This window comes from Parasteatoda tepidariorum, chromosome 9, assembly GCF_982258835.1.
Source record: "Parasteatoda tepidariorum strain Cologne lab strain chromosome 9, Ptep-v5.0, whole genome shotgun sequence".
NCBI classification, from domain to species: Eukaryota; Metazoa; Arthropoda; class Arachnida; order Araneae; family Theridiidae; genus Parasteatoda; species Parasteatoda tepidariorum.
Genome location: NC_141763.1, coordinates 552,054 through 815,715, shown reverse-complemented (window position 1 = coordinate 815,715; position 263,662 = coordinate 552,054). Strand labels below are relative to the sequence as shown.

The 263,662-nt window shown below is 29.0% G+C and overlaps 5 protein-coding genes and 2 long non-coding RNA genes across 34 annotated transcripts in view; 3 read left to right on the top strand and 4 right to left on the bottom strand.

Annotated features, from left to right (window-relative positions):
* Positions 1-16,305: 16,305 nt before the first annotated feature.
* On the bottom strand, positions 16,306-20,857 carry LOC147803211 (uncharacterized). The gene is made up of 4 exons (XR_015428888.1): positions 20,736-20,857; positions 20,414-20,560; positions 19,684-19,736; positions 16,306-16,365 (listed from the first exon to the last, which is right to left on the bottom strand). It is a non-coding gene; the product is annotated as an uncharacterized LOC147803211 (long non-coding RNA).
* A 42,072-nt stretch (positions 20,858-62,929) lies between these two features.
* Positions 62,930-68,727, top strand: LOC147803210 (uncharacterized). The gene is made up of 4 exons (XR_015429477.1): positions 62,930-64,044; positions 67,356-67,403; positions 67,545-67,699; positions 68,568-68,727. It is a non-coding gene; the product is annotated as an uncharacterized LOC147803210 (long non-coding RNA).
* A 4,612-nt stretch (positions 68,728-73,339) lies between these two features.
* Positions 73,340-229,750, bottom strand: LOC147803208 (transformation/transcription domain-associated protein-like). Of its 14 annotated transcripts, XM_087150578.1 has the most exons (9): positions 229,612-229,707; positions 226,756-226,808; positions 226,063-226,233; positions 224,392-224,488; positions 222,774-222,899; positions 199,414-199,500; positions 190,781-190,880; positions 184,369-185,029; positions 178,712-183,178 (listed from the first exon to the last, which is right to left on the bottom strand). In XM_087150578.1, the coding sequence occupies exons 3-6, from the start codon at positions 226,128-226,130 to the stop codon at positions 199,489-199,491; spliced, it is 303 nt and encodes a 100-aa protein (XP_087006704.1). In that variant the 5' UTR covers positions 226,131-226,233; positions 226,756-226,808; positions 229,612-229,707; the 3' UTR covers positions 178,712-183,178; positions 184,369-185,029; positions 190,781-190,880; positions 199,414-199,488. The 14 variants fall into 14 exon arrangements, 13 of the variants coding, with proteins under 13 accessions (XP_087006707.1, XP_087006704.1, XP_087006708.1 ...); XM_087150582.1 differs by lacking the exons at positions 178,712-183,178; positions 222,774-222,899 and adding an exon at positions 208,820-208,963 and having other exon boundaries at positions 183,987-185,029; positions 229,612-229,704; XM_087150584.1 differs by lacking the exons at positions 178,712-183,178; positions 222,774-222,899; positions 226,756-226,808 and adding an exon at positions 208,820-208,963 and having other exon boundaries at positions 183,987-185,029; positions 229,612-229,750.
* LOC122272310 (uncharacterized) lies at positions 108,132-146,461 on the bottom strand. 10 transcript variants are annotated; one of them, XM_087150561.1, is made up of 10 exons: positions 140,286-140,425; positions 135,383-137,896; positions 134,494-134,580; positions 131,275-131,477; positions 129,740-129,958; positions 126,103-126,219; positions 120,450-120,603; positions 116,261-116,298; positions 115,025-115,269; positions 108,132-112,387 (listed from the first exon to the last, which is right to left on the bottom strand). In XM_087150561.1, the coding sequence occupies exons 6-10, from the start codon at positions 126,175-126,177 to the stop codon at positions 112,375-112,377; spliced, it is 525 nt and encodes a 174-aa protein (XP_087006687.1). In that variant the 5' UTR covers positions 126,178-126,219; positions 129,740-129,958; positions 131,275-131,477; positions 134,494-134,580; positions 135,383-137,896; positions 140,286-140,425; the 3' UTR covers positions 108,132-112,374. The 10 variants fall into 10 exon arrangements, 6 of the variants coding, with proteins under 6 accessions (XP_087006687.1, XP_087006689.1, XP_087006686.1 ...); XM_087150563.1 differs by lacking the exon at positions 131,275-131,477; XM_087150560.1 differs by lacking the exon at positions 131,275-131,477 and having other exon boundaries at positions 137,704-137,896.
* Positions 141,028-145,495, bottom strand: LOC147803209 (zinc finger protein 862-like). Its single transcript, XM_087150537.1, has 2 exons — positions 144,529-145,495; positions 141,028-144,391 (listed from the first exon to the last, which is right to left on the bottom strand). The coding sequence occupies exons 1-2, from the start codon at positions 144,752-144,754 to the stop codon at positions 143,580-143,582; spliced, it is 1,038 nt and encodes a 345-aa protein (XP_087006663.1). The 5' UTR covers positions 144,755-145,495; the 3' UTR covers positions 141,028-143,579.
* A 185-nt stretch (positions 229,751-229,935) lies between the features above and the next one.
* LOC147803207 (uncharacterized) lies at positions 229,936-253,233 on the top strand. 4 transcript variants are annotated; one of them, XM_087150566.1, is made up of 5 exons: positions 229,936-230,199; positions 239,380-239,479; positions 240,067-240,192; positions 250,982-251,138; positions 253,130-253,233. In XM_087150566.1, the coding sequence occupies exons 1-4, from the start codon at positions 230,060-230,062 to the stop codon at positions 251,078-251,080; spliced, it is 465 nt and encodes a 154-aa protein (XP_087006692.1). In that variant the 5' UTR covers positions 229,936-230,059; the 3' UTR covers positions 251,081-251,138; positions 253,130-253,233. The 4 variants fall into 4 exon arrangements, 3 of the variants coding, with proteins under 3 accessions (XP_087006692.1, XP_087006693.1, XP_087006694.1); XR_015428916.1 differs by lacking the exons at positions 239,380-239,479; positions 253,130-253,233 and adding exons at positions 236,713-236,828; positions 246,681-246,782 and having other exon boundaries at positions 230,062-230,199; positions 250,982-251,117; XM_087150567.1 differs by lacking the exons at positions 250,982-251,138; positions 253,130-253,233 and adding an exon at positions 246,681-246,715.
* Positions 253,234-259,677: 6,444 nt separating this feature from the next.
* LOC147803206 (uncharacterized) overlaps positions 259,678-263,662 on the top strand; it is an 8,167-nt gene continuing 4,182 nt past the window's right edge. Inside the window, exons 1-2 of one of the 3 annotated variants that reach the window (XM_087150570.1) lie at positions 259,678-259,747; positions 262,323-262,416. In XM_087150570.1, coding sequence (XP_087006696.1) covers positions 259,742-259,747; positions 262,323-262,416 — 100 coding nt within the window. In that variant the 5' untranslated portion in view covers positions 259,678-259,741. Of the gene's footprint in view, positions 259,748-262,322; positions 262,417-262,581; positions 263,222-263,662 lie in introns of those variants that run through there. The other 2 variants (XM_087150569.1, XM_087150571.1) reach the window with 2 other exon arrangements.

Genomic DNA, 263,662 nt, shown 5'->3' with positions numbered 1-263,662 from the left:
TCCAACTGTGAAAAGGAAGAGTCAGTATTAGACCTAAAATGGGACAACCAAAAGGACACTTTATCCTGTGAGCTGGTTAGAGAAAAAAAAAATAGTGAACCAGTTACCAAGAGAAAAATTCTATTTGTGTCGCACACCAGCTGTTCGGTCCTATAGGGTTCACTTGTCCTATAACGTTGGTTCCGAAACTTCTTCTACAAATTGGAATTTCTTGGGATTCAAAATTGCCCGACGAAATAATTAAAAGATTCGAAAAATGGAAAGAAGAATTAAAAGAATCGAGCAACTTCAAAATTCCTCGTAGACTTTCTTAAATCTTTCTAAATCAAGCTTAACACTTTATAACTTTTGTGACGCTTCCATGGTGGCTTATGCGACTTGCATCTTTTTGAGGGAGGAAAGGGGTGGAAAAGTTACTTGCCAACTTATTCAAGCAAGATCTAGAGTTGCCCCATTGAAGAAAGTGTCGATACCAAGATTAGAATTGCTAGCATGTAATATTGGAGCTAGATTGACTGATACAGTAAAAAAAGATTTAGGATTGGAAGATATTGAAACATTTTTTGGAGTGACTCCATGGACGCTTTTATAACCTTTGGAAGAATGCAATGCACCACTCAACATAAATGAATTAGAAACAGTCTTAGAGTGATGTGAAAATATTTCTCTTGAACATGACGATATTCACTTTATTATGCTTAAACACCAATCTGAACCAGACATCTAAAATGGTCCTCTGGCTTTTGTTTGAAACTCGTGACATATAATCGGCAAAATAGAGTAGTTTCCGCAAATTATTAAGCCCCATGTAAATTATAAGAAAAAATAATAAATGCCTGACTTAATTATTTGATTGAGAGTGGCAACATTTTATCTGATAGACAGTGAATATGTCATAAACCACTAGATGACACTTAACAACTAGAAATAGAAATAAAAGTGAAGAGAGAATTAAAATTATCCAGATTTTTATTGGTTTTACCAAACACATCAATTAATGGTGAGTTATTCGTTGATGATTTTCAATTATCACTCTAGGGACATACATATCAGAACTATCGAAGGATAACTGTAATCAATGAAGTGCTAAAATGCGCAATTATAAACGGTTTCACGTATTCCAATGCGTACATTTTTGCAGGAAGCGAAATCTTTATCCTGATTCTGAGATATTCAGGGTCAGAATTTTTGAAGGGCTAACACGAAAAAAAGATGAATTAAAATAAATTTTATTGAAACCCTTTACAGCAATCCCTTATGTGGCATTTTATGATAGAAAATGTCTTTGTTTAACGTTTGTTTTCTTAGAACATTTTGTTAGTGATTACTAAGGAGTAAGAGAGATCGAAAAAAAATAATAATTTCCATTTCAATGTTGAATCAAATCTTGCCTGAGCGAGAAAAAAACCCGGGTACTTTCCTCCCAATGTTCAGTAATATGCATAAGTAATATGCATTTCATTGCAGTTATCAGTTTATGAATAGATGCGTTAAGGTCTTTAATGCAAATTTATCATCGATGCTTCATAAAGTTGTTTTACTAGAAATTTCGGTTTAGAAACTTTACTGATCGGAGCTTTAAGAAAAATAAAAAAAAAAATTTTATTGCTGTTTGTAATATGAATAAGAAATGTGTGAGAGAAACTAAAGCAAAAAATAAGAACAAATTTTTAAAAAAAAAAACTGTTGCTGATAGAGCAATATTTTACGACTCGTGTGTTTTCGGAAAGAACTCCAAGTTTTAAAACAATTATGCTTTCATATTTAAGAAAATTCTGGCTCTTGTGCCATTAAAATCCAACCAACCAAACATATTTAAAAAAGAAATTCACGTGGGGTGTAATAGACAAATAACTTTTTTAAAAGTACATTTATTAATGGTGCAATATTTTTAAGAAATTATAGAAGTGTAGTTGGCAGAATAAATGCTAATGAAAGTAATGACTCAATGACAAAGAACTAATGAAGATTATTATTGAAGATTATTATTTCTGATTCAAAGTATTGGGGTGAGTTATTGTAAAAAAAAGCGCTGTTGTCCATAAAATGTTAGTAAATTGTCCATAAAAGATTACTTGTTTTCTACGAAATAATGAAATCTCTCATGTTTAAAGGAATTTTTTTACTAATTAAAAAAATTTATTCATTTTTAAAAAGAGCATATTAAAAATTCCGAAATAAATTTGACCAAAACAGTGTGTAAAAAACTTTGACAGACGATGAAGAAGAAGGTTTAAATTACCTAAATTAATCAACTAAACCAATCGAATTTTTTTTTTATTTGTAGATTTTACACTAGATTTCTCCCATATAGAAAAATTGCCCCATAAATACCTATGTTAACCATTAAGTTAAACACCATTTTTAAGGTATATCTTGTGATTCACGCAACAAACTGTGAATCCGGAGCTACTTTTTCAAAACTTAAATCTGTCCAAACAAAATAATAATAATAAAAATTAAAAAAAAGGAAAAGAAAGAAATGTGATGAAACATATTAAAAGAAAGACGTAACATTTTGGCATTTTTATTATAGAGTGACGAATGATAAAATATCGATTTTCAAAGTTTGTTTGCTTCTTTATTAATTCCCAAAACTTTTATTCAAGACTATGCAATACGATACAAATTAAAAAAATAAAAAATATTTCATTGAATGAGTAACTTTCGAGTATCTAGATAAGTATAGAAATGAGACTGACAAATAAAGAAAAGAGACGCACACTTAAAAAAAATAATACAGAAGAGTTCAGAATATTCAAATCTGAAATATAAATATTGAAGTTGGCAAGCAAGAGTGTCTGGTTTAAAGCAAGTTAAATCAGTCATAAAATCTCAAAAGAGTAACAATAAGAAAAAAAGATATAAATTTACAAAAAAAAGGGGGGGGTTACGGAATTTTTATGATAAAATATCTTCAACATTATGTAGTAAAAAAGAATAAGTTTTAGACATTATTTAAACTTTTTGCTTTTTGAATTTCGGCAAGGAATGAAATAAAGCATGCTTGCTAAAATTGAAGCATTGGTAAATAGCAGGATGAAAAAGAAAATGAAAAAAACAAACGGACTACATGAAACCAATCAATAAGGCTGAAGCAGAGAGGAATAGTGATATTTATATATGAAGTAAAAAACGAATCAAATATCAAGATGCAGGTTAAAGAGAATACAACAAATAAAGAGTTGTCTCTGAATCACGCAGAAAAGATCATTAAATCCACGTAGGGACATTTGTCAGTACTGCGCTTGCGTTGTGCAGACATAAAACTTACCCGTCTTCCAATTGGCCACACCCGGTTGAGACACCGTTATTTGCTGTTTGAAGAACCTCCCCTCCTCAATGCAATAACCAATCGTTTAACGTGTTTCGGGAGTTCTATTTTCTGGATTTGGTGGATGGCATTCATTATCGTAACGTTTTTGCGTATTTAGGTGCTATTGGTGTTCTTAACTGTATATACTGTATATTGGTGTTCTTAACTGTTAATACATTCACAATTATATTCCTCTTTGCAAACACACAAACTATCACCTTCATACCATTCTAATTAAGTCGTGTATTTTATATTGTATTCATACAGTTTATCTGATTTTATTCATAACTTTTATCTCATTCTATTCACCTACTTATGCCATTTTATCAGTTATAATTGTACGAAAATTAAAGTGTTGTGTCCTTTGCCTTTTTAAATGTTTTACTGTATTGTTTGGTGCACCATGTCCAGTCAGTGCTCTAGTCTGTAAAAGTATTAAAAAAGGTTTTACTCTCTTAACGAAAAAATACGGTAACTAAAATATGAGGGACTAAAAAATTAGATGAAAAAGAAAAACGTTAAAAAAGGGATGATGAAAAAGTAGTCGGTATATATGAAGAGAAATTTGCGAAACACTTACTTGAAAAGACACAGAAGACATTCTATGACAGTGGCATTAACACCAAAGAAGCATGATAGTTTGGACGCTGAATGCCGAATTGTTATATTCAGTGGCGGATCAAGAAATTTTTCCTGGGGAGGGTCATAGACTCATACCCCCCCCCCACACACACACAATTAATATTTTTATAAAAAAAGTTTCTTTTAATTATTTTTTTTTTTTTGAAAAAAAACTGGAGTTTTTAATGCTAGTCTTCTTATTTATTTTTTTCATAATGAACAATACATAAATAATTCAATTATTTAAAATCTTTAAATAATAAATGTAATGCGTTTTTTTAGAAACTTTAGCAAATACAATATTTGGTTAAACCTATTGAAGCGCGCTTCAACATTATTAATGTTTACAATGAAACTATGACGAATTTCGTTTTAATCTTTCTTATGATTCTTGAAGCAGTGAAGAATATAATTAGATGGAAAAGAAATCGCTTTTTCCGACCTACCTAGGTGTACATGCCCCCTTAAATAATTTTTAAATATATTTCATTTCTCTTGTAAAATATTAAAAAATCAGCATTATTATTTTTTTTTCTTCTATTTTTTGGGGCGGGGGGTCATGACTCCTATGACCCCCCCCCCCACACTGGATCCGCCACTGGTTATATTGGCGAGATGTAAAATGAAATATATCTCTCTCTATAGACGTGGTTGGAAAATTTTGTCGCCTGAACCAGGAAAAAAATTATCTTGATCATAGGTTCTCAACCTTTTTAACGTTGCCGCCCCCTTAAGGAGCAAAAAAATTTCAACGCCCCCCTTTGTTATAGAGCATGGGGACGGAGGGACGTGTGCTGAGTTATACGAGACAAAATTTTTAAGCTGTATTTTTACGCTTTAAATTTGTTTGGTTATTTAAAAAAGAATAAATTAACTCGATAATTTTCTCACGGCAGGTAATCAGTCTATTTGTTATAATCAAAATAAATGCGTTTAATGAAAAAAAATACAACAATGAAACCTATACTTAAAAATAATAATTTATTCTTAATTAGATAATTAAAAAAGCACCCAAAATAATTTTTTACACTAGAAAGTAATATCAACGAAGCATTCAAGTAACTATGTTAGTGAGATGATTGTACTTAATGGTTCAGACAGTAATTCCTTAACGCTCGGTTTAATACTTTTAGTGAGATGAAGACGCAAATATCCTCGTTGCACAACTTCGAGTCGATTTCTCCTTTTTGTGACAAGATCCGTAACAGCACTGAATCCCCGTTCGACAAATTAGGAGGCAGGGAAGACAATTTTAAAAAATTTAACGATTGTCTGCAGTCCAAGATAGATGATGTTACCTTTTAGCAAAAATTCTGTGAGACGATCCCCATTTTAAAGTTTCACTAATTAAAAATTCGACCAATTCCTCGTAAATCTGAACCTCTGCTGTTTCAATATTTACAAAAGGGTTCAAAATCGATTGTGAGGGACTTCTAGGGAACATAACGTCTTTGAAAGGGTCAGAAAAGTCCATGTGCCAAGAGTCAAGGTGTTGACAATATTCTTGTGCGTCATCAGAGAGAATTTCGCCTGCTTGGCTGAACTCCTTCCAACCAAAATTCTGCTTCCCCAAAATGAGTTTTTTTAGAAAGACTGAAATAACTGATTTTGTAGGGATCAAATTGAGTTCGTCCCCTTGAAATTTTAATTTAAGCTTCATTAAATTTTACAGATAAATCAGTCAAAGTCTTTCATAAATTCTAGCAATCTGTCTCTCAGAGCTACATTTCTGTTTTCGAGGAACTCAAGCACAGAGTCGAAAAGATTCCAATACCTATTGAGACAGAAGCTTTTGGAAAGCCAGTGAATCTCGGTGTATAGTAGCAAGCGTCTGAATAATCAATCGTAGGCAGCATTACTGTGAATTTTGTTCACAGCAGATATGGCATATTGCAATGATTTATGTAAACGGTCACTGAGATTTTTTCCATCTAAATGCTGTCTGTCAATCACGCAGTGAACAGTTAAAATATCTGGTACCACCCTTTCCAAAAGGGCGATAAACCCACGATGTCGACCCACCATTGCAGGAGCCTATGAGTGGCAATGGGCATAATATTCGCAAGAGGAATGTTTTTTTCTTTAAAATAATCTTCGACAGTATTAAAAATAGATTTACCTTTGATATCTATATAATCAAGCTTCTTGCAAAAAGCATATCTTGAATAATGTTTCTTGCCTTTACAAACCGGACCTATGCCTACAGTAAAGCCTACATTACCTGGCAAGGTTGATTCATCAACTTGAAGGGAAAATTCGATGGATATCAAAAATTTGCATAAAGAAATTTGAACGTCTTCGGCCATCTCATTATTTCGTCACCGTACTGAATCGTTGCTTATGGAATGCGGCTGGCTGGTGTAAAACAGTTTCTAAAACTTCCTTGACAACCGGCAGTATCAACTCTATTTCGATGGTATGAGCTTTACCAGATTTAGAAATAAATTTTGATATATTATAAGAAGCTATCAAACCATCATCGCATTTTTGTGATGAGGTTGCTAGTGACTCTGAGACCGAAAATGCCTTCAGAAAAGTGAAGCAAGATGTTTTTGAGAAAAATGACAAATCTATATTTTGTTTGTCAGGATAAGTTTTTTACAAATGCTGCTGCTAACGATATGATTTCATTACCTCATTAGATAAAACTTTATTACAAAGTAAACACATGGGTAATTGAGAGTTCAACAATGATTAAACAAATCCCAACTTCAAGCACGTGGCACTGTATTGATGACACTTCTTTTTGTCAACCGACATTGTTAGTGTAAGCAAAATACAAAAGTTTAAAGAAAATCAACTATTTCTCAAAATTAATAAATAATTTATGATAAAGAACTAATTCGCGCACGTACCTGGCCAAATAAACTATGAGATCTAATCGAAACTGGACAAAAAACCGCAAGGAAGCTTAAGAAACAAGGGTCTAGTCAAACATTCATACTGAAAGCGCTTGCATTTCAATTTCCATCAAATGGCTTGAATAAGTCAGAGGCAAAAACAACTGACTCATGCGCTGAGCTGTGTTGGTTCGGATCGAAGAATAAGTGTCTTTTAAGTTCGTTTTATAGCTGGTACAACAGTGTATCGGATAATCCTTCTTTATTATATTAATTTAATCTTTTTTCTTTAATATTAATTTTAGATTAATTTTATTTATTAAATAAATCTAATTCGATAATTTTATTTGTAAGTTTTAAAATTAAATTTGAATGACAAAACATGCTCATCGCCCCCCTACCGCCCAAAACAAGTTCACCGCCCCTCAGCATACTCCGACAGCCCCCGGGGGGGGGGGTATCGCCCCCGTTGAGAACCAATGATCTAGATGATTAATGGAGATGAAAAATGTAGATTAAGAAAATGGATGCTGGAAGTACAAAAAAAGTATGGAGAAAATTCTGGATTTAGAAATAATGAACTCATATACAAGGCATGAAATTTAAAAATTAACGTTCATAAACGTTAATAACAACAAAATTATTTATCAAAATTTCTAATAAAAGACGAAATTAGAAGTAAAAAAATTAGAATTTCTATAAAATATTACAAAATAAAATTTTTTGGCTAAGATGTTAAACTTATATGCTAAATGAAGTACTACCAGATTACGTTAGTAAGAAATTTTAATTCTATATAGTTCGATGATGGCATAAAATTTTAGTTATTTATTTGTGTATAAATTTAAAAAAAAAAGTTTGATTATACATTATGTTATTTCGTATATAGTTATAATTTGTACATATATTAATTTCATGAGATTAGCATGACGTTATTAAAGTCCGCTGGCAATCACTCAAATCATAGCATGAGATTCTTAACTTTTAAATGACGTAAACGAACGCTTCAATGGAGAAAGATTTGCCAGAAAAGATGCTTTTCGGTGGCTATTGGTATTCGTAGGCTATTACTAAATTTAAAGCAAAGAGTGGAGAATGTCAGCGACACCAGGAAAGGAAGAAAGATCTAAAAAAGCATACATATTTGATAGAAAATGGAGTTTTACAAGCGAGAAAGATGGAACAAGTGTAGAAATATCTTTATGGTGGTGGACAAGCAACGTTAGTTTTTTCAAAAATATATATTTTATTAAATGCTGTGATAAAATCTTTATAATGGTGTTTTGCTTTAATCCATTTTTAAGCTTACATCAAGTTAAATAGACGCTCCATCAAATCCAGAAACTAATTTTCCTTATAAGTTGCCGTGACAACTCCTAGTTAACACAAAAATGGCGTTAAAATTAATTTTATCTAATAGGTTAAACATTTTTTTCCTATTATCAATTTTATGTTCACACTCTTACTAGAAATAAATGGCTAGTTAAAGAGTTAAATTACAATCACGACCAAATGTCCGAAGGCGAAATGATGGAAATAGAGGCATCAAAAGAGTTCTACAAACTAAACATGAAAAATACAGAAAAATCATAGAAACAATTCAAATAGACTTTGCAATAGACGAGATATAAAAGTTCCCTCTGGATTAGAACTAAAATACTGTTATTCATGGTAGCAGTGTTTTTCTTTTTAATCAAATTTTGCATTGAATATATGTAATTTACATGAATAATAAAGCAAAATATAAAGACATGATTTTTTTCCTACATTAAATCGCATTACTATTTAATTTTTAAAAATGCCTATTTAGAATATTTGATGCGAGTTCTTCCTTAATTGTTATCTAAATACAAGTTTATGAGAAAATTACTCAACTGAGAGTTCTACTTTATTAATAACTAAGTTTTCGAAGGAGTGATTTGTTTTTCATCCAGTCACAATGACCCATCTTAGGACTTTTTTATTTTTTTGCATCCATGGTTATTGCTCTTCCAGCTCTAATGTGCTGACCACAAAGGATGTTTATTAACACGGACTATTCTATTTTGACCAGCGTTTGTAGAGCAAAAACCGACCTTCTTATGCAACAAGAATCTACGAACTTAAACTATTGCAATTGTGCAGAAAATATTTGTATTGCAAATATTACACCAACGTAAATGTTTTGATCTCTTACCATCTGTTAAAAAGATATTAAGCAATAGATGTTGGAGAGGACAAATATTCTTTTTCTTCAGTTCGTTTTAAAATGTTGTTCTAAAAGGCAGTGTTTGTATTGTTCTTGTTCGTCATTAAAATGTGTTGTCCGTAATTTTGGGATTTTAGTATTGAATTTTAGTACCCATTTGTTGGTGTTTGTAAGCGGGATATTAGCTAGCAATGAAATTTTTGGTTGTTGGATCGATGCTTCAATGTTGAGTTCCAGAACGAAGTTGATACTATGTTCTTGATACTAATGACGATAGTTCCAGTGCGAAGGTTGGTGCAATTTATTAAAATGTCAGAAATTGAAAAATTCAAGGATAAGCGTAAAGTTTGAAATAAGGTCACCAAATTAATTACTAAAATTGAAACGCATCTCAAAGAGTGTAATGATTTGGCTGATATAGATAAAACTAATGCTTTTAAAGAGTTTCGAGAACAATTAATTCACAAAGAAAGCGAACTTATAAGTTTAAATAGCTAGGTTAAAGACATTAGTGAAATCGAAAATGATGTTTCAATTTCAGATGAATATAAAGAGAAAATTGTTCTAGGGATACAAAAGATTCTATATGTAATTGATAATTTGAGGGCAAAAGAAAAAGGAAATATTTCAGTTGATTTAAGTATGAGAGAAAGTAGAGAAAACACCCCCCTCCCCTTTGGCTAGTTCGAGTAGTTATGTGCAGGTAATGAAAACTGTTAAACTTCCCAAGTTATAAATAAATAAATATTATGGAAACCCCGTGCAGTGGTTAGAATTTTTTAATTAATTTGAAAGTTCTACACATAACAGTTTAAGCAAAGTAGATAAATTTAAATAATTAAAGTGTTATTTTGGTAAAAATAGCGGCAAGTTGTATTAACGGTTTTGCTTTGACGGATGAAAACTACGATATTGCTCTAAATCTTTTAAAGAATGGATTTGGTAATAAAAACCCGTTAATCCAAGCACATCTCAATCAGTTGTACCTTTTATTAGTAATGTAAATGATTTATTTGACTTAAGAAAGTTATTTGATTGTGCTGAGTCACAAAAGAGAGAGTCGTAAGGAATAGGGACCAAATTACTTATGGCAATTTATTAAGTCCTATTCCAATAGAAAGAATTCCAAGGGAAGTTGTTCTGGAATTCAATTGAAATTATCCTGAAAATAATTGTGTATTCAAAGATTTGTTTTCATTTATGGAGAAGGAAATAAGTTCTAGAGAGAGGGCACTTTCGATTTATAAATCTGATTCACGTGAGTATAGTAATAGTTATAGTAACGAAAATAAGAATTTTCGTAAGAAATCTGATTTTATTAAAAAGAATAATTTTAATAGAAATGCCTAAAGTGTATATCACGCAACGGTCGATAGAAAAAAGTCCATTTTTTGCGACAGTAGTGAACACGAAGTTTGCGAATATCAAAGCGTGATAGAAAGAAAAAACAAATTGAAAGAAGAAAATCGTTGTTTCCGTTGTTTTTCAAAGAGTCATATTGCTAGACTCTGCAAATCGAAATTGGAGCCGTGCATAAACTATAACAGGCGAACTCATCATTATTTATTATGCGAGAAAGAGGAGAATGAAATGTTAAATAACAATTCGTCTTAAAATGCGGTTGCTCAATGCCACTCCTCAATAAAGAGAAATAGCGTCTTATTGCAAACTTGCAGCGTAGTCGCATGTTTCGAAAAAAATAATAAATTAGTAAAAATTCTCTGTGATAATGGTTCCAAAAGAAACCTGGGTGACGCGAAGTTTAGCAAATGAACTGCGAGTGAAAGTAATAAGAAAAGAAAATTATCTGTTCATTCTTTTGGGTCCGTAATAGCAAAACTAAAAAGCTACGGTGTAGCTCGTGTAAAATTAAAGAATAGAAATGATCCTAAAATGTGTTTTGAAATTTAGGCATTAATTACAGGTACAATTACAGTCGCACCTATTTCAATTCCAGATACACGAATCCAGAATGATTTAATAGCGAAAAGTTTCGTTTTAGCGGATGTATTTTTAAATTTCAATCAGGGTTTGGATATTTTAATGGGGGTTGATTTCTTTTGGGAGATTGCTGCTAAAGCAGAGAAAATAAATAAGTCTTTATATTGTATTCCCACTACATTCGATTATACGTTACAGGGAATTCAAGAGGAAAATAAAGAGATGTCGAACCGCATTACTTCTACAAATTTAAGTTCAGTTACGGATGTTCAGGTACTATGGGATTTAGAATTGTTAGGCATTTGAAATGAAAAAGAGATATTGAGGATAAGCATCTAATAAACAAATTCGAAAATAATCTTAAATTTGTTAATGGCAGGTTCGAAACTTCATTATTATGGAAAAGGTTACCTTAAAATCTTGTAAATAATTTTTGGTTAGCAGAAAAGAGATTTGATAATTTAAAAACTAAAGTTGAGAAGAATGACTGGGTTACGAGGGAATATAAACTCACGATACAAGAGCAACAAAACAAAGGAATAGTTGAGGTAATGTCACAGAGCAGTTGTGGGAAATGATATTACTAAAATGCGAGTCGTTTTAAACTGTAGCTCAAAAACTAAGCAAAATTTATTTTTAAACGATTATTTAGACATTGAACCAAATTAAAATCCTAATGTGTTAGACATTATTCTTAAATTTAGAAAAATTAAAGTAGCGTTCAGTACAGATATTGAAAAGGCTTTCCTCATGATAGGCATCACTGAAAAGGAAAGGAAATTTTCAAAGTTTTTATGGATTTCAGATAATTCAAGTAATAGCTTTAAAATTTTGTGAATGACTCGCCTTTCTTCCGGTTGTACACCATCTCCGTTTATTCTTAGTGCAACAATTAAAAAGCACATTTTACAATATCTTGAAAATGCACTTAAATGTGTTGGACACTTCACATTATGTGGACGATTTTCATTTTGGTGCCGATGATGTTGAGGAGGCATTTGATTTATCGACTGAAGCTGTTCATATTTTGGGAGAAGTGGGAATGAATTTAAGAAGGCTGAATTCGGAATAATTGAAGACTTTGTATATAGAAAAGGATTTTAGTGATGTTAGTGAGAGTTCGGTAGTTTGAAAGTTTTAGGTTTGAATTGGAACCTTATAGGAGATAATCAGTAGTTGGAAATTTCCCTGTTATTGAAAAGTTTGAATAATTCGGCAAATATCAAAAGATTTGTGTTGCACGCTGTTGCAATGGTGTTCGATTCGGTTGGTATTGTTGATCCTGATTTGTTTTTTAAGATCAAGTGTCTGTTGCAGGAGATATGGAAAAGAGGTTTTGATTGGGACGAAGAGTTGGCGATGGATTTGAAAAAAAATGGACTGAATAGTGCTCAGAGGTTGAGTATTTAAAGGCAAGGTATTGTTTTTTGCCATGTGGAAATCCAGGAAGTCGTAGAGTAGAGGTCCATATATTCTGTGATGCGTCACTCGTTGCATATTGGATGGTTTCTTATGTTCGGTAAGTCAGTGATGAGGGAAAAACCGTAGTGGCGTTCTTAATGTCTAAGAGTCGTGTTTCCTCCTTAAAGAAGTTAACTTTGCCTAGGTTAGAGTTGATGGCGGCAGTTATAGGAGTTCGAGTAGGAAATTATCTCAATGGTATTTTCAGGGATATGATTGTTGAATATGTATTTTGGATGATCTCTTCCATTGTATTGCATTGGATCAGGAGAAGAGATGAACGTTGGAAACAATTTGTTTGTAATAGGGTCAAGGAAGTGCAGGAGAAATTGAATCCCAAGTCTTGGCATCATTGTGAAGGTAGTGAGAATCATGCAGATTTAATTAGTAGAGGATTTCAGTGCAAAATTGATGAAAAAGAGTCTTTGGTGGGAAAGTGCGAGTTACTTGAGTATAGACGGGCAGCGTTTGAGAGAAATATGGGAGAAATGTGAGATTCTGGACTGGGAAATCGATGTTGAAAGGACGAACACAGTTGTTTGTAGTGCAGTGGAGACCAATTGCGAAATAGAGGAATTGTTGTCAAAGTTTTCTTCATGGATGAATTTGCTGAGGGTAACTGCTTGGTGCTTACGATTCAAACATAATGTGAGAACCTCAGTGAAAATAAATCCCTTACTAACCTTCAGTCCCTTACTAACTAAAGCGCTCAATGAAACGCATTATTTGATTTTGAGGACAGTTCAAGGTCAGAAATTCAAGGAGGAAGTCGGAATGCTGGAAAGAGGAATGTTTGTAAAATACCAAAGTAAGATCTCTTTCCTGAATCTAGTTCTAGATGACAGTGGAATTCTGAGAGGGGGCGGAAGACTTCAAAATGAGGAAATAACAGAAATTGCCAAAAATCTCCAGTTATCCTTCCGAAGTATCATCAAGTGACAGCATTAATTGCTAGACATTATCATCATAACTATCTCCATGGTGGCTTGCAGCTCTTACTTTCTGAAATAAGGAGAAACTACTGGATAACCAATGCTAGAACAGTAATTAAGCGAACAAGAGGGAACTGCATCACCTGTTGTAAATTGCGACAGAACATGTGCGTTCAAATGGCGTGAGACCTCCCAAGAGCCAGAGTAAATCCAGGTTAGGTTTTCTCAAAACCTGGAGTAGACATGACCGGTCCTTTCGAAGTCAAACCTAAAAGAATCCGTTGTATACGTTCATTAAAGACTTACGTTTGCATCTTTGTCTGCTTCATAACGAGGGTAGTTCACCTAGAAGTGGTAGGAGACCTAACAGCAAATTCCTTTTAGCTGCCTTAAAACGTTTTATTTCCCCTAAGAGGAAAACCAGTACTTTATAGTGACTTCGGTGATTCCAGAAATTTATAGTGACTGCGGCACAAATTTTATCCGTGCCCAAGACGAAATTTATGATGGTTTTTTCTTTGATGGACCAACATGAATATGATGGTAACCATCATGAGCATCCATCAAAAACCATCATAATTTTTGATGGCACCATCAAGATTGACCATCACCTCATATTAGGAATTGGAACAAATTTATGTTGGACCAACATTAACACAACCAACATGGATTGATGGTATTTTTTGATGGCCCAACAAAAACACCCAACAAGAACCAACATGCCTTGATGGTATTTTTTGATGGTCCAACAAAAAAATTAACCAGGAACCAGCATCTTTTGTTGGTTTCCAACTTATTTTCCATCATAAACCATCTCAATTTCTGATGGTACCATCAAGACTGACCATCACCTCATGTTAGGAGTTTTAACTAATTCACGTTGGGCCAACATGCACAAAACCAACATTGTTTGATGGTATTTTTTGATGCTCCAACAAAGTTCATACCAACATATTTTGTTGGCAACCATCTTAAATTTCGATGGTACCATCAAGACTGGCCATTATCTAATGTTAGGAATTGGAAACATTTTATGTTGGTCCAACATGAACAAAACAAACCTAGTTCGATGGTCTAATCTATTAAGAACCAGTATAATTTGTTGAACTGACTGGTCTACCATCGTTAGAAACTGAACTTAATATTTGACTACCAACAACAAAACTAATATAGTTTGAAGGACCAACATATTTTGATATACAAAGTATTGCATTAAAAGTCACTTTATTTCTTGTATGTATCAAGGTTAAACATCACCTATTCTATATCAAATTTTTCACCCAACTATCCAACGTGAAAAACTAGTTTTGTTTGATGGTTTCTAGCATCATGGACGATTTATAAACAGCAAGAAAAATTTCTCTGGAACACTGTCTCCCTTAATAGCAATAAAGTGTCTAATAAATAATCAAACTGGTCGGTTTTTAATATTGGAATGTTTGTTTGTCTTGATCCTTACCTATCAACACTACAATTTATGATATAAATTTATGTTGCAAACAAACGTTGTTTCGTACATTTTTTATAATTACATAAGATGAAATTGATATTACGATGTTGCTCAGTCTTTCTTATCTATTAAATCTGTTATTTTTTTCTTTTTCTTAGTAGTTAATCAAGCTGAGCTGATTTACATTATAAAAATATATGTTCAAGAAAGTTAACATGGTAATCATTTTGATGATTCAATGACTTAGCGCTGCAGTGAATATACTAACCATAGTATGTAATAAAATACCTCGGCCCTGTTTTTCAAGAACAATGAATTAAAAGTTTAATTTAACTTATTGTAATAGGTATTTTTACTTATTCTTGGTATTAGTTCAGGAAACTAGTTTATTATTTATGTTTAACAAAAAACATGAAAAGTTTGTCCTTTGAATACAATTATTCACAATGAGGGAAAAAAATATTACAAAATTTTTATTTTTTTCGATTTAAGTCTAAAATTTTTTCAGCTATGAATCTATTTCTTCTTTTTATATTAGTTTCTATATCTTCAATGCTCATTTTTTTTGCTGCCATATATTCTCTCATCAGAGCTGTAAAAGAAAAGAAATAAAAGTTATTTCTTACACAAATATATCTTTATTCAAATCTGGCAATTTACTTAAGAAATATGTATTTTTTTAAAGTACCAATTACATGCACCTTCAAATATAATAGAGTTACTAAATAATAATTAGCCATAACAATTTTTTTACTATTACTGAATTCTTGCTTTTGAATTTGTTTATAGATTTCTTCCTCTTTTAAAAAATAAAGGCTCTACCCAGTTTATTTATCAAAAAAAGTGAAGAAAACAAATGTTCTAATAATACATTTATTAAATTTAAATCATTAAAAATATTTTAGTAAAGTGTGAAGTTGTTTAGTATAATGTCTATTTATCATTCAGTATAAGTATTTTACATTTCAACTAGTATAATGAAGAAAAATACTTAATATTACTAATGAAGTAATAATGAATAAATTATTAGTAACAATTAATAAATTATTACTAATAAAGAAAAAAACTGAAGAAAACTAAAATAGTGACCAGCAAATAGGCAATTTTCAATTCATGTTTATATTGAAAACTATTTTGACCGGCACTTTTACAGAATCTATGACAAGTCACATGCTATTATTTTTTAATTGGATATGGAAGTTAAACATTCTAAATAAACTCCGATAAACTTTATCTGTACTGAAAGAAATAAAATTAAACTTTAGACACAATGCACAAAACTTTTGCAATTTTCTATTTTTGCTCTGGCTTTCATGAATGAATAAATAATGAAAGTGATGAGTTAATCAATCATCTGTCAACACTGTGTTAATAGCACAAAGAAGTTGTACAAGAGATGTCTGTTAGTTTAATATAAAACTTATGACAGTCAACTTTTCCGGCCTCTGCTTGGCTGCCCGTCTTTCCTCTCCTTCAAGCTTTCTCCCATTTGTGTTCCTGCACCAGTTGTTGACCTCTCCTTCAACGCTTAGGCTTTTTGTAAATTTGCTAATTGAGCCCTTAATAGCTTCCCATTTAGTCCGCTTAAGCGTAAAGCAGTTGCCAAATGAAATATCCTAATATAATTTAATTCAATTATATTATTTAAAAAATTAATCAAATTTTAAAACAGTGAATTTTTATTCTTTTTTTACAAGATGTTAAATATAAAGAATGTATGAGCAAGATGGTCCAAAGTAAAATAGTTAAGAGGTGCAGTTTCAATAAAGTATAAAATTCCAATGATTATTTGAAAAAATCTCAAAGCCCTTTATATGACAATTTTCTATTTAAATAACTCAAAGAAAATCCTGTATACAAAATACTCATTATTTTTAATTTTAAATGACAATTACATACCATCTCCCAAATTTACTTACTGTTTTAAAAATCCTTGTAATAACTGAATTAACGCAAATTAAATTTATTATTTTCAATCTTAACTCATTGGAAATTTAACTCACCTTCATCCGAAAAGCTGATTGTTTTTTTCCCAAATGTTTACTTAATTATTAAGCAATTAAATTACACAAAAAGGTCTCCATAAATGGCAAAATCAAAAACAACCCACAATTGATTATGACGTCACATTTGCAGAATAAAAACGTGCCACATCCATCCACTAAGGCTTTGTCAATGCTCTTTTGATATCATTTATATCATGTGAACATCACTTGCATAATTATGAGTAAAATTTATGCGAATTATATTTGAGAATGCGTGATGCAAAATGGAAGAAATATTACGAGAATCCCAGTTTCAGATGAAAACGAAAGTAAACGTTTTTTGCTTAAAAATAACTTAATAATTAGCTCTCTTAGAGGAGTAATAAAGAATACTAGGAGGCTGCGCCCCCTGCTCGCTAACGCTCGCCAACCCCCGAGAATCGCTACGCAATCCTATGTGGCTCACGCTGTGAACCATGGCTCGCTGCGCTCGCTCGCCAATGAACACAATGTTCTAGCACAAAGGCATAGTATATTATCATGAAAGGCATAGTATTTTATCATCAAAGACATAGTATTGTACTTATGTAGAAGAATTCTATCAATGCTCTTATTGGCTTTTAAAAAAGTATATTAGCTATTTAGATTGTGCATGGTGAAAAAATCAAAACATTAGCTAAATGAGAAACATATTAGCAAAATAAATTATCAAATATTGCAGTTACTCACCTAAATTCAACTAAATGTGTATAATAAATTAGTTAATGCTAGAAATTCTGAAAGTCTTAGAAACAAAATTTATTATTTAAAATTATAAACTTTAAACCCTAACTTTTCCTTGTGAGATAATAACCCTCAAAAAGTCTTTCAGTTTCAAGAACACAAAAATTTGTTTTATCGCCAAATGAAATATTTTTTGGTGATCAGCATTATTGAAATCAATTTCTATATTAATTAACATTTGTGATAAAGTACATATCATTTTAGAACAAAATAAGGATGTTTTACATACAATAAATTAAAATGCATGCCTTTTAGCATTACCCGAGAAATACCACGTGGAGGTCGCCATGCTGCATTTCTAATCGGGGAGTTTTGATTTTGACAGTTTCCATTGCCTATGGCCAATAGAAGTTTCAATTAAATTTTTTCCAAAAAACATTTTTTTCTGCAAAGCTCTAAGAAATTAACACTAAGCATTTAGAATTTCTTTGAAAACACAATTATAGATTTGGCATCTTGGAACAATTACTGAAAGGCTGTCAAATGACTTAACTCTTGACAGGCCAACATAAAGTTGTCCATGACTAAAAACTTGTCTTGTTGTAGTCAATACTAAACTGATTTTCTCAAAAGTCTGACCTTGTGACTTATTTATAGTCATGGAGAAAGCCAGTCTAATTAATTCCTAATTGAGTTTAAATTAAATATTGAGTATAGTAAAGTGCGGCGTGCTCTCTGCTTTCGCTTATAGCACTGCGTTTCAATAAATTAAATATTATCATGTTTTTAGGGCATGAATCTGAATTGAACAACCTGATAATGCTCGCTCTGGTTATTGTTTCCGTTTTTAAAAGCGCTATATGTTGAGCCACCTTATGTGACATTTGCCATGTGACATTTTTAGCAGCAATCATTGGTCGATTTTCTAACGTTGCCATTCGGGGAGTTGCAATGAGGCTTTTTTTTGGTGCCGTGTAAGAGAAATATATATATAGATATTGAGTTTTAAGGAACTCTGAATGCATTAAGATTTTTAAAAAATTTATTGTAATTTTCCGTTTTTTTTTTTTTTTTTTTTTTTAAGCAACACCAAATAGTTAGGATAAATAAGAGTGGTTTGTACACATTTTAGTAAAATACTATCCAGAAATACTATCATAATTTAAAGCTTTCATAAACCCGATTTCCATTAAATAGATATGATAATTTTAGAATTTTCCAACACTTTCTCACATACAAAATTTTGTAGTATAATATATATATCAGAGCTCAGTGCAGGTCATTGTAGAAAAAGTAGTGAAAAAATTGACTAAAATTTTTTAAGAAGTAATAAATAGTGACTTAATTTAAAACAGTGTTAATACTCGTGTATCATCCTAATAACCTAAAAATATACAAATTAAATGAAATTTGGTTTAGTAACATTTATTGTTGTAGCTTAACTTACTACTTTTGAAATTTTTTTTAAAGAAAAAAAAATTACATAACAGTTTCTAATTTTTCAAAACTTAAAAAAAAAGCTGCATGTCTAATTTTAGGGCTAAAAGTATTATATTAAAGAAGCAGTAAAAGTACACAATAGAAATATTGTTGCTGTCATGTAAAGTCAATTTTCACATTTTAGGGGTACCTTCCTAGGCCAAATTTACTACCGTTTAGCGGTACCTTCACAAATTCAACTTTAGGAAAAACTAGTTTCACAAAATACTTTCTTAAAATTTTATTTTTTTTATCCCGTAAGAAACGATAAATCCATATTTTTGTGTTGATTCTTTAACATAATTTTAAATTTTTGCAAATAATGCCTAAATTTCCATAAATTATGTCTAAATTTTCACAAAATAGGTAACTCTCAGAAAAACCTAGGCAGACCCCTGCATTTATTGAGATGTGCTTCTCTTCAGGAGTCAAAAACCGATGTTTTTTAAATACGATGTGAAGAACTGAAGAAATTTTAACTATTATTGGAACAAAAAATAAAACTTTTGCAGTTAAAAGTGAATTTTGAATAAATCATTTAACAAATTGTCGTTGCTGAAACCTGAAATTCGAAAGCATTTTCCTAAAAAAGAAAACAAACAAAATTTACGTATAAAACAGATTTAGACCATTTTGTAAGAACCTACGTCAGAATGAAGGAAAACAATTTTCTTAGTTGATATTTCGATAATTAGAAAATAAGTGAAACAGCATGAAATTTTATCAAAGTAGTTAACTCAGTATTACCTCAGATAGCTCTTCAAAAACTGGAGTTTCATCAGATGCAGGAACCAGGTTTCCTGAAATTAGGAATAATCACAATGCATTAGTATGAAAATAAAGCTTATTGTAGCAATGTAAAAATACTTTCGTTTCAATATTCATGAAAAGTTTATTAGGGTTCGTAATTGTTATTGATTTAACTAGTATTAATTTAATATGATTGACGCATTAAAAAAAAGAGCTGGTTCTCCAAAGGAACTTGACTTTTTGTTACCTACATTTTAACTTTACCTTACAATAAATAAAGAAAACTATTCAATATAGCTACTAAAACATGACAAATCATCATTGTGTAGGGGAAATTTTTATTTAAACCATGACTAATAACTTTTACGAATTTTTTGTAAGTTTGAATTTTTAGTTTTAAGCAGTAGCAAAATTTGTGCTTTTCTCGTATTTTGAAATAATAAATTTAATTTAAAAGTTTTTAAATCACTAGTATATATGAGCAAATTAAAGTTATAATAAAGGCATGATAATCAGATAAGATGTATAGATGTGTAGTAGTGTATAGATGTGTATATTATATAAATTATTTATAAGTTTCACATGTTTAGAAAAGTTTCTAAAATTTGAAGGAAAAAGAATTTTTTTTTCCAAACTAGGAGGATACAAAAAGAAACTGGAAGAGACCAGCAGAGAAAATAGATATATGTATATTGCAAAAGTGATTTGTCAAAGTTAATGTAATTACCTCGTGTTGAAAGGTCTAAAATTTTTTTCTGCAACTGCCTGTTGAGGTCACGCAGCTGCTGTACCTCAGCATTATCTTTTTTTAAGCTTTCCACCTCCTTCTCCAGTTCCAATATTTTACTTTCCAAATGTTTTTCATTGGATGTTTCTGCAACATATAATTTTTCAAAAAATTACATTGAAACATTAAAATATTAAATAATATTTAGTTTTCAATATTGCTCATTTTCTAAAAGAAAATTTAGACATATTAAAAATAATTGTTAACCTATAATAAAAAATGCAAGTTGGAAAATATAAATAATTAAATTATATCAACCAACCCTCATCGTCATCACTATCATCATCTACGGGACATCTTGGCGCTAAAACAGCCTTAACTGAAGCAGGAGTCTCAACTGGAAATCCCTGCAGTTGTCTCCTTTTTCATTGGTTTTATTTAGAAAAGGCGACTTAGTTTTGCATCTTTCCTGGCATTTATTACGGTTGTTAATAAATCACTTGTTAACTCCAACTGTTTATTAGGAAAATGCTTTTTCTTGTTCTACAATTAAAAAAAAAATATTAAAAATTTAGAATAATTCAATTTTGCTGAGCAATATAAAGTAAAAAAATAAGTAAAAAATAATAAATTTATAATTGCATTCCAAATGCCACAAAATATGCTTTTATGTTAATTTGTGTATTTACTGTCAAATTATTAACAAAATTCCAGCAGAAAATGTTTTCTAAGAAAAAAAGTTTGTTTAAAGTACAATTATGATCTGAAGGCAGCAAACAACTTCAGCTAGTAACTTAAAATTCAAAAATGAGAACTTAAGCTAAGCATTTATTGTTTAGAATACAAAAAAAAAACTAATAATAAAATATAATTATGAGCATAGAGAGAAACATTGCAAAAATAAAAAGAGTTAAAAACCTGCACTTTTTTAGTTATTGGCATTTCGTCTTCAGTCGTTGTTTCTCATAGATCATGTTGGAAAGCTATAGATGGCACAGAAGGCCTTTTATCAAGAAGACTTTGTGTCAAATCTTCCAGAGTGGCTAAACATTTAAATAAAAAAATAATTTATTAAGAAACGAAAATTTAGAAAATAGACAAACTTGCATTCTCTATTTTAAATAAGGCCCTTCTCAAAACAACAAACAATTTGGTACAAATAATGATTGCAAATTTATGTTTCATTTAAATACCTTAAGTTAATAAAATATAAATTTTACAGTCACTTAAGTTAAGGAGTAGAATTTAGAGCAGAACAAAAAAATAAAAAAATTCTTAAAAATAAAATAATAAAACTGATTTTTATAAAGATAAAAAAAAAATAACAGATAGTGATGAAATAAAATTTTTACTTCAATAATAAATGGGGGAAAAAAGAATTTGTTTTGCTATTTGAAGATTTTTAAACTCATTTTAAACTATGTATAGTATTATTTTACTTGTATTATATTAGTTGCATATTTTTAATATACTTGTGGAACAAAATTGAATATTTTTGAATTGTTTACTAAAAATATTAAAAAAAAAGATATGAAATACTTTGCAATGGCTTAGTAACTTTTAATTTGAGTATTAAAATATTATCTAACTTAATACTTTAAAAATATCTAAAAATCTATTTATTTTTTACTTACATAGGTTTCTTTTTTATATCTTACTTACACTCATTAGCTTATCAACCTAACACAGACATAGGTGTACTGTGAGGGAGGCACACATGTTTTTAGAAAACTGTTCATCTATTTTTAAGTATAATAAGAGCCGTCTTAATAGCATGCAGAGCCCCCGGGCACAAAAATGTTTTAGACCCTTATAACATACCATAATTTTTAAAAACGAACTAAAAAAACTTCACATACATAAAATAAGCATTTTTAAGATACAATGCAATAATTTAACAAATTTAAGCACATTTTGATTACCTCAAAAACTCAAGTAAAGCATTTTTAAACTATATATAATTTAGAAAAGTTGAGACGCTTACCATTTGCAATCCTCAAATAATAAAATAATTTTCAACACAATGGAAGTTAATTAACGTAATTAAATTAAATAAATATAAAGGTATAACAAATGAAAAAATTCAAAAGGTATGAATTACTTTGTCAAACTATACAGTTATTAAAGCATCTTACAATACCCAGGAACCTAAAAGTTTCCTTGAAACGCAGAAAAATAGATTTCAGTTGCCTCTTTTAAGTTTTCTTGGTGGTAAACTATTCAAATTATTGATATATGCATGATAATCAATTACTATTTGTAGAATATATTTATTTTAAAAAATATTTAAGGTAATGTTGTTAATTCTTAGCTTTTTTAATAAAATTTATAAAAAATTAAAAAAAGATTCTGAGTACCTGGGGCCCCAGAGCACTGCCCTAGCTTGCCCATGCGTAAAGACAAGCATACTAAGTTTTATACATACATTATATATAACTTATTATAATGAAGTTTTCTAATAACTGTAATAACTGTAAGTGAGCCTCCCTCCCCCTACTCATGCAACACCTATGATCATGGATACTTCCCAGGAAAATAATAAAACAATAAAAATAATATTATAAGAAAATGAGTAAATAACAAATATTCTTCTCTGAATCTTCATTCAACATTTGATTTAAGAATTTAAACTCTCTGGAAGCTATCCTAACTAAATACTTATAAAATAAAAAATATATTTAGCTCTTGCCTCTGCCATGCATAAAATAATAAAATAGTAATTTATTTTTATTAACTCCAGAACAATTTTATTTTAAAAGCTATTATTTCAAAATATTTACCAATTTATCTAATTTAATTTGTATTGATAAAAAAAAATCTGTACTTAGCATTCAAACAAATCACGAAATTACTATTTAAAAATCTTTTAGTCATAAAATGGTATGACACTTTCTTGAATTCTCAATATTTCGAAAGTATTAAGTTATGCACAAAAAAATTTCTTTATGATAAGGATGGAAAAAGATTAAAAATTTCCAAATTTAAATGAATAGAAATGGATGCTAAATATGATTTTATCAAATACTTAATAATTTATTTACTCTCTCTCTCTTGACTGTGATCAAAGAGTATTAGATTCACAATGATACAAAGAAATATTTGTTACTAAGTGTGAACAACGATTTTCACGTTGCCTCCTAGGCGTACGCTCGGTAGCTCCCTTTCTCCCACAAATGCTTAGGTGGCATACATTTCAACCTCTCATGATTTTCTTGATATTTTAATAGTTCGCTTGACCCTATACACTTTCTTTTCTTCATAGTCAGTACTATCTTTAGGGAAGAAATCTTTGATAAACTGGGTAGGTATTTTGTAGTGGATGTCATCTAAATAGCTTATGCAGGCGAACATGGCTATTTAAAATCTCTTTTTAATATATTCTAACTAAAATATATAAGGAAAGAAATAGAATAAAAAGTTTTCGATAAGAGAATGGATGAGATGAATAGAAGAGATGGATGCTATGACTAAGTTGAGTTGTTAGGAAAATTTAGATTATTTTCTTATTTACCAAAAGGTGCTCAAAAGACAAAAGTTGTTTTCGAAAAGTTACTCAATTAAGAGAGAAGAAATTTTAACTAGATTTTATTTAGAGAATAAAATTTTTCAATCAAGAAATTGCTGAAAAGGAAATGCTTCAAGTATTGTTGCTGTTGAATATATTCAACAAAACTACATGTGAAGCAGTAGATCCTCGGGGACCCTGCAAATCCCTAAATATCTGATACCTTTAATTTGTAATGAAATATGTTTTTAACTAATTTTTTGGAATTTGGGGTATTTTGGGAATTCTGGGTCACTGTTCTATTAGCCCCAATTATAGCTACGCCCCTGTAAAAAATAATAGTTATTATGATACCCACTACATTTCTGAAAACAAGGCCCTTAAACTTCTAAAGCTAATACGATCGAAAAATAGTAGATGAAACGACAACAACGAAAAATTTATTCAGAAGGCAATAATTATTTAATTATTGAAAAATGGAAATTAATAGACCGGATCACCACAAGCATCGATCTCTGTCTTCAAGATGAGGTAGTACTTACTCCTCCCTCGAGAAACAAATACTACAGAATTACAATTTGACGATTTATAAAAAATACCAGTCCCGCTGTTAATTGATCGTTAATACACGGATCGCAGGAGATCTTCGAAGTCAAGTATCATTGGCTGCGGTCAGTGTGCGGGAGGGTGACCACTTGGATTAGACTGCGTAGGGACCGAGGGTGTGCGGTATTGGTCCGCGTTGAACTGTTCTACCGTAAAGTGCTTGACATTCCCCAAAATTGTGATGGCATGCCTTCGGATCATCCTCAGGGATGTTTCCCGGACCGTCGCCAATAGCCCATTGTACAGCTCTGGTGCACCTACAGTGAGCACACGCAAACACAAATAATAATATATGAATCACGCTGAACAACTTTTGATCTAATGATCGGATCTTTACGTACTAGAACTGAATCTTAAAGGTTCAAGGTGATGATCTCAAATATGCTACTTAATTAACTAATTATAATTCTGACCACCAAAATATAGGGGATAGCCGCAATTGGGGTATACGCTCCCCATAGTTGATTGTTACGAGTGCGGTTAAAAGTTTGGAACCCTTAATATTAATTTTTCTAATTGCATATTTCGTCAAAACTCAAGAATTCTTTAAGCGAATAAGGAATTATGAGGATCATATTTCCCAAGTTTCGGCTATTTCTTACATTTTGACTACTTCCTATATTACTTCATAAAAGAGTATATTTATTAAGAGCTTTGATTAGCTTATTTGAGGTCACCCCCTCCAACCATTCAGATTAAGTCCTGACGCGAAGTTCTGACCGGCCGAAGACTCCCCGCGAAGTAAATGGTAACTGGAGCTCGTTAAATTTATCGGGTCATAAAGTCCTCCATGTTCCCAAAACAAATCATACCTCTGGAGGCACTGAATTGGAGATTGATCATTGTCTGATTCAGGTCAAAAATATGTTCTGCATATGGATAGATGGTGTGTTAATGTGTTCTCCCTGCAAATAGGGTGTGACGTATATATGTTGCTCCAGATCGTTCTCAGTAATGTTTCCCACACCATCGCCAATAGCTCATTGCGCAGCTCTAGTAAGGCATGACTAAAGGAACGAAAAAAAGTTTTTAGAAATTTTTGAAGTTAAGATTTTAATTTTTTGAAGAAAATGGGAGAAAAGGAAGAGTAGGGGAGAGTGGGGTCAATTGTAACATTTTTTACTTAACTATTTTTAACTAACAAAAAATCCAATATATTATTAGTACTAATTGACAGACGAGTAAAGTAGACTATCCTCTACTAGAAAAAAAAATAAATACATAATTTTAAATATTATTATATTAGTTATTAACAATTTTTGACAGTTGTGCACCTGTTACAATTGTCCCCACTTACTGGGTCAATTGTAACAGTTCATCAATTCAACTAAAACATAGTTAATTATACACATTATCATAGTTGTGATGTATTTTTTTATTGATCAAAATAGTAGTGATATTTTAGGATTAAAAATAATAATGAGCGGAGACCTAAAGGGTCAAACTTTCAACTTTAAGGGGTTAAAAATTTTAATTTATGCTGTGAAAGGTGACAAATAAAATAATGCACACACAACATAATATAAATGATATAGGAAACTATTGGTGGTTCTTAAAGAGTTAAGTAATGGTTTGTAAACATAAGATTATTTATTTTCGGCTGTTACAATCGTCCCTTTACTTATTGTTACAATTGTCCCCAAGACGCCATTTTAGCTTCATTTCTTAAAAACAATGCTAGTTAATTAGCAAAACTAATCTTTTTTTAATTGAAATGTTAATTAAGGTGTCCACTTACATATTCGGTTACTAATTTTTATTTGTTTAAACGAAATTACTCTGTTACAATATAATATTCTAATACCAAAAAAAGTACTTGCGTGCCGTGAAAATATCTTTTGTGATGTAACTCTTTCAAAAGTACATAAAAATGGTTGCCATCAGGGGTATACATGTAGATTTATTAAATACACCTTGTGCGCCACTTAGGAACCAAATCTAGAACCCGACACTCGAAATTTTTGCTCTGTTACAATCGTACCCTGTTACAATTGACCCCACTCTCCCCTACCGATCTGTATTCTAGTTAGTACTGATCAAAAAAAAAATTATTTTTACTACAAACTAAATTATTTATTTTGATGGTTTCACATCTAACTTCAAGTGTTCGATGCGTCACTCTGATACAATGAAAATTATCTCTTGGTAAAAAAAAGAAAAATATCAAGAACAACTCCACTTCTAACAAAACCAACATTTATTAGGTACCAAAACTGTTATTCAATCATTTATATTTTTGCTTTTGGATCGAGTTTTCGTATGATTTTATTATCAGTTTTTATTTTTAATAAAAGTCCTTTTCAGGACTATTCTTAAGTTTTAATTTTCTTTTCTTATTGTTTTTCTATACTTTTAATTGTTTTGTTTTTTTACTTATTATTTGTTGTTATTTCTAATTGTTATTTTTAAATTCGATTTATTTTCTTTCGACAAAGACTTAGTTTAATATTTCACAAGCATATATTTAATATGCCTCGGAAAATTTATAAACGATATTTAGAGCCGGATTCTGATGTCTCTGTTCCCCGAAATACGTTACATCGACGCAAGATTGCGCCTAAAGAATCGCTAGGAACACTCTCATCAGGTCAAGAAGTATCTAGGTAAGTTGCAAATGTTACTTGCATATTATTATTAGATCTACATTTGTTTGGGAGACCATGCTAAATTTTTTAAATTTTCTGATCTGACACTCTAAGGAAACAGAAGGTTCAGGAAGGACCATCACTTTTGCCAGAGAGCTCCAGAAACACTGAATTCTGATCACTGAATTCTGAAGAATTCTTAGATCAAAGGGAAATGATTGATGAATGTTTTTTTTCTGAAGACCCTAATAGTGATGATGATAATGAAGAACAAATACCTTCAGTAAGAGATGTTAAACATTCTATTTACTTTACATTCTATAGGATAGTCATTTCAAAACTATTTATGTTTTTATGCAATAAGTGACCGACACCATTGAATTACCATTAAGAAAGAGCCCAATTTGCTCTGTTTTGATATTTTCTTGTTTCGCCAAAGTAAATGGTTGTGTTTGCTATTTAGATGGCCGCTATACAAATAAGTGACCGACACCATTGAATTAACCTTAAGAAAGAGCCCAATTTGCTCTGTTTTGATATTTTCTTGTTTCGCCAAAGTAAATGGTTGTGTTTGCTATTTAGATGGCCGCTATACAAAATAAGTGACCACCATCATAGAATTAACCTTAAGAAAGAGCCCAATTTGCTCTGTTTTGATATTTTCTTGTTTCGCCAAAGTAAATGGTTGTGTTTGCTATTTTGATGGCCGCTATACAAATAAGTGACCAACACCATTGAATTACCCTTAAGAAAGAGCCCAATTTGCTCTGTTTGATATTTTCTTGTTTCGCCAAAGTAAATGGTTGTGTTTGCTATTTAGATGGCCGCTATACAAATAAGTGACCGACACCATTGAATTACCCATAAGAAAGAGCCCAATTTGCTCTGTTTTGATATTTTCTTGTTTCGACAAAGTAAATAAAGTGGTGTTTACAATCAACATTATTGTTATCTGAATTAATGTATTTCAAAGAGTCAAAAAATTGTATAATATGCAAAGTTATTACCAAATTCAACCTAATATTCAAAGGAACAAATCATTGATTAGAAGTAATTTTATTTAATTTTAATAAAGTTTAAAGTTGCAGAACAGCCATTTCCAGTATTGCTGTTTTTTAAAAATGCTTTCAAAAGGATACTTGAATAAAACCAATAATAAATAAAACTAATTATTGGTTTCTCTTATTTTTTTCTGAAATTAATGCTATTTTTATTTTTCAGGTTTCTGATGATTCTGATTGTTTTTTCGAGAGCTCCTGTAATTTCAGTCAGAAATTATTGAATCAAAAGTGAAAATCTCAAAAGGCGAATTGATTGTGATGATTCTCAACTTTGCTCTTCGACATCATTTGTCTGATGTTGGAGTACACGATTTATTGGAAATGTCATTCTAGGGCTTCCAAAAACATCTAGTACTCTTTATAATGTTATTGGCACCAAGTCAATGAATTATCACTTTTTCTGCCATGAAAGTACATTAGTACTTTATCAACCGATAAAAAGACGGTTCAGTGCCACTTCTGTAATGTGGCTGTCAATATTTCAAACCCGCAAAGAAATAATTATTTTATAAGTGTGGACTTGAAAAGTCAGCTGTCTGAAATCGTTGAAAGCAATGAAGCACTTTCTTCTGAGCCTACTATTCGAGACTCTTTTGAGGATATCATCGATGGAAGGCTCTACAAAAAGCTGCAAGGTGACCACAGTGGACAGCATATACTGACGTCTCTTTAGATGGGATGGCCATGCATAACAACTCAAAAGGTTCAGCATGGCCAATCTTTGTTTCCCTGAACGAATTGTCTCTTAAGGAAAGAAACAATCATGTTATGCTTGCTGGTTTGTGGTTCGGAAAAAAAAGAACCAAAATTTGAGGTTTTTTTAAAACCCTTCACTGAAATGGCTTCAGATCTAGCTATCAATGGTTTAAATGTTCACTTGGCTGATAAAAACATAAATGTGAAGGTGATTCCGGCTTGTTGGTGATCGGACTCAGTAACTCGGCCTTGTTTGCAAAATAGCATCCAATTTAATGGGTTTTATGGTTGTTCGTTGTGCCTCCATCCAGGCTTCAATGTGGATGGACCAATAAAATATAGTATTCGAAATGATGTAATTTTCTTTGAAGATAGAAATGAAGAAGAAACAGCAAAGCTTGCCACAGAAGCAATAAAATCTGGCAGATACCAGTTGGGTATTAAAGGCAGATCACCCCTTGCAGAGATACCCCACTTCAACGTTGTTCAAGGCTTTTCGCCTGATACAATGCACAGTGTTTTTTTGGGCGTTTGTAAAAGAATAGTATCTTTATGGTTGGACACAACCAACAAAGATAAAGATTACTACATTGGTAATCCCAAGTGTATAAAAGCTATGAATGCGAAATTATCCAATGTAGTAATGCCTCAATGTGTTGGACGTGTCCCACGCTTGATGTTTGAGAGAAAATCTTACAAAGCAAACGAATGGAGAAACTTTCTCTTATATGTCTGCATTCCAGTTGTCAGGGATGTATTACCCTCAGAATATGTTGACAACATAAGTCATTTAATTGGATCGGTGTTCTTGCTTTTACAAGAATCTATAAATGTTCAAGATTTGCAGAAAGTGGATGAGCATTTAATAAAATTTGTTGCTGGGGTGCAAGATTTGTATGGAGAGAGTGCTATGACTTTTAATGTTCATTCACTTTTGCATTTGACCAAAAGTGTGTTAGACTGGGGACCCTTCTGGATCCGATCTATGTTTCTTTATGAAGGGACAAATGCAATATTAAGAAAGTTCAGCACTGGTCCGACTGGCATTGCAAGCCAAATGGCAAAGCGATACCTTCTCAATAATGAACTGAAATCAAAACAAATGCTTAAAAAATGCTGTCCACAAGTTGTGCAATATGTTGCAAGGACAATTCTTCATCTGTGGAAAATGTTTTACACTGGCGAAAATTTTATTTTGACAAAAGTGGTCCATAATTTTGAATGTATCACTTAAGTGTATAAAAGTCTATTTTTAATCTATTTTATGTTCCATCATCATTCTTAAAATTTATATAATTTTTTTATTTAATATTTAAGAAATATTTCCATTACGTTTTCTGTTAATTAGCTTATACATTTTTCCATAACTTTCTCTTCAAAATAGTTAATACATTTATTTGAGATACAGTTTTCACATTATGATTTTTTACTTCAAACCAAATGGCTTGGAAATGTGGTAAATATAAAACTTTTGTTGCCTTTTCTACTATATATGTTCCACTTGTAAAATCATAAATTTGGCCTCAGTAATTATCCTTATAATGTAAAACTTCTTTATTTTTATGTGAAAAATTTTGAATAGCAAATTTAAATTTTAAAATCTTTAGTTTAATAATAATTTAGTCAATATATATATAGGTTTGCAACATGAAAAATCAAAATATAGTTTTTTTTATGTGCATCTAACATTCTTGAAATAAAATGGTTTGTGAAGATTGTAATGACTTTAAATGTAGATTAGTAAGTGTGCTATGCCAATTGGTCCATTGCCTGTTAAAAATAATATTTTTATTATCCATCATAAGATAATGAATAGTGTTGGTCAATCAATAACTAATGTCACTTGATGGCTGACCAGGATAGAAGTAAAACATCAACCATTATATGATGATAGATGGTATTATTCTATCATGAACTTGATGGCTGATCAGCATAAAAGTAATAAAGGTATACACCAAGATTTGCAAAACCCAGAGTTTTTAATAAAAACCCTGCCCATAATTTTCTTTTTTTTTTCCTTCCTGAAAAACCAAATTTTGCCTAAGGAGAAGTGGGTCATTTTATGAAAAAAAACCAAAAGATTGGTAAGTTTTTAATATAGGGATATCCGCGCATCTGGAAAGTCATGAATTTCAGTAATGAACAAAATTTGCCATGAAATGTCATGATTTTAACTATTTTTTTTAAAAAATAAATCATGAAAAGTCATGGATTTAAGTCGCCTAAAAATCTAATTTTTAAAATGGAATTCACCCTCCTCTCCAGTATCATGGTATTCAGAATATCTGAATTTGTAATAAAATCCCCATTCGCAGTCATATTTTATTAAAATATAAAATGTTTTTACCCTGTTCTTAAAAAAATTATGGTGTTCTTTCAAAAAAATTTCTAGAGCAATTATCTTTTAAGCTTGTGTGATTTCAGAATTTCTGTTATTATTTTTGTTATTTTATAAATTTAAAATTCTAGCTGAAGCAAGCCAGTCATTGGCGAATTGTTTTTATTTCGAAATGAGAGCAGAAAAATCAGGAATATTTCTTTCCTTTCTGATGAACAAGAAAAGTATCTTTAGAATGTAGTTTTGCAGAAAAACAAGAAAATATTTGTTTTTATATTTCTTTTAGCTATTTTATTACTTCAACTCTTTCTTCACTCTATTTTTTAAATTCAAAATCTATAAATATGAAGATGCAGAGTATAACTGTTTTGGTTATACCTATCATTTCAATGAATGTTAATGTTATTATAATGCTTTTCTAAATTTATTGTTGTATTTTTGTCGGAGAAAATAGTAACTTCGTTCAGTCATGAAAAACTCTTGTAATTAATCATGGAAAGTCATGAATTTGAAAATCTAGAATGTACTGTAAAAAATATTGTTTATTACCAAATGGATTATTAAAAGGAAAGGTTCTAAAAATTACTTCAGTCGTTTTTCTGCCTTCTATGTGTATCATGATAAAGTTATTGAAAGTTGTTTTGTAAAATGTCAGGCATAATGATGAATATTAAATTATGAATATACATTCAAGAAATAAAATTTTGTATTTTTTAATGTTTAAATTCGCTATATATCCTACAATGTTCAAAAGATTCTCAACTTGTATCTTTATTATACTTTTTTTCTCTTGAAATTAATGAAAAGAGGCAATAAATGTTAAACAGTCTGATCTATAAGTATGTATTTTAAGATTTTACTGCACATGCAAAAATACTCACGAAATTTGAATAATTATTATGTATGAATATATAATGAACAACCAATATCTATCTACACTATGCATTCACATTTCCATTAATGATTCCATTATATGTTCAGTTTATAATTTAATCTCTTATTTGTAATTAACAAAATTTTACCAAATGAAACACCAGCAAACGAAAATAAGTTTCAAAAAATTGTAAGTAAAATACATTTTTAGTAAATGTTAAAAAAAAAGCTTATGTGTCATTACAATTTTATCCAACTAAAAATTTAAAATATTAGAAACACATTTTAATTCTCACATAGAGCATAAAGAAGTTTTTCTGAAATTAAATGTTCTGATAAGCGATGATATATATATATATATAAGCATTCCCAGATTGCTGACTACCATAATTGTAAAACAACATTTTCCGTCTTATTGGCTCTTAAAAGCATACCTTGTTGTTTGACCAACATAATAGCCATACAACATCTCCCATTCTATTTTGATGGTTACTGTTGGTCCAACAATAATAAACATTACTTGCTGGTCCTCCATCATAATTGTAAAACAACAATTTCCATCATATTTTAATGGTTATTGTTGGACCAACAATAATATACATAACTTATTGGTTGACCATTAGAAATGTAAACCAACAATTTCCATCATATTTTGATGGTTGTTGGTGGTCCATCAACAGTAAGCATACCATGCTGGTTGACAATCATAAAGGGAATACAGCATATTCCATCATAATGTGATGGTTATTGTTGGTCCAAGAAAAATCCAGCATTACTTGATGGTTTACCATCATAGCAATAGAGCAACATTTTCCATCTTGCTATGTTGGAATTTGTTGGTCCATCAAAAACCAACAAGCCGTGATGGAAATTGTTGTATGATGGTGGCCATCAACACATGTTGGACCATCAAGAATCTTGCTGAAACCAACATAAACCATCAAAATCATTTGATGGTACCAACATAATTTTTGTCTTGGGTGCAGATGAAGATCTGAAGTCGTGGAGTTCTGCCCCAGTTTGCCAATTTCTAACAAATGAAGGTATAGACAGGCATCTTAACCCACCCTCAACCCCCATTTTGGTGGGTGGTTGTGGAAGGCTGCTGTTAAGTTCATAAAGTTTCATATGAAACGGATGATCAGTCAACTTCTCACGTATTAGGAATTTTACACCTATTTATCAGAAATAGCCTTATCAGAAGAGGCCTGTTTAAACTCCCGATCCCTTGTGCCAATGTCGGAGGATCCCGACAATGGTGATGCCCTTACTCCAGGATTTTTTCAAGTTGGTCATTCTTTGAAAAGAATCCCAGAACCAGTAATGACCGATGAAGATTTAAGTCTTAATGAGAGTTGTCTCAATCATTTCGTAAAAAGTGGTCCTTAGACTATACATCGACGAAAATGAAGACGCTCATCTCCAAATATCAAAATCGGCGGTCATTATAAAGGATGCACCATCTCTTAGGAGGGAAGAGTTATGTTCTTTCCAGGTCCCGGCAATAATGCGAGAGTAGTGAAATTAAGAGACCTATTCACAAACTGAGTCTGTTACATGTAGAATGATAGTTATAAAATTTATGAAGTATATATATATAAATTTTAAGCAAGAACTTCCGCTTAAACATCCAGCCGATTATATTTCTATTCCATTTAATTACATTTTACCAAGTGATACCCCCAGGGGCACACTCTTGTGTGACAGGTACGGCGCACCCGGGGCCCCGAGCTGGACCATAGCATACTTCCATTTCTCTCTTGCGACGGTCCTGTTTTGAGTTTCTGACTTTCACTTTATAATTTCATTGACCTAGTGAGCGAATATTATTATACTTACCTCCAAATTCTGGATATCATTTGCAGAAAGTTGGTTTCTAGACTTTGGATTAAAAAAAAATTATTACGTTGATATAATTATTTATCTTGTTGCAACTCCTAATTTGTTATCGATTCTCATCCTTATTGTGGTTAGAACTTTTCGTCTTGGTTCGGTGTTACATTGGACCCTGATGAGAAGAAGCCACCCGCGTGTTCGCCGTGCGTGGAGACCCGTGTCCTTGGAAAAGGGGATCCTGGTAGTTGAGGGGCATCCTGGTACCCCAATACACTACTTTGGCCCTTGCTTCAAGTAAACGGGAGGTGCATATAGGCCTGTATGCATCAATCGGCCAGTCACGAATGTCATCTGTTGACTAGGGTCAAGCCTGGGGTCACTTACTGGGCACCTCGTTAAGGGTGGAGGCTGCTTCAGGGGTGGCCGTCAGGCGTATAGCTATTGGCTAGCATCGGTGTTGAGTAACAGGTTTCAATCTATTTCTCGCATCCCCTGAGTTGGACTCCGTGGTGGGTGGTGCCGCCGATAGTGGAAGTTTGCCTATTTTTTCCTATGGCTGAAAATGAACAGATGGTGTTCAGTTCCGTACACCGAAACAAAAGCGGAACAACCTTGTTACCCAGTTTTAATTTATCTAAATGTCCGAATTACGACCCAGCTAAAGCTAGATTCCTAATTTTAAACTCAGCAGAAAAAAAGCTATCTACTGTATCCCCCTTTCTTGTCCAGAAGTCACTTGAATCATCAATAGATAACCCAAAGAATGTTAAACAGCTACCTTCAGGCGATTTACTAGTTGAAACTACCTCGGAAAAACAAACTACTTCACTCCTGAAAACCCATAAAATAGGCAACATACCCATAACTGTCACACCTCATAATACATTAAATATTTCCAAAGGCGTAATTTCCGATAAAGCTCTCCAGTCCCTCCCTATCGAAGAAATCTTAGAAGGCCTATCAGATCAAGGTGTTATAGACGCACGTCATATTACAATCAAAAAAGGTTCAGAAATAATAAATACACAACACTTAATATTAACATTCAATACTGCTCAATTACCTACTGATGTTAAAGCTGGCTATCGTAACTGTAAAATCCGTCCGTATATCCCAAATCCAATACGCTGCTTTAAATGTCAAAAATTCGGTCATTCAACTAGCAACTGTCGAGGAAATGAAACCTGTTCACGCTGCAGCCAACCCGATCACAGTTTTAAAACATGTAGTCTCCCAGAAAAATGCGTCAACTGTACTGAATCCCATTCTGCTAATTCCCGAAATTGCCCAAAATGGAAACAAGAAAAACAAATATTAAACATAAAAGTAACACAGAATCTAACTTATTTTGAAGCCAAAGCTAAACTGTTAGGTTCCCAACCAAAACCTAACCTTTCATATGCTGCAGTAGTAGCCAAAAAATCATCAAAATCTATAGGAATCCAGTATGACTCTACAGAAATAGATCCACAAAGCACAAAACTAAAACTTCTGTCGCCTAGTAAAACATCAGTTAAGTCAAAATCAATATCATCTCAAGTAAACCAACAAAACTCAAACACTTCAAAACCTACAACCACACAATCTAAAACACCTTGCAACACTGAAAGTAGTAAATATTTGAAACTAACACCTCAAATGGTAAATGTTCTACACAAAAAATTGTCTCAGTCACCAGTCATAATCAAACAGAAATACATTCCCAAAAGCAGGCAAAATAAATTTAAATTTCGTCCAAAAGCACAACAAAATACCCAGCAGCCATCCTCAGATGCTATGAGTACTGAAGAAGAAAACTCAGATGATCCTCTAGGACCACAAATGCAAATTGATGATGGATTAGAAACGCCAACCAACCTTCTTCCAAAAAGTTCAAAATTAAAAATTAAAAGATAATGGAAAGAAAAGTTTTAACTTGGAATTGCCGCGGATTTCATACAAGTTCGCCAGATATTAAAAACTTAATCGAGGTATATAATCCTGTTTGTATTGCTCTACAAGAAACATTTTTAAAACCTTCTCACTCACCAAAAATACGCAGATATACACACTTGAGAAAAGACGCCACATCACGGAATAGAGCATGTGGAGGAGTGTCCCTTCTGATATCTAACAGCTATCCATTTTCGACTGTAAATCTTCAAGCCGTCGCGGCTCAAGTCACAATAACATCTCTCATAACTTTTTGTTCTATTTACCTTCCTCCAAGTCAATTAATCCCGCAATCCGATATTGATGATTTAATTAACCAGCTGCCAGAACCTTTTGTCTTATTGGGAGATTTTAACGGACATAATATAATTTGGGGAAGTAAAGATACTAACTCACGTGGTGCACAAATAGAAAAATTAATTGACGACCACCAACTCAATAATAATGAATTAACGTACTTCCATTTTCCAACTAGAACATTCCACTTCATAGATTTAATACTTAGTTCTACAGTTCACTAAACCTAGACGTTCACGATGTCAGAGTGATCCCTTAATTTTAAATATCTCAGGATCTATACGAAATATCCCAACTATACAACCTAAATATAAATTTATGCATGCTGACTGGAACTTATTTAAAAACTGTGTTACATTAACTGATGATTTAGTTTATGACAATTCTATTGAAGAAGCAACATTAAACTCCATTTTAACAGCAGCTGACAAAAGTATACCTCGCACTTCTGGCCATCTTCCAAGGTTTTACCTAAGCCTTGGTGGAGCCCAGAATGTAGTTCCGCCCACAAAAAAGAGCGAGGAGAAAATTTCCCACACTTGATAACCTGATTATATTTAAAAAATCGCGAGCTTTGGCACGAAAAATTAGAAGAAATAGTTAAAAAAATTCCTGGATCCAATATGTCTCCAATATTAACAGTAATACTACATCCCAAGAAATTTGGAAAAAAATTAAAACTATTAATGGTCACTATCCAAATCAATCAATCCCTCATCTGCTTGTGAATGGAAATAAAATAATAGATGTTAAAGACATAGCTAATGTTCTGGCAAAAAATTTTAGCAACGTTTCAAATCCTAGTAACTATCCCTCCAAGTTCCAATTTCATAAAAACAAAGTTGAAAAAATACCTCTGAAACCCTCATTATATCCATCTGATGAATATAATTCACCAATAACATTTTCAGAATTAAAAGTCGCTCTTAACCATGCTCGACTTACATCTTCAGGTCCTGACAATATCCACAATTCTATGCTAAAAAATCTTACTGATCCTCACTTAATAGTAATTTTAAAATTGTTTAATCGTATATGGTTAGAAAGAGAATTCCCATCTACATGGCGTAAATCTATAGTCATAGCAATCCCGAAACCTGGAAAAGATCTTAAAAACCCAACTAATTATCGACCAATAGCATTGACAAGTTGCCTTTGTAAACTGCTTGAAAAGATCATTAATAACAGACTTGTCCAAATTCTTGAAAGCCGTAAAATATACCATACAAATCAAAGCGGGTTTAGAAAATGTTTTCCACTATTGACAACATTTTAATGCTTGAAACAAAAGTAAGATTAGCCTTTCTGAAAAAACAACACCTTGTAACTGTACTGTTTGACCTATAAAAAGCATATGATAGAACTTGGAGACACGGCATTTTAATGGACCTGATTAAGCATAATATTACGGGAAACATGTTTTATTTTATCAAAAACTTTTTATCTGACAGAACCTTTCAAGTACGTATTAATTCTATTTTATCAGATGATTTGACCAGATGGAAGGTGTACCTCAAGGAAGTGTTATTAGTGTGACGTTATTCCTCATTAAGATAAATGAACTTTTATCCATTCTACCAAATACTGTCGATGGGGAGCTGTTTGTGGGACGACTTTCGCCTGACCTGCAGAGCTTCATGCATGCGCACAATAGAACGACAACTGCAACTTGCAATAAATAAAATTTTACAATGGGCTGAGCTAAATGGTTTTACTTTTTCACCCTCCAAAACATCATGTATTCATTTCTGCCGAAAACGCGGAATTCATCCTGAACCGGAGCTTTTCATAAATAACACTCTCATTCCTGTAGTTGAAGAAGCAAAATTTCTAGGTCTAACTCTGGATTCTAAATTGACATTTTCAGCTCACATTCAAAAACTACGAAAATCCTGTTTGCAAAATTAAATATTCTAAAAGTACTGACAAATACATCATGGGGGGCAGATACTCAATCAATGCTTAAAATTTATCATGCTTTAATCAGATCTAAACTTGACTATGGGGCCATTGTTTATGGATCTGCTAGAAGTCCGTTTTAAGATATCTAGATATTATTCATCATCAGGGACTAAGAATTGCCACGGGTGCATTTCGTACATCACCGATTAATAGCCTATATACATTGCACAACGAACCTTCACTTGATTCAAGGCGAAATAAACTGTCTCTTAACTTTTACTTTCATATTAAATGCCATCCTTCACATCCATTATACTCTCATATTTTAACACCATCATGTACTACACATTTTAACAACAGACCTGCCTTAATTCCTACTTTTGGATTGAGGATGAAAAAAACTCTTAACTAGTTTGAATTTAGAAGATTTTAATGTATTAGAAACTGCTGAACTGATTCCATTTTGGAACAAAGCACGTGTTCAAATTGTTGACATTTTTGATGGCAGGTTAACAAAGGATAATACATCTCCAGCTATATTCCGACAGTTATTTTATGCTCAAATACAAAATTTTAACAACTTTAACGTGTTGTATACGGATGGTTCAAAATTTAATCACCTTGTTGCTAGTGCAGTTGTGTGCAATACAGAGGTAATATCCGAGAAACTGCCTTCTATCTATTCTGTATTTTCCGCAGAATGTAATGCCATTCTAGTAGCTCTCAAATTTATTTCAAAGCAACCGTTCAAAAAATGGGTAATTTTTTCTGATTCAAAGAGTTGCATTGATGCATTAAGTAATTCGGTCAAAAAAACCACACTCTATTATCCCGCATATATTAAACTTATACTTTGACTTGTGCAATAAAGATTATGATATAATATTCTGTTGGATTCCAGGACATGTGGGCATTACGGGAATGAGGTAGCAGATTACATAGCCAAATCAACAAACAATCTCTCAAATAAATCTCTCTGTTTCTATGACATTCAAAATTTGATAACAGACTCTCTAACACAGCTCAGGCAACTAAACTGGGACACTGAATTTAACAATAAATTGCACGAAATTAAATCGGAAATCAGCCATTTAAAACATTAAACTACAATAGAAAATCGCAAGTCATCATAAACAGACTGCGCATTGGACATACCCGTTTAACACACAAATATTTAATTTAAACGAAGCACCACCAGAATGCAGTTTTTGTCGAGAGCATCTAACCGTGAAGCACTTTCTGACCCAATGTTTGAAATATAAAATCAAAAGACGACAGTATTTTAACTGTGACTTCCCGACTTTAGCAATTTTACTTGGAGACTCACCTCATCCCAACTTAATATCTTACCTCAAAGACATCGGATTTTATAATTTGATTTAGCTCAAATTTTTAATAAATTGACCAGTTTTAACCAAGTTATATTGATTTTAGAAAAAGTATTCTAGTTTTAATTTAGTTTTGATTTTAAACCAAGTTATATAAATTTTAAACAAGTAATAAACATTTTTATTAATTTATTTGAACTTTTAACCTAGCTTTAGGCGCGATATAGCCAAATCATGGCTCTTGCGCCAAAATTCACATCACTCACTCACTTTACCAAGTGATGAAACAATACAAATTTATACAGACCGGTCTCGCGTGATTTATGAAGGCGACTTAAGAGTCGGTTTGTGCCTTCGTCGTATATTAACTGATAACTATTTCGATTATTACTGCTTTAGGTTGAGTTGACGTCTGTAATATGCTTGGGGAGACATTTGCTGCTGTCTCTAGTCCTGAGAGCTACAGTACAGCATTTCAATACCATAAGCAGATTGCCGAACGAAATAGCATCAGTTTTGATACACGGGACGGCTGTTCAACGAGGGTTATCACATAAACATTTAGTATAAAGTGTTCTATAGTTACAGAGGACCATTAATCCACATCTAGATGTTTTAATTTAAAACTAAGGTGTTATTTTTATTATTCTAGCTTGTTTACTTAACTTGGTGACAAAACAAAGTTATTCTTAAAGATACTTAATTTAAATCATTTAATATTAAATACAATGTCAAAGAGAAGCTAGGATGAATTTTATCGGTACCATAAATAATAATAAAAAAAAATAATAGGAAATTTCGATAAATTAAAAAAGAAGAATATATTTGTAGACTATAAAATTCAATATTATTTTTCCCTAATAGCAGACACTGAACTTTTACGTTCTTCGCCTAGAAAATGCTGGACTCATTTAACGTTACTCAATGGGCACCTGTGAACCTCACGGAGGAGAGCAACATTACCCACGCCATACTGCCACAGATACCCGTTTTATAGGGTGGGCCACATTCACACATTAGAGAACAGCATACAGAGAGAAACGTCTATGCCCTGAGCGGGATTCGAACCTGCAGCCAAAGGCTTTGCAGTCAGATACGCTAACCGCTCGACCGTCTGTCCGGCCAATTTAATATAAAACAGTAATAAAAAATAGTCAATACCTCAATTCTCCTACTTCAAAGCCATTGGTTTTGATACGTCAATATAGATATTTTATAAAAACCAAGTTGTAGATGCGATATAGTCACAACTGGCTCTTGAACCAATAACTACTAATTAAGTAACAATAGTTAGAAAACAGTAATTAATAATAAAAAATAGTTCACGAAAATTTAAAATTGACGGCAATAAAAAAAACAAAGCAGTGACTTAATACCTACCTTCATTAAAAAAATTTCATCAAATGAAAAATGTCATATTACCTAGTGTTCAGAATCGTACCAAGTGGTTAGATTTTACTGCGAAGTGTGGTGAAAAAAAAGTTTTTCGAATATCAGCCTGATCAGTTGAAAGATTTAGATTTTATGTATTTCCAGATAAACTAAAAGTCTTTATCTGGAAATATTTTAACAAATTAAAAAAAAAAAAATTAGTTACGATTCAGAAGAAGAAAAATAATTTTATGATATGAAAGACTTTAAACACTTTTTAAAAAATTATTTTACATAAAATGTTAAAAAGAAAAAAATTAAATTTTACATTTGAAACAGATGAAAGGTCTTTTTTTTAAATCTTTGTTTTTGTGTACTTTAAAGAGAGTTTAAATTATAAATATTTTATAAAGAAATAAGTGATTATTATTATACTCCAAATAATATGAAAACATCTTAAATAAAATATGATGAAACTTGGAATTCTTTGAAAGATAAATATGTAAGTGTTAATAATAAGTTTAACACTAATAATAAGTTTAAAAAAATGCTTTATAATAAATGGAGAACATCATTTGTATAAATTGGCTTCTTTTGAAGAATTGAATACTAAAGAGTGGAAGTGAAAAAAAATTATACTGGATTAAAATAGTTGCAAATTACATAAGAATTGCATTCATAAAGCTGTTAGAGTTGATTTATTAAATTTATATGCATTAAATTATACGGAAAAGAAAATATTTTTAAAAAAATATTGATTTTTTTGGTAAGTTCTATAAGAATGATTTGAAAACATTAAAAAGAATAATAATAATTATAGTAAAACAGAAATAAGTCTTCATTTTTTTTATTCTGCATTATGAAATCAATCATTATATATGAAATATATAGTACATCAAAATTACAATGTAACTGAAAAATTTAATAAAATTATATCTAAGCAGTATTATAATATTTTCAGATTTATTTAGAAATTGAAGGAAATATTAGTAGAAAAGTAGACATTCAATACACAACTTATTATTAGGTAAACTATTTTACCCAAAATTAATGCACAGAAAAACTTTCTAAAGTTATCTAGAAATAAGAAATAATGACACAGAATTTTCAAAAAATCAAATATCACTCAATGTACGATTGATATTAATATGATTTGAATGACGAAAAAGAGGTAAGCATCTAAAATAGTAAATGAAGGAACAATTTGAATTATTTAAATAAAAAATTGTGATAATTTATGCTTAGCTATGTTATAACTGCCCTTTCAAAACAAAATCCTGATTTGTTATGTGATGAATTATAAAAAATCTCTTTAAAAGATATCAATCAAGGACGGTATGAAATTACAAAAAACATTGGCAGAAAAATTAGATGAATTATGCAATATAGTGTGTAGAGAAAATTTTAATGAAAAAATATAAAGTGGTACTCAAAAGCCTGCCGGTATATTTACATATTGAAAAGTCTAAATAATTTTGATGTTATAACTACTATCAAAAGATTCTAAATAAATAAATTTTTGCGAATATTGTCAAATTAGTTACGATAAAAAAACCTGCATAAATGTTTATTACTATGTGATGGATGTTTTGGAGAAAATTCTAATTTTGAAGGAGAGTAGGTGTTTTGCAATAAATGTTTTCGAAAATGTAAAGGTAAAAAGTCCATAGATAATCATAATATGTTATATAAAAATGAAAGTTATGTATGTAAAATTTTTAAAATACAAATGTTTAAAATATATGTATTTAAATGTTAAAAATGTAATGTTTAAAATGTCTTTAAATGTTTAAATTGTAAAGAATGGGTAATACGTGAACATAAATGTTTTATGGAAACAAAAAGAACACAAGGAGGTATATGTGTTTATAATAGAACAGTAATAGTAACGTAGGAGAATGATGTGATGCTCGTAAAAAGAATCAAATATGTATGAGTGTATTAAAAAACTGTATTAATTAACAGAAAAAGAACCATGTTTTTTACTGTTGGTTTGAAATTTACCAAGAAAAATACACATTTTCTGATTTCGAAAGGAATCAGTTTAAGAAGAAAATTTGGTTAAAGATATGATAACAACGGTATAATAGATTTAGTTATGCAAAAATCGGCAAAAAATTTAGTAATGAAAATGAACTTTGACAATGATTATTTTGACAAGATTGTAAAAAAAAACTTCAGTTTTTAGGAGCTACATTGTCTTGGCTCATAACGGCTACGGCTTTGTTAATGAGTTATTATTTCTAGTGAAAAATCCTTATTAGGCTATATTGCCTTCACACTTGGTAATTATTTTTACCTTGTTGTATTGATTTTAAGTAATTTTAACCATGTCTTAGGTGCGGTATTGCCAACCATAACTCTTGTGCCAAAATTTTACATCAATCAATCAACTCTTGGTAAAAGTAATGTCAAATAGTAAAAAATCTATTTAAATCATTGAGCAGAGGCCTGTGTCCTTAAGATAGTTTTCACAAAAATGTTACGTTGAAATCTATATCCTATGAATATTTTTCAATTTCTTGTTAATTATATGTTTACCATTTATCAAGGGAAATAAATTTATTTGCAGATTCAATCAATTTCATATAAAAAAAGTTTAACAAAGGGTATAAAACGGTAAAAACAATATATATTTTTTTGATTTCAGAAATTTGTTTTTGTAAGTATTGTAGATCAAATGTACATATTTAAGAAAAGTGTGTATATAATAAGAAGTTTATTAAAAAAAATTGTAACATAAAAAAAAAAATTATGTTGGAAGGGGAGGTGGATGGTGTATATATGGCTGTGAATGGCTTAAGAAGTGAATGTCGAAAATATGAAACAATTGCTATTGATGGAGATATTATTCAAAAATATCGAAACAGTAAAAAATCCGTAGCTTGTTTAGGTTATTTATCTAAACTATACAATATAAGTATTCATTATGCTTTAAATGGTGGCTAAAAAAGTTAGTATTAAATGAAAAATATTATAAAGTAGGTGATTTTTATAAAAACACTGTAAATCAACTTCATGGATGTCACTGACTCAATGTAAAAGATGATATAAAGAATCAACAATAAATATTCAAGATTATACATACATGAAATATTTATACAACAAAACACAAATATTTTCAAAAAGAATAATAGATGGTGGATTCAAATTAGTAGAGATGGGAAAATGGGTTTTTGGTAATGGTAAAAATATTAATAAATGTATTAAAATTGAATGGAAAAGAGATTATGTAGAATCATTAAAATATTAAGAAGCTTTAATGACCCACAGAACTAAAATATAATAAAGAGAAAGATAAATATAGAGATTTATGTTCTTTATATCTTATGGTAAATGATTTTATGACCTATTCATAGTCCTCCTATCAAAAAATACGATGAAAATTGTCATGGATAATAAAATGCATAGTACTATATTTTAGCAAATTAAGGAAAGACAAGCAAGAAAAATTAATAGTTGTTTTAGAACAAGATTTAAATAAACTAATACAGGAGCCAGAGTTTTCCCCGTTGTGTGGAACCACTCACTGTAAAGCTCATTTTTACCAAATGTAGCAAATTTAAAATTCAGAACCAACGCCAATTCCGTAGCTTTAATTCATCACTGATTTTATTAATTGGAAACAGTTCCCACTACAGCATTTTCTCCTACCTCAAAGCCATTGACTTTGATACACAATAAGATGTTAATAAAAACCAAGTTGTAGGTGCGAGTAAGCAATGCCTGCCCTTGCATGTGAATGGATTTGAAGCTGTTGATGATATCTTAGGACTACTGTAATCTGCAAAACTGACATAAGTACCGAAATCGATAGCCGTTTAGCAATGGCAAACAAGTGCTACTTTGGTTTAAAAAGCCAACTAAAAATTAGTAAATTTTTTAAACAAAAGACAAAAATTAACATATACGAAACACTCCTACGGACTGTGATCCAGTATGGTATTGAGTGGTGGTCTCTTAATAAAAAAAGAGGAGAATAAATTGCTGATTTTGAGAGAGGGCTACTTAGAAGAATTTTTGGTGCAGATCTATGAGAATAACAAATCTCGTACTCTTTATAATCATGAGTTATATAAAAAGTATAAACAACTAGACATAGTTCATGTTATTAAGGCCATTTCGATGGCTTTGACACCTTTTTAGATCTGAAGACCAATCCCCCCCCAAAAAAGTAGCTTTTTATAAACCAGAAAATACAAGAAAAATAGGTGGTCCATCGATTAGGTGGCTGGAAGGTGGCTGGAATAACCTAAAGCCGAAATAACCTAACCGAAAGCTGGAATAACCTAACCGAAAGCCTTAAGGTGGCTGGAATAACTAACTGGAAGGGCATGGCACAAAATAGATCAAGATGGTAAAAACTTAATGGAATGGCATTGGCCTGTCCATAGGCTGTAATGTCCAAGAAGAAGAATTTATATTTTGCAATATAAATATTTTCTATTGTGGCGACATCTATTGAATAACAAATGAAGCAAAATATCAAGAAAAAATATTTATTACTTATACTTGTATACTATTGAAACTTCTATTATATTTTTATTGACTTTAAAGCAGCAAACGACAGTATCCAGTTGTAGTTGTTGTTTATTTACGTCGCACTACAGCTGCATAATGGGCTATTGGCGACCGCTGGGAAACATCCCTGAGGATGATCCGAAAACATGCCATCACAATTTGATCCTCTGCAGAGGGGATGCCACACCTGCTTCGGTAGCCCGTCGGCCTGCACGTGAAGTCGAGCACTTAGAACAGTTTAACGAGGACCAATACCGCACTGCCTTCGGTCCCTACGACGATAGTATCAAAAGAAATAAGTTGTAAGAACAATGGAGGAATTGGTTTTCCCCTGAAGCTTATTGACTTGTCAAGGCAACACTCAGAAGAGTCAAGTGCAGAGTTAAGTTGCAAAACGAACTCTCCGAGCCGTTCTACACTGATAGAGGCCTGAGGCAGGGAGATGCACTCGCCTGCCTTCTATTTAATATCGCACTTGAAAAAGTAATCAGAGCATCTGGAATCAATGTAAGCGGCACTATTTTTCAAAGATCTACACAAATTCTTGCTTATGCAGATGATCTTGATTTTATAGGAAGATTTCTTAACCTGTGATTCATTGACCCCTTAGGGGTCCATGGGTGATATTTTGGGGGTCCGCCGACTACTTTTATTTTTTAAAACGTTTGGATCAATAATATTTAAATAACATTGGTTTTTTTTCTAAAAGGAGAAAATACATACATATTTGAAACTAAGTGATCGAGATACCCCAAATTCAGTGCGGATTGCACACAGCCCTCTGATATCCCTGTCATATTTTTAACATGCTCCACTAACCGGCTTTCAGTTTGCACCATCAGGGGCAACCCCCTGGTGACGTCCGCTGTGCAATTTTTATCATCCCCTATCAAGCTACGTACATTCGACACCTTGTCCAGCCCAGTTTTTGAAATCTTGAACATTAACCAAACTTGGATTTGGTATTCCACAAAAACCTCTAATTGAGGCATCTCTCAAAGTTGCATATCGTATTGTCAAAAGCAAGAACCGCTTATTAACCATTGAGAGCGACGAAAATGAAGAGTTGGTTCTGAACATAACGCATACACGCTCTCAACTGGCGAAATTCGAAATGCGCCCGACGATATTCTAAGAACTTGATGATGGATTGTGTCGAGATATTTCAGAACAGATGGACGCGCTGAAGAATATACGGGAATACCATAGTTTAGTTTTGAACGGATAACAGCACGGTAAATTTTAAGCAGTGGAGTCATATCGGCCCCCCACGAACAGTCAGTGAGGATCTTGAGTATGTTCATGGAGTGGGAACATTTTTTCTTAATATAAAATATGTGTGGTTTGAATGTAAGATTTTCATCGAAAATCATGCCTAGATACTTGGTTTCTGCTAAAACAGGAATCACGTTATTATTAAGAGTTATCTCAGGATGAAGATGCATACCACGTTTTCGACAGAAATGAACACAATGAGTTTTTTGTGAAGAAAATGTAAAACCGCTTTCATTTGCCCATTTTAGAATTTTATTTACAGACATTTGCAATTGACGTTCAATTAGTGACATATTGACAGATCGGCATGATATTCAAAAATCATCTACAAATAACTCGCCTTAGACAGTTGTAGGAAGTTGATGCAGCATGTCATTAATTTTCAAGATGAAGAGTGTCACGCTTAAAACACTTCCCTGAGGAACACCTTGCTCCTGAGAGTTTGTTTGACGCAGCATGTCCTTCTTTGGACTTTGTGCCATTAAACCCTACATTCAATCAATCAATCAATCAACCTTGCTCCTGAAGGAAAACATCTGATAAAATGGAATTAATTTTAACTCTAAAAGTTCTGTTAGATAAAAAGTTTTTAAAAAAATAAAACAAGTTGCCTCCAATGTCACATTTAATTAAATCCCGCAGTATTCCCTACCGCCAAGTCCTGTCATAGGCTTTTTTCATATCAAAGAATATTGAGACTAGGTGCTGTTTTTTCAGAAAGGCATGACGAATATCGGTTTCCAGTTTTAATAGATTATCATTAGTGTTGCGTCCTCTGCGGAATCCGCTTTGAAATGGAGATAGTTGATTTTAAGATTCAAGTAAAAATATTAAGCGTTTATTAACCATCTTCTCAAAAAGTTTACAAAGCAGCTGGTTAAAGCAATTGGTCTATAGCTCGCAGTTTCCTCTGGGTTTTTGCCTGGCTTTAAGATAGGGATTATGTATGCAGTTGACCAATTTCGCGGGAAAACTCTTTCTGTCCAGATTCGGTTATATAGTTGCAGTAGGAAAGTTAAAGCTTTATACGGCAGATTTTGAAGCATTGAATAATGGATTTCATCAGGACCAGGTGTTGAGGGATGTGTATTCTTCAAAACATATTGGAGCTCGCTCATTGTAAAAGGTTTGTTATAATTATTGTCAGCGTCTTCCTTCGGTGATTTTTTCTATTTTTCTTTTAAAAGAGGCGAAAGGTTCTTTATAATTAGAAGAGCTAGAAACTTCTAAAAAAGCAGCTGCGAGAACGTTTGCAATATCAGGGATTTATGATAGAGTTGAATTATCAGTTTTCAGAATAGGTATTTTGTGTCCAGAGTACTTACCAGATATAGTTTTAATTTTTTTCCAGATCTCGATTGTTGGTGTGTTATATTTTATTGAGGATATATAGTTCTGAAGCTTTTTGGGCATTTCTCCGGATTCTACGAGCCATAGACCGAGCTTTCTTGAAAGCTATGAGGTTATCTGTCGTTGGGTGTCTGCGAAAAATTTGCCAACGTTGTTTTTGCTCTTTTTGGGCCTTTTTGCAGTCCTCATTCCACCACGGCTTAGGATGTTTCGGAAGTTTAGTTGATGTCATTTTTATACTCAGTTTTGCTGATTCAAGTATTTCAGATGTGAAATGTTCTACAGCATTATTTATATCAGTTATATTTAACAAGTCTTCTGTTAGTTTTATGGCTGATGTAAATTTGTCCCAGTTAGTTGTATTCATTTTAAGTCGTGGTGTTCTGGAGATTTGGATATTACTGTTGCCTGTATGGGTTAGGATTAAGGGAAAGTGATCGCTATTAAATAGGTTATCATGAACATTAAATGACCAATATGGATATTGAGATGGGCTGCAAACCGCTAGATCGATGGCATGGAATGACTGTGATGGAGCGTGAAAATAAGTATTCTCACCTGAGAATACTTATTTTCACGTTCCATCACAGTCAAGACTGAGTAAATGATCATCTATTAGGGTAATAGTTTACCCCACCACGGGAAATAATTATAGGTCAATTAGGGGGTACACAGCGTAACCCTAAAGTTTACTATGTATGCCTATGTGAAATAAAGTGTTCTGAGAAGCTTAAAATGAAGAAATAAGCCTTCTAAAATGCTTTAAAAATTCAAAGACATCTTTCAATGGTTAACTAACGCAAGGCGCGATATCAGACCTTAATATTGACCTATAATATTTTAGTTGGACCAGGTATTATATTACAGGGTAATAGTATACCCTACCACGGGAAATAATTATAGGTCAATTAGAGGGAACACAATGAGTTCCTGTATTTTACTATGTGTGCGTATCTAAAATAAGTGTTCGGAAGAGCTTAAAATGAGGAAATTCGCCTTCTAAAATCCTTTAAAGATAGGAAGCGCAAAGTCCCTCTTCACTGTTAGTCGGACCTTAATATTGACCTATAATATTTAAGTTGGACCACATATTATATTACAGGGTAATAGTGTACCCTACCACAGGACATAATTATAGGTCAATTAGGGGGTACACAGCGTGACACTAAAGTTTACTATGTATGCCTATGCGAAATAAAGTGTTCTGAGAAGCTTAAAATGAAGAAATAAGCGTTGTAAAATGCTTTAAAAATTCAAAGACATTTTTCTATGTTAACTAACGGCATGGTATCGGACCTTAATATTGACCTATAATTTTTAAATTGGACCAGGTATTATATTACAGAGTAATAGTGCACCCTACCACAGGAAATAATTATAGGTCAATTAGGGGGTACACAATGAGTTCCTGTATTTTACTATGTGTGCGTATCAAATAAGTGTTCGGAAGAGCTTAAAATGAGGAAATTCGCCTTCTAAAACCCTTTAAAGATAGGAAGCGCGAAGTCCCTCTTCACTGTTAGCCCGATTTCGGACCTTAATATTGACCTATAATATTTAAGTTGGACCACACATTATATTACAGGGTAATAGTGTACCCTACCATGGGAAATAATTATAGATGAATTAGGGGGTACACTATGTATATTTTAAATAGTGCAATAAAACAAGGAAATTCGAAGACGCTTTTCAATGTTAACTAACGGCACGGTATCGGACCTTAATATTGACCTATAATATTTTAATTGGACCAGGTATTATATTACAGGGTAATAGCGTACCCTACCACAGGAAATAATTATAGGTGAATTAGGGGGTACACTATGTATATTTTAAATAGTGCATTAAAACAAGGAAATTCGAAGACACTTTTCAATGCTAACAAACGGGACGATATCTGACCTTAAAATTGACTTAATTCACTATTGCTCAAAACGAGGAAATTCGCCTTCTAAAACCCTTTAAAGATAGGAAGCGCGAAGTCCCTCTTCACTGTTAACGTAAAGCCCGATTTCGGACGTTAATATTGACCCATAATATTTAAGTTGGACCACATATTATATTGCAGGGTAATAGTGTACCCTACCATGGGAAATAATTATAGGTCAATTAGGGGGTACACTATGTATACTTTAAATAGTGCATTAAAACAAGAAAATTCGAAGACACTTTTCAATGTTAACTAACGGCACGGTATCGGACCTTAATATTGACCTATAATATTTTAATTGGACCAGGTATTATATTACAGGGTAATAGTGTACCCTACCACAGGAAATAATTATAGGTCAATTAGGAGGTACACAATGAGTTCCTGTATTTTACTATGTGTGCGTATCTAAAATAAGTGTTCGGAAGAGCTTAAAATGAGGAAATTCGCCTTCTAAAACCCTTTAAAGATAGGAAGCGCGAAGTTCCTCTTCAATGTTAGCGTAAAGCCCGATTTCGGACCTTAATATTGACCCATAATATTTAAGTTGGACCACATATTATATTACAGGGTAATAGTGTACCCTACCACAGGAAATAATTATAGGTCAATTAGGCGGTACACTATGTATATTTTAAATAGTGCATTAAAACAAGGAAATTCGAAGACACTTTTCTATGTAAACTAACGGCACGGTATCGGACCTTAATATTGACCTATAATTTTTAAATTGGACCACGTATTATATTACAGGGTAATAGTGTACCCTACCACAGGAAATAATTATAGGTCAATTAGGGGGTGCACAGCGTAACCCTAAAGTTTACTATGTATGCCTATGTGAAATAAAGTGTTCTGAGAAGCTTAAAATGAAGAAATAAGCGTTCTAAAATGCTTTAAAAATTCAAAGACATCTTTCAATGGTTAACTAACGCAAGGCGCGATGTCAGACCTTAATATTGACCTATAATATTTTAGTTGGACTAGGTATTATATTACAGGGTAATAGTGTACCCTACCACAGGAAATAATTATAGGTCAATTAGGGGGTACACAGCGTGACCCTAAAGTTTACTATGTATGCCTATGTCAAATAAAGTGTTCTGAGAAGCTTAAAATGAAGAAATAAGTCTTCTAAAAAGCTTTAAAAATTCAAAGACATTTTTCTATGTTAACTAACGGCACGGTATCGGACCTTAATATTGACCCATAATATTTAAATTGTACCAGGTATTATATTACAGGGTAATAGTGTACCCTACCACAGGAAATAATCATAGGTCAATTAGGGGGTGCACAGCGTGACCCTAAAGTTTACTATGTATGCCTATGCGAATTAAAGTGTTCTGGAACATTGAATAACACTTTAAAGTACTTAGTTAAAGACTGTGATTCAAACAGTGGGGAACCAGATGATGAAGAAGGCTATGAAGATGAATATGTAGTGAGTATTCTTACTTATCTTGGTCAAGGAATTCTATTATAGTTGTATATATTCCTTTTTGCTGCAATGATGGTGTGTGTATGAATTTTCTATGGGAGTGTCTGAACTAACAATGTATAATTTCTATGCACATAAGTTAAAAACTCAGAGAAAATATGGAAAATATTAAAGATTAATAAAAGGAGAGAAAAAAATATTAGAATAAATTTTTCTAAATTCTAAAGGAATGAATTGGTTAAGAGTCTTTTTAATATTGATGGGCATTTTGATTCCGAAATTCACGCGTGATTAATTCGAAAGATTTTGAAACAAATATAGTAAAAAAAAAGTGTGAACAATCGCTAATATGAGAATTAATTTTCAAGCAATTAATAATTTTAACTTCAACAATTTAAATAATTAAAATAACAGCATACCGAAAAGTGCTTTTGTAATATATTTAAATTTTGAATTAAATAACAGTATATTTAAATTTTGAAGTGCAATTAACTTTAAAAAATAAATTACATTGGATTGCGAGAACACCTTTACAATGAGTGTACTACAAAAAATTCTTTAAATCAAATAATCCCTCCCAAAAAAAAAGAGATGCAGATGATTCTAGTATAGAAAAAAAAACTTCTTTCAAACTTTAGTATTTTTGAAATCTTATAAATTAAAAATGCTTTTTCTGTCATATTTGTAAAAGGCATCAGGCTTAAATGGTTGTTCCATGTTTTTTTTTTTAATTTGTTTTTCCTTTGCTGCTAGGACTGAATATTATTATAAATATATTCTCTAGATTGTGGTATTTTTAAAGACAGTTTTAAGTGTTAATGAAGTTTTTATTGCATGTAGATTATTATATTTAAATTATAAATGTTTAAATTATAATTTTCCATTAACTGTGCAAAATAAAAAATTTACTGGTAATAAACATATTTCAATTTTACCCATTTACTTTTATGTTTATTTAAATACAAGTGGTTTTAAAACTCATTAAATATATATTTAGTGTATTATACTGAAGTGTTTGTTCTGCTCAGAGTAATTTTTTTTCATCAAAATAATCTGATCTAAATTACTTTACACTTCACCAGATATCTTATTGACAGTCTTTAAAATCCCGTAAAATGCTGAGCTATGGTTGAATTCCATGCCAACTGAAACCAGAAGTAAATTTTTTAAGTTTAAGCAATATCCTTGTATTTGATATCATTTTAAAGAAAATCGGTTGTAATTTATGAATTCAGAAGTTATTTTTAAGATTTATGCATGATTATAGTAAAATTTATCATAAATAGAGAGCATTCATGATTTTGACTTATTCTATAATAAAAAAACTGTCGATTTTAAAGAAGATTAAGCTATTAAAAATATTACGATTTTACATGTAGTTTGATTTATATTGTAAAATAAATTGTTCCTGAGTTATTTGCAGTGATTTCTGTCAAAAAAAATTCCTTGTTTTTTAAGTCAAAAATTATCTTAAATATTTATTTGTCCTCTTTGTAACAATTTTCCTTTTAAGTTTATTTTATTCATTACGCAAAAAACCTTTTAACTTAATAACTGGTTTTTGCAATAAAGTCTATTAGTACAATCATATTATGTGATATTTTTGAAAAAAAGTTTAAAAATTTTAAAGTTTCTCTTATAACAGAGAGGGCGAAAACTAAATGTCCCCTCAGTTACACAAAATTGAGAGGTTGACCATTAAAAATAAACTCTAGGAATGTAAACAAGTGCTAATGCATCCTGATTCAACTAGTTTAAACCAGCTCTTCCACTATTAAAGCACACTCTTTCTACAAAGCTGTGCCATTTTTATTTAATAGTGTGTTTAGTTTATAGTTAAAAAAATTTTAAGTGAATAATCTATATGGGAAAACAGCCGCAGAAAGAATGAGAGAATATAGAACTAGAATGTTCCAAGAAAAAAACAGATATTTGTAAGAAGAAAGATAAAGAATATAAAACGAAAATTTATGATAACAGAAGTATTTTGAAAAAAATTAAAAAATAAAACTTTGACAGAGAAATAGATAAATTGAAAAAAATAAGACAAAGAAAAAATAAAAAGGCACTTATACAAGCAATAGAAATTCAGGAAGGATATTCTCTTTGTAATATTCCTTAGACATTGGGGAAAGCTATTAAAAAATCCAACAGTGCATTTACTGTATCTCCAAGAAAACTTTGTACCGTTCTACGCATACTCTGTAACCTCACTACAAAAGCGAAAGAAACAGCCTAGTAACAAATTTTCAGATGTAGCAAAAAAGGTTGCAAGAAACTTATACTCATCTGATAAACTTTCTTACCAGATTTATAGTAGAGCTGAGTGCATGATAGTCAGAAAAAATGGACGGAAAGTCCACAAAGCCAAATGTGCACCTTGATGAAAGCATATCAAGTTTCAAAGCAGATGCATACAAACATAAAAATTGGCAAAAAGTTTGCTGTACTACTACCTATCTACATTTCATACGTAGGTAAAACACCATATCATGTGCGTATGTGCTATTCACGAAAATGTGAATTTACTATTAAAATCACAGTTGTTTGCCTAATAATTACGTAGGATTACTAAAATATACCGACTTGGGACAATCGCTCAATTGACTTTTTATTTTATTTATCGTCGTTGAACAGCAGACTCAAATTTGAGTTCAAGGTTACCAATGCTCAACTCTGTAGCCTTGTAATTTTGAATTCAATCCAAGAGACAAGGGAACTCCTGGATCACTACCCCAGGAGGTATTGATTCGTTTTGGGAACTTGGAGGACTTTGTGATCCGACATAAAAGCACAGAGATTCTTTTGATGTTGCGATAGATAGTTTTTCAGGTGTAAAAAGTTTAAGGAAAAAATAGGGTAGTTATTTCTGCTGCCCAAATAACTGAAATCGAGAATGCACTTTGTTCTTTTTAACACGGTCTGGTAAAGTAAAAAATTTCAAATATAACAACAAAGATGTAGCACAGGTTCACTTGTTAGATATTATTGCAGTGCTGCCAACTCCAACTTTAAATAACCGCAGAGTCATTTTTGACAGTGATATTTCCCTTTAACTTTTTCCCTTTAACTCTGCTACATTTCATGTCCTCTGTGTTACGATGCATTATTTGGATTTAAAAAAATGTGTTTGCAATTTTAAAAGTCTTATAATAATTTATTTTACCATAAAATCTGATCATTTTTAAAAAAATTACAGATAATGTTTAGGATGGTCCAAATCGCAGAATTTAGCATAAATAACAGTGCATGTCAAAAATGTGAGATTTATTTGTCCCCTCTGTTACAAGTACTTTTAATTAACTTGCAATTTAATTATGAGGCTCTTTTATTATTTTATGCCAATTAATTAAATATCGTACCCTAACGTAGCAAATGCTAGTAGAATTTTTGTTTTCAAAAATATTAAATACATTTCTTTAGAATAAAATACTTATGTGATTTCCCTTCTGTTACACTTGGAATTCAACGATGACGAACCCCCCAGGGGCACACTCTTGTATGACGGGCATGGCGCACCCGGGGCCCCGAGCTGGACCTGAGCATTTTTTTTCTGCTTCTCTCCTGCGACGGTCCTGTTTTGAGTTTCTGGCTTTCATTATTTATTACATTGACCTAGTGAGCAAATATGTATGAGTTTTTATACCTTTGATTATCCCTTATTTCCGTTGCGTTTATATGAATATTTATTAATTTTGTTTCATTTCATTACCTGCATTATATTCCTTAAATTTTAACCTTTTTTTGTGGTTGCCAAATTACTGGTAAGGGCTTTTCGTCTTAGCCCCGTGTTATAACTGACTCTGATGGGAAGAAACCACCCGCGTATTCGCCGTGCGTGGAGACCCGTGTCCCTAGAAAAGGGGATCCTGGTAGTTGAGGGGCATCTATGTGCCCCAACACACTACTTTGGCCCCTGCTTCAGGTAAACGGGAGGTGCATAGTGACCCGTATGCATCAATCGGCTTGTCACAAACGTCATCTGTTGGCTAGGGTCAAGCCCGGGGTCACTTGCTGGGCACCTCGTTAAGGGCTGTTTCAGGGGTGACTCTCGGGTATTGGTTAGCATCGGTGTCTAAGTAACATATTCATTATTGATTACTTGCATCCCCTATGTTGGACTCCGTGGTGGGTGGTGCCGCTGATAGTGGAAGTTTATTTATCTTTATATGGCTGAAAATGAACAGGTGTTCAGTTCCGCTCACCGAAACAAAAGCGGGACAACCTCCTCACCTAGTTTTGTCTTGTCAAACTGTCCAAATTATGATCTCTCAAATGCAAAATTTCTGATACTTAGCTCTAGTGAAAAGAAACTGTCATCTATATCACCATTTTTAGTTCAGAAATCTCTTGAGACTCACGTTGGAAATCCAAAAAGCGTTAAACAAATGCCATCAGGAGACTTATTAGTCGAAACAAGTTCTGCTAAACAAACAACTGCACTATTAAAAATGAAACAAATTGGGAACGTTAATATTACAATAACACCACACAACACTTTGAATACATCTAAAGGCGTCATTTCAGATAAAACTCTGCAATCTCTACCCATCTCAGAAATAAAAGAAGGTCTCTCTAATCAAGGCGTTATAGATGCGCACCACATCACTATCAAAAAGGGTTCAGATATCTTCACAACCCAACATATAGTTTTGACTTTCAATACTGCTGATCTACCTGTTGACATTAAAGCTGGATATCAAAATTGCAAAGTCCGTCCATATATTCCGAATCCCCTACGCTGCTTTAAATGCCAAAAGTTTGGTCACTCCACCAACAACTGTAGAGGTAAAGAAACCTGTTCACGCTGTGGTCAAACCGGACACTCCTTTAAGTCCTGTACATCTCCTGAAAAATGTGTTAACTGCAATGAAAATCATTCTGCAAATTCAAGACAATGCTTAAAATGGAAACAAGAGAAACAGATCTTAACTATAAAAGTAACTCAAAATCTCTCCTACTTTGAAGCTAAAACTAAATTCCGGAATTCGCAACCCCGTCCTAATGTTTCGTATGCTGCAGCAGTTATGAACTCAGTCTCTAATGCGAAACATACAAAATCAGTGGGCAGTCAATATGATATCACAGAAACACAAAATACCAAACTTAAAACAATAACTCCCAGGCAAACAGCAAGCTCATCAAAAACAACTTTCTCTCAATCTCAACAAACACAAAATCCTGAAAAATCCGTTATCCCTTCTTCAACACAGGTACAAAACAATTCTGAAAATCAAAAGTACTTGAAGTTAACCCCAGAGTTGATAAACAAATTACAACAAAAACTAACTCAATCCCCAATAGTAAGTAAACATAAATATTTGCCTAAAAGCAGACAAAACAAATTTAACAAAAACAGGTTAAAGCATTTAAAAAGTAAAGAACAACATTCTGAACAAGAATCTGATGCAATGAGCACAGATGACGGTAAGGACGACGAGCAGCCTAATTCTCAGATGCAAACTGAAGATGGGATGGAGACTCCACAAAATCTGTGTCCGAAAAATACTAAACTCAAAATTCGAAGGTAATAATGACAAAAATAATATCTTGGAATTGCAGAAGCTATAATGTTACAAAACCTGACATCATTGATATTGTGAATAAATTTTCTCCATGTTGCATTTGTCTCCAAGAAACCTCATTGAAACCTAACCAAAATGCTAAACTTCGCGGTTATAATTCAGTTAGAAAAGATAACATTGACAGAAATAAAGCTTGTGGTGGAGTCATGATTATGACTTCCACTCTGTATCCAACTCGTATAGTATCACTTAACACTAATTTACAAGCAGTCGCTGTTCAAATATCTCTTCAATTTCTTCTCACTGTTTGTTGTATTTATCTTCCTCCTCATGATAATCTGAGCCAATTAGATTTAGACAATTTACTCACACAACTTCCTCAACCTTTCATAATAACCGGTGATTTCAATGGCCATAGCCCTATGTGGGGAAGTCCTGATTCAAATAATAGAGGGCTTATGATTGAAAAACTTATCGATGACCATATTTTATGCCTTTTAAACACAGGAGAAAGCACTCATTTCCACATCCCCTCAAAAACATTTCATGCCATAGATCTAGCGATTTGCAGTTCATCTCAGTATCCATACTGGTCATTTCACGTATATAATAATCTCTTCAATAGTGATCATTTCCCATTAATACTCACTCATACAGGCACTAATAATTATCAGCATTCCAAAACCCCGCGACTAAATTTACCTCTAGCATAAAACTGGAAGAAAATCTTATAAATCAAAATAATATAGATCTTGTAGTTGAGCATTTTACAGATAAAATACTTGAAGCAGCCAAACACAGTACAAAAATGACATCAACGAAATTACCAAAACAACCGAAACCGTGGTGGAACCAGGAGTGTAATCAAGCACAGAAAGAGCAAAAACAACGATGGGGAATTTTCCGTAAGCACTCAACAGCAGATAACCTAATTGCATTCAAAAAAGCTCGCTCCGTGGCACGCAGAATTCGACGTAATGCCCAAAAAACATCTTGGAAAAATTATGTTACGTCAATCAAATATAACACACCGTCAAACATTATCTGGCATAAAATAAAAGCAATATCTGGTAAATACACGGCAAATAATATTCCTATCCTCAGATGTAATAATTCACTTATATTTCATATTCACGATATAGCAAATGCACTAGCCGATGCTTTTGCTAAAGTTTCAAGCGACTCTGCTTACAAACAACCATTTGTCACGATAAAAAGAAATAGTGAGAAGATTAAACTGACGCCAAACAGCGAATATAATAAACCTTTTACTCTTAACGAACTTCAATATGTTTTAAAAAATACCCACTCTACAACTCCTGGTCCTAATGAAATTCACTATTCTATGATTCGAAACCTGTCTGATAAAACCTTAAGTTTTCTCTTAATAATATACAACCGAATCTGGACAGAAAGAATTTTTCCTAAAAACTGGTCTACAGCTTACGTAATACCCATTCTCAAACCAGGAAAGATTCCAGAAGAAACCACAAGCTACAGACCCATCGCTTTAACCAACTGCCTCTGCAAGCTCTTTGAAAAAATGGTAAATCGGCGTCTTATGCATTTACTTGAAACCGAAAATCACCTTTCCCAATACCAAAGTGGATTCCGCAGAGGGCGGAGCACCGTAGATAATCTGCTAAAACTCGAAACTGACATTCGTCACGCATTCCTTAAAAATCAGCATTTAGTTTCAATTTTCTTTGATATGGAAAAGGCATACGATAGAACTTGGCGCTATGGTATACTTAAGGACCTTATAAACTGTGGAATAGGTGGTAATATGTTTTATTTTATTAAAAACTTTTTATCCAATAGAACTTTTCAGGTCAAAATTAATTCCATTTTATCTGATATTTTCCCTCAGGAACAAGGTGTTCCTCAGAGAAGTGTTTTAAGTGTAACGCTTTTCATATTGAAAATAAACAACATTTTAACTCAACTTCCTGTAACAGTATATGGTGAATTATTTGTGGATGACTTTCGGATTTCTTGCCGATCCACTAATATGACACTAATTGAGCGACAAATGCAATTAGCTGTAAATAAAATTTTAAAGTGGGCAAATGAAAATGGTTTTACTTTCTCACCTCAAAAAACTCATTGTGTTCATTTTTGTCGACGACGTGGTCTTCATCCTCATCCTGAAATTATTTTAAATAATAACGCTATTTCTGTTGTTGAAGAAACAAAATTCCTGGGAATGATTTTTGACTCTAAACTAACTTTTAAACCTCATATAAATTACATTAGGAGAAAATGCTCTCAATCATTAAACATTCTTAAAGCTAACTGTTCATGGGGAGCTGATATGGATTCAATGTTAAAAATATATAGGGCAGTTATACGTTCCAAACTAGATTATGGTATTCCTATATACTCTTCGGCTCGTCAATCCGTTTTAAAATACCTCGACACTATCCATCATCAAGGATTGAGAATATCATGAGGTGCATTTAGGACAGTTGAAAGTCTGTATGTTCGGAACCCTCTCTTCGTCGCTCTAAACTGTCATTGGATTATTATTTTAAAATTAAATCGAGGTCACTTCATCCACTATACTCATGTGTCGTTCATCCACAATACACCACTCACTTCTCCTCGTGTCCATACCTTCGTTTGGGATTAGAATCACCAATATTTTGAATGATTTTAGATATTGAGGCTAATACAGGCATCCGTGGATTGATGTTTCAATATGCGTGTTAGACGTTTTTAATAATTTTAAAAAATCTGACACTAGCTCAAGTGTTTTCACTCAAAAATTTTATGAACATCGACATAAATATATCGATTTTAAACCAATTTTTACTGACGGATCAAAACACGATAATCATGTTGGTTGTGGTGTTGTTACCGAAAATTCTACTGTATCTGAGCAACTGCCTCCTGATTCGTCAGTCTTTACTGCTGAATGTTATGCTATTTTACTAGCCCTTAACTATATTTTTGACCAAACTTATCTAAAGTGGATAATATATACTGACTCACGTAGTTTTATAGCAAGTATTCCAGACATCGGTCTAAACCCAATCATACTCAAAATCCAAAAATACATCGCTCGACTATATGACAGAGGTTTCAATATTTATTTTTGTTGGATACCATCCCATGTCGGTATACACGGGAATGAATGTGCTGATGTAGTTGCAAAAAGTACTCATAACATAAGCAGGAATGTTTTAGCACCATTGGACATCAAGCGAATTTGTAAATTATCAGTTTATCAAACCTGGAAAGAACACTGGAATACACAAAATGATAATAAATTACATGGAATTTTCCCTTCTATTGATAACAATAAAATAATGCCCATTGACCGTAAAACTCATGTTTTAATAAACAGGCTACGCATTGGCCACTCACGATATACCCATATGCACCTATTGAAAAACGAACCTGCACCTGTTTGTTCATTCTGTCAAGTTGTTATCACCATTAAGCATATTTTTACTGACTGCAGACGATTCAAATACTTGAGAAAAAATTTCTTTGGCAGTTTTAACCCTGATCTTCAATCTTTACTTGGTGACCCTATACATCACAATCTTTTAAAATTTATCAAAGTCATAGGACTTTATTCTCTGCTTTAAAAAATAACACCGTAGTTTAACCTTGTGACCAAATTTTAACCTAGTGCCTGGCGCAGTATAGCCATTTCTGGCTCTTGCGCCAATAAAATCCAACCAACCAAACCAACGATGACGAAACTCACTGATTTTATTTATTGATTTGTTTGTTATGATTATTATACATGGTGTGTAGCGTTTCTAAAAAGGGCTTACAGGTGCTTATTTTAGATTTCCTTTTTTTAAAATCCCTTAAAGGTGCTTTTTTCATTGGGTGTTCTTAAAAGGTGCTTAATTTTCCCTTTTCGAAAATGAGATTTTTTCTCTGCTGTGTCAATTGTCATACTAAATGACAAAAAAATACATGTTTTTCGCAATTTTCTCTGAAATATTTATCAGAAACTAGTTATTTTTTGTGATTATATAAATTTTTAAAATGTTTTTGAATTTTGTAGCTTTTATGCTCATGAATTAAAAACTTTAAACGATAGAAAAAATTTTTTTTATTGCTGCACGAATCTTAATTATGATTTTTGATCTTTGATTAAAAATATTTTTAAGGGTATTTTTTACAGTGTTCTATTCATTCAACCACAATCTATTTCGGCACCCTATCGGTCCATAATGTATGAAAGCACCAATTCTTTTACATGTTTGATGAAATACTGGAGAATCCGCGTGTGCAACTCTGCTCCATTTTGCAAGATATTCTCAATTTCAGGCTTAAAAATCTCTTGATCATTTTACAATGGCTAATATAATCGAAAAAGGAGTTCTTTTTCGGAAACTAGTTATTTTAGCATGATCATGTAAAATTCTTAAAAATATTTTTTGCGTGTTTGAAGTACTTAAAGGTACTTATATTTTGTTGAAAGATTTGGCTACCCACTCTGTTATACTTCGTTTAGAAATTTTCGTCTCAAATAACTATTTTAGCTATTTCATTCTTTTTGAATAATATTAAGAATTATTAATCAGTGTTGCCACTCCACAGGGAAAATACAGGGAATTTAAAAAATCAGCTAAAATAGTGGGGGAAATGCGGGGAATTTTGCATTTTTCCTTACAAACCGTGAATTTTATTTCCTTTCAAAAAATTCAGACCTCTCAAAACAAAGCAAACTTAGCAAAATAGGACAAAATTAGTAATACTTTGTTACTAACCACTGGCATTTTTGTAGGAGCAACTTTCTCAAAAATTTAAAATTGAAAACGATTAAAATAGTTGTTCATATTATTTATGTAAAGCATGTCTCAAAATCTTATTTACACTGTGCGATTCATTTCTAAAAGGCAGAAAAATGTTTCCGTACTTTTTAAGTTATTTTAAATGAAATTTAAGTATGGTATAAATAACTTTTTTATCTTATAAAATTTAGGGTTTAATCTTTTAAACCAGTAATACTAGTTGAGTTTTTTCTTAGTTTGGAATCGTAAAATTTATTAGATAGTAAAGAACAAATATTATTGGGATTAAGAAAGTGAAATATTACATTCAATTAGTTTTAAATATCATCTACCATAAATCAAAATTAAAATTTAATGCGAAATTAACTTTATTTCAAAATGAATCTTTGATTACAAAATTCAGTTTCCCTGTAATACTGATCCAGTGTAAATTAAAATTGTTCTGATTTTCATTATTCAAAAATAAGCAGAATTTTAACTGACATGAAACTTATAAATAGATCATTGCAAATGAAACTTGTAAAAGAAAGAAAGACGTTCAAAATCCATATTACTGTACAAACACTCTATAATCCAGATATGCAAAAGTTTCGTGTACTACTCGAAAACTGTAAATCTCAATTTTTTTTAATGTTACTCAATCTTCTGGAGAAAAAAAAATGCTGCGTCTTACAGAAAACAAATTATATGTATTAAAGTTTAGAAAAAATTTTAACCGTAAAGCGAGAAAAAAATATAATAGTTGTTCCCAAATATTAGGAGAATAAATGAATTGAAATTGTTAAATAGAGGGGAAAAAGTAAGAAGAATATACAAATACCTAACTTAATTCACATCTATATTTATTAAACATTTTCATGTTAGCTTACATAATATACTTATAAAAAACGATAAAAAATGCAAAAGTTTACATTTATAAAAAAAGAAATGGCAAAATAAAAAAAACGCAAGAAATAGAAAAAAATGTCTATCAGAATCACCACTTATAGCTAAATAATAAAAATAGCGAGGAATAAAACAAGAACAACAAATATAGGTATAAAAACGATACTAACAGTATTTCTGAGAGTTATGAATGAAGCAAAAGAGAAAAAGGAATATAAATCGTTTTGAATTCAAAAGCAAAATTTTATTTCTCCACATTATCTGGGAAAAAGTGGAGATAGGAGAATAAAATCATCAGAAATGCTCTTAAAAAATAACGCGTCATAATAAAAACATCGATGGAAACAAAAAATTTCAAAGAAAGAATAGCAGAAAAAAAAACAGTTCTAAAAATCTCAGTTTTTCATATTACCACAATTTTGGGAAAAACTTGCCATAAAAATTCTAGTAGAAACAGTTGGGGAAAAAACCGCTTCATTATATAAACAGACATAATAAAAAAAAAAATTATAGAAAAAGAAAAAAATGGAGAAAAAAAATTCTTAAAACAAAAGTTAAAAGCCGAAAATTTTTGAAAAAAGCGACGATACAAGAAGTATATCAAAAAACACCTAAAAATGCGTCTGAATGAAATCGCCGTTAAAAAAATAATTTAGAATTTAATTCTGATAAAAAAAAAATTGTTTTTAATTCTCAAAAGAACCTTTATCACTGTAAATCTCAGTTTTTCGTATTGCAATAAGTAAGAAAGATAAAAAAAAAATAGTTTTATTCATCATTGAAATCTTATTTAGTAATCTTGTAACTTTTACGAATGAAAGAATGCGTGGGAGGCCGGGATTGCCTGGTTGGTAGAGGAGCATTGGGCGTTGGTCGAGACTTCCCGTGTAGTAAATGGTGACTGGTTCTCGTTAAATCTGTCGGGTCACAAAATCCCCCATGTTTCCATAACAAACCATATTTCTGCTGAAATAGATGGTTCAGGTCAAAATTATGATCTGTGTATGTATGAATGGGTTCATCCTTTAAACGGGCAGTGTCTGAAGTAACCTTCTGGCCATAGATGGAGCAACTGAAAAAGCATACGCTCTGCTTCAAAATTCGCTTGATTTCACCCAGCAGGCTTTCTGGTATAGACAAGTATTTGTGGATGTAACCACATATGCGTAACAACAATATGTGGATGTAAGTTTTGGTAGCATCTTTTCGGCGTAATACAAGAAGTCGAAATCACTGATTTTGGAGAGCATGACGCAATTTTAGAGGAAAAAGGATTTTCAGGTGGCGAATGGCAGGCGTTTGTTTAATCGCCATTTCTTATATAATTAGTCTCCCTGTGGCCGGTGTCAACTGATAATTCATCTTTATGCTCAGATGGCTAACTTCGGTTAACAGAGGTATAGGGAAAAATTTAACGAATATAACAGTTCTTAAATGAAATTTTTCTTCGAACAAATAAATAGAAGTGTCTACATATTCAATATGTGTCTTAAATTTATTAATATTTGAAAAGGTTGATATTTTATTCATATCTTATTGATTACTTTGCATTTTATAGGACAGGATGTTGTCTTTCTGATGAAGAATAGTATTTTGTGATTCATCATAGCTCTGGTAAGAATTATACTCTTGCTCTTCTATACATTTTCGGGCCGTTCAGATATAACGAAAGCACCTAAAGTCGGAAAGGGATTTGCTCACTTTTTCGGGCAAAGTGGGAGGAAGGATATGAGCGATGTCTGATAACAAAAAGTGAAATAAATTCAAGTTCAAATTTACTTATATATCGTAATTTACTTTTGTTATGAATATTTGAAACGCATCATATGTCTAAATAACGTGTAAATTTGGTTAAAGTTGCGACAAGTAAACCATCCGACAGTTCCTTCTGTCTTCAGATTTCTAACTCAGCCCTTATTTATGAGCATTGTTAATATGCGACCCTAAAATCCCATTATTTTTAGCTGGGATCACGATATGCTACAACGGACTAGCGCAGTATTTCCAAAAGTGGGGTACGCGTACCCCTAGGGGTACGGGAACAGTTTATCGGGGGTACGCATTCTTATGCAAAATAATTTGCAACAAACGAAAATTTCAAAAAATTTTATTTAAAAGCAAAGCTAACCATAAAAAATTTACGATTACGTACTTTTCTATTGGCTATTTTTTGCAGAGTTAACAGCTAATAATTAGTGGTATCAACAGCCAGTTGTGATTTTTAACTTTTATGCAATTTTTTATACTAAAAAGTATGCATTAATTTTTTTATAAGTGGTACAGAGCGTTACGAAAAATTTAGAAAGGGTACACAAATATCATAAGTTTGGGAAACACTGAAGAAACGTTTAGAAGTCAAATTCTAATTTGTCGTTTCTAGGTCATAATTTTGTTTGAGTGCGAAATTCAAGATTGAAGTTTCTAAATAATAAACTGGCTGAAATTTGTTTTAGTCAAAACTAATTTTGTGGATGGGCAAACAAAACTTTACGTTTTTCTTATGATTTTCTTGAAAGGAAATTGAAATCTAAACTTGTGGTTTATCGATCAGAAATCAGCTGAGGAGTGTTTTGACCACACCTTTTTTTGTTTTTGCAGTTTTGCAAAATTCAAACTTAACTAATATTTTTTTTATTTATTAATATTTTTTATATCTAAAAAACCTTTTGAACTGATAATAATTTCGTATGAAATCTAATTGTTTCCCATGCATTTAACAAAATATATTGTTTTTATGATGAGATTAAGTTACGTCATAGAATTGATCTGCATTTTGTAATATTTCAACTTCATGCTACATGAAATTTCAGGTTTTTGCAAATATAACGAACGCTTCCAAGCTTATTTTTTCCTTACGAAAGGAGAGGAAAGTAATAAGCAATGCTTAGGAAAGATACTTAATTTCCCTTCATTTTTATAAATTAACATCTTCCTACAATGAGCCAATGTTGTTACCTTGCTGCCGGGCTGACCGTTGGATGTTTTCGTCGTTTTCTACTCCATATGACACAAATGTGGGTTAGTTATATTAAAAAGTCATTCACGAAGGCTAGTTTGTCCGGATATTGGAGCTGACATTGGCTACAGATTCAATGTTCAAAGCCGGCTAGAAAATAAAATGAGCTGATGCTTAAAGGTGTTTTATTGGTCAAAAGTTATCAAAATTTTATTAATTGATTTTCCGTTGCAGCATCATGATTTTCCTTGACAATTTTATTTTATAACAGTCGTTGAACAGCCAACCCAATTTTGGATTTACGACTTCAAATGTTCTACTACGTAGCCTTGTCATTTTGAACCCCAACCAGAAGACACGTGATCAAGTATTTGGAGAAATTTACCTTTATGGAAAACTTTTTTTGATAGAACAATCACGCATTTGCATTAAACTGAGAGAAAACCGAGAATTTACCTGAGAGGAAAACTGAGTCAGATAAACAGCGAAAACCTTCCGCGGTTTATCTGACGGCAAGGGGACTCTAACCCATGATCCGTCTGCCCCTGAGGATATTTTTCGCCAGCACTAGGGTCGATGCAAGCCGGGTGCGGAATTCGAATCGACCAGTCATCGCAGGAATTCGAATCCGTTTCACCTTATTGGAAGGCAAGCACTCTATACCCTGAGCCATCAGGGCATGAAACTATGTCTTCATATTGCCTTTAAATATAGTAATTGTGCAATTTCCTTTCAATTTTTTTTTTACTAGTAACATATTAAAACACAATATGAATAACTGGGGTTGTGAGTAATAATTAAGTATAAAACTATACTTTGTAAGAGTAAAAAGTTGGTAATGTGTAAAAGCCAAGATAAGAAAAAAGAAAATACTTAATAGCTCAGATCTTAGTAATTCTGATCTTAGGGTCCCTACCACCCACTTATCAAAGCAAAAAATTTCAGCTCCCTTTAAAAAAAAATATTCAAGTTCTTTTTTTCAAATTGTTTACTAGTTTCGATACAAAGTTTTTCATACAGTAAAGCGTTATTAACTAATTATCACACATAAACGTTACTAATTAATTTCGTGGATAATTGTAACAAAAAGAGCACAAGAGGTTGTTCTTCAAAAAAAATTTGTTCGAATTCAGAAATTGATCTTAGTCCATTTTGGAAAAAGAAAAAAAAGACCGTATTCCAAAATATTTAAAACAATTGAAGTATCTAGAACGTTTTAGTTTTTATATATTCCTTTTAAGCCATATTGAGAAAATAAACAAATTTGAATTTGAACTTTAATGTAAATAAAAATTGCAATTTCTAATTCTTTTCAAAATAACGTGGTTCTTGCACGATTAAAATTAGCGATTTTTCAACTAACTTTTACAAGATAGAAAATTGTATAATACACATTGATCCATCCACTCCAACAGGAAATAGAAGGCAATTTAATTTTTTTGGGGTCACTGTATTTGCTATTTGGTACATTTTGTGCAAAAACTGCAAAACTAACTCTTTAAAACATTTTTTATTCACTAAAAGTAATATATTCTACAAGCTAAACATATTATTTTTTCACATCTATTCAAGATGATATATTAAAAAAATAACATTTTAAATAAAATACTTTATAATATTAAAACTTTTCTTGTACCCACCTGCGCGTTATGAGAGAAGAAAACACGCTGACCTGGAAGTTTTAAGATTCTTACTGGAAAACCTGGAAAAACCAGGGAAATTTGAAACCTGATTTGAGTGGCCACCCTGTTTTTACCACATTATCAAAAAGTTCAAGTTCTGTTTCTCCTTATTTCAAAATAATTTAACAAAAAAAACTTATTTTTTTAAAAATATATTTCGATAAATTTTATTCTTTGCACTATATGCCATAAACTGAATTGGTATTTTTAAAACATACAAATTTTTCTTTTTGAAAACACAGTTCTATCCTATTTTTTTAATCATGTATGTCTTTTTTCCTTAACAGATTGATGCTATGAAAAAACAGGAAGAAGAACAAGAAATGGAATTAAAAGTTTGTTGTTAAAAATTTAAATTGATTTTGTCAAATATTTAGTCTTTTAATTTGTTAAGATTAATTAGAAATTATTTCAATATATTGATAATAAATTTAGAGTATGTTATTGTTTGAGTAATTAAATTTATGCTTATTTAGATACAAGAAAAGGAACTGAATGAAAAGCGGGTGGAATTGAATGAGTTAAGGAAAAAAGAGTCCCAGATGCAAAAGCAAGCTAAATTCAAGTAAAACTCAACTTGATGCATTGACCTCTTCCTTGCAAAGTAGCAAGAACCCATCAGATAAGCTAAGTAAATAATTTTATATTACTTAATATTGTTTATTAAATTTTAGCTTATTTTTAAAAACACTTGAAATTATAAAAGGCAAATAATCCACTTTAATGTGATAACAATAGTAAATTAAAAACAATGCATGAAAACACAAATGCATCATTCTCGCTTAATCTAACACATATATTTTCTCCATTTCATTTTGTTTATTTGGTTCGAAGATTGAGTTTGAGGCACTGAAATTTATCCACTGTAAAAAACAAAATAAATCTTTATTACTTGTCTCTACTTATTTATTTATTTATTTTTTAAATAAATTTAAAGCTTATTTTATAATTTGTTTTTGTGGAGGAAAAAAACGATATAAACACAGCCTTATTTTATCCTTTTTCTATTTAATTTTTTTCAAAATAAATATAAAGCTTATGTAAGCAATTTAATTTTTTGTATATTTGCTAAAGTGATAATTCACGAAAATTGCACTTATCATATTCCTGCTTTATGCTTTTCAATTATATCCTCTGCTGCATTATTATGTTTTTGAAAATTGAGCTTTGATCTACTTGTTGAAAAAACTTTACAGCTTAAAATATTTACAATTTAATTCGTCTTTGTAGATTTTTTGTTGAAAACAATTAAAGTTGCTTTGTTTGTGTATTTTTGTCTAGATTAAAATTAAAATTGATCAAATACAATGCAGCACAGGTTAATGAGTGAAGCTATCAAGGATATGGATAATCAATTTATTTTTTGTCTCTCTGTTAAAGTGATAATTCACTCAACTACTTAATGACGAACTTGATATCTTAAAATACTTAATTTGACTGTAGATTTTTTTGTTGAAGACAGTTACTTAACTTTCCTTGTTTGTTTTATTTTCTTCTAGATTAAAATTAAAATTGACCAAATACAAGAGCAACATAGGTTAATGAGTAAAGCTATCAAGGATATGAATAATGCGGTTTCTTTTGGTGATTTCCGAAGTATGTCAGACTTTACTTTGAATGGTTTTTCTACACCTAATGATGACATAGTCTATATTTCACCTACTGCAAGTATGCATTTAGTTATGATTAGATTATTTATCACTTAGAAACATTTATTGTGTTTATCTTTTATTCACATTATAAAGGTCCGTGTAAGTTTTAATTATTGTAATTTGTTTACATACATGAAAAAAATTCTAATTTCAACTAATTTCATATATTAAATACAATGCTTACATTTCTGTTCTAATTTTAAGCCATATAATTTTTAAATATAGTTATCAAACATCTAAATGTTAAAGGCAAATGTCTTATTTTTTTAAATATTCTGGGAAAAAATATTTTGATTTTTTTATATTTGTCATGTTTCTTTTTCTGATCATAAGTATTGTTTTTTAAAAGAAAACCTTTATATGTAAAAAAAATATTATGAACAAAAATGAAAATTAATTGTATATAACATATTAAAAAATTTTTTGAAAGGGGTAAATCCATACAGAGTTATTCATATCTATCACATCGATCATAATGCATCAATATTTCTCGATCAATTAATGCCCATCTTCACTGCTGGTGAATAATTGAGCCCCAAATTTTTGTAAAATTTTAGGGGTTCAAAAATTTGATATATACATTTTGATATATGGTATTTTAATTATTCTACTCTTGTGTGTTTCTTTAAAAGACAACACCTTAAAGCGTCTCTTTTATTAATAAGTACTGGTCTCATAACTTAGACCTAATCATATTTAGTTTTGATGGTTGTTTCATTTGTGTTAGATGCAAAATGACCGATTCTAATTCTTCAGCCATTAAGCTTTACATATATTGCAATTCATGAAAAAAATAGTTGGTATTATCGCCTATATGGGCTTTTCTTTTATTTTTAAAAAAAATTTGAAGTTTTTACTTTCTCCTTTACTGAATGCATTGTATCATATTTCATTCAATGCTTTGTGTTACTTTCATAAGTAAGGGGAAAATTTTCTTGCGGACCATTATTAAAAATACACACTAAGTGCAAGTGAAGAAAAAAAATTCCATACTTATTAACATACATACCAATTAACTTTCAAAATTCGGGCTTTTCAGCTTTATTCAATGTTCAATTTTTTTTTCATATTCAAAAGGTAGTTTTCAAGTGTTTACTGTAATCAACTTGAAGAAAATAGTGAATGAACTATGAAGTATTCAATATAATCACTTTACTATTCCACAAATGTGCAAAAACTACCTGACTGCATCAGAGGTATAAAAAATGTGTTTTGTTTCAAAAAGTTAGTTTTCAGTTCATACATCATTTAATCCCTCTTCTAGAAAAAAAAATGGTTTATATTTCTCAGAAAATATTTGTTTACACAATGATGTTTATTAAATTTTATTACTGTTGTTTTTGTTATTGAATTGGCAGATGTTAAATTAATTAGATTATACAAGTCTAAATTTATTACTTTTAAATTTTTTTCTTCATAAAATACATTAAATCGAATTTATACTTTCCAAATCATCGAATTTATGCAACTTTGTGGTAACTTCATTTGTTAGAAATTTGGATACAATTTTTTTTTATAGGTTTAGTTTCTTCACACTACGAATATTAAAATCTGTATGGTTTGTCTAAAAGTATTTTGCAATTATTTTTATATTAGTACTTTGATTCTATATTAGACTGTATGAAACTGTATTTTTTATTTAGCTAGCTAAATAGTTCTTAAAAATGCTTGAAATATTTTTAAGGTTCCAAAAACCTTTGATGAAGTTGAACCAGCTGTAACTACACCTGTCAATGATTTTCAGGTAATCATATTTTCCCATCTATTTCTTTGAAGAGAAAGTTTTAAAACTTTCTTATTACTATTCTCAAAATATGCACCAGGTTAGTGCTCTAAACATGTGGCCCCATGCTCTGTCAAGCATTAAAAGAATTATGTCAACTCTAGCACACTTATAGAATTAATTATTACTCAACATGCAAATATGTGGAAATCAAATTGGAAAATTATTTTGAAATAATAATAATAGTTTTTGATATCTCTCTAAACATGTAGTTATGTTAGTTTGGTTTATTTGGTTGTTATATAAATTATATAAATTCAGATTCAATTTGATTTGGGCGGTTGAAACCAAATTTAATGAAATTAATTAAATTGTAGTTGTTAACAAGTAGTCAAAGAAAATTATATATTTTTCAAAACTAATTAATATAGATTGTTCAATTTGAAGCTTTACTTAATATATTTTTAATTCAATTATATAATATATAGTAGTATTGTTATAATGTATCAACAAACAATAGTCTCTCAGGGAGTTAATAATTTGGCAAATTAAAAAAAATATTGATAAAAACAATAAAATGTTTCAATTTGATACAAAAAAACAAATTGTTTACTCATACCTGTTTTACTCATACTTTTTTTGAAAAAAAAAAAGATTGACTATGGAATAATACATATATATATATATATATATATATATATATATATATATATATATTTGTTTTTGTCTGTTCTCTTTTAAATTGAAATTTCAAACTAAAAAGCAACACATTTTTAAGCCAATCCTCGGAGTAAATATATGCATATCTAAAAGCACATGTTATATGGCATATTTGTAAATTTTAAAAAAGTGTATGATTTTTTTTCCACCTTAAAATAACTTGACAATGGATGTGAACCTGCAGTATGTGAATAGGTTGTTAATGGCTATTGATATTAACAGTTCTATTGCTGACATTTTTATTATGGCTTGGAGACTATAATTTTAATATATATATTTTTAAAGGCTTCTATTATGTCTTATTATTTTATATGAAAATTTTATTTTGTCTTAATATTGTTTTGGAGAATTTTATTTTAACTTATAATTAAATTTTTAATGATCCTTTAAATAAGTTCCTGTATTTATCTTAAAATTGCTGGTGTCTAAACGTCTCATTGATAATAGCAATTTCTATTTGATTCGTTTTTTTTTCAGAGTAATAAAGTTTTAGTTATAAATTATTTCTTTCTTTAAGTTAAAAATGTTGCTCTTTGCTTTTAACTCTAATGATTTTGTTACACTCTTTAAATGATATTTCTTACTATAAATAGTTTTTGCATAATTAAGGTTTTAATTATTATTTTCTGAAGTTTGCTTTTTATTTCATTTAATGAAACTGAATTTATGTATGTTTCAGCTTTATAGTTTCTTTCTCTTAATAATTTTTCAATGATGATAAATTTTTGATTGATAATTAATGCTATTCAGGAATAATATAGTGTCTAGAATAATCTCTTATTTTGTAGATCCTTTTGTTGATACCAATGTTGCAGCTAGTCTTCCTTTCAGTGGAGACCCTTTAGGAAGTGCTTTTAATGTAACCGCATCACAATAAAAAAAAGTGAGAATTTCGATTTGAATATTTTAAACAATTTCTTTTATTTTGATTATTTCAAATTCTTAACAGACAGGTATTAATAATTGGTTGCTATGCAATGCATATTTTAGAACAAGCTTCCCATTTCAGATAGAAATTCTAACTGCTATTTATTTTCAGTCATTTCTGTTGGTTTTAGCTTTTGTTTTTGATAGCAGAAACTTTTACAAATAAAATATTAATTAGTAAAATATTAAGTATTTGAATAAAATTAATATTATTAAATGTTTTTTATCCTTATCGTTTCTCTAAAACAATACAACTTATAGAAAGTGAATTAAATGTTTTATTTTGATAATATTGCATATATTTAGAAACTCTTAATACAATTGATCAAATATGCATTTCAACCAGAATTTACAAATTATTAAATGCTATGAATAATGTTTCTCATGGGAATAAATTATGGAAAAACAGCTATTTGACTCAGTAAATGCATTGACCTTTCATGAAAAAATTTACCTTTCATGCAATAGTTTTTTGAGTGGAGGGCCAAGGGAATTGGACATATCCACAGTTATTTAAAGAAAAGTGTAAACGTTTTGGAGCAGTTTAAAAAAATGTTAAAAGGAATGTGTCAAATCCTCCAGTGGGTTAATGTCAGAATTGGGCAGTTTTAGAGTTCTTGGGGCAGTTGGTCATGATCATCTAGCAATATTGATTTCAGTCCCTCGAAGGTTTTTTGGAGAGATATCGCACGCTTAAATTGCTCTCTAGAGTGTACCAATCATGCTTTATAGAGATCAGATCCGGAGACCTGATTATCAAATCTACTCAACCAAAGTCTGCACTTTTTCAGAAAATTGTCTACCACAGGTGAGCTCTGTGTTGTCATGTGTTACCTTTAAAATGAAAATAGGGATAACCGCACCTCCTCTGAAAAGTCAAACAAAGAGTATCAAGGGTTCTTTTTTATACCTTGTGCTAGTCAAAGTGCTAGTTTGTAAAAGATATAGGGGGTCTGCAGCTGTTCAACATAATGCTTTACTCGGACTACCTACACTAAGCTTCCATAATAGTAAATTTCTTAATCATTACACTGATAACATTAGAGAATAGATAGTGGCGCCTTTGTTCAAAAGTGAAACTCTTTCATATGAAAAGAACCAGTGGTTTGCCAAAACTTCTCAAGTATCTGAGAAAACAACCATTATGTTAGTCCTGTGTTTGCCTTTTAATGGATACAGTTGACCCAAATTTGATTTAGATCCAGATTTGATTTTGAACAGTCAACCTCAAAGAAGTCAGATAGACTGCGATTTTCTGAAAAGTGAAAATATAGACTTAAAAGATTATCCAGCAAAAACTTAAGATCTATGAAATATGTCTGAAATGCTCTGGGAAGAGCAATTAAAACTTGCAGGCACCCTCAGACAACCATCTAGACCCTGAAAATAGTGTTGAATAATTGAGACCAATTTCTACTTAGTTGATTTATTTCCACCGTTTTTGTTTGAGAATGTATTGTATGTCTGTGAGAAAGGCGCCATAGTTTGGAACAATTTTTCATTTGCTCGATTCAGTAGCTCCTGTTTCATACCTTGTGAATGTTCATTAAATATGTATTGTATCAACTTATGTTATTGCATTCATATTTCATAAAGCATTATTATTTTCTTTAAAGAGTGATTCATTCTCTGGAAGTGATCCATTTGGGGGATTTGATACTGCTTCTGCCCCTACTAACCCTAGTAAGTAGTTGTATCAAAATTTATTGCATTTTGACAGATCTGAATCTACTTATTTATTTTTTTGCTTTTTAATTTTGAAAACTCTAGCTTTCCAAGTTCTAACTGTAGGCAAAATTGAGCAAGCCTTTCCCTGCTACTAACTTGTTACCCGTTAAGTAACATTGAGATAAGTTAGTTTTTGCTGCATGGGTAGGAATAGCCTGGTTGGTAGGTTTGTTGGCCTGATGTTCATGAGTTCGAATCCTGCTGGCCAAAGAATCCCCGTGTAATAAATTGTGACTAGGACACTTTAAATTTGTTGGGGTCACAAAGTCCTCCAAGTTCCCGTAACAAATCAATACGTCTGGGAGTACTGAATTGGACATTGATCTTTCTCTGGTTAAGCTCAAAATTATGATATGATGCGTGGAAGAATGAATGGAGTGAGACTGGATCCTCTCTGTAAAACGGACTGTGACGTGTGTATGGCTGAAATTGTACTCTTGAGCATAGATGGCGCCACTGAAAAAACAAGAAATGCACTCTCTGCTTTAAATTAGCTTGGATTCTCATGGCAGGATTGCCGGTATTGGCAAGTGACATTTGTTACAACAACAGTTTTTGTTGCAACAATGCAACCTGTTCAACCTTTTAAACGATTTTCAAAGTTATGCAAATATTTCACTGCCAAAAGCAGTATCTCTATTGTGGGAAAATAGGCTTTCTGTACAGGAAAGCAAACAGATTGGAACCAGAACAGAAATTGATGTTAGCTAAAGGGTTTAAGCTTAGAAAGAGCCATACCTATTACTTAGATGGTTAAAAATTATTTTATTCTAATTATTTTAATAAATGTATTAATACTTATTTCTTGTTTTTAGAAAAAGAGTCTTTTGATCCGTTTGGTTTATCTCAAGCAAATGCTAATCAAGCTCCTTCTATGGTATGTATGTCTTTTTGGTTTTAGTTTGTTTATGGCAGATTTTCATTTGTTCAATGATTTAATTTCACTGGGTCACTGAATTTTCTGAAAATTTTCTTAATAGATACGAGATAAATATTCAGCTTATTAATGGGTAAAACTGCCTGCGCTTATAAATTTTGGTTGTTGTTTAATGTTTGCAACGTTTTCTATTTTTAAAAAATTATAAAAGCAAGGTGGCCACCCACCGTGACATCCTGGAATTATCAGGGAATTTTTTATACTGGGAAAATCAGTGATTTTTTAAGAAAATCTAGAATTTTTTTTTAATTTAAATTATTTTAACATCCGTTACATCCACTTTATTCAGATGGACATTTATCGTCAAACAGCTGAAATATCACCTTAGCTTATATTCAGCTAAGGTAAGGTGAATATAGCTCTCTCCATTATTGCCCCGCTAAACTAGAATACCATATAAAACTTGCCTCCTTGTAGGACTTTTTTGATAAAACTAAAACGCACTTGCGTTACACGGAGAAGAAAACCACTAAAACCTCCCACCATTTTAACCAAATGTAGCAAATTTAAAATTCAGAGACAACGCCAATTCGGTTGCTTTAATCCATCATTGATTTTATTAATTGGTAACAGTCCCCACGACAACATTTTCTCATACCTCAAAGCCATTGGTTTTGATACAACAATATAGATATTTAATAAAAACCAAGTTGTAGGTGCGATATAGCCACAACTGGCTCTTGCGCCAATAACTAAAAACTAACTAACTAACTAACTAAAACCTCCCACAGTTAATCTGGCTGCAATGGCAGAGATGCCAACTTGCTCCGAACAGCAAATATATATTTTAAAGTGGTAGTTTATCAATTGCGATTCTTAGTTTAATAATTTCAATTTAGTAGATTTTTATCCACCACTATTTCTAAATAATTCGTAGGCTTATAAAATTCACCACTTTATTGTGCATTTGTCATGCAATACCTTTTAAAAAGCAAGCGAAAATAGTGAAATATTTGCAAAATTTACTCTGTAGTTATTTACCGCTTTTTTAATTATTTTGGCATGTCCGGAGCAGTTGGCATCTCTGCAATGGGACTCAAACCAGGGTGACCACCCACCTTGAAAACCGGGAATTATCAGGGAATTTTTTTATACTGGAAAAAATCTAGAAAAGTCAGGGAAATTCGGATTAAAACCTGAAAAAATCAGGGAATTCCAAAGAAAAGCTGGAATTATTCTCTTAATTTAAATTATTTTACCATCCATTACATCCACGCTTTTTTAGACGTAAATTTATCGTAAAAAAGTTTAAATATCATCAATTCAGTAATACTTTTCTTGCATTAAAATTCTCTTCATTAAAATTCCTGCGAAACTAGAATACTATTGCAAACTCTTTTGTGTTGGGAAATAAAATGGAGAAATCTTTTTCCTCTTTGGAGATTATGGGACTCTGCAGTTCAAAAAAGACAAAAATGTGGAAGAAAGGATTAGGATATTTGCATCTGTTTATAAAAGTATCGTTTAATTTTTTTTTCTTCTTTAAATCTTCTTTTAATCTGTGGGCTGAATTCATTAATTGTTCAAGTTTGTTCCGGTGCTTTGGCAGTATTTTTTTTCTTTTAACAAAATTATTCAAAATGTTTTAGTATTTTTAATTTTATAAAATTCTTCAAAAAAAAATTTTCATAATTTAATTAGAGATTTTATCTTGCGCACTTTTTCTGAAAGCTTTTGTCCAATGAATTATTTTTTTCTGGATTTCATGATAACTTTCATTTTGATATTTCCGAAATTGTTTCTCCTTTTACCCTGAAAAGCTGCCAAAACCAAGGAATGTATGGAAAACATGTTAAAGGGCATATAAACTTAGAATGGAATTTTTTTTATTTATATTTGTTTGTTAGAAAGAAGGAAAACAAAACTTTGTTTTTCTGTTCTGCACTGTACAGGGACAGGTTTCAAGTTGGGCAACCAGATGACTAAAATTTCAAACTTAATATTAAGAAAAGTAGGTATTATTTCCAAGGTAATAAATTGAAGATTTAGAAATAAAGACTTTTAACTTATAAATATCAGTTTTCAATAAGTCATAGGCTGTTAAATGAAGGGCAACATCACTTGAAATTTTCATCCATGGTAAGAGAATCTGTAACAAAGTACAGTTATTTTTTAAAAGAATTCACACTAACAAGAGAAAATGGAAAGAATAATAATTAAAGTAAACTATAACAGAACAGGTTATCTTGCACAAATATGTAGAAACATTTCTTATTTTGATTTACAAAAAAATTTCTCAAGATATACTTTTGATGTTTCGCGTGTCACACCAAAATACATCATTAATTAAACTGTAGTACTAGGATTTAATATAATAAAATTATTTTTTCTGTTCAAAGCAAGATTTGATAATAATAAATATTTTTATTTTAAATTAATAATTAATTATTCCTACACACCACTCAGGCACCACTGCTTTTCTTTTCATTACATTTGTTTTTTATTTATTTTAATCTTTTATTTCACCTTTTCTTTATAAAATGAAGTAAAATATGAAGAGAAACAATAGAAATATTCCTTAAGGTTAATTTAAAATAATGTATTTCACCTCAGTAGCCTAATTTTTGCAACTATGTTGTACTTTGAGTTATTTATGTTATAACATAAAATTGATCAATGAAGTTTTAATATATTTTTTAATTTAATTTTATTTATTTATTTAAGGTAAGTATCGCAGTTTTAATTTAATTTTATTTATTTATTTAAGATAACTATCTTGGTTTTAATTTTTTTTGTAACAATTTAATTTCATTTAGAACATTTTAAATCAATCATTTTGCTTAGAGCTTGAAAAATGTGTGTATTTAGAGAAAAAATAATTTCAGAACATTCTGTAGTTATTTATTTATTTATTTTGAGTAAAAAAGAGAAATAATTTTGTGGAGAAAAAATATTAAACCTACTTGCATAGCAAACTACAGCAATAACTCACATCCTATTCAATCTTTAGGTAAATGGGATAAAAATTATTAGTTATTTATTGGGCCTGTAATTGGTCAACGAAACTGGAGAAGGGGTATTGAAAAGAGATAAAAATTTATTCGGGAATTCATATAAAAATTTGTTCCAAAAATTTGGTCCATTTTTTGTACGGACATATGTTCTTTCTTGTTCACTGCTAGTTATGCCACTAAATGGAAGTAAAAGGCATATCGGTAAATATTGTCTGCTACAAAAAGATTATTTAACTTTATGCAGGCAATAAATAAAGCTATGATTATAATTTTTCCTGTGGTCCCAGAAAAATTTGTTATAGGGTAATAATACAGTAAAAAATTGTCGTTTTTTTCCTTTTAATGTACAGTGATTATTTTTTTTCAATAGAATTTTTTTTTGTAATATAAAACTAATGAATTTTTCAACTTTTTTTCCCCATATTTAAAAAAAAGTTTTTTATTCCTTGTTTTTTAAAATGATATTGCTTAAATATGAGTTTTATTTATATTGCTGTTAATATATTACACTGATGTTAATATATTACATTGTTGTTAATATACGTTGCATAGCGAAAATGAGTGATTTTTCAACTGACTTTTATAGTGTGGAAAATGTTATAAAACATATTAATCTAACCATTCCAACAGGAAATAGAAGACAATTTAAATTTAAAGAAGCTATTTAATTAAAAAATAATATTTGTAGCATTAAGATTAAAATTAAAGTAATTTTCAGTCATTATAATGGTTAGCATTGTCTTAAATTTCTACCCAATTTGAGTAGTTTTTGTCTGGCACAGAAGTAAAAAATTTCAAATTAATTATGTATCCTATTTCACAAACAACTGCATAGAATTTTTTATTCAAATGTCAGCTTCAAAATTCAGACAAGTTTACATTTAAATTACAAACAAATTCAGAGTTTAGACAATTTGCAAATTAGTAATCATTTTTGCATTTGCGCGATTCACATCTGACAGCAACAATTTAATCCATTTATTTTGAACTTATAATAATCAGTTTTTATAAAACAGATTGTTTTTCGATAAGTTATGATATACTCGTACTAAGTATTTAATGTAAAAGTTTGATTATAAACTTTTGTTTTATAGGATAGTTTTTCTAAGAAATTTATGTGCACTTTTTTCGGACACCATGGTCCAGGTGTAAGAACTAAACTATTTAACTCGTCTAAACTAGGAAACCATGTTAGATTGAAATTTTTAATATATTCTAATTTCCATTAAGAAAGAAAGAAAAAAGAATAAAATTTAAAGAATTTTAACTTGTTTTTATTCTTTAGAATGTACAACAAGAAATTGAAAATTTTTCCTTTACAAATGAGGAATATGTGTAAAAATAATAATTCTAATTTGAAATAAACAATTTTATTTAAACATTTGATTTATGATATTGGTTTAAAGAAAATTATTTCAGTGAATTTTGTAAAGAGCATTGTCTGGATAAAATTAAGTATAAAATGGCTCTATATTGAAAGTAAATAAATGTAAAAATTTATTGGTTTCTAATCACCTGGAATTATTTTCTTTTGCTTAATAAATATATATTAAACAGTACTTATCCAAGGTTGCTTTGGGTCATTGCTATTTGGTACATTTTGTGCAAAAACTATCTAACTCTTAAATTTTTTTTATTCATTAAAAGCGTTATTTTCTGCAAGCTAGACATATTGTTTCCTTCACATCCATTCAAGATGACATATTTAAAAAATAACATTTTAAATAAAATTCTACACTATTATATTGACTAATATTGACACTTTTCTTGTATCTATACTACACTCCAGGAGAAAAGAAAACACACTGACCCGGAAATTGTTAGATTTTTACTGGAAAACCTGGAAAAATCAGGGGAATCTGAAGCCTGATTTGAGTGACCATACTGAATTATTATTGTGAGGGTTTCACCTTCTTAGCTCAATTCATGTCTCTATTTTAGTCTCCTAGAAATTCAAATTTTTCTCTTATCAAAATTGCGCAAAGAGTGACATTCCATATAAGAATAAGATTAATGTAGCTTGTAATATTAACCTGACTTTAACTCTGAAGCTCTTTTTATGTAATTTTCAGTTTAGAAGCATTATTTTTGGCCATTCTCTATATTAAACACTTTTACATGCATTACATGTTTAAAACTATTGGCTTTGCGTGTTTTATTTTTTTTAACATAAATATTTTATTTTTCATATAAAGTGTGCATATTTTCGTGAAACAAGAATTTTTTCCCCATTCATTTAATTATTTTAGCATTTGCGAAAGAATTTAAAAATTATAGCTTTAATTTTCTTTAGTTATAATAAAATATGTTGTTGCATAATTATAATTTATATAAAACAAGATTTTCGTGCTGAAAAACAGTTATAATTTATAGTAAGAATTTGTTGTTTATTTAGGCAGCTTTGTTCATTTTCTTATCTGAGTGAATAAAAATGCAGAAAGGGCAAATTAATGAGGTAAATCATTTGTATATTTATCAATTAATTCATGATTTAAATTACATTTTAAATAATGATCTGTGAATTTATTGTCATTTCATAATGTATTATGTATGGTAATGTATAATGAGAATTGTCTTATTTACATTCATTTAAGAATGTTTTACTTAAACTTAAGGTGTTAAATAATTGCATTCATGCATATGCCACAAATAAAATTGACCATTCACCATAGAACACATGCATTAGATATTTCAGATGTTTGGCAGAATCTTCGACTTTCTAAACTTTAGACTTTATTACTCTGTTATTATTTTATTCTCTTTAATCATAATTTGTTTTTGAAAGTTAACAGTTTGTTTGACTGTCTAAGTACAAAGTAAAAAGGCTTTAAACAAGTATGCAAATCATTCAAATGTTTTCTTTTGAGCAAATTATTACGCAAATATCATTTTTTTAATGATTTTAGTTGATAGGTCATTTAAGATTTTTTTTCTACTCTTATGCCTGAGATAAATGTACGTGGATTTGCTGTTATTTCTCATCGTTGTTTACTGTTCTTTTGACCCAATCTAAAATATTACATATGTAACCCATTTTTCCAAATTTGAGCAATTCTGTTACTTTGCATAAATTGACACTGCAACATTAAATCTAAATAATTTAGAATTCTTAAGTGCACTACATTTTAGAGGATAACATGAACTAAGGAAAAATCCCAAGCAAATGACTATATCAATAATCATATTTTTATTATTAGCTATTTGTACTACTTGCCTAAAATTGGGAATATGAAAAAACAAAGTTTTAATTTAGTCTTTTATATCAAAGTTGAAGACAAGCAAAAACATAAGTGACAGCTTTGCTGATATATTGAGTTTTTCTTTTATATTCTGTCAACTCTTGGAAACTGATGTTAAAAATAATTATGTCCTATTAAAATAACTCTCCTTTTAGTTGTTACTTTTAATAATATGCACTTTAATGATTAGTTTCTCATATCATTTTTATTAATATTTGTATTCCCTGCTTTTAGAAGTTGAGATTTTTTAATTAGTTATGCTTATTATTCACATAATGAATAAATTATTTAAAATAGATAGTATTTATCATCTTGTACTGAAAATTACAGTTTGGGTATCTAGGCCATTGACACATATCAACTGTCTATTAATGTTCAGCAAGAGTGTAAAAACTTTCGTTATGTTTGTTATTGGGAATTGCTGTGCTGCTACTGGTAACATTCAGAGTTAATTACCTTCTTGCTTTTATAATTGTGAACATACATTGTTTTTATGATAAACTTTATTATATTTTGATTAGCTTTAAATGTGATTGGAAAGCAAAATGCTCTGATATATTGAGATTAGAGTGGTCTCCAGCGATTTATGCTTATGTTCATGCTTCAATTCTCTTTATGATGGTGGAAGGAGGAAATACAGAATTACAAGGTGCTATTTCAGAAATGATGGAGTAAGATTTATTTTAGTAATGATTATAGAAATGCTTGTCTTTATCTGTAAATGTAATCTATTTAGAATTCTTGCATCTTACATAGTTTCTTAGATATCTTTAGTTAATAAATTAATAATATTTTCAAATTTCTTTGAAGCTGCCTAATCTTTGTTTTTTTTTAAAGAATTAAAAAACAATTCTAACTATACAAACGTAATTAAAAATGTTAAAATAATTAAAAATGTTTTCTAATTATACAAACAGGTTCTTAGGAAACTCTTAATGACATAAGTAATTTAGAGGAGCATGATTCTGATGATCTTTTTTCTATTTAAAAAACAATTTTTGTTCTCAAATATTGCTTGTTAAAAGTTCAAATAATATCTTAACGCATGTTAATAATTTAAACTGAAAAAAAACATTAAAATATTTTTAGAATTCAATTCTTTTCCGTTTGTTTTTCATGTTCATAAATTACCAGGCTGATATGCCTTCCAATTATACCTTTATAGCTGTGTTATAAATAAAAGAAGTTTGAGGAAAAGTAAATTACTACTATTGTGTATATTTTATGTACTTGCAATGTTATTTATTTCGTCATACCTTTACTAGTTCATCATTGATTATGTGGTCATCAACAATTTATAATTGATAGTAAAATTTAAAAACACTATTATTTAAGTTGGTTAGGGCTATTGTTTAAGAACTGAAATATGTATTATGAAGCAATTATTCAGGCAGTTACAAAAATAAGTGCTTATGTTAATTGCTTTGTTAATTTCCATTCTATGTTAGGTTATTCTTGATTTCCATTAAAGGTCTAGCTTATAAAACAAGACTATATTTAAATATCATTGCGGAAAACTTTTTCTGGTCATAAGTTTTTAAAGTAATATAATTTATCTCATTTTGGAACTTTAGCTCTTTTTTTCTGTAACGTAACATTTAAATTATTACTCTTGAATTTTAAAAATATTAAGCAGTTTATTTAATGTTCTGTTTTAGGAAAGTTCCAAGCTTACAACAACGATTAGATGGTAAATCAATACCTTTAGAAAAGTATGTAGTATGAAAATCTGTCAATTTTGTGTCCCAGAAAGGTCGTCTGATTGTTCCGGCATTGGTAAGTTTAATGACTCAAGACATTTTTTTAATTGGTAAATCCAAAACCAATATCTGATACACATGATGATATTAGTATCTGATACACATGATATTTGTATTTATAAATTAATAATAAATCAAAATAATTAATAAAAAATAAATAATTATAGGTAATTATTTGTATATACAAAAAGTAGTGTGAACTATTCCTCTTGTTATTTATACTTCATTTTTTGAAAGGAAAAAATTAAAGTTAGTTTTTATATCAAATGTTTGAAAATAAAAGAATATAATCTTTGACACAGTTTTTTTTTAATTCTTTTTTCCAAATATCATTTAACCATACTCTTTTGTTATAAACTCTTTATTTCTTTATATTGGTTTTTAAATTACCAGTCAAAAATATTCAATGAGTCTGTTTATATTCAGTTTCAGTATTTTTTAATATATATTCTTCATGTGATGTCAATTTATATAAAAAAGTAACAATTATCTTATGTTTATTTTTAGCTTTTATTTTAGTTATATCATATTTGATAAATTAAATGTTTTTGTTAAAATCAAATTGAAATATCAAAATTTAAATTTGTTAGTTATTAATTGTAATTGTTAAGATTTCATTGAATTAGATTTTAAAAAAAACTTTTTTTGTTTAGTGAAAGTTTATTTGTTATTACTTTATATATAATCTATTTTTTTATTTTAATATTTGGTACCTTTTCAATAAATATCAAATTATATTGTTTTTAAAAATGAAATTGATTGTTTAAGAAAAAAGTGAAAATTAAATATCTTAAAATTAAGTGTAGTATAATGAATTTCTTTGAAAGTATATTTGCCTAAGTTAAAATAATTTTCTGTTTACAAACATTATTTTTAAACTTTTAAGTTTAGCCTAATTAAACTTTGATTATTTTTTGTTACATTCTTAAAATATCAAACAATTTTAAAAAGTTTACATTTTATAAGTTCTACTATCTTTATTCTCGACTATCATTATTTAAATAAAGATTTTTGATATCAATTTTTTTTAAATAAATTGATTATTTACTTATGAGCTCATTGTTGTAAAAAAATTTGTAAATTGAATATTTTGCACACATTCTTTCTTTTAAACTAAGTCATTTATCTAAATGTTGTAAATATTTTCAAATTTCGTTTAATAACAAGTTTTTATTTCTAAACACAAATACATATTAAAAGTATTATTTATTGCATTTCTAAATGTTTAGTATATCATGAGTTTTGTTAGTATATCATAGGTATCACAAGTTTTTCATATCATCTTTGAATTATATCACTTATTTTTTTAGAAGAAAAGAATCTGTGTTAAGCTTTGTAATTAGTTTTTTTTTAAACATTTTATTACCTACTACTTGTTAATTTCTAAAATTATTTTCATAATTTGTTTTTTAATGAGAAGTTTCATATTCTGTATTTTGTGCATTTGGTGTTTATTTATACGTGAAGAAGATGGTGTTTTGGCTAAAGTTTTCAGTTTTTCACCTGCCCAATCTTATACCAAACTACAATTTTTGTGTTGATGAATTTTTTAGCAAATATAATTATAATTTAAATGTAAGTATAATTTTTAAAGATAAGTTTTAATTAAGGAAATATTTACTTTAAACTTCAGTGATTTTAAAACAATATTTAAATTGCAATTTTTATTCTGGTCATGTGATTCATTTTTTATGATTGGCCATGAGAAGCATAAAGAAAATATCAGGTGTTACAACTTTAGAAATTGAAGGAGAATAAATTTATGTTAGAAAATTTGTTAATAAAGACTTTTTGAACTATGATCTAAATTAGCTTTCAAATTTATTTTTGATGTATTTAGAGGAAAAAAAATCCGAAGTCTATACTTTGAAGGGAAATTCATTTAAAAAAACAGTAATTATTTTGGCAGAATTTTTTTTAACAGTAGAATACCATATAAAACTCCCATGTTTGCTAAATGAATGGAGAAATCTTTGACCTCTTCAGAGATTATGGGACAACACAGTTTAAAAAGGCAAAAATTGTGGTGGAGGTGAAAGAAAGGGTTAGGATATTGGCTTTTGTTTATATAAGTAGGTTTTAATCTTCTAGTCCGTGGGCTGAATTCATTTATGTTAAAGTTTGTTCATGTTAATACATTGGGAGTATTTTTTATGTTAACAAAATTATTCAAAATGTTTTAGTTTTTTTAACTTTATAAAATTCGCCAAAAAATAATTGGTTATAATTTTAATAATAGATTTTATCTTGCACTCTTTTTCAAAAAGATTTTGTTCTCCCATCCAAGGAATTATTTTTTCTTAGCAAAGCCTACCAATCACTCATTTTCTTGAATCGTTAATGGCAAAATCATTACAATTGTTGCATTGATGCTAATTTTCTGGATTTAATTTTAGTTTTTTGTAACATATTTTTTTTTTTTTTTAAAAAAAAGAAGTTTTTTTTACGATCGAACTAGATATAACATTAAATTTTACTGTTTTGTTTATAAATATTTGATTTTTTGTTCAAAATTCATATATGAATCACATATATGAATCACAATTCATTTATAAATCACAATGTCGAAAGTTCATAAATGTTGCTCACATTCCAGAGATGATATTTGCGAAATTGTTTCTCCTTTTACCTTACAAAGCTGGACAAAAATAAGGAATATATAGAAAAATGTTAAATGATGTATAAACTTAGAATATAAAAGAAATTATTTTTATTTGTCTATTTTAAAGAAGAAAAACGAAGCTTTGTTTTTTTGTTCTGCGCTGTTCAGGTACATGTTTTAAGTTGGGCAGCCAGATGACCAAAATTTTAAGCTTAATATTAAAGTAAACAAGGTATCATTTTCAAAGCAAAAAATTTAAGATTTATAAATAAAGACGTTTGACTTATAAATATCAGTTTTTAATAAGTTATAGGCTGTTAAATGAAGGGCTACATCATTTAAAATTTTAACCGTGGTAAGTGATTCTCAAACTAAGTACAGATTTTTTTTTTACAAAATATTCACATTAATAATAGAAAATGAAAAAAAAAATTAAAGCAAACTGTAACAAGACAGGTTGTCTCGCACAAATGTGTAGAGACATTTCAAATTTATTTACAAAAATCATTCTCAAGATACACTTATGATATTTTATGTGCGACACCAAAATACATAATTGATTGTTCTGTGTCACTAGAATTTAACATAATTAAATTAGTTTTCGGTTTAAAGTTTTATTTTTTCTATAGAAGTGTTATTTTTATTGTAAAAATAGTTAGTTTTATGTCAGACACCACTGCCTTTCTTTTCATAAAATTTTTTTTCCATCTCTCATTTTGTTTTGTTTTTCTTATAAAATGAAGCGAAATTGTGATAGAAACCATCTAAATATTGCTTTTGGTTAATTTACAATAATGTATTTCACCTCAGTAGCCTAATATAATTTGTTTAACTATGTTGTTAACTATTATCATAACTTAAAATTGATCAATGAAGTTTTTATATTGTTTTATTTTTTATTTTTATTTATTTATATGAGGAAAATTATTCAGTTTTAAGTTTTTGAGGAGAAACAATTTAACCTCATTTAGAACATTTTAAATCAGTTTTTTTTCTTAGATCTTGAAAAATGCATGCATTTAAAGAAAGAAAATTCAGAACATTCTGTAGTTATTTATTTATTAATTTTTTTTAGTGAAGAAAAAAATAATAAAATTACTTGCATAACAAACTACCACAAATAACACCTCCATTTCAACTTTTAGGTAAATGGGATAAAAATAGCTAGTTGTGGCCTATAATTGGCAACTGAAACTGTAGACAGGAGTATTAGAAAGTGACAAAAATTTATTCTAGAATTTATATTAATTTTTTTTTCTTCATAAATTTGGTGCATCTCTAATGCTACAATCGAAGACATATGGTCTTTCTTGTTCGCCGTTATCTGTGCCACAATATTCAAATAAATGGTATATCGGTTAATATCTTCTACTTTGAAGCATCAAGTACAATAGATTGTAAGAACTGTACAGAACGTTTATTTAATTCTATGCAGGCAATAAATGATACCATTAATTTATCATTTTTCCCGTGCAATCTTTTTTCCCCAGAAAAAAACTGTTACAGGCTAATAATACAGTAAAAAGTTTTTGCTTCTTTTTCGTTGGAATGTACAGTGTCATTTTTTTTTCAATAGATTTTTTATGCATATGAAAAGGAAATTTTTCGGCTTCTCCCCCCCCCCTTCTATTTTTCAAAAAAAAAACGGTGTCAGTTTTTTTATTCCAGGATTTTCTTAAGATGGAAAATGTTGTAAAACTCATTCATTCCAACTGGAAATAGTAAACAATTTAAATTTAAAGAACCTTTTTTTTTTATTTTATTTCCAATGAGCTGCACAATGAGCTGCCAATGAGCTGCAATGGGCAGACCTAGTGCGTTCTCCAGAGGTGGTATCCACTCTTTCAGGACCACCACAATGGGTGAGATACCGTTGGTCATGTTAATTTGGACGTCTAGTTTCTGCCACAATAGATGGCAGCAATTTAAAGAACCTATTTAATTGAAAAATAATGTTTATAGGGTTAAGGTTAAAATTAAAGTAATTTTCAGTAATTTTAATGGTTATCATTAACTTAAATTTTTATTGAACTTAAAAAATAACACTGAAGTGAAAAAAGCTGATTTGACATTGACTGATGTTGTCTGAAACTGAAGTAAAAAATTTTAAAATAATTTTAGATCATATTTTATAAGTTAAGAACTGCATAGAGTTTTTTATTCAAATGGCAGCTTCAAAATGCATTTAAGTTTACATTTAATTTACAAACAAATTCGCTGAGTTTACACAGTTTGTAAGTGAGTAATCATTTTTTGCTTTCGTGCGATTTACATCCGACACCAATAATTTCAAAAGTTTAATTTGATTTTATTATAATCAGTTTTCATAAAACAAATTGTTTTCGATAGGTTATGATGTACTAAGTATTTAATATAAAAATTTGCTGATTATAAACTTAGCTTATGCTTTATGAAATAGTTTTTCTAAGAAATTTATATTACTTTTTTACGTCCGATACCATGTAATTTATTTCACAGTTATAAAATCAAAGTCAATTACCTAATCTAAACTAAGAAACCATGTAGTTAGATTTGAATTTTTTAAATATTTTAATTTCTAATAAGAAAAATATAAACGAAACAAAAAAGAATAAAATTTAAAGAATTTTATCTTGCTTTTTTCTATAAAATATGCCACAAGAAATTTGACAATTTTGCCTTTGCGAATACAGAATGTCTCTTAAAATAATAGTGCTAATACAAAACGAACAACATTATTTAAACATTTGACTAGATAATGGTTTAAAGAAAATTATTTCAATGAATTTTATAAAGAGCACTGTTTGGATAAAATACAGTACTTAGTACATCATAGCTCTAAATTGAAATTTTAATAATTAAAAACAATTATTGATGCGTAATTACCAGTAATTATTTTCTTTTGCTTAATTAAAATACATTAAACAGTACTTATCCAAGGTTTTTTTGGGTCACTCTGTATTTACTATTTTGTGCAAAAACTACTTAACTCTTTAAAAAAATTTCATTAAAAGCAATATATTCTACAAATTTGTTGTTTTTGGGTTCATCTTGAATTAGCATTTTTAATTTACAATACAATAATTTATTAACAAATTTAAAATAAATTCATATTATTTCAAAAGTAAAAACAAATAATTGTAGTAAGTACAGTTCCATTTTATATATTATACGGTGTAACCGAATATTCGATTTGTACTTTGGGTACCAAAAACTATTTTAATTTTTAACAATTAACTAACTAACAATTAACTAAAAAAAATTTTTTATCCCTCTTAGAAAAATATATATATATTTGATTCTTAATATTGCATGATTTCCATTATTTAATGCATGTGAAATATGAAATGCAAGATTGAAATTGTCTGTGAAAATTGTAAAAAATTGAGAATTTTATCTAAAAGTAAAAATATGTTTAAACACCATAACATTGGTATACATTACAAATTAGAAAAATACACTTCATATATTAAATAATTGTTTATTAAAGAAATAGATTTACAGAACTGTTAGTAAAATGACTTATTTTCAACCACAAGGTTGATAAATTTATTAAGAGTTACCAGTATTTATATGTTTAGCATTTTATAAAGAAAAGATTTGGAACAATATAGTAGTAATAAGTTACACTTTATTTTTTCAAAATGTGATTTGTTACATATAACTATTCCTGTTAATTATTTCAAAAGTTACCTTTCAACATGTTATCAGAAGTTCCATTAAACGACATCAAATGTCGAATTTCTCTTTTCACTTACACAAAAAATCCGCAAGCGTTACATAGAGAGAGAAACCACGAAAAACTTACATGATTAGCCCAACGGTAAAGGGAACTTAACCCATGACCCATTTACAGTGATGATTTTTTATTTCAACGTTTTGGTTGGCGCAAGCCGGGAGTCGAACCCAGAAAACCTCATCAGAAAGTGAATCCTTTTTTCACTGATCCATCGTGACTTTTCTTTAAGAAATTCATTTTATTTTATAACCATCTTTGAACAGTCGATTCAATTTTGAATTTACGACTATCAATGTTCAACTACGTAACGTTGTAATTTTTTACCCCAACCAGAAGACAAGGGATCAAGTATTGCGAGAAATTTGCCTTTATGGAGGACTTTTTTTTTTTGATACGTAAGTAAAAAATAGTTAAAATGAAAGCGTAAAATCTAAAAGTAAAGTTTAAAGTAGACAGGGGAAGGTAAAAATCGTAAAGAATAAAAAGGAAATATAGAAAAAAAGTTAAGCATAGTAGAATTTATAGCGTATTGTGTAAAATATAAAGAAACGCGTAAAAGAAATACATTGTAGACTCAAGTTAAACGTGTAATACATAGTAAAAGCGTAAAATAAAGCGTTAAATATAAAATAAAGTATAGAATAATATAAAGCAAAAAATTTTAAAAAATTTAACAAATGAGGAATAAAATAAAATAAATCTTGAAGTATAAAGCAATGCGTAAAGTAGAAAGTATATTATATTTTTAAAACATAATAAAAAGAAAAAGTAAAGTGTAAACTAAAGAAGAGACTAAAATATAATATATAGTAAAACGTACAGCAGAGTTTAAAGTAAAGTATAAAGTAATAGCGTCAAGTAAATTAAACATAAAGTAAAGTATGAAGTAAAATTAAATGTGGAGTATCAATTAAGTCAAAAAATGTAAAGTGAAGAAAACAGCTAAAAAAGTAAAGCGTAAAGTAAAAAGTGGAAAGCATAATGTAAAAATTGTGTACGCTAAAATGTAAGCGTAGAGTAAAATGCATGTCAAGTAGAAAATATAGTAAATCATAGAATATAAATTGTAGTGTAAATTAAAGTATAATGTAAGAACTTTGCCTTAAACTAATGTAAGACAAAGAGTACTAAGTTTAAAATAACGTGCAAAATATAAATTTTAAAGTAAAGAGTAAAATAGAGAGAGAAAAGTAAAGTAAATTAGAAGGTTAAGTAAACCGTGAAATATAAATTGCAGAGTAAGATATAAAGTAAAGTGTAAAACATAAAGTGAAGCGTAAAGTATAAAATAAAACTGAGTGTAAAATATAAAGTAAATCGTAAAAGCACAAATTCAAGCGCAAATTGTAACGTGAAGTCTAAGGAGTAATGTGAATCATATGAAATATAAAAGTAGAGTAAATATTAAAAAAAATATTAAGTTAAGTGTGAAAATAAAATAAATGAGAGTATAAAACGTTAAGTATAAGGTAAAGCATAAAACAAGAAGTATATGACTTCTAATGTTTACTAGAAAGAAAAATAAAACACGTGTAAAGTAAAAGGCGAGTAAAAAAAAAAGTACAACGAAAAAGTAAATTGAAGCATAAAATTAAATGCGTTAAGAGTAAAGCATAATACATTTAATATAGAGAAAAAAGTAAAGTATTTAGTAGAAAATGAAGTTAAGAAAAAGATAAAATAGAAAGTGAAAAGAAATAGAAAGTGTAAAATAAAATTTTCCTCAAAGTATGAATTAGAGTTAGGTGTGAAGCTTAAAGGGCAGCGTAAAACATAGGGCATAAACTAAAGAATAGAAAAAATGTGAAATATTCAGTAAAGAGTGTGTTAATTAAAGTGAAAGAAAAGTAGTGATTAAAAAGCAAAAATAAAGTATAAGAAAAGTAAAGTGTAAACTATAACTCATAAATTAGCAAGTATAGCGCGGAAAAGTATTGCATAGAAAATGTAACAGTATCGTTAAAAAAATACAGCATGAAGAAAAGTAACGCATAAAATATAATAGCACGGAAAAGTAAAGCATAAGAAAATAAAAAGGCGTAAAAGTAACGGCTAAAAAAAGCAAGGCTTAGAAACAGCAAAAAAAGAAGTGCCTAAGAAATAAAAGCGTAGAATCTAGTAACACAAAAATTAACAAAAATAGCAGTATAAGTAATGCAAAAGTATCGCATAAGAAGAGTAGGGGAGAGTGGGGTCAATTGTAACAGGGTACGATTGTAACAGAGCGAAATTTTCGAGTGTCGGGTTCTAGATTTGGTTCCTAGGTGGCGCACAAGGTGTATTTAATAAATCTACATGTACACCCCTGCTGGCAGCCATTTTTATGTACATTTTTATGAGTTACATCATAAAAGATATTTTCACGCTGCATAAGTACTTTTTTTGGAATTAGAATATTATATTGTAACAAAGTAATTTTGTTTAAACCAATAAAATTTATTAACGGAATATGTAAATGGACACCTTAATTAACATTACAAAAAAAAGATTAGTTTTGTTAATTAACTAGCATTGTTTATAACAAATGAAGCTGAAATGGCGTCTTGGGGACGATTGTAACAATAAGTAAAGGGACGATTGTAACAGCTGAAAATAAATAATCTTATGTTTACAAACCATTACTTAACTCTTTAAGAACCACCATTAGTTTCCTATATCATATATATTATGTTGCATGCGCATTATTTTATTTGTCACCTTTCACAGCATAAATTAAAATTTTTAACCCCTTAAAGTTGAAAGTTTGACCCTTTAGGTCTCCGCTCATTATTATTATTTTTAATCCTAAAATATCATTACTATTTTGATCAATAAAAAAATACATCACAACTATGATAATGTGTATAATTAACTATGTTTTAGTTGAATTGATGAACTGTTACAATTGACCCAGTAAGTGGGGACAATTGTAACAAGTGCACGACTGTCAAAAATTGTTAATAACTAATATAATAACATTTAAAATAAGGTATTTATTTTTTTTCTAGTAGAGGATAGTCTACTTTACTCGTCTGTCAATTAATACTAATAATATATTGGATTTTTTGTTAGTTAAAAATAGTTAAGTAAAAAATGTTACAATTGACCCCACTCTCCCCTACCGCTAAAAGAGAGGTAATGCGTAAGATATAGCACAGAAAATTGAAACATTAAAAAGTAAGCCAAAAAACTTAAAAAAACAGCCCGTAAAAGTAATGCATCAGAAAAATAATCGCGTAAAGGTAACGCTAAAACAGAAGTAACGCATAAAACATATTGCTTATAATTAGTAAATAACACGAACGAAATGTAAAAGTAAACGAGTAGCACGTGCAATGAGTTAAATTAACGCATAAAAAAAGTAAAGCATTTACCGTATTACGTATTTTCTTACCGTAGACAGACTATAGGCTACTTTCTGTTGAATCTGCAGACGAAAATTATATATACTGCGTTAGTTTCAAAACATTTGCTATTGATTAGTATTTATCATTGAACTTTTATATCGGATGGACCACTTGACTGACCAGTGTTCTAATACATTGCTTTAGTTACTTCATTGACCAGAAGAACCTTTTTAAAAAAGCATCTTCCTGTCAATGATAATTACAAATAAAGAATATTTATTTGTATTTGACAATAATTTGGTTGAAGTGTTATGTTCTAATTAAGTATATGCTATAAATTATTTATGATTTTAAAAAGCTACCAAATTTATATACTATATGCATTATTTGGCAAGTTTTGAAGGAATTGTGTAAACAGGCCTTGATAAAGCTTAAAGATAAGCTTTACCACAAGAATAGTTAAATTACATTATTTTATTCAGGTAAAAGTTTTATTGATATATTGTGTATTGTTATATTGTGTTTTATTAATTCCTGTAAGTTTTAATCAGTCATTTTGATTTTATTTGAAAGTTTTCAATTATTATTAAAGTGATTTTTTTTTCAGGATCCAAAGAAATGAATGCATCTGTCTAGTATTTTAATATTAGAATAATATTGGTAAGTTTTAATTTACATTTTCTGATCGACTTCCACTTAAAAGAATGTAACGCATAAGAACTAGTAATTCATAAATAATGCGTAGCTTGAACAACGCTTGAAATAAAATACAACGCGTAAAAGTAAAACTACGTGATAAGAAAAGAACGGGGAAAAGATAGCAACTTGGAAAACAGAGTAACACGAAAAAGAATGTAACAAAAAATAATGTGTGTAAACTAAAGTAAAAGTGACGCATAAAAATTTAAACGTGTAAAAGAAATATGTAAAATATAATATCAACTTAAAGCATAAAGAAAAGTGACGCTTAAATGTAGCAGTAACACATATGAAAAAAAAATGCGTAAAATATATAAGGAAGACTAAAGATGTAGAACAACAGTAAAAATAGAGCAAAAAGTAAATGTAAGATGAAACGAAAAGCTACGTGTATAAAGTGCAAAAGCCCAAGATCGAGAAAACTGAAATGGGCACTGTAGGCCTTGGCCCTCCATGGGCTATCGCACCATCGAGTTCAGTATAAAGCGCAAAAGTACCTCTTAAATAAATTTTAGGCGTAAAGAAAAAGTAAAACATAAGATGTATAATTTAAGAAAATAACTCATAAACGTAAAGCATAAGGAAAAAACATTTAAAAGTAAAGCGTAAAAGTAGAATTTGCGTATGTATAAAGTAAACGCATAAGATATAACGCGTGAAAATAGTTGAAACTCATAGGAAAAGTAAAAGATAAAGTAACGCATACAAAAGTGATTGCATAAAATTAACGACAAAGAAAAATTAATCATAAAGGAATATAACGCATAATATATATTAACGCGTCGAAGTAACCCATAAATGGAACTGACGCGTAAAATTTTACAAGTAACAGAAAAAAGGCGAAGTAATTAATAAGAAAAATGCATAAGAAATATAGCGTAAAATAAACGCATAATAAAAGTAAACTCGTGAAAGCAACGCATTAAGGAAAAAATAAAGAACTGAAGGTAAACCTTGTCCATTCTACTGTGGTCCTAAATTGCGGTAAAAATAAAATTATATATTGTAAAATAAACTGAATATGTATTTTTTTTTTTTTTTTTTTTTTTTGTTCATAAACGAGTTCATGTCGAGTTTGATTGTCATAACTTTTTATTTTACTTAAAAGAATTCAATTAACGAATTTAAGATATAAATGTTTTATTGAATCGTTTCGATTATAAATGACATATTATCCAAATTAAAAGAATAGTTAAGCATAAAATACAGCAAAAATTGAATTTTGTTTTGTAAAGCAGTAAATATAGAATCAAGCAAAGCGTGAAACTTCATATATTTTGCGCTTTACACTACATCATTTTTTTAAGTGAAAAGTGAAATATTAAGAAGTTTGTAAAGTAAATGAAGAACGTAGGACAAAAATTAGAAATTATATTTCAGAATAAGAGTTGCTGAAGGTTAAGATAAGTTAAAGTAAAAGCTTAAAGTAATATAAGCATAAATAGAAAGTGTTGCGCGAGGAGTAAGATATTAAGTAAATTTAAAAATGAGGTCAAGCGGAAAGTATAAATGTAAAGCGCAGAGTAAAAGGCGAAAAGTATAAAATTCAAAAAATAGTATAAAATATAGTGTTAAATAAAAAGTAAAATATAGAATTATGTAACGCATAAAATAAGAAAAAAAGGTTAGCCGTCAAATGTTTGCATCACATGTAAGGTAAAGAGTAAAGAAGTTTGTGCAGCAAAGAGTAAAGTAGCACATAAAAATGTAACGCAATAAATATAATAAAATTGAATCGTAAAAGTTAGAAATCGTAATAATAAAATTTAAACACATGTGAAAAGAAAAGAAGTAATAAAATTAAAACACATGTGAGAAGAAAAAGAAACGCATGCAAAGAAAATGCAACAATGTAACGCATAAATAAAAGTAAACATAATACGTAAAGTAAATAGCACGTTAAATAAATGGAATGGATACAAAATTAAGCTCTCAAACTTATGTAGAAAAGAAAAGTAACGCGTGCAATATAATTACACGTAAGATTAACGTGTTCGAAAATTAATGTAAAAGTAGTACATAAGTAAAGTAACGCATAAGGAAAATAAATGTAATGCAAAAGAATAGAGAAAAACGTTTAAAAAAAGCCTCACGTGAAATATAATAACGCGTAGAAATCGTGTGCAACCTGTAAAAGTATTTTAAATTAAAGCACAGAGATGGGTAAGTAGTACGTAAAGTAAAAGAAAACGCTTACGAAATTAAACACGCAAATTTACTTAGAAAAGAAAAGTAACGCATGTAATAAAATTACGTGTAAGATTAACGTGTTCGAAAATTAATATGTCAAAGTAATACATAAGTAAAGTAACGAATAAGGAAAATAAACGTAATGCAGAAGAATAGAGAAAAATATAATAACGCGTAAAAATCGTGTACAACCTGTAAAAGTATTTTAAATTACAGCACAGAGATGGTTAAGTAATACGTAAAGTAAAAGAAAACGCTTACGAAATTAAACACGCAAATTTACTTAGAAAAGAAAAGTAACGCATGTAATATAATTACACGTAAGATTAACGAAAATTAAATTATAAAGTAATTCGTTAAAGTAGTTCGAAAATTAATGCGTAAATGTAACATATAAGAATAGCTTAAAGAAAAGTATCACGTAAAATATAATAACGCGTAAACGTAAATGAAGTATATAAAAAAAAAATATGTATTGTCAAACTTATAAGATATGAAAAGTAAAATATTTAGTTAAGTAAAAAATATGAGAGAAAACAAACGAACAACATAAAATAAAAAGTAGAAATTATAGCAGAGAATAAATGGTAGTAAAAACTAAAGTATCAGTAACTAAATATTTAAAGTAAAACGCTCAAAGCAAAATAGAAAGTAAAGTCACGCGCTAAAATTATAAAAGTAAAATAAAAAGTCGAAAATATTAAAAATTGTGGGTTGTAGAAAGTAAAGCATAAAGAAGAACGTAAAGCGTAAAATAAAGTAAAACGTGAACTAAGCAAAGCGTTGCATATAAAGTTACGTATAGAATAATGTAAGGCATAAGATATAAAAAAAAGTAAGGTGTAAAAGATAAGCGTAACATAAAAAAAAAGCATTAAGAAATTTGTGAAGTAAAAAGTAGAGAGCAGCGTAAAATAAGCGAAGCATACAATAAAAAGTATGTAATGCGTATGTGTAAAATATATATATACGTAAAGTGTCAAATATACAGAAATGTAATAAGTAAAGCGTAAAATACAAATTAAAGTATAAATAATGTAAAAAGTCTTTCAAGAAAAGTAAAATAAGGCAAAAAGTGTATTAATTAAAGCGTAAAAAAAGTATTAATGTAAAATAAATGTAAACAAATGAGTAAAATTAAGACTAAAGTTAAGTGTTAAATAAATTAAAAGTGCGTAAAGGAACATAAATTATAATTTAATATTCAGTGAATTATAAAGTAAACAAAAGAGTAAAATAAAAATAAAGCTTATAATGTACAGTAGATGGAAAAGTAAAAAAAGCATGTAAAATAAAGTAAAGCAGAAAATGAAAAGTTTGCAATGTAAATCAAATCTAATGCGTAATATAGATTGAAAATAAGGCAAAAAGTAAAGTAAATTATAGACTACAGTAAAAATGAATTTAAAGCGTGAAATAAAAAGTAAAGCGCAAAAGTAACGTACAAAGGAAGGAACCACATCAAGAAAATAAAAAAATGTTTGGTGTAAGTAAGGAATCCAAAAAGAAAAAGTAGGGGAAAACCAAAAGTAACGCATAAAATGAAAAAAAGCATAAAGAAAAGTAAACAATAAATTTTAAAGTAAATGTGTACATTAAAGCATAAAGCAAAGGAACGTGAAAAAACGGGAGTAAAGTATAAAAAAAAAGTAACGCGTTAAAGCTACGTATTAGAAAAAAAGGAGCGCATAAAAGAAACGGATAAGAAAAGAAGCCTCTTAAAAGAAATACATAAGAAAAAACGCATTAAGAAAGAAATTGCGTTAAATACGCAAAAATAAAGCGTATAAAGCCAAAACGTAAAGCATTAAAATAGAGTCTAAAAGTAACACGAAAAAGAAGTAAGACATAAAAAGAGTAAAATCGCGTAAATGTAACGCGTGAAATAAAATAAATGGAATAAGAAAAGTTACGCATAACAAAGTTAACGCGTAAACAAAAAGTATTGCGTAAAAGAAACGCATAAAAATAGTGACTACACAAAAGTGAAATTAAAAGAAAAGTAAAACATAAATAAAAGCAATAGGAGAATAACGCGTAAAAATAACATATATATTGAACAAGCGTGTTAAATATAATAGCACGAAAATTTTTCAAATAAAGCAAAAAGTAATTAGTGCAAAAAATAAATGAATGCTTTATAAAAGTAAGAGTAATGCATAATGAAAAGTAACTCGCATTTTACAATGCGTAAATTGATCTCGCTTGATGCGCAAATATAATGCATGAGAAAGATATTGCGTAAAATACAATGTCGTATAGAAGAAATAACAACACAAAAAGCCTGTAAAGGTTACGCAAAAGAAGCGTTAATACGTAAAATATAACGCGCAGCTATAAATATAACGCATTCAAACAAACGCGTAAGAATGGTAAAGTATAAAAGAGATAAATAAAGAGCATCATAAAATATAACGCATAAAGAAGAGTGACGAGTAAGAAATTAAAATTGTAGAAAGTAAAGTAAAAAAAAGCAAGTTTAAATGTGAAGCTTAAGAAAAAGTAAGACTTAGAATAAAGGCGTAAAATATAAAAATGCGTAAATATAATGCATAAAAGGAAATGTAAAGTATAAGGAAAGTAAAGGCATCAAAGTAGCGCATAAAATTACATGATCACGTTTAAAAGTTAATGCACAAGAAAAGTAACGCGTCAAATATACAAATGAGTAAAAATTAAGCCTGTCACGCTTAAAAGGGGCGCAATGAATGTAAAGTGTAAAAATAGCGCTTAAGAAAGGAAAAAGTAAGTGATTGAAAGCGTAAAATGTAACAACGAAATAAATCGTGTAAATGTAATACAAAAAAGGAAATAAATGGAATAAGTAAAGTAAAGCATAATAAGTCATAAGAATCGTAAAAAAATAAATGCATAAATTTATGCATAAGAAAAGTGAGCGCGTTGAAGTATCGAATGAGAAAAGTAAAGCATTAAGAAAAGTAACGAGCAATTTATAATGTGAAACAGTAAATAAATGACTGCATAATAAAAGTAAACGCGTAAAATACGAAAAGTGAACGAAAAAGTAACACGTAATTTACAATAAAGCTTAAAATGAGCTTGTAGGCATCGTGAATGTAACGCATAAAAGAAATTAAAATAACGTGAAATTAATGAAAGCACGTAAAAAAAAAGTAACCTATAAGAAGAACCGATTAAAAGTCGTAATGCTTAAAAAAGTAACCGCTTAACTCGCGAAAGTATAAGTATGGCATAAAAAATGAAACTGTGTATAAGTAAAGCGAGAGAAAGGTAAAAACACTACGTAAACACACAAACTCGTAAAAGTAAAGCCAAAGAATAGTAAAGTGTAAAATTTAATTAAAATAAAGCAAAAAGAAAAGTAATACAAAATATTAAAATTAATTCTTAGGAAAAGTAAACGCGTAAAAGTTGTAACTACACATAAAAGAATAAACTGGAAAGCATAAATAAATAAAAGTAAAGAATAACACATAAAGTAAAATGTGTTAAGGCATAAAAAAGTAAAGCGTAAAAGTCATACATAAAAGTTAACCCGTTAAAGTAACTCATGAATAAATTTAGCGCGTAAAACTTATTAAAAAGTGAATTATAAGAAAAAGCAAAGAAAAGTAACGTCTGAAAGTGATGCATAAAAATAACGCTTAAATAAAGTAAGTATAGTGCGTGAAATAAAAAGAAAAGCAGAAGGTAAAGTAAAGTAAAATTGAAAGTAAAATAAATCTTAAAATAAAGTTAACCGTGAAGTGTAAAATAAAGCGAAATATATATAAAGAATAAAACAAGCATAGCGAAATAGAAAGCGTGTTAATTTTTAAAAGGGTGTAGAGAAAAATGGATAAGGAATATAGCTTAAACATATTAGAGAAGTAACGCGTAAAATTTAATAACACGTATCTATAAATCATAATTTAGCTTGTAAAAGTAACGCACATTAATAGTAAAGTATAAATAAAGTAAAAACTGTCATAATTTAAGAGACTACTTATAAGAAAAACTGTGTGAAAGTAACCAGGGTGCGTAGCGTTTTTTAAAGGTGCTGTTTTCGATGGGTGTTTTTTTTTGAAAAGGGCTTAATTTTCCCTTTTTCAGAATGAGATTTTTCCATTACTTTGTTGATTTTCGCTTCGAATTATGAAACAAGACACAGTTCTCATTGTTCTATTCAACGTTTTCACAATTAATTCAACCCCAATCTATTTCGGCGTATTGTCAGTCCGTAGCGTATGAAAATGCCATTAGTTTTACATGATTCAAAATTTTATGATTTTTGACAATTGTCAAAAACAATGCCAAAAGGTTTTTTTTTTTTTTTTTTTTTTTTTTTTTTTGACATGACGGTTAAAACAAGATAAAACCGAAAATTTTCCAACCCTGCCTGTTTATGATATTTGTTAAAGTGCTTAAAAATATTTTTGTGTGCTTGAAAAGTACTTAAAAGGTGCTTATTTTTGTTGAATAATTTGGCAACGCACCCTGGTATCGCATAAAGAAATTTGATGCATAAAGTATAATAGCGAATGAAATATAAAAGTAATACATGAGAATGATAGACGCGTGAAAGAATAGAATACACCTAATGCATAAAGAAAGGTAGAATATTAATTATAATGTTAATTAATTAAATATTAATTAAAATGCGTGAAAATTAAATCATAATAAAAAAGAGATGATGTATAAAAGTAATCGCCAAAAAAAAGTTTCGCGTTCCAAAAATAAAGGTTTGGTGGGAAGAATGCGTAAGAGTGCTCTTTAAGGTATAAGAAAAGCAACACGTAAAACATGATAATGAATAAAAAATAATGAATAAGAAAAGCAAACGCGAAAAAGGGACAAGTAAAAAATCGCATAAAGAAAAGAATAAATTAAAGCATAAAACGGGAGTGACTCATAAAAAAGTAAACGCGTAAGAAAAAACGCATGAATAAAAATGCATAGAACATGCAAAAATAACGCGGAAAAATAAAACATTAAAATAATTAAGTGTAAAAGTAACGTTTAAGAAAAGAAAAAGTAACCCACAGGAATATTAAAAGAAATAAAAATATACTCGGATAAGTAACGCATAAAGAAAGGTAAACAATAGTTTTGCATAACGAAGTTAACGCGTAAAGAAAAACGAGTGCGCAAAAGGAACGCATAAGTAAAGCGTCGAATAAGAAAGGTAAAACATCAAGAAAAGCAACAGAAAAATAACGTGTAAAAGTAACACTTACATAGAACTAGAGTGCAAAATATAATGGCGCGAAAAAGTTACGAGTAAGACAAAAGATACGCGTGAGAAAAATAAGTGACGGCATTATAAAAGTAACGCGTAATGAAAAGTAACTCGTAATTTACAATTATGCGTAAATTGAGCTCGTATGCCGTTCAATCATAATACACGAGAAAGATATTGCGTAAAGTATGTCCTGTAGAAGAAATTGTGACACAAAGAAACATGTAAAAGTAACGCACAAGAAACATTAACACGTAATATATAATAATGCACAAATATAAAAATAACGCATAAGAAAAGTAAACGCGTAAGTATAGTAAAGTATAAAGGAGGTAAATAAAACATGAGGAAAAATAACGCGAAAACTTAAAATTAATGAATATGAAAAATGAAAGTAGCCCATAAAAGAGTAACTGCACAAACGTAAATAAAGGAAAGTAAGGTACAAAAAGTAAAATAAAATATTAGTAAATAAAAACACAAAAAAGTAATGCATGAGAAAATTAAACGCGTAAAGGAATAAATACAGAAAAAAATAGTAAAATAAAGAGCTAATTAAAAAATGTGAATTAATGTATGAAGAAACTTAACTCGTAAAAGTAACGTAAAAAGGAAATAAACACGTAAATGTTACGCATATGATAAGTAAAGTAAAAGTTATAAAACTAAGTAAAATGTGTGTAATTTAAAACATAAAAAAAGTAAAGCGTAAAAATAGATTTTGAAGAATTGCAAAAAATTTTGATCTTTTATCCAACATCATTTTTATTTTACTGAATAATGCAAGTAGAAATCGCAAAATTTGACAGTTTAAATTACGTCTACATATTATTATTAAGGCACATAGCCCCAGAGTTCTGTTTATTTTTTTTTTGGAAATGCAGAGAATCTATGAAAAAGAAATTGGGTTAACAATGTTAAATAATCAAATATTTATAATGATGATTTCAGGTGACATACGTTTATTAACTATTTTAAAAGCAAATGTTGTAACCTATTTTGTAAGGTGGACATTTGTTGTTTCACAATTCGTTTCTTTCATGTTGAGGCATTGTGGTCCCTTTTTTTTAAAAAAAAAACGTGGCCTTCAAATAAAAATGGAAAATTTTAAACAATTAAAAAAAATCTATTTTTGTTCATAAATTAAGACAATTTCTTTTGAGCTTTTTTATCAAAAATATAACAGACGTTACAAGGTTCATTTATGAAATAAAGAAAAATGTTGAGAATCAAGCAAATAATAAAATAATTATAAGAATGCTGTAAACAATTTGTAGTAATTCCCAAAATTTATAATAAAACATTCGTTTTCGATTAAAAGAGTAGAGATTGGCAGACAATTGTTGAATCGCAAATTGTTATATTTAGTTCCCCTTACGACTAGAAGCGACCGTTAATTTTGCCCTATACAGTTCAGAATTGATAAAATTAAACTGGAAACTTTAAAATGTTTTGTTCTAAACAAAGTAATTCGGAAAATTAAAAGTAGTATATTTTATTTTTATTTTGTGATAATATTTAAAGTTTGCCCCTTTTTTAATGTAGTCTTGTATACGTATGATCTTCCAAATATGTATTCCTTTTGTGTGTGTGTGTGTGTCTTTTATTTTTCGTTAAGTTCAGAATTTTTTATTGCAGGATCCAAAGACAGGTAGACTTGTAGATTAGAGACCGGTACCGACGAGTTGCAAAACTGTTTGACCGGCAATTCACTGTTCTTTCTATGTATACCATCCTCGTCATCATAGTTTCGTCTTCATTGTTCCTGTTTAGGTAGATCAACATGATATAGATGAAATTCCAGTGACTGAAAGAGTCACGTGATCTGAGTTATGACTGATGAAATAAGCAAGATCATCTTCCATGTACGTTAAAGATAAAACTGTAAAGGCTGACTAAGTTATCTTACTTTAAGGAAAAGTTATTATTTTACAGATTATCCTCGCGAATGTAATTAAAATGCATTGTGTGTGTGTTTTTTTTTTCATTTATCCCTAACACATAAATTATGGCGTTAAAAAATATTATCGCAAATATTTAATCTTGAAACTAAAATTGCAAAAATATAGATTTACCTATATTTATAAATTGGTTAATAGTGACAAAAGTACTCCTTTTTTAACTTATATTTTTTATGAGAAGATTTAAAAAGCTTAGTTTAAAACGCCGAACGCCAAATTTTAACTTAAAATTTCGGCCCCAATTATGAAGTTACTGTTAATTAAAAAAACTCATAAAGGTAATGCATATGTAAAATAAGTGCGTAAGGGAAACACATAAGAAAATCAAAAGTTTCAAAAATTAATGGATGAATATAAATGAAATGAATAATTACTATAAATAAGTATAAGCTACGCATAAAAGCGAAGAAATTCATTTGAAAAATAAACGCGCAAAAATAACTTATATGAATAGTATAAGTAACGCGTAAAAATATAAGTAAACGTGTAAGATATTCATAAATAACTACTGCGTAAAAGCTACGTACAAATAATGGTAAATGTGTGTTATAACTAATATAAAAATCTAGTTTCATTAGTAAAAGTGAAGTATAAAGACTTAAAGCTTTTATAATTTTTATTTTGAACTTTAAGTAAACTATTATAAGTAATGAGTAAAAAAATGCAGCGTATAAGTAATAGTAAATAAGAAGTGATAAAAATTATTAATGCATAAATACCTCATTTTATTAATAAGTCAACTCCTTATCATATGATCAATACTCTAGCCAAATAATTTTTAATCAGTATACGAATAGACTTTATCGATTGATCCTATTATAATCGGCTGATATGTTTGATCATTGCTCGAGTATATTCTCTTTTAATCTGTACTCGAAACTCGCCTTATTTTAATGAATATTCTAAGTCACTTTTCGAAACGCCCCCTTATATGACCTGAGTATTTTATCCCTCTAAGCTAATTTTCATCGGTTCTCAAAACCGCGATTAATTGATCAAAACGTGAGCCCTGTATTATTCAACAATACTCGAACTCTCATATCATCGGTATTCGAACATTCATTTAATAATTTATCGATGTTGCAAGCATTTGAACACTTTTTTAAACAAATCTTTGTTAAATGTTCGAACATACTTTATTATTAACAATCAAACCTCCAAGTTCGGAATAAATAGCAAATCCGCTATGATTTGAAACCTATCTTTTAAATACTTTTCTAACGTATACTCTTACGTACAGTACACGACTGGTTTCATTTCTCTCTTTGAGCAGAAGCTACGATTTCTCTCATCATGACGTCATGCTGCACACAGATCTGGGAGATCGCTAGCAAAGATATTATGAAAACTTAGTATCATTCTTTCTGTAAAAATAAGTTTGATTTTTTCTTGATATTAGCTTCCAAACTTTATGCAATTAACATATTATTTCCCTTCAAAAGCATAGTTTAAAAAAATTTTCTTGGCCAAAATATTAAATACCATTTTTAACTAATAAAAATATTTTACTAGTTGTCGTAAATAATGACACTATGAATAGTTTATTTTAAAATTTTCAGTTTTAACTTTTATTATTAAACAAAATTAAAGCATATATCGACACGTTTTAGTTACGTATTCTTCGATAACAATTTGTATAGATGGCTTAAATTTAGAATTATAGACTTTGCTGCTAATGGCAATTTGTTCATACGTAATCATTAGGAAACATCAACATTTAGGCGCTAATTACTGAAGCAAAATAATAATTTAGGTTCATAATAGTATTAGAAATTTTACAATTGCTTATATATATTTAAATTTTAGAGAACATTATCAAAAGAAATCATAAATATCTAGAATAAGAACATTAAATTTTTTTTTATAAAATCAGGAGAATTTTAACTATTAATTATTTATACTATTCCTTTAATTTTCTTTGACTTAAATCCATTTTCTTGCCCGCCATTCTTTTTGAAGTAACGAGTCGGTTTCTATTTAGAAGGCAAATTCTTATAAAAGTTCTTCAACGTATTACAGATTTATATTAACTAGGCCATTTCGTTTGCCACGTTGAATCCGTTCTTTATATAGTTGTTCATTTATTTTAGGGAATACGTGGAAAATTATATTTTTTCCTTTAGTGTTTCTATCAGAATTTTTGCAAGTTGCAATCGCGTAAACTAGCATTTCGTTAATAATTTTAGATTTTTAGTAATTCACTTCATAAAAACAGGTGAAAATCACTATAGAATACACGAATGTCTTGAATTACTTCGCAAAAAGGAATGCTCCAATGTTAGTTAGACCGAACACTCCGTTCTTGAAGTAAAAGTTCAATCTTTGCGCCGCCGTGACGTCACAAGGAGAAAATTGGAGGCTTGGTGCGGTGAGAGTTTCTTCCAAACAGTGAACCTTTCTTTCTATTCTCTCTTTAACCCTGACTCGAACCTACTTTATTTTAATATTGATTTTCAAACCTTCTATTGTTAGTACTGGAACCCACATAGTTTTGATCAATACTCAAAATCGCCATATTATTATAGATTCTCGATCTGACTCTCAGTTTTTTGGTACTTGAACCTATTATCACTTGATCTAAAATCGAATCTACTATTTCTATGTCAGTTCTCAAATACTCCTTTTTTTTTTATTGGTGATCGAACTTGCAATTGTTGATTAGTCATCGAGCGAACACTGTCACGATAACCTTACCATTTGATCAACATTTAAGTTTACTATCATTTGATTATTATTCAGTATCTATCATTTCAACACGTTTTAGTTCTCGTACCCATTAACAATGTTTTGGTATTTAAAACTTTCTATCATTTGATCAGCATTCGAGCCTACTATCTTTTGAACATATTTCTGAACACTTTTTCCAACTTAGTTAAAGTCCATATCACTATATTTTTATCCGTACTTAGAGCTCGCTATCATTTAATCAATAATCGAACCTTCTATTTTCCATCAGTACTCGAAACCAATATCCCCAACAGTAATTTTTTTTACTATCATTTGAACTTTACTCTATCCTACTATCAATTATTTCTTCCAATTTTTCATTTATTATAGTAATAATCGTACCAATTTGGTCAAAATAATTTTCAGCATTAAATTCCAGATTCTGCGTTATTTACTTCTCAGCGGACACTTCTGTTTAGCTGTTTTTACCCAGGGCAGGGGCGGACCCAGAAATTTTTCCTGGGGAGCGAGGGTCATAGACTCAAATACCCTCCCTCAATTAATTTTTTTATAAAAAAAATTTTAAATATTTTTTTTTGAAAAAAAAAACTGAGGTTTTTAATGTTAGTCTTCTCATTTATTTTTTTCATAATGAACAATACATAAATAATTCAAGTATTCAAAATCTTTAAATAATAAATGTAATGCGTTTTTTTAGAAACTTTGGCAAATACAACCTTTCGTTAAACCTAATGAAGAGCGCTTCAACATTATTAATGTTTACAATGAAACAATGACTAGTTTCGTTTTAATCTTTTGGATCATGATTAGATGGAGAAAAAAAAAATCGATTTTTCCGTCCAACCTAGGTGTATATGCCCCCTTAAATAATTTTTAAAGCATTTTATTTCTTTTGTAAACTGTTAAAAAAATTATTATTATTTTCAATTTGGCGGCCCGCTGGATCCGCCATTGATGACCCAGGGTTTCCACTTGATTTTGTTATGGTTTTGAAAGATGACTCCCACACGAAATAACATTTTGCTGACTTAATTTGTGAGCCTTTATGAGCATTTTTTAAGAAAGGAATTTTACTTTTAAATTTTATTCTAAGAATGTAAAACAATGATACATTATTTGCAGGGGGGGGGGATTTCCATTTTTGACCGAATCATAAATTAGCGACAGCAATTCTTCTTAAATCTTATTGGTGATGAAGCTATAAGTTATAAATAACATAGTTGCAGGGCTGATTGTGCTCCGGAAAAAATCCGGATTTTTCGCTAACAGTGATCCGGAAGTTTCCGGAGATCGAAGGTCGAGACATTTCAAAAAATCATTGATCACGAAAGTTTACGGAAATCAAATTTTCAAAGGTGAGATTTAAAAAGTTTATTTTGTTTGCAAGGGAGAGAGCCAGATACATTTTTTATTAGTAAATAGTTATCATAATCATAAACTAAGGAAAGAAAGATATATTTGTTAATTTTAGTTACTTCTCCAGGTCATCATAGGTATGTGTAAATGGTATAGTTATGTGTAAAATTTTTAATATATATTGTAAGTAAACTAAGAAATATTGAGAAAAAGGGAAAAAAACTTTTTCTAATTTTTTTCAATTTAAACTGTTTTTTTGTTGTTTTTTTTACTCAAGAAATTTTCCGGAATTTTGACTTGGGCTCACAATCACCGCCTGTAGTTGTCAACTTTTCCTATTTCCCCTGGAAGATTTAACTTTTATATTTTAAGCAAAATTTAAACTTTGATATTTTATTCAGTGTTTAATATATTTGATTTAAAATGTTCTTGTTGGCCATTATACCTTATCAATGCAACCATCTATATAACAGGACTGATTGTGCTCCTGAAAAATTCCGGATTTTTCGCTAACAGTGATCCGGAGTTAGAAGATCCAGACGTTTCAAAAGATCAAATTTTCAAAGGTGGAACTTAAAAACGCAGTTTATTTTATTTGTTTGTAAGGAAGAGCCAGAGAGATACATTATAAGCTTATATTCATGATTAATATTCATCTTTTATCAGTGAATAGTTGTTATAATCATAAACTCAGCGAATTTATTTGTAGCTTTAAGCTAAGAATTTTTTAAATTGGGTTAATCATGAACACAGAAGTTTAAGTTTCTGGCCAATTCCCTCCTTATAGGAGATAAAAATTTAGAGCTCCCCCCCCCAACTAAAAAATTTATAATAATAAAATAGGCTATATGCAACATTTTAGATTTTTACATTCATGACTAATTCCAAGAGTTTTTCATGAATTAGCGAAGTTACTATTTTCTCGGACAAAAACGCAACAATAAATTTAATAAACCATTATAATAACATTCATTGAAATGATAGGTACAATAACCAAAACTGTTATACTCTGCATCTTCATATGTATAGATTTTTAATTTAAAAAAACAGAGTAAAGAAAGTGTGAAAGTAGTTGAAAAAAAATAAAAAAGCAAAAAAAAATTTTTTTTTCCCAGCAGACTTATATTTTAAAGATACTTTTCTTGTTTGTACATCAGAAAGGAAAGAAATAATCCTGATTTTTCTGTTCTCATTTCGAAATTAAAAAAAAATCGCCAATGACTGGCTTGTTGCAGATAGAATCTCAAACTAATAAAATAAAAAATGATAAAAATTCTGAAATCACAGAAGTTTAAAAAATAATTCGCTCTAGAAATGATATTTTTTCTTTCATTCTTTGAAAGAATACCATAATTTTTAAATAACAGGATTCAAATTCAGATATTCGAAACACCATGAAATTGGGTAGGGGGTATATTCCAATTTAAAAATTAGATTTTTCGGTGACCTAAATCGATGACTTTCCATGATTCTTTAAAAAATTAGTTAAAATCATGACAAATTTTGTTCAAAACTGAAATTCATAACTCTCCAGGTGTGCATATACCCTGTTTATGATTTTTTAAAAAAATAAATAAATAAATAAATCTTAATCTCAAAAAGGATGTGTTAGGAAATGCAGATAGCTGTTGACATTTAATAAAAATTCAAAATTTCTTAAAAGTTATTAAAATAACAAATTCGTTTTTATAGTCTAAGTATTTATTGGTAAGTTGAATGAATAATGATAAATAATCATTGTACATTTCAATAAATAAAAACTTCATCATACATTATTCCAGAATATTTTAGTATATATTTTCTTATTAAATTATTGTCAAAACATGCTCAAAATTTCATATAAAATTCTGTCAAAAATAAATGCCTTTACATAACAAAATCCATGTTTTCATAAGAAACATTGATTACACTATCATAATCTAATGTATAAAATAATTAAAAGTAAGAATTTTTTTTAATTTTAATAATACGTAGATAAGTTTCATGTAAATTTCGATTAATATAATTCATAAGTCACAAAATATACATGATGTAAGATATTTATACTATGATATTATAATTTAATTAACAATTTCATTTTATACATACAATTTTATCATCTTCATATCATTACATACAATTTTAAGATTTAACTAGCAACATGGGTGCAAGTTGGAAAAAAAGGCCAAGACTGAAAATTTTTTGATTGAAATACCTAACATACGCAATACCCACTCGACATATGCAAACTATCTAAGAAAGCTTTACCATAATACATCAAGTTTAAATACGGTACAAAAAATATTTATTCATCTGTCTTTTGATAAAATAACAACAGCACATAAGAAAGTAGACCAATAACGCAGACCTAAAAAATATTTTTAAGGACAGAAAAAAAATATTCCAATTTCCGTCTTCGAGTCAGTCTTGTTTCCGTCTTACTTCCGTCCGCGGACATTTTAGAAAGACGGAAATCCGTCCTGGGGACAGAAGACTTGCACCCATGACTAGTAAGCTCATTCCCATTTATACAAAATTAAATATTCATTAACATATACATTCTAAAGAAATAATGACATTTTTATAAAAATATATCAAACACTGAGACTAAAGTACGCAAAAAAAATTGGTATTTAATCTTGTTTGCAAAATATAATTTGATAAAAATTTAACGCATATATAAAAGGAGTACACAGGTCAGAAATACAAGTGTCAGGCACATGCAGTACCGAGATACACAAGTGACAGGCGCACACAGCTAAAATAATTTCTTATAAAGATTTTCTTCGAATTTTCAACATTTTTAAATAAATAATCTTTTGGTTTTGAAAAAAGAATCACAAACAGAAAACATATACAAGCATGCAGAGTTTGCAATTATTAAATAGGCTTCTTTTTGTAAATAAATAAAAATTAAAATAAATAAAGATTGAAAATCAATTTGAAAAAAAAATATAACTTTGTACCAAAATAAATGCTTTACAAAAGCAGCCAAACAATGAAATATATATACATACAGAATGTTCTATAATTACTGTCTTTGATATCTATTTTTAGCATCAACGTCAAAAAAATTATGAGGACCCATATGTTGCCGTAAACCAATGTTTAAGCGAACCAACCCAATCAAAATCCAACAAATTTTTGTATATATAGAACTAAAGAATAGAAAACTAGTTTAGATATCAGTTTTATCAAATTTTCTGATATGAATCTCTTATAGATTTTCTGAAACAGATAATTTTTGGTAACTATTAAATACACAAAATGGTCTATACAGGAAATTCTTTTAATATAAAAGGAAATATTAAATGCCAAAACTATATTACTTTAATAACTATAAATATAATTTTGCTGCAATAATGTTAGTTTATGATAGTTTGCAGTACAAACAATTTAGGATAATATATAAATGTTGTGAAATGCATAAAATGTTCCAGGAAAACAATTTTAGGGATATTTCAAAAGAAAAAATGAAAATCTGCTTAATTTTAAAAACTCTAAATTTTCTTTTAATTTCTGTTAGTGATATTACTTATGTGCTATAAAAATTATTGCATACTGTATAAAAAGTAGGCATAACTTCATGAAAACTGAAATTTTTATAAAAAAAAATTAAAAACAAAAACAACATTATGAATATAAATTTTTCTGTTGGAGAGATACAGTTAAAAAAAAAAAAAGGTTTCGTCTGATTGAGACAGACTTGACTATAAATATTTTTATTTATGCTGTTTACATTTTTCAAATGATAATTTTAAATAGAAATAAAAATTGCATTCACTTAATTTAGCTGTGACTAGCACTTTCAGAGCTAAACAAATATTTTGAACTGATTTAAAAATAATAAGTTCTCAATAAAAATAAATAAATAAAATATTTAAAAGTTTTCAACTCATAATATAAATTATCTTTTCTTTATTGTTTGATAATATTACTTATTTAAACAGGGCTCTCTTTCTCTATTTTCAAAATAAAGCTTCAGAGCTTTAAGAATTTTCAAGGAAAAAAAAAAGCACAAAGCTTCAGGGGGAAAAAAATAAAGAGGATGTAAATATTTTAAAATCTATATTGAAATACTTAAGTAACTTAATAGCAATTAATGAACAAGTTCCAAAAATTAAGAAAAAAAAACATTTTGCCATTGAAACAGACGACACAGGTTGAAATTAATTGCAATAAATGCCCACTCAATAGTCAAGAAAATTTTCTCAATTTTTTCTTAAATTTAAATTTTATGGGTCAATAAAATTTTTTTGCTTCCAGTTCTCTGAACTTCATGGCATAAAAAAAATAACAGTTATCCTATTTAAAAATGAACCCTTTTTATGAGCATACATTTGCCCCATGATTGCACTAATTAAATGTAACTTGAAAAATTTTTGGTGACAAATTTTTTCATTTTAAAGAATTTCTAAACAACTTCAAAGAATTTACAATTATTTCCAATAGCCTATGAAAATTGAAAGTCGAGCACTTCTCAAGGATATTTAAAGACTATGACTGCCAAAGTCTCAAGACCTGTTAAAGTCTCAAGAAAATAAAAATTTTAATAAAAAACTATTTTTATAAGGAGTTTTTTTTTTTTAAATCAAATTTTTCGAATATCAGCAAATTTTTTAAAATTACACAAAAACTAGGAAACTTTCAATTTATACAAAATTTCTGGTCAAATTATTCCTGGTCAGATCTTGTGAAAGTAGTAGATACAGAGAGAACATTCTATTTTTCTATAATTCATACACAATAAAAATGCGCAGAAAATCTACAAATTTTTAATAATACCGTATTTTACAGGAAAAAAATTTGAAATGTTATGCTACCATACTAAATTAAAAAGTATAAAAAAGGGCAAAAATATAATAGTTCTCCATAAAAATTATTTGACAGCAAATAAATAAAAACTGAAATAGTAAAGTAGGAACAAAGTACAAAAGAGCATTGCTGCGAATATGGACTGGAAAAAATACTGTAGATTTCACAAAATATAAATTCTATGATATTTACTGCATAATATACTAAATATTTTACAGATAGGGAATTTTTATTGTCATCAAAATACAAAAATTTTATATTTACCAGTTATGATTGACATTAAACGGACTTGAAATGCTTTTAACTTATGTTACCTCACAATTTTTAATAGTATTTTATTATTGATAGTTTAAAGATGTTTTAATTAATTTAAAAAGAGAGAATCCAAATAAAAATAAACCAAAAAATTTTTCAATAAGAAAAAAAGTTTCAAATTGAATACTATAAATGAAGCTCACTTCATTATGTAACACTAATTTAAATATTCACGCAAAGCAATAAACTGTGAAAAATTCTATTTCAATAGGGATTTTTTAGGAAACTTAATTTTAGGGACTTTTCTAAAATGTACAAAAACTAGGAGATTGGATTAGACCAGTACAGCGGGAGAAACTGGCAAAATCCAGTAGAGTTGGCAGCTATGAAAAGAGAAATGTATAACATTTTCATTATTCAATACTGAAATTTTCGGTGTCTCACATTACACTATTTACTTATAAAAATACACCACAATTATAAAAACATGAATGAAAAAAAAAATCAATTACTGTTTATAGAAAAATAGTCACATTAAAATATTATATTAGTCAATCAATATAATTTTAAAGAATTTTCTTTCATAGATTCTCAAAAAATCTGTTTAGATCAACTTCTTGAATTCTGGTTTTTATTATACAACTTAAAGGCAGAAAATGAAGGGGAGAATGTTAATTGTAGAGATGCTGTGTTTCCCGTTCCATGCTCAAGTTAACCACGTTCAGAAGCTCACTTAAGGCTGAATAGTTAAGCTCTTCTGGTTTAGGCAACTCTTCTTGAAAAGATCTTGCCTTGAAAACATTACTTTTGCAGGTCGAGGAGACGCTAATACCCTTTTCTCCGTTACTACCAATACCACTCTTCTCGACAGTATGTCTTAACCACGGAAACTGTGGAATAACGAAAGAAATTTACTATTACAATACAAAGTAACATAATGGCAAAAATATGACACAACAATTAATATAAAAATTTTATTTTAGTTACTTTTTATTAAATAATTAAAAAATTTTCTCCCATATTATAAAACTGAAATTAATTAATTGAATTTTATTAATGAATTAATATTTGAAAAAAAAAGAACTGTATTAACACCATGCATTATTTTTATTTACAATAAAAAAATTTATTGAAAAATGTCTACGTACATTAAAAGAAGAGGGGGGACAATTTTTTACTGAATTATTAGTCTATAACAATTTCTCCTGTAAAAAAAAAAAAAAAAAAAAATCGCACAGGAAAAATAATAGCTTTATTTATCGCCTGCATAAAATTAAATGATCCTTTTGTACAGTTCTTACAAACTATTATATTTGATGTTTCAAAGCAGACAATATTATCAGATGTACCTTTAACTTGCATTTGGTGGCATAGCTAACAGTGAACGAGAAAGAGCATATGTCCCTGGTTGTAGCATTAGAGATGAGCTAAATTTGTGAGGAAAAAATTTTCTACGAATTTTAGAATAAATTTTTATCCCTTTTTAACATCCCCTCTCCAGTTTCATCTGCCAATTACAGGCCTAATAGCTACTAACAATTTGTATCTCATTTACCTAATAATTGAATAGGATGTGTGTTATTGTGGTATTGTGTTTATTATTTTTTTTAAAATACAAATTTTCTTTACTCAAAATAATAAATAAATAACTACAGAATGTTCTGAATTTTTTTCTTTCTAAATACATACATTTTTCAAGCTCTAAGCAAAATGATTGATTTAAAATGTTCTAAATAAAGTTAAATTGTTTCTCAAAAAATTTAAACTGAGTTGCTTACCTCACATAAATAAACAAAATAAAAGTAAATTAAAAAAATATATATAAAAACTTCACTGATCAATTTTAAGTCATAATATGGAAATAAGTAAGTAGATATGGAAATACGTAAAAACAAATGTAATAAAAAGAAAAGCAGTGGTATCTGATGCAAAAACAATTATTAATTTACAATAAAAATATTTATTATCAAAATTTTGCTTTAAACAGTAAAAATAATTTAATTATTTTAAATCTTAGTTGCACAGTACGATTAATTATGTATCTTGGTATCGTATTTAAAATACCAATAAGTGCATGAGAATTTTTTTTGTAAATCAAAATGTGAAATGTTTCTACACATTTGTGCCTGTTAATAACCTGTTTTGTTACAGTTCACTTCAATTATTATTTCTTTCCTTTCCATTATTAGTGTGAATTTTTAAAAATAAAAAAAAAATTTCAAATGATGTTGCCTTTCATTTAATAATCTGTAACTTGATCAAAATTTATATTTAGGTATAAGTCATTATTTCTAAATCTTCGATTTTTTACTTTGAAAATGATACCTTATTTGTTTAATATTAAGTTTAAAATTTTGGTCATCTGGTTGCCCAACTTGAAACCTGTACCTGTACAGTGCAGAATAAAAATACAAGGTTACGTTTTCCTTCTTTCTAATAAACAAATATAATTAATAAAAATTTATATTCTAAGTTTATACATCATTTAAAATGTTTTTCATACTTTCTTTGTTTCTGGCCAGCTTTTTAGGGTAAAAGGAGAAACAGTTTCGGAAATATCTCTGAAATGTTTGCGAAACATTTACAAACTGTCGACATTGTGATTAATACACAATTCGAATTTTGAATCAAAAATCAAATATTTACCAACAACAGAAACATTTAATGTTGAAATCTAGTTCATAAAAGAACCTTTTTCTTTTCAATAAAACATGCTATAAACGGTTAAAATGAAATTCAGAAAATTAGCATCAATGCAACAATTGTAACGATTTCGCTATTAGCGATTCAAAAAAATAAGTGATTGGTTGGCCTTGCTAAGAAAAAATAATTCATTGGATGAGAAGACAAAAGCTTTCAGAAAAGAGTGCAAGATAAAATCTATTATTAAATTATAACCAACAAGTTTTTTAAAAGTTAAAAACACTAAAACATTTTGTTAAAAGAGAAAAATACCCCTAAAGCATTGGAACAAACTTGAATGAATTCAGCCTGGGGAGCACAAATATCCCTCCACCTCTATTACAATTTTTGCCTTTCCTAAACTGCTTCATCTCCCAAAGAGGTAAAAGATTTTGCCATTCATTTAGCAACAGTTTCATATGGCATTCTAGTTTATCAGGGAAAGAATGCAAGAAAAGTAATACTAAGCTGATGATATTTCAACTGCTTGATTTCAGTCTAAATAAAGAGGATATAACAGATGGTAAAATAATTCCAGCTTTTCTTTAAAATTCTTTGATTTTTCAAGGTTTTTATCAACATTTCACTGACTTTCCCAGATTTCTTCCAGTAAAAAAAATTCCCCGATAATTCCAGGTTTTCCAAGTGGATAGCCACCCTGTTTTTCCAAAAAAAAAAAAAAAAAGATACATCCTTTATTTACATACATAAATTTTACTTAATATTTTGGAGAATTTTTTTTTTAATTACAAAATTCTTAATATCAATAAATGTAAGAAATTTTCCTTAATGGAAATAGTTAGTGTGAATCATCATTTTGAAATTTGTGCTCGCAGAATACTTACAAAATGAGAATCGTGAAATCGCCACTCGGTCTCTGCAATGATATGTCTGTCATTGGGACATTGTTCAAGAACATTCCATAAGAACCATTTTGAGTTATGTAAGAATCAGAAATCAGCACTTCAGTGAAGCTTTCAGTTGAATATTCACCTTCTGCGTCTACATGCAGTCCATACCTTTCATTGTGCTCAATATTTGAAGATTGTAAGTGTAATGAACTTAAAGATTTCATTTGGATACCATCTTTCTACAAATTATTAGAAATTATTATTATCAATTAGAAATCAATTAGGTTATTAGAAATCAGAACATAATTGAAAAAAAAAAAGATTATGTAGAGAAAATGAAAATTTAATAATAATTGATAAAATTAAAACTCATCAATTTTCTCAACACCCATTTAGAAATTGAAGAATGTAAATTTGAGGTAGTTGACAATTTCGTTTACTTGGGTTCTGTAATCAACAGGAGGAACAATATTACAATGGAAATACAAAGAAGAATAACTAAAGTCAGTAAATGTTATATGAAATTCAAAAATAATTAAAATCTACTGTAATTCATAGAAAAACATAAGTTTTATTATATAAATCTCTTCTAAGATCAAATTTATCATATGCTTGTGAAATTTTTCAAGAACATTTTATATTTTAATAAAATATGACTCTGAGTGGGGATATTGTTAGACAAATGCATTTTAAAAATTAGATTTTTCGGCTACCTAAATTTATGACTTTCCTTGAATTTTTTTTAAAAAAATAGTGAAAATCATGATTTTTCAGGTGCGCGGATAACTTGCTTGTAATAAAAAATAGGATACACAGAATACATGTTCTACTTTGATAAAAAAAAAAATTATGTATCTGCTGATTTTTTTATCTCATCAAAATGCTTGAAGTCACATTTTTTATTACCCTCTGCTTCCCCCCTAGTCACAAACTATCCCTTTTTCTCATCTTGAAGCACATCTACTGCTAAACATCCACATTTTCAACAAAAAGGTTTCTTTAATAATAGGTAAGTAAGAAATGTAAGTATTGAAAATATGATACAAATTTAAAATGAATTATATTTTAATCCAGTCACCATTTATAAATGTATCCATACCTGCAACATTGGAGAAATGAAATAACGGATATTTTATCAGTAACATATTTCAGGTTACAAATTGAGTTTTGATACATCATGCATAATCATGTAATTCAAAAAGAGAAATTCGAAATATTATAAGCACTTACAGTTTGCAGGGGTCTGTCTAGGTTTTTATGAGAGGTACCTATTTTGTGAAAATTTAGGCATAATTTGTGAAAATTAAAAATTATATTAAAAAATAAACACAAAAATATGGTGGTAAATATAAAAGATATTTCCAAATACTGTGACTACAAATAAAAATCATTTATGACTGGTACATTTTTATAAATTTTTCCCGATATATTCAAAGATAATTTTGCTATATTAAAATTTTGGGTTTAAAATTGCATCTAAATTTAAAAATCCATAACATATATTGTCCATTTTTAAATTTCAACTTGAATTTTTTAAAAAAAAAAAACATGCATTTAACAGTACTTTCACTAAAAGTTATTTTCATTATGAGAATATTTCTCACTGGGTCATATAGAAAAAAGTTTCAGAGAAAAAATGCTTCATAAAAAAATAAAGGTGAGTTTAAATTTAGAACAATGTTTAGAATAATGTTCGAATTTCAACCTCCTATAAAGCTTACAGAGTCTAGTCATTTAATGTTTTGAAGAAGAAGAAGAAAAAAAACTCGGTGAAAAAAAAGCTTGCTATAACATGGCGTAAGCGACCAGTTAGGCTTTCCACATCGCACTATCTGACCAAGCACGTGTACCAATTCGTATATGCTTAATTAACCTGGGATTTAGTTGCAAAAACAAAATTTCAAAAGGCGGGGAGGAGAATCTTGGAACTTCCTTTTTTAAGCACATTTTGTGAAACTACCATTTTTCCTTAAGTTGAATTTGTAAAGGTACTGCTAATTGGTAATAAATTTGCCCTGAACAGACCCCTGGTTTGTGAAGTAAAAATTATGAATATATTTCTTAATCTCTAAATTAGATTTTTTTAAAGCATTATTTATAATTACTTAAAATATAAACACTCAAAATAGCACCATCTGTTGAGGAATAAGAGAAGTATTTTTGCCATCATTAATTATTTTATCGGCAAAAATTTCTCCAATAAATACGGGGAAATTTGAGAATCCTAATTTTTTCGGACTTCCTGTGAGTTGCCTCACTAATACAAACATTTTTCTTACATAGACGATATTTTTAAAAATAACAAATATACATGTTACTAATTTAAAGTAACAGAAGCATCAACTTCAAAAAAAAAAAATAATAATAAAAAAATAAACTTTTCAGTTAAAATAATATAATTTTTTTATTTGAATACGTAACATTTTTTAAAAATTCTAATATTATGGCCAATATTTTCGTACTTTATAGATGGAAAACACAGTAATTATTTCCTTTTTGCATTTTGTAAATCATCATCACATTAAAAAATAATTAAAAAAATCAAGAAATCCGTAGCATTAACATTTGGGGGGGGGGAGGAAACAACGGCGAAATCACGCGTGCCAGACTCTTCGAAAAGGAGTTACTAAATATGTGCTTTCATTTCGAGATTCAGGTGTTGTTATAAACAATATCGTATTAAATATATAGAACTTAAAAACTTTGTGTACAATAGTAAAAACTACAAAGAATACAACGAAAGTTTCTGCAGAAAAGAAAACCAAAATTTTTTACTTCCCAAAGGAAAACTCCTTCCGCAAGAGCTCGGCTACATTCAGCGACAATGTCGCCACGATTCTGCCACAGGGCTCGAGAATACACAGGTAAACAGGAGATAGTCGGAAAATACAGGATTCTTCGTTAAAAACCAGGAGACTTGGCAGGTATGTGTATCCAATTTTAAATAAAACCATGACAAAAGAAATCCAAGTTACTTTAGAATTACAAACAATGGTGTCTTGCAAGACTGCTTCCGCACCTCCCAGCAGCAATATTCCATGATCAGAAGCATTACTGTCAACAATGCATCCCTTCATGTGAAGTTTTCCATGGTAGACAACTCAGCAGATCCTTCTTCACTCTTAATAAGACATTATCAATTTCTACAATTCTGGTGCTGCAACAGTTTAAGAACACATCACTGTTGCCTGCTGCTTCAAGCACAATCTCCTTACAGGAGTCAACTCCAAAAATATTTAAGGAAAACGATACAAGGACTGATTGAATGATGTCTGAAAATGTTAAATGAATTACGAAGATGCGCAGTCAAATCCTTCAACAAAAAATAACCACCTTTTAAGAACTCAAAAAAAAATTTTAAGCACTATATACATTAACAAAATGCAAAATAATTTTCAAAGACTTCACATGATCATATTAAAAATAAGTAGTTTCTGACAAAGAACTCTTTTCTTGACTATATTAGCCATTATAAAATGATCAGGAAATTTTTCGGTTCGTTATCAGAGGGTGGAAAATGAAGCCGGAAATTGAGAATATCTAGCAAATTGCAGCAGAGTTTCACATGAGAGTGCAATAATCTCACTGAGCCCAGCTCAGTAGACGCACATGTGGACTCGCAAGTATTTCATCAAACATGTAAAATGATTCACGCTTTCTTTGGCTATGGATCGACAGTACGCCGAAATCGATTGTGGTTGAATGAATTGTGAAAACATTGAATAGAACAATTTGAAAAGCACGCTTTTGCGTAATGCGCAGCGAAAATCGACATAGTAAAGAAGAAAAAATCTCTTTTTTTTCGAAAAGGTTTTTAAAAACACCCAATGAATAAAGCACCTTTAAGGGCTTTCAAAAAACGAAAATAAGCACCTTTAAACACTTTTTAAAAATGTTAAGCACCATGATTACATACAGCAATGAATAGTTTTTTCCACCCTGGAAGAAATTGGATTATCCGAATTGGATTGGGAGGGGGGGATATTTCTTTCTTTCAAAAAGAAATATCTAATATTAAATCATTTTGTAATAAAATATTACATAATTTTTAAATACGTGAAACTAAAATGCAGGAATTGGATTGTTGTTTGTTTACGTCATACTAAAGCTACACAATGGACTATTGGCGAGAGTCTGGGAAACTTCTCTGAGGATGATCTGAGGACATGCCATCATAATTTTGATCCTCAGCAGAGGGGATGGCCTCCCTGCTTCAGTAGCAAAACAACCTACGTGTGAAGTTGAGCACTTCACAGTAGAACTTCTTTCAGGGTACACCCTCGGTCTCTTCGCAGGCTGACCAAAGTGGTCACCCACCCGCGGCCAGTGATGCTTGACTTCGGTGTTCTACTGGGTACCGTGTCTTAACAAACAGTCCACTGCGGGATGAAAAATTGGAAAGTAAATAAATGTAATGAAGCAGCTAAAATAATCCAAGATCTTTAATATTTATGAAGTTTTTACATCCAAGCACAATGAGAAAGTTACTTTTAAACACATTAAAAAAAATATCAATTGAATTGCTATAAAAACTAAGTAATGTGTGTTATTTGTTGGAAAATAAAAAACAAATCTTTGCTTAAATGAATTAAATCATTGTTTGACAAAGTTTATTATGTGTCTTAAAATTTTAAATATATAATTCTAGTTCATTGTCAATGATATTAATTAAGAGTATTGAAATAAAATTGCAACTTTGATAAAGGCATGAGAATAAATTAGAATTTTAAATCAAAGTTTCAGCCATATTGAAGGTTATAATTTTAATTTGATACAGATAAAATAACAACGATAAGAAATTTTGTTCTTACAAAGATGGTTTCGAATCAAGCATAAAGCATTTAACTTATTAAAATAATAAATAGCACCTAAACAAAAGTTATAAATAAGATTGTACTCTAATATGATCCAAATTTCAATATCAAAAATTTATCATCCCGAAAGTGCCAAGTCTGATTGCATTTTATTTTATTTCATAATCGCCGTTGAACAGCCAACCCAATTTAGGGTTTATGATGACTAATGTTCCCGTAGCCTGGTAATTTTGAAATCCTGGATCAAGTATCGGATGAAATTTGCTTTCTAATGGAATTAACAAACGTTTGCGTTATACGGAGAGGAAAACCACGAAAACCTCCTACGGTTAGTCAGACGGCGAGGGGACTATAACCCATGATCAGTCTATCACTGAAGATATTTTACGCCAGCACTGTGGTTGGTTTAAATAAGTCTGAATTATTATGTCTAATTATTAGTGTTTGAAAGCCTGATTATGAGTTTCTCAGGTATACCCTTTTTTACTCTTGGATAGGGAAAATCAAAGTTGTTAATTTTCACATGGTCGTGGATGGATCATTTATATGATATCTGATGTCCCTGAATAAATAAAAAAATATACATATAAATAAGATATAATTACCTTGAACTGTTATAGGCTCTTCAACCCATCCTAAAGTATTACATATGTAGGTACTGGAAAAAATTATAATTTTATCTCCAGCAGAACTGGATTTAAAGGCAGTTTCAGGATTATGTTCGAATTCCAGAATCCCATTAGAATCAACTGATAAATTCTGAAAAGAATAAAACATCCTTCATATACAATGACAATATTCATAATAGCAGATGGAAATCTTATTATAACCAGCTTGTTGTTAAACACATATGCAACAATGTTCTCACTCAATTAAACAAAAAAAATTTTCAAGGGCTTGCTCAGTAATATAGTTAGGAATATATATAATTTATAATTAGTAATGCAGGATGCAGAGTCAAATCTTTCAACAAAAAAAGCACCTTTTAAGCACTTAAAAAATATTTTAAAACACTATATGGGTCATTCTCATAGAAACAGTAATTTTTATGTCCCCAGTATATTCTATGCTTGTCTTATGACCTATTAATATCTTTTTTTTTCAGGGAAAGTGTCTTTCAGAATGCAGATTAACAAAAAAATAAAAATATTTATTCTATATAATTAAAATATACCATTATATCATTCCCTCACTAGTTCCCATTGTTGACTTCAAAAAATAAAAAATTGTTTCTAAATAAATAGTAAATAAGTTAACTAATTGGTATTTCTTATTTTAGAATATTAAAATACACAATTCAAAAAATCAATTTTAAATTTTATTTCTGATAAAAATATTACTACAGCACTTTCTCTAGTATGTTGCATCATTCCTGCACAACAATATATTTACCACCCACAATGACAATGTAATAAAAATATTTTAATAAAAACTTTAGTTTACAACTGACACTATAGAACAAAAATTGCAGTATGTTTACATTTTTAAATTACAAAAGTTTGGCTGTGTAACAAATTTGAATGCATCAAACGAGGTAAAAATTTTTGCCATTATCATTCCCTCATATCTATTTTTAAAATAAAATAAAATATAATGTTACCAAAAAAGTGGATAATTATAGGTACTTTCTTGTACTAAAATATATGTACGAGATTGATTTCAGAAATCAATTTGGCCCAACTTTTATTTTGAAATTTTATTAAATTTTTCATTCCCTCACTAACATATAAAATAAGGGAATGATGCTAAAATGAGGGAATGATGTTAATATGAAGGAATGATTCTAAAGCATTCATTATTCAAAAGATGAGTATATTGTTTAAAATGTATTTTTTTTTCTTGCTTTTTCGTATTTTGTTCTTACTTTAATTAAAAATTACAGAATATATTAAGTCAAACTATTTTTAAAAATATTTTTGAATGAATTGAATTAACCTGATCAGTTTTTTTAAACATTAAATTGTGAAAAAGAGAGAACATAATAGAAAAAAAAAGTCAAGAAAGATAGGAATGAATAGAAATACAGAATATCCCTTAGTTTAAAAAAAAAAAAGAAAGAAAGATCGGATTATGTACCTGAAAAAAAGTAAAAGGGGACCAGTGAAACCCGCCTCCCAGATGACTAGTTGTAACTTGAGGGTGAAAAAGAAATAATGGAAGAAAAACTCTTGCAACTACAAGTTGAAAAAACAAGCTTTAATAGAATCAGATAAAAATGTTAATGAACCATCATTGAATGATAATTTTCCAGGACCTTCAAGTAAACAAATCACATTAAGAATTTCCTTGCATGATGTTTTGAATTTTAGTAAACTTCGTTTGAAAGAGCTAGGCGTAAAAAATTGAGCAAAGTTGAAAAGATACTTGATGTACTTGTTCAAAAAACTAGAGTTTCTTAGAAAAAGTGATTTTATAGAATTAAAAACTAAGACCCAAACCAAGGAGTCGTCTAAATAAATTTCAGGGCAAGGAAAGTATACCATCGGTATGCAAGCGATTGGTTTTCGGTGTAGTACTATGTTTGTAAGTAGGAACTAATTTTAAAATTTTAGCAAAGACTCACATAGAAAAAGTTATTTAATGGAATTTTAAGTGGAAAATTTTTTAAAAAGTATAGAGCATTCTGTTCCTCAAAGTGATTTCTGAAATATAGAATACACAAAGAATCAGTCAAATGATAATTTTTAAAAACAATTATGTAACTTATGAAACTTCAAAAAACATAGTTTGTTTTAATCAGATGAATTGAGAATGTGCTCAGGTAAAAAGGAATGTGAAACAAGAAAGAAAGAGATAAAAGAGCTAAAAGGAGCTTTAACAATTAGTGTATCAAGCATCACGCTTGATACACTAAAAAAAATATTTACACGGAAACCCAAACTGTTACATTAGTTATCCTACTTTTTGAAGAATGCACACGTTTCCGGTAAAATAAACAACAATTAAAGATGTGTCGATGCATAGTACATGCAAATTGGAAAATGGTTATCTCAAAACTTTATGAGATTAATATTACTAATTATAAGTCATCCGTGTGCAATAACTTGTGATTTCAACTTTGAAGACTGTTTGTATAGGAAATACCCTAATTGAAAAGATAAAATGCTGATTTATAAACAGTATGATGATAAGGAACTATTTAAGTACAAAAATTGTGTATTAGAGAAAAAAAAAGAAATATATTGTTAAAAATCAAGAAAAGATTTCTAATAAATCATTAAAGATAAAATAAGAAATTAGTCCTTCCAATTTAATTAAAGAGCTAGAGGGGGACTTACCAAAAGATACGGTGCATGTTGCAAATTAGTAGAAAACAGTAAATGAACTGAAAAAACAATTATCAACAGATTTAATACTAGTACATATTTGTTTTAGCGAAAATTAAAGTTGCAAATATAAGGAAGAGATTCAGTCTCAATAAGCTCAGTAACCTGTACAGGAGTTTATTTTATAACCGTTGTTGAACAGTCAACCCAATCTATGCTATGCTGATGTTCAACTCCGTAGCCTTGTAATTTTTTAACCAATCCAGAAGACAAGGAAACTCCCGGATCAGTACCCCCAGAGGTATTGATTTGTTATAAGAACCTGGAGGACTTTGCGACTTGACAGATTTAACGTGCATCAGTCACCATTTGCTACACAGGAAGTCTTTGGCAGGCGCGGGGATCAAACCCATGAATTCCTGGACACACGGCCCAGTGCCCTACCAACAAGGCTATCCCGGACAGTGCAAATGTTAATTAGAACAATGAAAAAACTAAAAGAATAGCCGATCAGAAAGTGGCAGAAAGAAAGGTGTGCATAAAAAGTTTAAAATAGGAGATTGAGTCGAGAGTGGTAAAATTTTATATACCGGCGAAGTGAAGACCATGCATTCAAGAAATTTAACAATTGATGTAACGGTTCCAATTGTAGGAAAATATAAACGATAATTTCCCAGACATACATAGCTATTTAAAAACAAACATCAGAAAAAAATCCTATCACGCGTGAAAATCATTCCAGCCAATTCTATTTCGATAACCTAGAAAACTATCATAGTTATAAAACAAAATTATAATATACATTAAATATGCTTAGTATACTTTAACTTGATGAAGAAACACATCCTATTCAAATAAACCATCATTCTCCGAAGATTAACGTCATTTTCCTCAAAAATTACCAAATTTATTAATTTCTTCAAATATTAAGTAAAATGTAAAGGATTTTCTCATTATGCCATTACATATGCCTACTAATATAAAAAGTTTCAAATCTTTTCATTCACTTTACTTTTTGGGAAACTTTTGAATCAAAAATAACAGTTCTCAAAAGAATGACCCATATGCATTAAAAAAATGCAAAATAATCTTCAAAGACTTCACGTGATCATGATAAAATAGCTAGTTTCTGAGAAAGAATTCTTTTCTTGATTAAAATTAGCCACTATAAAATGATAGAGAGATTTTTCGGTTCAAATGCAAAATATTTTTCAAAGACTTTACGTAATTATGACAAAATAGCTAGTTTCTGACAAAGAATTCTTTTCTTGATTAAACTTAGCCATTATAAATTGATTGAGAGGTTTTTCGGTTCGATGTCAGAGGGTAGAAAATGAAGCCTGAAATTGAGAATATGTTGCAAAATGCAGCAGAGTTGCACATGAGAGTGCAAGAATCTCACTGAACCCAACACAAGTATTTCATCAAACAAGTAAAATGATTGGCGCTTTCATACGCTATGGACCGACGATAAGCAGAAAAGCCTCGTGTTTGAATAAACTGCGAAAACGTGGAATCGAACAATGTGAAAACCACACTTTTGCATAATACGTGGCGAAAATCGATATGGTAAAGAGAAAAAATTTCATTTTTGAGAAGTAAAAATTAAGCACTTTTCAAAAACACCCAATAAAAGAAGCACAGTTAAAGCAGGGTTCGCCAAGTGGGCCCACTTTGAAAAAACCCGTTCGGGTTTTATTGGGCGGGCCCACCTTGAAAAAACCCACTTGGAACGATAAGTGGGTTTTTTCAAAAAAACATTTTTTTTTTTTACTAAAACTTATTGTTTTGCATTTACTTTTATATAATTTATTGTGCAGCATAAATTTGTCAAATAGAGTTGCATGATTTATATGATTAAGTTTTTAATATTAGTAAAGTAAAAGAAACTCGAATCTTCATATAATTTTATAGTAGGTACCTACTATTGAAAACTTCAAGTGGGTTTTTTTCAAAAAGTAATATTTTAATGATATTAAATGAAATAAAAATTTAAATAATATACTCTGAAAAGATCAATTTTTCAAATATAGTTGCATGCTTTATATATTAATAAACAGGTTATTATTATTAATTCATATGTTTAAAAAAATTGAAAAGAAACAATTTTTTTCTTTTTTTACCAAGTGATACATTAACAAATTTAAACAGTTTTATTTTCTGGCTTTAAAAAAAAAAAAAATGCTAAAACTTTTTAAAATTATTTAACTAAAAATGAAATCATTTTCCTAGGGTTAATTACTTGAAAACAAATGGGACAAGTAACTGATACTCTTTATAATTATACGTAGTTTTAATTTCACTTTCTATTAACCTTATTATAAAAACATGTAAGACCATTAAATATTTATTTCAGTTTTTTATTTAACTCAAGTCAGATGAAATTTTAGTTTTTACTGATTATAAATATTTACTGATTATAATTTTATAATAGGTAATATCCATATGTTTAATAAATATAGTAAATAAATGTGTGTAAAAACAAAAAGATTAATAAACTTGTTTCTTTTATATTACTGCATTTATATTTTATAATTCCTAATTTAAAAAATTATGAAACGTAATGTACTTAACAATAAAGAAGATTCAAATATGTAGTGATAATGCATTATTTAAACTTAATATAAAATACATATAACCAGGGTTCCCCAAGTGGGCCCACTTTGAAAAAACCCACTTGGTGTTTTTTTTCCACAAATTGTTTTTTTTTTTTTTAATTTGGTTTAAAAAGAAGTATCTCCTAATACTATCATTGGACACATCGTTGAAGTTAACAAATATTTTAGAAATGTGTATCAAGCACATGGATGGGCAAATGAAAAAAAACTGCTTGATGTCTGAGATTTGTCTGAATTCAGTTTTTCTTCACTTAAACTAGTTATGGAGATGAATGAGAATTTGTGCTGAAAAGTTTCCCTCGCAGTATGGCACTCTCTCAAGGGATATTTCTCAAAATGCCTTTGAAAAATATAAATTTTAGTCTCTGACTTACTTGAATCATATCAAGTGTAAATTGCTTAGCAACAATATAAGTAACTGATTTTGAACGCCACTGTTGTATCTTCATTTAATGAGTTTACCCGGGGTGTATTTCTTTTTTACATACGGCCTGGAAAAAAATAAAGAAATAAAAACTTCGATCATTTACATTACAAGGATGAGTTTTGTAAAAAACTGAAAATAGAAATTAAAAAACGTCGCATGTAAAAATTTTTTTAAATAATGGAAAAAATTCCTGAAATTTGAGCAAGAAGTGTATGTAAGAAGCATATATACGTAGCACATGATCAATATTTTAATAAAAAAATAATAATAATGTTGAATTATGAACAATGCTGAATAAATATCAATTTTTTTTAAAAATCTTGAGTGAATTCTGATCTTGATGTGAGATCTTTAAATTGCGTGAATACGAATTCCAATGTGAGATTCGCAAGTCGCTTGAATACAAATCAAGATTTGTAAATTGTAAATTATGTGAATATGAATCGTGATGCGTAATTTTTAATCGCATGAATATTCGATAGCAATATGACTTTTAAATCCAGTAAATGCTCTTTTGAATCGCGTTTACATAGGTACAAAAAGTCGTAAAAAAACAAAAAAAGTTTCAGAAGTCCGAAAAAAGGGACATTTTTTTAAAAAAAGCAGAATGCTACCAAAAATCTGAAACACTTATCCTTGAAAAAATAAATTAATCTCTTTTCAAAGAAATAATTAACACATTAAAAAAAAGAATAAACAAAACAGGTTCTGCTTATGTTGGGTCAGCTTGAAAAAAAAGTTTACTTCTGACATTCTTTCATAATAGTGACATTAAGCTTACTTCATAAGAATTTATAAATTAATAATAATAATCATAAATCAATAATAATCTTGGTTTATAGAAAAAGCATTTTTCATGTTTTATGTAAGAATATTTAAGTAGTTTTTATTCTAAAAATCTTTTTGCTAAAATCCATAAAATTTTAGAAACCTTCGAGAAATTGTAATTCAGTAATTTTGAATTACTATCCTCAAAATAGCAGTGTATCCCTGAACAATTAAAAAAAAACAAAACAACTTTGTTAAGAAACTGTAGGATAAACATCCAAAAGACTGAGAAGAATAAGAATTCTAAAAGACCAATATTGATTAAGTGCAGAAAACTAATATATGTTCATTTTCACATTACTTGAAAACAAACTGTGATGTTTGGTTTTTCAAAACATGTGAATACAGGGCATTATGTTTGATTTGAAAATGTGAATATGAATCATGATATTTGATTCTCAAATCACATGAATGGTTAATTTTTTTAAAAGCCTGATAACGAATTGCGATGTTCAAACCCCAGGAATATGATTCACACTTAGTGGGTTCTCCATATGAAATGATCGAAAGAAGGCAAAATGTTTCACACAAGAATTCATTTCTTCGCAAAGGAAAATGCCTGGAGAATGATCGATTCCTTATTAGTAAAACAACTTAACAATATTTTTAGTTATTATTAAACAGGGTTGACACTCAATTTTGGAAGGAAAAAAATTCCCTGTATACATTATACACAATATATTAAGAAGAACACAACAATTACTGTGCTCTTGTGTTAGCTATATTGGGCTAACTATATTAGTTAGTTTTAATTGCTGGAAAAACTTAGACAAAAAAAAAGAGGAAGAGCTGAACATACTTAAATAATGCTTTAGTAAATGAAATAGTTTAGTATAGCTGAAATATCATGCTTGAAAATTGTAAAGATTATGCTTTAAGTGGTCACCATTTTTTAAAAGACAAAAATAAGAAACAAAATTCCCTTTATTTTCTCAGTTCAGAAAAAAAAATCAAAATTATCTGCATTTTCCCTGCTATTTTAAGAGATTTTTTAAACTACCTGTATTTCCCAGGTTTAACCCATGGAGTGACAATCGTGATAAAGCAAAAATAAGCAGGGTTTAAAAAATGGTGGTAAGATGCATAATTTTTTTGGAATTTAAAGTAGGAATAGGTTTCTTTCCTTTTTAAATTAAGAGAACGGTGGGTCTGGTTTTGAAAAAACATTTTAAGACATAAATGCAGGGGCCCAACTCAAAAATCCTGAAAATTTCTTGAGTGCAATCATTAATAATCGAAGTATTAATCAAATTTAAATCATTGATATCTTCACAACATGAAATTTTAAGTAAATGATATGCAGCATAATTTAAATTAAGAATTACATACAAGTTTACTTTTATCTCTAATCACATTTATTATTCTACAAGAAAAAATATTTGAAAATGAAAGAGATGCCAAGTATAAATTCTAGTTCTAATATTTTTAAATAAAATATACAATAATTTTTATACATAAATGTGATCAATGATTTCTTGAAACCTCTGGACATTGGATTTCTGAATTGAGGTCCGCTTTGCAGAGGGGATACATAATGGTTTATTCATAAAAGATTCACCGGGGAATGAAAAAATATCCGTAATGAGAGGTGTTCATTTTGCAAGAGTATTCATCACATGGGGTTTCACTGTACTGCAAATCTTATATTGAATTAATTTCAAATTAAAATACTTTTCAATCCTACTCTTAAAAAATATGAAACACAGAAAACATGAATTTTTCCTTAAAAAAAGTTTTAAAAAATGATGTGAAAAACTTTTTTAACTTTCTGGCACTATATTAAATTTAATTTGTTTAAATATAAATTATTGTCATAGTATTTATTTCTAAAAAATTTTATTGGTCATTTTTAGTTTCTTTTATTTTGGGCAGTAAACTACGTAAAATTTTAATTATCAGGTATTACTATACAGTTCTATTGTTTTTATTAGAATGAAACCAGTTTGCATTTATTTAAGCTCCTGTATCAATTGGTTCAAAATTGTAATGCAATACGTTAAAAATAAATACAAATAGGAGGTATATTAAAAATCTCCTGAATATAAACCCATTACAAGGATGTTTAAATATAAAAGTATTGCCTATAAACTCATGCAAAACATGTAATTAATTTGACCTAATTATTATAATATACTATAATATAATGCTTGAAATAGTAAATATTCTATATTTATATAATATATTGTTTAATTTATCCAATTGTCAAATTTATATTATACATAGTCTAAATTGATACACTAAAGTAAACAAGTGCAAACTGGTCACGTAAATACAATACAGGGTGTGTAGCCAAATTATTCAACAAAAAATAAGCACCTTTTAAGCACTTTCAAAGCACTCAAAAAATATTTTTAAGCACTTTAAAAAATATAATCAGGCAGGGTAGGAAAGTTTTTCACAATTAACGGTTTTTATCTTGTTTTAACTGTCATGCGTCTTTTTGCATGATTCGAAGCGAAAATCAACAAAATAAAATAAAAATCTCATCTTGAAAAAAGGGAAAATTAAGCACTTTTTAAAAACACCTAATTAAAAAAAGGGCTTTTAAAAAAGAAAATCGGAAATAAGCACCTTTAAGCATATAGTATCACCTGATAATTAAGACTTTACATAGAACCTTATAGTGCGTCTAATAATTTGGCCAGCTACTGTAAATAGAAAAAGCTCTGATAAAATAGAAACACTTGCACTATTGTTTTAGAAAAAAGGATTCTTTAAACCTTGGGAATATTTATATAGAAAGGAAAAAGAATTACCTAATTACTGGATTCTCCATCATTTCCATTTTAGTTCGCAGTTCATTCTTTCAATTCAATTGTCCTCTGCATTGATTTCAGCTTCAGAATCACTCATATTCATTTCAGAATACATTAGGTTGATCTCTCTCTCTCTGCACTTTGGTTGCTTGCTTCAGAATCATTTTTATTTTGGATATCATGGGTTTGGGCAGAATGTTATTCTTCATGTCAAAGTAACTGTAAAAATAACCAAATTTTTAGTCTTTGTTATTACTCATGCTCAAATAACTGTTATAAAGGGGGACATACCCCTAATAACACCCCTTTTTTGACAAGGTATGTAGCTAAATCTTTCAACAAATAATAAACACCTTTAAAGTACGTTTTAAGCACTCAAAAAATATTTTTAAGCACTGTATATATTAACATGCAAAATAATTTTCATGGTCATGATAAAATAAACCAATTTCTGACAAGGAGCTCTTTTCTTGATTATATTAGCCATTATGAAATGATCGAGAGATTTTTTGGTGCGATATCAGAGGATGGAAAACGAAGCTTGAAAGTAAGAATATCTTGCAAAATGCAGCAGAGTTGCACATGAGAGTGCAAGAATCTCAACGAACCCAGTCCAGTTGGCATACATACGGACTCGCAAGCATTTCATCAAACATGTAAAATGATTGGCACTTTCATACGTTTTAGATTGACATTACGCTGAATGAAGCGTGAAAAAATAGAATAGAACAATGTTAAAAGTACACTATTGCATGACATGTGGCGAAAATCGACACAGTAAAGAAAAAAAGGGAAAACTCAAGCACTTTTTAAGAACACCCAGTAAAAAAACCACCTTTAAGGGCTTTTAAATAACGAAAATCAAAAATAAACACATTTAAGCACTTTTTAAAAATGCTACTGTTATTATGCGTAAAAGGGAGGCCATATTTCTAATACCTCCTCATTTCTTTGATATCTTCAACTCGAAAACAGGGGGGGAAATGATAATTCCCTGTCATTAGGTAATTTTTTAAATTCTCTGTATTTTCCAGTTTTTCCCTATGGAGTGGCAACCCTGAATGAGCATCCATTAACTCAAATGAGTGGTTGTGTACGTGCATTATAAACAGTAAATGGTAATTCTATTTGCATTACATCAATCTATGTCAACTATATATCAAATTGAACCAAGTAATTTTTTGAATAATTGACAAAATCTTAAAAACTCTCAATATTTTGAACAACAGTGTGCTTTTCAATAAAGAAAAGGAAAAAAAGAAGATCAAAATATCTATTTTAAAAGAAAACATTTGATCATACGACTTTTACAGACTTCCAAAACTTGCTGATGAGCATTTTATTTTAGGAGTATTTCAATATGTCTGAGTAAGAAAATGGACATATCTAGAAATGAGTGTTTTAAAATATGGACATAGCTCAAAATGGGTTTAGTTAAGAAAATGAGAATAGCGCTCAAAATGAATGAACCATTTAAAGAAACGGTCACATCTTAAAATCAGTGTTTAAGAATATGGAAACAGCTCAAAACCTACATTTAAGAAAAAATGGACATAGCACTTTTCAAGGTGTAAATGGTGACTGGTGCATGTTAAATCTGTCGAGTCACAAAGTTCTCCATGTTCCCATAATAAATCATACCTCTGGGGGTACTGATACAGGAGTTTTTCTGTCTTCTGGATTGGTGCAAAATTACAAGGCTTCGGAGTCGCCCAAAATTAGGTCGGCTGTTCAACGACTGTTATAAATATAATAATAATTAAAAAACAATATAAAGAATGTATGAATTTAAAACAGTAATACTTTTCTTAATGCAAAAGAAATACTTGTTTTAACTTTTTATTGAAAATAAGTATACAGGTCAACCAATTTACTTCGTAAAAGGAAAATACAATGTTTAGAGGAAACAATTTATAGATTAGGAGGGACCAGCAACTTGCTGTACCTCCCTGGTGAGGGGAGAAAGTTACAGCAAGTTATTATCATATTTGCCACCAACATGACTGAATGTGTGGATCTACCTGCTGTGCAAGCGACTTTTCACTCAAAAAGGTTGTACACCCCTATAATAAAGTAGCACTTATTTAGGATAAATTACTACTATTGATAACATCTCCTGAAATAAAATTAAAAAAAACAAACAACTATTTGGCAAATAGGGGTGCCTATGTGCTGAGAAGATTTATTTAATCTAGGTTTTAATCTAGCAAAACTAAGTTCTTAATTTATGAAACTCTTGTCAGGTTGGACTTTATGCTTCTGAAGCTTGGTCAGTGACAAAACTGGAAGAAAATTGTTTCAAAATATTCGAGAGAAAGATTTCACGGAGTATATTTGATGACGTAAATGAGAACAATAACTGGAGAAGGAGATTTAACTTCGAACTGTACAAGATTTATAAAAACCCGATGTTATTAAATACATAAAAATAGATAGAATGAATTGGGATGATTCATATAATTCGAATGAGTGATGACAATACAATAAAAAAAGATATTGCTTTTTAGACCCTCTGCGACAAGAAAACGGGGAGTGCCACGGCACAGATGGGTTGATTCGGTGGTGTCTGATATTCTTGCAATTTATGAAAAGAATTGTAGATCAAAGATAAATCGAAAGTTTTTATCGAGAAATCTTCCGAGGAAGGCATTGGCCCACATTGGGCTGTCTGGTCAACTATGACAATGATGATAAAAAACTGGAGAAATATGAGACATCAGGGAAAAAGCAATGTTTTATTCACGTGAGAAGCAACTAAACACTCAACTTTCCACATACCAGTTGATTAATCAATACAAGAACCTCAATTTGGTGTATTTGATTGATGATGGCAGATCTTCAGTTTAAAGGCTGCTGGAACTGTCATGACTACCTACAGTTGGATACAGTGATTTAACTTTCACTTAAACTTTAATTTCAACTTTAACTTTCAGCAAAGTTAACATTTTTTAATATTTAAAGCTTTATTTGACTAGTTCTTAGCGTTCCACTTTTCTGATACACATGATCAAGGGTAATTGAAAGCCCAATTCAAAAGTCCAGAAAATTTCTTGAGGAAAATCATTAATGACACATTTAAAAAAATATTGTCTTTATAATTTTAAATCATTGATATTTACACAACATGAAACTCTAAATAAATTATATGCAGCATATTTTAAATTAATAATTATATATAAGTTTATTTTTATCTCTCATCACATACGCCTTTTTGTCCACTTTGTAAATCTGGAGAGCAATACTTCAGTCTTCTTTCTATGTTATCCTACGTACATTTGTATTAGTTATTTATTTCATCTCTCTACTTGTGCCTTTTGCCTTGCCATTGTAAATAAAAATAAATAAATAAATCTCTTATCACATTTATTATTCCATCAGAAAAAATATTTACAAATGAAAGAGATGCCAAGTATAAATTCTAGTTCTAATGATTTTAAATAAAATATACAATTTTTCTCTCTGCATGATAGAAATTCAGATCTGCTAAAATTATTTCTTTAGAATTGCATAAATTATTACTTTTTAAAAAAAAAAACAAAGGATAAAAATCTCATTTTATTAGCAAATTTTAATAATTTGATTTAAATTATTTAATGCTCTATTTTTTTTCCAACTAAAACAGTTGCTTCATTTATTTATACAATTTCAATTGATCTATATTTTCCATTAATTAGAACAATTAGAAAGTGAACTCTAAATGTTGTCAACAGATCTGAATATTTTTTTATTTTATAACCGCCGTTGAACAGCGGATTCAATTCTGGGTTTACGACTACCAATCCTCAACTCCGTATCCTCATAATTTTGATCTGAAGCCAGAACAGGGTGCGTAGCCAAATCTTTGAATCAAAAATAAGCACTTTTTAAAAACTTTTCAAGCACTCAAAAAATTCATATTCAATCAATATTATTGAAAAGCAAAAACTTTTTATAAACAGTTTTAACCCAAAAAGAAACGGGCGTAAATCGAAACAATCGGTACTTTCCCACATCACCGACTGAATTCAACTTGACCCTGAACTCAGAACAAAAGTACCCTTACCCCCTACGTCAAAAAAAAGTGTTAAAAGTAAATTAAATAAACAAGAACAAAATTAAAATAAATTAAAAAGAAAAAGATTTCATAAGGATCTGACATTCTCTATCCGAATTGGAGCACTCGGGTTTCAGTTTCAAGTATGCGCGCATGCGCAAGTCATAACGTGGGTACGACATGAAGTCCGCGTGAATGATTATGTAGCAAACTCTCCATTTTTCGTGAAATGCATGCGATCCACCAGATATCACTGAAGGGAGGAAAAAAATTATTCGGAAAAAAAGCACTTTTTAAAATCGCCAGCTGAAAAAAGCACCTTTAAAAGCTTTTAAAAACGAAATCCCCAAAAAAGCACCTTTAAGTACTTTTTACAAACGCTACGCACCCTGCAGAAGACAAGGGAGTTCCTGGATCAGTACCCCCAGAGGTATTGATCTGTTATGGGAACATAGAAAACTTTGTGATCTGACAGATTTAAAGTGCGTCAGTAAACATTTACTACACCAGGAGTCTTGGGCCTGCGGGGATCGAACCCACGATCTCTCCGACATGTGCCCATTGCCCTACCAACCACGCTATCAAAGCCTGGTTAGTAGGGCAACCAGGTCGGGAGTATTGTGCAAAGTCATTTGAACTGATAAAATATTTGTTTTTACAAAAGCAATGTCAGATCATTAACAAAAATAAACTATAAAAATATGCTTTCAAAAAGACATACAGCTGCAATCGAGGTTTTAAAATGTCTTCCATATATTGGATATCTTCCTCGCCACCCCAAGGTCGTTGCAAATGCAATAAAAAGAATCTGCAAAATTAAAATGCAGTTTAATTAAAAACATAAAACCTTATTCAATTTATTTGATGAAAATTATTATTAGATTTTGTATGGAATAAACTTATTGTTACAATAAACTGATACCAATAAAAAGGTTAATTTTTACAGGGATGCTAAAAAAAAAAAAAAAAAAAAAAAAAAAAACACGCACAGATTTTTTACAGAAATGACTCAGCTTACTAAGTTTTTTCAGGGTTTAATTGGTACTTTTTAAAGTGAATTGTTTGTTTTTTTAATTTTATTATTTATTTCCTTAGAGTAAGTCTTGCCACATTAATAAATATCATTAATTAATTAATAATTAAGTTATGAGAATTATCAACTGTTAAACTTGGCAAGAAAAATGGTTCGTCAATCTACAGCCTCTGTAATGCAACTACGGATTTAAAATGTTGCATGCTAAATGAAGTATTTTTATCTGTGAACTTAGCAAAATTTTTGTTTCTAAATTCCAGTTTTTGAAAGTTATTATTCATTTAAGTGCTTTTTCATGAACTTTTCCAGTCTCTTAGCTTTATATATTGACTATTTATCCATTGTAATAGAAAATTAATTTTTATATTGTGGTATCTTAATCTTAACCTGTGGTATCTTAATTTAATTGTAAAGTTCGTACTTAAGTAATTGTCAACCAAAAGTAGGGAGGGAAAAAAAAGACAGAGAGAAAATACATGTTGCCAGACATAAATCATATAATTTATACTGAAACTGATAACAATAAAAAAACTTAATAAAGAACAATAGAACTCGCTCTCTATATGATGTGACTCACCAACAAATAAAATTACATATCTTGTGTTCTTTCTTAATGAGCCATGTTTCATAATGTGTTTCCCTTAGGCTAAATGTATTCCTCACTACGCAGGGTGCATAGCCAGATTTTTCAACAAAAAAAAGTACCTTTTAAGTACTTCTTGCACTCAAAAAAATAACTTTAAGCACTTTCAAAAAATAAAATCATAATTAGGATCTGTGCAATAATAAAAAAAAATTTCTATCGATTAAAGTTCTTGATTTATAAACATAAAATAAATAAAATTCAAAAACATTCTCAAAACCTTTACATAATCATGATAAATTAACTAGTTTCTGATAAATATTGCATCGAAAATTATGAAAATCATGCATCTTTTGTTATTTAGAATGATAATCGATACGACAAAGAAAAAATCTTTTTTCAAAAGATAGAAAATTAAGCACCTTTAAAAATGTAAAACAAAAATAAGCACCTTTAAGCACTTTTTAAAAAAGTTACCTATCCTGCTACAGATGATTTTTTTCCAAATCATTGGTAATCGTCTATTTCATAATGATCAACATGATAACAAAATGTTCTCACATAAATCTACAATAGTTATACATTTTAAAAACAAGATATTCTGTATGTTTGTGGAAAATACTGAAATTTAAGGTTTAAAAAAAAAATCATGGTGTATAGCCAGATTTTTCGACAAAAAATAAGCACCTTTTACGCACTCAAAAAAGATTTTTACTCACTTTTCAAAAAAAAAATCATAATCAGGATCAGTAATAAAAAAAATTTTTATGGCTTAAAGTTATAAACATAAAATTAATAAAATTCAAGAAAATTTTCAAAAACTTTACATAATCATGGTAAAATAACTAGTTTCTGATAAATATTGCAGAGAAAATTGTGAAAATCATGCATTTTTTGTAATTTAAAATGACACTCAATATGGCAAGAATAAATCTCTTTTAAAAAGATAGAAAATTAAGCACTTTTTACAAAACCCGAATAAAAAAAGCACTTTTAAAGGCTTTTAAAAGACATAAATAAAAAATAAGCACCATCTATCTTATTTAAATATAAAAGAATTAAAAAGTGAGAAAATAACATTATTAAAAAGTTTTATAACTTCAAAAACTACAAACTTTATATAAAATATAGTAAACTTACTCTTCAATTGACAGGGTGCGTAGCCAAATCTTTGAATCAAAAATAAGCACTTTTTAAAAACTTTTCAAGCACTTTACAAAGATTCTCAAGCACTCAAAAAATTCACATTCAATCAACGATATTATTGAAACAGTTGTAGCGTTAAAAAAAAACCCAAAAAGAAACGGGCGTAAATCGAAACAATCAGTACTTTCCCACATCACCGAGTGAATTCAACTTGACTCAGAACAAAAGTACCCTTACCCCCTACATCAAAAAAAGTGTCAGAAGTAAAATGAAATAAACAAGAGCAAAATTAAAATAAATTAAAAAGAAAAACATACATTTCATAAGGATCTGATATTCTCTATCCGAATTGGAGCACTCGGGTTTCGGTCTCAAGTGTGCGCACACGCGCAAGTCATAACGTGGGTACGACATGAAGTCAGTGTGAATGATTATGTAGCAAACTCCCCATTTTTCGTGAAATGCATGGGATCCACCAGATATCACTGAAGGGGGAAAAAAATTATTCGGAAAAAAATCACTTTTTAAAAACGCCAGCTGAAAAAAGCACCTTTAAAAGCTTTTAATAACGAAATCCCCAAAAAAGCACCTTTAAGTACTTTTTACAAACGCTACGCACCCTGATTGAAGCTTAAAAAAATCAAACAAAATGTAGAGAAATGAGAAGAAAAAAAAAAGAACTTCCCCAAAAGAAAATAGTAAAATAGAAAAAAAAGAAGATAAAGTGATTCATGATATTAAGCAGAGGATAAATATTAAACAGTTTATTGATATGTGCAGTTATTAAGTTCCATTTATGGTGAACTAACTATACCAACTTCCAAAGAATTTCTAAAAATCAAAATAGTTATAATGGCAATCAAAGTTTTTGATTACTACTTATTAAACACTTATATAAGTACAGGTACTTAGAGCAGATCAACAAGATAATCCCAAAGTATCAAAAAAAGTTAATATACAGTCTAGCCATCACAATTCCTGCATACTCGTGCTTTGGCTGGTTAAGAGGAGATATGATTTGCACTTTTGCGGATTGACGGAGTAACATTATCTCTTTGATTCTCGCTCAGTCAAAATAGTTTTACTCCTGTTTCCACAGCAGCAGACGATTTCAGTTGCATAGAATTCTTGTGATGGCAAGACAGTTTTTTTTTTGTAGATATAGTTACCAAACATGCTCAATAGCAAGTGCTGTTTTAAGATACACTTCATCATCGTCCTCTTCACTGATTACAAACAACTCAACTAATGGTAGAGCAACACTAGAACATTTTTTAACTTCTTGCTGAATCCACTGTATCTGGTTGAGGTCAGCTCCGATTACTGATTTCACCAGCCTCTAACTTTTCCCACACTCACAACCTAAACATAAATTAACAATAGTTTAACTATTTATTTTAACCAACATAATAAATATGAAATGTACCAAATAAACTTCAAAAAATCTTTAATTTCATCAAAACTATTAATACCGGTTGGAAAAAATACAATTTTTTCTAAGTTAAATACAACTGTACAACTTTTTTATTTTTAAAAAAAGAAAATACAGTGATTAAAATAACCCACTTAGTAATTTTCTATGCAATTTTAATATTTGTAGTCATAAATTGATTTTCGAATAATAGAAAAAGGTTGTTATTAAAATTTTGATAATGATCAATCCTCTGAATTTTTATCACAGAATACAAATGTCGAGTAAAAAAGAGTTTCTCAAATAAATTGTTACCGTACAAATAGTCTACTCAAATCTGAAATTTGCATATTGTGAGGACATTGTACTAATTAAAAATTAAATGGAAATGTCTATCAGATTGATAAAAAAACAATATGGATCTACAACAGAATTAATTGAACAATTGAAAAATTATTCAAATTTAAAACTCACTTTCACAATTTCAAAATCATTGATAGTAAATGTGATATCATTTATAAATGGACCACACTATTAATTACTAATAATAAATAAAATTACACAAATCTCCTAATAAAATTAAGATATTTGCAAAAAAATCAAAATCATACAGGGTTCACAATAAAAAGGAATAAAAGTAAACTTATCAAGACATTTTATAAGATTTTTAGATTACAACAGCAAGAACTGAATAGAAATGTGTCAAAAATATGAATATTTCTATAGCCTGACTATCTTTAAGATAAAAAATGCAGGTATTTTTTAAATAAAAAATAAACACTTTTTAACTCTTGATAGCACTATTTTACCCAAATGCAATGTTAACTCTGGTCATTTTAAGCATAGCTGTTTAGGGTTAAAAACCTTGAAAACAATATTATAAACTTATACTTTATAATAGAAATGAGCTCTTATACTTCCAGTTCCCAGTACTACCGGTTTCCACAGAAGCGCTCATAGTTTTAATGCCTATTGCAGAAAAAGAGGCATGCTTTACAATCTAAAAACTGTTTACTTTTACCAAAAAAAAACTAAAAAAAACATCATAATAATAAAAAAAAATTGCAAGTTGCAGATCAGAGTTGTCTTCATCTGAAATAATTTATAAATTCAAAAGATGAAGGAAAATAATAGCTTAAATTCACTCTCAGACATATTTACAAAAAAAAAAAAAATTCTCACACACAGATACAAAAACAGAAGTCAAATAATAGCAAAAAAGTGTGAACTACTTGAGAGAAACACAATCAATATAACTGCACAACCATGATCTACTTTCTATTCTTGTCTGAAAACACTCTCAGGCAGGGTTGGGGTTTCGGACAGGGGATTTGAGTTTTTTGTCTTAAAGTGTTCAAAACCTTGAACATTTATAAAAATTCGATATGTGTAACCATTGTACACATAATAATTACATATATCAATAAATATTTTATACTTTTTATATAATTTGCTTTAACTTATTGAAGAAAAATAATACAATATGAAAAGATTTATAACTTTTTAAGCTCCACAATTCACTGAATACCTTATCTCTTAAACATGGTTTTAATACTGATAAATTATGCCTTTGCATAAGGATAATAAATACAATATAAAATATAATAATAAACTTTTTTAATAAAAACAAAAAGTCTTCATTTTGTTTCAGGTTCAAAAAGTAACACTTCATTTTTCACAATTTTTTTTTTAAATTGTGACATAATTTGAGGGAATTGAATTTGGACAGTTTAAACCATGGACATGTTACATTCTGTCCTAAATCTTTCCAACTCTGCTCTCAAGGTCATTCTATAGCATTCCCAAGCAGTGTCAGTAGTTTTACTGATAGTGACACTTTGCATACTACAGAAAGGCTTATATGTACACCAGAGGCAGTTAGCAAAGCTTTTATATATGCCTGCAGCAGGCAAAGGGTCAAAATATTCAATACAATGAAATGTGCTAACCGGAAAATTTATGTCTACTATAAAAATTCGTATTTTAAAACAAAAAAGACAATACAAATATTACTTCCATTATGAAATCTAGCTCTAAATCAACAAAACAATGAAACGCTACCAGGAAAATTTATATCTACTATAAAAATTCATATTTTGAAATAAAAAAGCTAATACAAATATTATTTCCATTATGAAAATCTAGCTCTGAATCAACAAAATAATGAAATGCTACCAGGAAAATTTATATCTACTATAAAAATTCTTATTTTACAATAAAAAAGCCAATATTACTTCCACTATGAAATCTAGCTCTGAATAATCAAAATGCTACCAGGAAGATTTATATCGACAATAAAAAATTCATATTTTATAATAAAAAAGCCAATACAAGTATTACTTCCACTATGAAATCTAACTCTGAATCAACAATAGAAGATTTTCTAGTTGACCTCCAGACAGCTTTCCATCCGATTGGCTCCACTATGCGAGTGAGGTATTCAACAAGAGCATATTCTGCTGATGATGAACAGCAATCCAGAAATATTTCGTCCTCGAAAACTGAAAGTACTTCATTTAAACTAGAGGACTCAAAGTTAATTCCGTATATATTAGGACAGCATAGTAGAGAAAATAACGATTTTGATGATTCTTTATCCATAGTAGATTGACAGACCTAAAATGTTAAAATAAAATTCTTGATTTCTTTTTAAATATTTCACTTCTTTATAAACATTTCACTTTCTTACATTTATATACATTTGTAATGAAATAGCTATTTATTTAAGATAGGGGTGCACAACCTGCGGCATATTCAACAAGAGCATATTCTGCTGATGATGAACAGCAATCCAGTAATATTTCGTCCTCGAAAACTGAAAGTACTTCATTTAAACTAGAGGACTCAAAGTTAATTCCGTATATATTAGGACAGCACAGTAGAGAAAATAACGATTTTGATGATTCTTTATCCATAGTAGATTGACAGACCTAAAATGTTAAAATAAAATTCTTGATTTCTTTTTAAATATTTCACTTCTTTATAAACATTTCACTTTCTTACATTTATATACATTTGTAATGAAATAGCTATTTATTTAAGATAGGAGTGCACAACCTGCGGCCCTCTGACCACTGAGGTGCGGCCCGCAAGAGTTTCTGAACTCAATAAAAAATAAACAAAAATTTCAAATATACAAAATTTCTTAAATTTTTTTATTGCACTTTTGAGTCATCACGTTGTGAAGCTCTCAATTTTTATTGATTCTACAGTAAATGTATGTTTACCGCGCTTTCTTTAAGCTGATTTTATCATATATCAAAATGATTTTTTAAGCACTTATTTCCGCTTTTCAACATAATTTCGAAAATCCTGAATTTTTATAACGATATTATTACAACACGCGAGTTTCAGATCGCCCATTTAAATAATCACCTTTTGGCGCACTTTTGGCAGTTCTTTCTTTTTTTCAACCGTTTTCCTTGGGTAGTTATTGCTATGCATTCCCAGGTAGATTTGAAAATTCCAATAATTTTATTAGGTAATCGATAATCGCTCATTTGACACGCTTTATTCGTGCTGAGTTCCATTAATTTAAGCGATTTTTTTTTATATGTTATACTTTTCCATGTTATTATTATTAACTGCAATGTTATTACGAGAGGCGAATTTCTATTCGCGCATGTAAATAAACACTTTTTGACGCGGTATTCGGTTATGAATAGTATTTGGTACAATATTTCGGACTAGCGACTATTATCATTTGTTCGAATGTGGTAACAAATTGTGATTTGGTCTAGCACTAAATGTTCGGCAAAAAAAAAATATGCCGAAAACCGTATATTCGGGGCCAAATAAAATTCTTCAGCAGAGCATAGCAACACTGAAACCAAAAGTTCAATGCTAAGAATAATATTTTCTGGAAAAAACGTGTTCATAAAACAACGCTAAAAAATAAGGCCTATTAGAAGCGCTTTGGAAAATGTATCTCTATAAGAACTAAAGATTATATACAAAAGCGAAACAGAGAAAATAAAAATTTATCTTAATTTTCGAATAGAAATTTTAAAGCAGAACATCTCAGTTTTCCAATTACCAGAACAGGTCAAGAATGTGTCTAACAGAAATGTTCTAAAAATTGCTGCATTATAATAAAAATGTCTGTAAAAAGAGAAGTTTTTTTTAAAAGAAAAAAAAACTTAACAAAAACAAAAGACTTTCTTAATTTTTTAAATGAAAATCTAAATTCAGCATATCGAATTTAAATTTTTCACATTGCCATATGTATAGAAGAAAGGAATTGCTACAAAATGAAGCTTATTAGTAACGTTCATTGGGAAAAATGCTGGGTCATAATAAAAATGCCTATATAGAGAAGAGTTAATTAAAAATAAAAGCAGAAAAAAAAATTGTTCTGAGTTCCTAAAACAAAACTAAAACACTGAAAATCTCAGTTTTCTATGTTCTCGGTTATCTATATTACGGTACAGCAGGGTTTAAGCTGAGTCTAAAAATTCATTAGCAAAAAAGCTAAAATCTGAAAAAAAGTTTTAGCAAAATGCTAAAATGCCATTAGGCTTATAAAATTACTTTATATCAAACAAGTACTGTAAGTTATCTGACAAAGAATAGCTTAATGTACAAGAATATCAAAAAGAATACCTATAACAAAAAAAAAAACACATTTATTATTTATCAAAACATTTTGGTTTATAATTAACAATCTTCCTTTCTTTCATGTTTGCCCATTTTACAAATGCTTCTTGAAAGTTAAATGCACTCTCAGGGCCATCAATATTAATCATTAACAAATTGTTTACATGGTTGATTAACAACCTGTTTCGAATATTAGTTTTAATCAAATTAAGGCAGCTAAAGCTCCTTTCACAGTCAACAGTGTGCATTGGTATTGTTGCACAATACTCTATAACAGAAGTTATTAATGGGTACTGTTCAGACACATCATTGGTATATAAAAATAAAAGTAATTCATTAAATGACATGTTTTTACATCGTTGCATTAAGATGTGTTTAAATAATCCCCATTCACAAAGTAATTCAGTTTCTGTAAACTGAAAATCTTTTCTGGGAGATTCCGAAAACAAATTGAAAATGCAACGGATTTCCTTTACACCATAATGCTGTAATTCTTCCGAACTATGGGGCATCCTGCTAGGTATAAATAAATTGAACATTTCGATTTTATCCAAATCTCCCAATCTATCAGTAATATTTTCAATGATACAGTTTAAAAAATTGTGCATCAAATTACGGAATCTTTCCCTCTGTTTCAGTCCATCTAAAATTATATGGCCCTGAAACTCAAATTTTTCACTTTCCTTCTTAGGCACATCATCTAAAAAACTCATATAATGAGTGCCGGTGCCATTTTTTATTTCTTCTAAACTTGAAATACAAGCCTTCACACTTGATTGAACATATTCAAAATTTAAATTAGATTTTTGAAATATGAGGCTTAATTTATTAATGTTGAACATGATATCATTCATGATGGCAGTGGTTGCTAAAAACAAAAAAGTAGTTATATTTTTTAACAACCCTTGAGCAACAGGACGTTTGTCTTCCATTAAAACACTAACAAGAGCTTGCCAGTTGCAATCCAGAGCTGTAACTGAATTCCCCAAAGACAACCACCGAGTTGTTGATAACTTTATGAATTTCCTTGATTTTTGTTCAAGGATATCTTGGTAATCGCCTGGTATTTGCAGGGGAGCATTCAAAATAAGAGTGAATACTTTTTATTATGTCCTGAAACTTTACCAGGTAAGCATTCTCAGACGCTGCTTGGCTCACGGCTAATGCTAGCCTATGTGTCACACAATGTACTGAAATTAAATGCGGATTTTGGTTTTTGAACAGAGCAGCAACCCCCGCTCTAACACCAGTCATAACTGAAGGTCCATGTGTACCTAAGGATGAGCATTTTGTAACATCTATTTTCAAACTCTCAAGTGTCTTTATCAAAGAAGAATAAATAAAATTAGAACTTGCACCCTCCATTTCTACTAAACTTAGATAATGTGTAGACAATCTACCATGATGAAGCACTTTTAGGTAGATAATTAAACTTTGATCTATGGAAACATCCGTACATTCCTCAATTATGACGGAGAACCATCTTGCTGAATTAACTTTATGCAGTATTTTTTCTTGAATGGTCATGGCAAGAGCCATTTCCATGTCCCGAATGCTGTCATAACTTTCATAAGAGGCTGTACCTATATTCAATCCACTGAGACTGGAACAACCTAAATCTATGCACAAATCGTTTATTGAACTAAACTTTCTAGTAGCCAAATGTTCCTTTGCTTGCATATAGACTATTTTCATTGCTGAAATAACTGATTCATTAGCACTGGAAATTGATTTTGCAACAGATTTCTTCCACGCATTGCTCTCCATCAAGGCCTTGTTTTCTACAGCATGTTTATGGTCAATACTCAGTTCATGCTTTTTCAATACATCTATTTTAGAAATCAAGCATCCTGAAAGATAAATAAGGGGAATATAATTAACATAAAAAATGAGACACCAAGAAAATAATTTTAGGATAAAAAATCAGCTTAATTATCAGCATATATAATGTGATATATATTATAGAAGTACAAATAAATACACATACCTGTTGAGCTGGATAAAATATTGAACTTCTTAGCAGAAACACACAAATTGCACTTGAAAGATGGCAAATTGTTAATCCACTCAACTTCCAGCCATTTGTATAGGGAGCACCACTTAACAACGAGATTTCTTGAAGGAATCGAAGTTTTAGACTTTTTTCCCTTATTTTCATCATTAGTTTGCGGCGAATCCTCGTTTCTTCTTATGTTTATCAAACAATTTTCCATGTGTGCATAGATGGAAACAAATAAAAACACGCAAAATAAAATAGGCAACTTTTAATTCTTTTCTAACGAACGTAAAACGTGCAAGATGCGAGAAAAGTATGCAATCACGCCGCCGAGAAACCGTGATGACGAAATCAGTGTTTGAAAGCGGGAGACACGTCTGCTTCAACCAATAAAAAGCGTAGAAAAATGAAGTCCCGATTTCTCAGAAAAGATCTCTCTTTGTGTCGCATTCCTACTTGCAGCAGAAGGTTGAAGGGGAGGGAAAACTTGTTTTTAGTCTTGTGGTTGGTTTATTTTTCTTTTCTTTTCGGTGAAACTCATATATTCTAGCCATTTTTGTTGATCGCTATGCTTCATCTCGTTTGATCACGTTTTTTTCGTGAACGCTAGCGTCATGGTTCTTCTTGCGAAAGATATTTAGATTTTTTCTCCTTCTTGTTTGATCAAGTTTTTTTCATGGATGTTAGTGTCATGGTTTTTCGCGGAAGCTTTTTTTTTAATGGAATTTAGTAAAATCCTTTAGCAAAAATGCTTTGTTGAATTTTAGCATTTTTGAGGGGTCTTTTCGAATTTTGCGAAAAAAGCTACCGTAGCGAAAAACCTGAGGTACAGAGAAAAAAGTGACAATTAATCAATAGTATGGGACGTTCCGTTAAAATGATGAGTTGTAATAAAAACAACAAAAAAATTCCTTCTCAAATCCTAGAACTAAAAGTATCGAAAAAATCAAGAAATTGACTTGTTTGAATACCTATAATTCCTTTTTTAAAAAAAAGCAGAAGTGCAAAATAGTCAAAACAGAAATGCAAAGAAGTCAGTGTACGTTTATTATATAAAAAAAACCTAATAATCATTAAAAAGAAATAATAAAGTACATTTTGAATTTATATTACTAAATATATATATAATATTATTTTCTACTTTCCTCCTGTGAGCATTGCAGTCTTTTTAATAATAATTTATTTTTAAATGAATAATTTTTGCATTGTGTGATATGATTTTAAAAAAAAAAAAAAAACATTTCTTTTCTTCTTCAAATGTTTATTTAATTATTTTAATAAATCTATTTTTTATGATATAAAAATGGAAATTATTTTTAAAAAAGTATTAGTTTTTTCATCTTTGACCCAGATGTAATAATTGAACACTTTAATTTTCTACAAATATTTTACTAAGTTTATTGATAAAAAAAATTAGAACACATATTACAATATTTGTCGTCTACATGTCTAAATATATATGCGGCCCTTTCTTAGTCAACCTGCTGTGCAGGTGGCCCTTCAATCAAAAAGGTTCTGCACCCCTAATTTAAGAGTTGTATCTTTCTTAAGACCACGCTTAAATGGGGTATATTTCCATGTCGTGATCTGTCGCTAAATGGTTTTAAAAACAATTTTTATCTCTTTTTTTTTAAAAAAAGAAAGTGAAAGGTTTGCCAGTTACTTAAAATTTACAAGTTGGTTCCTCCTATGTTTTTCTTTTGAAAGTTTCTTGTGGGTTACCAAGACTGCAATTATTCCATGACAGATTACGATACAAAAATCTTCCACCAAAAAGAAAATAAATTATGAATGGTATACTATAATACATAATTGGTAGTACCTAAAAATTAAATTCGTTGAAGTGAGTACATTTAAATCTATCGCGCGACAACAATACAAATAAAATAAAATAAATAAAGAAATTTAAGTAGAAGTATGTACCTTTCAGTAAGACAAGATATAGGTATTATTCTTAAGGACCATTCTTACTGCAATCAAATTGAATGAGCAATCACATATAGACGCAATTTGCACATGCGCAAATAACTCTTTCCACTGCTGGTAATTGAGCGGGACCCTACCAGAGGAAATAATGATAGGATTTGTAGGGGGGACACAATATGACAATCAAATTTAATATGTATATAATAGTGTGTTTATTAGCTTTAAAATGAGGAAATTCGAAGTCAATATTCTGCTTCAAGACATAGCCCTTTATCTTACCTTATTATTGACCCATAATATTTATATCGGATCACGTATAATACATGTACATTACCGGGTACTAGTGGACCCTGCTAGAGGGAAATAATTATAAGCTTATTATGGGGTTGAAGTAAGCGAAGATAGATCCTAGGGTATTCAATGTGGCAATATAGTTCACTATGTATGTATATAGTGTGCTTATAAGCGTTAAAATGAGGAAATTCTAAGTCAATGACCCATAATATTTATATTGAACCACGTATTATATTAAAGGATACTAGGGTACCCTAGTAGAGGAAAAATATATAGACCTCATAGGAGGTACACAATGTGGCCCTGTAGTTTACTATGCATGTATATCTAAAATAGTCTGCTGAAAAGCTTTAAAAAGAGGGAATTCGTCTTCTAATGAGCTTAAAAAATTCGAAGTCATTTTTCAATATTAACTATCGCAAGGCCCGTTATCACACCTTAATATTGACCCATAATAATTAAAGGGAAGTAGGTTTGCTTGAAAGTTGATCCTTTTTCCCGCCATTTTATTTTATTTTATTTTTTATTCCATTATGCTTTCTTTCACAAAGAGGCACCATTGATTTTATACTTAGAACAACATATTTCGTCTGTTAAACTATCGTGAAAATATAGTAAAAGGAGATTAAAAAAATAATATAATATAAATAAACAAATTTTCCGGGATTTTTCAAGTTTTTAAGCATTATTGGAAATTTTCCGAATAAAAAAATTCTCTTTTATATATGGGATTCTATAATATATCGAAAAACACGTTAAATTAATAATATAATGTAAAATAAACAAAAGAAGAAAAATAAAAAAAAATTAAAAATTGACCACAGCTGGGGCTCGAACCCAAGCCCCCTCGCTCAATGCGAAAGTCACTAGCACATGGTCTTAGCCGTTGGACTACGCTTATACTAGGATTGCAAGTGTCTTTTTTGGTGAAAGAACACATAATGGAATAAAAAATAAAATAAAATAAAATGACGGGAGAAAGGTTCAAATTTCAAGTCCGTCTAACTCCCTTTAATATTAAGTTATAATTTTCAAACTCGGACGGAAAGTTGGCCTCCCGAACTACCCTACAAAAGAAAATTTTTTATAGACCCATTAGGGAGGCTGCAAACGCCCCTTAAGTCTATTTTTAACTAACCGGGAGAGGGTACTTGAAGCTATGTAGTAGCACGATCCCCCATATAAACGTGGTCCAACGGCTAAGACCGCGTGCAAGTGACTTACGCCTTAAGCGAAGGGGTGCGGGTTCGAACCCCATCTGTGGATAATTTAAGAATTTTTTTTTTTTACATTATATTATTTATTTATTGTGTTTTTCGATATATTAAAGAATCCTATACAAAAAAAAATTTTTTTTTCTTTGTAATTTCAAATAATGCTTAGAAACTCGAAAATTCCTGAAGAATTAGTTTATTTTTATTATAATATTTTTTTAAACTCCTTTTACAATATTTTTACGATAGTTTAGCGTTTGAAATGTGTACCATGCTTAAAATCAAGTGTCTTTCTTGGTGAAAGAACGCATAATGGAATAAAAAATAAAATAAAATGGCGGGAAAAAGGTTGAAATTTCAAGTCCATCTAACTCCCTTTATTATTAAGCTATAAATTTCAAACTCGGACGGAAATTTGGCCTCTATGAGCCAAATCACCCGACAAAGGAAAATTTTTGTAGACCTATTACGGGGCTGCAAACATCCCTTAAGTCCTTTTTTCTGAGCTCACCGGGAGAGGGTGTTTGAAGCTATGTAGTAGCCCGATTTCCGTATAAACGTGGTTCAACGGCTAAGACAGCGTGCTAGTGACTTATGCCTTAAGCGAAGGGGTGCGGAATCGAACCCCTGCTGAGGTTCATTTTTAAAATATTTTCTTTTTATTCTTTTGTTTAATTTACGTTATATTATTTATTTAATGTGTTTTTCGATATATTAAAGGATCCTATAAATAAAAATTATTTTTTTTTGTACGGGAAATTTCAAATAATGATTAAAAACTCGAAAAATCCCGAAAAATTAGTTTATTTTTATTATATTATTTTTTAAAATTTCATTTACAATATTTTCACGATAGTTTAGCATGCGAAATCTGTTCTGTAATTGAAATCAAGCGTCTTTTTTGGTGAAAGAACGCATAATGGAATAAAAAATAAAATAAAATAAAGTGACGGGAGAGAGGTTCAAATTTCAAGTCCGTCTAACTCCCTTTAATATTAAGTTATAATTTTCAAACTCGAACGGAAAATTGGCCTCTATGAGCCGAACCACCCTACAAAGGAAATTTTTTATAGTCTTTTGTTTTATAGCCGCAAACGCCCCTTAAGTCTTTTGTTTAGCTCACTGGGAGAGGGTACTTGAAGCTATGTAGTAGCCCGATCTCCGTATAAGCGTGGTTAAACGGCAAAGACTGCGTGCTAGTGCCTTGCGCCTTAATCGATGGTGAGCGGGATCAAACCCCATCTGAGGATAATTTTTAAAAATTTTTCTTTTTTTTCTTTTGTTTTTTTTACATTATATTATTTATTTATTGTGTTTTTCGATATATTAAAGAATCCTATGCAAAAAAATAATTTTTTCTATTCGTGAAATTTCAAATATTGCTTAGAAACTCGAAAATTCCTGGAGAATTAGTTTATTTTTATTATATTATTTTTTTAAACTCTTTTTACAATATTTTCACGATAGTTTAGCATTCGAAATGTGTTCCAAAAATCAAGTGTCTTTCTTGGTGAAAGAACGCATAATGGAATAAAAAAATAAAATAAAATGGCAGGAAAAAGGTTCAAATTTCTGGTCTATCTAACTTCGTTTATTATTAAGCTATAAATTTCAAACTCGGACGGAAATTTGGAATCTATGAGCCGAACCACCCTTCAAAGGAAAATTTTTATAGACCTATTAGAGGGGCTGCAAACTCCCCTTAAGTCTTTTGTTTAGCTCACCGGGAGAGGGTACTTGAAGCTATGTAGTAGCCCGATCTCCGTATTAACGTGATTCAACGGTTTAAACCGCGTGCTAGTTATTTACGCCATAAGCCAAGGGGTGCAGGTTCGAACCCATTCTGAGGATAATTTTCAAAATTGTTAAATTTTTTTCTTTGTTTATTTTCATTGTATTATTTATTTAATGTGTTTTTTGATATATTAAAGGATCCTATAAATAAAAATTATTTTTTTTGTTCGGGAAATTTGAAATAATGCTTAAAAACTGGTAAAATCCCGGAAAATTAGTTTATTTTTATTATATTATTTTTTTAAACTCCTTTTACAATACTCTAATGATAAAATAATAGGTTAAATATGTTGTTCTAAGTATAAAATCAAGGGTGTCTCTTTGTGAAAGAAAGCATAACGGAATAAAAAATAAAATAAAATAAAATGGCGGGAAAAAGAATCAAATTTCAAGCCAACCTACTTCTCTTTAATATTAAGTTATAATTTTCAAACTCGGACCGAATATAGGCTTCTGTATGCCGGACCCCTCTACCGAAGCAAAATTTTATAACCCAATTAGGGGGGCCGCAATGGCCCCTTAAGTCTTCTGTTTAGCAAACCGGGAGAGGGTACTTGAAGCTATGTTGTAGCGCGATCCTCGAATAAGCGTGGTCCAACGGCTAAGACCATGTGCTAGTGCTTCATGCAATGTGCGAGGGGGCGTTGGCTCAAACCCCTGCTGTGATCAATTTTTAATTTTTTTTAATTTTTTCTTATTTTGTTTATTTTACATTATATTATTTATATAATGTGTTTTTCGATGCATTAAAGGATCCCATAAGGAAAAAAAAATTATTCGGGAAATTTCAAATAATGCTTAAAAACTGGTAAAATCCCGGAAAATTAGTTAATTTTTATTATATTATTTTTCTAAACTCCTTTTAAAATACTTTCATGATAGTTTAACAGGTGAAATATGTTGTTCTAAGTAAGAAATCAAGGGTGTCCCTTTGTGAAACAAAGCATAATGGATTAAAAAATAAAATAAAATAAAATAAAATGGCGGGAAAAAGTATCAAATTTCAAGCCAACCTACTTCCCTTTAATATTAAGTTATAATTTTCTAACTCCGACCGAATATAGGCCTCTATGTGCCGGACCCCTCTACCAAAGCAAAATTTTATAACCCATTTAGGGGGGCCGCAATGGCCCCTTAAGTCTTCTGTTTAGCATACCGGAAGAGGGTACTTGAAGCTATGTTGTAGCGCGATCCTCGTATAAGCGTGGTCCAACGGCTAAGACCATGTGCTAGTGATTTACGCAAGGAGGGAGGGGGCGTTGGTTCAAACCCCAGCTGTGGTCAATTTTTAATTTTTTTTCTTTTCTTCTTATTTTGTTTATTTTACATTATATTATTTATTTAATGTGTTTTTCGATACATTAAAGGATCCTATAAGGAAAAAAAAATTTTTTTCGGGAAATTTCAAATAATGCTTAAAAAATGGTAAAATCCCGGAAAATTAGTTTATTTTTATTATATTATTTTTTTAATCTCCTTTTACAATACTTTCATGATAAAATAATAGGTTAAATATGTTGTTCTAAGTATAAAATCAAGGGTGTCTCTTTGTGAAAGAAAGCATAATAGAATAAAAAATAAAATAAAATAAAATGGCGGGAAAAAGGATCTAGTTTCAAGCCATCCTATTTCCCTTTAATATTAAGTTATAATTTTCAAACTCGGACCGAATACAGGCCTCTATGTGCCGGACCCCTCTACCAAAGCAAAATTTTATATTCCAATTAGGGGGGCCGCAATGGCCCCTTAAGTCTTCTGTTTAGCAAACCGGGTGAGGGTACTTGACGCTATGCTGTAGCGCGATCCTCGGGTAAGCGTGGTCCAACGGCTAAGACCATGTGCTAGTGATTTACAAATGGGGCGAGCGTTGGTTCAAACCCTAGCTGTGGTCAATTTTTTATTTTTTTATTTTCTTCTTATTTTGTTTATTTTACATTATATTATTTATTTAATGTGTTTTTCGATACATTAAAGGATCCTATAAGGAAAAAAAATTTTGTTCGGGAAATTTCAAATAATGCTTAAAAAATTTTTAAATCCTGGAAAATTAGTTTATTTTTATTATATTATTTTTTTAAACTCCTTTTACAATACTTTCATGATAAATTAATAGGTTAAATATGTTGTTCTAAGTATAAAATCAAGGGTGTCTCTTTGTGAAAGAAGGCATAACGGAATAAAAAATAAAATAAAGTGGCGGGAAAAAGGATCAAATTTCAAGCCAACCTACTTCCCTCTAATATTAAGTTATAATTTTCAAACTCGGACCGAATATAGGCCTCTGTGGGCCGGACCCCTCTACCTAAGCAAAATTTTATAACCCAATTAGGGGGGCCGCAATGGTCCCTTAAGTCTTCTGTTTAGCAATCCGGGAGAGGGTACTTCAAGTTATGTTGTAGCGCGATCCTCGGATAAGCGTGGTCCAACGGCTAAGACCATATGCTAGTGCTTCATGCAATGTGCGAGGGGGCGTTGGTTCAAACCCCTGCTGTGGTCAATTTTTAATTTTTTTTATTTTCTTCTTAATTTGTTTATTTTACATTATATTATTTATATAACGTGTTTTTCGATGCATTAAAGGATCCCATAAGGAAAAAAAAATTATTCGGGAAATTTCAAATAATGCTTAAAAACTGGTAAAATCCCGGAAAATTAGTTAATTTTTATTATATTATTTTTCCAAACTCCTTTTAAAATACTTTCATGATAGTTTAACAGGTGAAATATGTTGTTCTAAGTATAAAATCAAGGGTGTCTCTTTGTGAAAGAAAGCATAATAGAATAAAAAATGAAATAAAATAAAATGGCGGGAAAAAGGATCAAGTTTCAAGCCATCCTACTTCCCTTTAATATTAAGTTATAATTTTCTAACTCCGACCAAATATAGGCCTCTATGTGCCGGACAACTCTACCAAAGCAAAATTTTATAATCCAATTAGGGGGGCCGCAATGGCCCCTTAAGTCTTCTGTTTTGCCTACCGGGAGAGGGTACTTGAAGCTATGTTGTAGCGCGATCCTCGAATAAGCGTGGTCCAACGGCTAAGACCATGTGCTAGTGCTTCATGCAATGTGCGAGGGGGCGTTGGCTCAAACCCCTGCTGTGATCAATTTTTAATTTTTTTTAATTTTTTCTTATTTTGTTTATTTTACATTATATTATTTATATAATGTGTTTTTCGATGCATTAAAGGATCCCATAAGGAAAAAAAAATTATTCGGGAAATTTCAAATAATGCTTAAAAACTGGTAAAATCCCGGAAAATTAGTTAATTTTTATTATATTATTTTTCTAAACTCCTTTTAAAATACTTTCATGATAGTTTAACAGGTGAAATATGTTGTTCTAAGTAAGAAATCAAGGGTGTCCCTTTGTGAAACAAAGCATAATGGATTAAAAAATAAAATAAAATAAAATAAAATGGCGGGAAAAAGTATCAAATTTCAAGCCAACCTACTTCCCTTTAATATTAAGTTATAATTTTCTAAGTCCGACCGAATATAGGCTTCTATGTGCCGGACCCCTCTACCAAAGCAAAATTTTATAACCCATTTAGGGGGGCCGCAATGGCCCCTTAAGTCTTCTGTTTAGCATACCGGGAGAGGGTACTTGAAGCTATGTTGTAGCGCGATCCTCGTATAAGCGTGGTCCAACGGCTAAGACCATGTGCTAGTGATTTACGCAAGGAGGGAGGGGGCGTTGGTTCAAACCCCAGCTGTGGTCAATTTTTAATTTTTTTTCTTTTCTTCTTATTTTGTTTATTTTACATTATATTATTTATTTAATGTGTTTTTCGATACATTAAAGGATCCTATAAGGAAAAAAAAAATTTTTCGGGAAATTTCAAATAATGCTTAAAAAATGGTAAAATCCCGGAAAATTAGTTTATTTTTATTATATTATTTTTTTAATCTCCTTTTACAATACTTTCATGATAAAATAATAGGTTAAATATGTTGTTCTAAGTATAAAATAAAGGGTGTCTCTTTGTGAAAGAAAGCATAATAGAATAAAAAATAAAATAAAATAAAATGGCGGGAAAAAGGATCTAGTTTCAAGCCATCCTAGTTCCCTTTAATATTAAGTTATAATTTTCAAACTCGGACCGAATACAGGCCTCTATGTGCCGGACCCCTCTACCAAAGCAAAATTTTATATTCCAATTAGGGGGGCCGCAATGGCCCCTTAAGTCTTCTGTTTAGCAAACCGGGTGAGGGTACTTGATGCTATGCTGTAGCGCGATCCTCGGGTAAGCGTGGTCCAACGGCTAAGACCATGTGCTAGTGATTTACAAGTGGGGCGAGCGTTGGTTCAAACCCCAGCTGTGGTCAATTTTTTATTTTTTTATTTTCTTCTTATTTTGTTTATTTTACATTATATTATTTATTTAATGTGTTTTTCGATACATTAAAGGATCCTATAAGGAAAAAAAATTTTGTTCGGGAAATTTCAAATAATGCTTAAAAAATTTTTAAATCCTGGAAAATTAGTTTATTTTTATTATATTATTTTTTTAAACTCCTTTTACAATACTTTCATGATAAATTAATAGGTTAAATATGTTGTTCTAAGTATAAAATCAAGGGTGTCTCTTTGTGAAAGAAGGCATAACGGAATAAAAAATAAAATAAAGTGGCGGGAAAAAGGATCAAATTTCAAGCCAACCTACTTCCCTCTAATATTAAGTTATAATTTTCAAACTCGGACCGAATATAGGCCTCTGTGGGCCGGACCCCTCTACCTAAGCAAAATTTTATAACCCAATTAGGGGGGCCGCAATGGTCCCTTAAGTCATCTGTTTAGCAATCCGGGAGAGGGTACTTCAAGTTATGTTGTAGCACGATCCTCGGATAAGCGTGGTCCAACGGCTAAGACCATATGCTAGTGCTTCATGCAATGTGCGAGGGGGCGTTGGTTCAAACCCCTGCTGTGGTCAATTTTTAATTTTTTTATTTTTTTCTTATTTTGTTTATTTTACATTATATTATTTATATAATGTGTTTTTCGATGCATTAAAGGATCCCATAAGGAAAAAAAAATTATTCGGGAAATTTCAAATAATGCTTAAAAACTGGTAAAATCCCGGAAAATTAGTTAATTTTTATTATATTATTTTTCTAAACTCCTTTTAAAATACTTTCATGATAGTTTAACAGGTGAAATATGTTGTTCTAAGTATAAAATCAAGGGTGTCTCTTTGTGAAAGAAAGCATAATAGAATAAAAAATGAAATAAAATAAAATGGCGGGAAAAAGGATCAAGTTTCAAGCCATCCTACTTCCCTTTAATATTAAGTTATAATTTTCTAACTCCGACCGAATATAGGCTTCTATGTGCCGGACCCCTCTACCAAAGCAAAATTTTATAATCCAATTAGGGGGGCCGCAATGGCCCCTTAAGTCTTCTGTTTTGCCTACCGGGAGAGGGTACTTGAAGCTATGTTGTAGCGCGATCCTCGAATAAGCGTGGTCCAACGGCTAAGACCATGTGCTAGTGCTTCATGCAATGTGCGAGGGGGCGTTGGCTCAAACCCCTGCTGTGATCAATTTTTAATTTTTTTTAAATTTTTTCTTATTTTGTTTATTTTACATTATATTATTTATATAATGTGTTTTTCGATGCATTAAAGGATCCCATAAGGAAAAAAAAATTATTCGGGAAATTTCAAATAATGCTTAAAAACTGGTAAAATCCCGGAAAATTAGTTAATTTTTATTATATTATTTTTCTAAACTCCTTTTAAAATACTTTCATGATAGTTTAACAGGTGAAATATGTTGTTCTAAGTAAGAAATCAAGGGTGTCCCTTTGTGAAACAAAGCATAATGGATTAAAAAATAAAATAAAATAAAATAAAATGGCGGGAAAAAGTATCAAATTTCAAGCCAACCTACTTCCCTTTAATATTAAGTTATAATTTTCTAAGTCCGACCGAATATATTCTTCTATGTGCCGGACCCCTCTACCAAAGCAAAATTTTATAACCCATTTAGGGGGGCCGCAATGGCCCCTTAAGTCTTCTGTTTAGCATACCGGGAGAGGGTACTTGAAGCTATGTTGTAGCGCGATCCTCGTATAAGCGTGGTCCAACGGCTAAGACCATGTGCTAGTGATTTACGCAAGGAGGGAGGGGGCGTTGGTTCAAACCCCAGCTGTGGTCAATTTTTAATTTTTTTTCTTTTCTTCTTATTTTGTTTATTTTACATTATATTATTTATTTAATGTGTTTTTCGATACATTAAAGGATCCTATAAGGAAAAAAAAAATTTTTCGGGAAATTTCAAATAATGCTTAAAAAATGGTAAAATCCCGGAAAATTAGTTTATTTTTATTATATTATTTTTTTAATCTCCTTTTACAATACTTTCATGATAAAATAATAGGTTAAATATGTTGTTCTAAGTATAAAATAAAGGGTGTCTCTTTGTGAAAGAAAGCATAATAGAATAAAAAATAAAATAAAATAAAATGGCGGGAAAAAGGATCTAGTTTCAAGCCATCCTAGTTCCCTTTAATATTAAGTTATAATTTTCAAACTCGGACCGAATACAGGCCTCTATGTGCCGGACCCCTCTACCAAAGCAAAATTTTATATTCCAATTAGGGGGGCCGCAATGGCCCCTTAAGTCTTCTGTTTAGCAAACCGGGTGAGGGTACTTGATGCTATGCTGTAGCGCGATCCTCGGGTAAGCGTGGTCCAACGGCTAAGACCATGTGCTAGTGATTTACAAGTGGGGCGAGCGTTGGTTCAAACCCCAGCTGTGGTCAATTTTTTATTTTTTTATTTTCTTCTTATTTTGTTTATTTTACATTATATTATTTATTTAATGTGTTTTTCGATACATTAAAGGATCCTATAAGGAAAAAAAATTTTGTTCGGGAAATTTCAAATAATGCTTAAAAAATTTTTAAATCCTGGAAAATTAGTTTATTTTTATTATATTATTTTTTTAAACTCCTTTTACAATACTTTCATGATAAATTAATAGGTTAAATATGTTGTTCTAAGTATAAAATCAAGGGTGTCTCTTTGTGAAAGAAGGCATAACGGAATAAAAAATAAAATAAAGTGGCGGGAAAAAGGATCAAATTTCAAGCCAACCTACTTCCCTCTAATATTAAGTTATAATTTTCAAACTCGGACCGAATATAGGCCTCTGTGGGCCGGACCCCTCTACCTAAGCAAAATTTTATAACCCAATTAGGGGGGCCGCAATGGTCCCTTAAGTCATCTGTTTAGCAATCCGGGAGAGGGTACTTCAAGTTATGTTGTAGCACGATCCTCGGATAAGCGTGGTCCAACGGCTAAGACCATATGCTAGTGCTTCATGCAATGTGCGAGGGGGCGTTGGTTCAAACCCCTGCTGTGGTCAATTTTTAATTTTTTTATTTTTTTCTTATTTTGTTTATTTTACATTATATTATTTATATAATGTGTTTTTCGATGCATTAAAGGATCCCATAAGGAAAAAAAAATTATTCGGGAAATTTCAAATAATGCTTAAAAACTGGTAAAATCCCGGAAAATTAGTTAATTTTTATTATATTATTTTTCTAAACTCCTTTTAAAATACTTTCATGATAGTTTAACAGGTGAAATATGTTGTTCTAAGTATAAAATCAAGGGTGTCTCTTTGTGAAAGAAAGCATAATAGAATAAAAAATGAAATAAAATAAAATGGCGGGAAAAAGGATCAAGTTTCAAGCCATCCTACTTCCCTTTAATATTAAGTTATAATTTTCTAACTCCGACCGAATATAGGCTTCTATGTGCCGGACCCCTCTACCAAAGCAAAATTTTATAATCCAATTAGGGGGGCCGCAATGGCCCCTTAAGTCTTCTGTTTTGCCTACCGGGAGAGGGTACTTGAAGCTATGTTGTAGCGCGATCCTCGAATAAGCGTGGTCCAACGGCTAAGACCATGTGCTAGTGCTTCATGCAATGTGCGAGGGGGCGTTGGCTCAAACCCCTGCTGTGATCAATTTTTAATTTTTTTAAATTTTTTCTTATTTTGTTTATTTTACATTATATTATTTATATAATGTGTTTTTCGATGCATTAAAGGATCCCATAAGGAAAAAAAAATTATTCGGGAAATTTCAAATAATGCTTAAAAACTGGTAAAATCCCGGAAAATTAGTTAATTTTTATTATATTATTTTTCTAAACTCCTTTTAAAATACTTTCATGATAGTTTAACAGGTGAAATATGTTGTTCTAAGTAAGAAATCAAGGGTGTCCCTTTGTGAAACAAAGCATAATGGATTAAAAAATAAAATAAAATAAAATAAAATGGCGGGAAAAAGTATCAAATTTCAAGCCAACCTACTTCCCTTTAATATTAAGTTATAATTTTCTAACTCCGACCGAATATAGGCTTCTATGTGCCGGACCCCTCTACCAAAGCAAAATTTTATAACCCATTTAGGGGGGCCGCAATGGCCCCTTAAGTCTTCTGTTTAGCATACCGGGAGAGGGTACTTGAAGCTATGTTGTAGCGCGATCCTCGTATAAGCGTGGTCCAACGGCTAAGACCATGTGCTAGTGATTTATGCAAGGAGGGAGGGGGCGTTGGTTCAAACCCCAGCTGTGGTCAATTTTTAATTTTTTTTCTTTTCTTCTTATTTTGTTTATTTTACATTATATTATTTATTTAATGTGTTTTTCGATACATTAAAGGATCCTATAAGGAAAAAAAATTTTTTTTCGGGAAATTTCAAATAATGCTTAAAAAATGGTAAAATCCCGGAAAATTAGTTTATTTTTATTATATTATTTTTTTAATCTCCTTTTACAATACTTTCATGATAAAATAATAGGTTAAATATGTTGTTCTAAGTATAAAATCAAGGGTGTCTCTTTGTGAAAGAAAGCATAATAGAATAAAAAATAAAATAAAATAAAATGGCGGGAAAAAGGATCTAGTTTCAAGCCATCCTAGTTCCCTTTAATATTAAGTTATAATTTTCAAACTCGGACCGAATACAGGCCTCTATGTGCCGGACCCCTCTACCAAAGCAAAATTTTATATTCCAATTAGGGGGGCCGCAATGGCCCCTTAAGTCTTCTGTTTTGCAAACCGGGTGAGGGTACTTGATGCTATGCTGTAGCGCGATCCTCGGGTAAGCGTGGTCCAACGGCTAAGACCATGTGCTAGTGATTTACAAATGGGGCGAGCGTTGGTTCAAACCCCAGCTGTGGTCAATTTTTTATTTTTTTATTTTCTTCTTATTTTGTTTATTTTACATTATATTATTTATTTAATGTGTTTTTCGATACATTAAAGGATCCTATAAGGAAAAAAAATTTTGTTCGGGAAATTTCAAATAATGCTTAAAAAATTTTTAAATCCTGGAAAATTAGTTTATTTTTATTATATTATTTTTTTAAACTCCTTTTACAATACTTTCATGATAAATTAATAGGTTAAATATGTTGTTCTAAGTATAAAATCAAGGGTGTCTCTTTGTGAAAGAAGGCATAACGGAATAAAAAATAAAATAAAGTGGCGGGAAAAAGGATCAAATTTCAAGCCAACCTACTTCCCTCTAATATTAAGTTATAATTTTCAAACTCGGACCGAATATAGGCCTCTGTGGGCCGGACCCCTCTACCTAAGCAAAATTTTATAACCCAATTAGGGGGGCCGCAATGGTCCCTTAAGTCTTCTGTTTAGCAATCCGGGAGAGGGTACTTCAAGTTATGTTGTAGCGCGATCCTCGGATAAGCGTGGTCCAACGGCTAAGACCATATGCTAGTGCTTCATGCAATGTGCGAGGGGGCGTTGGTTCAAACCCCTGCTGTGGTCAATTTTTAATTTTTTTTATTTTCTTCTTAATTTGTTTATTTTACATTATATTATTTATATAATGTGTTTTTCGATGCATTAAAGGATCCCATAAGGAAAAAAAAATTATTCGGGAAATTTCAAATAATGCTTAAAAACTGGTAAAATCCCGGAAAATTAGTTAATTTTTATTATATTATTTTTCCAAACTCCTTTTAAAATACTTTCATGATAGTTTAACAGGTGAAATATGTTGTTCTAAGTATAAAATCAAGGGTGTGTCTTTGTGAAAGAAAGCATAATAGAATAAAAAATGAAATAAAATAAAATGGCGGGAAAAAGGATCAAGTTTCAAGCCATCCTACTTCCCTTTAATATTAAGTTATAATTTTCTAACTCCGACCGAATATAGGCCTCTATGTGCCGGACCCCTCTACCAAAGCAAAATTTTATAATCCAATTAGGGGGGCCGCAATGGCCCCTTAAGTCTTCTGTTTTGCCTACCGGGTGAGGGTACTTGAAGCTATGTTGTAGCGCGATCCTCGTATAAGCGTGGTCCAACGGGTAAGACCATGTGCTAGTGCTTCATGCAATGTGCGAGGGGGCGTTGGCTCAAACCCCTGCTGTGATCAATTTTTAATTTTTTTTAATTTTTTCTTATTTTGTTTATTTTACATTATATTATTTATATAATGTGTTTTTCGATGCATTAAAGGATCCCATAAGGAAAAAAATTTATTCGGGAAATTTCAAATAATGCTTAAAAACTGGTAAAATTCCGGAAAATTAGTTAATTTTTATTATATTATTTTTCTAAACTCCTTTTAAAATACTTTCATGATAGTTTAACAGGTGAAATAAGTTGTTCTAAGTATAAAATCAAGGGTGTCTCGTTGTGAAAGAAAGCATAATAGAATAAAAAATAAAATAAAATAAAATGGCGGGAAAAAGGATCAAGTTTCAAGCCATCCTACTTCTCTTTAATATTAAGTTATAATTTTCAAACTCTGACCGAATATAGGCCTCTATGTGCCGGACCCCTCTACCAAAGCAAAATTTTATAATCCAATTAGGGGGGCCGTGATGGCCCCTTAAGTCTTCTGTTTAGCATACCGGGAGAGGGTACTTGAAGCTATGTTGTAGCGCGATCCTCGTATAAGCGTGGTCCAACGGCTAAGACCATGTGCTAGTGATTTACGCAAGGAGCGAGGGGGCGTTGGTTCAATCCCCAGCTGTGGTCAATTTTTAATTTTTTTTAATTTTTTTCTTATTTTGTTTATTTTACATTATATTATTTATTTAATGTGTTTTTCGATACATTAAAGGATCCTATAAGGAAAAAAAAATTTTTTTCGGGAAATTTCAAATAATGCTTAAAAAATGGTAAAATCCCGGAAAATTAGTTTATTTTTATTATATTATTTTTTTAATCTCCTTTTACAATACTTTCATGATAAAATAATAGGTTAAATATGTTGTTCTAAGTATAAAATCAAGGGTGTCTCTTTGTGAAAGAAAGCATAATAGAATAAAAAATAAAATAAAATAAAATGGCGGGAAAAAGGATCTAGTTTCAAGCCATCCTAGTTCCCTTTAATATTAAGTTATAATTTTCAAACTCGGGCCGAATACAGGCCTCTATGTGCCGGACCCCTCTACCAAAGCAAAATTTTATATTCCAATCAGGGGGGCCGCAATGGCCCCTTAAGTCTTTTGTTTAGCAAACCGGGAGAGGGTACTTGATGCTATGATGTAGCGCGATCCTCGGGAAAGCGTGGTCCAACGGCTAAGACCATGTGCTAGTGATTTACAAATGGGGCGAGCGTTGGTTCAAACCCCAGCTGTGGTCAATTTTTTATTTTTTTATTTTCTTCTTATTTTGTTTATTTTACATTATATTATTTATTTAATGTGTTTTTCGATACATTAAAGGATCCTATAAGGAAAAAAAAATTTTGTTCGGGAAATTTCAAATAATGCTTAAAAAATTTTTAAATCCTGGAAAATTAGTTTATTTTTATTATATTATTTTTTTAAACTCCTTTTACAATACTTTCATGATAAATTAATAGGTTAAATATGTTGTTCTAAGTATAAAATCAAGGGTGTCTCTTTGTGAAAGAAGGCATAACGGAATAAAAAATAAAATAAAGTGGCGGGAAAAAGGATCAAATTTCAAGCCAACCTACTTCCCTCTAATATTAAGTTATAATTTTCAAACTCCGACCGAATATAGGCCTCTGTGGGCCGGACCCCTCTACCTAAGCAAAATTTTATAACCCAATTAGGGGGGCCGCAATGGCCCCTTAAGTCTTCTGTTTAGCAATCCGGGAGAGGGTACTTCAAGTTATGTTGTAGCGCGATCCTCGGATAAGCGTGGTCCAACGGCTAAGACCATATGCTAGTGCTTCATGCAATGTGCGAGGGGGCGTTGGTTCAAACCCCTGCTGTGGTCAATTTTTAATTTTTTTTATTTTCTTCTTAATTTGTTTATTTTACATTATATTATTTATATAATGTGTTTTTCGATGCATTAAAGGATCCCATAAGGAAAAAAAAATTATTCGGGAAATTTCAAATAATGCTTAAAAACTGGTAAAATCCCGGAAAATTAGTTAATTTTTATTATATTATTTTTCCAAACTCCTTTTAAAATACTTTCATGATAGTTTAACAGGTGAAATATGTTGTTCTAAGTATAAAATCAAGGGTGTGTCTTTGTGAAAGAAAGCATAATAGAATAAAAAATGAAATAAAATAAAATGGCGGGAAAAAGGATCAAGTTTCAAGCCATCCTACTTCCCTTTAATATTAAGTTATAATTTTCTAACTCCGACCGAATATAGGCCTCTATGTGCCGGACCCCTCTACCAAAGCAAAATTTTATAATCCAATTAGGGGGGCCGCAATGGCCCCTTAAGTCTTCTGTTTTGCCTACCGGGTGAGGGTACTTGAAGCTATGTTGTAGCGCGATCCTCGTATAAGCGTGGTCCAACGGGTAAGACCATGTGCTAGTGCTTCATGCAATGTGCGAGGGGGCGTTGGCTCAAACCCCTGCTGTGATCAATTTTTAATTTTTTTTAATTTTTTCTTATTTTGTTTATTTTACATTATATTATTTATATAATGTGTTTTTCGATGCATTAAAGGATCCCATAAGGAAAAAAATTTATTCGGGAAATTTCAAATAATGCTTAAAAACTGGTAAAATTCCGGAAAATTAGTTAATTTTTATTATATTATTTTTCTAAACTCCTTTTAAAATACTTTCATGATAGTTTAACAGGTGAAATAAGTTGTTCTAAGTATAAAATCAAGGGTGTCTCGTTGTGAAAGAAAGCATAATAGAATAAAAAATAAAATAAAATAAAATGGCGGGAAAAAGGATCAAGTTTCAAGCCATCCTACTTCTCTTTAATATTAAGTTATAATTTTCAAACTCTGACCGAATATAGGCCTCTATGTGCCGGACCCCTCTACCAAAGCAAAATTTTATAATCCAATTAGGGGGGCCGTGATGGCCCCTTAAGTCTTCTGTTTAGCATACCGGGAGAGGGTACTTGAAGCTATGTTGTAGCGCGATCCTCGTATAAGCGTGGTCCAACGGCTAAGACCATGTGCTAGTGATTTACGCAAGGAGCGAGGGGGCGTTGGTTCAATCCCCAGCTGTGGTCAATTTTTAATTTTTTTTAATTTTTTTCTTATTTTGTTTATTTTACATTATATTATTTATTTAATGTGTTTTTCGATACATTAAAGGATCCTATAAGGAAAAAAAAAATTTTTTCGGGAAATTTCAAATAATGCTTAAAAAATGGTAAAATCCCGGAAAATTAGTTTATTTTTATTATATTATTTTTTTAATCTCCTTTTACAATACTTTCATGATAAAATAATAGGTTAAATATGTTGTTCTAAGTATAAAATCAAGGGTGTCTCTTTGTGAAAGAAAGCATAATAGAATAAAAAATAAAATAAAATAAAATGGCGGGAAAAAGGATCTAGTTTCAAGCGATCCTAGTTCCCTTTAATATTAAGTTATAATTTTCAAACTCGGGCCGAATACAGGCCTCTATGTGCCGGACCCCTCTACCAAAGCAAAATTTTATATTCCAATCAGGGGGGCCGCAATGGCCCCTTAAGTCTTTTGTTTAGCAAACCGGGAGAGGGTACTTGATGCTATGCTGTAGCGCGATCCTCGGGAAAGCGTGGTCCAACGGCTAAGACCATGTGCTAGTGATTTACAAATGGGGCGAGCGTTGGTTCAAACCCCAGCTGTGGTCAATTTTTTATTTTTTTATTTTCTTCTTATTTTGTTTATTTTACATTATATTATTTATTTAATGTGTTTTTCGATACATTAAAGGATCCTATAAGGAAAAAAAAATTTTGTTCGGGAAATTTCAAATAATGCTTAAAAAATTTTTAAATCCTGGAAAATTAGTTTATTTTTATTATATTATTTTTTTAAACTCCTTTTACAATACTTTCATGATAAATTAATAGGTTAAATATGTTGTTCTAAGTATAAAATCAAGGGTGTCTCTTTGTGAAAGAAGGCATAACGGAATAAAAAATAAAATAAAGTGGCGGGAAAAAGGATCAAATTTCAAGCCAACCTACTTCCCTCTAATATTAAGTTATAATTTTCAAACTCCGACCGAATATAGGCCTCTGTGGGCCGGACCCCTCTACCTAAGCAAAATTTTATAACCCAATTAGGGGGGCCGCAATGGCCCCTTAAGTCTTCTGTTTTGCCTACCGGGAGAGGGTACTTGAAGCTATGTTGTAGCGCGATCCTCGTATAAGCGTGGTCCAACGGCTAAGACCATGTACTAGTGCTTCATGCAATGTGCGAGGGGGCGTTGGCTCAAAACCCTGCAGTGATCAATTTTTAATTTTTTTTAATTTTTTCTTATTTTGTTTATTTTACATTATATTATTTATATAATGTGTTTTTCGATGCATTAAAGGATCCCATAAGGAAAAAAAAATTATTCGGGAAATTTCAAATAATGCTTAAAAACTGGTAAAATCCCGGAAAATTAGTTAATTTTTATTATATTATTTTTTTAATCGCCTTTTACAATACTTTCATGATAAAATAATAGGTTAAATATGTTGTTCTAAGTATAAAATCAAGGGTGTCTCTTTGTGAAAGAAACCATAATAGAATAAAAAATAAAATAAAATAAAATGGCGGGAAAAAGGATCTAGTTTCAAGCCATCCCAGTTCCCTTTAATATTAAGTTATAATTTTCAAACTCGGACCGAATACAGGCCTCTATGTGCCGGACCCCTATACCAAAGCAAAATTTTATATTCCAATTAGGGGGGCCGCAATGGCCCCTTAAGTCTTCTGTTAAGCATACCGGGAGAGGGTACTTGAAGCTATGTTGTAGCGCGATCTTCGTATAAGCGTGGTCCAACGGCTAAGACCATGTGCTAGTGCTTCACGTAATGAGCGAGGGGGCGTTGGTTCAATCCCCAGCTGTGGTCAATTTTTAATTTTTTTTTATTTTTTTCTTATTTTGTTTATTTTACATTATATTATTTATTTAATGTGTTTTTCGATACATTAAAGGATTCTATAAGGAAAAAAAAAATTTATTCGGGAAATTTCAAATAATGCTTAAAAACTGGTAAAATCCCTGAAAATTAGTTTATTTTTATTATATTATTTTTCTAAACTCCTTTTAAAATACTTTCATGATAGTTTAACAGGTGAAATAAGTTGTTCTAAGTATAAAATCAAGGGTGTCTCGTTGTGAAAGAAAGCATAATAGAATAAAAAATAAAATAAAATAAAATGGCGGGAAAAAGGATCAAGTTTCAAGCCATCCTACTTCTCTTTAATATTAAGTTATAATTTTCAAACTCTGACCGAATATAGGCCTCTATGTGCCGGACCCCTCTACCAAAGCAAAATTTTATAATCCAATTAGGGGGGCCGTGATGGCCCCTTAAGTCTTCTGTTTAGCATACCGGGAGAGGGTACTTGAATCTATGTTGTAGCGCGATCCTAGTATAAGCGTGGTCCAACGGCGAAGACCATGTGCTAGTGATTTACGCATGAAGCGAGGGGACGTTGGTTCAAATCCCAGCTGTGGTCAATTTTTAATTTCTTATATCTTTTTCTTATTTTGTTTATTTTACATTATATTATTTATTTAATGTGTTTTTCGATACACTAAAGGATCCTATGAGGGAAAAAATATTTATTCGGGAAATTTCAAATAATGCTTAAAAACTGGTAAAATCCCGGAAAATTAGTTTATTTTTATTATATTATTTTTTTAAACTCCTTTTACAATACTTTTATGATAAAATAATAGGTTAAATATGTTGTTCTAAGTAAAAAATCAAGGTTGTCTCTTTGTGAAAGAAAGCATAACGGAATAAAAAATAAAATAAAATTAAATGGCGGGAAAATGGATCAAATTTCAAGCCAACCTACTTCCCTCTAATATTAAGTTATAATTTTCAAACCGAGGCCTCTGTGTGCCGGACCCCTCTACCTAAGCAAAATTTTATAACTTAAATAGGGGGGCCGCAATGGCCCCTTAAGTTTTCTGTTTAGCATACCGGGAGAGGGTACTTGAAGCTATGTTGTAGCGCGATCCTCGTATAAGCGTGGTCCAACGGCTAAGACCATGTGCTAGTGCTTCATGCAACAGGCGAGGGGGCGTTGGTTCAATCCCCAGCTGTGGTCAATTTTTAATTTTTTTTTATTTTTTTCTTATTTTGTTTATTTTACATTATATTATTTATTTATTGTGTTTTTCGATACATTAAAGGATTCTATAAGGAAAAAAAAATTTTATTCGGGAAATTTCAAATAATGCTTAAAAACTGGTAAAATCCCGGAAAATTAGTTAATTTTTATTATATTATTTTTCTAAACTCCTTTTAAAATACTTTCATGATAGTTTAACACGTGAAATATGTTGTTCTAAGTATAAAATCAAGGGTGTCTCTTTGTGAAAGAAAGCATAATAGAATAAAAAATAAAATTAAATTAAATGGCGGGAAAAAGGATCAAGTTTCAAGTCTTCCTACTTCCCTTTAATATTAAGTTATAATTTTCAAACTCGGACCGAATATAGGCCTCTATGTGCCGGACCCCTCTACCAAAGCAAAATTTTATAATCCAATTAGGGGGGCCGCAATGGCCCCTTAAGTCTTCTGTTTAGCATACCGGGAGAGGGTACTTGAAGTTATGTTGTAGCGCGATCCTCGTATAAGCGTGGTCCAACGGCTAAGACCATGTGCTAGTGCTTCACGCAATGAGCGAGGGGGCGTTGGTTTAATCCCCAGCTGTGGTCAATTTTTAATTTTTTTTTTATTTTTTTCTTATTTTGTTTATTTTACATTATATTATTTATTTAATGTGTTTTTCGATACATTAAAGGATTCTAAAAGGAAAAAAAAATTTTATTCGGGAAATTTCAAATAATGCTTAAAAACTGGTAAAATCCCGGAAAATTAGTTAATTTTTATTATATTATTTTTCTAAACTCCTTTTAAAATACTTTCATGATAGTTTAACACGTGAAATATGTTGTTCTAAGTATAAAATCAAGGGTGTCTCTTTGTGAAAGAAAGCATAATAGAATAAAAAATAAAATTAAATTAAATGGCGGGAAAAAGGATCAAGTTTCAAGTCTTCCTACTTCCCTTTAATATTAAGTTATAATTTTCAAACTCGGACCGAATATAGGCCTCTATATGCCGGACCCCTCTACCAAAGCAAAATTTTATAATCCAATTAGGGGGGCCGCAATGGCCCCTTAAGTCTTCTGTTTAGCAAACCGGGAGAGTGTACTTGAAGCTAAGCGCGAGCCTTGTATAAGCGTGGTCCAACGGCTAAGACCATGAGCTAGTGATTTAAGCATGGAGCGAGGGGACGTTGGTTCAAACCCCAGCTGTGGCCAATTTTAAATTTTTTTTATTTTTTTCTTATTTTGTTTATTTTACATTATATTATTTATTTAATGTGTTTTTCGATACATTAAAGGATCCTATAAGGAAAAAAAAATTTTATTACGGAAATTTCAAATAATGCTTAAAAACTGGTAAAATCCCGGAAAATTAGTTTATTTTTATTATATTATTTTTTTTAAACTCCTTTTACAATACTTTCATGATAGTTTAACAGGTGAACTAAGTTGCTCTAAGTATAACATCAAGGGTGTCTCTTTGTGAAAGAAAGCATAATGGAATAAAAAATAAAATAAAATAAAATGGCGGGAAAAAGTATCAAATTTAGAGCCAACCTACTTCCCTTTAATATTAAGTTGTAATTTTCAAACTCGGACCGAATATAGGCCTCTATGTGCCGGACCCCTCTACCTAAGCAAAATTTTATAATCCAATTAGGGGGGCCGCAATGGCCCCTTAAGTCTTCTGTTTAGCAAACCGGGAGAGTGTACTTGAAGCTATGTTGTAGCGTGAGCCTGGTATAAGCGTGGTCCAACGGCTAAGACCATGTGCTAGTGATTTACGCAATGAGCGAGGGGACGTTGGTTCAATCCCCTGCTGTGGTCAATTTTTAATTTTTTTTTATTTTTTTCTTATTTTGTTTATTTTACATTATATTATTTATTTAATGTGTTTTTCGTTCCATTAAAGGATTCTATAAGGAAAAAAAATTTATTCGGGAAATTTCAAATAATGCTTAAAAACTGGTAAAATCCCGGAAAATTAGTTAATTTTTATTATATTATTTTTCTAAACTCCTTTTAAAATACTTTCATGATAGTTTAACAGGTGAAATATGTTGTTCTAAGTATAAAATCAAGGGTGTCTCTTTGTGAAAGAAAGCATAATAGAATAAAAAATAAAATAAAATAAAATGGCGGGAAAAAGGATCAAGTTTCAAGCCATCCTACTTCCCTTTAATATTAAGTTATAATTTTCAAACTCGGAGCGAATATAGGCCTCTATGTGCCGGACCCCTCTACCAAAGCAAAATTTTATAAGCCAATTAATGGGGGGCCGCAATGGCCCCTTAAGTCTTCTGTTTAGCAAATCGGGAGAGGGTACTTGAAGCTATGTTGTAGCGCGAGCCTGGTATAAGCGTGGTCCAACGGCTTAGACCATGTGCTAGTGCTTCATGCAATGGGCGAGGGGGCGTTGGTTCAATCCCCAGCTGTGGTCAATTTTTAATTTTTTTCAATTTTTTTCTTATTTTGTTTATTTTACATTATATTATTTATTTAATGTGTTTTTCGATACATTAAAGGATTCTATAAGGAAAAAAAAATTTTATTCGGGAAATTTCAAATAATGCTTAAAAACTGGTAAAATCCCGGAAAATTAGTTAATTTTTATTATATTATTTTTCTAAACTCCTTTTAAAATACTTTCAGGATAGTTTAACAGGTGAAATATGTTGTTCTAAGTATGAAATCAAGGGTGTCTCTTTGCGAAAGAAAGCATAATAGAATAAAAAATAAAATAAAATAAAATGGTGGGAAAAAGGATCAAGTTTCAAGCCATCCTACTTCCCTTTAATATTAAGTTATAATTTTCAAACGCGGACCGAATATAGGCCTCTATGTGCCGTACCCCTCTACCAAAGCAAAATTTTATATCCCAACCAGGGGGGCCGCAATGGCCCCTTAAGTCTTCTGTTTAGCGAACCGGGAGAGGGTACTTGAAGCTATGTTGTAGCGCGATCCTCGTATAAGCGTGGTCCAACGGCCAAGACCATGTGCTAGTGATTCACGGATGGAGCGAGGGGGCGTTGGTTCAAACCCCAGCTGTAGTCAGTTTTTAATTTTTTTTACTTTTTTCTTATTTTGTTTATTTTACATTATATTATTTATTTAAAGTATTTTTCGATACATTAAAGGATCCTATAGGGAAAAAAAAATTTTAGTCGGGAAATTTCAAATAATGCTTAAAAACTGGTAAAATCTCGGAAAATTAGTTTATTTTTATTATATTATTTTTTTAAACTCCTTTTACAATACTTTCATGGTAGTTTAACAGGTGAAATATGTTGTTCTAAGTAAAAAATCAAGGGTGTCTCTTTGTGAAAGAAAGCATATTGGAATAAAAAATAAAATAAAATAAAATGGCGGGAAAAAGGATCAAATTTCAAGCCAACCTACTTCCCTTTAATATTAAGTTATAATTTTCAAACGCGGACCGAATATAGGCCTCTATGTGCCGGACCCCTCTGCCAAAGCAAAATTTTATAACCCATTTAGGGGGGCCGCAATGGCCCCTTAAGTCTTCTGTTTAGCAAACCGGGAGAGGGTACTTGAAGCTATGTTGTACCGCGATCCTCGTATAAGCGTGGTCCAACGGCTAAGACCATGAGCTAGTGATTTCCGCATGGAGCGAGGGGGCGTTGGTTCAAACCCCAGCGGTGGTCAATTTTTAATTTTTTTTATTTTTTTCAAATTTTGTTTATTTTACATTATATTATTTATTTAAAGTGTTTTTCGATACATTAAAGGATCCTATAAGGAAAAAAAAATTTTTGTCGGGAAATTTCAAATAATGCTTAAAAACTGGTAAAATCTCGGAAAATTAGTTTATTTTTATTATATTATTTTTTTAAACTCCTCTTACAATACTTTCATGGTAGTTTAACAGGTGAAATATGTTGTTCGAAGTATAAAATCAAGGGTGTCTCTTTGTGAAAGAAAGCATATTGGAATAAAAAATAAAATAAAGTAAAATGGCGGGGAAAAGGATCAAATTTCAAGCCAACCTTCTTCCCTTTAATATTAAGTTATAATTTTCCAACTCGGACCGAATATAGGCCTCTATGTGCCGGACCCCTCTACCAAAGCAAAATTTCATAACCCAATTAGGGGGGCCGCAATGTAGCCCGGTCTCCGTGGTTCAATGGCTAAGACCGCGTGCTAGTGACTTACGCCTTAAGCGAGGGGGTGCAGGTTCGAACCCCGGCTGAGGTATATTTTTAAAATTTTTTATATTTTTTTCTTTTGTTTTTTTTACATTATATTATTTATTTAATGTGTTTTTCGATACACTAAAGGATCCAACATGCAAAAAAAAATTTTTTTTTATTCGAGAAATTTCAAATACAGCTTAAAAACTAGAAAATTCCCGGAAAATTAGTTTATTTTTATTATATTATTTTTTTTAACTTCTTTTACAATATTTTCACGATAGTTTAGCTTGCGAAATGTTTTCTGTGCTTGAAATCAAGTGTCTTTCTTGGTGAAAGAACGCATAATGGAATAAAAAATAAAATAAAATGGCAGGAAAAAGGTTCAAATTTCTGGTCTATCTAACTTCGTTTATTATTAAGCTATAAATTTCAAACTCAGACGGAAATTTGGCCTCTATGAGAAGAACCACCCTGTAAAGAAAATTTTCTATAGACCTTTTAGGGGGGCTGCAAACGCCCCTTAAGTCTTTTGTTTAGCTCACCGGGAGAGGGTACTTGAAGCTATGTAGTAGCCCGGTCTCCGTATAAACATGGTTCAACGGCTAAGAACGCGTGCTAGTGACTGACGCCTTAAGAGAAGGGGTGCGGGTTCGAACCCCATCTGAGGATAATTCTTAAAATTTTTTAATTTTTTTCTTTCGTTTTTTTTACTTTATATTATTTATTTATTTTGTTTTTCGATATATTAAAGATTCCTATGCAAAAAATGATTTTTTTTAATCGGGAAATTTCAAATAATGCCTAAAAACTCGAAAAATCCCGAAAAATTAGTTTATTTTTATTATAAAATTTTTTTAAATTTCTTTTACAATATTTTCACGATAGTTTAGCATGCGAAATCTGTTCTGTGTTTGAAATCAAGTGTCTTTTTTGGTGAAAGAACGCATAATGAAATAAAAAATAAAATAAAATGGTGGGGAAAAGGTTCAAATTTCAAGTCCATCTAACTCCGTTTATTATTAAGCTATAAATTTCAAATTCGGACGGAAATTTGGCCTCTATGAGCCGAACAACCCTACAATGGAAAATTTTTATATACCTATTAGTGGGGGGGGGGCTGCAAACGCCCCTTAAATCTTTTGTTTAGCTCACCGGGAGAGGGTACTTGAAGCTATGTAGTAGCTCGGTATCCGTATAACCGTGGTTCAACGGCTAAGACCGCGTGCTGGTGATTTATGCCTTTAGCGAAGGGGTGCGGGTTCGATCCCCGGCTGGGATAAATTTTCAAATTTTTTTCTTTTTTTCTTTATTTTATTTTACATTATTTTATTTATTTAATATGTGTTTTGATATATTAAAGGATTCTATAAATAAAAATTATTTTTTTTATTCGGGAAATTTCAAATAATGCTTAAAAACTGGAAAAATCCAGGAAAATTAGTTTATTTATATAATATTATTTTTTTTAACTCCTTTTACAATATTTTTACTATAGTTTAGCATGCGAAATGTGTTCTGTGCTTGAAATCATGTGTCTTTCTTAGTGAAAGATTGCGTAATGGAATAAAAAATAAAGTCCTAGGAATTCACCGTTACAAATTTTGAACATTTTATGCCAGTGATATAAACGAAGTGATATAAAGTGAAGAACTAGAGCTATAATTAGAACATTTCAAACATGATTTGGGTTAGGAGAATAAGTTAGATAAATTTGGAAAGATGCATAAAATAGTAAAAAACAACTATCTCGAAGACACTTTTCCATACATTGACGTTTGTTATATTTTTTTTAAGCGTGACATTGGACAATTGTCACTCATGATAACTAGATGTAGTGGCGCACGTTTATTCTCCATACTGAACTTGATTAAAAATGAACTTAATGACTTAAGAAAAAATGAGTCATCATGAGCATTGAATAAGATGTGCTGGAAATTGATTTTAGCAATGTAATAGAAGACTTCACCTCTCAGAACGCGTAAAAAGTATTGCTATCTTAAACTTTTGATGAAAATAATGTAAATAAATCTTTTATAATAATGTATCAATGTTTTACTTTCTTAAAATACAAAATTTCAAAAGTGAAATTTTTTCTTTGAAATTACTCATAAAGAGCCCCCTAATAAAGACAGGCCGAGGGCCCCCCAAAACGGCTCTGCTTTTTGGATTATACGCCTTCATTTAAAAAAGTTTAATATATTACCTTAACACTAGTTTCGTGTACAAAATGAATAAATAATGAACCGATACCGAGTTTACACTTAATCGTTCTCATTTATCTGCGGACTAATTTTTCTGCTATATAACTAGAGTTTTTCTGGAGAGTATGCATAGTGCTATCGATAGACGGAGCTCCGAAACTAGCACAGCAGTACGTTGTAGTTCTGGGCGATAATGTCCCAATAGTGTCGTCAAGAGAACAGTCCAAAGTTTAGAACAATTAATGTTAATATTTTACTTTTTGCGTACATCACCATATCTCGAAAACTTATAAAAAGAATTTGAAAAATATTTGCTCTCAGTTTTAAAATTCGTTTATCCAAAAGAAAATTCTATGCAAAATATAACTTATTGTAAATGGTAATTATTTGATTTAATAATAGTCGAAAAATTGAACTGCAAGGTTAAAATGATATAAAAAAAATATCTACTATACAATTCAAAAATTTTAAGACTTATATTAAATAAAAAAACAACGATCATTTACTAAAAGATATATTTTGAGTGGAATTAAATTTAAATAAACGAATTTTACTATTGTGAACAAAAATTTTTCAATTCGTTTAAAAAGTACTCAACAAAAAGAAATTTAACATGAAGAGATCCGAATTTTCGAATTATCTTCTGTCCAAACTATTGGAACTGTATTTCCCGAGTTCCGGCTGCCCCCAATATCTTTGGGGTCAGACATCTACATCACTAAAAAAAAAAGTTGGTTTACTCAGAGAAAGTGCATTTTTGTGTCTGATTTCGTAAAATATTGCTACTGTAAGACTGCCTTTTTTGTGTTAAAAGGGCATTTATATTCTATTCCTTTACTATTTAATTAAAAGAGGCCAAATACTGTCTTTGGAGATTCCTGACCTCATTTCAAATCTACTGAAATAGAGTTGAACCATTTAATACTCATTATATGAATTATTTGTGTTTGCTTATACTTTACTGCTACTTTATAACCTGAATTAATAGTGCTTTGCTCTTTTAATCAAGTAGAAAACTGTATTCTTTCTTCCTAGAATAAATCAATTATGATTTAAATGGGGATAAAAAGTACATTGAATACTTAATTTCTGGATCATTTTTATCAACATTAATGTTCTTAAGTGTGTACTCAATAAAAGTTAATTTAAAAAAAGAAGCTGTTTTTGTACATTGTTTTCAAAAATGCTGCAAATCAAGTTTCGTTTCTTTTTTGCCGACTATTGCAAGAAACACAACTTTTTTTTTTATTATAATTAATTTAAAACAGAAAGTAAGATTTGTATACTATTGAATTTGTGATTTTTGTTGAGAAGAATATAATTACATGCATAGAATTGGTATTTTATGTTTAAATATCATATTGGGACAAAATCAAATCACTGATCCTAACCAATTTCAAGCATTGATTTGAAATAAATACTGTACTAAAATTTGGATATATGTCCAATTTTATTGTGCTTATAATCGAATTTATTAACACAGAAACTGTTCTACACGAACGAAATTTATTCAAATATGGTGTTTTATGTTTTTTTAAAGTGTTGACCACGCTGTAATTGGTCTTGTACCTGGAAGGTACTGGGTTCGAATCCCGCTTAGTGCATAGATGTAATCTATCTGTCCTTTTAGGGGTGACGTTGACCCACAAAACAGAAATAAACAATAGTGCCTGTCTCGTGCCACATGTTGCCAAAAGAGGTGGGCTCTTTCTTTTAGTATCTTGCTTTTTTTATGAGTCACGTTGATGCATTCTTTTATATATATATATATATATATATATTACGGCGAATGACTGAAATAGGTTGTTGTTGACTTTTACTGGTGAATGTCGACACACACCAAATACGTAAGCGAAAGATCAAATATTTCATTACATTCTTAAACATTCGGACCCTCACCGGTGTATGTCAACAATCACGTAGTCGCTTTGATGAATGTCCAAAATATTTGTTATATCCAATTTTATAATAATTTATTCGTTGATATTATTGTATTTATTTGATATATTTATATTTATTCTGTATTTTATTACTTACTGACGATAGATTAGAAGAAACATCAGTGTTTGGAGTATCGGGCAAATATATACCGGGCAATGGCACTTGACCTTAAAAAAACATCAGTATCGGGTATACCTGGGAAAATGTATACCGGCAGTGGCACTTAACCTTAAAAAAACATCAGTGTAGAGTATACCGAGCAAATGTATGCCGGGCAAATATAAATGTAAGGTCCGATACCCCAAACACTGATGTTTCTTTTGATCTATCGTCAGTAAGTATTAAAATATCGAATAAATGTAATTATATCCACGAATAAATTCATATCAAATCGAATGTAATAAATATTTCGGACATTCACCAAAGCGACTATGTGATTGTTGACATTCACCGGTGAATGTCGACATTTTCGAGACTTCGCTCATTCACCGTAACACATATCTAACGTCGTTGCCGAGAGGAAGGATAAAAACAGGTCTTAGGCAGGGAAAGAGGGCACAATATCTAATTTTTAGAGAGAGAACAATCATCAAAGTGACACAAAATCGTTGTGTTCTTCAATAAAAGTTATGTTTCCCAAAACAGCGGCTTTTCTTCAAGTCAAGTGCTAGCTTCTATTGTTCAATACTTATCAGTATTTCAATCAAATAACTTCGACTAACGTACTATTGGACATATTTTCTAAATTTAAGAAGTTTTTAATTAAATACAGTAGCATTAAATTCTAAATTGAAATTTATTTAAACTTTAACAGTTGCTGTGAAATAGTAGTAAGCTTGTATATAAAGTGAATTAAGTACCTTGGATAGATATTCTATAAAATAGCAGTTTTCCCTTAATATGTATCTTCAAGAAATGATAAATAAATGAGATACATTTTCTTTTGATTATTTTTATTTTTACCTTTCTATTTCTTTTTTAGTGGTAAGTAAGAGTACAGCATATGTAAAAAGTATAAAATAAGACAAAAAAAAATTTATAAAGTTGGATCAGACAATTTGAAGCATGTATATTTTTTTCATTAGATCTTTCATATAGGTTTAACGAGTTGCTTTGCACTAATTGGTATAAAATAATTGCTATAGGCTCTTTATGTCCATTATCTGATATAGCTATAGTTTAAAATTGTTCTATGCTATCCCTTCGAAAGAAATTTGATATTGAAGTACATAAATGATTAAAACAATTTTCTGCTCCTAATTTTAAAAAAAACTATATATCTATTTTCTCATTCTTTTAACAAGTTTTTTTTTTTTTATCAAGCTTAGTTCTTTGAAAGAAAATTTCATTGATATTAAAATCGAACAATTTAAATCAAATTAATTTAGATAGCGTTTATTGATTAGTAGATGTAGTTTTAATCTGTTTATCAAATATATGTGATCATGTATACATTAATATGTTGTTTTATTGTTGTGTTATTCTAGGTCCTGTTTTATACTAAGACGTACTTATGGAAACTAACGTTGGCTGGAAACTTGAAATAAATTGTCACAATTCTTTTTACTGATAAATGAATTGTAGTGGTATCATCAATGAAGAATTTTCTACATCAGATAAAAGTTGGATAAAAATAAAAATTATTATTATAATATCTGGTTATTGCAACTAAAATTGTCCGCAATATAAAGAAATGTCTACCTTTTTAAAATGTTTAACTGATGAGCAGGATTGTTGATTTTGCAAATTCTTATGAAAAAAAGTCAACTTTTATATAATTTATTTTTGTTTTGTTAAGACATATCTCTTAAAATATGTATAGAAGGAAAATTATTTAACAATCAAAGAATATTTTCTAATTAAGGATTAAGCTTTTACTTAAATATATCAGGATGCAATGAGAATTGTGTATTACAGTATGCACTCAATATGTTGAAAACCTTGTTAGGTCAAAAAAATACTTTTCTCCTTGACATTAAACATCCACCAAATGCTAATTTGAATTCCTATGTTGAAGAGTTTCTTCTCAGAACATTATGTTGAATTTTTTTTAAAATAAAAAATCATTTCTATTTAATGCAGAATTTTTTTTGTCTCACTTCTAAAAATAAAATTATTGTTGTGTTCAAAATTATATGTGAATGTACATTTCTTAGCATTGATGTTAATTCAATAGAAGGGAATATATTCTGTGTAATTTTTGAATCACTTTGTATTTTAGAGTAAATAAAAAAGCATTAAACACCTATCAAAATTGAAAATAATTTATGATTTTTTAGTGTTTCTTAAATACAGTTGAGAAATACATAAAGCTGAAGGTTAAAGTAATTTGTTAAAAATGGTTTAGAATTACATACTCGCTCCTGTAAACATGAATAAATATTTCATTATAATTCATGTTTAAATAAACAATTTCCTTAATCAAAACCATTTTCAACACGTGTGTGATTTAAGTTCTCCAGCAAAGTCCGTCTTCTAAAGATAGGAAAGTAATCGCTATATTTTTTAAAAATAAGTGGTTGTAGTTAACTATATTTAAAATAAAGTAGTTGTAATTAAGTACAAAAATGTAGTTTTTTGCACATCTGTATATGCATATATACTATATGTATATGCATACTTATTACTAGCTACAAATTTATTATTAGACTAATGTAATCTGCTTCTGTTTTGTGATTTCAATTGAAAATAGTTTTTTAAATTTAAACCTGTTATTCTTAAAATCTGTTTTCATAAAACAAAGATTATTTTTTATATAAGCATTTAAATATTTGATGAAAAACACTTTGTATATAAATGTAACAAAATCTATTTTTTTTTGCATCGCTGTTTTTTTTTTTTTTTTTGCCAAGATATCACTTTTAAGTGACAATTAATATACATAAAAAATTGGGGAGTGTGGTAATGAATTGGCCACTAATAATATTTGAAAAAGTATTTTTATTTACATGAAATAAATTTAAATGCTACCGATAAGTGGAGTTACTTGCTCTGTCGAACACATCAAATGTGAAAAATTTGTGACTTCTTTTTTTTTTTCTGCCAACAAAATACTACCTAAAAAATATCTGTTATTTAATGACAACTAGAAAACCTTTTGTAGACCAACTTTAAATGCATCAATGTTTGAATTTAAATGATCTTCACAATTCTGAATACATATACAAAAAGTATACGTTCAACTGAATGGACCTCCTTTGCCCTGATTACGAAGATTATTTTCCCAATTTTGCTCTTGCTTGCTTTTTTTTCCTATTTAGAATTCTTTTTTTTGATGTATGAAACTATTAAAATGGCTGTTAAAGATTTTAGATTAAATGGCAGTTCAAAAGGCATAATTTATATTCATTTCTAAAGAAAAATGCTGCCCGATGATAAATTCTTCAGAATATTAGTTTATTAGAAATTGATTACTTGAAATTTAATTAAAATAAGTTTTTGTTTAAGATGGACAGTGTTTTTAAGTCAAAGACAGACCAAGGATATAAATTTTAACAGATGTAAAATTAATTTTGATAAATCATTATCTGTTATATTTAGTCAATAAAAGAAGTTGATACTTACTTTTTAATAGAATTTCATGTGGCCCATTCATAACTATCAATGGCACATTCAACCTCATGTGTTGGAATTGAATGGGCTAAATTTCAATTTTTTTGTTTATCTATTATTCACAGTAAGCATTTTCTAATCCAATTTTTATAAATTTTTCAGGTAACCAAATACATAAAATAAACATAAAATTTTGAGCTAAAGAAATCAAATCGAAAATATTACAAAACTAACTGAAAATTGACTCATTTATGAACACTGTCTCCTATGAGGGATTTCCTGGTTTATGAAAAACAAAAGCGACTTTGTTTTGTTGAAAGTAAATTATTTAATTTGTTACATGCTTCCATCGTGAAAACCAGCACAAATATATACTAATTAGTCCTCACACTACAGGCTCCAGAAAAAGGTGTAATGCAAATGTTTTAAGATTTATAAATTCATTTTTTCAGAAATTTGGAAATTCTCTCTACATCATTTTCCTTAAAATGTATAAATAAATATTTCACATAAACTAATTTATGTGAACACTCATTAGACTTAATATGCATTGAACAAAATTAAAGACACAGTTTAAAAAAAAGCCCAAATAGTGTTTTGTTATTTATAAGTATTTATTTCATGAAAGATAAGAGATACATTAGGTAACATACTAAGTAAGCTGAACAAAATAAACGAATCATAAATTTTCAGCTTTTTTCAAAATGAGAAAACAAATTGTGCAGCATGGAGTACAGCTTAATTCCAGAAATTATTTAAATACTTCTTTTATATGTGCACTACAGGTCAATACTCTCAATTCAAGTCCTGCATACTCGCTCATCGTGGCGGGGTGGTGCCACTGGGAGGAATGGGAGAAGTACGTCGGGAGTTTAATCTCCTGGTAGGGCCACCCTAGGCGTGAAGGCCATTCCACTATGCCCAGCTAAAGTATGCAGGTGAAGGAGATGAGTCAGCCTTCTGCCTTTTGGTGCTCCGGTCTTCATTGATCACATCTTCCACATCTATGACTTCGGAAAACTTTTCAGAGTCTCTGGAGTCATGGACTTGGTTTAGCTCCGCTAACCGTGTGGGCCAGCAACAACAACAACACTCTCAATTAGACTTCGTGTTCTGTCAATTATCGTCCTTGAATATTTTTTATGGTGCAAAAAAATTTACTACATGTCAAGTTTTGTTTCAGTTTTTCTCATTTTAACATGATTTTTAACATTATATATTTACAATAAAATTTAAATCATAAAATGAAAGTAAATTAATTTTTATATCTTGAATTGAGCTATCAATGCTTTCAAGAATTAATTTTCTGGTGGAATGCCAATCCCAACATAAATTGTGATACAGTTGAATAATGGTGGAAATTTAATGATACGTCATGTCATGGCATGATATTGCAGAATTACACATTTTGAAAGTTGGTTCTTGAGAAAGTTTTGAGTAATTTACATTCGTCAATAAACATATAATACAGGGTTAAAGAATACATAGAATCACTCAAATAAAATAGGGCAAAGTATGCAAAATTCCTTATTAGTTAATTTCATTTAAGTAAAAGTATGGTGACTGAAGGTAAGAAATGCTAAAATAAAAAAAGAGGAATCAGGAATTATAAATAGGTTACAAAGAAAACAAATTTAAAATACATGGAACTTAAAATATGATCTTAGAAAATAAATATTTTATTGCTAGTTAAGTAGTCTTGTGAAATAAAAGTAATATTTACAAAAAATAAATAATTCACATTCTCTGATGGGCGATTCTTTCGTTACGTGTGTTACTTTTACACGACATATTTCAACTTTAACACTTATTATAATAAACTTGTTAGATATTTTTTATGTTTTTCTTAATTTGTTGTTAAATCTATATGTGTTGTAAGTTTTCAAAGCGAAGATTGAAGGCGCAAATTAATTTGATGTTGAAAAAAAAAAATTCTGAAATTTTTTTACGTGTGTTACCCTTTATAATGCTAGATATTTGAAACTTTGAATATATTCATTTAATTCTGTGAAGTATAAAGGCAAAAAATTAAGATATTTTCTTTTATAGAGAGATACAATATCGAAGTTGTGTTTAGTGATTTTTAAAAATTTCTTGCAACAGTAAAAACTTCTTTATTTTGGTGAAATTGGTGCGTTACGTGTGTTAACTGAACGTTACGTGTGTTACCCTCTGTGAATATTTCAACTGAGAAGTCATAAATGTTGCACTAAAACATTTATTTATTTTAATTTAGCAGAAGAAAAACAATTTATTTTAGCAAATAAAATAGTTAATGGTCTGGAAAGATGGTTGTAGCCCTTCTTTATACTGGTTTAGAGAGTAAAACATAGCAAATCTTAGGCACATCTATTCCTTCAAAATCATTTCTGTTTGGAAACAAAAATATGCATATTTTCCAATTATTTTATGCAAATATTGCATTTTAGGTTTACAAGCATGTGCATTTGCGTCAGCGTTCCCGAGATAGAGCATATGTCGTTTTAATTTCAGTTACAGGCGCGTTTCTGATCAGGAGGGAACAGAAATTGACTTACTGACTATTTGTGTGCCACAATGTGCATCTATGCATCTTATTCAAGTATCTAACGATACTTATGCATAGATTTTATGCTTTGTATTACCGTTGCCATGTATTGATCTTTTCAATTAATATCTTTATTTCCTTTTGGCTAATATATAATACTGTTGTATTAGGCATGAGTTGATTGGTTAGCTTTGCAAACAACACTGGATAGCAAATAAATTTTTTTGTATAACAACACAATGATATAAATAACTTTGCTTTTTGCTTCGCTTTCAAGATTTTGTACTACACACCTATCCCATAGAAGGAACTTCTGCATGTGATATCGTAAAATATTTCCAAATTAATTTCTTTTTTTATATTTTGATTGACAAAATATGAAATAATTCAATCATATATTTATTTTTAAATTCTTAACTTGACTTATTACTATAGAAGGTTTCTGTTAGCTCATCTTCTGAAGTAGAATCGTTTTTAAACAGTCTTAAAATAAAAGTGTAGACATTGTTTCACCTTTGTCTTTGCCTTAGGAAAATATTGTAAAGGACTCTATTTTAAGCTCTTTAGGAGAGTATCGTCTAAGGAAAAAGCTGCTGTGAATAACGGAACTGTGGCTGGATAGCATAATGCTGATTGAAATTCGTTTTGATATTCAAAAGAATATGCCATTGCAAAGTCAACTTGAATTTCCTTGGTTTTAATGCTAGATATGTTTGTTTGGAAAGTATCACCTCGGATTCTTTTAACTCTTACGTATTATTGAAAGTTAGTCCAATTTTCAAGAGTTATTTCAAAACATTCTTCTTGCACATTTGCCATTATATATTTTTTATTGTGAGCTATTGTCATCTTTTTCTCATCGTTACCAAACTACAATAAATGATGGTTAGAAACCTATAACAAGCAATGAGAAATTTTTGTAAGTATCAGAAGCACCCTTCCAACAATTAGATCCAAAATTTCTTTTACTTTATATACATAAATACTTCTACCATCACCATGTATTGTCATAAACTTAATTTTAGCCTTCCAGTTAAAGAATAAAAATTTCATGATATTTGTTTTGATTCTAAGTTTTACAGTAGCAATAAATTTTTTAGTCATAAAGCACTAAATATGGAAAATTAAACAATGTTTAGGATGCAACTGACAAAAATCAGTATAAGCCTCTCTTAGAAACATTGTTAGATAGTTCTTTCGTTTTATTGCCCGTTTTTCCCCGTAATAATCCAGAGAACCAGCTCTTGTTTCAATACAAGCATAGTATAAACAATCTAACTTTTGAAGAAAATCCATTTATTAATAATTAAGTTCATCTGAAATACTTAGTGGTGAACCTTTTACATCATTATCAATCTGTTTTGAAAGTTAAAGTCTAACTTTCATTATTTCTTTATTTTCTTTCCTTTGAAGTGCAGAATCTTATGCTCTTTTCTTTTTTTCTTCATCTTCTTATTCTTTTAAATCCAGATAAGGACACTATTTTAAGCTTATCCATTTTATAATAATCTAGCAAATGCAGTCGAAATATTCTACTTAAACATAAACGTATAACAAATAGAAGTTTGGGAAAACAATTTCCAAAAGTTTCAAAATTATCGTCTTATTATGCTGTTTTTTTATTAATGCTTATACCGACCTGATTTTACAAAAAACCACAATCTTACAATTTCGTATTTGTGGCATTGAAGTTGCGTGGCGGTTATAAAAAATGTCCGAACATGATTTAAATCTTTTATTGAAAATAAATAAATAATTAAAGTGTATAAGTACCTCTAACACACATAACAGTAACACGCGTAACTTTTCGTTACGTGTGTTACCTTGAATAAAATTAATTATAAAATTTTAACTATTGGCAGTTTTAATTCGAGAATTTTTTCCGTTGCATATCTTGCCTTCTTAATTTATAAAACAAAAAATTTTTAAATTTTCTTTTTTACTAAAGTTTTTACAGAAAAAAATGCAAAATTATGTTACGTGTGTTACTAGGAAATTAGACTATCTTGATTAAACGACTTTCAAACAAGCAAAAATATTTAGGCCAAATTAAAAAAATACATTAAACAATGATAAAAGAGTAAAATAGTTATATTTATTACTAAAAACTATTTTATTGCTCTTTAATATTTTAAGAACTCTATTGGAATATAACATAACAAAGAAGAGAACTCCTGTTAAAATTCATAGTGTTCCACCTTTCGTTAGAATTCACATAAATATTTTTTGTAATTCAAAAAACTATCTTAACTATTAAAAATGTACATCTTCTAGATTCCGAAATTGTGTCATTTTTGATTTTACGATAATTTTGAAAATTTAGTCACTCAAGACCACTTTTCGTGGAATCGCCCTGACATAAAATTGAATTAATTTTCTTATGGAAAATCAAACTAGAATAAACTTGATTGTGAAAGATTAGTCAAGGGTCCCAATCCTTGTTTCCGTAACACACGTGGCAGTGCCTTTCCATGGGGAAATGTATGGAATTAGGTTGCCGGACGCTCTTTCACTGTGTTCCATATAATTTTTGCTAAAAATAAATGAAGTCTTGTTATAAAAAAAAACATACACTCTTAAAAAAAAAAAAAAGAACGAAACCACTCAATTTAAGGAAAAATTTAGAATTACAACCTTTCACTCCATTAAAAGAAGGCGTAAAATCAAACAAATATTAAAATATTCTAGAACTTGTTTACTTAAAGAATTAAAGTTTACTAATAAAATCTTCTTAAAAAAACAACTAAGCTACACAAAAAATTATTAAAAATGTCTCAAATAAATAAATAAAAAGCTAAATTTTTAAAATTTCTTAATATCACTCATGATAAAAAATTCTCTCACTACAGAATATTTTACAAAAAAATTTTTAAGAAAAAAAGATTTCAAGCATCTCTCATAAAAAAAAAAATGCTTTTTTAAAATATAAATAAATAAAAACAATATTCACTGGGGAGAAAATTTTTCTTTAAAAAATTAAAATCAAGAGCCTTAAACGTAGGAAAAGATATACTTTAATTACTTAAACCTTTCTTGCTTATTTAGTAAAAGATATACTTTAGTTACTTATATGCATGCCATGAAAAAATACATTATTGAAGAAAAATAAACGTTTATATCTGTAAAATAATAATAACCTAGTTCCAGAACTAAGATTTATTTAAAATCAATTTAACAGAATGCATAAAACAGAGATTGAAGTTTGAAGAAAATATTTAATAATTAATTGAACAATAATAATTAATATATAAAAAATTAAATATATTGTGTGACAAGAAAAAGTTGCTATTGAAATAAATAATGAAAAAATAGTTAAACAAAACCAATAAGCTAAATATAAATTTTATATTCTGTTCTAATACTTTTATTCAATTTCAAAATTTAAATGAGTATAAATACAGAATGATAAAGCATTACCTAATATGGTAAGACAATTTATACTACTAATTGGCAAATGAAAATGAAATGTATTTGACTGAATTATAAATGACTAAGTAAATTATCACCTTACATGAAAAAAAAAGACATTTTGTTGTTAATATTTTTACAATTCATAAGCTTGTTATGGTCAATAATGAAGTAATTGAAGTGGTGACTAATAAAATAAATACAGATATAGTAAACGTGACTTTATGCCCAATTTTTCCAAGTCAATAAATAAAATAAAACCAGCATATAAACAGATGTAGAAAAATGACTAGTTTAAAATTAATGATAACTCACAGCTTAAATTAGTCACCTTTTTCTCGTCATGGCAGCGAAGGAATTTTGTAAGAGTCTCCCACAAATTTAATGGACGAGTAATTTCTATCGCTGCTAAGTTCTTAATGTTTTCTTTTAAAATCAGAAGAGGGTTCTACTCTAGCTAGCTAGTCCTTGAAAATTCTAAGGCAGTTCTTTTCCAGCGATCTTCTCACTCTTTTCTCTAAGTTTTATTTAATACTCCAATTTTTATGCCTATATATATTTTTTTTTCATAGTTTATTTTAACTACATTAAAGGCTATGCCCCCTTCTATTCATTACTCACCAATCCTTAGAGTTTCACAATTTAATTTCTACAAAAAAATTAAAAATTTAAACAAAGACATGTTTAAATAAAACATGAGAAAATAAATTTTCATAAATATGACGAATGGCCAAGAGTGAAACTGTATGAAAGGTCACAGCAACCTCCCATCTTGCAGTAGCAAAACATGAGAATTTTTCTAAAGCATTTTCAAATTTTCTTTGACCATAGTCGAACCAAAAATGGGATAATACACCTTCCAATTAAACTTATCATGTTCCTCCAGGTCATTTCTGTATCATTTTCTTCCAGGATCTCGTTTTGCAGTCATGTCTTGGAGAATGTGACATTATAGTTTAAAAGAAATCAACAACAGCTGAAATTAAAACATATTTAAGAATTAGCAATAGAATTCACCAAACATTTAAAATAAGTCATTAAGAGTTTAATTAAGAGTTTGACGATAAGGGAGCCTAAATTGGCTTTATTGTACCAAAGGTAAATAACATAACAAACTCAAAATGAGTGCTGATTCAGTATTGCAAATGATGTCTGGCAAAGATAAAAAAATGTAAGAAAAAAAAATAACTAAGTTAACTTCTATTCAAGAAATCTGTTTTATCTGAGGAAATGAGAAAAAAAGAAGTTTAAAAGCATTATATTTACGGAATAATAAAATCTGTGATATTTAGTTAAAATATTGATGTCCTCTTAATTAATCACAAAAATATGTATAGAAAATATTTTCTTGATTGAATCAAAAAAGTGAACAACAAGTTCATGTTATTAGAACATTAATGTATATAGGGGTAGAAATTAAGAAGATTTAGTCACTAGTCCAAAGGACTAATAACTAAAACAACAGAAATAATACCAAAACAATTAACATTGATTGTTAGTTTAGAAACATTAACTATTTATTTTATAGTGGTCCAAGTCATATTTAAGTCACCACTAATTTTGTGCCCTATATATATCTATACACACAAATTGAAATCTGTTAAAGGAGTTCCCTTTTAAAAAGCTTTACATTACCATTTAGACTTCTATTTCCACAATGCTAAATTAATACTTTCAAAAAGTTTTGTTTTCAACTGTTAAGAAGATTGCTACTTTCTTTTCAAAGCATGAAATATCAATCAAAGAAAATAGACTTAAGTTTTTAGAAATGAAATTAAACATGGCAAAAATCTATGGATTCTGGGAGATAAAGTTTTAGGTGGTCTTAAATGTGTGGTCACTTTTTTCATTGACCTTCACACTTAATTCAGGAAAACATGTGTTATGAAAAGTGTAGAGAGAATAAGCCATCAGAATAGTTCGTCAAGTAAGCGGGGGTATTGTATGAGCAGAACGTGAAGAAATAAGTAGAAAGGAAATGTTACAGAAATTCTTAGTTCATTTGATGTTATAAAAAAGGTTTAGAAAGATACTAAAAACTTGGACAGTTTTCCACAATATATTGCTTAGGAAAAGAAGAAACAATAAATTCTTCTTGATTTCTTTTAGAAGAGACACTTAAGTACATATTTCCTTCATGGATGTTTAAGTCTGTAATATGTACATTAAATTTTATTAACGCAATTTGGGTAAGATATTATAACTGTGGTCTACAAATTTAAAAGCTGTTCCTTTCCCATGAAAAACTTGTTTAACAGGTTTTACTGTTATAAAGATAAAAAGCAACTAACAGACTCATTTTAGCTGTAATGTTAAAAAAGACTAGAACTACATAAGCATAAAATGTGTCAAATTATTATTAGAAAAAATTCCTATGCACATTACATATTTTAAATGAAATTACATATTTTAAATGGCTTGATATTAAAAGGAATAACAGGAAAAATGTAAATTTAAAGCTCAATTAGCAAACTCTAAAGTTTACTTGTTCTTCAGGAGGTGTTGCTGCTGTTGTTTTGCAGCTTCAATTTCTACACAAAGTCAAATATAGCACAATGAGTAAAGGAACAAAAGAAAAGAGGAAAGAAAGAATTGTGCTAACACAAATTATAAAGAAAATATACATGTAGATCAGAAATGACTGAAGGTTGAAAATTTATATTCAGGACGTAGTTTAAAAATTAGCAAGTAGTTTAAAGTAAAAATTATCCCTTAAAAGAAAGATAAAAAGCACTATAAGATTATATTAAGTGATGATGAACTTAAATTTTTTGGATGAATCCTATACTTTTCAAAATATTTTATTTTATACTTCTTATTTTATAGTTTTTTAGCAAATTAGCAATCTTCAAATCCCCATAGTGCAGGACATGACATAAACTGCTTGGTTTCAAATGCAAAAACCACCAAGCAATGACAATTCTATTTTGAGAAAGAGAGATAGGCCGAAAGGAATACTTTCTCAAGTTTTAAAGCATGTTGTCACACTTTTTTATTCTTTCCTTTCATTTTGGTTTAAATAAATTTCTGAATTCTGCAAATTTAATTTTGCTTTAACTAGAATAGAAACATCTTTATTCTTCACAATTATATCCTAATTTTGCTATAACAAGAAAAAAGGACATTTTTGAAAAAAGCAAACAAAATGAACAAAGCATAGATGAATTTGATTGAAATTTTTTTTACGTATTATTCCTTTATTTTTAAAGGCGAAAAGTTATTAATTTTAAGAGAAAGTTTTTTTTTTATATATATAATTTATAAAAAAATACATTTAAAGTAAGAGAGGTTTATTTAATTCTAAAAAAGTTTTCTTTGAATATTATCACAGGCTTAGTTAGCTTCAAAAATTAGAATGATTGTTAAATATATAAGTCAGCAATATTTTTTTTAAAAAAAATTTGCATATTTTTGCTTTAAGAAAAATACTTGTGAAGCATTTTACCAAACCTCAGTATTTTTCACCAAAAAACACATTAAAATAAAATAAAGAAATTTCAGCAACAGCACTGAAAAAAAAGTCCTATCTTGATGAAATCAAAGTAGACCTGATACATGCATAAACACATTTTTGCCCTTTTGATATGAAAATATACAGTAAACACACTAATATTTCTAAATTTAAACTGACAAAATTCACTTTTTAAAAATAAAATATTTCAATGGAAAGAACTATTCATTACTATTGTATGTCCTGGTGCATAAGTAAACTTTTCAAATTCCAAAAATCAGGGGGTTCGACTTATACATTGGTACAGTTCATTCAACAGGAGTTGACATTTGGCTCCACCTCTATGACGCGGTTTTCCAACGATACTATTTTGCTATTTTTTGGGAAAAGGATGTTAACAAACCTGAAGAAGGTTGCTATTTGGTAATCGTATGAGAAAAATATTTATTTTATAGCTGCCAATCTTAGGAATCAAAAATTAGGAACACTATATGCGACAAAATTACGCACCAATTACGAGTGTAAGACAAAAATTTAATTATTAAATATTAACATTAATTGACAAATATTAAAATATCTTAAGTAAATTAGTAAAACGAAACTATAAACACTATCCTTTAAGGGAAATTTATAATATTAATATTTTATAATTAGGAATACCGGTATAATAGTTTAAAAACAACCATTACTTTTTAATACATAATTATTCTTCTCCAAATTATAAAAGGCAGGTAAATAATAATCTACATCATAAGCAAATATTTCTGATGCATGTGTTTAAATATTGCAATAAATTTTTTCAAAAATAATAATAGTTGTTTAAGATTCAATTTAGTGAAATGATCAGCAACAGCTATTGGAATAGTATTTTCCAATAAAAAGCTACTAAAAATTACTACAGCACAATAATCACAGGAAGCTTGTGGCGATCAGAACTAGGGTTTGATTTCAAAGCAAAAGTACTGCAATTTTAGGAAAATTCGGATTTTTTATAAAAATATCAGATTTTTAGATTTGATTTAAAAATTAGGAACAAATCCGAAAAATTCTGAACAGTTGGCAGCTATGTTATTTCGCAATCTTTATGTGTATTTTTTTTAACATTAAATATTTCATAAATTTGATGATATTTCTCTCTTTTGAGTGAAAAGATAGTCCCTTTAGAGACATTTTGCTGGGAAAACAGCAGTTTTTAAATTTAAAATATATATTCAATTAGCCAGAGTAATGAAAGGTATAATAGTGGATGATAAAGAGAAGTAAGTGAGTGAAAAAGAGTTCACTGTTTGCGTTTGGCGCGCATTAAGGGTTGTCTCATTTTTAACAGCGAAAATGTTTCTCCTATCCTGTGCTAAGATTAACTCTGTGCCCGAGTAGGTGGAGCCAAGTGCCAACTCTTGGTGAACCAATTATAGTACAGTTGGGCATTCATGTGAAATATTCATGCATTATAAACTATAAGATATGTATGAATAACTCAGTATCAATTTACTCCTTTCAAAAACTATTTTTACAATGTTATATAGAATTAATTCTGAATTTTCTCTCATTTTCTTTACATATATTGGTTTTTTTAAAATCAATTCCTTAAAATACGTTCTGAAAAATTAAGATTAAGAAAAGTTATATATTTCAAAAAATATAACACAATGGAAACGTTTAAGACATACCATTAAGCTACGAATTTAAAGATTTCAGATCATCTGTCAGATTCAGTACAATTAACAGTGTCTTTATCCGGATCTCACATTTAAAACTTCATCTGCTGAGTCTTACAGAAAATAATTTTAATCCTCATCCAAAAAATTTATATTTCCACACTTTTAAAAAGACTTCACAATAACAATTGAATTTATATTTTGGAGATGGTCTCAAACATCATCTTTACTTAAGGGTAAACGTATCATATTCAGAGAGATTTAGCAATTTTATTTATTTATATTCTAATTTTAGAAATTTTCCTATTTGGTTTACATAGTGGTTGACTTATACACCTGACATACCAGAAATTTAATATGTTGTAATCAAAAATTGGGTTGACTTTAATCACAGGATATACAATAATTCATCTATTTAAGATTATTCATAATAAACAGTAGAGTAAATTGAATTTTTTAAAAAAAAACAAACAATAGAAGTCATAATATTTATATCCAGTAAACCTGTTTTAAAAGAAGGAATAGAAACAGACAATATAATTTTAATTTAAAACACTTACAAATTTTTTTTATTTACACAGGGTATTTGCGACATTTTAGATTTTCAATTCATGGCTTCCCGTGACAAATTCCAAGAATTTTTCATGACTTAAGGAAATTACTATTTTCTCCGAAAAAAAAAACAAACAATAAATTAAAAAAAACCTTATAATAACATTACTTGAAATGATAGATAAAATCAAAACTACTATACTTTGCATCTTCATATTTATAGACTTTAAATTTAAAAAAACAGAGTAATGAAAGAGTTAAAGCAATAAAATAGCTGAAAAATACAGAAATGCAAATAATTTTTTTCTTTTTTTCTGCAGAATTATATTCTATAGATCCTTTTATTGTTTATCCGAAAAGAAAGAAATACTTCTGATTTCTCTGTTCTCATTTTTAGAATAAAAACAATTTGTCAATGACTGGCTTGCTTCAGCTGGAATTTTAAAGAAAATTGATAAAATAAAAAATTCTTAAATCACAGAAGTTTAAAAGATAATTCACTCTATAAATGATGTTTTTTCTTTCATTTTTTGAAAGATTATTTAAGATTAATTTTTTTAAATAACTTTAAGCAAAATAATATTAAAAAACTCTTAAAAATTAAATGGTAATGTCCTGAAATGATGAATATTTATCAACTAAAATTAAAAAATTAAAAAGAAAAAAGGCAGTTTATTTCAAGCCGCATTGAAAGAAAAATTAAAGGACCATTAAAATGAATATTAGAGGCATAAATTAAAACCTTAGCATTTAATTACACACACTAAACTACGAAATAAATAGATTTAAACAATATTTTAAATTTTTTTTAAAAAAAGTTGAGTTAAGAGTAGAGCTTCAAATATTGGCCATATTGCATCAAATGTAAACAATATTATCTGCTTCAGATAAAAGTTTGCTATTAACTAAGTCTAGAGCGAAGAAAAAAAAAAAAGAAAGGGAACTCGGGTACATTAGAGACAACCTCTAAGAGGATAACCAAAACTTATGAGAACAAATTTGCGAGTGGATTTTAAATAATAAGCTAATTTAGAGTAAATTATAAAGAAAAGAGTAATATATTTACCTAAAATGAGTAATTCGGTTTTCAAGAAGTATTCGTAATTGTACCTCAGTATTGGCAAAAATATCACTTTTCAACAGTCACAGTTCCAATACCGTCTGGCCTTAGGTAGAAAATAATTTTTACTTTTTTAGTATATTATTTTCATAAAACACATATAATATTACAATAAAATTAGTATACTAAATTATTTATAATATACATAAACTTGTTCTTAGCATTGATACAATTTTTATAATAAGCTATGAAGATTATTTAAAAATGTTTTTAACTTACACTTTACACATTAACTTTACATTTCAATCAAAAAAATTAATTTAAAAAAAAATTGTTTCTTATAAATTTTTATCAAGCATCATTCATATAAAGTAAATGAAACATAAAAAAAATTGGATAATACGAAATGATTAAAACAAGAATACAGTTTGAATAAATAAAAAGTATTAGATCTTTAATATCTAATTTATGCATTCATGTCACACTGCTTCATACAATTTAAGCCTTTTAAAATAATTTAGGTATGTTTTGACATTATTTTAGACACTGAACAAACCATCCAAATGTAATGCATAAGTAGAAAAATTGACTTTTACAATATAAGAATGTTTTTCATTTTTATGTAAAGTTTTGAATGATAATGCAAATTTTAAATTAAATTGAAAATTGCAGTAATATGAATGTAAATTATTTCTCTTTCTTGAGATGATTTTCTTTTTTTACCACCGATTTCTAAATCAGTTTTCAATATTTAATATATAAGAACAATAAAACTTGGTTGCAAAAAAGAAGTTTAATTAGTTGAACCACTTTTCAAAGGAACTTAGTTAAACTTATTACAAAAAATTCGCCTTACTGTAAGTTACAACGCAATTGTTTTCTACCACTAACTTATAACTAATTTAAAAATTTTATTTTACAAAAATCTCAGTAACATTAAAAGCCATAATCCTTGAAAAAATAAATATGAAAGTTGCGTATACAGGGATGAGAGTAGTCAAAAAGTAAAAAAGAGGAAATCCAAAAAAAAAAAAAATTTATATATATATATATATATATATATATATATATATATATATATATATATATATATATATATATATATAAACAAAAATGTGACAAAAAAGTGCGATTTTTAAACTTGTAAACAATGTGAATATAAATCCCGATATGAGACTTTTAAATCACGTAAATATGAAACTCTACATCGAATTTAAAAAATGCGAAAATACAAATCACGATTTTTTAATTTTTTGATCACGATGCATAATTTTTAAATCGCGCGATATTACAACCACAAAAACGCATCACGATATTGGATTTTAAGCTCGCGTAAATACGAATTGCTACATAGGAACATAGGGCTTTAAAAGCTCGTAAATACAAATCGCGATATTGATTTTTTAAATCTCGTAAGTAAGCATCGCAATGTACAATATTTAAATCGCCTGAATAAGAATCGCAACGTTCAACTTTTAAATCAGGTACATACGAAAATCGAGATTTGATAATAAAATCGCGATTTTAAAAATGCACAAATACAAAACACGATATTGGATTTTTAAATGTCGTAAATAAGAATCATAGTATACGATATTTAAATAGCGTAAATAAGAATCGCAATGTGCAACTTTTAAATCAGGTAAATACGAAAATCGATGATTGATATTAAAATCGCGTGAATAAAAATCGAGATATTTGCAGAGTCTGGACTTGTGATTTCTAAAAGGCTTGTTTGTATTGTCTTTGTTTAGACATAATAAATAAAAATTTACAAGATTAATTGAATGAGCAAGTAAATATTTTCACCGCAAATCCACCTCTATTTTTGTTTGTTTTCACGCCAGAATGCAAGAAGCAGCGACGTCTGAATTACGAAAATACAAGCTATCCAGCCGACGGATAAAAAATACGGAAAATCTTATTTTCTGTGTTTGAAATCGGAGAAAATAGCTAAAATAAGTAAAAATGCGGAAGGGTTAGCAGCTAGGGCGTAGATTGAATTTTCTGTTTATCTTTGAAAATCGTAAATAAATATAATTATTTTACTTCAATGACAGAATTTTTAAAAAAACGGGTTATTTATTTAAAAAAACGAAACTTTTAGAGAATCGGAGTTTTTGATAAAAAGGCTGAAATTCGAGAGACAAAAAAAAATCTCATCCCTGTATAAAGGTCAACCAGATTTATTCCAAGGAAATGATTTTTAGAGAAACTTCAGAGGGAGGAAAAGGGACTTCAATAATTTCCCTCAGCGGAAAATTAAATTCCTCATAAAATATTTTAACTTGTGCAAAAAAAAAATTTCAGCGGAAATTAGCGGGAAAAATGGAAAAATCTGAAAAAAAGCGGAAATCCGCGAATCCGCGGAAGAATCTCATCCCTGCGTATATTTCAGTTCATTATTTGTTTTTAGCTAAATATAATCAATGAAATAACTTTATTTAGCTTAAAAAATTTTTGTATTTGTGGAAAAAAATTCACCTTAGACTAAATTAACATTTAATTTTTTTATTATTGAATTTTTAAAAAAAATTTATTACAAAAGTGGTTAAAAAAAAACATAGCAGGATCTTCAACAATTTATTATATGCTACTATTCTAATAAACCAACATTTTGTCCACATTTTTTAAATACTCTAAGCAAATCCATGCTTTAATATCAAACAAATATAATTTCATTTAAGTTAATTTCATTATGTAAAAATTATCATAAGATTAAGAAAATAAATAATCCCAGTAAGCTCACACCTCACGGCAAACGTAAGGCTGTAAGCTGGCATTTTCGGAACGTTAACCGCAAAAGGCAAACACAATGGTCCATTACCGTTGTTTTGAGGCATCATTGGAAGCGGCGATATAACTCGTCACTTATATAGGCCCGGAAAATAAAAGTGCTGTTTGGCCATTTGCACTTAATTAGTTACAGGACCTTCATATGTATACCATAAATTAATTGTAAGGTTACAATGAATTATTTTATTAATAATGAATAAGTGTAGAGTTGGTAAAAAAATTGGTCATAAACTCGAAAAGATGAGGAAAGAAAATAAATAAATAAGAAAATAAGCGAAGAATAAAATATTAAGCATATTTTATCGATTTTCTTTTTTTCCTATCTTTTAGCATGAAGAGGCCCGAAAACTAAAAGTGTCATTTGGCCTTCTACTATTAATTGGTTACAAGACCTTCATTGTATGCCATTATTAATTTCAAGTAACAATGAATAGATTTATTAATAATGAGAAAGTGTAGAGTTGGTATAAAATTTTTTTATTAACTCGAAAATTTGAAAAAAGATAGAAGAATAAAATCCATAAAATATTTAGCATATTACGATTTAAAAAATGCACTTTCATTATTCTTTAAAATTTGCAGAAATTTTACATAAAACATTAAAAAGTTAGTATTTTATTAATTTGCTATAACCTAAATATGAATTCTGGAATTGCTTATTAAATATTTTTAAAAAGTAATTTGATTAAAAATTCGATTTGAAATTAAAAATTTTAAAATTTTTAAATAAATATTTATAAGAATTTTTTATTCTAAAAAACATTTCTCGAAGTATAATATTTAAATTCGTTTATATTCTTAGTTTTGAAGTAAATATTTTTGATGAAATTTAATACTATTTCCCTTAAAAATAAAATTATTATAACTTATAACTAGAACAATTCTTAAATTTATTGAAAAATGTTTTTATTTTAATTGCTTATCATAAAATGTTTAATTTGTTGTATTAAGCACATATTTTAAAATAAAGACTTTTCTTTTATTAGATAAAAGATATATTTATTTTTAATGTTACATGATTCCTAAAAACTTATTATTTTAATAATAGATGGTAAAAACATGTAGTTAAAAAAATTTCATATAATAGCAGGAAAAAGCTAAAGGTCCGTTCTTGTTTGTATTACGGCATTTTAGGAAGAAGCCTGAAATGAGCTAGTATAACTACTTATAACTATATACATATATATATAATTACCTTTCTTTTAGCCTTCTTTAAAAGTAAAATTAATACGGAATTTAGAAATGATGAAGACATTCAGAAATAATGAATATATTTATAGATAAAGAGAAAAAGTACTTTAAATTGCTGAAATCCTCCTTTTAATCATAAATTTTTTTAGTTCAAAGTAACCATTTCTTATTAAATATACTTTTTTATTTTATTAATTTGCAAACTTTAATTACAATTTAAGTATTATGTTATAATAAATGTTAAAATAGGACATTTTTAATTTATATAAATTGTTTTAATCTATTTAAATGTTCAATATTTAATGTTTATTTTAACTTAAAATCTCAAGTTTAATTACTTACTTTTTAAAAACAGGATTCAAAAAGGGTTTTAAGAGTTTTGCATAAATAAAATGTGTTTAAATTTTTTGAATTTTTAGAACAGAACTGTAGTATAATAAACTCAATAATATTTTTTTCAAAAAATTTTGGGGCAATATTTGAAAATAGTAATTGCTAAAGAAATTCTGCTTTTAAAAATTTGTTTTTAAATAATAAAAAAATATTTGGAATTTTTATTAATTGAATTTCAAAATATTAGACAATTTACAATAAAATGATTTACCGATAAAATGATTACTGATAAATTGATTTTATTTTAAATTTTAGTACAGAATATAAATGAAAATCAAAATTATACTTTAAAAATGCTCAACATAGTTATTTTTCATTTACATAGCAAAAATATTTTTTCATGTAGCATCATACTCATATTTAAAATAGTTAAAAAAAAACTTAAAAATCTTTCAAATGTCATATAGAGAGGGAGCTGCCTATTATTTTATTATATTAATCAAAATTGTACTTTCAAAATGCTCAACATATTTTTTTTTCATTTACATAGCAAGAATATTTTTCCATGTAGCATCATATTTATATTTGAAATAATAATAAAAAAAAAAAATCTTTTAAATGCCATATAAAGAGGGTGCTGTTTATTATTTTAGACGCGTTTTCAAAAGCTTCCGATAGATGGCAGGGAAATTATTTTTCTAGCTTTCACATCATATACCTCCTCAGCAAAGGGAGAAAGAGGGCTTTATTTTCTTCAGAATTCGAAAAGATTAGAACAGTCAGTTTCATATCAAATCGCTAAAAATCAAGATAAGAACAACAGTATCAAAGATTATTTTCTTTTAAAATATTATGGCAAAACAACAGTATAAAAGAAAATGGAAATCCCTTTCCATAAAATAGCATGGCTTAGTGATGGTTAATAAAATTAATTTCGGTTAACTAAAGCTCTTTTTATGTCTCTTTTCAGTCATAGACGACTTAATACTACCAACAATACTCTAAATAAAACCTATTTTATACTTAATATGTTATTTTTTGAAAGTTAATGTTATTTTTATAAAATTAAATTTGAAAAAAAAAAATGTGTCATTTTTTTAAGTATTCTTATTCTTTGCGAGTGGAAAGTTTAATTTTTTTCTATGAAGGGGAAAAATATTAATTGAGCTCTAAAATCAAAAATTCGTTATTTTTTTAATTGAAACTATAGAATTATGTAAAGGAACATTATGTTTTATGGGGACAGCTAATCCATGCTATCCACTACGACAAATCGTACATTAACAAATTAAAATGTTATAGAACAAATAAATAAAGTTTTATTTTAATTAATTATAAACTCTTTTTTTATTTAAAAAAATTAAGAAAGAAAGTTGATTTTTAATGCTTTAAACTTTTATGAATAAAGCCTTTTTATAAGTAACCCTTTCTAGTTCAAACAAAAATTACTTTTAAAATGAATGTTGTTTTTCTTATGGTACTTGATATTTATCTAGTAAGAGATTGAGTGTTACATATGAAAGCATCAAAAAATGAGCTGCGAGTTAAGTAAATTTTTCCATGATCTTGGGATAAATAGAGTAATTTGAGTAAATCTTTTTTTTTTTTTTTTATAATATTCTGTATTGCATTATACCATTCTTTTTAAATAGAATTTCTTTAAAAAAAGAACTCTATAATTCAAAAAGAAATCTATGACTAAAATAAAAAAAAGTAAAATAGTTAATCAATTACTTAATTTATGGTGAGCTTCTTAAACATTCCTGAGGAAATATATAATAATTGTACCAAGTATAATCATATTTTTTTTACTAACCCCAAGTTGTATTGAAAATACTGTTATATAAAACTGTTATGTGTTATATGAAAGTACTGCTTTCCTCATGATGTTCTGATGATTTTTTTGCCTGTTCTTCTTTTTTTCTAATTTACAGTAAAATTTTCACTAACGTTTCCTCGACTTATCACTATTTTAAGAAATATTCCCTTTTATGAAAAACTTAACTAAAATATATTAATATGCTTTTAAAACTCAATATCCTATAATTTATTACAGGGCTGTAAGCAAGGAATAGAATATGGCGGGGGGCTTAAACAACTACCAAAAAGAATTGACAAAAAATAATTTCCCTTGTAAAATAAGAAATTTTCTCTATTCTTGAAATAGTAAATTTTTTCCCAAGAGTTTTTAATAAACATTTCAATCATTACTATAAAAATAATCTTAAATACTTATGAGAGAACGTTGTCTTACAACATTTTCCTTTTATTGATTATTAAAAAAGGTTTGACAGAAGATGCAAAGCAAATATTTTGCATGTAATGATTTACATATGGAAAAAAAATTATTTATGAGTATAACGTTATAAATTGAAGATAAATGCAAGATAAGTTAATTACGAATTTGTAATTGTTAAGAAATGCGATATTATATATTACAAATTTAAATCCCTTCCGAAAGAAAATTCTGTCTACGGCTTGATATATAATATTTTAAAATGTATGAACGAACGATGAAAGCACAAAATTATTGAGGAAAGATCCGATACTTCTTATCTTGCTGTTGAAAATTTCTTAAATTATATATTTTTTGCAATAAAAAACAAGTTTCAAGTGAGAAAAAATCCAAACAGCATGCTTCTCTAAGACAAGGTGTGGGGTTTTGTAGGGTTGATTTGCTTTTGATTCACTAGAATCTCGCCAAAAAACATTTACACGGGTGTCTGTAAACTGATCGGTGTGGCATTTGACCAGAGAATGAGAGGAGGTCTTCGTAGGGAACCCCTCCTCCCGGGCTTGACCTTCAAACCTTAAGCTTTCGCTATGCATATCAAGCAGAGAAGAAATTTATAACTCATGAGTTGCGATAGCATAGAATGTGTCATTCGGAAAATATTTAATATAAAAATAAGCAACTTCATTTACCAATTAAAGAGCAAAATAATTTTTTTTAAACTAGAATTATTTCATTTTAAAAAGTTTTATTTTAAATTCAATTTTTTTAATAGCAAATTAGACTAAAATAAACATTAAAATTTTCTCCCTTTCTATTTCGCTTTATAGTTAAATTTATCATATAATTTAATTCAAGACTTACATAGCACTCTAATTAAAGCGGAAAATAGTACAAGAGTCATAGCACAGTTTAAAAAAAGTTATCAATTTTTTCTGCTTCTAAATCAATTTAATATTCAAATCAAAAGACATATAAAAAAAATTACTCCTTTCCCAGTAACTATTGAATAACGAAAGAAACATAACTTGCAGTGGCAACTCAAAGTAATAAACACACATTTAATCATTTTCAATGCTGATTTGGAAAAAATGTTTCCTATGCATGCAGATTTCTTTCAACAAATTTTTTGGGGGAGTTAACAACTATAAGTATGTGTAAAATGTTTTAAATCTCTGGAGTTAGTGGAAGAACCCTGTTTGAAATATAAAAAGAACGTTAAGAGTACCGAAATTTCGACTTTTATCGAGTTGAAATATTAGTATAGTTTCCAATTTACAGTTGAAGATACAGAAGCTCAATATTTCAGAAAAGGCATAATTGTTTAGATGAAATAAAATTATTTTGTAATTATAGGACTTATTAGGGGAGATCTTTAAATCATGAACAGGTGAAAAATAAAGCGGTATTTCTTGCTGCCTATAAATGACAATTTTCATGCTACAAAAGAAAATCAGTTTCATACCTCCCTTTTAATTAGTAGAACTCTTTTAAAATTAGTCAAGTAGAATTCTGATAACAATAATTAATGCTAATAATAACTTTTTCAAAAACACGCCTTAGTAGATAAATTACACATCATGCACATATTTCACTAATAAAAAGATTTTTAGATTGTGACATGATTTATACCTTAACTGCAGCAAATGATTTGCCTACAGTTCATCAGCCTCCACAGTCCGACTTTTGGAATGAGTCTAAATGTGCATCATACACTCACAAATAATAGTTTTTCGCCACAGATTATTTGTAAGCATACTTTTGTTTTTCTACTGGGAGGCTCCGTTACCTGTTTGTTTCGCTCATCAGCCCCAGTAGTTGCTTGTCATTCATGATTGTAGATTAAAAGAGGAGAAGTGTTTAGGTCCCCCTTTCTTTTATAAAATTACTATGGTATCGCCATTAGTTGTATTTTGAAGATTACTCAGTTTAGCAAATAAAAACAGGGAAAAAATCGGTTCTCGCAGAGAGTTATGACACAATAAAGATGCAGTTTCTGCCCTTGCACAAATTTTTCTTCTTCTCAGAAGCAGTGGACATAAACCGTTAGGATTGGACAGAAGAAATGTTATTATTCTTTACTTACGAAAATGGTGTTCCAGGTTTGCACACTTTTGACTAGAGCAACTTAATCGATTAGATCAACTTCAAAACTATAGTCTCAAGTAAGAATCTGTACGAGTCAAAAAAAAATAATTAAATAAATAAATAAAAAATCAGGTTAAAATAAGCATTAATAAAAAAGCAACACAAAAAGATCAAATCAGGCTATAATTTTTGATCTTCTTATACTTGTAGTTCATTGTTTCCCAAGATGAATTTATATGAATGAGTTATTTTAATATTTTTACATGAAATTATCTTAAAAGTGTTTTTATATTCCTGTATGGTTAATTTATACATAATTACTGTCCTTTGTTATATAAATCATTTCTTATATAAATATGAATACTAAAGGAAAAGAACTTAGTGACTTCCTAGGAACATATTTAGGTAAACAATTACTGTAAAACAAATAACATTGTTATTGATGAGAATGTTTGCAAGCTTTAATGATGCATTTTTATTGGAGTTTTCATTGACAAGTCTGGTAAATCATAGATTGTTCAAAAAACTTGAATGAAAATATTATTTCAAATTATTTATATAAAACAGATACAAATTTTACCCACTGCCTCCTCGTTGCCCAGACTGGTCAACAATAAAATTATAATAATTTAAATATTTTTAGGAATGAATGCTCTAAAATTAGTAATTTGTAGTTTAAACACTTTTGTATGTGGTAAGAACTAGAACTCTTTTTCTGCTCATCTTAAAAGTTAAGTTTTTTATGTATCAATTTGAACTAATCAGTATGTATTATTATAATGTAATGTCAAAATGAGAATCATAAGGATCAATTTTACGCAATGCAATTTTAGGAATAAAAAAAAATTTGTATGTATATTAGTGTGTCTGTCATGATATTTAAATATTGATTACTAGAAGAAACGCATATGTTTGTTTTAGTATAAGAATTGGAATTTTTTTTAATAGGGATGAGCTGTTGATGGGGTGCAGCTGTAGATCCCCTTTCTGTAGGGTAAAAAGGAAAATTAATGATGTCCGGCTATGTGTTTTTCATCCCTCCCTGTTGGTGGTTATTCTTGAGAAGCCTTGGGCTTTATCAGCACTTTGTTTCATTTTCTTATACTTTACATTGCATGAAGCTCCCCTAAACATCCATTTCATTTTTTACTTCTTTGCTAATGATGCTGATCATTATTATTATTCAACATTTTAATGAAATTACTTATTTAAATCGTTTGAGATTAGATATCCGTTAAACTACTTATTTTCCTTAAAAAAAGTAAATAGATGAAAAAATAAAAACTCTAACAACACAAAACTCTCATATTTTGTAGCTTACTCATAAAACAGTTTTAAAGTAAGTAATACAGAGTAAAAATCTTTTACAGCTCAAAATGTGATTTAAAAAAATATCAAACAAAAGTGTTTCTACCGGATATGGAAAATTACAGAAGTAAATTAAAAAAAAATAAGTACATTAATAAACTCTAAATTTTAAAAAAATAATTTTAGATTTACTATTAAGATCTTATTTTTGATAAGTAAGACAACTTTACTTGATGAGGACGACTTCAAAATGGAAAGAGCTTCCCTTTTACGCTTTATGTAAACCATTTATAGTTATGTACTGTTCAAATTAGTACCTTTCTAGCTTATTATTTTTTGCGGTTAATAAAAGGACATAACGATCGAGGCCACACAACATCATTTTCCACTCTTTTCTTTATCTTTCAGCTCTTTATCTAAACAGTCGAAAGTTTGTAAATTATTTAAATCATGGCGAACGACTATTTGAGTCTTTCACAACTATTGAGATAATAGTACGTTTAGTACGCCATGATACAAATTAATCAAGTTTCTTCAAATGCTTCAATTATAAACAGATATATTTGTGTGCAGGTAAAAAAAGACATTCAAAAACAAAAAATTAGATTCTTTGAACCCTCAGAAATTTGAGTAATTTATCTAATAAATTTGTAATAAGCTTCGTGTTCATGCATCACTGCGATATTTCTTGATCTTGATTTCTTACAACGTAAGCACATTATATTTCTTAAACAAATATGTAAACAGATGTTTAACTGTTATAAAACTCTGAAGAAGCATCATAGTATTTTTTTTTCTCATTATAGTAATAATTTTTTAGTAGGATTATTTTGAAATTTCTTGTTAGAACTTTTTTTACTAAGTAAAGAAATTTTTAATAACTTTTTTTCAGGCAGAAGTTAGACACTGTTAATAAATTATTAAAAAAAGGAAGAAATTTAATGGTAATAAAAATGTTAAGTCTTCTTATTTCGCGACTTCAAAAATTAGTATAATTTAAATATTCCATCTAGACATAAATGTGTAAAATGTTGGATCTTTTATAATTCATGCATTTAAATGTCTATTTTTTAGTATATTTACTTTGAGGAGGTAACTCAGAAACTGGATTCCATCTTTTTAATTCGAAAAATATTCTGAAAAAAAATTATTAATATATTGTATTTTTATTAAATTTTTCATATGAAAAAATTCATAAGCAGCGGGAGGAAAACTACTAAATTATTGAGCCGAATCCTGAAAGAAATATTTACTATATGTTTATACGTAATAATACGTTTCCCTCCAAATAAAAAAGCCCTAAGCAAAGATCCCCTCCGCTATTTTTGGGTGTTTATTTTAACTTTACATTTTGCTTTGCTGCACAAAAAGTGTTAGATTTAAAAGCTTTAAATTACAAAGAATAAGCGGTGGTGGCTCAGGGGAAAGAACGCTAGCCAACTAATGAGTTTTGAGGATTTGAATTGCTGGTTGATACGAATTTCGTACCTGGCTGACATGAAACATTCCAAGTGATAGACGCATCGTGGATTAGAGTCCCATCTTCGTCTTGCTAACCGTGGGAGGTTTTCGCCGTTTTCCTCACCATGCCATGGAAACGCGGTGCAGTTCCATGAAAAAGTTCTCCATGAAGGCAATTCGCTCCCTGCACTTTTGTACAGGAGTTCTCTTATTTTTTTAATTGGATTCAAAATTACAAGGATACAAAGTTGAACATTGATAGTTATAAGCTCAAATTCGGGTCGGCTGTTCAACGACAGTTATAAAATAATATTACAAAGGATTATAAAAAAAATGGACAGGGAGTGCAATGGAATAGAAAAATGACTTTTCTATTATTAGCTTGGAAATTGTTATCTGCAAAATCTGGTATAAAAAAATACTGTACTCTGCAGAACACAGAAATGCAAATACTAATTTTAAATTTTACGCGGTGAAAAGGCTAATTTTGTTCATGAACTTAATACCGGTATTCAAATTTGTTCGAAAATTAATTGCAATTTTATTATTGCCTTTTACGCACCTTTTTTTTCTCCTTCTGTTTCTTTTCACGTTATATTCATTTTGTTTTACTGAGCAAAAACGATAAGATTTATTATTTGAAATTATGATGAGTTGTAGAGAAAATTTAGATTTCGATAATTAACTTGAAAATTATTAATTGTTAATAAATAATACTACGATTGGCTGATATGTTTGCTAGAAAAGAAAACTTAATCAAAACTACCAAAATATTGTAAAACTTACTTTATTTCTGGCTGTAGGGGAACACCAAAAAGCCTAGTATTTTTGTAACGAAGTGGTTCAATAATGTTTTCGGTAAAAATAACAAAAAATTTAGATTTTATAATATGAGTTGAAATGCGATAAATGTGGTAAAATTTCGTAACTTTACCATGATAGTTTAGAGCACTGTATGAAAATCATTTGTTCGGAAAAATTTATTATTCAGTTTTATATTTTTTACCAAATGTGAGGTTATAAGAGCTATAATTTTGAAAGCTAGAGTATCCGGTAAACTGCTATCATTTTAACAAAAAATTACGAAATACTTGGTTTAAATACTTGGTTTTATTAACAGAGTTATGGTTTCGTTTTGAAAAAAATTTATTATCATAGAATGCGGTAATTTAAGCAAAACTTTTTCTTCGTGTAGTTAGCTGAAAGGTAACTTGGTTAACATTTAATTTGCTGAAATAGTGGATTTATGTGTAAACTTAACAAGAATTTTGTTTTGAAATTCCAATATGTTCGAAAGCAATTGCAAATTTAAATACTCATTTGTTATATCTTTCTTAAAGTTTTTTTCTTTTTTTTGCTTTAAATATTGACTATTTATCAATTGTCATAAAAAATTTATTTTATAAGCTTGCGCTCAATTTGTTGTTAATCAAAAGTAGCGAAAGACAGCGAGAGAGAGATTTGTATGTTGCCTAATATCACTCTTAATATTTATATTGACATTTTTAAAAGCAATAAACTTAAATAAATCACGTTAAAACCATTCCCTATTTAAACTTTAATAAGTTCTATTAACGATTAAAATTACTTCGCATTCTTTTTTCCAATTGAATTACACAATCTGTATTCCTTAAGTTAGTTTTTTTTTTTTTTCAAGTAGAGATAATTATTTTTCAAATTTATTAAATCCTCTATTTCATTATGCTTAACAAAATTTTCTTACATAAAGCTACATTACTTGTATATTTTGAAAATAAAATGCTACGTGTTTTGTGAAAAGTGAAAAATATTGCAGATTAAGGAAGTATATATAAAGAAAAAAAATCAATGATGAATGAATGATAAGCAATTACGGGAGTTGGTGAGCGGAGTAAGAAAAGGGTAAAGCCTGCTAGTTTTTATTTTTGTATAAATGGAATTATTTTTTAACAAAAAATAGACAGGTAATTTTTAACCATGCATTTAATAAAGTATTTAAAGTTTCAAATGATAAAGAAAAAATAACTTTTTTTACAAGTTATAGTTATACGAATAATAGCAAAATAAAAATTGATGCTACTTCAAAAATATTCTATGCATGTTTTAAAACTGTGTGAAAACAAATAATGGATTTCTAAAATCAATGTTGATGCTTAAACGTAAATAAAATAAAGTTTTAAAGTTAAAGTTATGATTTTTATGTTAAAGAATTTAAAAATCGTGAATTTTAACGCCATAGAAAGTATAAATCTGCATAGCTAAATAGAATTTCATCGTATGAATATCATCTGTAAGAAAGTTAAAAGAACATCATTATCTTTATGAAGATAGTTAAAAGAAGTAAGTATTTAGTGGAAAAGTAAAGTAACTTCAAATTCTTGTTTAAAGTATCCAAGGCAATGAATTTGTTGCAGTTGGCCTATTTAGGATTTTAAATCTTTGTGATAATTAGCTTTCAATCAAAAATATAATTATTATTTAGTGATGTAAGTGAATGATATAAAATAACACAGTCTTTATGCATTCATTCAGAAAAAACATAATTTTTTTTTTAACGAGGGAAGTAATTAATAAAGACTTTTGGACGAAAAAATATATATTTTTTATTAATTTATAATTTTGTAATACTAATTTTGTATTTTGCACAGCCAGTTTGCTAATGTAAATAAATTTGCCTAATTAAAGATACTTAATTATTTATAAAAAATATTTCATAAAAAGAGAACATGTTTTTTACATACTAAAACTGTTGAAAAGCTGATAAAAAATGGTTTATTTACTTAAATGTGTTTAATGATAGCAGCTTTACTGTTCATTATAAAGAAACGATATTCCAATTTACTGCTCAGCGAATCAAAATATGTATGTAAGCATTATTTCCCAGTTTATATGTATAAAAAATTTGCTTACGAAAAGTACTGAAATGAATTTTGATTTCAATAATTTTTTAATTTAGTAAGCTTGCTTATCGCTAATATTTAATAAAAGGTTTCAGTGCATATTAGTTTTTTATTAAGAGGACCAGAAATAGTTTTTAATAATTCAAAATAGATATTGATTACTGTTTGAAATCACCAGATAAGTATGTTTGAAGTCCTTGAAGTAAAAAGAATGTGGGGAAGCACATTTTGTCCCCTACCCTCAATTCTAAGAAACATTCTTTTCAAGTATGGAAAATCTGCCCAGTAGGTGGTCCTTGATTGTAGAGATTCTTTTGGAGAGAAAGTTTTTTAAAAAAAGGAGATAAATACTCCATTTTTTAAAACTTTCTCGCCAAATGAATCTTTGCTTAGTCCCTAGTCCCAAAGGGGTCTACTTTCTTCTTTGCAAAAAGAGAGAACTAAACACTTTAAAAGAGCAAGTAAGTAAAATGTTTTTTCTCTTCAGCTCATGCATTTATTTTATTAATTACATACTTTTTATAATTAGTTTTATTCGTTTTAATTGTATTTGTTAAGTTTTTAGAAATTATGTTTTATAACAATAATTTTTTAGTTGGCTATTTCATTTTATACTCTCCTGTAAGCTGCTAGTTTAGTTTTAAAATGAATTAGAAGATTTTTTTCATAAATAAAAGTTCAATTAACTCTATCTAATAAAAGAAGAATTTATAATTTCTTAGCCATTAATAACAAATGTTTCTTTCACTTTTCAGAAGCATTGCTTAATTTAATAATTTGCTTAATTTCGGTAGCCATTTTTTTTCTTTGAAGGGCTGTAAAAAAACATTATTTGAATAATCTAATCCGCGGGTGTCAATTATTGTTCCAAAAACTACTTTTGATTAGCTATGAGAAGTAATTTTAAATAACTTTTAAACCACCAAAAAATAAATAAATGAAACAAATATTTATAAACAATTTATTTGTTTTGATACTCAATATAATATATTTTGTTTACTAAATAAATGAATAACAAAATGACATATTAAATAGAAGGGCCTTATTTCTAATTTTCATTTTGTTGTTTTTATCTTTTTTTTTTGCATTTAATGAATTGCTGTAAAGGTATAAGAACATTTCAAATCTTTATATTAAGTTTAATTTCACAATTAAATTTGTTATAAAATGAATTAATTTGTTATAAAACTATTATTACTTTGTAAAATTAAATTTGTTATAAAATTAATTTACTTCAAAATTAAGGTTCAATTTTTTTGAATTGAAATTAAAATATTATTTCATGGTTATTATTTTAATTTACTATTTCAAGTTTTTATCTGTTTTTATATAGTTGTCAATTCTAAAATATACTTGTTCAGCCTTCACGTTTAAAAATTTTGTTTTTAAGAAACTTATATTTGACATATTTTCAACAATAAAGTAACTTTAATTAATTGTTTAATTAAAATTTAATTTGTGATGATAACTGTGTAGATGAAATACATAATCCAGAAATTGTTGGAAACTTTCCTCAAAAATTCAGGAAATTTTATTTCTAAAATTGAGTGGGAGGCCTTAATGACAAAAGCTTTATTTAGAATTTATCTATTTATTTTAATTCTAATTGGCTAATGTCTTATTTTTTTCATACATATCTTATTCTTTTTCTAAATTAGAATTTAAAAAAATTGTAAGAGAAAATTTTTCACTTTAAAAACAACTTCATTGTTTTAGAAAAATATTTAACTTATTATTATTTTGTAATTTTATTATAATATTATTAAATATTTAGTAGTTCACATATTTTATCCAACTTCAAAAAACGATGCATAATAAGTTAAAATTTAAAGTCTAATTATTCACTTTAGATTTAGACCTGTCCTCTAAATTTTCCCCTACAATTCATTACTAAATTTTATAGTCTTTTCCAATGATAATTATTTTTAATCAAAATCATCAGTAGTTTATGCTAAAATACAATATGCAATGAGCATAAAAAAGATAGTTGTTAAACATTCAATTTATTGTCAGTTACTAAAAATAAAAATATTTGCCATAATTTTAATACATGATCTTTCTCCTTCATTTAAATCAAAATTAATTTCATTTAAGTAAAAAAATTGTTTGTAACAAAAATTATAAAATATAAGAAACAGTTTTGATTTTGTTGATTTTTAACTGTTTTTATGACGATCATATTCTAATTAATTCCTTTTCTTTTATGGAAAGACAGGATGAAAGATCCAAGAAATGCCAATCCAGTAGTCAACAGAAAAGAAGGTAAGAACATATAGTGAAACATTATTTTGTCTCAGTGACATGAATTTAATCCCATATTTTGTAAAATAGGGTGACCCGGGGTAATTCACAATCACTGTGCAGGGGTCTGTCCAGGCAGAATTTACTACCATTTAGCGGTACCTTCACAAATTCAACTTTAGGAAAAACGGTAGTTTCACAAAATACTTTATCTTACAATTTTATTTTTGTATCCTTTAAGAAACGATAAATCCATATTTTTACAATATTTTTGTGCGATTTTTAAATACAATTTTTTATTTTTCACAAATTATGTCTAAATTTTCACAAAATAGGTACCTTTCAGAAAAACCTAGACAGACCCCTGCTGTGCTTCTGGGGAAAATAATGATCATCTAAGTTTTATTTACAAAAATATAAATATATTTTTTTAATTTGAGACATGGACAAGAATGCTTGTACACTTTCCTAAAGTATAACTACATTTACTTAATAATAGTTTTTTGTTTAATCTAACAAAATAAGTATCTTTTAAACTGCTTTCTGTATTTTTCATTTCAAAGATGGGTTTCAAAATGTGTACATTTCTGCAAAGATCCTTCTCCTTCTCTTAATAATAAATATTTTGAGTTACTTTCTTTTTCTTTGATATAAAAATAGTGTAAGCTTTTGTTTAATTGTTTCACATCTACTGTAAACATTATAATTGATTATAGGAAACTCTATCAAATGTTGCCCCTTATAGATGGGGTAATTATTGATCACTGGGGTAATTCCTGATCATTGTCATGTCTTCTTATAAATAGTATAAAAAATTGCTAATAAATAGCTAATTGACTTTTCTTAAATAACAGTTCATATTTATTAAGTGGGGCAACTATAAAATATATTTTAACTGTAATCACAAAATTTGTTTTTAACTGTATACAAGACAAATGAGTTCTGATTTTCACCATTTCTGCTTTGTCTTAACTTGCTTCTATCTTAATTTTATGTGTGTGCATTGATAGAATAATTTTTAAGTTTATAAATTAGCCTAATATAAATAAGAAAATAATATAATTAGCCTAAATATAATATAAATATAATATATATAATTAGCATAAAAAGGCTACTATGCTTCTAGAAAGCAAAATTAGTGAATTTCTTTTAATGATTGAAAATAAAATTTTCAGTCTGTGAGCTGTTGACAAACCTTACTTAACTTTATACTTAGGATACAGAGGTGAACGTTAATAGTAGTAAACCCAAAAATTGGGTCGGCTGTACAATGACGGTTATATAAATATGTATATACTCTTCATTTTAATTATTTAATTAGGGGCGTGAACAACTCGCTCTCTAGCCGTGAGCCAATCACTACACACCTAACGTGTCATGGTAATTTTTAGAAGAACAAAACAATTAATTTGGTCTAATTATTGGTAATACACATTTTAATAGCAAGCGTGAAAAGAGAAAATTTCCTCTGATGCTTAAAAGGAGTTTTATAAATCTACATAGAAAAACAGTTACCATTACTACAGCTTCGGCTACACTAGTCAAAACATCAGGCCCCATGAATAGAATAGTATCTTTTGTTCAGTCAGGGTAAACAGTAGGACTTTAAAGCATTTGTCAGGTCCGACATTTTTCAGCAACTGAATAAAAGAAGCACCCCTAAAAAGAACAAAATTAAAAATGTGCAGATAAAAAGCTAAATATTTAGTAAGCCTAGAAGATAAAAATAAATAACTAATAAAGTATGCAATTAAAATTATAATTGTTTTTACGATATTAAATTGAAGACATGTCAAATAATATTCTAAGTGAAATTTATTGAGTTAGGGAATTTAAGTACTTGGGTTCAGTTGTCACTGAAAGCAATGATATTATGCCAGAGATTAAGCAAAGACTAAATGCTAGAAATCGCAGTTATTTTGCACTTAAGAGATTGCTAACATCAAAAGTAATAATGAGGCTTCAGGTTCATAAAACTATAATCAGACCAACCTTTATCCATGGATCAGAGACATGGACTCCAATCCAAAACAAGAAAAAAAAGCTGATTACCCGGGAAAGAAAAATTCTTAGAACTACTTTTGGTCCGGTCAAAGAGGGTGATCTGTGGAGAAGACGATACAATTTTGAAATTACAAGACCATTTAAAGAAAAAGGTATAATAAATTACGTAAAAGCAAAGAGAAGTCAATGGCTAGGACACCTTGAAAGAATGGAGGAAAACAGAGGCATTAAGAAAATATTCAAGGGGCAGTGCCAGAAGAAAAGGGGAAGACCGGCCAAGAGATGGTTACGAGGTAGAAAAAGACTTTAAGACTCTAAAAGTCCAAAACTGGAAACAAAGAGCTAAAGACAGGCGACTTTGGAGGAAAATTGTTAGTGAGACCATGGTCCAACATGGACTGTAATGCCAGGGAGTTAGTTAGAAATTTATTGCAAAGGGATCTTTTACATATTAACTTTTTCTCTTTTTATTATTTTAATTGATTTCTTTTGAAAAATCAATAAATGTAGGAATATCAGTGGATAAATGAACTAAGAGATAGTCTGAGTACTTCTGGAGTGGAAAAAGGCTCTAATTAAATTCAGAAAAAACTATTTTTTTTTTCATAAATTTTTTGTTTTGTTTTTAAAGGAAAAAACTAGGACACTTACAAAGATGATTGTTTAATCAAATGTGCTTTCTTTACGAATATGTTCTCCAGTGAAAAAAAATTAAAGCTTTTGGTTTGAAATAAAGGTGATGCACTTCTTTTTTTCCACTTTAAATTAATACTTCTTTTTTAAAAAAAAAACTTTTCTTTTACACAGATAAGTTGTTTTTTTAAATACATTTAAAATAAATATATATTTTTTTAAAATATCAAAAGAGATTACACTTAACAAATTTAATATATTAGGAGGCTTTGCTTTATTTGTGGACGAAATATATAACAACTAAAATTGGGAATAGTACTTATAACTAACTCTTAAGTTTTCTTTTTAAAAATTTTACTATAAATATTGAGATTTATAACTTATTAAATGGTAAGATTATGTTAGTCCAAGTATTTTTGGAGTGAAAAAAGTTTTAATTGAATTCAGAAAAAAACTTTCTTTTAAATATATATATATATATATATATATATATATATATTCTCAATTTTTCGAATGATAATAATAACTGGGACACTTACGAGGTTGATTGTTTAATTAAAGATGACATAAAATGTGCTTTCTTTACAAATATGCTCTCCAGAAATACAACAAAAGCTTTAGGTTTGAAATAAAGCTTTCTTCCCCCGTTAAATTAATACTTCTCTAACAAAAACTTTTCCTTCAAAAAAAAAAAAACTTTTCATTTACTAAGAATAAGTTTATTTTATTTTACATACACTTAAAATAAAATAAAAATTTATATTTAAGATACCTAGAGAAATTACACTTAACAAATTTAGTATACTGGGAATCTCCGCTTTCCAACCCTCATAATTGATTTTCATTCCTTACTGTTTATTTCTTAAACATCAATATTTTCCACAAAAACACAGAATATTTCGTTAACATGTAAATAAATGAGAAGTAATTTTACTTGTCCTATAACTAAAATAGGAAACTCTGCATTGAATTTTATTTTTAAAAATGTCACTATAAATGTTAAGATTTATAATGGGCAACACACAATTTTTTTTTCTTTCTTTTTGCTACTTCAGACTGACATCTACTCTAGCAAGAATTTTTAAATTAAAGATATTAAGATTTTGTGCGGGAAAAATAAATTTTTTTACAATGATGGATAAATAGTCGATATTTAAAGAAAAATAAGTTGAAAAAAAAACTGACTTAAGTTTGCAATAGCTTTTGAACAAATGGGAATTTTTAAAAAGGCTGAGAATAAATCAAAGTATAAAATGGTACAACTAGCTAATTATATTTTACCTCTGAAGTTACGTTTCTACAGATAGTAGATTGACGAACATGTGTTTTTCTTCTTCTTTTTTTATTACAAGTTTAACAGTTAATAATTCTTAAACTAACAATCGAATCATATATACCTAATTCCTTAGAACATTTTGTGTACTATTCTTCACACCTTCATAATTTTAAGTTTCTATGTCTTATAGATGCTAGGCAACACAGTATAATTTTAGGTAAATCGACAACAAAAACATGGGGAGGGGGAGAAAAAGAATTGCAAAAGAGGCACTTAAAATTTCAATGCCTTTTAATCAAATTGGAATTTTAGAAAAAAAAACTCTGTGTTAAGTTCATATACAAATGTGGCCCTTTCACATTTTATAGAATTTCAAACATAAGACTGTTTATGGCTAATCACTTTCAAACCTTTCGAAAAAATTCAGATCTTTACCAAAAATAAATCAAAATCCAAATTTAAGTCATACTTCAAAAAGAAAAAGAAAAAAAATTCTAAGTCTTCAATTTTTCTAGGTCAAAAACTTCTTTTTCAAGCTGATTTGAAATCTGAATCTTATCCCAGTTCCCTGTAACTTTTAGCAAAATACAATACTTCAGAGCAGTTTGTAAGATAACTTAAGAAAAATACTGAGTGATTTCACACAAAACAGTTATACTTTTCTCCATTTAAAAATAAGCTGGATCTTTAAAAACATATTGATGAAAATACTTAACAGAAAAAAATATTCATTGATTTAAAATCATAAGATCTTAACTATTTTAATTGTAATATTAATATTTTTAAACAAAAATATAGATAAGACATTTCATCAAAATGTTTAATTAAGTTTCAATTAACTGCAAAATAAGAATTTAATTAAGAATTAGAATTCAATCAACAAACCAAAGCAATCTGCAAAACGATCAAAGAATTTCATCTCTACGTATTTTGTACAGTTGAAACATTTTATTTGTAAATAGCATTTTATTTTTAAACATAAATTATTTAAACAAGTACTTTCATGAATTCAGAAGAAAAAAAAATCTCTACTTGTTAGGTTAAATTTCTTAAAAACATAATGAGAATTTGAAAATGGTATTTACTATTATAATGGACTCTTTCTATCCAAAAACAACATAGAAGGAGAAAACATATGAAAAATAATTATAAATATAGAACTAATTGAATGTTTCAGTTTTATAACATGTATATTGTTTAAAATCAGCTATAAATTGTGCTGAGTATCAACATCACAGCTATATGTTGTGCTAACTGAGTAAGCAGGGTTAACACTCAAGAAGAAACAAAATTCCCTGTGTTTTATGTGTACATATTATACACAATATATTAAGAAGCAACACAACAATTACTGTGCTCTTGTGTGAGCTATTTTGGGCTATTACATTGGTGTTAATTGCTAAAAAACTTAAGAAAAAAAAAGAACAGATGAACATACTTAATTAATGCTATAAGTAATTTAAATAGTTTAATATAGCTAAAATATCATCCTTAAATATCACATAGATCACTTTTGAGTGGTTGAAATTTTTTGTAAGACGAAAATAAGAAACAAAATTCCAAGTTTGTAAAAAAAAAAAAAAAAAAAAAAAAAACCTGCATTTTCCCCATTAATTTAGATGATTTTTAAATTCCCTGTATTTTCCAGGTTTTCCTTATTTTCAACATGGAGTCCCAATCCTGGCAAGGTAACAAAAAAAAAAGGATCTTATAAATTATGTTAAAAAGGAAGGGAAAAAAAGAGAAATATGACAAGTATGCTTTAGGATCATGTCAGCTCAAGAAAGCAAATATTCTGAAAGATAAGTTATGAAGATAATTTCAATCACAAGTCACCAAAAAGCAATAACTTATTAAAAGTAGTAGTTAACATATATCATATAGTATTTCATACCATTGGAGAAAAAAAAAAGATACTTACCACTCCTTTATTTAAATCTCTGTTGATTTTAAAAAATGCATGAGGTGGATTTTCATTCCAAAAAATACATTTTTAATAATTTTTTTAATCTTAAACATACAAATTTTGGGAGGGGGGGGGGAAATAAAAAATTTGTCCTTTTACAACATTAATGTTCTCATGGTATTAAAACATAAAGAATTCAAATTTACTTCAATTTAAATTATGGAAATTCTGATAAAATGTACTAATTTCAATTTATAATTATACACACATTAATATTCACAACATGGTTTCTTAGTATGTGTTTCTAATACAGGTTGAGTCTAAATGGTTAAGTGGATGGTTAAGAAATAAAGTAAAGCAACATAACTTAAGATGCCAGGATTATATCCGTGGGGAATGGCTAAAAGCAAAGATTAGATTAGCCTGACAGGAGTGGTTGAGCTGCTTGTTCGAGAAATCTAACATAAAATTGAAATTAACAGTGAATAAATATGAAAACATTTATTGGTTAACAGCCTCAGAAAATGTAGATTATGCAATGTTGGTCCAGGAGCACCAAAATGACGTCTAATAATAGAAAAATTGTTTTTAATTGGTTTAAATGTTTACAGGAAGGGAAATAAACCACGCTAAGATTATGACAAAGGAAATTCGATTTGGCAATAAACATGTGTGGCATACCATTATATATAAAGCATATGTGACAATCATTAATATCAAGCATTAGCGACTGATGCTGTTGAACGACTGCCTATGAGAAGATTCAGAATTAACAATGGCAGTTCATTTACAAAGATTTTGGTAAGCAAATGATCTGTCCCAATTTTATCCAACACAAGGAAAGAGGTGTGGCATCAGTGCCTCAATCAAACCTAAAAGAGGTACACACAGACCCATTATGGCAACTTAATCAAAGATTTTATTTTAAATTTACAACTGTTGATGAATAGCCAACCCAATTTTTAGGTTTACGGCTACTAATATTCAACTAAGTATCATTGTAATTTTGAACCCAATCCAGAAGACAAGGGGACCAAGCCTTCGTGGAGGACTTTTAGATGAAACTAACCCGCATTTGCGTTACATGGGCAGGAAAGCCATAAAAACCTCCCATGGTTAGCCTAACGGTAAAAAGGGACTCTAACCCATGATCTGGCTACCACTGAGGATATTTTATGTTGGCACTATGGTTGGTACGAGCCGGGTGCAGAGTTCACATTGACCAGCTGTTGCTGAGAATCGAATTCGGTTTACCTGATTGGAAGGCGAACACTCTATCTCCTGAGCCACCATGACTCTTAATCAAAGACTATCATTAGTGCTGAGCGGGTAATTGGTGTTGCTTTTTAAGGCTGCTAGTTATTTTGTTTTCATGTTTCTTTTACTAGCTTAATGCCTTCATTCATCTTACTTTGTAGGCATTCCTTGGAGATTACTTACACTTTGATAAAGCAAAATCATATGCAATTTCACTATATTCTCACCGTTTAAGAGATATTTATACTAATTCAACAATACTACTAAAAAATTTAAAATAAAAAGTTAAAGAAAATATAATTGGATGACCTTAGTGGGAGAGAATAATAAAATAGATATATTAAAACTATTAAAAGACCTAATTTTTAATTCATTGGATTTCAAAAAGGTTCAAGTATACCCTTTTGACAGAATTCACCTCTATTAGCATGCACTTTCAATTTTCTATGCAGAAGTTATTATTAACTCAACCTAATACCAAAGAAAATGCTAGATAGATAAATACATCAAATCTTCATTGTTAATATTAATAAAAGAAAATTATGACAATAGTAGAAAAATAGTCACTGGCCTAATAACAAAGATTTCATGAGAATGTACATATTTTCAGATTCACTCACATGCATCTATTAAATCAAAAATAGATAAATAAAAATTAAAAATACACCATCTAACACCTAACACTTATTCATTTATTGAATAAAATAAATTTAATAAACTACATAGGCACATTTTATAAACTAATTACAAAAACTGCAAATGAGGCAATGAAATTTTAACTTTATATAAAGCAAAATTAATAAGCAGCTATAAAAAATTTAATAAGCAGGTTAAAAATTAAACATTTACTCTAGATCATTATATTAAATATTAATCAGAAAAAAGTTAAAGTGAATTTAGATTATTAGCTAAAGAGAATATATAACATTCACAATCATGAATAAGTATGTTATTTTATGAGAGCAACACAGGAAAAAAACACCAAACTAAATTAGTATACCATCCCGTTACAGTCTACAAAAATACTCCAGGTACTATATTTAATAAATCAGTGCAGATTTCGGCTTACACTGATGATGTAGACATCATCACAAGATCTAGGACAGCACTGAGAGAAAATTTTTTGGCAATGGAAAAATCAGTTAGAAAAATGAACTTAAGAGTGAATGTGGAGAAAACAAAATATATGCATTGTGGTACAATGGGAAACACCCCTAAATTGTTTGAAATAGATTCTTTAAATTTGAATCTGTAAAAAATTTTACTTATCTAGGATCAGAAATAAACTATCATAATGACATTAATCCTGAAATCAGAAAAAGAATAGTCGCAGTCAATCGCTGCTTCTATGGTTTAATATCATTGTTGAAATCTCACTTAATGAAAAGAAAGACGAAGATTTTGCTTTACTTTATTTGGTATTAATCAAGTCAGTTTTAACTTATGATTCAGAGACATGGACTTTAACAAAAAGGGAAGAAAAGTTATAAGCAACCTTCGAAAGAAAGGTCCTACGAACCATCTTTGGCGCTATCCTCGATAACAACAACTGGAGAAAAAGATATAATTTTGAAATATATAAGATCTTTAATAGTGATGATATCATTAAATCTATTACACTAAGTAGAATGAGATGAGCCGAGCATGTAGTGAGAATGAGCCCAGAATGAACAGCATTAAGAGTCTTTAATGCAACCCCCTCCAATAAAAGGCCAAGAAGAAGGTCCAAAATGAGATAGAAAGACTATGTGGATGAGGATTTTACCATCTTAAAAGTAAAGAACTGGAAATCAATTGCTGGGAGAAGGGCAGAATGGGAAAAGCTTCTGAGGACGGCCCAGGCTCACAAAGGGCTGTCGTGCCAATGCTGATGATATATATATATATATATATAATTTTACCTCTTAGTGACATTATTGAAATTTAAAATAACTTTTATGTGTGGAAAAATGAGTACTTACATCATATTTACTCCGTTAATCACAAAGCTAAGGAACTAGTAAAACTAGGAGTCTTTATTACTTAGAATTGGAAAAAAGTTTATAGAATCATTCTATCAAAATAAGTGAACATGAAAATATTTAGAGTAAAGCTGTTCATTGTTTCAAAAATTATAGAAAAATGTAGATATTTTAAGTTCAATGTGAGATTTTGCAGCTATCTTGAATTTACAGAAGAGGTCAGAGTGGTACAAAACTTAAACTATGCTATCTTGACAGGGAGGTGTAGTTTCTGATGAATTTGTTCATGTCAATAGAACCAAAAGTTTAATACTTAATGTGATTTAATGAAGAAAAAAACAATAAAAATTTTAACTAATAAATATTTAAGCATCTGATGCTGCTGTCTGGGCAAGTGAGGTAATGTTTTGTAAGTTTCCTTTATTTTAAATTGAACACGATCAAAAGAAAATAAATAATTAAAAATTTTGTTTTTAAATCCGAACCAAGTTTTTGGTGCCAGAACAGAATTTGAAGACATTCAAATAGTCAATGATGAAATAATAATTTCTCTCAAAAGACAAGAGCTTTATATTTTAATTTGCACTTTTCAATGCATAGCTGTCAAGCGAAGTTATGTATTTTTTCATGTGCTTTTTTTTTAAATAATATCAAAAAAAGGCAAGACCCAAAAAGCTAGATTTTAAAATTTAGAAGTAATAAAATAATAAGAGAGAGAGATGAAATAAGTGTGTAAAAAAATATAATTTTACGCATTTGTGTGCTTAAAATTGCTATTAAATAGGTCCTGCATATTGTTTGTTCTGAATATGATTAAAAAAAAGCCAAGAATACAAAACTAAAAGTTTTCATATAAAAACTTTTAAATTACCATTCATTTAAAAAAAATCAATTAGTATGCATCAGATATAAAAACAAGTAAAGGTATTGAAGTTTGGAAGTTATAAGGGTTTTTATATGCAAATAGGTTTAACTAAACATATTTACTTTTTATGCACAAGTTTGAATTTAGCAATTTTTACTGTACTATGATCATTTTAAGAACTCAACGAACTTTCCCAGGGTGTGTAGCCAAGCATCTCAAAAATAAGTGAAAAAAGTACTTTTTAAGCACTCAAAAAATATTTTTAAGCCCTACATACATTTACAAAATGTGAAATAATTTTTAAAGACCTTACATGATCCTGATAAAATAACTAGTTTCTAACAAAGAACTCAAAATAATTATCATTATTACTTTTCCTCATATCTCATAAGGATAGATCCCATAGCTTGTCAAGATAGGAACACAAATCCCCAACTTTCTTCCAGTTGGCTTTCTAAGTAATATAAACATGCAGTACCTAGCTATTTTGCAATACCTAGACACTTTAATAGATGCAGACATTTTAAAATAGCTGCAACTGTTTGGAAGTTAGATACTTTAACTTTACTGAGCACTATGTATATATACTGTATTAGTTTATTTCTTTATATAGAAGCTCCCCTGATTTTGACGTACTTTAATTTAGGATAAAATAAACATATGCCAAACATTTAAATGGTTTAATAATATCTGACTCTTACTAAATAAAAATTATCCATTTAAAATTATACATTTAGTTAGTATTTGAATACGGACTTATAAGTTTAGAAGTCTAACAAAAAGTTTTTATAATGAAAATTTAGGGTCAGTCAGTTTTCAAAAAAACTTTTCTTTTGAAGGTCGATACTTTTTGCAAAACAAGCTTATTTTACTAGTAAAATACATGATTATTATAATTTTATGCTGGAATATTTTCTTAATATTTTATTTAAAATCATATGAACGATTATCTTGACTTGAAAAATAATAGACTGCACTTGAGAAAAAAACAGAATATGTCATATAATACAGACTTTATAGTAGGCTAAGGAAAAATTAAAGAAAAAATAAGAACATTTTTTTGAACAGCAGACATATGCCTAACTACTTTTAAAAAAGACAGAGGGCAAACTAAAAAACATATAATTTGGTCTACTGAAATATATAGAAAAATAATTTTTTGATTTGCTAAACAATTAATTTGAATTTCTCTGTTTTATGCTTGTTTCGAAATTGAAAGTTTTTCCTGATATTTCAGAATCAAAAAAACTCAGAGTTAATGACTCATATCAACAGGTAAAATTCAAACATATACTATAGCTAACAATTCAGATTATTCTCATCAAGAATCATATAACAGTATCAGTATAATAAATCGAAATAATCATTTTAATGGTAACCAAAAACAAATAGGGAAAAAAAACTGAAGGGTAAAGTTAAAAAAAAATCAATTCAGCATCTTCAATCTCATGTTTTTCTAAAACAAAACTATTTGAGACTATAAAACAAAAGCTTACAAGAAAGTGATGATGCAAATCAAGTTTATTATGGAGATTGATGGACTGAAAGAAAATATTAGTGAGGAAACTATGTTTCGTGCCTCTTATGGAAATCAAGGCATTTGAGTTTGGATAAGCAATTATACAACAGTATCGGAAAAAGTCCATGAAGCTAATGTGATCGTATGGAATTGCATGAGAACAAATGAAGATGATTTTATTTTCCAACTAGCCTCACATCATACATTAAAATATTTTAAGATCTCGCTTAACAAAAAATTACAATGCCACAGTAGCCAGTTATTACCAATTTCCCAGATCTTACCCAAATTTATGGATATTAAAGAAAAACTATAAGAAGTTGCTCTAATAAAAAAAGTTGAGCTAATGAAAAGCAATAGGACTACTAAGACTTGAAAGAAAATTGCCAAACACTTGTTTATTCCATGCAACATTGTTTATATGCAGTGATCAAAGCTAAAGGTGATGGTAAAAAATAAGAAACTTTTTTTCCCGCCTTTTATAAATGAATTGTAGTGTTTTTAATGAAATATTTTAATATTTTGGATCACATAAATTTTTATTCTTATGTTTTAGTTCTTTTAAAAATATCATTTTATGTATATATATATATATATAAAAAAATAAATAAGTAAATACAAGAAAACACGAAGAAAGTTAAGAAAAACAATAAGTTTCATTTATTGCGCTTAAGCTGCAAGTAAACAGAACTCATTAGATAAGTTCAAAATGAAGAATAAAACAAAGAAAAATTATAGACATATGAAAAAAAAGGGGGGGGGGAATAATAAGTAAAAAATAACAAACAACAGTTTATATAATATATAATAAAAAAAAAAGAAAAAGGATGAAATTTTATTTAAAAAACCGGGAAAAAAAAGATGTAATCTTTTCTTCAGCCCCTGTTTTGCGGATATAATCGTGTGGGCTGAAGAAAAGATTATTTTTTTTCCCCGGTTTTTTAAATAAAATTTCGTCCTTTTTTTTTTAAATATATACTATTATATAAACTGTTGTTTGTTATTTTTTACTTATTATTCCCCCCCCCCTCCCTTTTTTTTCCATATGTCTATAATTTTTCTTCGTTTTATTCTTCATTTTGAACTTTATATATATATATATATATATATATATATATATATATATATATATATATATATATATATATATATTAGTTGTGAACTCAGCTAAAAAGATAAAAAACTGGAAATTACAAACACGATATTTATACATTATTGGAATTAATTAAGATCAAGTACTTGTATAAATACAACAAAAAATTTGCTCCCAGGGGTATAATTATTTTATTATGAGGTATTTAACAAAAGGAACAATCAACATATCACAATTTTGACCATAATAAGTAATTAAAGTTAGTAGTGCAAATGAAGAAGCCACTTTTTAACTAAAACTTTTCTTCAAAAGCAAATTTTGTGATTTTAACTACTTGGTTTATGTTAATGTTAAACTAAATAATTTTTTGGTAGAGAAAAACCTATTACCTTTGCTCAAGAGTACGTAGAAAATCTGCTACAAAAATAATTTTATTTAAAAGCAGACAATATAAGTTAGTGATATAGAACAAGTAATTAAAGATCTAAAACATATTTACAAATAAATCCGTTTTCTGAGTTATTACTTAATTAACAGAAAAATTATTAAATTTCGCATAAGAATTTTGAAAAACTCAATAAATGCTTCTATGAAAAAATTTATACTAAAAATAAACAATATTAAACAACGAGAAATAAGTTATATTTCTTTGAGAATTTATAATTTATATGATTAAAACTAAAGTATTTTATTGTAAATGTTAATATAACTGAAAAAATGCTTTTTATGAATTAATTTTTCTTTTAAATGTTTGATATACATTTTGTAAGTTGCATCATAAGAAAAGAAAGTTATATTGATATTAGTAATTATATTAAATTTAACTAAATTTATTTGTAAATAGGATAACACATTAAAATTTCTTTTCTTGCCAGAAGAGATTCAGAATATCAAATTTGTACAATGTTAAGAGAAATTTAGCAGAGTTAAAAATGAAGATCTTATTTTGCTCATTTTTTAGGTACCGACAGAAAAAAAAACTAATTAGTTTAAAAAAACTATATTTTCTCAAAGCTTAAGTGTATTTTTGTTTTCATAATTTTCATTCGATGTTCGATCAATATATTTTGCTTTCCTTTTTTAAATCAATAGAATTTAGAATATTTGCATAAATGTTTAAGTTGTAATTTTAACTACTTTAAGATCTAAATGTCGTAATTTCAATTAGGATCTTTTACTTAGTCTTATTTAAAAAAAACTATAATATTATATATTATAGTTTTTAATATATAATATATAATAAAAGGATATTTGGTTCCTTAAAAAAGAAAAAAAGTCTTACATAATACAAAAGTTAGTGATTTCAGATTAAGTTATTTGTCAATATTTTTTAACTACATAGTAAACTCCCGATTATTCTGGGAGTAGAATGGGCCACAAAGTGCGAATTAGCAAATTCATGCATAATCCACAAAGAAATTAAAAATGACACACATCATCAATTTTTTTAAAACAGAAATGATCCATTTTTAAAAGTTCACTGGTTGCAGGCACAAAATATACGAAAATTTTCAGAAAATGCATATTTTCTATGTGATGTTATCCATTTTCTTTAAAACAGTAAATAACTTTTCAATAAAATATCATTTAAAATATTTTCTATGTTATTTTAATTAATAATTAATTTATTAGAAAAAAATTTATGATCTTTGTGTGTTTTTAAAGCATTTAAGTGAGGAAACAGTAATTACATTTTCTCATGCAAAGGCAATTCAAAACTGTAACTAAATTTTTGTTTTAAAAGTTTCTTCATTGCTAGTCATTGATTTGTAAACTTCAATCTATTATCAACATTAAGTTCATTATGAGATGAAGTCCTAATTGACTGTTGACTTAATTTAAACATTAATAGAAATTATGCCGTTGAGTAAAACCCTTTTTTAGTTGCTTGTTCATAGTTATGAAAAGTATTTTACTCCATCTTGGCAAATAATAGATACATAATAACATAGTTTATTTTTAAAATAATAGTACTTAAATTATAAATTATTTAAGACTGAGAAAGACTGTTTTAAAATATAATTTTGCTATTCTTTTTTTAAAAAATCCTGCTATTATATCTTTATTAAATTTCCCTTACTTAGAGTTATTAATTTTTAGATATGCAGAATTCTGAAAATGGCACAAAATTTAAAGAATTTCTCAAAAAATAAGAAGAAATAGTAGACATAGAAAACATTTCAAACAATATTTTCCAAATGGTATCAAAAGTAAAAAAAAGATTGAAAAAATGAGTCATTTATTTAAAATTAAAGAAAAAAAAATATGTTTCAGAATAAAGGAAAAAAACAAGACATATTTAAGTAATTAAAAAAAGCTTTAACTATCTCTTAGCTCTGTAGCTAAAATATGACGGGCTGCTACAAGCAATTCTTTGCGCAAGTGAGTCACTTCTTGAGGACATAGATACAACAATCCTATAATTCCTTTAGCAAACTGAGAGGAATGTTCACTCACAAAACAGAAGAATGTTCACAACATTTTACAAAAAAAAAAAAAAAAAAAAATCACAGTTGGGTTAAATTATTATTTAAATTTAAATTAAATTTGCAATTAGTTTAAGATGATATTACTCAGATAAACATAAATACAGTGCATGTTGCCTATTAAAATCACATTCGTTTTGAGAACACTTGATTTTAAAAAGCAACAAATTTTAAAAACCAAAATGCAGGAAAAAGTTTAACTAAATTAAATTGATTAAAAACTAAATTGATTACTACATTTATGTTTTATTTTTACAAAACCTACATTTGACACTAACATGAGCTACATTTTTTAACTTATAGGAGGGTTTTAAAATATTATATTTGATAAGCAACATTTCAAATTAAAGATTCACCATAGTTTGAAAGCATATAAGAGTTTCTAAAACATTAAATATCCTTTTCTTTTCTGTAAATAAAATTTTAAGAAATCAAGAGTTCTTCTAAAATTCATTGAAGTTAGATTCACCTGATTGAATGATTCAGGATCCATGACATTGAATGATAGGCATTTTACAATTTTTCTTAGCACATAAACAGTTTTCTTTTGGATTCCTTTAGACTCCCTTTTTCTTAATTTTTTGCAACTTTTGTCCTTCAATTTCAACACAAAATACAATCAATACCAGTAACTTTGTGCATAGAGAACAGACAAAAATTTATTCTTCATACATATTCAAAACTTGAGAATATAGATAATTCTAATCATTCAAACAAAATAAAGCAAAGTTTTTCATTGTTTTAAACAAAAGCCTTACAAAATTTTGTCTTTACATAACAGTAATAATTTTATTAGAAGATGGTTTTTACATAGTTTGATATTAAAATGATTCCGTTCTTGCAGAATTAATAGCAAAAAGCAGCTAATTTTACAATTCAGTGATTTTATAATTGGAGGGTCCTGTATTAATGACACAGTTAAATCACAGTAGTAAAAAATAAAATAAAATGCTCAGAAATTTTTTTCATATTCACAACATAATAAAATTAATTTAATAATCAGAAAAATCCCGCTAGTCAAAATAGTTCTAATAAACAAGTAACTAATAAACAAGTAAGCAAGGAAATACCGGTGGAGGGATTAACCAAATATATCATCATATCAAGCATTTCCTTTACCTGGCTCTAAATATGAACATACTCCATTTTTATTTTCATTAGCTTGACTCTTCAATTTATTTTCTCTCTTAATAAATTCTAGATAATATATTTTGCAATATACTTTGCACATTATCTCTGTTTAATGTCTAAAGAGCAAATAGTTCAGCATAACAGCTATTTATTTTGTTAGCCAAAAATCTGATTCCTAATCAATTGTGCAGAATTTTTTCATCATATTCTATGTCTTATTATATAATATAATTACTAAAAAAGATTCTAACAGGCAATTGATATGTTAAATTCAAAATTTATTGAAAAATTGGACCAGGAAAATTAATTTTTCAACTAACATTATTAAGTACTCAATGTAAAGACAGCTCATTAATTTGCTTGAAAGTAATCCCCCTGTTGACAACAAATCATACATTCTTAAATCCTTAACATGTAGTAAAGCATTCTCACAACAGCCTGCTGTAGGTCAGGAGGGTCATACAAATTAAAACTCTACAATTCCTAACCAATGGCATGATTTTGTCAATGTTAAGTACAAGTTGCTTTTACTTCTTGAATCTATACCCACCCTAGCACATTGATAGCTTGGTGCCTTTAACCTCTGAGTCGATTCTCAAATAATTTCTGTGAGTATTAAATTGTCTTTTAACATGTTGAGGTCCACATCAGCCATCAGTGACCGACACTGAACCTTTTGTTTTGGCCGCGTCAGTCACCGGTGAGGGACAATGTTAAATATGATATAAAACAAAACAAAAATTAACATTGTTTCAAGCAATTACAGAGAGCTTATTCAAAATTTGCTTAAATTTTCTTTATTTAAAATTTGTTAATAGTAGTGTGCTCAACATTGTTATATCACATTAGAGTACTTCTGAGCAGAAAAGGGATTTCCTTAAAAATACAAGATAAAAAAACATTTATTAAAAAAAATAAAGAATGATTCTTAATATATTAGTCATTAACCTACTCACTTGATATATTCTAACTAAGTAAGCCAGAAAAGATAATGTTTTTATCTGTGCAGGCATAAAGTCAACATAAACTTCTCTGTTTAAAGATGGATTGCTCCTAAAATAAAACCAAACAAAACAAAAAATAAAATTTCTACAAACATTTTGCATTTTGTCTGCTTTTTTCCCAAAGAACAAATTAAATGTATAAAATTTAATGTTTAACTTTGTCCCACAGAGTCATTGAACATAAAATTCTTTCACAGAAAACAATTGAATAAGTAAAAAACAATACTGAAGAATTTTATTGTATAAAACCGCTTTGACTTGATCATTTGGTATAAAATAAGTAAAAAAGAAAGACATTAAGGTATATCCTGCATGCAAGTAGTTAATTTAAAAAGTTTCTCTCTATATTTTCTGCAATATTTTGACTGTAAGCATCATAAAAACAAAATTAAAATGACAAGCGAGTCAAGGATAAAACAACAATCAAGATTAAAATCAATAAAATAGATTTTACAGCAAAAATCATGCAGGTTGACCATTTGTAATGTAACAATTTGATGGCCTAGTTTGAGAAGTGGTCAGTATATTAAGAAGTGAGACAAGAGTGGTGTAAATTATAGTCTTGGTATACCTAGTGGGCTGATCAGCTTAATAGGCTACATTGTACTCCATAGTAAAATATTTGTTTGAATTAAGAAAGTTTTATTTTTAATAAGTGTAACAAAGTAATAAAATATGTTATACACGATATCATCAATATTCCTTAGACTATTTTTTTAGTTGAATGTATGACATTGTTTTAAGATATTTAGAAAAAAACTTACTCACACTTTGCAATATTTTTGCTGCAAGCCTTTACAAAGAAAAAGAAAAGACATTCCAACTTCAATCAAGGATAAGAATAAAAACTGAGACCAATAGAATAAATCTGATTTCATTTGGATACAACATTTGTTTTAATTAAAAAAGATAAACAAGCTTTTATTTTTAAAAAAGATTAAAAAATATCAAATTTTTTGTGATACTAACTATTTCTTAATTAAATTATGAGAGCTGGTTGTAAAATATTTAAAAAAAAATTATATTCTAAGTTTAGATGATTTGATCAAAACAGAATAAAAATTAGAAAATTATGTATCCACATTGAGATGCATTTTATCAAAGAGAATACTTTATCATTATTTTATATAGAACAAGTTGTGAATTAATTGAAACTTTATTAGACGTATGAATTATTTATTAAACGTATGAGACGTAGAAAATTATTTTTTCATGACTGTTCATAAATTAATCAAAATTATATATTTTAGTGATATTTCATATATCTAAATTTAAATTAGTTTTTATTTAGATACAAGAAAATTATAATAAAACAAATACTTTATAGCAAAAATGAGAATCAATGCCAGATAAATCAAAATCTATGTAAATATTGACAATGATCATTATCAACTGAAATCTGCTTCCAATTTCTGGAATTTAAAGCATGTGCAACATTTTTAATACTTCCAGAGATTTCTTAGTTATCTTATATGTATAAATTATCATCTAAGAGTAATTTGGCAAACAAAGAGACAATTATGAAAGCATTTATCACTTCATAAACTATTTCAACATTGAAGCATAGTCACTAATATTAAACTTTCTATTATCAAAAAATATGCAATATTAAAATTAAGTTACCTCTGTTGAGCTGTGTGTTGTAAAGTAATAGTTGTCATTATCAATGGTAGGTATAAATTCATCAACATCTTTATGAACACTTATTTTATATAGCTGGTACATCAAGACAACAATTATAGGTAGCTCTACCAGTGCCTTTAAGGACATAGTAGCTTTTGGGATTAAATTGACCTGTAAAAGAAATCAAATACATAAACAATATAAAAAAAAAAAAGAAAAATCCTAAAGTAACAATTCTTGATGCTAGAAAGTATAGAAAAAAGTAATTTTGTAATTTTTAGTTTAACATTTTTTAAACACACATAAAACTTGAGAACCATGTTATTCATTTTGCTAAGAGAATTACTTACCAGTTAAACTTTATTGATACAATAAATTGTTATGCCTCCATTATGTATTATAAGCAACAAAGTATGACATTTATAAAAGAATGGGTGAGTTCAGGGACAGGGAGTTTTCAGAGCTTGCTCCAAGTCCCTTCGGTTTCTGAAAAGTAAACAATCATTTGACAGTTGACTTTTTGAGTGATCCAGTTCATATTTTTCACGGGACATCATTATTCTACATTTAATAATTCTTTCAACAATATTTTAAATAATTCTACCAGGAAAAACAAACAAGAAAAAAAGTTAAAATTTAAAAAAATAATAAAATACAATTTACGATTTTTGGAAACATAAGGAGCGTACATACTGATTCTGGCTTGATCCTTCTGTTTAAAATGCATCAATCAAATTTTTATTTTTCTGAAAAGGATAAAATGAAAATAAAAAACTGTCTGAGTATCGTTGAAAATACTTGCATAAAAAATTAAAGTTTATTTTCAAAATATCTTAATTCAATACAAAATTGTTTGTTAATAAAAAAAATTTAATAACTCTAATCTTTAGCTCAAGATTAAAACAATAAAAAAAAATTCTGTTTGGGAATTGTATTGCTAGAATACCTAAGAGCAAGTTCCAAAATCTCCAAGGCAGAAAACTAACCCAATGTAAAAGGACACAGGTAATGTTGTAAGTTAAATGTCTTTTCAATGACTTAGGTAACAAGGTTGTTTTTCAATTTTTGTAAGTTATTCAAATTGAACATAATAAAAACCAAGTTTAAAAAGTAAATTTCCCAATTCCAAATTTAACTTCTTTTTTTTATAGCTTGAATATGTAATTAAAGATAGTTAAGTCAGCTGCATGTTTTTAAAAAAAATTATAAAACATTGTAAATGTAAAAAAAAAAGTTTTATGCAATCTGTAATCAAAAGAAATTGTATGTAAATCTTTAATATTTATTTAATTTAATATTTATACTGTAGAAGATTAACAATGCTTGACTTTCTAAACAATATTTTACTTTTCCTGAAAATATACCTTAAGATTGATTTAAAAAAAGTTTACTCTTAAAAACTTTGCATTAAAAATGCAACAAAAAAGCTAAACAAATAGAGGTAATTCAAAACTGTGGGATAAGACATAGAACAAAGGATTAAAACTCTCAAATAAAAACTTTAATTTCTTTTCTAATTATTCTAAAATAGTAGCTACAGTTACAAGTTAAAATCATAGGTAGCTCCATAAGCTCTTGTAATTAAGTTGTTAAATCCGTAAATTAAATTGATACAATTTAATCATAATTGAAAAGAGCATTCTTAAAATCAAAATTAATATTTTCTTTTCACTTCCAGCCCCTGCTCTTATAATTAGGGTGACCTGGGGTAATTCCTGATCAAAAAATGCAAACATCTATTTTGTGAAAAAACTATTCAAAATGGAATTTTAATATTTACTGGAAGTTTGACGCTATATGAGATGAGTCCTATGCCACCTTCTTTTGTTTGAAAATCTAATTAGAATTTAAAAGATTTTAAATTTTTAGTGATCAGGAATTACCCCTGGTTTTGATAATTTCTGAGGTAATTCCTGATCACTTCTGGGGTAATTACTGATCACCATTTCTTATTGTAAAGGGCTGTTTAAAAATAATTATATAATGGTAATTAACAAATAAGACATCAAGATCAAACAAATAAACCAAAAAGATATATTTAAGCAGCTAATAAAACGATTTATTTAAAAGCAAGAAGAAAGATTAACACTTTAAATTTTCAAAAATCTTTGCATCGTGCCATACATTTTAGGCAATCAGCCAACTCATTCTCATGTTCGGCTGAAATATAAGAGAGTTCCCACATGAGTTACTTTTGCTGGATTTTTTAACTTCATGAAGGGAAAGTGTAAAGTTAAGTAAGGTATGTTAACAACACTGGCAGCAGCTCTCACACTGAAATTTTCATTTTCAATCATTAAAAGAAATTCACTAATTTTAGGCTTATAATTTCTCACCATATTTATACTAGGCTAATTTATAAACTTAAAAATTACTCCAAAAATTATACTAGGCTAATTTATAAACTTAAAAATTATTCTAACAATGTACACACATAAAATTAAAATAGAAGCAAGGTAAGACAAAGCAGAAATGGTGTAAATCAGAATATAGTCTTGTATACAGCTAAAAACAAATTTTGTGATGACAGTTAAAATATATTTTATAGTTGTTCCACTTAATAAATATGAACTGTTATTTAAGAAAAGACAATTAGCTATTTATTAGCTATTTTATATACTATTTATAAGAAGAAATGACAATGATCAGGAATTACCCCAGTGATCAATAATTACCCCATCTGTAGGGAGCAATATTTGATATAGTTTCCTATAATCAATAATAGTGTTTACAGTAGATGTAAAACAATTAAACAAAAGCTTACACTACTTTTATATCAAAGAAAAAGAAAGTAACTCAAAATATTTATTATTAAGAGAAGGAGGGGGATCTTTGCAGAAATGTGCACAGTTTGAAGCCCATCTTTGAAATGGAAAATACAGAAAGCAGTTTAAAAGATACTTATTTTGTTAGATTAAACAAAAAACTATTATTAAGTAAATGTAGTTATACTTTAGTATAGTGTACAAGCATGCTTGTCCATGCCTCAAATTTTTTTAAAAAATGTTTTTTTTAAATAAAACTTAGGTGATCATTATTTACCCCAGAAACAGAGTGATCCTGAATTACCCCGGGTCACCCTACTGTTTTAAAGTTGGAATATATTCCCAACTAAACGTTGAATCTTATTCTGTACTGAAAGGGTTCTGTTTTAATTTAAATCATTTTAAACCCTACAAATTTTCTATAAACAAAAGAATTCATATATGAGAGCAGTCAAATAGTAAGATCTCAAACAACTAATGACAGCTGTACCTAACACTTTATTGTAAAGGAAATTTGTACACGAAATACCTTAGAACGTCTGAATTTTTTGTACACGAAATACCTTAAATCAGATGATAATAAAGAAGAATCTAAAGTAGGTTTACGAAGAGCTCGAAGAAAGGGAAAATAATTACTTATGTGGTATCATAATTAATAATCTTTAAAAAGATAATTTAACATTTCACGCCAATATATCCTATTACAACATCAAAAGCTTTAAAAATTCTAAGATTATAAAAGGTATTAAAAGAGGTGCAATTAATTAAATAATATGCCGACAACCTGTAATGTTTCTAGAAATTTGTAATGTTTTGCTTATTTCTACCCATTTTGTGAATGAGTTAAATTTAAATTAATGTCGAAATCACGTGAGTTAGATTAAAGCGAATAATTGTCTTCTACTACTATTTTCAATTGAACAACTTGGGTTTTGGTGGAGGGTCTCTAGTTTCAAAATATTGGTACTACACAATAAAAAGTTCCCTGTTGGATTCCGTGGTAGCATGTTGCATTTGAAGAAGAGCCTCAGAGCTCAAATAAATCTTGATAGGCTAAATTAAGCCCTACCTATTGAAACGCAGTGCTATAAGCGAAAGCAAAGAGCACGCTGCACTTTACTATACAATAAATAAACACACAGTTCGTAATACTTTCATAATACATAAGCTATAATAACTAAACTGATCTGTTTTGTGTAATTATTATATATGTTAGCTCTGACGAGTTTGAAATGATAAAGTTTAATAGACTGCTATATAATATTCGCCCAAATCGATTAAGGACGTATGCTGGTTATGGACAAATGCTTGCTGGCAGAAAGAATAAACGTCGCTCTATGCTTTCCAAGTTGATTGATAACAAAGATAAAAAGTTGGTACTCATTTCTAAATCCTTTTATACAAGTTTTGAACTCTCGAGCTTCCCCCCCCCTTTTTTATTTATTGTAATTATGGAATATTTATATGTACATCAAATTAGCTTTTACTTTTGTTAACTACAATATATATCTATTTTTAAACAGAATTTTTACAATTAAAAATGTTTTATTTCTTAATTTTTAACAATGAGAGAAGCAAAGATGTATCATTACCTGTTCCAAATACCTTTGCCCATCAGCTGCAGGGACCATCTTGTGATGGAATGCAAGAAACTTTTATCAGCATTTGTCAATTATAGATACAAAAAATGTGGTTAATACTTCAAATAATTTTTTTTATCAGAGAAATATCTATAGCATTTGGGTAAATTATCCAGTTAATATTACACATAAATGGTATTTCTAAGGACAACGGACTGTTTTTCTATTTGCTAGACTTATAGTACTATTCTTTTCTAGTTTTAAAATACACTATTTCAGTTGGAAAGGAATTGTGGCCGAATCGCAGCGACATTGTCACAGAAACGTTAGAGTTCTTGCAGAAAGAATTTTTCTTTAGAAAGTAAAAAATTTTGGTTCTCTTTCTTTAAAATTATACTTAAAAGAAGCCCTTTTTGCGCATTGGAGGGGAAAGAAATGTTCGTAATTTTTCGATTCATATTTAAATAAAATGAAAAATAAAGAGCGTTGAAACAAAAAAAATTTTCTTCTGCAGAAATTTTTTGAAAGATTTTTTTTTCCTTTCAGAGGGGAAGAATACCTGTGATTTTTTAATTTTGGTTTTCTTTTCTTTCACTGATTTTATGATTTTTAATTATTTTTTTTATGTGATAATGATTTACGAAATGCCAAAAAAGAAATAATTAGTGTGTTATTTCTTTTACAAAATGGGACAATATTGCCGAGATATTAGAATATGAAAAATATTACATATTCATTTTTAAAAAAATACATTAAGTTTTTGTCATGTATTTAGCCGTTCGAGGCTATGTTTACGAACTATCACGCCTACGCAATCGAATTGGGACTTTCCCTCTAAAAGTTACAGTTTAGTTTTCCTCACCTGTTAGTGTTGCATTAAGACGCATCTTCTGTATTCTGAATGTTGTAAATAATTAATAAATAGTGTTATTTAAGAGTGTTATTTCCTAAACCCCCACGCTATGGGACAGTACAATTTTATTATACCCTAATAGGTTTTTCTTTGTGAATACAACATTCCTGTTACTTCAAATGTCATTAATAACATATGCATTATTTATTATTAAAAGTATCTTGCTGAAAGATAGTAGCACTAGAGAGGTTTGTCGCAGAATGCCAAAAAATTCTGCCACAGGGAATAAAATAATGTTTACTCTGGTCATAATTATTGCTTATCATAATTCTTTATAGTTGTATTCCATGATTAATTCTAATCCTGACAATTTGTAATTAAAATTATGATCTAAGCAGGGTTTGAAAAAACCCGGGGATTTTTGAAAAAACCCAACCCGCCTGGGTTTTATTGAAAAAACCCGGGGAAAATTGGGTTTTATTTGAAAAAACCCGGGGAAAAGTGGGTTTTTTCATTTAGTGCTCATAAATTTTACTGTGAAAATATTTTTATTTATTAAATAGTGTTGTATAAGTAAGCACTAAAATTTCATCTGACTTTTACCTGTAATAAAATTAAACTGGAATAAATATTTAATGGTCTTCCATGTTTTTACAATATGATTAATGGAAAGTGAAATTGAAATTATGTATAATTATAAAGAGTATCAGTTACTTGTCCCTTTTTTCAAATATTTAGATAAATATATGCATTTTTAGATACATTTTAACTTTATAGTTTCAAAAAACAAATTAATCTTAAAATTATAAAAAAGCATAGATAAAAAGTTATAGCTTATTTTTTTAAAATCAGAAAATAAAACTTTAAATTTGTTTATTGTTGTTTAATGTATCACTTAATAGAAATTTTTTTTGTTTGCTTTCAATATTTTTAAACATGATTAAAAGAAACAAAATAAATTGTATTCAAATGAAATCTTAAAAATAATATTTAAAAAATCTTAAAAGTAATATTTTAATTTTTAATTGTGATAAACTTTCTCCAAATAGTTAAAAATTGTCAGCAGATGTTAGGAGTTAACTTTGAAAAAAGGTCCATTTTTCCCTTTATTATTATTATCATACAACAGATTCAAAGTGTCTACATTTCTCTCTTAGATGGTGATACACTTTTATGAGTTTTGTAACTTTATCTATTCCTAATCTATTTCGAAGTTTACTCTGCACCAAACTGAAAGTTGAAAAGTGTCTTTCGATAGAGACAGAGGATGCTGGTGTTGATTGCAAAAAAAAAAAAAAAAAAAAAAAAGAATTGACAGTAATTTTGTGGAAGCTAGGAATTTTATTTATTTACTTATTTAGTTTTTGTTAAAGTTGAAAAGTGTCTTTCGATAGAGACAGAGGATGCTGGTGTTGATGGCAACAAAAAAAAGAATTGACAGTAATTTTGTGGAAGCTAGGAATTTTATTTATTTACTTATTTAGTTTTTTTGCTATAATTTTCCACTATTTTTTGATGAAAACTGTTGAATAACAGTGTCAAGCATCATTGATTTTAGAAAGTATTCAGGATCGAAAATTTTGAATGCCATAAAACGTGGCAGAAATTCTTGATGGTGCTCAGAAATACAGTTTTCTGCTAATTGGTCCTGCTCCTCATTTAAAAATTGTCCCCTTGTTACGGGATCCAGGATGCATATGCTAATAAATGATGTGGCTGAACAGCCTGATTGAATCTTTTTACAAAATGTTTATGGGGTTCTAATTCATCACACGATAGTAAGTTAATTCATATTTCAACAGCTTCTGAAATTGAAATGTTTTCTGATTGAAGATTTTTTAGAGCTTCAGAAACAATTGATATCTATTTTTCTCAATTGATAGTTTATTGGTAAAGCCCAACATTATTTGATATTTTTGACATATTATTATTAAATTCATTTTGATGTTCAAGAACAATCTCTTCATATTTATGGTAATTATTGGCAAAAGTTTTTACGCGCTTGCAATACGAATACCACCTAGTATGATTTGGTCATTGGGTCATCAAGCAGTTTTTTTCATTTGCCCATCCTTGTGCTTAATGCACATTTCTAAAATATTTGTTAACTTCAACGATGTGTCCGATGATAGTATTAGGAGATACTTCTTTTTGAACCAAATTTTAAAAAAAAATTTGCGAAAAAAACCACCAAGTGGGTTTTTTCAAAGTGGGCCCACTTGGGGAACCCTGATTATATGTATTCTATATTAAGTTTAAATAATGCATTATCACTATTATCACATATTTGAATCTTCTTTATTGTTAAGTACATTATGTTTCATGATTTTTTAACTCAAGAATTATAAAATATAAATGCAGTAATATGAAAGACACAAGTTTATTAATCTTTTTGTTCTCGCACACATTTATTTACTATATTTATTAAACATATGGATATTACCTATTATAAAATTATAGTCTGTAAATATTTATAATCTGTAAATATTTATAATCAGTAAAAACTAAAATTTCATCTGACTTGAGTTAAATAAAAAACTGAAATAAATATTTAATGGTCTTACATGCTTTTATAATAAGATTAATAGAAAGTGAAATTAAAACTACGTATAATTATAAAGAGTATCAGTTACTTGTCCCATTTGTTTTCAAAGAATTAACCCTAGGAAAATGATTTCATTTTTAGATAAATAATTTCAAAAAATTCTCTTATAAAAAGTTTCAGCTTCTTTTTTTTTTAAAGCCAGAAAATAAAACTGTTTAAATTTGTTAATGTATCACTTGGTAAAAAAAGAAAAAAATTGTTTCTTTTCAATTTTTTTAAACATATGAATTAATAATAATAACTTGTTTATTAACATATAAAGCATGCAACTATATTAAAAAAAATTGATCTTTTCAGACTATATTATTTAAATTATTATTTGATTTAATATCATTAAAATATTACTTTTTGAAAAAACCCACTTAAAGTTTTCAATAGTACCTACTATAAAACTATATGAAGATTCCAGTTTCTTTTACTTTACTAATATTAAAAACTTAATCACATAAATCATGCAACTCTATTTGACAAATTTATGCTGCACAATAAATTATATAAAAGTAAATGCAAAACAATAAGTTTTAGTAAAAAAAAAAATTTTTTTTTGAAAAAACCCACTTATTGTTCCAAGTGGGTTTTTTCAAGGTGGGCCCACCCAATAAAACCCGGGCGGGTTTTTTCAAAGTGGGCCCACTTGGCGAACCCTGGATCTAAGTACTGGATTAATAATAAATTTTTTTAAGCTGGGCTATGTGCTTAATCTTTTTTTTTTCTTCTCTTTTCATATTTTGTTACTTAATTTTTTATGCATACTTTCAGCAAAAAATGGTATTTGAATTTTATGTAAAAGGTGAGTTACTTTCCCCTTTCATATCATTCAGTTTACTAAATATATAAGATCAGTGATTCTGCTATACTTTGGAAATTGTGGATCTTTAGGACTTCCATATTTCTGGGTCTCTTTATATTATAATCGGGAGTTCTATTTAAGATATGAAATTTCATCTTCTTTATCTACCTATTAATATTCACATTTGTATTATTTTATCTATTGGTGGACAAAAGAGAGAATTTCAAACCAAAATAGAATTATATTTAAACAATATAGGCTTTTACTTAGAACTATCAAGGCTTTTAATCAAACTATCAAAGCTTTTAATTAAACAATCAAGGCGTTTAATTTATATTATTTTATCTATTGGTAGACAAAACTGGGGATTTCAAACCGAGAGGAATTATATTTAAACAATCAAGGCTTTTAATTAGAACTAGTCAAACATCTGCATTAAGGAAAAGTTACAAAGTAATTTGATACTTAGTATTATGCTAATTTTCTCCTTCATCTAAGAATAAAGGAGAAAAGGAAATTTTGCTCTATGTATATGTGTGTTCAAATTCATTTATCAGTAGGTTCTTCCATTAGTATCGTGAGGTTCAGTGGTTTTTCAAGAGTTCAGAACATCATCACATCAATGACATCTGTTTAACAAGAAACAATTATTTAGTTTCAAATATGAATTTGTATGTTGACACTTCCGGGTCTGTAAGATCTCTGCTTATTACTTGGGCTCACAGTGGCCTCTCGTGGGGTTTTACCAATATGTTTAATCTTCGGTTTTAATTTTATCTCTATAAATCTGTTGGCGCTGTCTATTTACTGCACTAGAAAATTATGCATCCTGAAAGTTATGTCTTAACCAATATTTTATATGCTCCCTTTACGATGTTGACGCTTTATACGTAGGCGTGCACAACCTTTTTGAGTGAAGGGCCACTCGCGCAGCAAGTAGATTAATGAAGGGCAGCACGCATATTTAATCATGTTAGCTTAAAATAGCAGGGGTCTGTCTAGGTTTTTCTGAGAGGTACCTATTTTGTGAAAATTTAGACATAATTTGTGAAAAATTAAAATTATATTAAAAAATCAGAACAAAAATATGAATTTATCGTTTCTTATGGGATACAAAAATAAAATTTTAAGAAAAAGTATTTTGTAAATCTTTTTTGATATTTTCTTGAACAATGCTGATTTAACGACTGCCAGAGCGTTCAGCATCATAAGTGTCCATGTATAAATGCAGTGTTTTACTCAATAGTAGTTTATTTCCCAGGTGAAGAGTCTCTATAACACTTACCAAGTCACTGTTTTGCGTCAACAGCGATTTTCTTCATCAAATCAATTCTTAATCTGTTCATGAAATTCTTTTTTAGCCATTGTTTCAAAAATTTCAAAACTAGTGTCACTAAAATCACTTGCAATCTCTAAACTAATTATCAGAATATCAGTTTTTATCCATGATTATTGAAGATTAAATTAATAGTATTTGCTTATGTTACTTGGCTGTTGAATTTATTTTGAACAACTCTGAGCAATACAAAAAGAAAGAAAAAAAAAGATATTTGGGGTTCTAAGCTGCAACCTATTCTGCTTATATATAAATCCAACCTTGTGTGTTATTCATTTTTTTTTTGGTGGGGGTTAGTTCAGATCAAATTTTGAAGGGGATTTTTCAAAGGGTGTAAAGACAAACAAGTAATTAAAATCATCTACAACTATTTTTGGGATAAAACTTAAGGCAGTTTGTAACACATTCCAATCTAAATTTTAAAAAATAAGCTGTTTTTATAATTTCAATCCCTCCTTTGCTCTTTCTGATATCAGTTATGTAGTGGGTGAGAGTTCAAAACAGTTTTTTTTTTTTCCTCACTTGAAAATTAATTTGTGACTCTTTATGAAATGTTATTACTATTTCCATTTTTTCAGATGCGAATGATTTCTTAAGTATGTGCCAATGATTCCTTAATTATGATTTTAATTATGATTATTCCTTAATTATGATTAAAAGTGATTTTAGCACCTTGTATGTATATTTCCAAAATGGTAATATCAATGCATTTATTTTTCAGGTTAAAGTATCTCCGTGTTATCAAACATTGAATGTACACTGATAGTTACCATCTACTAGTTATGTGAAACAAAAAGAAATAGCTATTGTCTTGAATTCTATATCCCCACGACTTAGGTATCACATATTGTCATGCAGAAAAATATTTGTTGAATCTTTTTGTTACGAATCTCTGTTATGGACTGAGCTTTGTGACGAATTTTTGTTGACATTGTCTACTGTGCTCTTAAAGTTAATTATAGTTCTGTCTTTTAAATTGTGACTTTTTTCATTTTTCTTGGCAAAAAAATTCGAAAAACACTATTAGCTACCAGCTGATAATAGTCAAAATTTTGTATATAACCCTTTCGAGGGGCCGTGAGTGAAAGACTTATTTCCACAATATTGATATTAAAGCTGCTTACTGTTGGTGTAGTTTTAATAATCGGAAAATATGTCAATATAATACTCGATACCTATATTAGTATATTTGGGATTTATTACATAACCTTTTAACATTTGAGTTGTGTGCAAAATACATTTATCAATAGCAGCCAACTAAACCCGGAATTTTAAAAACAAATAAAATTCTTATGAGACCTTGATAAGGACTTTGGAGCATGACTATTTCTCTATCTGATCTTTGATTTACTGTTTAAAATATTTATAAGTAGTGATGAAAAAAAGATTTCTTTTAATTCCAATTCATTAAAATATTAATATACTATTTAGCTGATAAATTATTTTTTTATTTCAGCTAATACATATTGTTAACAGTGATTAAGCATCATTGTTGTCAATAATAGTACTGCAATTTTTTATAGTTTCTCGAAGCGAATGAATACCTTTACTTCATTAATTTTGTCTTGTAGTACATGGTTTATTTCTTTTATTTCACTATGCATATATTACCTAAATTAATTAACAATCATCGGCGTCAATAATAGCATGTCGATTTTTCATTTTTCTCCTAAACGAATTAATACCACTATTCTATTAATTTTTGCCTTTAAATACTTATGTTTTTTTCATATATTTTTTAAAATACTCATGTTTTTTCATATATTTTTTTAAATACTCAGATTTTTTTCATATATTTTTTTAAATACTTATATTTTTTTTATATATATTTTTTATCTAAGTATTCTTTTTTTTTCCATTTCAATTACTGTTGATTTTAAATCATTTACTTTTACAGAAACACGTTTTAAAAGAATTGGTATAAACGAAATAAGCACACGGTCTGAGATAACTTTAGGAATACTAATATGGTGACATTGTCTATTCATGCTCTCACGTTAATGTTGAAGGTATCTGATAGAGCAAATAAAAATAATTAAATATTAAAGTAGTATAATAAATTCCCTTTTCTTATTAATCAAATAATGCTATAAGCTAATAAATATTGCTGATGTTATCTTTAAAATATTTAGATAGTTAAATTGTCTAAAGTTTTTTTAAATTTCCAATGGCAGGGCATAAACAAGAAATAACGCAGAAAACAAATGCAAAGACAAAACAGGTGAATAAATAAACTAAACAGAATGACCGAAATCATTGCCCTAAAAGTTCTCTGGCTTGCCAATAAAGCGACGATTCAGAGCCGGAATGCAATCAGGGGTCTGTCTAGGTTTTTCTGACAGGTACCTATTTTGTGAAAATTTAGACGTAATTTGTGAAAAATTAAAAATTATATTAAAAAATCAACACAAAAATATGAATTTATCGTTCTTAAGGGATACAAAAATGAAATTTTAAGAAAAAGTATTTTGTGAAACTACCGTTTTTCCTAAAATTGAATTTGTTAAACTACCGTTTTTCCTAAAGTTGAATTTGTGAAGGTATCGCTAAACGGTAGTAAATTCGGCCTTGACAGACCCCTGGCAATGCAGCACAGCGGCGGAGGTGGGTCCTATTCATGGGCTCTGCCAAGTTGCAGAGCGGACAGTCAGGTGAATTTAGAATACCGATGCGGTGCAAGTGTTCAGCCAGACAGTCGTGGCTCGTTAGGAAATTGTCTAAAGTTAATTATAAAATAATGGATAACGCTTGACCGATTGGAAAATTTCATTTCGTTTTTCTCTCAATGATGTTGACGTTTTCGCTCAATGGGCTTTCTTTGTGCTTCAAATTTTTTGCATGCCATATTGCTGTTTAGATGATTTAGCAGTCTATAAAAGACACATCACGGACAGGCATTCATTTAAACATGCAAATAGATTAAATATTTATAAAATATAGTTTTCTGATTATATTTTTTGTTTCTCTTGTAACTCCTGTCATCTTCTATTTTTAAAGTTTTAATTTTTTCATTTACATAAATTTGTATTTTAATTTATGGGGAAAAATATGTAAAAATTTACCATATTTTTGTGTTCTTTTTTTAATATAATTCTTATTTTCACAAATTATGTCTACATTTTCTCAAAGTAAGTACTTCTCATAAAAACCTAGACAGACCACTGATATTTTAGTTCTCCTACAAGGAAACACTTTATGGTATTTGGCGAAACAATTTACTGTCCAGGGAAAATTTGATAAAAATTCTCCTATTACTGCCAGAAAACTGATTTGTTTGAAAAGATAAATATATCTTAAATATCATTTAGATTGTTTTATTGTTAATGTATTATTTTTTAAATAACAAGAAGAAAAAACAGCTATATTTAATGGAAATATTTTTTTATAGATGCCACGTCTTACTACTTGCTGGTGATTTATCTCCCCACCTTAAAGACTCTGTAACTATGAACAGTCGACTTTTTCCAACTAATTCAACTTGGATGAAGGTTTATTTTAAATATTCTTTTTAATCACAATTTCTTATATGTTGTTTTATTTTATAACCGTCGTTGAACAGCCGTACATTTACTTTCTCATTCATTACTAATTTAAAAAAGAAAAATTAAATTCATGCAAATCTAAAGTAAGTTATGAAGTTTCAACTGCTGAAAGAAATACTTCATAATATTAAAATGCAAACAAATTATTAGAAAAGAACTTCACCAATTGCTTAATCCTAAGTTATCTTCTCACAATTTGTTTACATTTGTATCTTTTAAATTTTTCTTTTCAGTATTTAAAACTTCATGGCTTACTCAAGGTTTGTCTGAACTCACTTTTTCTACACTTTAAATTTCAAATTAGTAATGAATTAGAAAGAGAATTTCTCCTTCATTACTAAAGAGCATCCTCTTAACTAAAATCATAAAAATAGGCCTTTAAAATTATAACATATTATTTTTAATAGGAATTTACAGTATTAAATTATTGATTTCGAAGGTGCTTTTATGAATAAATCTTATACTTAATTGTAGTATTGTTTTGTTTTAAAAAAATTAATATGTTTGCATATTAATAATAATTTTTTTTTAAGGAGGATTTTTTGTTGCGCAAAAATGTTCAAGAACAGATATCTACATCAATGTCCTCACTTTCATTCTTAAGTCATTTGTTACAAAAAATAAGAAATATTGTCATTCATGATGATATTGGTCAAAAGGTGAGAGGAACATTAGATATTCCTATGTAAAGAGTTTTTATTAATTATAAAAGATTCTTAATTATCCTAAAAGAGGTATACTTTGTGCTTGCCAGAAAACAACATGAATGAAGCAGAAATAAAGTAAAGAAATGAACATATTATAGTTTTGGCTCTCTTAACAAGAACCATATGTATATTATTTTATCCTTGGTGGCTTTATGTTTGAATTTAGATCACTGTGGATAAAATAATAGACATACTATAGTTTCGTTTCCTGGTAAGAGAACCAAAACTATAATATGTCCATTTCTATACTTTATTTGTGCTTTATTAACGTTGTTTTTTGGTTTATACTTAATTTGGCCGAATAAAGGAAATATTTCTTTTATCTGCACTGTTTAATTTTAACTACCTGTGGGCATATGTTCATGGCAGGGTTGGGTTTTTGACGTCAAAAAGTGGTTTTTGACATGACAAGGGTATAATACTGGTTTAAACCGTCAAAAACCCGTCAAAAATGTCAAAAATTGAAGTTTTCCAAGAAAATATATAAACTTCAAAACTACCAACAGTTGCCATGCATTATATTGAAATTTAATTATACTATAGGTAATCAGCAGGTTTTAAAATATTGTTTAATTAAAATTAAGGTAAAATAACAGATTTAAAATCTCAGAAATTTATATTCAAATGCATGTGCAGAAAAATTTTTGCACAAAAATTGTTTAAATATTTATATTTAAAAATTTTTTTTTCTTTTTGATACTTAAGAAAATTAAAAGTTTATTACTATGCATTTTTGACATATAAGGAACATATAACTAATATTTATAAGGAACTTACAAGTTATGTTGTATAAATACAAACTTGATATAAGATACAAGTGTATAAAAAAATTTTTTTAATGTTATACCGAATATCTTTATTATCCAGTATGTTAATTTGAATTTAAAAGTAGTTATATTTATGAATAATGATAAATATAATTCATATTGTTTATTATATTTATTTATAATTATTACACTTATCATTTTAAAACAATTTTTATCTCTTAATTTTTTTTTCTCCACTTGTATTAAGAATATAAATAATGCATATCTTGAAAGCAAGAAGTAATTATTCAACAGCTGAATATTTAGATATTCAACAAAGCTATATCATCAGGGGTCTGTCCAGACATTTTGTGAAAGGTCCGTTTTTCGCGAAATTGTGAAAAAATTACTCACATTCTTTCAATCAGGGTCCGCTTTTATGAATTAGTGCAAATAGGGTTCGTTATTGCAAAAAAAAAAATTTTCAAGGAGTTTTTAAATTGTATAGACATACAAGATTATGCTCAACACTGTAAAATTATAATTAAAAAAATTAAATTTTAAATAATAAACAACAATTGCTGCTTCTAAATTAGAGATGCAACATACAAATATTTGGTATTTAGCCTATACTGCTGAACGCAGAATATTAATTTCGGACGAATAATGGAAGAAACGTCTGCCGAAGACAAAACTTAATTCGTTTACATCCATCTTTCTTGTTTTCTGCCCTGGAAAGGGTTTATTCGATTAACAAAATAATAATGAAGATAAACAAATTTGTGAAGGGTCCGATTAAAAGAAAAATCATTTTGTAAAGGGTCCATTTTTAATTAAAAATATTTTGTGAAGGGTCCGTTTTTATGAAAAGATATTTTGTGAAGGGTCAGTTAACGGACCCAAATTTCTTCTAAACATACCCCTGATCATATTCAGCAAAATGAAATTCACAAGTATTTGGATAAACTAAATTTTCAGCATAGTAAATGAATAGGCTGAATATACTGTAAATCGACACTAACTACTCTGTGTATTTAACAGAAAGCACTTAAATTTGAATTGTCTTATGTTAAAAAGATTATTAAGAAGATTTAAGAGAATATTAAAAAGATTTTTCTTTAAAAGAAGATGTCTAATGTACAAAACTGCTATTGTTTATCTTTAAAAATGTCTAATTTTTAGTATAATCTATACTATACACTAAATTTGGTTATAAATAAATTTCTTAATAATATCACTGCAGATTTTCAATAACACATGAAAATGAATACATAATATTACAAAAGATGTGAGTTTTCAAAAGTACAAGATTTTGGTTACTATTCAAAATATAAGTGTTTCTTCAAAATTTTAAATTTATTTTTTCTAGAACATATTTAGAAACACTATTCTTTAAAAAATATATAAATTTTATGTATTAATTAAATTTCACATATGAATATAGGTTTTTGACATTTTCGACATTTTTGACAGTGAGTTTTTTGACGTGACGGTTTAAACCATGGTTTAAACTGTCAAAAACTGTCACATGTCAAAAACCTGCCAACCCTGGTTCATGGGTAGGAGATGACTGTAATGTCGGTCACAGATCTCGTCGCCATGGTCGTGGAAGCGGCAGCACTTTATTTTCACACACTGTCCCATTTTCATTGGAAATATGATCAATTAACGCATCAAATCAGACCAATCTATGCTTTTAGTTAATCTCCAGTTTTCCAGTAGTTGAGCCTGTTATTTTTCAACTTCTTGTTTAATAAATTCTGCAAATTGTTCAAAAGTTTGTTATTGGCCTATGTCGCAGAATTTTGATGTTTAATGGCTGAGACTTGAGAGATTTTGCGAGGTGTGCTCGAAGGTGTAAATGAAAACAATAACTGGTGATTTAACATTGAACTGTACAAGATTTATAAACAGCCTGATATTATTAAATACATAAAAATGAATGTGATTCGAATAAGCAGTGACAATACATTAAAAAAAAATATTGCATTTTAGACCCACTAGAACAAGAAAGCAGTGAAGGCCGCTGGGCTGATTCGGTGGAGTCAGTTGTTGCAATTAATGAAAAGAGTTGGAGATCAAAGATAAATTGGAAGTCGCTATGGAGAAATCTTTAGAGGAAGGCATTTGCCCACATTGGGCTGTCTTTCCAACTGTGATGATGTTTTTTCTAAAGTTACTGTCATGTAAGATTCTTCTAGAAATAAAGACATGTGTTGTTGGCTCAGACACGTGTCTCAGTTATGTGTAGCTATTAGTCTGTTCTGTTAACTTTATCATCTAAATCATTTGTTTCATATTCATCAAATAAATGCTTATTTCTGCAAAAACATTTTGTTTCCTTATTTCAACTACTGCTTCACTTACTATGCAATTTTGTTGACTGATGAAACAAAGTCATATCCAACAACAGTTTTGAACAGCTCCGTGAATCCAAACGTAAACGTTTTGAAGTTAGCATATATTGAAGGAATTTTCAAAATATTCTATAGCGAAAACTATTTCCAAAATTTTTGAAGAATTAAATAACTTTGTAACTGTAAATATAAGGTAACTGTAAATTTATAGAAAGCAGTAACATTTTTTAAAATTCATGATTTTATTAAAAATTAAACTGATCAGTGATAAACAGGGTTTGAAAAATCCCAGCCCACCTAGGTTTTTCATCCTCAACCTGGAGTTCATTAGTAAAAATACTGTTTTTTTTTTATTTTTTTAAATACATTAAATTTTTTTTCCTCAGTACTAAATAAGAATACATGTTTTGCTTCTAACAAAAAGTGTAAATATTTCGTAACTATTTATAACTTTCGTTGCAATGTAATTTTTTTTTTAATTTAAAGTTTTAGATTGTTATGCTATTATTTTTTAAATCTTAGGGATAAGCAGATTGTTATATAAAAATTTAAATCTACACAATAAACTTTTTGCTTTTAATGTCTATTAGAATAAAATTCAAGCTTAGATTTTAATAATCATTTTATTCAGTTAACATTGCAACTTAATATGCTTTTTTTTTTACTTAAATTTTTAATTAACTTTTGATTACTTTAAAATTTATTCATGTTTTTTGCCAGATTGTTTAGTAATATTATGTAAAATTAATTCCTAATAACAGTCTTGGCTGGAAATAATTTTATGTAAATCTTATCCTAAAAGTAAATATTACGCATTTTCTGTTTAGTAATAATTTCAAAATGGTTAAGTTACATATGTTTTTCATAATATTTTTCAATATTTTTTTACAAAACTTTACCTGATATGGTGATATTGCAGGTTTACTTTATAATAAAAGTATGGTACTTTCAGTTTTAAACTGTTAATTTGTGTTAAAAATAAAATATCAAATCATAATAATAGTAGAGAATAATATTAAGAATGATAGAGGATTATAAAGAAATATTACTAGTAAATACCTATAAGTGATCAAAAAATAAATAACTTATCAGTATTTGTTAATTAAGGAACCTTACCAATTTTCTGACCATAGAAATGTATTGATACCTTTGAAAAGTCGTTCTAGACCCTTTCATTTATGGGTTTCACCGAGAACTAATAAAACACATTGGTTTGAAAAGTAAACATTTTCTCAAACGTAATTATATTTTTATTTAATAAAAACTTTCATAAAACTATTTATTTAAATGATTTTTAAAAAAAATTAAATTAAGTCTAATAAGCAAAAGTGGAATAATTTAAGGTGCTTGGATGTTAGTATGGCATGTTTTTACTTGAAATAGGACTTAATTTAACATGACATAGTAAGAAAACTACTCTCATGCATAACTTTAATTCAACTTTTTGTTTTAATTCCTTTATAAATGAAACATTTTATTAGTGGAAAAGAAAGAATATTTTTGGGCATAACTGAATATTTAGCAAACTTGGCCCACAACTGAATATGTGATGCCTACCTAATAGCAAAGTATTGTTGTAATAATATTTTCTTTGTTTCTCCTAAATTTTTCTATTTTCTCTTTTCTTTTTAATAATATGAAAAGAATTGCAAATCTTAATTTTGGCACTTAATTTTACAATTCAATTTAATGATATTATTAAAATTGGATTATGAATATTCGATAAATGTCTTTCTTTTTTTTTTTTTTTTTTTTAAACTACCCGAGTTTGCAAAAATTGCTTGCTTCTACTTTGGCAAGCTCTGTTAATTAATACAATTATTTCATTATTTACATTATAATAAAATTGTTTTCTGTTATTTTTTTTTCTCTTTCATTTATTGAATTTTGTTTTTAAGAAAGTTAAATGATTCGCCTTGTCACTGGTGGTATATGAATATTCGATAATAAACAATACTATTTTTAAAGCTCTTAATTTCTCAGAAGAGTCCTTAATTTTTTTTAAAAAAAGTGCTTAATTTTTGCTTTGTTAAAAAAGTGGGAACTCTGAATTATATAGTGAACATATAATGGAATGAGAATATATATTATAGATACATACCTGCCAACTTTTACGCATTTGGCGTAAAATTTTATTTTCATATTTAAAGTGGTAGTAAATATATACTATTTTTTCTTTTGTAAACTTAATTTTTAAATGATTTTGATCACCACTATTCTTAAAAAAATTAAGCACTTATATTAATATGCGTTACTGTCATGGCTGTCAGCTTAATTTTTTTCAAATACAACATTTTTTTTTGCTTAAAATTGAAATTTTAATTCCATTTTAATACCACTTGGAAAAATGATAATGGAAGGGATTAAAAGTTGGCAGATATGTAGATATTGATTGTACATGATATCTTAATTCATACATAATTATTAATTAAATATAATGAACATCTCTGCATGTTCAATAAAATCTTTAACTATTTACTTGGAATGCTTAGAAACAAACATTTAAAATTTATTATGTTTTTTCTTTATTTCAAATGCATAATAATGGTTTAATAAAGATAAAAGTTGATTTTTTTTTTGTACTTTCTAAGACATATAAGAAACTCACACATTGAAAATAGAAATAAACATACCACATGCTTCAACAGATATGTATATTTAATTTCATGAATGTATGCAATGCATCTAGAAATTACATTCATTAACTATAAAGCTAATTATATTGTTTATCATGCTTTACATTTTGCAAAAAGTTATTTTATCAACTTCATCATTATGCTATTGTACATTTAAAAGGCATAAATATGACTAAGATAGTTATTCTCCTCATAATCATTTAATTTATTAATACTTTTATACCATATTTTTTGTTTCGTACATATAAGAATGCATGTAGAATATATTTAAAAAATGCACTCATCTTTGGGCGAAATTAGATCATTTCATGGAAAAACCTGAAAAAAAACCCAATTAGCCCCAAACATAATAAGGTCTTTTCATATAAAAAGAAGCCACAGGGACTGGGTTGTGAACCCAGCCAACTACCATCCTCTTAAGGGATTTTGTACTTTTAAACTCATAGCCTGGTTAGGGAATAAATTGTTTGACATTCGAGTTTTATTAAGACTTGCCTTTTATTTCCACTGCATATAAACTGACGTGGCTGGGTTTTTGCAAACCAGCCAACTACCATCCTTTTAAGGGTTTTTGTACTTTTAAACTCCTAGCGTGGGTAAGATATGAATTGTTTGACATTTGAATTTTATTATCCCTATCTTTTTATTTCTGATTACTATATCTATTGAAACTATGTTTTTAATGTTTTTGAATTTGCTAGAGGCAGTATCAAAAAAAAAAAAACTAAACAGGAAATTGCTGCTAAAATGAACCTTTCTGAAGCTGCATTTCTTACAAGATTAGGAAGATACTTTTGATAATGGTAAATAATTATTTGTTCAACATGACTTTTTTTGTTTGTTTATTGCTTGATCAAAACTGTTGGTAGATATTGTGGGGTTTTTTAAAATTCTATTTCTTTTGCGCTCCTTGTTAAAAAAAATATTTTTCTACTCCAGATATTTACAATAAATTCGCTTTTTTTTAAAAAAAAATTTCATTTCTAAAGACCAACTACCAAATATTTTTTTCTAGAAATTTTATACCATCGTTTCATTTTTATGTACACAACATTAGTGCTTTTTAGAAATAAAGATTTTTGCATTAAATGACCCAATTCAAATAATCATCAAATGATTTATCAAAAAACTAGATTTTCTCATTCTATATTTTTGTTTTTTATGATCTTTTTGTTTTAATGCAAGGCTCCTAAAAATTTAAAGACTCCTTCTTTTTCAATTTTATGTACATGGTAAATTAAAAACAAGATTTGCATGTTTAAATACCAAAACTAATTTTTAGGAAACTTATTTATTTATGGTTTTTAACAAAAATTCAATTTCATTACCAAGGGTAGGAGAGATAAGCAAGTGCCTACTTGGTCTAATCTTATAATAGCTCTATCACAGTACTGTCTTTACACATGGCACACTCGAGCAGTACCCAGGGGGTGCTTAAGAATCATACTTTTTATAAATTGTTTTAAAAATAAGCTAAGAATAAACAACATTTTCTTATATATTGTGTGAAATAAATATATTCTATTGTATAATATGGGCATTTTATTTAATTTTTCTATAAATAGTAATTGATTATCATGCAAACACCAATAATTTGAATAGCTCCTCACCAAGAAATATATATTTATATACTTGTTCAAATTTTCAATCGTTAATAAAATACTTTTTATTCCTCCATTCAATTTAAAATACATTTTTTTTAAACTTGTTGTGAATGACACTATTTTATATTTTTATACAGTTTTTTCAAATATTAATTCATTAATTAAATTTAATGAATTAATTTTAGTTTTATATGGGCAAAAATTATAATTATTTAATAAAAAATAACTAAAGTAAGATTTTTCTTTGTTAACCTAAGTAGGAATTGACTTTATTTTGTGTATTAAACTACTTGTTGAATAATACTACTTGTTTAGAAATCGGTTCAAGTATTCATACTTAACAGTATTTGATTAAAAATGGATGCTATTTGTATTAGGGAATTCAATATGTGTTTTTTATAGTTTATATGTATGTGATTAGTTAATTAGTAGTAATAATAAAATTTGAAAATGATAATAGGGGTCTGCCCCTGGTGACTGGGTTAAAAAAAAAACTTACTATTTTTGCTGTAATAAAAGCTTTTTTAATTTAAAACAATTTTAATCATGAAGTTAAAACTGCAAGTACAAATTCTTTATTGCCTTTTTGTGCGAGGTTTAGATAATGATAATTTCAGGTTTAGATAATGGCATTTTCTCAAATGCCGTTTTTTGGCATGTGTTACTTTTCTTTCCGGGGTGTGATATATATATATACAATCAATTCGTTATAACTCGAAGTACGATAACTCCAATATTACTATAACTCAATTTTTTATGAGGTCCTGACCCTTTTATCTTCAATTTCATATTAATTATTCTCTATTACTCGAATTTTACTCCCTTTAACTCGATTGTTTTGGGATCTTTTAAAGCAAGAAAAAAAGAACTAGGAGCTGATATCTTGCCCCTTCCTTTGCAACACACACACAATGTCTTTGGCACTCTTCATGTAGAAGCTAAAGCTGTCATTCTTGAAGTATGTGAACAGTGGTCAAATGAAACGTTACCAAATTTACTTCATGGATACAGTGAAAATGATGTTTTCAATATTAATGAAATGGGTTTATTTTTTAAATGTCTTCCAAATAAGACTATGATGTTTAAGGATGAAAACTGCTCAGGGGGGAAAATGAGCAAGGAACGTTTGACTGTCCTAGTTGGAGGAAATGCGTCTGGGACAGAGAAATTGCCCTTACTTGTTATTGGAAAATACCGAAATCCCCGATGTTTCAAGAATGTCAAAACGTATCCTTTGGATTACTAGTCTAACAAAAATTATTAGATAACATCAGTTTTATTTGAAGACTAGGTAAGAAAATTGGAGTGCATGTCTTTTTGTTTTAAAGTAGGTTGCATCTAAAAATTATTTTAACGAATTTGTTTATGCTCATTAAATAAACTTAAAAATACATGAATTGATCTGTGTGGCTCAAAATTCTATTTAATCAGGGTGCGTAGCGCTTTTTAAAAGCCCTTAAAGGTGCTTTTTTTATTCAGGGTTTGTAAAAATTGCTTAATTTTTTAAAAAGAGATTTTTTCTTTGCTGTGTCGATTGTTGTTCTAAATTACAAAAAATGCATGGTTTAGACAATTTTCTCTGCGGTATTTATCAGAAACTAGTTATTTTATCTTGATTATGTAAAAGGTTTTGAACATATTTCTAAATTTTACTGATTTTTTGTTTATAAATTAAGAACTTTAAACTATAGGGGAAAAAAATTTTATTACTGCACAGATCCTAACTATGAAATTTTTTTTTGGGGGGGGGAGTGAAAATATTTTTTGAGTGCTTAAAAAGTACTTAAAAGGTGCTTATTTTTTGTTGAAAAATCTGGCTACGCACCCTGTTATTGCATTAAAGATTTTTTTCTGTAATAAGATTGAAACCCCATGAACAGTCACTCTTCAAATTTATAAATGTGACCAATTTTATTGTGAAATGTGACATACCAAAAATAAAATTCATTTTGAACATTGAGAAAAGATTAAGACCTCCAACTGATATGCTCGAAAAGAGTGCCAATACAGACGCTGTCCTTGTCTCCTAGGTCAATATTTTGCTGCATTCTTTCCATGCCCTTAAAATATAGTGGTAAAAAATATGGCTAGGCCATAGCCCCACCTTGTCACAAACTTTCACTGAACATTAGATACTCTAATAGAAGATTCACTTTTTGATTTATGGCACTTTTTTGCAAAATCACCTAAGGATGAAATTTGTCAATTTGGTGATTAATTTAACTGATAGAGAAATGTAATAATTATTCAAAAAAAATTTTAACGTCCTTGGAAGTATAACTAAAAAATGCTTTGAGATGTGTTGTAGCAATTATAATTCTTTGCAGCTAGTGTTAAAAAAAGAAATTTCAGGTGCTTTTTTTTAATTGATTTTTGTACCCACTTTTAACAGCACTTTAATAATTGATAATAATAAATTACTATAAATATTGTTTTGTCAAAATAGTACAAAATAGGAATTACAAATCTAAAGTTTAAGCACTCATTAAAGGTCTTAATTTTTCAATCAATGCAGACACATGTAAAAACTTTCTTACTATATACAGCCCGTGGCCAAAATTATTAGACGCAGTCTATAAGATTCTATGTAAAATCTTAATTATCAGGGGATACTCTATACAGCTTTATTGTTTTTATGCGGCTGAAACACTTTTGCATTTGTTTAGATTCGTGTATCAATTGGTTAACATTGTAATGCAATGCATTTAAAATAAATACAAATAAGAAGTATATAAAAATGTTCTGAACTGAAACCCATTATATGTATGTGTAAATATAGAAGTATTGCAACTAGTGCAAGACATATAATTATTAAAAAGCTACATTGCATCTAATAATTTGGTCTAATTATTATAATATACTAATATAATACCTGATATAATAAATATTCTATATTTATATACTAATATATCGTCTAATTTATTCAATTGATACACGAACCTAAATAAGTGCAAACTGGTTTCAGGCACGTAATAATAATGAAGCTGTGTGGTTTTGCCTGATAATTAAGATTTCAACTAGAATCATACAGTGCGTCTATTAATTTGAACAGGGACGGTATAGCAACTGTATATGTCCATATTTCACTATTTTTGAAACATATAATTATATCAAATAGGAAATCTGTCCCGTTTGTAATATTGCAAAATATTTTTTATACGTGTTAAATTTTTATGTAAAAAAAATCCTTTTTTTTATTTTTAGGTTTATTTTACTCAGATATTTTTTTTTTAACTTATAAAAATAAAAGCAATGTCAATATTTTTTTATAAAAAAAAATGTTTTTTGTATTAGCTAGCTTAGGTTTTTCTTATATTGAGATTTATTTGTGAATTTGTAATATAAAGTTAGTTTTACTAAAATGCTTGAGGTATGAAATTTTTTTGATCTTTTACTAGTTGTCTGAGAGGAAGCTACCGCCTATACCTCCTAGACAGCTTACTTTATATGAGAAGTTAATGGCATCTATAAAACAAAAGCACAGTTTTTTTTTGTAGTTGTTAAAACCCACACCCACAGCCTCTCCTGTGCCTGAAAGGGTAGGAAAGAAGAAAAGTAAGCAGAATTATGGTTTTGTTTTGAAATAACATATTAAAAGAGTGAATTATTTATGTTACAAAAATTCAATAAAATCAATATACTACCCGGATAGCAAAATAAGGTTTATTTCCAGTAAGCAAAAAATCTTTTAATGCAAACCTAAAAAGGTTTGTAATGAGGTTTACGTGTAAACCTTCGAACCTTAAAACGAGGTCTGCGACAATCTCTATTCTATGCACATTACCCTAATCCAAAACCTTGGAAAACAACCTTCTATATAAAAACCTTAAATCGAGGTTGTCTTAGGATTTTCAAGCGTGAAAAAAACCTTAATTAAAGCTAGTCACTTTTAGTTAATCACTTTTTGACTCGCTCAATTTACGACGATGGTATCGTAACGCAATGTAATGTTTTGATTGTATTATTGGCAGTTACTGATATTGATTTTCAGTTGGATTTTAAATATTCCGATATATTTCAAACAATATGGAAAAATTGAATCGGACATTTGAGTATTTGCTTTTTAAGGCAATAATTCTATAGAATTTTTGAGCAGTTATTAGTATAGATTTCTCCATTTTTACATTTTCTATTCGATAACATTTCAATACAACAACCTAATCTAGAAAAGAAACCCATTTTTGAAGAGTTCTATTCTCGTGATTTTGTCCTCTATCTTTTTTTGGACAATTACCACTACGGATTTCATGATTTTTAATTTTTTTTTATTGTGATAATTATTTACAAAATGCAAAAAAGGAAATAACTAGTGCGTTCACCCCCCCCCCCAACAAAATGCGAGAATCTTGACGTTTGGACGAGAGGCTGAAACAACATTGGATACCATGTTCCAGTACCCCATCGAGGATTCGGAAACAGACTTCATTGCGAGGTTGAAGATCCGTGCAGAGGAATCTCGCCAGTTAGCTCGGATCCGCACTTTGGAAGCGCAAGAGAAAGACCGACGTCGCTATGATTCCAAGCATCGCGCAGTGTTCTATCAGCCTGGTGACTTGGTGTGGATTTTTATTCCTGTGCGCAAGGTAGGTCGCTCCGAAAAACTTCTCAAAAAGTATTTCGGTCCGTATCAAGTTTTGCGTCGCATTTCGGAGGTCACATATGAGGTTCAAGATTTTGACCCTACATCCAGGAGACGTAAACCAAAGGACATCGTTCATGTACTCAGGATGAAACCCTACTATGCACCTGAGGCACAAGAGGACTTGTTTCCAGGCACCCCGAGTACAGACCAAAACATGCGGGTCGCCAGAGTTCAGAATCAAAATGCAAGAACTGATGTCTCCAAGGCGACCACGGCCTATTCCGGACCAATAACAAGATCACGCAGGAACCTATAACAGCGAGACGCTGTACTTTTAAGACGGGAGTAATGTCGAGTCTCAGTAGCTCAGGGGTAGAGTTCGCTTCTATAAAGTCGAAGGTCCTCGGTTCGATCCGGGAAGCGGTCGCTAATTTTTCTATTTCGTTTATGAGCATTCCAGAAGCTTCTGGAATGTTCAGTCTTCGTCATTTCCTCTTTCGTTCTTCCTAGAAAGCTTCTAGAACATTCTGTGATACTATAAAAGCGATCCCGTGATTGTAAAGAGGAGTTCTTCTGGGCGCAGACGGGTTGCCGGTCGTTGTAAATTCCTGATGTTAATAAATTATCAAATTCTCATCTTGTAATCTTCACTGAATCTAAACACTTTAACGTGACAATATTAGAATAAAAATTATTACATGTTCAATTTAAAAGAATTCTATAGTTTTTTTTTGTAGTTGTAAAGAAAGCGCTCTTGTTATTTTAAATTAGTAGCATATATGTTTGTTATCATTAAAAGTATCTTGCAGAAAGATATTAGTGCTGGACCATTATGTCCCAGATAGTTCTAAAAAATTCTGCCACAGGGCTATTTTTTATGTTAGAATCCTTATATTATTAGGTTAAAATGTTCTTCAAGAAAAACAGTTATAAATATATATGTTTTTGTATATTTTATTTTTAGTTGAAACTTCTCGAACAAAACTAGAGAACACAGATGATACGCCACAACCACAAAGACGACATATTAAAGCAGGCATTAGTTTAGGTTTTTCTTCAGTTTGCGAGGCAAGTATTTATTTAATAGCCAATGCTTTTTTTTCTAAAAGAAATAGCTTTTCTCTTCTTCATTTTCTAGATTTCATTAAAATAAATTTAGGTAGTTTTTGTAATTCTAGATTTTATTTTAATAAAATTACTTGGAATTTGTAATTTCTGATTTTATAGGAACAAACTTTTTTTTATAACTCTAGATTTTATGGAAACAAAGTTAAGTGGATTTGAAAGTTCCATATTGTATTAAAACAAAATCAAGTGTTATTTATAATTATTATTCTAGATTTTATTTTTAAAAAAAAGTTGGTGAATTTTATGATTGCAGACTTCATTCAAATGAAGTTGAGCAATCTTTGCATATTCTTAAGAATTGAGAATAATTGTTACTACTTTATTTTCCTGAAAATAACTAAATTTGGCAATTTTATCCTGGTGTTCTAATTTAAACAAAACTTCAGTATGTATTCGTATATTTTAAAAAATTTTATGAAATCTAAAGAATTCACTGTAAGAATCCCTGTCAAAATAAATCTATACTCAGATAATTGATGGCTTGTAAATTTAAGTAAGTATCAGCAAAGCAAGTGTTACTTATAATTTAAAATTCTGAAAATTCTGTAAATTTTACTTATTATCTTTTTTAATGAAAACTTTATTTTTAAATCAGTTAAAAAAATAATTGGTATCTAATATTATCACCAATGTTTTTAATGTATTTGTTATTCAAAAATATGTCATAAATATCTAAAATAAATTCATTGAAAATTATGAATTGAAGAATACAATGAACCTAATAAAAAAAATTTATATTAATTTATTTAGTGTTTACAGGGTGGTTACATTGCAGTGAAAAATCAGGGAATTATAATTTTAAAAAAAGTCAAGAAAAATGAATTAATTAGATTTTCAGGTACCCAAATGTCCAATATTTTCGTTAAAGTAGTCTTGCAATAATTTTTCTTAAATTGGTCTCATAATAATTATGAAATTAAAAAAGGTTATTTTTAAATCCTGTAGCAAGTGTAAGACCTATCACTATCAACTTTTTATTGTATCAATTAGGGGTGAGATTAGTTAAAGTTGACCGGGATAGCCTCATTGGCAGAACGTGGGATTCACATGCGTGAGAACAGGAGTTCTCGACGAATCTAGCTAGCCGAAGACTCCCTGTGTAGTAAATGGTGACTGGTGTATGTTAAATATGTCTGGTCACAAAGTCCTCCATGTTCCCATAACAAATTATACCTCTAGGGGTACTGAATTGGGGATTGACCGTTCTCTGGTTCAGGTTAAAATTACGATCTGTGGATGAATGAATGGATGTATGAATGGGTTTGTCCTATAAGCTGGTGTGACGTATGGGTGGAGTCTAATTCTTGGCTACAGATGGCGTTTATGGAGAACAAGAACAATTGCACCTTTTGCCTTAATGGCCTACGACGACAACAGCATTAGTTAAAGTTTGTACCTACAAAATGGTTGTGGTTTCTTTTACATGGTGGTCCTACATAATGTGGGCTCCTCTTATTTGATGTGCTTGTGCTTAACATAAAAGTTTTGTGACATATTTTAAGGATGAGAATAAGGTATTGCTAAAAAATTAATAATGAAATTTATACTACCAGTTGCAAAAATTGATAAATTTTTATAAAATCAGTCAGGGAGTTTTTTTCCTGAGTGATTGTGGCCATATTAATCCATATTATACAATCAGTCTAAAAAATCAGTTAGAAAGTTTTTTCCCTGTGTGATTGTGGCCATCCAGTGTTGGTCACAAATCGATAACAATTGAAATTTATAGTTATTAGTGTATACATTATCGTGAAAGACCGAAATCAAGAGAATGTCAATTTTCACCAGTGAAAGTCAGCAATTACATAGTCGCTTCAGTGAATGTCCGAAATATTTGTTATATCCGAGTTGATATTCATTTATTCATTGATATTATAACATTTATTTGATATTTAAATATCTGATAAGAATAGATTAGGAGAAACATCAGTGTTCAGAGTACCAGTTAAATGCATACTGGGCAAGGGCACTGGTCCTTAAAAATACAATGGTACACCGGGGAAATGCATACCGGGCACTTAACTAGACCTAGTATATATTTTGGAGATTTACCAAAGCGACTGTGATTGTCAACATTCACTGGCGGAATGTCAACAACCACCAATTTCAGTTATTTACAGTAATATATATATTAAATGCTGTAGTTTTTAGGCATTTTTGTACTTTATTTGCCATTGCAAAAAATATATTAAGTTCCTTAAATGTAGAGTATTTCACATGTTATGCACTTATGTAGTAGTTAGCATGAAATTTCTATTTTATGGTATAATCTATTTGCCTTGACAGCTTTAAAATTATGACCTAGATTTATAGATATATTCACTAATTAAAAAGTTTTTTACTTTTGGAAGTTGATGAAATGAATTAATTTCAATTCTAATGTTCTGCGCAAAGTAGATAGATGACTATATGTGTATCAATCAGGGTTCGTGATTTTTTTGATTTAAAAAAATTTTTTAAAAAATAAATCAGATTTATTTATATTTAAATTGGATTTTTTTTGATTTTTATTCAAATACACTGTAAGAACTTTGATTTATGATTAAAAAAAACTTTATAAATGTTTAATCAAAATTAAATTAATATTAAAACTATATTATAAGAATATTTTAGAAGCTCTAACTACCTAAAACAATTTTTCATTATAATACATAGCTTTGAATGCATAGCAACCATTTTGAAACAAATACATGATTGAAATTTAAAGACTAGATGAAATAGAGAATTTAAGGAATACTTAAACTATTAAAACAAAGTTTCAATTACCAAACCATAATTTTAATTTAAAATTGTGATTTCTTTTTTTTTCCCTTCTTTTTCTTGATTTTTAAAATGACAAAATAAATGTTACAGATTGTGTTTATAAATGTAGTCATTCATCAAAAAATAAATAAATATTTAATCTATATATTTTTACATTAAAATATAAATTTTTAATCCTGATAAGTTAAGCTAAAAAAAAAAAAAAAAAAATCTATGTACTCATTGAAATTTTTTTTCACAAAATTCCTTTAATGTCAAAGATACTGTAAACATATTATGTGAAAAAAAATATTTAAATGATTACTTTAATCTGTACTTTCAATCTCAAGCATCAAAAGATTTTTAAAAATGTAATTTCAAATGTGTTGGAATTTAACACATACCAAGAAGGAAAGTAATTTCATTAGCTAAAATTAATTAATGCAGCAATATTAAATTTTAAAACTACTGCAGCAATTTTTTTTTAAATGAATTTTAAAATTATTTAAAATAAATTTTTATAAGAAAAGAAATAATAAAAGTATCAATAATTTAAAACACTGTTTTTTAACTTTTTAAATCAATATATATATATAGATATATAAAAATTAGCTGAATGAAAAGATGATTAATTTAAATTAATGATTTTTATTTATTGAGAAAAGGATTTAATAAATAATTTTGTTTTTAAATGACTGATGATATATTATGCGTAATTTTTGCATAACAGTTATTTATTTATATATATTTATTTAATAAACATTGATAAACAAACAGAATCAGTAAATTTTAAAAACAATGTGTTGTTATATTGTACCATTAATGATGTTGGTGATTTAAATCGTGCAACCTAAAATATTTCTATACGATTCGCTTTAACCAGTACATATTACTGTATTTTTGTAATTTATAAGTTTCGAACTGTAAAGAAGTATGAAAGAATGATAAATATGTATTATCAAAAAGTTTTGTTTCTTTCATTATTATTACTTCCTTATGAATTCAATATTTATGTGTAAATGTATTGTAAAAATATACATATATTTGATGTTAAAACAAAAAAAAATTGTTTTTTGTAGCTAAGAACGCACATTCTAGTGCCTACTCTTTTCCATGCTTTCTTAACTTATCAGGAAAACATTGCTTTAAAGAAAAGACTTAGCCAATGGGAAAGCAAACAGAATCTTGAATCAGTATCTAAATCTAAAGGTTAGTTGCTGCTATTTTTTTATTCTTTTGTTTTTAGAACTTCTATTATTCTTTACTAGTTTTTTTAAAATTATTATAGTTTTATGTTTTTCTTTCAGAAACTATTTACCTTTAAAAACTTTCTTTATAGAAAATTTTAAATGCTTACATACCTTAAAAACCTATCTTTCAAAATATTTTTGCCATTTTGAAAATAAACCTGAAATGGACATTTTTCCAGTTGTTTTATAGAACAGTGTTTCTCCACTCAATGAACTGGAACGACCAGTTAAATATTTTAGTGTTTTATGGCAGATCGTTTAGGACTATTGGAATAATTTTTACGTTAACAAAATTGTGGCACTCAAAAATTCTTTGATCGGTTTATTTCTGATCATTCACTCATTCTCTACAATGAAAAAGGTTTCAAGCCTAAACTTATATAAATATAAATTAGATTTTGTATAGTATAAACAAGAGATCCAGATATTTGTCAGTAGACTGAGCCAAACTGTTATTTTATGCTAAAACATGCATTTGTTGACAAATATTTTATTGACCATGCACAACAATGATCATAATCATTCAAAATCAATATAAATAATCACACAATTCTTATTTGTATAATTATTTTTAAATAATATCTATTTGGATTTTTTTTTCAATATAAAGCCTACAGGTTTTACGAAGAAAAAAAATAATCCCAAGTCTTTTTTTTTTCTTCCAAAGAAACTGATTCTAACCATTATTTTTAAGGCAGTGACTCAGTATTTCACAATCATTCAAACTCAATATAAATAATTACTCAGTTCTTATTTGTGTAATTATTTTTAAATAGCATCTATTTGGGTTTTCTTTTTTTTACTGTTTTTTTATTACATTTAAGCACAACAAAATGGGTGTTCACAAAAATTAATTAAAATAATCAGAGAAAGTAAAAAAATAGTTGAATTTACTTGTACCCAGCTAACCAAAAAGTACATATAAAAAATTAATATATTTAATAAAAACGCAAAATTAATGGATTATTGTTACTAATTCATTTAGAAGGAAAGTAAAAAATTGCCTTATATATTTTGCTTCCAATAAGGGTCACTTAATTTTGGTAATACTTACTAGTTAAAATTTTAAAAAAATAAACTAAGTACTCTATAAACCAAAATTAATGAAAAATGGTACTAATTTGTTAAGGAGAAACAATATAAATAATCACACATCAATATAATCAAATGTTGCTTAATTAATTTTGGTAATAGGTACCACTGCTGTTGTATTCATTGGCGTAGTTTGAATAGGTACCAAAGATACTAATATAGATACAATGTACAGGGTGGTTAAAATTAAACGCATAGCTCCGGTTCTACTGGACAGATCCGAATGAAATTTAAAATATACGTTATGTAGAACATGCGCTCGAGGTTTTTGCAATAAAAAAAAGTTGAAATTTTCGACAAAAGTTTCAAAGTTCGACAAAAGTTCGAAGAAATTTTCGGCAAAAATTTCAACTTTTTTTAATGCAAAAACCTCGAGCGCATGTTCTACATAACGTATATTTTAAATTTCATTCGGATCCGTCCAGTAGAACCGGAGCTATGAGCCTCTGAGTACTGTGCGTTTAATTTTAATCACCCTGTATTATATTAGTGCATTTGGTGCCCATTAAAACTGCATCAATTCAGGGTGGGTTAAATCTAGGTAGCGTGGAAAGTTTTTTACGGTCCCTCAAAATAAATAAGTTCCGTAGAATATTGGTTTATTGTGGTAAATTTTAACTTTCATGAGTTGACTTCAATCAACAGCATCATGCCAAGTGATGAATAGAGTTAATCTTTAATTTGATGGGATGAACTACTAAGAATTAGTTTTGCTTAATCTAATAACATAAAGCCACCTGAAATGGCAAAATATAATAATTAATCAAAAATATTGGAATTTATTTAGCTACATTAATTGTGTTGGTATATATATTTTAGTTTTGTGCATGATTTTGTAGTGTTGTTCAGTACTAATTTATTGGTTATTCTTTTTTTCACCACGTATGAAAGACAAACATTCAGCTAGTATTAAATAAGTAAAACATAAAAATAAATTATTTGTACAAAAATTATTCTTACAATAATTTTTAGTAGATAATAATAGATTATTTCTCCAAATTAGTACAAAATTATAATTGTACCAACTATTTCAAAACTAAAATTGTTGTTTCAAATAAATCCAAATTCAATTAAAATTAGCTGTTACGAATTACTCCAAAATACCAAATCATATTGTTATTTGTTTTCTTATCTCACAATAATAAATAATTAATTATTTTTACAAAGATTTTAAAAAAAGTGTTTTTTTTTCTATTATCTAGCCTATTATTTTTCTATTTATTTTAAAATTTATATCTTGCAAGCATGTATTCAAAAGAACACAAATAAACTCATTCATAGATATAACATATTTTCCTTATTTTCCAATATTTTACTGGATTATAAAATGAACTTAACTGCCTTTAATCTAATGAATAATACAAATGTTAGTAAGTATATGATTTTATGCCTGCAAACTGTACTTGTCTATTTTTTTTTAATATTTTTAAATTTTTCCATTTATTGTTTTTTTTCTTACTCTTTTTAGAATTATCTAGTTATAGTTCACTTTGTTTTTAATAATTTCCCATTTATTTTGAGTATTCCATCTTTTAATTTTTGATGAAGTTTTATAAAAGCGGTGTGCTTCGAGTTTTGGTCCTGTAAAGTACCCTTTTTCATTTTGATTCCTTTTCTATCTTTTGTTTTTAACATTTAGTCCCTGAAGACCCTGTTTTTTTTTAAAAAAATTTGTATCAAATGACTAGCTGATGCTGGTGCTCATTTTTTATTTCGTTTCTTTTTTTTTTTGTCAAACATAGAATGAGGGATTTCTTCCACTTTTTTTTCCAATTTAGATGGGTTGGCGTTGATTGAGGGAATTTTTGCTAAACTAGTTTCTAGTGAGTTTGCTAAACTAGTTTTGCTAAACTAGTTTCTATTAATCTAAAACAAAATTGTACAAAAATACATTCTAACTTTTTCTTTTTGGTGGTAAAATTTTGCATGATTAAATCTTAGTAGCATTATCAAATTCTAACTCACCCTATAAAAATATGTTTACAATGAATTGCGGTAGCCCAAATGTTAATTCATTATAGTTTTATAAAGATGACCAGTCTTCTAGCTGTATGAAAGATGTTGTTGATTGACATTGGTTTGTACAGTTTACAAAAAGTTTATAGTAATAAAACTAAATTTTAATGAGTAATATAACTTAAATTTTATGTGCCTTTTTACGTTTATTTTTGCAAAAATTTTAATCGTTTTAATACAAAAGCAAGATTTTCAGCCTTAATTATCAATTTTTTGAAGATCTTAATTAGTTGCAAGTCTGTGTTCATTCATTACTTTTATTTAGGTATATCTCTGTCGGAACATCTGATATCACTCATGAAATGTAGCGTTTTTAAAAAGTGCTTAAAGGTGCTTATTTTCGATTTTCATTTTTTGAAACCTCTTGAGAGTGCTTTTTTCTTTGGGTGTTTTTAAAAAGTGCCTAATTTTCCCTTCTCGAAAATGAGATTTTTTTCTTTACCATGTCGATTTTCACCACAAATTATGCAAAAGCGTGCTTCTCGCAACGTTTTTACAATTCATTCAATCACAATCTATTTTGGCGCACCGTCGGTCCCTAGCTTATGAAAGCGCCAATCATTTTGCATGTTTGATGAAATACTTGCGAGTCCTCATGTGTGTCTACTGAACTGGATTCGGTGAGATTATTGCATTCTCATGTACTACTGAGCTGCATTTTGCAAGATATTCTCAATTCCAAGCTTCATTTTCCACCCTCTGATATCGATCCGAAAAATCTCTTGATCGTTTTATAATGGCTAATATAAGTTCTTTGTCAGAAACTAGTTATTTTATCATGATCATGCGAAGTCTTTGAAAATTATTTTGCATTTTGTTAGTGTATACTTAAAAATATATTTTAAGTGCTTGAAAGTACTTAAAAGGTGCTTATTTTTTGTTGATAGATTTGGCTACGCACCCTGTCACTATATACATAACTGCCGATTTTTACGCAGTTTCTATAAAATTTTAAATGCATTTAAATTTGCAGTAAAGTTTATGCTTTTTATTACTTTCTTGGATTTTTAAATTTTATTTAAAATGATTTGGACCACCACTACATATTAAAGGATTAATATTTATAAAAGTGGATGAAAATTAATACAATGTTATTTTTGAACTCTGAGCCAAATAAAACAGATATTTCTGCTGATAGTAGTAATAAAATTTTTATTTTACTACAACTGGAGAAAATCATCCTCAAGTTGGCAGGGACTATGTACATACTTTTCTTATAAAAAAGAGCAGATTTTAAATAAACTTGTCATTTTTTTCTAAAAAAGTTCCTCTTATTTAAAAAAAAAATGAGCCGTGATGGCTCAGAGGATAGAGCCTTCACTTTCCAATGAAGTGAACCGGGTTCAAATCGCAGCGATGGCTCGTCGATGCAAATACCGCACCCGGCTTGCACAGTGCTGATGTAAAATATCCTCAGTGGTAGATGGATCATGGGTGAGGGTTTCCTTGCCGTCAGACTAACCGTGAAAGGTTTTTGTGGTTTTCCACTCCATATAACGCAAATACGAGTTAGTTCCATAAAAAAGTCCTTCACAAAGGCAAAATTTCTCCCAATACTTGATTCAGAGTTTCCTTGTCTTCTGGATCAGGTCCAAAATTGCAAGGCTACGGAGTGGAACATTAGTAGTTGTAAACCGAAAAATTTGGGTCGGCTGTTCACCGACAGTTATATATATATATAAAGAAAAAATATTTTTGGTTCCTAAGTCACTTTTTTAAAGTTCCAGGCTACTGAATACTCTGTGAAAGCTACCATTTAAAAAAGAAACAGCTTTTTTATTACCTATTAACTAAATTAACACTTTAAATTCACCTTTCAAAATTGTTACTGCATGCAAGTATATATCTATCGAGCTGTATATGTATTGTGTCAACTTTATTACTTTTTAAACTTAAGAAATAAACTAATTTTTAGTTAATCTGTTTCAGGTTTCTGATGCTGATATTGTCGATTCGTTTTTGAATGTTCAAAGAGACATGCAAGACTGTTCCGTTGAAAGAAAAAAAGTTATGGAACTTCAGAGTAAGTTATTATTATTATTGTTTTAGCTGAATGTAATTTAAAAATAATCTCGGTTTTTAACAATTAAATATAAAGGAATTGAGGAAGTTTAAAAAGAAAAATGTGTTTGATCATATTCAAACAGATCATATTCAAATCTTGACGCTTGAAGACAGATTTTGACTATCAGTCTCTCTCTCTCTCTCTTTGCAATTTTGAACATAATTTGGTTTTTGATATCAATAACTGGTTTTTGATATGACACTTCAAAAACCTGTTGAAAGTGTGAAAAACAGTTCAAAATTGTTGTAATATGACAAAAGTCTGGGACAAGTTTATTTTTTGCCATTTGGAGCATTTTATTTGCACAATCATACGCAATACTTGCTTTATATACAATAAGGGTCGCCACCCACCTGGAATTTTTTGGAAATTTTTCTTATACTGGAAAAATTTGAGGAATTTAGATGGAAACATGGAAAAATCGGGAATTTTAAAGGAACGCAGATTTTTTTTTTCTTAATTTAAATTATTTTACCCTGTTTTTTTTAAATGGAAATTTATCACCAAACAGCTGAAATGGCATCATATTAGCAATATTTTGCTTGCTTTAAAATTTACTATTATAACCCTGTTAAACTAGAATGCCACATAACTCTCTCACAGTTGCTAAATGAATGGAGAAACTTTTGACCTCTTTGGAAACTATGGGACTATGCAGTTTCTCACAGTTGCTAACAGAATGGAGAAACCTTTGACCTCTTTGGAAACTATGGGACTATGCAGTTTATTAAAGGCAAAGATTGTGGTGGAGACAGAAGAATGGGTTAGCTTCTGTTTATAAATGTTTTTTTTCTTTCTTCTAGTCCATGGGCTGATTCCAGTTATCGTTCAAGTTTGTTTCAATTCTTTGGGAGTATTTTTTCTTCTGGGGAAACAATTCAAAATGTTTTAATAACTTTATAAAATTCTCCAAAAATTAGTTGATTCTAATTTAATAATATATTTTTTATTGCACTCTTTTTTGAAAGCTTTTGTATTGTCATCCAATGAAATCTGTAAATTGTTCTTTCTCAGCAAAGCCAACTAATCACTCATTTTCTTACAATCGCTAACAGCAATGTTTGTCTAAAAATCGTTGCTCAATCTCATTATAACCTTTTACTACACATTTTATTTAAAAAGAAAGCTCTTTTGCAAACCAACTATATGTTAACATTTAATTGTATTGTTTTGTTGGTAAATATTTGACAATTGGTTCAAAATT

Bases quoted from the DNA above. Each gene is read 5' to 3' on its own strand.
- LOC122272310 (XM_087150561.1), bottom strand. From the start codon at position 126,177: ATGAAGATACAACAGTGGCGTTCAAAATCAGTTACTTATATTGTTGCT. The intron at 116,299-120,449 runs GTAATTATATCT...TTCACAAAATAG, and splicing joins AGAGCCTATAACAGTTCAAG to GTACCTCTCATAAAAACCTA. The intron at 115,270-116,260 runs GTAAGTGCTTAT...AATAATTTGTAG, and splicing joins TAGACAGACCCCTGCAAACT to AAAGATGGTATCCAAATGAA.
- LOC147803209 (XM_087150537.1), bottom strand. From the start codon at position 144,754: ATGGAAAATTGTTTGATAAACATAAGAAGAAACGAGGATTCGCCGCAA. The intron at 144,392-144,528 runs GTATGTGTATTT...TTTATCTTTCAG, and splicing joins TATTTTATCCAGCTCAACAG to GATGCTTGATTTCTAAAATA.
- LOC147803208 (XM_087150577.1), bottom strand. From the start codon at position 226,130: ATGTTGATGAATTTATACCTACCATTGATAATGACAACTATTACTTTA. The intron at 224,489-226,062 runs GTAACTTAATTT...GTTTTATTTTAG, and splicing joins CAACACACAGCTCAACAGAG to GAGCAATCCATCTTTAAACA. The intron at 222,900-224,391 runs GTGAGTAGGTTA...TTGAAATTGAAG, and splicing joins ACTTAGTTAGAATATATCAA to GACAAAAGTTGCAAAAAATT.
- LOC147803207 (XM_087150566.1), top strand. From the start codon at position 230,060: ATGATAAAGTTTAATAGACTGCTATATAATATTCGCCCAAATCGATTA. The intron at 230,200-239,379 runs GTTGGTACTCAT...ATTTTTTTATAG, and splicing joins ATTGATAACAAAGATAAAAA to ATGCCACGTCTTACTACTTG. The intron at 239,480-240,066 runs GTTTATTTTAAA...TTTTTTTTTAAG, and splicing joins CTAATTCAACTTGGATGAAG to GAGGATTTTTTGTTGCGCAA.